The 288,358-nt window shown below is 49.8% G+C and overlaps 1 protein-coding gene across 4 annotated transcripts; it reads left to right on the top strand.

Annotated features, from left to right (window-relative positions):
* The first annotated feature begins 93,632 nt into the window (after positions 1-93,632).
* On the top strand, positions 93,633-260,757 carry LINGO1 (leucine rich repeat and Ig domain containing 1). 4 transcript variants are annotated; one of them, XM_029066537.2, is made up of 3 exons: positions 93,633-93,725; positions 110,304-110,386; positions 258,730-260,756. In XM_029066537.2, exon 3 carries the CDS (start codon positions 258,742-258,744, stop codon positions 260,593-260,595), a length of 1,854 nt encoding a protein of 617 aa, XP_028922370.1. In that variant the 5' UTR covers positions 93,633-93,725; positions 110,304-110,386; positions 258,730-258,741; the 3' UTR covers positions 260,596-260,756. The 4 variants fall into 4 exon arrangements, with proteins under 4 accessions (XP_028922370.1, XP_028922365.1, XP_028922367.1 ...); XM_029066532.2 differs by lacking the exons at positions 93,633-93,725; positions 110,304-110,386 and adding an exon at positions 157,006-157,179 and having other exon boundaries at positions 258,730-260,757; XM_029066534.2 differs by lacking the exons at positions 93,633-93,725; positions 110,304-110,386 and adding an exon at positions 222,776-222,842.
* Positions 260,758-288,358: the final 27,601 nt, after the last annotated feature.

Raw genomic sequence — 288,358 nt, 5'->3', positions numbered from 1 at the left:
TAATAATAATAATTATTATGGTATTTGTTAAGTGCTTACTATGTGCCAGGCACTCTGATAAGATCTGGGGTGGATACAAGCAAATTGAGTTGGACACAGTCTCTGTCCCTTGTGGGGCTCATAGTCTCCATCTCCATTTTTACAGCTGAGGAAACTGAAGCACAGAGAAGTTAAATAACTTGCCCAAGGTCACACAGCAGATGAGTGGTGGAGTTGGGATTAGAACCCATGACCTTCTGCCTTCCAGGCCCATGCTCTAACTACTAGGCCATGCTGCTTATTGTAGGTAGGGCCAGATGGGGTCCCTGGGACCTGTTTTGGCATCTGGGGCCGCTCTCTGAAGAGTTGGTTTTCCATTTCCCCTTCCATCTCAGACACAGCATTGTCCTGGTGATTTTGGGATTGGGTGGTCCATTAAATTGGGATTTTGGAACTCCCACTCTGGAAGCTCCCTCTTGGACCGCCCCAGGGCCAATGGGAGTCTCTGTTGTCTCAGCGGGGTTGCCTGGCAGCTTGGGGGAGCATTCTTTGTGCCCGGGGAGAATCCGTCGTCCTCTGCGGATTCTCTAGTTTGAATGAAATGAGGTCCCAAGTCTAACATGACTCCAAGAGCCCCGGAGCTTCCAGGACAGCATCCAGTGCACATGCTCCCTTCTTGGGTACTGATTGTCAATCACTGGAATTGTTGCCACTGATTTAGGAAGTTTAGGTGGTTGTGCATGGTCCTCCCTGGGGTTTGGCCAAGGCTCCTGAAAAATTCCAAGAACTCAAGGTGGACAGGGATCTCGCAAGTCCTGGTTCCCAGCCAGGGCTAAACTATGAGCTTCTTGTGGGCAGGAATGTTTCTGTTTCTTGTTATAGCGTACTCTCCCAAGCACTTGATACAGTGCTTTACACACAGGAAGCACTCGATAAATACAGTGAAACTGAATGAAAAGGAGAGAAGCCCCCATTCAACTCCTCCCACCTTCAGGCTTCCAGAATCCCTTCCACTGGATGACAGTTCAGGCCTGGCGCTGGAGCTGGAGCTGGAGCACTGATGCCTGAACCCCAAATCCCAGCAGCCCCAACCCTGAGATGTCACCTTGGTGGGTCGGTGGTGACTCCTTCTTGTCAACTTCCTCTGTGGTTCCTGTGAGTCCCCCTGCCAAATCCAGGTATATCTTTAACATTTCCATTGTCACTATTGCTCCCATTGGTTAAGAGCTTATACGGTGCAGAGCACTGTGCTAAATCCTGGGTCAAAAGGGATTCACAATCTAGTGGGGGATGATGGACAAATAGAACTACTGGAGTTGTGCCTCAGTGATGATTATAGTATTGATTAAGCTTTACTATGCATCAGACACTGTTCTAAGTGCTGGGGGAGATACAAGTTAATGAGTCAATTTTAATTCACTGTGCACTTACCGTGTGCAGAGCACTGTACTAAACACTTGGGAGACTACAATATAATAGAGTTGGTAGACATGTTCCCTCCCAGTCAGGCACAATCCCTGCCCAAAATGGGGTTCACAGTCTAAATAGGAGGGAGAACAGGCACTGAATCCCCATTTTGCAAATGAGGAAACTAAGGCACAGAGAAGTTAAGTGACTTGCCCAAGATCACCTAGCAGGACCGAGGGTCTCTGACTCCTAGCCCTGTGCTCTTTCCTCTAGGCAGTACCACTCCACAGCACTTTATGCTTTTATCCCTCTTTAGAGTGGAAGGTCACTGTGGTATTTGTTAAGCACTTATGGTGTGCTAAGCACATGATAATCAGATCCCACAAGGGCTTCACAGGCTAAGTAGGAGGGAGAACAAGTATTGAATCCCCATTTTACAGTTGAGGATATTGAGGCACAGAGAAATGTTGTGATTTGTTCAAGGGTGCACAGCTGGCCAGTGGCAGAGTGGGGCTTAGAACCAGCTCCTCTGACTCCTTGGACTGTGCTCTTTCCACCAAGACACTCCAATTTCATCTCTTTCTCTTTTACTAAGATTGTAAGCTCGTTATGGGCAGGGAAAGTGTCAGCTAATTCTATTTTATTCTATTCTCCCAAGTGCTTATTATAGTGCTCTGCCCGTAGTTAGCTCTCAATAAATCTCACTAATTGATTGATACTACCATAATAATAATAATAACAATAGTGTCGGTATTTGTTAAGCGCGTACTATGTGCCGAGCACTGTTCTAAGCGCTGGGGTAGATACAAGGTAATCGGGTTGTCCCACGTGAGGCGCACAGTCTTAATCCCCATTTTACAGATGAGGTAACGGAGGCACAGAGAAGTTAAGTGACTTGCCCAAAGTCACACAGCTCACAAGCAGCAGAGTCGGCATTGGAACCCAGACCTCTGACTCCCAAGCCCATGGTCTTTCCGCTGAGCCACGCTACTACTCCTGCTACTGCTGCTGTTACTACTACTACTATTATAATCCTCCCCAACCTTTGGCAAATGCCCACAAGTATGGGGAAACATTCCTGCCCCCACCCCTCTGCCTTGCGCCCCTTCCTTGATTCACCCAGAAGCCTCATGCTCAGCCAATGAGCACATTACTGGCTCACGAGCTGAGAGCCTTGTTTCCTTTCAGTTGTTTCTCCCTTGGAGTCTTTTCCCCTTGCCCCTTCTCCGCTCCAAACCCACGGATTATCCCGTTCGAGCAAAACAAGGAGTTGTCAACCCCTTTTACGCATTCATTAAGATGAAAATAACTTCCCTAACCTTTCTGTGCTTTATTTTTTGCCTCCGCTCTTACGTCTCGGTATAATTTGACTGTCTAAAGGTTCTTCCAAAAAAAAAAAAGGAGAGAGAAGGAGAAGAATTGTAATTTATTTTCTGTTTCTCCCTCTCTTTGGTTTGCTCACTGTCAAGAAGATAAGGGTCTTCAGCATGACAGGGTAAATCCCATCTTCAAAGGGAGAAAATGCTGGCTTAGTCTCTCCTTTGGGCGCTTGCTTCTGGGTAATCGCCACGCCCCAGTGAAGGCCTGAGCTGAGGGAAATGCACCTGTCTCTTTAAGAGAGTGTGTCTTTGGGAAATGAGAGTCAGAGTTGCCTGTGATAAATAAAATTAATAAATTGTGGTATTTGTTAAGCACTTACTATGTGCAAAGCACTGTTCTAAGCGCTGGGGGATACAAGGTGATCAGGTTGTCCCACGTGGGGTTCACAATTTTTTAATCCCCATTTGACAGATGAGGTAACTGAGGCCCAGAGAAGTCAAGTGACTTGCCCAAGGTCACACAGCTGACTAGCGGCAGAGCCGGGGTTAGAACCCATGACCTCTGACTCCCAAGCCCATGCTCTTTCCACTGAGCCATGCTGCTTCTCTAATATGTAATCTGTGATATTCAGATGAACCTAGAGGTGACTGGAACACAAGGATTTCCAGTGTTAATGAGGTATAGTAGGTTTTGTTTTGTTCCCCTCTGGCCTTGCCTTATTCTGTTCTTCCCCAACACCTGCTCTTTTCAATTTCTGCCAGCTCCTCCTTCCTCTTGGTTCACTTGCAGGTGGGCTGGGGCTTCGGGGACAGATTCCTATCACCAGTATTGTGTTTCCTTCCAATCTTCGGCCTCCTGTCGGAGCACTACGGTCAAGGAATTGTCGACCCAGTGAGAGTCACCAGCCCATTTTTCAGATGGGGAGACTGAGGCCCACTGAGAAAGGATGGTGCAAGGGCTGTTGGAATGCGGGTGGATCTGGGGGGTGCCCTCTTTCCTCCTGCCTCCTCTGCATTTCTCCAAGCAGGTTCAGAGAAGCGAGATTCAAAGAGAGGGTGAGCTGTTGGGACAGGGTGGAGAGGGAGAGAAGGAGAAGCTGTTTGATTCTCTTCCTCTGAGGATCAACCTCAGACTCAAATGGATTACTAAAATAGTAAGAGGCAGCATGGCCTTTCATCAATCAATCCATACTTCAGTGGTTTTTATAGAATCAGCGTGGCCTAGTGGATAGAGTTTGGGCCTGGGAGACAGAAGGATCTGGGTTCATTTATTCATTCAATCGTATTAATTGAGCACTTACTGTGTGCAGAGCACTGTACTAAGCACTTGGAAAGTACAATTTAGCAGCAAATAGAGACAATCCCTACCCAGCAATGGGCTCATAGTCTAGAAGTGGGGAGATGGACAACAAAACAAAGCAAAACAGGTGTCAATATAAATAATTAGAATTAAATACAAATCATTAATAAAATTAATAGAATAATAAATATGTTCATATATACAAAAAGCCCAGCTGGTTCCAGCCCCAGCTCTGTCCCTTGTTTGCTGTGTGACCTTTAGCAGGTCACTAAACCTCTCTGTGCCTCAGTTACCTTATCGGATGAAATGGACATAACCTGGAGATTAAGACTCTGAAACCTATGTAAGACAGGGACTAGGTCCAACCTGATTAGCTTCTATCTGCCCCAACGCTTAGGACAGCAATTTGCACATAGTAAGTCCATAACAAATACATTTATTTAATATTGAGGGCTAACTGTGAGCAGAGCACTTGTACTAAGCGTTTGGAATAGTACCATACAACAGAGTTGGTAGGCACGTTCTCTGGTAGAAAGAGCATGGGCCTGGGGGTCAGAGGACTTGTGTTCTAAACTCAGCTCTGCCAATAGCTTCCTGTACAGTCTTGGGCAAAACCCTTAACTTCTGTGTGCCTCAATTTCCTCATTTATAAAACAGAAATTAAACCTGTTCTCCTTCCCTCTTAAACTAAGAGCCCTGAATGGGACAGGAACTCCATCCGATCTGTCTGGTATCTATTGCAGTGCTTAGCCTAGTGCTTTGACTCAACCAATCAATTAATCAATCAGTGGTTATTTACTGAGTGCTTACTGTATGCAGAGTACTGTACTAAGCATTTAGGAGAGAACACTATAACAGAGTCGATAGACACTTTCTCTGCTCAAGGTGAGCGTACAGTCCAGAGGGGGAGATAAACATTAATACAAATAAATGAATTACGATTATGTACCTAAGTGCTGTGGAGCTGAAGGAGGGGTGAATAGAGAGTGCAAATCTGAGTGCAGGGGTGGAACAGGGATGGAATGGGAGAAGAGGAAATGAGGGATTAATAGGGGAAGGCCTTTTGGAGAAGATGTGCTTTAAATAAGGCTTTGAAGGTGGGGAAAGTGGTGGTCTGACTCCTGGAGTGTTTAATGAATTCCCTGAAGATGGGGTGCCGGGGAGGGGAGGCAATCCAGGCCAGAATCTCCTGTCCCGAGGATCAGTCTGCCCTGCCTTGCCTCCTCAGGCTCTGGGAACCGGATGAAACAGAGAGTGGATCAGGACTAAGGTGACTGACATGTTGGCATCAGATGACAACAGAGAAGCAGTGTGGTTCAGTGGAAAGAGCACAGGCTTGGGAGTCAGAGGTCATGGTTCGTATCCATGTGCCATGCATTCCTTCTCTGTGCCTCAGTTACCTCATCTGTAAAATGGGCATTAAGATTGGGAGCCTCACGTGGGACAACCTGATGACCCTGTATCTAGCCCAGCGCTTAGAACAGTGCTCTGCACATAGTAAGTGCTTAACAAATACCAACATTACTATTATTATTATTATTGTAAGAGAAGCAGAGTGTAAGGAGCACAGTCCTGGGAATCAGAGGACCTGGATTCTAATCCCGGCTTCTCCCCTTGTCTGCTGTGGGACCTTGGACAAGTCACTTTAACAAATAATAATAAAGATGGTATTTGTTAAGCGTTTACTATGTGCCAAGTAGTGTTCTAAGCGCTGGGGGGGATACAAGGTAATCAGGTTGTCGCACAAGCGGCTCAGTCTTAATCCCCATTTTACAGATGAGGTCACTGAGACACAGAGAAGTTAAGTGACTTGCCCAAATTCACACAGCTGACAAGTGGCGGAGCTGGGATTAGAACCCATGCCCTCTGACTCCCAACCCCATGCTCTTTCCACTGAGCCACACTGCTTCTCATTAACTTCTCTGTGCCTCGCTTTCCTCATCTGTAGAACAGGGATTAAGACTATGAACCCCACCTGGGACAAACTGATTACCATGTATCTACCCCAGTGCTTAGAACAGTGCTTGGCATATAGTGAGCTCCATGTGAGCCATGGACTTTGTCCAACCTAATTAACTTCTCTCTACCCCAGTGCTTAATACAGTGTCTGGCACATAGTAAGCAATTAACAAATACCATTAAAAAATGACTGGCAGATGGCAATCATAGGGGACATGGTTCATTCAACCATGTAATTCAGCCCCTTCTACTAGGGGTTGGTAGATCAAACATCAATCAACACCTCTGATGCAAATTGCACTAGTATTCCTCCTCCTCTTCCTCTTCTTTCCCCTGCTCCTCCCCTTCCCACCCCCCTCCTCCTCCCATCATTAAATGCCACTGAGTCGTTTCTGATCCATAGTGACTCTCTGGACATATTTTCTCAAGAACATCCTATTTTCTGCCATATCTGTATTCATTCTGGTATAAATATCCATAGAGCAACAGAGAGCTAATTTAGACTTTCTCCTTTCCTCTGGCCCCCTCCTCCCCAACAGCCCACTCAGCCAGGCTGAGGCTGGACAGAGCAGACCCTGGGTCTTCCTTTCTCCCTGTTTCAGTTCGAGGTTGGATAGAGTGGACCTTGGACCTTCCTCTCCAAATCCCCCTCCACCTCACCCCCAGCCAGGCTGAAGCTGGATAGAGTGGACCATGGGGATGGGCCTTCCTTCCTCTCCTTCCCTCGCCCCTCACCCCCAGCCCTGCAGAGAGAGAACACTTCTTTCCCTTGGAGGAGAGGAAGAGTGAGGAAATCCTGGCTGGGAGCAGATGGTGAGGGAGTGAAGCCTCCCACTCACACACTGAATTGGCTTTAATGCCTCTGACTGAACATTTCCAACTGTAGCCCCACGCTACCACTCTGGCTTGTGAGGACCTGGGTCCGGATGAGCCCAGCAGTCACACCAGAGGCTGCCGGGCAGACCACATGCCCAGTCGGCCCCGGGCGGAAGGCCTGCTGAGAGAGCCGAACCAGACCCTTCACCTGCTGCTCCTGTACCTACTACACCTGTGCCCACCACCGCTATATCTGCCATGCCTGTAACCATTGCCTGGCACCCAGGACCCCTGCTCCTGCTACCCACGAGCCCATCTTCCCTGAATCTGCTGCACCTGTGTCCATTACCCTCCACTTGCTTCTCCTGTACCTGCCACCCCTATACACGACATTCCTGTACCCACTACTCCTGTATCCGTGGCCCTCGCATCTTCCACCCTTGTGCCCGCTGCCCCTAGCCAGTTAGACTCAGATGGTCAGCTGTGGGGGCTAGAGAAGAAATGCCAAGGGATGGGACCAAGGAAATCTGAGACACAAGGACAGGCCTAGAACCAAGCTTTCCCACTGGGTCCTGCCAAAGCCATAGTCGGAATTAGCCTTGCTGGATTCTGGACACTTTTCTCTTTGTGCATTGGCCAGTCACATGCTCTGAGTCTATGTGTCTGTTGTGGGGCCCTGCAGGTTTGTGGGGGCAGAGATCCCTTAGAACCATGGACGGGCCCTCTGCCTTGACAAGTTGCCTCTAGAGAGTTCCACCCTTGTCACTATTCCCCATCCCCAAACTCCAACCCAGCTCTCTGAAGGCAGCCTTGAAAGCAAGAGGTGCAGGAGATGAAGGAGAAGCAGCATGGCCTAATGGATAGAGCACTTGCCTGGGTGTCAGAGGGCCTGGGCTCTAATCCTGACTCTGCCACTTGTCTGTTATGTGACCTTGGGTAAGTCACTTAACTTCTCTCTGCCTCAGTTATCTCATCTGTAAAATGGGGATTAAGACTGTGAGCACCGTGTGGGACATTGACTGTGTCCGATCGCCTTATCTCATATCTGCTTGCACATAGTAAGCACTTAAAAAAATACCATTAAAATAAGAGGAATGACTAAACACTGAGTGAACCCGTTAGCCAATACAGAAATGCTAATTAACTAAAGGTTTTGGGCTCTTCTTCCCTGGAGATCTTAAGAATCTGTTGGGACCTATTTAACCATGATACATTAGGGGTCTTCCAACTTGTGTATTAGACAACAGCAGTGGTAATATCGAGCACTTCATATGTGCCATGCATGCAAGATAATCAGATCAGACACAGTCCCTCTCCCACCCATCCGAGGCTCACAGTCTAAGTTATCCCCATTTTACAGATGAGGAAATGGAGGCCCAGAGAAGTGAAGTGACTTGGAAGGCCACTCCAGCAGCACATGGCAGAGGCGGTATTAGAATCCATGTTTCCCGACTCCCAGGCCTGCACTCTTTTCACTAGGCAGCACTGCCTCTCAAGTTCCCTTACAACCTCGGGATTTTACTGTTCTCGAAGCAGCAGCGTCATCCCATGGAAGAACCAGTCCGGTGAAGCAGGGCCCAGCTCTGAGTCTTCGGGCTGGTGGAACGGTTAGACAGTTGCTGGTATTTCTCCCCTTGCCCTTATCTCCACCCCATCCACTCGGCAACATTTGGGGTCTGGTTTCTCTTCCTTTGTTCTGTTAGCAAGGTTGCTTTACGCTGTCAGGAGTTGAAATCCGCACTCCCCAGCTGAGGGTCCATAACATCGCTTCTCCGGGTCGCCATTTCCTCGTCTGTAAAATGGGGATAATTAGACTGTGAGTCTCGGGTGGTGGGGAGAGGGACCATGTCTGATCTGATTATCTGCACAGCGAACTGAGAAGGGTTCTGACGATGCAGGTCCCATCCTTTGGCGGAAGGAACAGTGACACTGGAGCCTGTCTGGATGCTCCGTTCCTCGCTTGCAGAATTAGAACCCAGGCCACGCTTCTTTTCACCTCATCAAGGAGGCTTGACCCAAATCGTCCCCTCCTCCCTGGTCAGGTCATCCACTGGCTACCCAGAGCACTTATTCATTTACTTGTGTGCTTACATTTCCTCTCAGTTATGCCTATATTTTCCTTCTTGTTCCACCAAACAGATACAGTCTGTGTCCACCTGTCTTTTCCTGATAGGTTGGAAACACCAAGCAGGCAAGAGTCATGGCTTCCACTTGTATCGTCCCTAGGCCCCTGAGAGTGTCTGCACCCAGCTGGCATGCAACAAATAGCAGCAGCACTGGCACTCCACTGCCCACCCAGTCTGCATTAATGGGGTCGGGAAATGTACTGAGGAAGCTGTCCCCTCAGTGGTCCTGGGGTCTGGAGCAGCTATCCCCCTGGGGGAGCTCCATGTAAACAGTCCCTGAGGAAGGAAGAAGACTTTATAGCCAAGAGTGAGGCCTAGCAGAAAGAACGTGGGCCTGGGCCAAAGGACCTTAGTTCTAATCCCTGCTCTGCTACTTGCCTGCTGTGTGACCTTGGGCAAGTCACTTCGCTTCTCTTTCTCAGGCTCCTCATCTGCAAAATGAGCATTCAATACCTGTTCTCCCTCCTACTTGACTGTGAGCCCCTTGTGGGACTGAGACTGTATCCAGTCTGAATAACTTGTATTTACCCCAGTGCTAATAAAAGTGCTGGACATATAGTAAGCATTCATTCATTCGATTATATTTATTGAGTACTTACTGTGTGCAGAGCACTGTACTAAACGCTTGGGAGAGTACACTATAACAATAAACAAACACGTTCCCTGCCCACAATGAGCTTATAATCTGCAGGGGGACAGGGACATTAATATAAATTAATAAATGACAGATGTGGACATGAGTGCTGTGGGGCTGGGATGGGGACAGTAAAAAGGATGCAAGTTAGGGCGATGCAGAAGAGAGTGGGAGAACAGAAAAGGGGGACTTATGGGGCTCGGACTCTTAAACCCCATTTTCCAGATGAGGCCAGGAGACGTGAAGCGACACACCCAAGGTCCCATAGCAGATATGTGGCAGAGTCAGAATTGGAACCCAGGTCCTTCTGACTCCCAGGCTTGGGCTCTATCCACCAAGCTGCGCCCCTCTCTCCCAGCAGCACAAATACCAAAAAAACGAAAAAGAGCTAAAGATTGCCTACTTAGAGGTCTGGTTGGCCCAGGTTGGACTGTACCCTGCATTGTGGGACTCAGTCCAGGCAGGGTGAGGCTACCTGTGCCCCACGTGGCTGGCCCACCTGTCCAAGCTCCGGCTGAGAGGACGGCTGTGGGGGGCTGATAGGCCGGCCTGAGGGCTGGTCAAGGGTGAGGAACTGGCCGGCCCCTGGGAGGATCACAGCCAGGAGGGGCTGTTCTACTACAGGGTGGCTTCCAAGCAGCCCTGCTTTGGAGAGAAGGAACAAGGTGCCTGTTGAAAGGCTAAAAATGTGAAGCTGTAGGAAGCAGCAGAGGAGCCACAAGGAGCCGCATATGTGGCGAGTCACGAGGCGCCTGAGAACCTCGCTGTCTTCTCACCCACCCACTCGCCAACCCTGCACGGTGCCCAGCCCAAGCCACCCCCGAGACCCAAATCATCTTTGTGAGTCCCACCTTCTTCCTTCTAGCCCTGGGACCCCTCCCAGCCCTCTCCTTGCCAGCTAGGACCTGCCTGCTTTACCTCTGCCAGTCCCTCCCTGCCCTCCTGGGCCTTCCTCCTCTCCCTCGACATGAGCCAGGATGACACTGACATCCTGTTCAAGTGGAGCTGGAGGCGTGTTCTCTGTCCTTCAACAGCACCAGTGTGGCTTTACCTTGCTGCTCTTCTACTACAACCCAGAACACACACTTTGCTCTTCTAAGGTCAACCTACTCACTGTTTCTTGACCTCATCTATCTCGCCACCCACCTCTTGCCCACCGCTTGCCTACCTCTGGCGTGGAACACCCTCCCTTGTCATATTCGGCAGACCACCGCTAACCCCACCTTCAAAGGTTTATTAAAATCCCATTTCCTCCAAGAGGCCTTCCCTGACTAAGCCTCATTTTCCCTACTTCCTCTCCCTTCTGGGTTGCCCTTGTACTTGGATTTGTATCATTTTTTCACTGCCTCCCTCAGCCCCATCAGCATTTATGTAGTTATTCGTAACTGTCCTGCGATGGAAGACTGAATGTGAACTGTTGATCCTTTGCCTCCCGAAGGTAGATCCTGTTAAGAGAGAGGGAGAAGCATGTATTTTTAATTGGAACCTGGAGAGGGAGAACAATACTTTCCATAGATGGTCAGGGAGGCTGTTCTAGACCTGGGTGGGAGGGCCTGAGCTGGGGTTTGCAGGAGAGGATTTGGCAGGTGGAAAGAGTACAGGAAGACTGTCCCAGGCTTGGGCAATGTATGGGAAGGAAAGACAGGGGGTGGTATGAAAAAACCAGATCAAGGTAATAATATTGGTAATAATGAGCAGAAGCAGTGTGTACTAATGGTTAGGGCACAGTCTTGGGAGTCAAAAGGACCTGGGTTCTAATTCTGGCTCTGCCAGTTGTTTGCTGGGTGACCTTGTCAAGATTCTTGACTTCTTGGGCCTCAGTTGCCTCATCGGTAAAATAGGGATTAATACTGTGAGCCCTATGTGGGACATGGACTGTGTCCAATGTGATTAGTTTGTATCTACCCAGCGTTTAGTACAATGCCTGACACATAGGAATTGTAGTATTTGTTAAGCACTTGCTGTGTGCCAAGCACTGCACTAAATGCTGGGGGAGATTCAAGACAATCAGATTGGGCACAGGTCCTAGTCCCAAGTAGAGCTCATAGTAGGAGGCAGAACAAGTATTGAGTCCCCATTTTACAAATGAGAAAACAGCGGCCCAGAGAAGTTAAGTGATCTGTCCAAGGTCACACAGCAGGCAAGAGGTGGATCCAGGATTAGATCCCAGGACCTCTGACTCCTAGGCCCGTGCTCTTTCCACTAGGCTGGGTTGGGACATTAGCTCTTCCAGTGATATCCTGAGAGGGCAGGGCAGTAGGGGTGATGTGAGTTTGGAGTTGGGGTTTTCTGTGTCGCTTCCCCAATCTGGGCCCTGCTGCCTCAAGCTGAGGAGGGAGGAAACTGTCCTAAGTGCCAACGGTAAACACCCAATGATTACCACTGATCGATTGATTGAGGACCCAGGAGCTGGCCTCTTCTCTCCTTTTCTCACAAAAGCCTGCCCCTTCTCCTGCTTGGATCTCATCCTCCCGTGTTACTCTTTCAACCTTTCCCGTGTCCCTTGTCATGCAGATGATACACCTATTTGTCATCCCCCCATCAAACCTGCTCCATGGAGAGCCGCCGCCGTCGATCAGTGACGCCCGATAAACTCCTTGCCGCTTGTTGTGGGTCGGGAGCACTGACCCCGGCTTTCAGCCGCTTTGGCTAAATGGTCTGGGCATCATGGAGTAATGGGATGAAGGGGGCGGGAGAAATTCATTTCCTCCTGTCCTCCCACGGCCTCTGCACCTTCCGACTCTACGGGGTCTTGCCTCTAAGCCTCTCCAACGCATCCTATCTTATCTGGTGCCATTCGTCCCTTCTCCGCTCTCCCCATAGACAAAGCCTGCCTGAAATCATATCTCCTCGAGAAGCCCTTCCCTGACTTATCCTTTCTCTTCCCACCCTATTCCACCTCTAATAATAATAAGAATAATGTTGGTATTTGTTAAGCGCTTACTATGTGCAGAGCACTGTTCTAAGCACTGGGGTAGATGCAGGGTAATCAGGTTGTCCCATGTGAGGCTCACAGTCTTCATCCCCATTTTACAAATGAGGTAACTGAGGCACAGGCAAGTTAAGTGTCTCACCCACAGTCACACAACTGACAAGTGGCAGAGCTGGGATTTGAACCCAAGTCCTCTTACTCCCAAGCCCGGGCTCTTTCCACTGAGCCAACCTGCTCCCAGTGCTACTGTTACTCCAGCACTTCCACTACTCTGCTATGCCTCCAAGTACATATGCACTTATCATATATATTCTATAACTTCCTCTTATAAATCTGGACAGGGACCGTGTCTACCAATTCTGTGGCATTGCACTCTCCCAAACTCAGTTCAGTGTTTGGCACAGACTAGGTGCTGAATAGAATGAAGCAGTGTAGCCTAGTGAAAAGAGCGTGGACCTAAGAGTTAGAGGACTTGGATTCTAATCCTGGCTTTGCCACTAATCTGCTGTGTGACTTTAGGCAAGTCACTTAACTTCTCTGCCTCAATTGCTTCAGCTGCAAACTGGGGATTCAAACTGTATTTTCCCTCCTACTTATACTGTGAGCCCCATGTGGGACCTGATTATCAGGTACCTACCCCAGGGTTTAGTACAGTGCTTGGCATATAGTAAGTGCTTAACAAAGAACACCATTATGTTATTAATTATTAATGAACAATTAATTATTATTATCATGCACTTACCCCAGCATTTAGTACAGTGCTTGGCACAGAGTAAGTGCTTAACAAATAGCACCATTAGATTATTAATATTGATGAGCAATTAATTATTATTTTTGTTAATAATAGCTCCCACTGTTGGATGGATTGATTGTAGGCCACTGGCCATGGTTGTCACTCTCGGAGATGGCCCACGGCTGGAGGGGGAGCCAAGTTGCTGGGGGAAGGGGGTGGGCACTAGGGCCGGAGGCCTGACCGGGAACTCCAAGGAGACCTCAGGCCGGGTGCAGGACAATTGTCCTTCCCCAAGCTCTTCCTGGCCACCCCCGACTCAACGAGGCTCTTTTCTGCTGATTCCCACCTCGTGCTGTGGGGGCTACCCCCATGGGTGGAGAGACTGAGCCCCCCTGGCCTCCTGACCCCCTTTGTCTCCTCTGAGATGGGGGCATAGCCAGAGGAAATGGTGAGGGGGACTCTGAAAATGGCCTCAGTCTCCATGGCCTGGGGAATCTCAGTACTCCGAGTGAGAGGTGTGCCCAGGAAATAGGGGAATGGTTTTCCCACCTAAAGTCTTCTCTTCCCCCAAAGTGCCACCACTACCATCAAGTTAGCCCATGACACTTCCCATGGCCCAGCTAGGAGGGTTGCGAAGAAAGGAAGAGGTGGAGACCTTTTTCCTCAGGAAGCTCTAGGTGTTCTCCTTTTGGCAACCTGCCAAACTCATGCCCCGATGCTTTCTTGCTCTAGAGGAGGGGGCGGGAACCACCAAAATGTATCTGCCTTAGTGATTGGGTGACGTAGGGCTTTTTTGCTGGTTCTGACCTTGGGCAATAATTATAATAATCACTGTAGCATTTCTTAAGCATTATCTGTGTGCCAAACCCCATGCTAAGCATTGGGGTAGATACAATACAATCAGTTCAGATACAGTTCCTGTCCCACCCGGGACTCACGGTCTGCAAGAAAGCAGATCATTCCATCATTCATATTTTACTCTCATCATATGCATCATGAGATTGAGGCCCACAGAAGTTAAGTGACTTGCCCCAGGTCACTAAGCTGGCAAATGGCAGAGCTGGGATCAGAGCCCAATTTCCTGACTCCTCAACCCTTGCTCTTTTCTCCTTGCCTCAGTTTTACTGTCTGCAAAATGGAGAAAATAGCCTTGGCTTTCCTAGCTCTTCTTGAGGGTGGGGGTTGTGAGGGTGGAGGAGGGTTCTGAAGGGCTCTGAGCACTTGGGAAATCAGGCAAGATGTAAATACCAGTGTTATAAAGATGAATTATTATTGGGCCTGAAAGGGAGAGGTGAAGGAAGGCCTGGGAGAGAGAGCAAGATAAGACCACATAATGGAAAGCAAGCCTTGGATTCATAGATAGTATTTTAGAACCCGCCATGGAACCTTTATTCCAACAAGACATCCTAAAAGAGAAAGAGGGAGGAGAGGGGTCAGAGACAGCAGGCGATGACGAGAAGAGGGAGGGAAAAATTTGGGGGAGAGAGAGATGGGGGATCACTTTTGGGGTCCCTAGGCTCTTTGGTGGGGTTCCAGTGGGTGAGAGAAGGGAGGGGGAGAAGGAAGAGAGGGGTCAGGAGAGATTGGAAACGTTTCTCTTCTTTCTCTTAGTTTGTTTAAAAGCTCCTAACAGAGCAGAATGGGAAGTGGAGTTCATTATATCGAGTTTATCTGCTTCGTTTTGGGCTGAGATCAATCTTATGAATCTTAAAGCTCCAGTGTTTGCATGAGAAGGGGATAAGAAAAAAAAAGTCCAACACCCAGACCAATTTCCTTTTGCTAATGTGATTACCCTGCCACCTGGCAGAAAAATTGGCTGCTGGCATGTACTCTCTTCTGCGCACTGTCCCTGGCACCCGCTCGTGTTTCAGAAAGGTCTGGCAGGTTTGCAAGATCCTGGAGATGCAGTGCTGCTGACAATCCCCTTTAGATGCTACTTAATTCACAGCAACATCGGCGGAACACAGGCACTGCTGAGGAGAGTGAGGGGGGGAGAGAGAGAGAGAGAAGGAGGAGGGGAGGGGGAGAGAGAATGGGGAGAAAGGGAGAAGAGGAAGGAAGGGGGAAGAGAGAAAAGGAGGGAGGGAAGGAGGGGGGAAAAGGGAGAGAGAGACATAAGATGAGAGAGAAGGGGTAGGGGAGAAAGGACAACAAGGAGTGAGAGAGGAGAGAGAGAAGGAGTAGGGGAGGAATAGAGAGAGGGAGGGAGGGAGGGAAGGAGGGGGAGAAAGGGAGAGAAGAAGGGAGAGATGGAGTGGAGGAGATTCTCAGTGCCATGGTGGGTGTCAGACCATGGCAGAAGGAGCAGCTCCTTTACCTGGGGCCAGAGTGAGGGTGCATCGATGAAGTCCAGGTTCTGTGCCCTTCTGGCATGAGGAAGCCCCAGAGGGGCTGTCCAGCAGCCTACGGGTGGGCTGTTACGTGTCTGGGAGGTGTGTGACTAGAGAAGGAAGTTCCAAATGCCCCTACAGCTTTGGTTCGGGCACCAGCGATGCATGCATTAATGGATCCATTATTGAATCAATCAATCCATTCATTAGACCCCGCGAAGAATAATGAGCTCTGATTTGTCAAGGGCTTTAAGCGTCTCGGGGAAGTGGCCTTGGCCAGGATGATGGACTGAGGTTTCCAAGAGTGGGGAGTCACAAACACTCTCCCAGAGCGGGGACCTGGGGGTGGGGAGGGAAGTTCTGATGGGGCAAACAGATGTAAAAATATTTACAAATAGGGTAATCAGTCCCTAGTGTCTAGTGCAGTGCTCGACACACTGTACCTGCCCAGTATGTTCCTCCTTGATTATATGGTAGGGGGTATCTTCCTGGGCAGATACCCTCTCTACCTCAGTTCCTGCATCTGTAGAAGCTGGGGAAAGGAAGCCATTTTACTTGCCCCTTAGGGGATTTGCAGAAGAGGTCATGGGATATTTATAAGCCAAGAACAATATCCAGGCCCATTCACTGATGCTGGTTATGGACCCCAAACTATCACAAAGAAGCAATGTAGTCTAGTGGAATGAGCACAGGCCTGGAAGTCAGAGGACCTGGGTTTTAATCCCTGCTCCACCACTTGCCAGTTGTATGACCTTGGGCAAGTCACTTCACTTCTCTTGGTCTCAGTTTCCTCAACTGTGAAATGGGGATTTTCCCTCCTCCTTAGACTGTGAGCTTCATAGGGGTGGGGAATCTGTCTGGCCTGATTTTCCTGTCTCTACCCCAGTGCTTAGTACAGTGCTTTCACTTAAGAGACATCCCAGTGATGGCCTGGTAGAAAGAACATGGACCTGAGAGTCAGAAGATCCGGGTTCTAAACACAGTTCTGTCACTTGCCTGCTGCGTGACCTCGGACAAGCCACTTCACTTCTCTGAGTCTCAGTTTCCTCATCTGTAGAGTGGGGATTCTCTATTGCATTCTCCTATTCTCCTTCCCAACCCCCTTAGACTGTGAGCCCCATGTAGGACAGGGGACAGGGACTTTGGGCATAAACCGTATCTACCCCAGTGCTTAATACAATGCTTGGCACCTAGTAAGCGCTTAACAAATAGCACAGTGATTATGACTGTGACCCCGCGAGTAACTTCACTTTCCTTCTGCCTCCTCCCAGGTCCCTCACTGGCTGGACGGTCCTACTGGTGACTCCTCCCGGTGAGTACCCCCTGTTTTCCTCTATAGGTCTGGCGTGCATCCTGGTGGGTGGGCAATACTGTAGCCCCTCATGGAGAAGAGGGCTGAGCTCTGAGGCTAGCCCTTCGAGGGGAGCCTCCCCACACTGTCGGGGATTGTCTGGCCTCATCCAAGGACTCGGCTCCGAGGGCCAGACTGGCTACCTCGGGTTCTCCTGGTCGTCAGGGCTGGTGGTGGGAATGGTGGCAGTGGAAATGGTGGTGCCCTGCCAACTGTCCCCAGGCAGGGCATTCCTTCCCTCTATGTGGGTGGGGCTGGTGTGACCGAGCTGCAGTACCCCCTTGCTCCAAGAAACAACATTTCCCAACCTGCAGAGATCCATTTCCCTGCCCAATCTGGTTAGTCAAATGGACATTTGAGTGTTGAGCCCTTTGGCCCAATTTCTGCCTCCAAACACCTGAAGGGAACTCTGCTAAGGGTCATTTACCAGGTTTGGTGGCCCCAGGAAGCAGCAGGGAAAGGGTTCCAAAGCCAGAACTCAATGCCAGGTTGCTCAAAGGATGGCATGATGGATTCAAGACTGTGGGCTAGGTACACTTCTGGGGACTCCCCCATCCCCAAGCACGTACCACTCCCCTCAAAGACACAAGCTTGCCAGGAAACAGGTGAGTGAGGGGTCCGAGGTCCAAAGGCAATTCCAGCATGGAGCATAAGCCCCAGAGGCTCGAGGGTGTCCAGGTGCCTCTCCCCACTGTGAGGCAGAGAGATGAGTCCTCCAAGAAGCAGAAGAGAGAGGGGATAAGAATGCATGGGATCCAAAGTCTGGGGGACCTCAGCACGTGGCATGAGACGCAGGGTCTCAGGGGTGTCCAGATGCTCCTCCCCACCGTAGGGCAGAGATGAATCCTCCAGAAAACAGGTGAGCGAGGGGATGGGGCTGCGTGGAGTCGGATGACAAATCAGTCCTCAGCACATGGCATAAGCTGGTGTCAGATCAGGCCCCAGCACATGGCATAAGCCCCGGGGGTGCAGGGTTGTCCTGGTGCTGCTGCCCACCGTGGGCAGAAAGTTCCAACAGGAAGCAGGTGAGCAAGGGAATGGGGCTGCTTGGTGTCCTAGGTCCAGGGAGGGCAGGACCAATATCTGGGTACAGATACCTGAAGGGGAGCAGCTGGACAAAGAGGTATAGCAGAGGATGTGTCGGGAGGTCAGTGTGGCCAAAGAGGGGTCAGACCTTCTATGTTGGGTTCTGTGTCACCCTTCAAATGCTGAGATGATTCTCCCCACAACCTCCTCCGTGTACCTCTGGGTAGGGGGCCTCTGGCAGGGGGAGAAATGGTCGGCCAACTCTGCTAATTCTCCCTGAGCCTTGTCTTCTTCAAGGGGAGCTGCCCCTTTTGCTTTTCCTGGGAGGGCCACTTTCCCAACCCCTTTCCTCCTTCCAGCCCATTTCCCAGGATCTCTGATTTGGGAATTCTGCCAGGCTCTGACTGACAGCCTGCTCTAGCTGCTCAGCTCCTGAAAGCCCGGGTCAGTGTCTCGTTGAATTGCCCATTCAAACCCAAGAGTGTGTCATACTCCTGGGGGAGATGGTGGTGAGGAGGATGGTGAGATGGCAGTGATGGTGATCATAATGGTGATGATGGTGATTAGGGTGGTGATGACAATGATGGTCATTGTAATGGTAATGAGAGTGCAACAGTATCAAAGAGGCCAATGTTGTGAAATATCCTCCTCACAGTCACGTTTGTGCAATTTTTGAGAGATTTTGCAAAGCCGCCTTGGGGAAGCCAAGATCCTCACTGTCTTTTTTTTTTCGGTAATGATATCTGTTAAGCACTTACCACATGCCAAGCACTGTACTAAGCAATGAGCAGATACACGATAATCAGGTTGGACACAGTCCATGTCCCACATGGAGCACTCAGAGTCCTAATCTCCATTTTCAGATGAGGTAAATGAGGCACAGAAAAGTGAAGTGATTTACCCAAGGTGACACAGCAGACAAGTGGCAAAGCTGGGATTGGAACACAGATAAGCTGACTCCCAGGCCTGTGCTTTATCCACTGGGTCATGCCACTTCTGCTTACCTACCTCTTTTACTTCCTACCTCTCCCTGGTAATAATGAGGATGATTGGTATTTATTGAGAGTTTACTGTGTGCAGAACACTGGATTAAACTCTTGGGAGAAAATGATACAACAGAGTTGGTAGACCCATTCCATAATTATGTCCTTCTGTACAAATACTGACCCATAATAAGAATGATCACCGGATTTATTAAGCACCTGTTATGGGTTGGGCCAGATAGGAGATTATCAGATGTGATTCTGGTTGTAGTCTGACTGCCCTTTTATGGGATATTGGGCCCTTTCACTTTTCTGTTTCTAAAAGCCAACTTTTTAGCTTGTTCTTGACTCCCACATCTGACCATTCGCTCACACTGTTCACCTGGTCTGGAACTCTCTTCCTCTCCACATCTGCCAGACTGCAGCTCTCCCCCACTTCAGAACCCTCCTAAAACTCCTCTTCACAAGCCAGTCTTTCCTGATTAACTCCTAACATCCCAAGTCCAACCAACCCAGCAGGCATGCCCAGCAAGTACATGCTCATCATTTATTTATTTAGAGCTTTCTTCAGCACTTATGTATCATCTGTTTATTTATGCTATAAGACTATACTAAACACTTGGGAGAGTATAATATAACAGAAGCCGTGGCCTCATGGAAAAAGCCCAGGCTTGGGAGTCAAAGGATTTAGGTTCTAATTCCATCTCTGCCACTTTCTTGCTGTGTAACCATGAGCAAGTGACTTCATTTTTCTGTGCTTCAGTTCCCTCATCTGTGAAATGGGGATTCAATACCTGTTCTCCCTCCTATTTAGATTGTCGGGCCTGATGATCTTGTATCTACCCTTGTACTTAGAACAGTGCTTGGCACATAGTAAGAGGTTAAAGAATAGAGAAATAGAGAAGCAAATAGAGAATAGAGAACAAATAGAGCAGCAAGGTGGCTCAGTGGAAAGAGCACGGGCTTTGGAGTAAGAGGTCATGGGTTCAAATCCCAGCTCGGCCACTTGTCAGCTGTGTGACTTTGGGCAAGTCACTTAACTTCTCGGTGTCTCAGTTACCTCATCTGTAAAATGGGGATTAAGACTGTGAGCCCCATGTGGGACAACCTGATTCCCCTGTGTCTACCCCAGCACTTAGAATAATGCTCGGCACATAGTAAGTGCTTAACAAATACCAACATTATTATTATTATTAAATACCACTAAAATTATTATGATTGTTATTATTATTATAGTTAGTAGACACATTCCTTGCCCACAACTAGCTTACAGCTGAGAAGGGGAGACAGATGTCAATATAAATAAATCATTTATAATATGTAATTTAAAGATATGTATATACAAGTGCTGTGGGGTTGAGGGTGGGACAAATATCAAATGCCCAAAGGTCGTAAATCCAAGTCCGTAGATGACATAAAAGGGAGAGGGAGCAGGGGAAAAGAGGGCTTAATCTTGAAGGAGATGTGGCCTTACTAAGGCTTTGAAGGTGGGGAGAGTTGTGGCCTGGTGTAGACGGAGGGGGATGGAGATCCAGGATAAAGGGAGAACCTGGAAAAGGGGTCAGTATTGAGGTAGACAAGATCGGGGCACAGTGAATAAGTTGGTGTTAGAGGAGTGGAGTTTGGGGGCAGCGCTGTAGTAGGAGATCACTGAGGTGAGGTAGGAGGGGGCAAGCTGACTGAGTGCTTTAAAGCTGATGCTAAAGAGTTTCTGTTTGATGCGGAGGTAGACGGGCAATCATTTGAGGTTCTTGAGAAGAGAGGAGACATGGACTGAATGTTTTCTTGGAAAAATGATGCATGCAACAGAGTGAAGTATGGACTGGAGTGGGGAGAGAGAGGAGGCAGGGAGGTCAGTGAGAAGGCAGAGACAATAGTCAAGGAAGAATAGGATAAGTGCTTGGATCAGGGAAGACAGACATCATTATAAATAAATAATTTATAATTTATAGATATGTACATAATCGCAGCAGGGTTGAGGGTAGTATTAATATTATTTATTAAGTTGTTGCTTGTGATATTTGTAAAGCGCTTACTATGTGCCACACACTGTTCCAAGTGCTGGGGTAGATACAAGTTAATCAGATGGGACACAGTGCTTAAGGGGTTATCATCTTATGGGTGCTGGGACTCAAGACAACCCTCAAGGATGGATCACCCCTCTGGATGGCATCGACAGCCCTGAAGCACCCACAAGTGTCCCTGCCTGTTACTCATTCTCTCCTGCCACTGGATATCTAAACAACTCCAGATTTCTGAAGGGTGGAGAGGGGGCAGGGTGGATGTTACTCACAGCTTAGATATCTGCAAAGCTGTCCCGATTCCCCAGCTGGGTCAGCCTGCTGGATCCCCAGGGTCCTATCCACAAGGTAGCCCGATCAATCATTGTGTCATATTTACTGAGCACTTATTGTGTGCAGAGCACTGTACCAAGCTCTTGGGAGAGGAGAGTAAAATGGAGTTGGTAGACATATTCCCTGCCCACAAGGAGCTGACATTCTAGGTGCCCCAAATAGAACCAGCATGTGAGCTGGAAAGCAAGAAGGAAAAGTGGTGAGAGCAGTGAGGGAGTATGAGAAGCTTCTGACATCTGCCCGTTCCCAAGCCCTTGCTCAGGATTTGTGGGGTATGGGGTGGAGCAGTGACTTTGTCTGGGATGCGAGGCTGCCAGAGGGTGCTGGGGAGGGGAGCCAGAGCTGGCATCAGGCAGCAGGAGTGGGCAACCCTGGGCCCTAAGTTCTTGTAGGGAGTTTGGCTTAGTGGAAGTGGACAATCTCACACTCTCCTCGGGGCCCTCCTGGGACATGTGTCTGGAGCACAGCCAAAGGGGGAGATTTTTCACTGCTGCTCTCTGGGTGACTCCGGCCATTCTGCCTCTTGAAGTCTGAGCTCCAACCTCCTCTCATTACAACTCCTTTCCAAGGAACCCGAGGGGCTCAGGATCACTCCCCGAGGGCCTGTTGGAGCCTCCCTTGTCCTCATCTCCCTCTCCGAAGGGCCCCCAACCCCGACACCACTCCTCACCCCAGCCCCTGTCAGCTGTACTCTCCCAAAGGCCAAAGCCTTCAGGGGTCAAGGTGTCTTTTGCCACAGCCTGGGGGAGAAAATACCCTGGGGGAAGCTGCGGGGAGGGAAACAGGGACTACCAATTCCCTAGACCCCAACTCCTTGACAGCATCTTCCTTGGGGCCTCCAGTTAGACTGAATCCGGACACATGGTGACCCTGACCAGGAAGGAGAAGCAGGATGGCCTGGGGGATAAGACTATGGAGCTGGGAGTCAAAGGACCTGGGTTCTAATTCCAGTTCTGCCACTTGACTGCTGTGTGACCTTGGGCAAGTCACTTCACTGCTCTGTGCCTCAGTAATCCTGTAAAATGGGGATTAAGACTGTGAGACAGGGACTGTATCCAATCTGATTATTTTATATCTACTCAGCACTTATACGTTGCCTGGCACGCAGTAAGTGCTTAACAGATACCTCGATTATTATTATTAGTATTGTCCTCTAATTGTGGGAGTGCCTCAAGGTTCAGTTCTGGGTCCATTTCTATTCTCTATCTACTCCCACTCCCCTGGAGAACACATTTGCTCCCATGACTTCAACTACCACCTCTATGCAGATGATTTCCAAATCTACACCTCCAGCCCTTATCTCCCTCCCTCTCTGTGGTCTCGCATTTCCTTCTGCCTTCAAGACATCTCTACTTGGATGTCCCGCGGACACCTCAAACTAAACATATCCAAAACAGAAGTCTTTTTCTTCCCACCCAAACTCCTTCCTCACCTGATTTTCCCATCACCGTAGACAGCACCACTATTCTTCCCATCCCGCAAGCCCGTAACCTCAGCGTTAACCTTGACTCCTCTCTCTCATTCAACCCACACATTCAAACTATCACTAAATGCGGTCGGCACAATCTTCACAACATCACTAAAATTCGCCCTTTCCTCTCCATTCAAACTGCTACCATGTTAATCCAAACACTTATCCTAGCCCACCTTAATTACTGTATCAGCATCCTAGCTACCTGCCTGTCTCCTGTGTCTCCCCACTCCAGTCCATACTTCACTCTGTTGCCCAGATCATTTTTCTACAAAAACATTCAGGCCATGTTCCTCTAGAACCTCCAGAGGTTGCCCACCATCTCTGCATGAAACAAACTCCTTACCATCGGCTTTAAAGCACTCAACCACCTTGCCCCCTCCTACCTCACCTCACTACTCTCCTAATACAATCCGGCCCACACACTTCACTCCTCTAATGCCAATCTACTCACTGCACTTCAATCTAATCTGCTGCTGCTCTTACTTCAAGTCACCCCCTGCCTCAATCCAGGCCCTTCTCCAAATTCAGTGCCCAAAGAATATCTGATCTCAATTATCCCTGAGAAAGCAGGAAAAGGAAGCAAAAGGGAACAGAGAAGGGAGGAGGAGTGACGAAAGCAGGAGGGAAAGGGGAGAAAGGGTAGGTGGGAAAAAGAAGAATCTTCCCTCCCTGAGACAAGTAATCAGCTCAGATTCCCTCTTCAAATCCTCTTAACATTCTCATATTTCACACCATTTACCAGGTTCCCACCAAGTGTGTGAGCAGAGATAAATGCTCAGTGTTTGCCCCCTGCTCGCCTTTCCCAGGGTAGGAGGAGACTCCTGGCCCTCCGAGAAGACGGCAGAGAGTCCCGCAGAGAGTGGGTGCTGGCTGGCCACCTCCTCTCCCTATTGCTTTTCTGCAGGCAGGCTGGCCCATCACGTGTCCGTGATAAATGAGCTTAATATGCACTGAAAATTAATCACACTGTCACGCTGGCAGAGGGAGAGGCAGCTGCATGCAATGCCTGGATCTTGGGCTAATTTATCACTGTGGCCCAGTGCTCCACTTCTCTGGAGCTGAGCACTTCTGTCTGTGCTCTGACTGGGCATGCTCTGTCAGTAGGCCCGGGGGCAAGCAAAAGGGGGGAAGGGTTTTCGAAAGGGTGCAGGGTGGAGGGTGCATCTCAGTCAGGCCCACAGTCACAGGAGTGAGGATCTGGGGCAGCAGGACAGGACCCTTCCCCATCCGGTGTGAGCCAAAGAGCTTGAAGCTCACCCCAGAGCTGGGTCTAGGGACTGGTTTTTGATGCTACCCCTGAACCCCCAGGGCCCAAAAGGTGGGCAGGCCCAGGTGGAGACTCCAACTGCAGACAGTCATGGAAGTAGTAGTAATAGTAGATTAGTAGTAATATTAACTAAGCACTTGCCCCCTTCTTCCTCACCTTGCTACTCACTTTCTGCAACCCAGCCCGCACACTTTGCTCCTCTAATGCTAACCTTCTCACTGTGCCTTGATCTCCTCTATCTCGCTGCTGACCTCTAGCCCACATCCTGCCTCTGGTCTGGAATCCCCTCCCTCCTCAAATCCCCGACAATTACTCTCCCAGCCTTCAAAGCCTTATTGAAGGCGCATCTCCTTCAAAAAACCTTCCCAGACTAAGCCCCTCCTTTCTTCTTCTCCCACTCTCTTCTGCATCTCCCTGACTTACTCCCTTGGTTCTTCCCCTCTCCCAGCCCCACAGCAATTTATTTATTTGTAGTGATGTCTGTCTCCTCACTTCTAGCCTGTAAGCTCACTGTGGACAGGGAACGTGTCCGTTTATTGTTGATTTGGACTTTCCCAAGTGCATAATACAGTGGCCTGCACACAGTACGTGCTCAATAAATACGACTGAATGAATTGAATGAATGAGTGAGAGAATGCACAGATGGCAATTTAACATGGACCCTGTCCCTAGTGCTTGGAGGGACGGTGCTGGGGGCAGGAAGGGTAGCAAGGATAGTGAGATGTTCCAATGGGAGAATGAGGGAGGGGACTGATCTATGCTCTCCTCACCTGAAAGTACTCCTCACTCCTCACCTCACAGGCCTCTGGAAGCCTATCCATTCTATGTGCACTAATTTGGACCAGTTTCCCCATTGTTCCTAAAGGGCAGCTCTGAAAACAGGCTCAGGTCTGCCAGATTTGGGGTGGAGGGAGGGGTGGTAATTCTCCTATGGTGAAAATCTCACCCCATCCAATTAATTGATCAATAGAATTTATTAAGCATTTACTCAAGCAGTGTGGCCTTTTGGAAAGAGCACGGGCCTGGGAGTCAGAGGACCTGGCTTCTAATCCCTGCTCCACCTGCTGTGTGACTTCAGGCAAGCCACTTCATTTCTCTGTGTCTCAGTTCCCTAATCTGCAAAATGGGGATTCGATACCTGTCCTCCTTCCTACTTAGACTGTGAGCCCCATATGGAACCTGATTATCTTGAATCTACCCCAGTGCTTAGTACAGTGCTTTGGCATATAGTAAGAACTTAACATATACTGTTATCATTATTACTATTACTCTACACAGAGCACATGCTAAGCACTTGGGTGGGTACAATAGTTCTAATAATAATTGTGGTGTTTGATAAATGCTTACTATGTGCCAAGCACTGTGCTAAGAGCTAGGGGAGATTTAGTACATTCAGATCAGTCCCAGTCCCTGTACCACTTGGGGCTCATGTGTAAGGGGAAGGGAGAATGGGTATTTTTTTCCTATTTTTTCAGAGGAGGAAACTGAGGCACAGAAACATTTCACATTAAATATCACGAAGCATAGAAGTGGTAGAACCAGAACTGACTCACAGTTCTCTCTTTTTCCACTAGTCTATGCTGCCTCTGTTACTACACATGATTCCTGCCCTTGAGAAGCTTACAATCTAGTTGGGGAGACAGTGAAATGGCACGTATAGGGGAAGCAGCAGAGGGTGAAGACAAGTACTTTAAGTGCAAAGGCAGAGAGGAAGGGGTTGGGGGATACTCTTTGGCAGGGAAACCCTCTGGATTGGGGCATGACCAAATTCGTGCCAATGCCTGGTTTCCGATTTCACTCCACTACGGCGCTGAAATCTCTCCACTTTTCCCACGGTTTGGGGAATGGCCCAGGGAAAATTTTTAATATCTGCGAATGCTGAGCATTTCTGTTAGGAAGTTTTCCTATGTTTCTGTTGCCTGTGCTTTATGCTAACTTGAGAATCTGAGTTTCTCCTATCGCCCCCTTTAGATGGTCAACTCTGTGAGGGTGGGGGCCGTGGGACTCAGGGCTTTATGTTTGTCTCCCCACTTCTAGACTGTAAACTCACTGTGGGCAGGGAATGTGTCTGTTGATTGTTAAATCGTACGCCCCCAAGTGCTTAGTAGAGTGCTCTATACACTATAAATGCTCAGTAAATACAATTAAATGAATGATTGAATGCCCAGGGGCTACAGGCAGTATGTTCTTGCTGGCTGGCCGAGAGACAGGTTACAGAGGGTTTCTGGGGCCAGGGCTGTTTCCCCTGTGGGGGCCAGTGGGGTGGGAGGGAGGGAGAGGAGTGGGCTGTTGCCTGCAAGGCACTCAGCTAATCCCTTCAGAGGGTGGCTAGCATGGTGGTGGGGCTTTCCCAGAGTCGAGTGGGGCACACCGCCACAGCTTCAGCCCTGAGCTGTGGGAGAAACCGAGGGTAATTGGGCCCATTTCCAGCCAGTTTGCTCCAATCCCCCCGATAACTGCTCCGGCGTTGGGACCGGTTAGCTTTCAGAATCCAGCTTCCCAGAGGATTTGGTGCTCTTGGACCTCATTTGTTCGGCTGGTCTCCAGGGGGCCATGCACAGAACCCAGTCCCTGTCACAGTGGGGAGAGCTGAAGGATGGAGAATACTAGTAGTTGTGATGATAATCATTGTACTAGCACTAATAATAATATTTATTAAGTGCTAACTCTGAGCCAAGCACTGTACTAAGCACTGGGATAGATACAAGATTATAAGAATAATAATTATGGTATTACAGTGCCAGGCACTGTACTAAGAGCTGGGTAGGGGGGAGGTGGGGCACAAACAAATTGGGTTGGACATGATGCCTGTTCTACATGGGGCCCACAATCTCAATCCCCATTTTACAGGTGAGGGGGAAAAGAGGCCCAGAGAAGTGAAGTGACTCGCCAAGGGTCACACTGCAGACAGGTGGTGGAGTCAGGATTAGAACCCACGACCTTCTGACTCCCAAGACTATGCTCTATCCACTACTCCATCTGCTTCTATAATTGTCAGGTCAAAAACAGTCGCTGTCCCACATGGGGCTCACAGTCTAAGAAGGAGAAGCAAATTGGCCTAGTGGATAGAACATGAGCCTGGGAGTTAGAAAGTCCTGGGTTCTAATTCTGCCTCCACCACTTGTCTCCTCTGTGATCTTGGGCAAGTCACTTCCCTTCTCTCTGCCTCAGTTACCTCATCTGTAAAATTCATTCAATAGTATTTATTGAGCGCTTACTATGTGCAGAGCACTGTACTAAGCACTTGGGATGAACAAGTCGGCAACAGATAGAGACAGTCCCTGCCGTTTGACGGGCTTACAGTCTAATCGGGGGAGACGGACAGACAAGAACAATGGCACTAAACAGCGTCAAGGGGAAGAACATCTCGTAAAAACAATGGCAACTAAATAGAATCAAGGCGATGTACAATTCATTAACAAAATAAATAGGGTAACGAAAATATATACAGTTGAGCGGACGAGTACAGTGCTGTGGGGATGGGAAGGGAGAGGTGGAGGAGCAGAGGGAAAAGGGAAATTGAGGCTTTAGCTGCAGAGAGGTAAAGGGGGGATGGCAGAGGGAGTAGAGGGGGAAGAGGAGCTCAGTCTGGGAACGCCTCTTGGAGGAGGTGATTTTTAAGTAAGGTTTTGAAGAGGGAAAGAGAATCAGTTTGGCGGAGGTGAGGAGGGAGGGCGTTCCAGGACCGCGGGAGGACGTGGCCCCGGGGTTGACGGCGGGATAGGCGAGACCGAGGGACGGTGAGGAGGTGGGCGGCAGAGGAGCGGAGCGTGCGGGGTGGGCGGTAGAAAGAGAGAAGGGAGGAGAGGTAGGAAGGGGCAAGGTGATGGAGAGCCTTGAAGCCTAGAGTGAGAAGTTTTTGTTTGGAGCGGAGGTCGATAGGCAACCACTGGAGTTGTTTAAGAAGGGGAGTGACATGCCCAGATCGTTTCTGCAGGAAGATGAGCCGGGCAGCGGAGTGAAGAATAGACCGGAGCGGGGCGAGAGAGGAGGAAGGGAGGTCAGAGAGAAGGCTGACACAGTAGTCTAGCCGGGATATAACGAGAGCTCGTAATAGTAAGGTAGCCGTCTGGGTGGAGAGGAAAGGGCGGATCTTGGCGATATTGTAGAGGTGAAACCGGCAGGTCTTGGTAACGGATAGGATGTGTGGGGTGAACGAGAGGGACGAGTCAAGGATGACACCGAGATTGCGGGCCTGCGGGACGGGAAGGATGGTCGTGCCATCCACGGTGATAGAGAAGTCTGGGAGCGGACCGGGCTTGGGAGGGAAGATGAGGAGCTCAGTCTTGCTCATGTTGAGTTTTAGGTGGCGGGCCGACATCCAGGTGGAGACGTCCCGGAGGCAGGAGGAGATGCGAGCCTGAAGGGAGGGGGAGAGGACGGAGATTAAGACTACGAACCTGATCAGGGACTGTGTCCAACCTGATTATCTTGTATCTACCCAAGGAAAGTGGAGCCGGGGCCTGGGCCCCAGGTTCGGGGGTGGTACAGGTGGGACTCTTCCTCTTTTCCACTTGCATTTGCCTGGATGGACCGACTCAGGCTGGTCTCAGGGCTTCATCTTATCCCAGGATGGCAGCGGAGAAATGCACATATTTGGTTGCGTTCAATCTGTGAGCATTTGGTTAATTTTCAGGATTAGCCCAGAGAGCAGAACTCACATCTGCTGCTAATGCCTAAGCTTCTTCCCTGGAGCAAAGAGAGCCTCGGCGGGGCCTTCCCTCTGTGGGCCAAGGTAGTGGGGGCCATTCCCAGCTCTCCCACATGCCGGGGAGGGATTATGCATCTTCCCTTACCCCATGGGGATCCCAGTGAAGTGTGAGGGGGTCCCCGTTTGTCCAGGAGATAAGGGGGAGGAGAAAGGAGCTTGGTTTCCCCCCTCCCACATCCCGTTTTCCCTGGACCTGGTATCCTTGGCCTGCGGATAGGGTGTCTGTAATCCGCGCCACACTCCGCGAGCTGTGTGTGGAGCTGCCAGTCACGGCTATTTTTAGCTCAGACACGTGTCTGTTTTGGTGTCCTTCCGCCTACTCGGGAAAGTAGTCCATCTAAAAATAATTGGGAAAAAGGAGAATGAAATGCCAGAGTTGTCTTGCTGCTGCTTCCTCCCGCCCCCTTACTCTCCCCACTCCTGTTTCTCCCCCATTACACACACACACACACTCTCTCTCTCTCTCTCTCTCTCTCTTTCTCTCTTTCTTTCACTTGGGGCTTTGCAGCTCTGCTCAGAATGAGGCCTGACCTTTCTTAGAGGGAGGTGGGCAAGAGAATGGTAGGGTGGTAGTGGAATGGGGCAGGTATGTACGGGGGAAGGAATAAGCAGGAAAGCCTCCCCTCCCACTCCTCCTCTCCTACTCCTCCCCTCAGACCTCACTCCCTTTCTCTCCCCTACCCACCCCAAAGCTAGGGGCAGGGCAGGGGGAGGCCTGGAAAAGGCCTCTGGCTGTTGGGGATTGTCTGGGCGAGGAAAAGGCTGGCAGACATTGGGCTGCCGGGGGACAGGTAACTCGTTGCCACACCTTCCGAAGAGATGTTGCTCAGAGGCATGGCAACCAGTGAAGTGTACCCTAGAATATTTCTCCAGGGGGACCCTGACCCCTGACACCCTCCCCCAACCTGTTAACAGAGGCTCTACTCCCAACCTGGGCGGAGGGATGCAGATGCTTTCTCTTGGCATAGGGCACCGGCCTAGCAGTCAGAAGGTGGTGGGTTCTTAACCCAACTCCACCATTTGTCTGCTGTGAGACCTTGGGCAAGTCACTTCACTTGTCTGTGCCTCAGTTACCTCATCTGTAAAATAGGGATAGAGACTGTGAGCCCATGTGGGACAAAGGACTGTGTCCAGCCCGATTTCCTTGTATCCACACCAGCACATAGTACAATGTCTGGCACAGAGTAAGCACTTAACTAATATCACAGTTATTAATTATTATTATCTCCCCTTCTGGCAGTGCGCCCTGAGGCAGCTGCCTCACTGACTTAATAATAATAATAATTATGTTGGTCTTTGTTAAGTGCTTACTGTGTGCTGAGCACTGTTCTGAGCACTGGGGTAGATACAGGGTAATCAGGTTGTCCCACATGAGGCTCACGGTCTTCATCCCCATTTGACAGATGAGGGAACTGAGGCACAGAGAAGTCAAGTGATGTGCCCAAAGTCACACAGCTGACAAGGGGTGGAGGCAGGATTAGAACCCATGACCTCTGACTCCTAAGCCCGTGCTCTTTCCACTGAGCCACGCTTATCACTTGCATTCGGATCTGAGGACCAGAAGGATTAGCCACAGTCCTAGCCCTTAGTTCCATCTCCATATTTCTCAATCAATCAGTGGTATTTATTGAGTTCTTTCTGGTGAAAAGCAATATACTAAGTGCTTGGAAAAGTACAATATAATGAAGTAAGCAGACACAGTCCCTATCCTCAAGAAGCTTACAATCTAGAGGGGGAGACAAAAATTAAAATTTATTACAGATAGGAAAAGCAGCAATGTATAAGGATATGGATGTAAGTGCTGTGCTGTGAGGCTGAGGTGGGGAGAGTGTCAAAGGACTTAATGGGTACAGACCCAAGGGCATAGGCAATGTCGAAGGGAGAGCGAATTGGGTGGGGAGATGAGACATTAATCAGGGAAGGCTTCTCGGAGATGTGATTCTAGTAGAGCTTTGAAGATGGGGAGAGCAGTGGACTGTCTGATATGAAGGGGGAGGGAGTCCCAGGACAGGAGGATGTGGGCAAGGGGCTGGCAGTAAGACAGATGAGATTAAGGTTGCAAGGAGTCTGACGTGAGCGGAGTGAAGTGTGCAGGCTGGCTTGCAGTGGGAGATGAAGGAGGTGAGGTAGGAGAGTCGGTGATGAGGGAGATCTGACTGAGTCCCTTTCAAAGGTGAGGAGTTTCTGTTTGATGCCAAGGTGGATGGGCAACTATAGGAGGTATTTGAGGAGTGGGAAGATGTGTGCAAAAACTTTTGTAGAAAAATGATCGGTGCAGTGGAATGAGGTATGGACTGGAGTGGGGAGAGACTGGAGGCAGAAAGGCCAGCATGGAGGCTGATGCAGTAGTCGAGGTGGGAGGGGATAAGTGCTCGACTCAGCATGGGAGCAGTTTGGATGGAGATGAAGGGGTGGATTCCAGAGATGCTGTGAAGGAACAACTGACTGGATTTGGTGACTGACTGGATATCCGGGTGGAACTAAAGGTGAATCAAGGATAATACCAAAGTTGTGGGCTTTTGAGACAGGGAAGATGGAAGTGTTGTGTACAGTGATGGGAAAATCAAGGTCAGTCCAAGTCTTCCAGTCGCTCTCCCTCAACCTTCCTTGTCCTTGTCCTCCTGGGGCCTCTCTGGGAGAGGGAGACAGCAGTTGTGGCAAAGGAGTGCGATGGGAATATGCGATGGGAATACATGTCGACATGACATTGCTGCCCTGGGAGGGGTCTCCGTAAACACTTCCCCAGAGCCGGCCCAGCTGGGCTGTGAGGGTATGGCCAGGGAGCCTCTGAGTTTTGGTCAACCTTTCCATGGGTTAGGGGACCGTGCCAACTTCTGGTCTCCTGGGCACCCCGGGCTTATCGTCTCATCTCTGGGTCCTCCACTACTCTGTCTCCCCCTGGATGGGACATCTCCACATCCGGAGGCAGAGCCAGGGAGGCCTTGGGCACAGGTGGAAGTGGTGGGGATCAGACCGTTGGTGTCAGCAGGAGCAGGGCCTCTTGTTCATCTGGACCCACTTTTAAGGGGTGGAAGGAGTGAGCAAGAAAGGCCTGGGCTTGGGGTGGGGGTCTGGACTAGTCCTCACCCTGACCCACTTTGAGGACCTCCCGAGCGCTTTCTAGGGCCTCAGTTCTCCTTCTGGAAAATGGGGAGGTTCTCCCTTTTCATCAAGTCAACTAATCCAACATTGGTATTTAGCACTTGCTGTGTGCAGAGTACTGTACCAAGCGCTTGGGAGAGTACAAAACAACAGAGTTGGTAGACACGATCCCTGCCCACAAGGAGCAAGGGGCAGAATACTCTCCAGGGGCTGAGGATATGAGGATGGTAAACTTGAACGAGGACCTCTCCTTTAGGGCAGGGAGAAGGTGGCAGGGGTAGGGGGTGGGTGGGTGCAGCCATTCTAAAGTACCCACCCCCTTTCCCTCTCCACCCCACTGGCCCCACCCAGCCCAGGGTACATCTGCACCGATGTGTCTTAAAGGGGGAGCAGGGTGCAGATTTCAAAGTTTTCTGCTGACCCAGCCCATGGTACGTCTGCACCGATGTGTCTTAAAGGGGGAGCAGGGTGCAGATTTCAAAGTTTTCTGCCGATCATCTTTCCTCAAAAAGTCTTAAGTGGAGGATTGCCCCCAGTATGCCCAGAAGAGGGAGTTTGTAACTTCTGGATTTCACCAGGGGTACTTGGGAAGGTGGATTCACCCTTATCAATCAATAATCATTGGTATTTATTGAGCACTTACTGTGTGCAAAACACTGCACAAAGCACTTGGGAGAGTCCAGTTTAATAGTGAAGGTAGACACTATCTCTGCCCACAAGGAGCCTACAGTCTACAGAGCGAGACAGACTTTAAAATAAATTACAAAAGCGGGACATAAGCAAATATAAAGATATGGACATAAATGCTGTGGGGCTGGGGTGAGTAGCAAAGTGCTTAAGGAATATACTTAGATTTGTATCATTGGGGCATTTGGTATCCATGTCCATTTAGTATTTATTTGGTGTACATATTCAAAAATTTTATATTTATCTTAATGTCTGCCTTCCCCTCTAGATTGTACACTCGATGTGGGCAGGGAATGTGTCTATCAACTTTGTTGTATTGTACGCTCCCAAGCTTAGTTAAGTGCTCTGCACACAATAAGGCCTGAATAAATATCATAAATATCATTGGTTTATTGATTACAGAGCCAAATGCAAGGTTTCCTCACAACAAAAGCTGGGAGGGACATCAGAGCGTCTCTGGTTCAGAGACGAAAAGCAGCTTCTGAAGCGACAACTGTGTTACTATGTCCGGCTCTTCCTGGTTTATGCTGGGATTTAAAAGGCCATTTAAAGAAGGCTGGCGGAACGCTTTGCTGGGCTCCTATTTAAGACATACTAAAAAATAAGCTACTTTTTCACGGGAAAAACTGCAGCCTGTCAGGGTGAAAAATGTCCCCGCCTCTTCCCAGCTCATATATAGTTCTGGAAATGAAATGCTGAACGGGTGGAAGCTCCTGGCTGATGCTGTTTATCTGGGGGGGGGGGCGGGAGGGTTGGGAAGGGACAGGGGATTTTATTTATGGACTGGATTTGTCATAATTTTCAGGCCGCGGAAACAGCCTAGTTCTCGGATTGATCCCTAGACCTTATTGGGTGACTTATGAACACCACCCGCTCTGGGATGGATTCAACCCCTAGTCCTCCTTCTAATCACCGGGCAGTGGACTGGACAGCACAGTGGGTGGGGATAACACTGGTCCATCTGCCTGGATCTAGAGCTTGGCAGCAAGGGGAGAATCTGGGAGCAAAGGGCAGGGAACCCAACCAAGCTCCCAGAACGGGGAAGGGAAAAACTCCTTTGTGGAAAATGTGACTGATCATTTTCACTGACAACAGTACCCAGGGGTATTTACTGATTGCTTACTGTGTGCAGAGCACTGAACTAAGCACTTCTGCTGATTAAATTCAGAGTACTCTTGCAGGGTGGAGGGAAGGTCATACTTTATTTTTCCCAAACCACCTCAACACTCCACATAGCAGTTTCCTTATTAGTCCCCCATGGACGCATCCACTTGGTTCATTATTCGAATCTCATCTCATACTCTTCACTACTTTTTATTCATCTGCTATGTTGGTTTCCCCGCCCCATTAGACAGTAAGCTCCTAGGAGTCACGGGATCCCTCTTTTGCAGTTTCAGTATGTTCTTCAAGCATGAAGTAATAGGAGGATAAAAGGAAAGAGGAGAAGGGGGAAGACATAGAAAGAAGAGAAGGACACTGGGAGAAGAGGAAAGGGGGATTAGTCAGGGAAGGTCTCTTGGAGGAGATGTGCCTTCAATAAGGCTTTGAAGTGGGGGAGAGTAATTGTCAGATTTGAGGCGGGAGGGTATTCGAGGCCAGAGGCAGGATGTGGGCAAGGGGTTGGCGGTGAATTAGATGAGATTGAGGCACAATGAGGAGGTTAGCGTTAGAGGAGAGAAATGTACAGGCTGGGTTGTAGTAGGAGAGTAACAAGGTGAGGGAGGAGGGGGTAAGGTGATGAAGCGCTTTGAAGCCAATGGCGAGGAGTTTTTGTTTGATGTGGAGGTGGATGGGCAACCACTTGAGTTTTTTTGAGGTCGTTTTTCAATACAGCATTAGTAGATTTCTTTTTCTTTACCTCCTGGGAAACTTGCATTATGTCTGCACCCCAGAAAAGAGCCTGGAGTTTCCTGGGGAATTGGTGTCCATGGTCCATTTTTTCAGGTTTCTTAAGCGAAAGTAGTAGGAAAGGTAGTAGTAATGGTATTTATTGAGCGCCCACTAGTACAATGTACAGCACTAAGCCCTGAAACACGAAGAATCAATCAATCCATCAGTAGTATATTATTGAACTCTTACTGTGTGCAGAGCACAAGACTAAGAAGAAGTGGCCCATGGTCTGTCCCACAGGAGCTTGGTTTCTAATGGAACAGACCAACATAAAACTCCGTCCCGATGCATACTGTCACCATGGTTCTTACTCCCCACTAGAGAACCCCTGCCTCCAAACGAGAGTAGAATACTCCTGCCATATATGGGCCCACACTGCACTGTTAAGGCAACAGTGTTTCATGCTGGGTATCCAAAAGATGACTGAGCTAGGCTGGGCAGCCACTCAGCCATTTGTTTCAGGTGCCAGTGCCAGAAAGATGTTATTGCCGTGCAGATGTTATTGCATGCAAATCTCTAAAATCAGAGCTTAAATAAACAAAATGCTTTTAAACCAATTTTAACCCTAATTAAAAAAAGAAACTAGTGATTAGCCCCCGACTTACATATTGTTATAGCTCACCCACCTCCCCCACTCCCAAATCCCCGCGCCAAATCCATGTTCCCCCATCTGTTTCCTGGATCCTTGCCTATCGGCCAACACAAGCAAGAGCCGAGTGTGGCCAGACCAGCTGTGGTTGAGGACTGAGGAAACATCTGTAGAGCTAATTAGCTTACCAGAAGACACTCCTCCCCAGGTAGGGCCTGGAATCAGTCTGTTAGACTGTAAGCTCCTCCAGGACAGGGATCAGGTTTACTGGCTCTACTATATTGTCCTCTGCCAAATGCTCAGTCTAGTTCAGTCCACATAGGAAGTGCTCAATAAATACTACTAATTGATTGATGGATTGAATTAAGGAGCGGAGAAGGTGAGCAGGTGGTGAGAGTGTTCCTGGGATCGTTGGCTTGATCTCTCTGCCATGTTCTCGCTCCATGTCTTGGTGACCTCCCCCTTCCCTTGCCTTCCCCTCCGCCAAGCCATGTTCGTGCTGGTGCCGTTTCTACTTCTGTCCAACTCCCGGGTTCAAATCAGGGAGCAGGAAAGCATGTGCATGAGAACTGGTGAGCAAGGGAGTTAGTGAGAGAGAGAAAAGGGGAAAAATCGCTCACTTTACTTAATTATGACTGATTGTGACAGCTTGCATCTTTAGTCTGAAAAGTATCTATGGGGTAAGAGCTGCTTTTCTCAATCGGGATAATTATGTTAATTAAAATGCTTTCTTTATAGCAGTTCTGATTAATAAAAACAGTTCCACTGCTCTCTTTAAACACTCTAACCTTCTGTTGCTCGGGAAAACAGGCTTTTCTCAGCAATTTATGACTTTTCTAACAGATTACATCAGATCAACCTGCTGCTTCCACGAAGCCCTGATTTCACACACGTGTGTGAGTGCGCACACACACACACACACGCTGATGCGCTCACAAGCACGTAGACTGCACACACACACGAGATGTCCCAGTGAGAGGGAGGGGGGAAGGAAGGGGGGGTAAGAAGGGGAAAGAGATGGGTGACTCGCAAAATAGGAAAAGATGAAGGGGAAGCAGCCAGCGACCAAGCTGCCGGGAGTGGGAGGGGATGGGGAACCGAGCACCACCCCTCTGCTGTGAGGTTGCCAGGGAATAAAAATACCACTTATTTCTCTAATTGCTGTTTATTTCCTCTGGAAGGTATTGGGATAATTAACAAGATCCCAATTAAGAAAAATTACATGTGGGGAAAAATAGGTGTCAGTGCCAATCGCACTCTTATTTCGGCTGGCGCCAGGGGGTGGGGAGGGGCGGAGTTTGGGGGGGCGGGTCTTCCCTTCCCATCTCAGCCAGAGCCCTGATTGCATGGCTATATAGCTGGAGAGGTAGGAGGGTTTTCAGACCCTCTGTAGACCCAGGGGAAAGACAGGAGGGCACCAAGAAGCCATTCTGACTTGAATGTGGCTTTGAGGGTTGGGGAGGGGTCACCCAGCACCCCAAAGATTACCATTTTGAAGATGACTTTCCCAGGTGACCGTTCCCTTTTGGCTTGGTTTCATCCAACTTCAGGCTCATCGGAGACCCGACTGCAATCCCTCAATGTGGAATCCCTGGACAGAGACTCCTGGGCCAGGGGGACAGGGTGGGAATCTGGGAAACATTGGCTGTGACCTGCTGGGGCCAGGATGTATGAATGGAAACAGTGCAGGGAATGCCATATCTCCAAATTCCCTGGAGGAATTGCATGTGAGTCAAGATGGCAGGGGGCAGGTGGTGAGAGACTGTTTTCTAGCAACCCTCAATAAATGCGATTGAACCCTCTCACTCCTTCCCCCTGGCATCCTAGCATCCCAACCCCTGAAGATGACCATAAGCTCCTTGTGGGCAGGGATCATGCCTACCAGTTCTATTATATTGCATTTTCCCAAGCACTTAGTACAGTGTTCTGTGCCAAGTAAGCGTTCAATAAATACCATTGATTGACTGAGCGGGAAAGGTTCTTGGTAAAATCAAATCAATAGTAACGGCCAGAAGACATCAGGGTCCCGGGGCTCTCCTGCCTCTGACTCACAGCATGTTTTTAAGGGAATCCTTTGCCCTCTCTGGGCCTCATACTATTTATTGTCCACCAGATGAACTGATTCTAGTGGCATATCTGGCCCCGAGAGGCAAGGATGCCCCGAGACTCAAGGCAAGAAGCACAGTATCAGAGAGGCAGGAGCAGCCCGGTGGCAGCCTGGTCCCCAGGAATGCCAAGGGTCAGGTCCAGCTCAGGGTGAATGGGATGGAGACAGACAGGCTTCATAAGCAGCGTGGCCCTGGTGGAAAGAACACGGGCCTGGGAGTAAGAGGACCTGGGTTCTAAACCCGGCTTGCCCACTTGTATGCTGGTTGACTTTGGGCAAGTCACTTAAATTTTCTATGTTTCTGTTTCCTCATCTGTAAAGTGGGGCTTCAATCAAATCCTCTTCAGCATCTCCCTAGGCCCAACATTGCATGACTGGTGTCGGGGAGGGAGCCGGTGGGTGTGGTGGGAGAGGGGAGACTGGCACCGATTAGGGTCCAACTAGGAGGGTCTGCCCTAATCAGTGTGCCCAGTCCTCCCACTTGCCTCGTTGGATGATGACCAAAAGAAAGAGGGCTTCTTAAGGTTGGATGGAGGTACCCATTCTCCTTCCTAATAATAATGATAATAATAATGATAATTACAGTATGGAGTGCTTATTATGTGGGGTAGATACAAGTTAATTAGATCAGACACAGTCCCTGTCACCCACAAGGCTCACAGTCTAAGTATGAGAGAGAACAAGGATTGAATCTCCATTTTACAGATGAAATAATAAATAAATAATGTTGGTATTTGTTAAGCGCTTACTATGTGCCAAGCACTGTTCTAAGCGCTGGGGTAGACATAGGGGAATCAGGTTGTCCCACGTGGGGCTCACAGTCTTAATCCCCATTTTACAGATGAGGGAACTGAGGCACAGAGAAGTGAAGTGACTTGCCCACAGTCACACAGCCAAGTGGCAGAGCTGGGATTTGAACTCATGAGCCCTGACTCCAAAGCCCATGCTCTTTCCACTGAGCCACGAGATGAGGGAGCTGAAGCACAGAGAAGTTAAGAGATTTGCCTAAGGTCACAAAGCAGACAAATGGCAGAACTGGGATTAGAAACCAGGTCCTCTGACTCCCAGGCCTGTGCTCTTTCCCCTAGGCCTCGCCGAGAAGTACCCCCACTTCCACCTCTGCCTTTCTCCTCTGACATCCCCTGGGTTGGACCCAAGGTTCACATGCATTCAGAGGGAGCCAGCTGCTGTCCCCTGGGGGGCTCTGAGGCTCCTCTCGAAGGTCCCTCTTGCAGGGATGGCAAAGAGGGTCTTGTGTCTGTATGGACTCTAGCAACCCAAGGGCTCCCTCTCCCCATCCTCCCATCTGTCCCACCTCTCCTCTTCCCTGCAGTCTCCTCCTGCTCTTGCCCCTGGGTTTGGCAGACACTGGTAACCCGAGGACCCGGAGACACCAGCTGCCCATTTGTCTTTCCTGAGTCAGGGGTGAGTGCCAGTGGCACCCATTCCTCTCATGCCTTGTGGCATGTAGGGTGTGAGTCTGGGGGCTGATCCCCACACGCCCTCCCAGAGCAGCAGTGAGGAAGAGCCCTATGGAATCTCCACTCTCAGTCGCTCTTACACCCTCTGCCCACTATAGTGTTAGCAACTGGGCACCTGGGCGGGAGAAACTTGTCCCCATCCCTCAGTGGGACCTGGAGCTCCCAGCCTGCTCCCATGGTTCCTTCCGGGCTCTCCCCGTAACCCAGTGGGCAGCAGAAGTGGCCTGTGGTGGCCGCAGCTGTAGTGGCTGGTTCTGAGAAAGGCAGTGCTCAGGGCTCCGGGGACGATCCGTCCCCTGAGGTGGACAGCTGACCCCACGGGGCACTCCTCGGGGGAGGAGAGGGTCACCGGGCCAGACAGGCCCCTAGGCTGGGCCTTCTTTTGGGTGGGGTAGGATGACCCTGGGGCCCTTGACAGTGGGCCCCAACTGTCTATTCCAACTGGCTATTACCATCCCATCTCCTGGACGTCTTAACCTCCTGGAGTGCAGAGGCCAAGCCCTACCCTACCCCTGGGAGCCAAGGACAGGCCCCACCTGCTCCCACCTCACAGGACTCCCTCCATCATTTGGACCATGCACAAATGCATGCATCCATTCATGGGCTCACGGGTGTCTCTGAATAAGTATGTGCGTTTATGCTTCTGAGTGTGAGTGGGTATGTGCGTGTGTTTGTGTGCGTGTCTGTGTGTGGGTGTGTGTATGCATGGGTGCACTTTCAAGGGAAATTGCCAAGCTAGAAGTCGGGGTGGCAGGAGAGATGGGGGCACACTCATGTTTCTGTGGTGAATACTGATTTCTGCACAGCTCTTTGCCTCCGGAGAGCAAACTTGCTGCTTGGGTGAGATTCTTATTAAAGGTGTGAGCTCTCGCCACCCTCTCCGGGAGACCCGGCAGACCCGGCAACCACAAGAGCTGCAGAATGCTGGCATCAGCACCCACGGCTTCAACCTACCTCATTGAGGTTCGGTGCCCTGGGGAGCTCCTCTGAACTGGCAGGGTGTGGTGGGGGGCACGGGAGGAGGTGCCATCTATCAGTAAATATGATCAAATATGACTGAATGACCAACTGACTGCTTTCCTCCCTGGGGAGGTGGACCGTGGTTGACCCCCAGAGGGAAGGTGGGCACAGCTTTGCCCTGGGCTCCCAGGAGGAGGCAGGGAGCTCTGCATTTGATGTTCAGCCTGAGTTTCCTCCTGGGGAAGTGGGGGTGCCCAAGGAGGCAGTGCCAGCCACTCCCCCACCACCTACTTTCTTGCCCCCTCTCCAACTTTGGGTCCTGGAATGTGAACCCAGGGCTCCTTGGTCTTCTCCCTGGGTTCTCAGCTTGTCTCTGCCATTTGCCTGCTGCATAACCACTTACCTTCTCTGCACCTCAGTTTCCTCATCTGTAAAGTGGGAATAAAATCCTCTTCTCCCTTCCCCTTAGACTGTGAGTCCTATGCAGGGAGAGGGATTGAATCCAACCAGATCCTCTTGCATCTACACCAATGCTTGGTCTTTTAGACTGTAAGCTCCCTGTGGGCAGGGAAAATGTCTACCAACTCTGTTGTATTTTACTCTCCCAAGCACATAAATATGATTGATTGCTCTACACACAGTAAGTGCCCAGTAAAAGCCACTGATTGTTTGACAGCAGACAATGAACAAATACTACCATGATTATTATTATTATTGTTATTATTATTATTATTTGTTGTTGTTGTTATTATTCTCCCTGGCAAACTCATTCTCCCTTCTTCATCTCCCCTTGGACTCCCTTCGACTTTCCTACGTGAAGCTAGGGAACACCCAGATAGTGTTGCCAATTGTGGGTGCCCATCTCCCCCAGAAGGGCAGACAAATCTCCCCTTCTGTCCTCAGGGTGCCCCCTGGACCCCACCTCCTCCTCCTCCTCCTCTTCAACCTCCTTCTCCGCCCCCCCCCCCCCTTCTTCTTCTTTTCCTCCTCTTCCCCTTCCAGAAGCCAACAATGAGAGAGTGGTAGTCTTCCTGCCCTTGGCCTGCCCAGAGGGGGCAGGGTGCCCTCCTGCCCCTCCCCTCCCACACTCACCTCCACTGTATTTACGTGTCTGCTTTATGATTTCAATTTTTAATGCTGCTGCTCTTTGAAGACGCTTAATGCTTTCGAGTGGAACATTTTCTTCCAAGTCCTGAGCGCAGATTGAGGACAGAGCAATAAATCAACTAATAACTGGAACCTCATTTTCTGCTCTCGTGGCTGGGGTTAACCCTTCCCGGACTGCATTCCCCCTCAACAGGGACCCACCAGCCCCCAGACCCACACCCCATCATCAGGGGATCCCTGGGTGATGTGGACGGAGCAGGTAGGCAGATTCCTGCTCCCTATCATTCATCAACCCTTTGTGGCCAGGATGGGAGCCGGACTCTACCCCCATTCTGGACTGCCACTTAGATGTGGGGAGGGGTTGGGATCAGAGGGCTTGGGTCCCTCAGATCTCCTTCATTGTTTCCTTCTGACATGATGTGGGACCCTGGGAGGGGGGCTGAGCTTCTCTGAGCCTCAGATCAAACTACTGTTGACACGCCCGCATTGAGGGCAGAGTGGAGGAAAGAATATAATGACACCTTGGCTCCTTTGTCTCCGACTCGAAGGGCATCTGGGCATCGAGGAGGGCTAAAGCCTTATCGAGGGTCAGTATAGAATGGACAGTAGGAGGAAGAAATGGTTTATGCCTTGAAGAAGTCACATCCATTCTGCCTCTCTTTGCGGCTGTCTCTCTGTCCCTCTGCCTCGAGTCACTCTCATCATCATCAACATCAATGGTATTTATTGAGTACTTACTGTGTGCAGAGCACCGTACTAAGCGATTAAGAGAGTACAACAGAGTTAGCAGATATGTTCTCTTCCCATCATGAGCTTAGAGTCTGTTGGGGGAGATAGACATTAATAGAAATAAATAATTAGCCTTCTCTCTCTGTCTCTGTGTCACTCAATCTTTTTTCTTATGGTATTTGTTAAATGCTTACTATGTGCGGACCACTGTTCTAAGCACTGGGGTAGATAGGGTAATCAGATTGTTCCACGTGGGGCTCACATTTTTTAATCCCCATTTTACAGATGAGGTAACTGAGGCACAGAGAAGTTAAATGACTTGCCCACAATCACACAGCTGACAAGTGGCAGAGCTGGGATTCGAACCCATGACCTCTGACTGCCAAGCCCGGGCTCTTTCCATTAAGCCACGCTGCTTTTAATTTTCTGTCTTTGCCTCTGTATCTCCCTCTCTGTGCCATTATCTGTCTCCTTTTATCTCTCTCTGAATCACTGTCTCCTATCTCTCTGCCTCTGTGTCATTCTCTGTCTCCTGTCTCTGCCTGTCTCTCTGTGTCACTCTGTCTTCTATATCTGCTCCTGTCTCTGTTTCTCTGGGCTATTCTCTCCCTTCTTCTGTCTCTCTGCCTCTATCATTCTCTTTGATCCCACCCCCCACTCCTATATGGAGTTGGGTTTTCCAGTTTGTTTATCCAAACCTATCATCTGTTTGATTTTTAAAAAACCTGCCAATGTATGGGAGACCTGTCTTGGGGCTCCAGTACCAAGGAGGATTTCTTGGAGGCCTGCCTGGGACCCCAGGGGTGCTGGGAGGGTATGGGGAGAACACGGGGAGGCTGGTAGACCTGGGAAGGAGGTGGAGAGGTGGGAGTGAGTGAAGGGAACACAGGACACCTTGTCACGGATGTTTGATATATGTGTGTGTGTGTGTGTGTGTGTGTGTCTGGGAGGGCCCTCTTGTCTGGTGGGGTTTTGACAGAATAGAAGAGTCTGAGCATGGGGCCTGCTTCTCCCCTGCCAGCCACACTGGATTTAAGTCACGCTCTCTGTCTCGGGCCTTGCTGGGGAGATTCCCTGTCTCTGGCTGAGCCTCAGGTTCCCTCCTTTTGTGAACACAAGGGAGGAGCGGTGGAGTGGGAGGTGTGCGGGAGGACTGGGCTGGCTGGGCCCCCAGTGGGCCAGGGTCTCATGGAGAGCATGAATTCTCTATGGGAACACTGGACCAATTGGGGGGGGCAATGGGACATTCCGGGGGGACCACTGGGGACACGCTGGGACATGATGGGTGGACCCCTTGGGACATACTGCAGGGACCATTGAGGGCATGCTGACAACATGCACGAAGCAGCATGGTGTAGTGGATAGAGCGTGGGCCTGGGAGTCAGAAGGTCATGGGTTCTAATTCCGGCTCGGCCACTTGGCTGCTGCGTGACCTTGGGCCAGTCGCTTCACTTCTCTGGGCCTCAGTTACCTCATCTGTAAAATGGGGATTGAGACTGTGAGCCCATCGTGGGACAAAAGACTGGGTCCAACCTGATTTGTTTGTATCCACCCCAGTGCTTAGTACAGTGCCTGGGACATAGTAAGTGCTTAACAAATACCATAATAATAATAATTAATTATTATTATTATTGTTTATTATTAAGAGCAAAGCTCCTGACATCTGCAATAATGCTTCCCCTGTTCATTGCCTAGCCCTCCATGGCCACACAAACATGCATACACACACACACACACCTGGTGTACTTAGGTAGCCTCATACCTTCTGTGTGCTTTTATATGGGCTTATTAACAGATCTCTATGCTGGTGGGCACATAGCAACCCACCTGAACTGTGTGTTTTTGTGTGTGGGTGTGTGTGTACATAGATAACCATCTACCTAATGTGTATATTGTGTGTCTGAAACAATCCACCTGTAATCGGTGCATTCATTTGTGAGTCCATATCAACCCATCTATATTAATAATAATGATGGCATTTGTTAAGCGCTTACTATGTGCAAAGCACTGTTCTAAGCACTGGGGAGGATACAAGATGATCAGGTTGTCCCACGTGGGGCTCATAGTCTTAATCCCCATTTTACAGATGAGGTAACTGAGGCACAGAGAAGTTAAGTGACTTGCCCAAAGTCACACAGCTTACAAGCGGCAGAGCCAAGATTTGAACCCATGACCTTTCATTCATTCAATAGTATTTATTGAGTGCTTACTATGTGCAGAGCACTGTACTAAGCGCTTGGAATGACCTCTGACTCCCAAGCCCATGCTCTTTCCATTGAGCCTAGCTGCTTCACATAAGTGCTGGGTAATCAAGGCACCCTGATTACAAGGTATTCAGGTTGTCCCACATGGGGCTCACATTTTTTAATCCTCATTTTTACAGATGAGGTAACTGAGGCACAGAGAAGCTAAGTGACTTGCCCAAGGTCACACAGCAAACAAGTGGCCGAGCTGGGATTAGAACCCATAACCTCTGACCCCCAAGCCTGTGCTCTTTCCACTAAGCCATGCTGCTATTTTGTATGTGTTTGTGAGTGAATATAATAATAATAATAATGTTGGTATTTGTTAAGCGCTTACTATGTGCCGAGCACTGTTCTAAGCGCTGGGGTAGACATAGGGGAATCAGGTTGTCCCACGTGGGGCTCACAGTCTTAATCCCCATTTTACAGATGAGGTAACTGAGGCACTGAGAAGTTAAGTGACTTGCCCAAAGTCACACAGCTGATAAGTGGCTGAGCTGGGATTCGAACCCATGACCTCTGACTCCAAAGCCCGTGCTCTTTCCACTGAGCCATGCTGCCATTCTGCATATGCCACCATCAGTTTTATGGTTGTGTGTTGTATGTATTCTCTGAGTGACCTTTCTGTGTCGCGTTTGTGTGTGTCTCCAATGTAGCCTCTCTATGTTCTGTGAAAGTGTGTGTGTCCATTCATCGGCATCTATTTTCTGTGGGAGGGAGTGGCTTGCTCTGATTGGAGGCTCCAATGGCTCGTGCTCTTTCCCAAGGGAAGAAGGGCTGACTGACTGCCATTTATTATAAATGAATGATTAATTATTTATCTGAATGCCCGTCTCCCCCCCAGGCTGTAACCTTATTGTGGGCAGGGAATGTGCCTACCAACTCTGTTGTTTTATACTCTCCTAAGTGCTTAGTACAGTGCTCTGCAATCCCACAACATTCATGTACATCTCTTTAAATTACATATCATAGATTATTTATTCATATTAATGTCTGGCTCTCCCTCTAGACTGTAAGCTTGTCACAGGCGGGGAATGTGTCTGTTAATGCTGTTGTATTGTACTTTCCTAATGGCTTAGTCTAGTGCTCAGCATATAGTAAGCACTCAATAAGTACAATTGATTGTGATTGAATTAATGATTGATTCTGTACACAGTAAGTGCTCAGTAAATAAATGAGATGCAGCGTGGCTCAGTGGAAAGGGCCCGGGCTTGGGAGTCAGAGGACCTGGGTTCGAATTCCGGCTCTGCCACTTGTCATCTGTGTGACTGTGGGCAAGTCACTTAACTTCTCTGTGCCTCAGTTCCCTCATCTGGAAAATGGGGATTAACTGTGAGCCTCAGGTGGGATAACCTGATTACGCTGTATCTACCCCAGCGCTTAGAACAGTGCTCTGCACATAGTAAACGCTTAACAAATGCCAACATTATTATTATTATTAAATACTGTTGATGATGGTAATGATGATGATTTGCCAGACAAGGCTGGTCCTCACTCTCCACAGACCCCGGGGGGCCTGACTGAAGCCCAGTGGAGACTTCAGGTTTCCTCTCCCCACTCAATCCCTACTCTGCCTGGGGCAATGGAAAGGGGTCCAGGTGTCCTTCTGGGGCTGTCTTATCGTGATAATATAGTGATACTCTTTAAGGGCTTACTCTTTGCCAAGCACTGTACTGAGCGCTGAGGTAGATACAAGATCATCAGGTCAGACACGGTTCCAGTCCCATCACAGGATAAACTAGGGAGAATTGGGTGGGAATTCACAGGCAGAGTGGACACCCGGCCCGACCCCATCCCGCTCGCCTTGGCCCCATCCTGCCAGGCCTGCTCAGGCCTTCGCTGGAGCAGGAGCCAGGCCGGGTCCCTTGCCAGCCACAGTGACTCCCGTCAATGGATCATTTGCATGCGGGCCTCGACACTCACATTGCTGCAGATTTGAACTTTCCCTGAGTGCTGGATTCCCGATGCTGGTGTGAATCTTTAATTCAATGCCTGATTTTTTTCCCCCTTGAAACTGGAAAAAAAAGAAAAACTAGCACAGGAGGGGGCAGGTGAGGAAGGAGAAGGTCTTTTGGCAGCTGTTTTCACCTTCGCCCTCCTGTCAGGAGGAAAGGCAGATAGGGTGAGTGCCTGGAACTTGGCAAAGATTTTGGGGGACCTCTGTTGCCGAGCCCAGGGAAGTCTGCCCAGATTAACCCAACCTGACTCCAGTCACTCCCTGGGCCTCATAGCCCTTACTTTGGTTGGTCATTTGGTCTCTGCCTTTGTTTAATAATAATTATGGTATTTGCTAAGCACTCACTATGTGCCAAGCACTGTTCTAAGCATTGGGGTAGATAAAAGGTAATCAGGTTCCCCCTCATGGGGCTCACAGTCTCAAATCCCATTTACAGATGAGGTAACTGAGGCACAGAAAAGTTAAGTGACTTGCCCAAGGTCACACAACAGACAAGTGGTGGAGGCAGGATTAGAACCCATGACCTCGCCTCCCAACTCCGTGCTCCTGCCACTAGGCCATGCTGCTTCTCTTGTTAGGAAACCTTGTTTCCTGAATTTTAATTGCTTGCATGTGTAGACATGTCCAGTGTCCAGCAATCAATCAATCGATGGTACTTATTGAGAACTTATAATACGCTGAGCTTTGGACTAAGTTCTTAGGAGGGGACAATACAACTGAGTAGGTAGATACGTTGCCTGCCCACATTGAATTTAGGTGAGCCTGCAGATTAATAATAATTGTGGTATTTGTTAAATGCTTACTCTGGGCCAAGCACTGTTCTAAGCACTGGGGTAGATTCAAGATCATCAGGACCCACATGGAGCTCACATTGTGAGTAGGAGGGAGAACAGATATTGAATCCCCATTTTATAGATGAGGGAAATGAGGCTCAGAGAAATGAAATGACATGCCCAAGGTCACACAGCAAGCAAGTGGTAGAGCCAGGATTAGAACCTAGGTCCTCTGACTCCCAAGCCCATACTCTTTCCACTGGACCACACTGCTCCTCTGAATCTAGTAAATCCGATATTCATTCTTTTATTCATTCATTCGATTGTATTTACTGAGCACTTACTGTGTGCAAAGCACTGTACTAAGCACTTGGAAAGTACAATTTGGCAACAGATAGAGACAATCCCTAGCCAACAATGGGCTCACAGTCTAGAAGGGGGAGACAGATAACAAAACAAAGCGAGTAGAAAGGCTTCAATAGCATCAAAATAAATAAATAGAATTATAGATATATAATCATTAACAAAATATTAGAATAATAAATGTGTGCATATAAACACAAGTGCTGTGGGGCTTGGAGGGGGGTAGAGCAGAGGGAGGGAATAGGGGCGATGGGGAGGGGAAGAGGAGCAGAGGAAGAGGGGGGCTCAGTCTGCGAAGGCTGCCTGGAGGAGGTGAGCCTTCAGTAGGGCTTTGAAGGGGGACGTGTGCCAGTTTGGCGGATGTGAGGAGGAAGGGCATTCCAGGCCAGAGATAGGACGTGGCCAGGGGTAGGCTCCAAGCTCCTGCAGGGCAGAGACCTTGTCTTTCCCTCCCCTGATCACTTGCCTCAGGTCTCGGAACATCAGGGGGTCTGCAACCAGCGGAAACTCCCTCGATAATGTGGACCTGTTGGTTAGCCCAAGCAACTTGAGGCGTCCCGACTCATGGCAGGTGGTGGTTGGTTCCCAGAGTCCCAAGGGACGGTTGGAAGGGATTCTTCAGCTCCCCGTCTTCTTGCACTGCCGAGCCCCACTCAACTTGTGCAGAGAGAATTGTCAAGCTGGTCTGACCCAGGGCTCAGAGCCCCATCACAGGGTTCGTGATCCATGGCCTTGCCATTAGTGGGAGAAGTGCTGTCAAGTGTTCACCTTCCTCTCTCTGTCCCAGTTCAAAGAACTCCCTGTCCCAAGTCTGAGCTAGGGGCATACTGGGAGTCTGGCCCTCCTGACTCTAACTCCTGCAGTCTGGCTTACCCTTGCCCTGAGCTGTGTGACTTTGGGCACGTCACTTAACTTCTCGGAGCCTCAGTTACCTCATCTGTAAAATGGGGATAAACTGTGAGCCTCATGTGGGACAACCTGATTACCCTGTATCTCCCCCAGCTCTTAGAACAGTGCACAAATACCAACATTATTATTATAATAATTTCGCTGGGCTCAGCTGCCCTTTCTTTCTCTGCCTCTGCCCAACTCCCTGCCTCCACCAGTGGTCTTCCTTCCCAGCCACTGAGAACTGGTTGGCTCCGGGGTAGCTTTCTGGGATGGACTCTCAGTGGGATGAAAAACAATTGGGAATTTTCAGCCAGCAGTAGAGTTCGTAGGGAACCTCATGATCTTCCAGCATATTCCATAGAGGACGGTGGCTTCCTAATCTCTGCTTCCAGAGCAAAGAGACCTAAACTGCAGCAAGGAGGATTTATGTTAGAAATAAAGGATGCCTTCCTAGTGTGCGTTGGTAAATTCTAGGACCAGAGAGCAAAGGAGAGTGCTCCGTCTGTCCGGAAGCAGAGGAATGGATAAAATGACCCCCACTGTCTCTCCAGCAGTGGAAATCTCGTCAGTTACTCCCCTGCAGTGACTCCTCACTGCCATTTTAGAGGGCTGTTTCTTTGGGCATCAAACTACTGCAGTCAAGGGACTGAGTACCCACGAGGGTCTCCAAGAGCCCCCAGCTCTGTGCCCCCTGGGTTAGGGGAGGCAGAAAGGGCAGGGCAAGAGGAGATCATGGTTGGGCGAGGTCATACGAGAAGCAACATAACGTAGCGAATAGAGCACGGGCCTGGGAATGAGAAGGTCATGGGTTCTAATCCCAGCTTCTTGTCTGCTGTATGACCTATGGCAAGTCACTTCACCCCTCTGGGCCTCATTTACCTCATCTGTAAAATGGGGATTGAAACCGTGAGCCCCATATGGGACAGGGACTATGTCAACCGATTTGCTTTTATCCACCTCAGTGCTTAGAACAGTCCCTGGCACATAGTAAGCAATTAACAAATACCATAATTACTGTTATTAATTCTTAGTATTATGCTGTGAGCCAACAGCAGGAGGGAATTCCTCCTCCTCAAAGGCTACGTGCCTGGCCTCCACTGCTGGAGGAGTGGGGAGAGGAGAGTTCCCGACGAGAAAGGCTCTGGGATTCCCAGATGGGTTCCTGGAGCTCCTGACAGTGCTTTCTGGACTGGGAAGTGTGGCCGGCACCCCTGGACCCCTGGGTCGGGGAGGGTATGATCTCCAGGGGCTCCCCCATTTTCTGAGTCCCAGGGAGGTGTGATACCCACACCATATCTGCCCGCCCAGCTGTCCTCTGAGGCCCAGGGCACAGGCCTGGGAGACAAAAAACATGGGTTCTAATCCTGGCTCCACCAATTGCCTTCTAGACAGGGATGAGAACCAGAATGGCCTACAGGAGAGAGCCCAGGCCAGGGTGTCAGAGGACCTGGATTCTAATCCCAACTCTGCCAATGGCCAGTTGTGTGACCTTGGACAAGTCATTGAATCCCCATTTTGCAGATGAAGATAGAGAAGTGACTTGCCCAAGGTCAGTCAGCAGGTAGGTGGCGGAGCTGGGATTAGACCCAAGTCCTCTGATTCCAAGGCTGGTGTCACACTACTTCCCACTACTACAGCTGCTTCTGTTGGCTTCAGTCTCCCAGGGGCAGAAACACAATCCTGGATCTCCAACATCTCTCTCCAGGCTACAAGGCTTTTTGACCCTGGTCCGCTCAGCAGATTGATGGACACATGCCAGTGCCACCAGAGAGAAAGAGAAAACAACTGAAAATATCAAATGCTATTTTCCGGGGTATTTAAACAGATGACTCCACTAGGTTATAATTTTAGCACGTTACGGCTGATGTCTTCTCGGAGCTATAAAACAGCTAACTTTTACTGCCGGAAGCAGCTCGAAGCCAAAATGCTGGAAAATTATAATATAGCGGAGTCATCTGTTTATCAGTTATTGTTTAGGGGAAAATGTGTACTTATTAATAGACACATATATAGCGCACACCCCAACCCGTGGATCCTGGAAGGTTGTCGACGAGTTTGCTTGCGCCGTGGGATTTGGAGCTCTGTCTAGGAGATTATGGGGAGTAGATATTACCAGAATAGTTGTTTTCCATGGGCCTAGAAAAAGACTGGGGTTGAATGACAATCCATCTTATTCTAAAGATGGAGCCCAAGTGACCTGGCCTCCATTATATCGTTAACCTTCCCAGAGATTGGCAGGGTAGCCAACTCAATAACGTGTCTGTGCATCTCTCCTGTTAGCAGATAGGAAAACCGAGGCCCAGGGAGGGTGAGTTGCTTGGCCGAGGTCCCACAGCACTTGGAGAGCAGAGGTGGGAATGGAGACTTCCTGAGACCTCGTCGGCTTGGCTTAGTGGAAAGAGCGTGGGCTTGGGAGTCAGAGGACGTGGGTTCTAATCCTGTATCCACCACTTTTCTGCAGTGTGACCTTGGGCAAGTCACCTAACTTCTCTGTGCCTCAGTTACCTCATCTGTCAAATGGGTATTAAAAGTGTGAGCCCCATGTGGGACAACCTGATCACCCTGTATCTACCCCAGTGCTTAGAACAGTGCTTGACACATAGTAAGGGCTTAACAAATACCAACATTATTATTATTACTCAGGCCAGCGGGAGGCTTGTTTCCAACCACTTCTGCTCATGGGCTAGTAGATAGAGCCTGGGAGTCAGAAGTCCCGACTCTGTTTCTTGTCTGCTGTGTGACCTTGGACAAGCCACTTAACTTATCTGTGCCTCAGTTACCTCATCTGAAAAATGGGGATTAAGACTATTAGCCCTCTGTGGAACATGGAGTGTGACCAACCTGATTACCTCATATCTATCCCAGCACTTAGAACAGTGCCTGGAACATAGTAAGCACTTAACTAATACCATTCAAACATAAAAAGTCCATCCTGCTCAAAGCCACTGGATGGGAAACCTCGGGAAACCTGTCCCAATGGGAGGCCCATCCACAGGCCGTGTTTTCCCCTCAACCCGGCAGCCCCTTTCTGGTCCTGGTGGCCTCCTGGTGCCTGACCAGAAGGCCCAAGAGAATGCCAGCAGGACCCTCTCTCCTCCCACCCTGACCTCAGGTTCACGAGACTATTTGCTGACTCTTCGGTCCAGCGGGCTGCCTTTGATTGGAGAAAGAGGAAAGCAGACAGGACACTTGATCGTTTTACTCAGGACTTGTTTCTTCTTGGGAAAAGGGGGTGTAGATGGCTCCCCCATTGAGGAACAGGTGGGCTAGTGGAAAGGGTATGGGCCTGGGAATCAGAGGAGCTGTGTTCTGGTCCTGGCTTGGCCATCTGCCTACTGAGTGACCTTGGGCAAATCACATCACTTCTCTATGCCTCAGTTTTCTCCTCAGCAAATGGGAACCTATTCTCCATCCTACTTAGACTGTGAGCCTTGTGGGAGACCTGATGATCTTATATCAAAACCAATGCTTAGTACAGTACTTGGCACATAGAAAGCTCTTAACAAAAAAAACCACAATTATTATTATGATTACTATAAGACCTCCTCACAGCTGAGCCTGGGCCATAGCGGGTTTGGAGTTTCTTAGTGATCAATGCAAAGGGCAAATCCAAAGGGTGAATGGCAAAGTCCCCTGGGACCTTGAGAGAACCTGCTTGAACCCAGGGCTTAGATGGGACCATTTTGAACCAGAATGAACAATGCAGTTGAAGAACTCATTATGGTCTCTCCTGAGGGAAAGGGATGGGGAAAGGCAGAGGATCAGGAATGAGCCTCTTGTTGGCTGGCAAGAGGGCATGCTTGGACTGTAGTACTCAGGAGGGTGCCAGCCGTGATAGTGCCGTGTGACTGAGGGAAGTCAGTAAACCTCTCTGAGTCTCAGTTTTCCCATCTACTAAAAAAACAGTGCACTAGGCGATGATGCATATAGTGTAGTCCCATGAAAGGAGCCCAGGATCATGAATCAGGAGACCTGAGTTTGAGTCCCAGTTGCTCCATCTCTGACCTACTTTGTGACTTAGGGCAAGTCAACCTCTCTGGCTCAGTTTTTTCTCATCTGTAAAATGGGGAGAAGGTAGAGACTGAATTCCTTGAAGACAGGGACTGTGTTTAATCTGATAAGTAGAGAAAGCTACCTTTACTTGTTAGAAACAGTGTAGCCTAATTCAATAAATTGCATTTATTAAGCATTTACCATGTGCAGAACATTGTATTAAGTGCTTGGGAGAGTACAATATAACCAAGTTGGTAGACACTTTCCCTGCCCACAAGGAGTTTACAGGCTAGAGGAGGAGCTTCCAGTCTAGAGCCTAATGGAAAGAACTCAAAACTGGGAGTCAAGAGACCTGAATTCTAAACCTGATGCAGGCACTTGGCTTGTCTGCTATTTGTTGCCTTGAGCAAGTCATTTTTCTGTGCCTCAGTCTCCTCATCTGTAAAATGAGGATTAAAACCCCTTCTTCCTAGGTTCTGAGCCCCATGAAGAAAAGGGACTATGTCTGATCTGATTATCTTGTCTCTAACGCAGTGCTTGGCATATAGTAAGCACTAAACAAATAACAGTATTATTATGGCTAGACCTGTATCTATCCTAGTGCTTAGCACATGGTCAGAGCTTATTAAATGCCCTAAGTCTATTCTTACATTTGCCACCAATCTCTGCAAGTGAATGGACACAAATGCATGTGAGCAGAGCCGGCCTCCGTCTCTTTGCCTTCAGCGCAGCACCAGCTTTCTGCCCGGGGAGCAGATGACTGACAGATCTGTCTGTCAGGAGAGGCGGTCAGGGGCTGCCAGGATGAGATTGTAGTACATTGTCAGGAGGAGGGAGAGGGGGGAGGGAAGTGGGGTGGGGAGGTTTCTGATTTATCACAAGTCTGGCACAGGCTTGAGGTGGCGGGTGGACTGCTGCTGCTGCTGTTGCCGCTGCTTCTGCCGCCGACACCGAGCCCGGTTGGAGGCCACCTTTTGGATGGAGAGACCGAAGACTTAGAAAGGAGACCGAAGGAGAAAAGGGCCCTCCATAGACTGGGATGGCCGAGCAAAATACCTGACTCAGTTCTCTGGGGCCGAGAGCTTGCTGTCTGTGAATCAGTGGGTCAATGTGTGAGTGTGTGTGTGTGTGTGTGAGTGTGTGTGGCCATCCACATTTCAGATTCTTCCTTTTTTTCCCTGTCTCTCTCTTCCTCTCTCTCCCTCTCCTGCTCTCCCTCTGTTCTTTCTCTCTCTTTCTATCTCTCTCCCTCCCTACCTCTCTCTCTCCCTCCCTACCCCTCTTTCTCCCTCTCACTCTCTCCCTCTCCCTCCCTCTCTCCTGCCCTTCCTTTCATTCTCCTCCCTCTCCCTCTCTCTTCCTCTCTCTCCCTCCCTCCCTCTCTTCCTCTTTCTCCCTCCCTCTCCCCTCGTCTCTCTCCCTATTCCTCCTTCTCCTTCTCCATCTCCCTATCTTTTTCTCTTCCCTTCTCTCCTTCTCTCCCCCCACAATCTCTTCTCTCACTCTCCCTTTCCCTCCCTTTTTCTCTTTCCTTCTCCTTATTCCTCTCTCTTCCTTTCTCTCATCCTTCTCCTTCTCTTCCAGTCTATTTCCATCAGCAAGACCTCAGTATCCCCTCCCCTGCAGCCAGGAGAGGAGTTGGGTGGGGTGGGCAGCCAAGGTTGTAATCCTTGTCAAAGCATTTATTGAGCATTCATTCCATGTGTGGACTGCACTAGATGCTTAGGAAGCACAGAAAAACAAAGGGACCTGATTCGTGAGCACAAGGAACTTCCACTCCAACAGGGGAGAGGAAGATCAGATCCCACTGATCTGGCGGTAGTGACTTCTGGCCAGGATCTGGCATCTGGAAGTGATTGTAAGTGTAAGGGCCAAACCAGAGTGAATCAATCAGTCAATCAACACAAATGTTATTTACTGAGCACTTACCGTGTACAGAGCACTGTATGAAGTGCTTAGGAGAGTAAAATTCAACAGTTGGTAGACATGTTCCCTGCCAATAACGAGCTTACAGTCTAGAAGGGGAGACAGATTGAGAGTGGGGTGAATATCAAGCACCCAAAGGATAGAGATCCAAGTGTATAGATGATACAGAAGGGAGAGGGAGTGGGGGGAAAGAGGGCTTAATTGGAGAAGACCTCTTGGAGGAAAGATGATCTTAATGGAGTGAAATCAGAACAGCAATCCCAGACCCCCCCAGAGCTCCCCTCCCCAATCAAGACCCCTCCTGGCTGAGAGCTTCTAATGAACAGCTGGGAATGGTGGGAGTCCCCTCCCCTCACCCCTGGCTGTTTTCAAAAAGGTGGGAAGCAGATTATGGGGTCTTCCCTTTCCCTCCACCTCCAGAGGCTGGAAGGAAGGGATGGCCAGAAGGTGGCCACTCATGAAGGTCACCCTCTTGGGCAGAGAGCAGTCTGGGACTGAGCTGACTGGGAGGGTCCTTGGACCTCATCATCGATAGTGCCGCTGGGCTTTATGGGCAGTTTTATGGCCGCTTCTGTCTACTGCAATAAAACCTACAGTGAAGGTAGGGGAGTCAGCCTGACCCATCAGTAAGGGAGTGAGGAGGAGGAGGGTTTACTAAGGGCTGCTTTAACCTAAGTCCAGCAGCCCCCTGTCCAGGGTGTGCTGCCCTCAGTGGCTGGAGAGCTTGTCTGACTGAAACCTTCCGTGTGTATGGATGAACCAGCAGCTTGAGGATGATGGCCCTGGAGTCCTTTCATCACCCCCTAATTGTGGAACGTGTTCAGTGCTCAATATGTGCCAAGTTCTGTGCTAAGCACTGGAGTAGGTACAGGATAATCCAGACATGGTCCCTGTCCCCAAGGGGGCCATAATCTTAGGGGGCAGGAGAGCCCGTATTTAGTCCTCATTTTACAGATGAGGAAGCTGAAGCCCAGAGAGGTTAAGTGACTTACCCAAGGTCACACAGCAGACAAGTGGCAGAGCCAGGATGAGAACCCAAGTCTCCTGGCGCCTAGGCCTGTGCTCTTTTCATTATGCCAAGCTGCTTCATGTAGGAAACCAAGTGCTGAGCCCCCTAATTGTGCTCTCCTTCTTTGCCCACATCAGGTTTCTTGATGCCCATCTGCCCAGACACCTTAGTCCTGGCTGCCCTCTCAGTGTCAGGCTAATAATAATGTTGGTATTTGTTAAGCGCTTACTATGTGCCGAGCACTGTTCTAAACGCTGGGGTAGACATAGGGGAATCAGGTTGTCCCACGTGGGGCTCACAGTCTTAATCCCCATTTTACAGATGAGGGAACTGAGGCACAGAGAAGTGAAGTGACTTGCCCGTGGCCAGGCTGCATGAGGCTAACAGGAGTTTTCCTGTCCTCTGACTGGGCTTCCCATGCCTGGCAGGTATCTCGGGGGAACCCTAGCTCTGCTTCTTTGGAATTAGGGCTGACCCTCCCCCTCCCAGGGCCGATGACTTTTCCCACGTGAGCGACTGTCAGCACTGAGGGGGAGTGGAGAAGGGGTGTCAGAACCATGTTCGAGATGTCAGCGCAGGGCCGGGGACCCTCGCTGTTCTCCGAGCAGTATTTCATTCTTTCTCTGAATATGATGACAGGCGCTGCTCGGGTTAAAAGATTTATGCCCAAGAGAGGGAGTTGGACAGGAATCTTCCTCTCCCCAGCTCCCAGCTCCTTTCACCACTGTCCTTGGATGTGCCTCGGTGCTGGACTCGCAGCTGGAAACTCGCAGCCGGAAACCCGAGGCCCGGGCTCGGTGGAGCAGCCCCATCGGGCCCACTGGAGGATTCATTCATTCAATCATATTTATTGAGAGCTTATTGTGTGTAGAGCACTGTACTAAGTGCTTGGGAGAGTACAATACAACAATAAACAGACACAGACATTAATATAAATATATAAATAAATTACAGTTAGGTACATCAGTCCTGTGGGGCTGGGAGGGGAGAAGAACAAAGGGAACAAATCAGGGCAATGCAGAATGGGTTGAGAGAAGAGGAAAGTGGGGCTTAGTTTGGGAAGGCCGGTTGGAGGAAATGTGCCTTCAGTAAAGGCTTTGAAGGTGGGGAAAGTAATAAGTGGTCTCTGGGTGAGGCCTGTGCATTATCACATGCAGACTTTCATTCATTCAATCATTGAACTGTATTTCTTGAGTGCTTACTGTGTGCAGAGCACTCTATTCAGGGCTTGAGAGAATACAATGTAACAATAAACAGACACATTCCATAATAATTAGTAACTATGGTATTTGTTAAGCACTTACTACATTCCAGGCACACTAAGCACTGGGGTAGATACAAGCAAATCGGATTGGACAGAGGCCCTGTCCCACTTGGGGTATACAGTCGCAATCTCCACTTCCAGTTGAGGTAACTGAGACACATCGAAGTGAAGTGACTTGCCCAAGGTCACACAGCAGAAAAGGGGCAGAGCCAGGATTTTCCTGCCCTCAGTGGGCTTTCTGGTCAGTTTCATGCGGGTTGGTGGGCAGGGCAGCTCTGTCCTGTCGTCAGTGGCCGCTCAGCACTCCCCGGGTCCAGGGAGACTCCTCCCTAGTCCAGGCCGGAGCACATCCGGGATAAAGCCAAACTAGATGGTGAGACTGTAAGCCTACAGTGTCAGCTCCTTGAGAGCAAGGATAGTATCTACTAAGGTTATTGTATTGAACTCTAAGTGCTTAGTAAAATGCTCTGTAGCCAGTAGGTGCTCAGTAAATACCAATGATTGAAGCTTTGGGGTCTCCCAGGAGCAGCGGATCTGTCTGCATCCTCTCCACCATCTGCAGGAGGCAATGTAGTCCCAATAAATGGTCTGTCCACCTCCCTTCACTGAGCTCTGGGCTGGCGTCAGTGGGTGGATGAGGAATCCCCACTCCCTGGCTGCTCAGATCCTTTCCCTCCCTCTACACTCTCCCCTCCATCCTGCTTTCTCATCTCTCCTGACACTGGCCCATCCCTGGCGCTGGGCTGGAGGAAACCCCATGGAATGAGATGGAGGGAGGAAAGAGCTGGAGCTGGGCTCAGTAGGAGACGGGGGGAAGAGGGGCACCTGGAATTTCTAGCTGACAGACTAGCTTGTCTCCCTCTCCTCAAAGAATTTGCCCAGATGGGGAGGGGGAAACGTCAAGTCCCAGAAAATTATCGTGTGCGGGGAAGCCTCCATGGGGGAGAGAGAAGAGATCCCGCATGCTTAGACGAGAAGGCGTAGGCTTCCGGGATGGTCTGGGTGGTGCTCTGGCTCGGGGAGGGGCAAATCCTGGGGGCTTCAGGGATTGGAATCTGTTGGCCACCCGGGCCCTCTGCTGCCCCGACGACAGGGAGGAAAGTGTTCCAGCCTCCACAGTCAGGATGAGGGCAGACCAGGCCAAGCAGGCCAGGAGTAATTGGGATTCATCACTGGGGCTGTCCAGCAACCAGACAGGGAAGGCAGAGATAGACCTGTGGCTGTGGATGGCGGCTGGCCGGCAGCCAAAGAATAATTACTGGTAGTATTATTATGGTACTTATTAAGCGCTGACTATCTTCCAAGGCTCCATATTAAGCACCAGGGCAGATACTGGGTAATCAGATTGGACACAGTCCCTGTTCTTATGAGAGCTCGCTGCCTAGGGTGGAGGGAGGGTAGGTAGCTACTGCCCATTCTATAGATGAGGAACCTGATGCCCGGAGGGGTGAAGTGACTTGCCTGAGGTGCTCCAGCATGCTGGCGACAGGGCTGGGAATAAACCCCAGGTCTCAGATCCAGTCCCAGCCTCTTTTCACTAGGCCAAAGAAGCCGTAACCTGCTGGACTTTGACACCTGCCCAGATCCAGGAAGGAGAGGACATAGGGAAAGGAGCAAATGGGGAGAGGGCGGGAATGGGAAGAAGATCCCAGACTTGTCACTATGGGCAGGGAGCATGTCTGCTAATTCTACTGTATTGTCCTCTCCCAAGTGCTTAGTATAGTGCTTTTCACACAGTAAGCACTCAATAAATACCTTTGGTTGATTGTAACAATAAGCTCTACTCCTCAGCCTTCTCTCACCTCTGACTCTCAGAGACAGTCAGGGCAGGGGGCTTTTTGCTTGCCATCCCTGCTCCCAGCTCACCTGAATCTGTGTGAGACCTGACTCCAGCCTGCCTTCCGCAAAATCTGGGTCTCCTGGGGAGATGTTCCCAGCTGGGGCCCTGATTTCTGCACATTTTTACCCTCAACCAGCAACTCGAAACCCCAGCAACTGGAAACAGCAGGGGCTCCCCATCTCTAAAACAGCCCCACCACTGAAATAAAGTGGTCTCAATTAGGGAGCATCAGTCTCCTCGGGCCTATAAAGAGCATAAGGGATCCTGAGTTGCAATAAAGACAGGTGTTCCCATTTTAGAAACAGGTCAGACAAGGCCAAGAGGAAGAGCCTGGGAGTCAGGAGACCTGAGTTCTACTCCTAGTTTCTCTCCTGGCTTGCTGAGTGCCCTTGGACAAATCACTTAACCTCTCTCAGCCTCAATTTCCTCAGAATATAGCTGTGCTCTATCTCTTAAATTGTGAGGCCTGTATGGGACAGAGACTGTGTCCACTCTTATACTGTATCAACCCCAATACTCAGCACCTTGTCTGACTCATAATAAGGGTTTAATAAATTCCATAATTAGTATTATTATTTACTTTTTAAAAATGGTATTTGTTAAGCACTATGTGCCAGGCACTGTGCTAAGATCTGGGGTAGCTACAAGCTAATCAAGTTGGACACATGGGGCTCACAGGCTTAATCTCCATTATACATATGAGGTAACTGAGGCACAGAGAAGTGAAGTGACTTGCCTAAGGTCACTCAGCAGGCATGTAGTGCAGCTAAGATTAGATCCCAGATCCTCTGATTCTCAAGCCTGTGCACTTTCTTTTAGGCAACGCTGCTCATCCTTTACTAAGACCAAAAAATAAATAGGGGGATTAGATCTCAGTAGAGAAGTTAGCAAAGACTCCATTCCAACAATATCAATGCCAAGACCATTAGAACACAAAGTAAACTCATTTTGTTACCCTGATCTTTGTCTTCCATAACCTGAGCCCCCATCCCAGAATTCCAGCTCAGTTTCTCATTAAGATCCAATTACCTAGCTGTGTCCAAGCCTTATCTCCCTGGGGAAGGAGGAGCCCTACTATCCAACCCTTTCCCCAGTCCCCGTCCCAGACCCAATTCCCAATCCAAGTCTGGCTCCGGTTCTTGGAGTGTCTTCTGGGTGGAGAAATCCCCTCTGACTGTCCATCCCCATTCCTGCTGGCTCTTCCATGTGGAGCCTGAGAAATTAAGAGTCGGCTGCTTGGCTGGACCTGTCATTAGCATAGCTCTAACTTAGGGGAACATGTCTACCAACTCCGTTGAAGTGTACTCCCCCAAGCGTTTAATACAGTGCTCTGCATACAGTAAATGCTCAATAAATACCATGGATTGGTTAGGACAGCTGCAGCAGAGTGGAAACTTTATACGATCCTCTCAGGAAAAAACCAACCCAAATCTTACAATACATCAGCGAACACCCTGACACAAGCCAGAGATTTTAAAGAGAAGTCTTCCCTAGGATGAGGTTCCTGAAGAGCCTCAGCTGAGTTGCCGGAGGCTAAAATGGGGTGGTCGGACTTCTTCCTGCCACAGTTCTGCGTCAGTCCCAAGGAGCCATGGTGAGGTTGAGGGTGATATTAGAGGAGGATTCTGTTGGGAACACTGGATGAGCCTCTGTTCTGAGATTTCATAATAATGATGATAATAATGATGGTATTTTTTAAGTGCTTACTATGTACCAAGCACTGTTCTAAGTGCTGAGATAGATAAAAGGTTATTAGGTCAGACACAGTCTTTGTCCCACATGGGCCTCACAGCCCATTTTACTGATGAGGGAACTGAGACACAGAGAAGTTAAGTGACTTGCCCAAGGTCACACAGCACACTTGTAGCAGAACCTGGATTAGAACACATGTCCTCTGATGTCTAGGCCCGTGCTCTTTCCACTAGGCCATGCTGCTTCTCAAGACTTCAAGATGGAGATCCTGCTCGGGGGAATTGATTTTAGTGCAGTGCGGCCTAATGGAAAAAGCTCTGGCCTGGGAGTCAGGGGACAAGTGTTCTCATCCTGGCTCTGCCACATGCCTGCTGTGTGATGCTGGGTGAGTCACTTCACTTCTCGGTGCCTCAGTTTCCTCTGTTCTTATCCTACGTAGAATGTGAGCCCCACGTGAGACAGGGACTGCGTCCGACCTGATTAACTTGTACCTACCCCAGAGCTTGGCATGGGGTAAGTGCTTCACAAATTCCATATCAGTTATTAGTGTCAGTGACTTGTTCAGCCCACGCACGCTTTCTCGGCCTTGCCATGCGAGTTCCCACTGGAGTAGGAGTGTGATGAACAAGTAGGTGAGGCAGGGGTGCAGCCTGATTTCTGGCCCTTCTATCCTGCAGAACTCTGTCCAACCTAATTAGCTTGCACCTACCCCAGCACTTAGTTCAGTGCCTAGCACCTAGTAAGCGCTTAACTAATACCAAAAAAAAAAATCCCCTGGGCTCGGAGGGCCTCTTGTACCCAAAGGCTCTCCTCAATCAATCAACCAATCAATCGATGAAATTTATCGAGCACTTACTGTGTGCTGAGCACTGTACTAAGTGTGTGGGAGATTTTGATAAATATAGTTGGCAAATGCAACCCTGCCCACAGTAAGCTGATGGTCTAGAGATTAAGCAACGTGGCTTAGTGGAAAGAGCATAGGCTTGGGAATCAGAGGATGTGGGTTCTATTCCTGGCTCCACCACTTGTTTGCTGTGTGGCCTTGGGCAAGCCACTTAACTTCTCTGTGCTTCTACCTCATCTGTAAAATGGGGATTAAGACAGTGAGCCCCAAGTAGGACAAACTGATTACCTTGTATCTACTAGAACAGCGCTTGGCACTTAGTAAGCACTTAACAAATACCCTTATCATTATTATTATTTACACTTTAGAGGGCCCCTCTCTACCCCATCCCAAGGTAGAAACCGGGGAGTAAACAGCAGTGAAGTGCTCTCTGACCCTGAAACAGTTCCACCTCCTCTGTCTGTTGTTCTAATTGCAGACCTTATTCTGAAGGACATAAAGCAAGAAGCTCAGATAGGGCAGTGAAGTCCCCCTCACCCAGAGAAGTGAGGAGGATTTTCCAGCATTCTAGGGAAGGAGTGTCCATCCCACAAGGCACGGGGCGATGAAAAATCCGGGAGCGGGGGGGTGGTAGGGAAGAGGGAAAGGCACCGTCTTCTGACTGGAATCCACACGGGGAGAAGATTCCTGGAGCTAAGTGGGTAGCAGAGCCCATAAGGTGTGGGGAATGAGGACGCCGGGAAGGCGCCTGAGAAGGTCATGTGAACAGATGGAGCCGCCTCCGACCCTCTCTCTCGGTAGAATGTCAACCACCTCCCTCGTCAGGCTGGGACGCTGGGGGAGGGAAACAGGCCGCCAATCCCAACGTGACGACAGACGAGCTGCCGTGGCCTGCTCGGGCCTCAGGCGACTCTGCTCTTCAATAGAGCTTTCCTCTGGCCGAGGGGCAGAGCCGTGACAGGTATCATTTATTCATATTAATGTCGGTCTCCTCTCTAGACTGTAAGTTGTCTGCTAATTCTGTTCTATTGTAGTCAGTTAATCATATTTATTGAGCGTTTACTGTGTGCAGAAGACTGTACTAAGTGCTTAGGGGAGTACAATGTAGCAATTAACAGACACACTCCTTGCTCACAATGAGGTTAGAATCTAGATGGGGAGGTAGACATTAACATAAATAAATAAATTACAGATATGGATACACTACCAGAACGATTGCAGATGGAGGTGGGCTATTCTGGGAGAGATGTGTCCAGGGCATTGCTATAGGTCGGAGACAAACTCTACAGCATAAAGGGAGCAAGTCAGGGCAATGGAGAAGGGAGCAGGAGAAGAGGAAAGGAGCGCTCTCCCAAGTGCTCCTCACATAGTAAGCACTTTATAAACACCATTGATTGATTGATTGATTGGTATCAGCATGACCTAGAGGAAGTGGCATCCAGAGGAGGGTCATCTGGGCTAGAAGACAAAAGACTTGAGTTCTAGCCGTGAGTGCTATGTGGCTTTGGGCTAGTTGTTTGGTGTCTCTGCGCCTCAGTTTCTCTGTATGATGGGAAGAATGAGAAATGTCTGTCCCTCCCTGACCCACAGGGATGGCATGAGGATAAAATAAGAGCATCAGTGTGAAGGTTCCTTGATATGTTCAAAAGAAAAGGGCTGTAGGAATCCAAGAGATTATTAGCCCATGGAGGTGGGACATGATGTTCATTTTCAGAACCAGGTTAGCCGGAAACTATCAACCACATTAAGATGGCAGTGATCCCGATGGGTTGAGGTATGTATGCATATGTTAGAATTAATGTCTATCACCCCGTCTAGATTCTAACGTCATTATGAGCAAGGAGTGTGACAGTTAATTGCTACATTGTACTCCCCTAAGCACTTAGTACAGTGTTCTGCACACAGTAAGTGCTCAATAAACTGCATACATACAGTTAGAGATGTACTTGGGTGGATTCTCTACCACTTCCTTATTCTGACTCTCCCAAGTGCCTAGTTCAGTGCTCTGCACAGAGTAAGTGCTCAGTAAATTCAATGATTGATTGACTGATTCTGAACTTCCTGAGCAACTAGTACAGGACACCACTCCAAATAAATGCTCCAAAAATGTTACTTTTACTAGTATTAAACTCCTTGAGGGAAGGGATCATGTGCACTTACTCTACGGTACTCTTCCCAGCACTAGTCCAGTGCTCTGTATACACTAAGAGCTCATTAAATTCGATTGATTGATTGGTTGAGAACTAGTCTTGTTTCCAAGCCTTCCTGCCTTTTCTCATCCATTTTCCCTTTAATGGACACGTGAGCGCAGGTGATATCCTCTCATAAGGTGCAGCCTTTCAATCTAATAAATAAATACCCAGATCTCCCTTTGTCAGTTTCCAAAAGCAGTTCAGTAAAAACGATTACAGTAAAACCTCATTAAGCAGATATTGGTTTTTTCAAAATAATGCCTAATTAGAAGCAACTGCTACTCCCTACCATCTAGTTGCCCTATTGTTCTTTAATAAAAATATCAGACAATCCAAGCCCACTTAATTCAAAATCTGTTTTTTCTATTCCCTCGTGATTTGAATTAACAAGGTTTTATGGTATAGTGCCGTCCACCCAGATGCTCCAAGTCTTTAGTAATCTAGCTCATTTAGAGAAGAATGCCAAAGTTGAGTTCTGTTCCCCCATCCATCGGACCCAAACTACGGTGAACACAATCTTATGAAATCCAACACTAAAGTGGAAGGGGATTGTATGGAGGGGGGCCACATTCTGGCCTAGTGGAAAAAACAGGAGTCTAGGAGTCAGGAGAACTGGTTTCTAATACCGTCTCCACTCCATGCTTGTTGTGCAAATTTAAGCAAGTCACCTCACTTCTTTGTGCCTCAGTTTCCTCATCTGTAACATGGGGATTCAGTACCTGTCTTCCCTCCTATTTAGACTGGAAGCAGAATGAGGTGGGCTTACGGTGTCTCTCTCAAGTGACTTTGCCCCACTTTAGAGGAAAACGACAAGCTGTTCTGCATTTCCACTGAGGGTGAAATAGGAGGAAGTGGATTTGAAGGGAGCAATATAGGCTAGTGGGAGGAGCATGGGACAGGAGGTGATTATCCCACACGAGCCACTGGCCTACTGGCCGACCACGCACAAGCTATATGACCTCGTCGGAATTTGGCTTCCTCATCCACAAAATGGGGATAAGCTACCTCCTCTTCCAACCTCCTAGATAGCAAATCCCTGGAGGGACAGAGACGCCTTCTGAGCTGACATCTCGTGTCTACCCCAGAGCCTGGAACCTAGCAAGGGTTTAATTTCTGCCATCATTATGGACATGGAGGTGAGACTCAAGGAAGAATCTAGGGTGATGGAAATGTAATCTGTTCCCGATGGGCTGGAGGGAGAAGCAAGTGCTTAGGAAGGGGGGAACCCTTCCTAAGAGTGGTTAAATCTCTCTAGGCAGTGAGCTCGTTGTGGGCAGGGAACACGTCTACCGACCCTGGTGTATTGTGCTCTCCCAAGAGCTTGGTCCAGTTTTCTGCACACAGTAAGCACTCAATAAGTATCATCGATTTATTGGTTGATTGAAATGCGGTTCTGCATGGAGGCTGGGGGTTGGACTACTTGACCTCTCCAAACGACTTCCTATCCAGCAGTTCCCGCCTTTGAACTCCCCCTTCTGGCCGCCTATTGCCACCAGAGCAGCGGCGGCTCCTAACTTAGGGAAAAACTTTCCTTCTCTCCTGTCTTCTGAAGAGGCCAAACAGTTTGGAGGCTGTGCACTCTGCACTTGCCTATTATTCATGAAAACTCCTATCTCCCCGCTCCAGGACGCAGCCCAGATTCGACCAATTACCAGCTCCCTTGATGTATAACACTATAAAACCCTTAACCTCATTATAGAAAATTTCTTTTGAATGGCCTTTAAAAACCATCTCATTACACGGGAAGAACTGTAATTACCTTTAACAAGACAGAGATATTGCGCGAACGGATGCGTTTGGGCTGTCAAAGCAGCGACGGCAGGAGTTCATCTCAAGCTGCTTCTATCACAAGGGCAAATGTTTCTTATCGTTCCCTCGCCCGTCTCTGTCCAGCCCTCTGCCCTCTGGGGCAGCCGCCTGGCTCGGGACGGGTGTGGACCGCAGTCCACACTTTGCTGGGGTCGTGTTCCCCGGGGGTTCTTGTCCGATTTATGAGATGGCCTAACAGAAAAAGCACTGACCCGAGAGTCAGAGGACCTGACCTGTGTTCTGATCCTGTGTGTCTGCTGTATGACCTTGATTTTTCTCTATCTCAATTCCCTCATCTGTTAAATGGGGTTGAAAGACTGTTCTGCCCGCCACCACGCCACCCCCCCCCCCCCCCCCACCCCGACCCGTGCTCTCTGCCTTGTTTCGTCATCTGTAAAATGGGAATTAAATACCTGTTCTCCCTCTCTTTTAGACTGCGAGCAACATGGGGGACAGGGACTGTGTCCAACCTGATTATCGTTTATATATCCAGTGCTCGGTAAATGCTTAATAAATGCCACTGTTATTATTGCCGTCGTCTATGCGCTTGAATAGGTGACTTTTGGGCATTTTTGGACCCTCACCTCCACAGCACTTATGTGCTTATCTATAAGTTTTTATGAATTATTTATTTGTATTTATGTCAGTCTCCCCCTCTAGATCGTAAGCTCATTCCAGGCGGGGAACATATTTACCAACTCTGTGTATTGTACTCTTTCAAGTGTTTTACAGTGTTCTCCACACAGTAAACCCTCAGTAAACGCCATTGATGATAATGCTCTGCACACAGTAGATACTCAATAAATACCATTGATTGGTTGATTATTTGTGATGGAGGCAGGGTGAGGGGAGGGAAGCTTCTGAGTTGCTTATATCTGCTGTCTGGGGATGAAGTCTTCCTCAGAAAAACCCCCTTCTCCTGGACTCTCTCTGGTTTCCTTGCTCCTCCCAGAAATGCAGCTGAGACAACTGCAGTTGTCTCTGAGTTTTCTCTGCCTCTCCAGGAAGCTCAGTCCTCTAGCTACTCTCCCTGAAGCCAGCTCTATCAAGAGGAGCAAAACCAGTAATAACGATCATGGTAGTTGTTAAGCACTTAGGAGGTGCCAAGCACTGTACTAAGCACTGGGGTAGATGCCAATTGCAAGACACGGTCCCTGTCCTATATGGGGCTCTCAGTCTAGAAGGAGTGAGAGCACAGGTATTTAATTCACATTTTGCAGATGAGAAAACTGAGGCACAGAGCCATTAAGTGACTTACCCCAGCTCACACAGTAGGCAAGGAGCCACAAGATGCAGCATGGCCTAGTGGAAAGAGCACGGGCCAGAGTCAGAGGACCTGGGTTTTAATCCCAGCTTCACCACTTGTCTGTTATGAGAACTTGGGCAAGTCATTTCACTTCTCTATGTCTCAGTTACCTCAACTGAAACATGGGGATTAAGAATGTGAGCCCCAAGTGAGACCTGGATTGTGTCCAACCTGATTATCTTGTATCTACCCCAGTGCTTAGAACAGTTCCTGGAACATAGTAAGCACTTAAATACCATTACAAAATACCCTTACAAAGGGACAAAGTCGGAATTAGAACCCAGGCCTCCCAGGTTCCAGGCCCATATTCCTTCCACTAGGCCACATTGCTGCTCGTGGGCTCTGTCCCAGGTATATGAAGAGGATCGATGGTTGCCCATGGAGTGCTGTGTACAGTTGTGACCACCACTTCTTAAAAATTGGCAGGTTCAGGGCTGGGGAAGGCAGAGAGAAGGGCCACTCATGCCAGCAGGGAAGTGGAGAAGCTTCTGTATGAGGAGGGAATGACAGGGTTGGAAGGCCTGTCTTGAAAGGGACAGACTCAGAGTTGTCAGAATTGAAATTTAATGAAGTACAAAGGGCAGGTCAAACATGGAATCATTATTTGGCATTCCTCTAGACTGGAAGCTCCTCCTCTAAATTGTAAGCCTTTGGGGTGGGGAATGCATCTGTCAGCTCTGTTATATTGTAACTTTCCTGAATGCTTAGTACAGTAATCTGCACATAGTAAGTGCTCTATAAATGCCACCGATTGATGACAAATCTCACTGTCCCGGGGCAGAGGGCACCCATTAAAGCTAACGACAGAGCTGACACGTCCTAATAAGCTCTTACTTGATTATGTCCTGAGTTGATACAAGATTGTTGAATCAAATAAAATCCCCATCCATTCTGGGCTAGCAGGAGGGAAGATAGAGAAGATATTTTATCCCCATTTTACACATGAGGAAATTGAGGCCCGGAGAGGTTAAATGAGTTGGCCGAGGTCACACAGCAGATACATAACAGAGCCATATCTAAAGTCCAGGTCTCCTGGCAACCAATCTCGATCCTGGGACTTTTTAGGGGGAAAGCTATGTCTGTGAAGGGGAAAAATTAGGGCTGTAGGATGATCCATCCATAATCAGTAGTAAGGATGACCAGATTAGCAACCATCTCATGGCTCTCCTGGTGGCTGTGGCCACAGCTGGAGGCAGAACACTGCAGTGGGGCCTAGTAGAAAGAGTATGGGACAGGGAGTCAGAGGATCTGGGTTCTAATCCCCTCTCTGCCACCTGTCTGCTGCACGACCCTGAGCAAATCAGTCGACTTCTCTGGGCCTGTTTCCTCATCTGTAAAATGGGAATTCAATTCCTGTTCTCTCTCCTACATAGACTGTGAATGCTGTATGGAGCAGGGACCTTGTCTGACCTGATTAACCTGTATCTACCCAGTGCTTAAAAGAGTGCTTGACACGTAGAAAACATTTAACAAATACCACAATCACAAGCGTTTAGTCCAGTGCTCTGCACACAGTAATCACTCAATAAATACCATGGATTGGTCGATTGCCCTGGTAGTGGTGCTGCAACATTACGTCCCCGTGTTAATAAGAGAGCTTGGATATGAGGGTAAAGCATGGGGAAAGAAGAGGTGGGGGCACCCAGGAAGCTCTGGGGCTACTAAAGAGAGGTCCCCAGGGGCATCTTTGAACCCTCGGGGTTTGGGCTATAGCTTTGCAGCCAGATCTTCTTTCCATTCCTTCTCTGCCTTCTGCAACTCTGTTGTATGGGACTCTCCCAAGCTCTTAATACTGTGCTCTGTTAAAAGCACAGTAAGCATTCAATACATACCATAAATTGACTGATTGATTCCTCGGTCCCCTGCCCTCTACCCCCACATAGTAGTATTCTATTCTTCCCCTGTCTCCTTCTAGTGTGTCAGAAGAGAGGTGATCCCAGTCTGGCTCTCCCTCCGTGATCTACGTCTGACTCGGGACAAACAGCTGCCTCCGCCCGCAGGAGCCAAAGCAGTCCAAACCAGAATCTCCAAAACTTTCCTCCTCCTCTTGTCACCTCTCCCCACATCCAACCCCACCTTCCCCTCCAGGAGGGGGCTGCTCCTTCCAGCCCCTGGATGGTCAGTGAGGGGGCCTTCAGGCATACTTCACTTTCTGGGTAACCTCCTTGACCTCCCTCCCCTGCCCCTCGGCCACAGAGAGGGCAGCGATGCTGATCATGGCCCTCCCTGAGGCCCCTCAGACAATGGGAAAGACTCCGGCCACCTACCCAGTCCAATTGTAGCCAATCTCCTGGGAGACGCTTCAGCGGCCTCCTATGCCTTTGACCTTTTCAGCCTCCTGCCTCTGGATAGGCCGCTAGGCCACCAGCGGCCTGATGGGCCTGAAGGGACAGCTGAGAAATTGGTAGCCAATCAAAATACAAAATAGTGAAAAGGTCAGAGGGGCGCCAAGTGGTGCCATTACTCGAAGACCTTCTCAGACATCTCTGATCACAGTTGTTCTCATATCTCTGGCTGAAATGGGGCAATGGGGGTTGATCATTGGCTAGAGAGGCGGAGATCTCTGGGTCCCTCCGGAGAGTCAATGCTTCAAGAGTGGTGACCAGACCTTCATCATCTTAGGGCTGCAGATAACTGATAAAGCAACTGTTGTTTCTTAATCAATCTATCAACCAGTAGTATCTATTGAGCACTTACTTTGTGTAGAGCACTGTGCTAAATGCTGGGAAGAGTACAGTAGAGTCAGTGGACACAATCCCTCCCATCAAAGAGCTGCCAATTTAATCAGGGAGACAGACACTGAGGGAATATTTACATATCTGTAATTTATTTATTTTTGTTAATTTCTGTCACCCCCTCTAGACTCTAAACTCTTTGAGGGCAGGGAATGTGTCTGTTTATTGTTGTATTGTACTCTGCCCAGTGCTTAGTACAGTTCTCTACACACAATATACACTCAATAAATATGATTGACTGACCGACTGACTTTTCCCGAAGACCTGCCTCCATGGAGAAAACCCAGAAGGGAAATCTTGGGGAGAGGATTTTCACATAGTTCCCAAAATGTGGAGAATAGTAATCCCTCCCACCCCATTGCCTGGAAACAGAGACCACTGGTTTGCTTTCTGTACAACCAATCAATCAGTGGTTATTTATTAAGCGCTTACTGTTGGCACAGCACTGAAATAAGAGTGGACACAAGAGTGGAGAGTACAATATAAGAGTTGATAGACACATTCCCTGCCCACAAGGAGTTTAGGGTCTGGAGGCTGTAATCATCACAGCTCCTATTGGTCATCCTCTTTGGGACCAACCCACCCACCCAGACAGTGTTGTACCTCCCAATACCCTTAGCCTTTCTCTCATTATTACATTGCCTACCATCAGTTCTCCAATCTACTTCAACTCTTCTTAAGCTCTCTTACATCCCCACTGTTTCCCTGTAAAGACCCTAACTTTCTCCCCTAATCGCCCACTACACATCTCTGGTCCATGAACGTATCATCACCCTTCCTGAATCCTATCGACGTTTTCTCCCTGCCCAACTTCCTACAATAATGAATCTGAAGTTTTCTCCCCACTGGGTGAAGAAAAATGTTTCCTTTTGTTTGCCGTGAGCCTATTACCTTCAGGCTTCACTGGGCGTCCCTTTGTTCAGGTTTTGTGGGACTCTCCACACAACAGCTCTTTGCTTGCCTCGTCCATGACCTCTGTGATTTGGAAGCCTTCAGTCATGGCTCCTCCCAGTCTTCAAGTTTTCAAACTGAAAAATCAGTGTATTTTCCATCTCTCCTTGCTCAGAAACCAACTACCTTTTTGCCCTTCTCTTGCCCACTGGAGTCCAGATGCAGGCACTGTGGGTATTTAACAATCATTTCCTGGACTGTGGCAGCAATCCTGTGGCTTGAATGGCCACAGGCAGGATACATGTGAGGAATTAGGACAAATTTCCAGATTGAAGTGCTGCTGGTCCGTGACCCGCTATCCAAGTGACTGTGGAATCACCTCCTTTTAGGAGAATGGGGTAGATGGGTGTCACTGGTGGTTCCCGTGAGTACCGGCCACAAAAGCGCTGGTGACATCACAAGAATCACCCTGGACACATGGTGGAACAAAGTGATGTCATTTAGATCATTTTGCAGGAGTCTGTCCAAAGACCCCTAATAATTAGGGTATTTGGTAAGCTCCTACACTGTGCCAAGCATTGTATTAAGTGCTGGGGTAGATACAAGATCATCAGGTAGGACACAGTCCCTGCCCCACTCTGGGCTCCCAGTCTATGAGGGAGCCCTCTGAACCTAGAGCATTTGTCCACAGCTTTCCTCTCCCAGGTTCTGTGAACACGGGCACCAATTCCGAGTCATGGAGCTCAGCAATGGGAGGAGGCAGAGTGCTTCCAATGAAAACACCAGACAGAAAGGCATCGAGTGTTAAATCTTTGCCAGCCTGGGAACAGGCAGGTCCAAAACAATCCCTATAAGTAAAATGGTCATCCTAGTTCAGAGACAGAGGAATGGACTAGATGATCTCTTGAGATCCCATCCGTCCTAAAGTATTTTTGTTGGTGGCAGGCCCAGGCCTCATCCCAAACCACGGCAGGTTGGGGGTGGGCTGAAGACAGCCTGATGAGATTGTTCCATTGTAAGTGTGAACAGGCTACCTTGTCGTGTCAGTGCCACCATCTAAACGCTTTTTGCTTGGCATCATTCCACCCCAGAGATCATCCAATCCCGGTTTTGACCAGATAGGGATGACCCTGGGGCGGCCCCACAGTTCCAAGACCTGAAACCTGGCCGTCTGAGCGAGGGCAGCTCGTGCTGCCCTCCCCCGTTTCCAAGATGTTTGGGCAAGTCTTCTCCTCCGACCTCTAATCACCAGCTCTCTGTTGTGCAATGAACACGGGGCAGTGATGGAGCAGGGGTGGGCGGGAGCTTGTTCTGACTTTGGTGCAGCCTCTCCTTCCTTCTCAAGCAGCTCTTTGGATGAAGGGGTTCTGGGGGCTGTTGGGAGGTGTGAGCAGAGAGGGAGAGGACAGAGATGGGCTCCAGGGGCTCACTTGCAAAGGGGCCTTCCAGGGGAAGATCCAGGATTGAGGTGGGGCTCGGGTTGGGTCAGCAGGGCCTCCAGAGGCCAGTGGCCCCCTGGCCTCTCTGGCGGCATTTTGATGGCAGCCAGACCAGCCGGTGGGAGGCCCAGGGCTCGAGGCTGAGATGCTGGTTCAATCAATTGTGACTTTTCATAGTATGGATTTCTCCTTCCAAAGTGCAGATAAGAATACAATGATGGATCTGGACCTTAGAAGTAAAATCTGTCTTTTGGAACACCTGCTCCCCGGAGGGGCGGATCCTGCCCCCTTCTGATTCTGGGCAAAACGACCCCCCTCCCATTTTGGAGACGAAGCTGGTGGCCCCCAGTGGCTCTTTCCTCTAAAATGGTGTTCCCGCAGCGACATCAGCAGCCTCCGTGGAGCTCTGGGACTGGTGCAGATTAGTCCAGGTTTGGGCAGAGTCCGAGAATTAAGTTGTTAAATGTTTCCCCTCCACCTCGCCAGCATCCTCCTGGGGTCGGGGGTCGAGAGTCAGGAGAGAGGTTAGGTCAGAGCTCCTTTCAATGGGCTCTACAACCCTCTGGGGTCTGTGGGAGTTGGGGTGATCCTTAGCGAACAGAGCAGGAGGTGTGGGAAGAGGGATACTTGTTTCAAGATGGGGAAGGACTAGATTTCTGGGCTGAACCAACATGGGCAACAAGAGGCACTGTGGCCTAGTGGAAAGAGCATGGGCTTGGGTTCAGAAGGATCTACTTCTAATCCTGGCTCTGCCACTTGTTTGAGGTGTGACTTTGGGCAAGACACTTCACTTCTCTGTGCCTCAGTTCCCTCATCTCTAACATGGGGTTAAATCCTCCTCCCTGTGACAGACTGTGAGTCATATGTGGACAGGGACTGTGTCCAACCTGATTAGCTTGTATTTTCCCAGCACTTAGAACAGCGTTTGACACACTGCATGTGCTTCACAAGTACCGTAAAAAACCGAAACCAAAAAAACCCTGACTATAGCTAGGTGGGTAGAGTAAGCAGGAGCCCAGACAAATGGATCGGGCCTCTCCCTCAGAAGACAAAGTCCCCCTACCCGATAGCTGCCGGACTATCGGGAATGCTGGAGAGAAGTCGGGCTCTGGAAATTCTGGGCAGCTCCCAAGGGAGAAGAATGGGGCCCATCCACAGCCACCCTGAATGGGATTTGACCATCTCCCTCTGTCAACCCCTTCCTTCTCGCTCCGCAGAGCCCCGCCTTCCCAGCAGCCAATGCAGCCTCCCCCGGGGCTGGCTTCCACCCGACTGAGCTGTGCCCCACATCTTGGGAAGCAACATGGTCTAATGGATAGAGCACGGGCTTGGGAGCCAGAGGTTCTGGGTTCTAATCCAGACTCCACCACTTGCCTGCAGTGTAACCTTGAGCAAGTCACTTCACTTCTCTGGGCCTCAGTTTCCTTAACTGCAGAATGGGGATTCAATCGCTGTTCTCCCTCCTACTATGACTGTGAGAGGGATTGTATCCTGCCTGATGAACCTGTATGTACCCCAGCACTTAGAGTAGTGCTTGACATACAGTAAGTGTTTAGTAAATACGATAAAAAAACCAACACAGCCAGAGTCTCAGAGCCAGTAGCTGGAGGAGCTGACCTAGTGGAACTAGGCTCATCAATCTGGCCATCAACCAAAAAGCAGCAAGGCTAGTAGAAAGAGCACGGGCCTGGGAGTCAGAGGACCTGGGTTCTAATTCTTACTCCACCATTCATCTGCTCTGTGACCTTGGGCAAGTAACTTCACTTCTCTGTGCCTCAGTTACCTCCTCTGTAAAATAAGGATTAAGACTGTGTGTCCCCTTTGGGACATGGACTGTGTCCAACCTGGTTATCTTATATCTACCCCAATGCTTAATACAGTGCCTGGCACATAGTAAATGCTTAACAAATGCCATTAAAAAAAAATAGGACTGACTGAGCGTTGACGGTGTGCAGAGCATTTCACTAAACTCTTGGGAGGATTTGAAAGCATTAGGAGACATGAACTGTAACCTTGAGAAGTTGACAGTCTAGGGAGGAGATGTTTGTAGAAGCAATTTTCCCCTGGACTTTCCCAGTACCTCCTTAGTTTTGACACCCAGGGAGAAGAAATCCCTCCTGCTCCCATTGAGAAGAAAACCATTCTAGCCAAGAAACTGGCTAAAGAGAAGCCAGACAAATGGGTGGAGGGTTTTTTAAGGTATTTTTAAAAATGGTATTTATTAAGTGCCTACTATATACTGAGAGCTCACCTCCTCCAAGAGGCCTTCCCAGACTGAGCTTCCCCTTTTCCCTCTGCTGCCTCTCTGACCCTCCTTCACCTCCCCTCAGCTAAGCCCCTTTTTCCCCCGTTTCCCTCTGCTCCTCACCCTTCCCCTCCCCTCAGCACTGTGCTCATCTGCTCATTTGTATATATTTTTATTACCCTATTTATTTTGCTAATGAGATGTACATCCCCTTGATTCTATTTATTGCTATTGTTTTAATGAGATGTACAGCCCCTTGATTCTATTTATTGCTATTGTTTTTGTCTGTCCGTCTCCCCCGATTAGACTGTAAGCCCATCAATGGGCAGGGGCTGTCTCTATCTGTTGCTGATTTGTACATTCCAAGCATTTAGTACAGTGCTCTGCCCATAATAAGCACTCAATAAATACTATTGAATGAATGAATGAATGAATGCAGAACACTGTTCTAAATGCTTGGAAAGTACAAATGGACAACAGATAGAGACAATCCCTACCCAATAATTGAGGTGGACACAGTTCCTGTCCCATGTGGGGCTCATAGTCTTGATCCCCACTTTACATAGAGGGAACTGAGGCACAGAGAAGTGTAGTGACTTGTCCACAGTCTCACAGCAGACAAGCAGCGGAGCCGGGATTAGAATCCACAATCTTCTGACTCCCAGGCCCGGGCTCTAGTCACTACCCCATGCCTCCTTATTTATTTCTCTGTTTATTTATGTTAACATCTGTCTACCCCTCTAGATTGTGAGCTCCTTGTGGACAGGAGTGTGTCTGTCGTTATATTGTACTTTCCCAAGTGTTTAGTACAGTACTTTGCATAAGGTAAGTGCTCAATAAATACCACTGAACAACAGAATCTTTGTACCACATGAGGCTCACAGTCTTAATCTCAATTTAACAGATGAGGTAACTGAGGCATAGAGAAGTTAAGCCACTTAGCCAAGGTCACCCTGACAAGTGGTAGAGTCGGGATTAGAACCCAGCTCCTTTTCATTCCCAGGTCACAGTTGGTACAAATGTACCTTGCCCTCAGTGAGCTTACAGTCTAGGAGACAGTAGTGGGGTGGCCAGCTCCTCCCCACTCCCTCCTGCTCCCAGTAACCCTAAGTCTCCCCCTGGGACTGATCCCATGGGGAATCTTTAAGGGAGGAAAGGTGGAAGCCTGGTGGAAAAAAAACATGAGCCTGGGATTCAAAGGCCCTGGGTTCTAATCACAGCTCTATCTTTTACTTGCTTTGTGACCTTGTGAAAGTCACTTCACTTCTTTGTGCCTCAGATACCTCATCTGCAAAATGGGGATGCAATGCCCATTCTCCCTCCTACTTACTTTGTGAGCCTCATCTTAGACTTGTTTATCCTTTATAATAGTGATGGTATTTGTTAAGTGCTTACTATATGCCAAGCACTGTTTTAAGCGCTGAGCATTGTTCTAAACACTGTCTACCCCAGCGCTTAGAACAGTGCTTGGTTTAAAGGAATCTCTTAATAAATTACATTGTCATTATTATAGTTAGAGAGGAACAGGGGAATGAAGGGTCAGGGGAGGGGTTACTAGCCCAATCAGCACCTCTGAGGACCCCCAGGTGCCAAGTCACCCTCTCTAGAATCCAGACCCTTCCCCAGTCACTCTTCCCTCCTGCTTCTCACTCTCAAAGCTCCCCGGTCATCTCTGTTCATCCTGCTCCGCATGAGAGACCATGTGGTCTAGTAGAAGAAGCATAGGAATAAGAGTCAAAGGATCTGGGTTCTAATTCCAGCTCTACCACTTACCTGCTGTGTGACTTTGCGTCTCTCTTTCCCCCTGTATAATGGGGACTAAATCCCTGCTCTCCCTCCCTTTAGCCTGGGTGTCCCGTGTGGGACAGGGACTTTGTTTGATCTGATTGTTTGTAATTTGCCAATTCTTGGCATATAGTAAGTGCTTAACAAAGACCACAATTGTCGTTATTCCAGAAAAGGGGTAAGGGGTAGTGGCTTGAAGGAGGAAGAGCTGGGTTGAGGCCATTGGGAATGAAGGCAAGTCCAGAGAGGGACCAGTGGAAAGAGAGACTGTGAAATTTCCCTTTTGACACCAGCCCTCATTTCCTCTTCTCCCTCTTCCTTCTGCAACACCCTCACACTTATTAATAACAGTAATAATAATGGCATTTGTTAAGCTCTTACTATGTGCCAAGCACTGTACTGTTGGGGTGGATACAAGCAAATCGAGTTGGACACAGTCCCTGTCCCACATGAGGCTCAGAGTCTCAATCCCCATTTTACAGATTAGGTAACTGAAACCCAGAGAAGTGAAGTGACTTGCCCAAGGTCACACAGCATTTTCACCCTTTATTCACCCCATCCACAGCCCCGTGACACTTATGTACACATACATAGTTTATTTATTTACATTAAAGTCTGTCTCTCCCTGTAGACTGTAAGCTCCTTGTGGGCAGGGAATGTGTCTACCAACCCTCGTATATTGTACTCTCCCACAAGTGCTAGTACAGTGCTCTGCACACAGTAAGTAGTTAATAAATATGGTTGATTGATGGAAATTGGTCTGGCATCAAGAGGGAGCTCCTGTCTTGGCCTTCCCAATGGGGTTTGTCCTGTGGACCACCTGGATGACTGCAGGGGACCTCAGAGACAGCCTCCCAGAAGGGCTGGGAAAGGCAGGAGGAGCCTAGAGCCAGGAAGAGAGTAATCATCCTGCTCGCTCTGAGGTCCTAGAGAAAATCTCTGCTTTGGCTATCCTAGTCTACCCTGACTGGAGGAAGAGGAGTCTTTGCCGGGGGGAAGTAGTGAGGCGGGCCTGCTGGCCCCATTAGTCCAGAGGAGATCTGAAAAATCACCTCAATTATTCAGTGCTGGAAGAGGTCTAATATTAGCCAAGAGAGTAGGGACTTCCTGAGGAAACTCTGAAAGCCTGACCTGGAAGATCGGACAGGGCTAGGCTAGGATGGGCTGGGGGGGAGTGGGTGACTAGTCAGGGCCATGCTGTTTTCCATGATGCCTTGCTCTCTGCTTGGGGGCAAGGTGGGAAAAGAACAGCTGGAGGAATGGGATGAGTGTTCTCTGTGTGAGCAGTCAGGGACCTGAATTCTCTGAAAGAGCCATGGAAATGATCCTTGGATGTCCTGCCTCCAGTCTGAGTAACATCAGGAGAGGGGGCCTGAAGGAACCAAGGCAGTGAGCTTCAAAGGGAAAGCCCTGGAGGGAGAGGTGTAACAAAAACCCCCACAGCTTAAGCTCTGTTGTGTGCGGAAGATAAACCCGGAATCCAGCTTTGATAGGGGCTGGGATTGGGGTGGCAGAGAGACCGTCCTTCTGACCTGGAAGGCCCGGGAAGGTTTTCCCTGGCCTAAACTCCTGAACCTGTCCCCTCTCAGCTTCAGGGTCTAGCCAGCCAGCTGAGCCCATGCCTGTTTGTTGTGTTTGCACTGGGTGCCGGCTCCTTGCCTTTCAGTGGGGTAAGGGTTGGTTGGCTTTGATGTTCTGAACTTTCCCGGCAACCCCGAGGCCTGAATGAGAAGTGCGCCAGGGAATGTGTCTGTTTATTATTATATTGTACTCTTCCAAGTGCTTAGTACAGTGCTATGCACACAGTAAGTGCTCAGTAAATAAGATTAAATGAATGAGTGAATGAATGATTGTATCCAAGTGACCTATGAGGAAGTGGGCGCAGGAGCGGAGAGTGGGGGAAGACAGCTGGCCAGCACCCAAAGCCATAACAGAGACGGAGGGAGAGATCAGTGGGGACCCTGGCAGATTCTCCTGGTCTAGGGGGGAAAGCACACACATGCGCACACGAACATACACAATCCATCTACCGTCTACAGTCTCCACAGGGAACCAACCCTGGAGAGATGAAGAGAGATGGAGGGATGGCTTGTGGAGGGAAGGGGCGGAAGGAGTCTCCCAAAGGGCTTAGAATGTATCAGCTGGACAAAACAATATTGTGAGTAGCCAGGCAGCTTCTCACTCCAGCCCAGTCAGGACTGGGACTCTGTCCCCCACAAGCCACAGGGAAAAGGGGGTGGGAAACTTGCTCCCAAGAGCCATTTCTAGGGGACACTTAGATCCAGATGGCCATGGTGGGGAAGGTGGCCAGCTGGAGGTTGCCTGGCACCTCGGCTTGCTCCCAGTTCGGGTGCAGAGAGAGTATTGCCCCCTCAAGGTACCCCCAACCTCTCTTCTGGCCCGCAGCTCAACCCCTGCGCTGGGATGGAAACATCCAGCTCATTTGTAGCCCACCGTGAGCAAGTGTTTCCTCCAGCTTCCAGGCCCGGCTCTGGCTCTATTCTTTTTCCTCAACTCAAGGGCTCCTGGAATCATGGGGCCACCTGAAACCCAAGGGATAAGAGTTAGAGGAGAGATTGGCTGCCCATGTGGGTTAAACAATTTGCATTCTCTTTCTGGTCTGGGTGCTATATGGATCCTGATCACTGCCAGTTCCCCAAGCACTCAACCCAGTCAGAATAAGAAACTGTCTGTCTGTCTGTTGGCACTCTGCCCTCCTCTTCCAGCCAGGACATGGACCCTGAATCTTTCTCTACTGGATCTCCCAAGCACTTAACAATAGTAACAATAGTAATACTTTCAGTATTTGTTGAATGCTTACTGTGTGCCAAGCACTGGATAGACACAGTATAATGAGATTGGACCAAATCCCTGGCCCACATGAGACTCGTAGTCTAAGCAGGAGGGAGAATAGGCATTTAATCCCCATTTAACAGAGGAGGAAACTAAGGCAAAGTGTGGTTAGTCGATTTGCCCAAGGTTACACAGTAAGCAAGTGGCAGAATTGGGATTACATCCTAAATTTCCTTATCCACAGCCTTGTGCTTGTGCAAGGGTTAGGGTTTTGGGAGGGATCTCAGATCAGAACTCTGTTTAGAGGCAGTTCAGATGAGCAGAAGGAAGAATTTCTCTAGACTGTAAGCTCATTGCGAACAGTGAACATATCTGTTTATTATCTCCCCAGAGCTTAGTACACTGCTCTGCACACAGTAACTATACAAATGACTGGCTGACTGACTCCTGTGAAGCCCATCCCCAGCCATAACAAGAGAAAAAACCAACAAGAGGGATTCTCAGGTGAGGCTTTTGAAGGAACTTCCCAATGGGCCCAATTGTAAGCCTGTGGTTGAATCTTGGAGGGAAGGTGAGGGAGAGATGTCTGTTTCCTGGGATGGTTTCCAGTACAGCCTTGTATGGAGGCAGGGAAATGGGCTCTGGATAAAAGGATTTTGATTCAAGATCTATCTCGTTCTATGTTTTTAGACTGCTGGTTCTCAAAGGGTGATTTATTGGGTCTGTTGGACAGACCATGTAGAATTTCTATTCACTGGGGAAAATCTAGGAGAAACTCAGGAGCTTTCAAAAGCCTTTCAAAATATACTCCCCACCCCCTGTTCCTTTTAGTCTCCGTGTCTCCCTCTGTATCCCTTTTCTGGCCTAGCTGTCTCCATCCAAGTTTCTCATGGGTGGCGGTGGAGAGATGAGGCTCCAGACATTTTCTCAATCCCTGTGGCCCCATAACCTCGCCCAAAGTTATGCCGAAGGTGGCTAGAGAGGAGGTGCTGTCCAGGGCTATGCCTGCCCCTGTGATCCGGGCCTTGTAACTTCCCACGGTGCTGGCTTCCTCTCAGCCAGAGCTGAGGACCGGAGTCTGCCGGGTGAATTGGGTGGGAGGGAGCGTGGTTGGCTAGTGGCTCCCCTGGCTCTGCCACCTTTTTTCCTGCCTTTCTAACTTGCATTTCACAGAGCTGGCACAAGATTCTCAGAATACCCGAGATAGGGAAGGGCTGTAGGGCCTGAAGCCAGCTGCTTTCAGCTTGGAATGACACACAAGCTCTCTCTCTTTTTCTTTCTGAACCTCAGTCAATCAATCAGTGGTGATTATTGAGCACTTTCTGAGTGCAGAGCACTATACTAAACACTTGGGAGAGGACAGTACAGTACAACTCAGAGACATGTTTCCTGCCCACAGGTTTATACCCCCACCCTCCCAGTCACCCCAGCACAGATGATGGAAACCTCGAATCAGGGGTCTTTCCAAGAAACTGACTTCTGAGATTCATCCAAACCGGATTTCATTATTGTCTCTCTTTTAACCACTCTCTCATCATTATTATTATTACAAAATCATGTGTTAATTTGATGTTTTTATAGTCCCCAATACTTTTGCATCATGAATTCCATTTTGCCCACAGAGTGGTCCTAGGGAGGGAAGGAGAGATTGTGATTCCCATTGATAGAAGGAGAAACCAAGGCACAGAGTGGTGGAAAGATCTGTAAAATTCATGCTGCAGGGTCAAGGCAGAACCCAGTTTAGAACTCAGATCTCCTGTCAATCAATAGTATTCATTATTTGTCACTTGGCTCTATTTTCTATCATCAGAGGTTTAATGGATTAAACCATAAAACTTGATAATATGACCTTGTTTCTGAGCATTTTGATCTAATGGAAAGAGCACGGGGGATCAGCAGGCTTGGGTTCTGGTCTCAGACCTGCTATAGTCTGGCTGTGTGATCTTGGCAAGGCAATTAACCTCTCTGAGCCTCAGTTTCCTCATCTGTAAAATAGGGGTAATATCTACTTGCTTATCCATACTGTATTGGATTGTTGTGAACAAAAAAAAAAGGATAATTGATGTGGAGTTTGGAAAGATGAAGGTGAAATACAAGACATTATATTTTAAACCCATAAAAATGATACAAGAGCTGATGTGCTATAGAAATTGTGTACACACTGTGGTTTAGTGGAAAGAGTACAGGCCTAGGAGTCAGAGGATGTGGCCAGTCCCGGCTCCTCCATTTGACTGCTCTGTGATTTAGGGCAAGTCACTTAGCTTCTCTGTGCCTCCGTTCCCTAATCTGTAAAATGGGGATTAAAACTGTGAGCCCCATGTGGGATAACCTGATTACCTTGTATTTACCCCAGTGCTTAGAAAAGTGCTTGGCACATAGTAAGCGCTTAACAAATACCATAATTATTATTATTATTATTCACTCATTCATTCATTCACTCATATTTATTAAGCTATTACTATAGGTAGAGCACTTTACTAGGTGCATGGAAAGTACAATTCTGCAACAAATAGAGAAAATCCCTACCCAACCATGGGCTCACAGTCTAGAAGGGGGGAGACAGTCATCAAAACAAGTAAACAGGTATCAATAACATTAACATAAATAAATATAATTATAGATATATACACCTTTAATAAAATAAATAGAATAAATATGTACATATATACACAAATGCTGTGGGGTGAGGTGGGGGTAGAGCAGAGGGAGGGAGTCAGAGAGTTGGAGAGGAGAGGAGGAGCAGAGGAAAAGGGGAGCTTAGTCTGGTATAATAATTATGATGGTATTTGTTAAGTGCTTACTATGTGCCAAGCACTGTTCTAAACACTGGGGTAGATACAAGGTAATGAGAATGTCCCAAGTGCGGTTCACAGTCAATCTCCATTTTACAGATGAGGTAACTGAGGCACAGAAAAGTTAAGTGACTTGCCCAAAGCCACACTGCTGATAAGTGTCAGAGCTGGGATTAGAACCCACAATCTCTGGCTCTCAAGCTCATGTTCTTTCCGCTAAGCCACATTGCTTCTCACTAAGTATTTATTGAGTACCTACTGAATGCAGAGCACTGTATTAAACACATTGGGAGAGAACAGTAGAATTCGTAGCTGTGGTCCCTGCTCTCAGAGAGATTACAATCTAGTGGTGGGAAGGCGCTGACTAAAAGAAATTACAGATAGGAAGAAGTAATTGGGTATAAGATATAGATATCAGTGAAGCAGGAGTGGTGGGCGGGTGAGTACCCAAGTGCTTGGGTAATGCAGAAGGACTGGAGTGGCTAGCAGGGTGGGGTTCTAGGGTGGGGAGGTGACAGATTAATCAGGGAAGGCCTCCTGGAGGAGATGGGATTTCAGTAGGACTTTGCAGATGGGAAGAACAGTGGGAGGGGGGAGGGAATTCTGGGCGGGAAGTGGGGTGGGAGCCAGACTGACTCCCTGTCCTGGAATACTGGGTTCTTTGTCCAAGAGCTTGCTGATTCCACGAGCCCAGGGGCTCTCCTATCAGCAGTGATAATTATAGAACTTGATAAGTGCTTGCTGTGTGCCAGGTGCCAGGTAGTGTTTTAAGCTCTGGGGTAGATAAAAGTTAATCAGTTTGGACACATAGGGCTCATAGTCTAAATAAGAGGGAGTAGGATTGAATCCCCATTTTACAGATGAAGCCCAGAGGAGTTAAGTGATGTGCCCAAGATCACATAGCAGACACGTAGCAAACCTGGAATTAGAACTCAAGTCCTCTGACACCCAGTCCTGTGCTCTTTCCATTAGACTACCCCAAATTTCTGGGGCCGTGGTGGGACTTGTGGGGGAAGGGGTGCATCCCAAGCAAATATATTGGTGAGTCTGAAGAAAGGGGACTTCCGGCCCATTAGGATTTAGAAGCACTGCAGCTACCCTGAACCCCGGTAGAGCACGTGGGGGACAGAGAGGCTGCTGGGGCCAGCCTGACTCTCCAAAGGCATCTGCCCGCTAGAATGAAGTTAGAGGGTGCTGACCAGCTACCAGCCTGGCACAGAGCCCTTTCCGCCCCCCCCCCCCCCGGCCGAGCGGACCAGGTGCCTTCGGAGAGTGACTGCGGCCTGTATCCGGAAGGGTCTGGGGTAGGGCAAAGGGAGCAGGCTGAGGCTGGCCCCCGTGAAACCAGCCTCCCTTCGGGCAGCTCCCCTAGAAAAGGTCCACACCACCTCCCTGGCCCCCAGCCCACTGTTCCGCCAAGCGCGCACGCCCCGTCCATAGGCACCAGCCGGCGCCACACGGATAATTTCCCTTTTTAAAAGATAATTCCCCATTAAACAGAGATATTTAGCCTAATCTAACCAGACAGATCAGTCAAGGCAGTAATGCACTCCAGCTCCCAAATGTTTAGCTTCCTTCGGCTTAACTTGCAGTAAAAAGATCTTTTCTTTTTGCCTCTTAGCAAGGGAGAATAAGAGCTTTGACCTTGGATGAAGCAATGAGAGTTTTTTTCTCTCCTTTTTTTCCACCATTTTTCTCCCTAAATATTCAAGAGAGAGAAATTTTCACTGAAGTGATTTCTGCCCCACAGAAGGATTTATTCCACTTAGCTGCCAGCGGGACCAAGAAAGGCCTGTCTGTTTTTCTGGACAGCTGTTTTTTCAGGACAGCTGTTTTTTCAGGAGTAAGGAATCCTCTATCTAGAGAGGGACCTAGAAGATGGGAAGAGGGGCTGGCTGCAGCTTGGTGGGGGGAGAAGATGGTAGAAGATGGTAGGAAATACCCACCAATGGCTTCCATCCAGCTCAGCCTGGGCTGACGCTCAACCCGACTCCTCCGAGCCTGTAGATCCCGGGCCCGGTCCCTCCCCACCCTGCTCACCTCAGTCTCACTCTGTCCAGCAGCTCGGTCCAGCTGCTCTGATGGAGGCCAGCATTTTTCCCGGCTATGGTTGGCCTCTCCTGTTGGTTAGCCTCTGCAGCCACCTTCCAGCTAGTCTGGCCTGGGAGCTTGGCCAGGGAGTGTGGCCAGAGAGCGAGTCCAGAGGGTGAAGTTGGGGAGTGTGGTCAGAGAGGGAGGTCGGGGAGCGTGGCCAGGGAGCATGGCCAGAGAACGAGGCCGGGGAGCCTGTCTGGGGAGTGAGGCCAGGGAGCCCGGCTGGTGTGTGTGTGCATTAAGTGAAGTCGAGGAGAGTGGCTGAGGAGCCTGGTCCGAGAATGAGGCTGAAGAGCTTGGCTGAGGAGCCTGGCTGGCGAGCGTGGCCAGGGTACATGGCTGGGGCGAGTGGAGTGGGAGTCTAGACAGGCCCTACCTAGAGATGAAGGGAAGCTCCGGAGCAAATCGTCACATCTCCTCCTGTCCCCGCAACGGCACTCCACATCTGAGGCTCAGCACCTGGCAGCTGCTCAGAAACACCTGTGCAAACTGAGGTGAATACACACACTCAAAAATGTAATAATAATAATTATGGTATTTGTTAAAGTGCTTACTGTGTTCCAAGCACTGTTTTAAGCACTGGGGGAAATACAAGGTAATCAGATTGTCCCATGTGGGGATCACAGTCTCAATCTCCATTTTACAAATGAGGTAGCTGAGGCACAGAGAAGTTAAGTGACTTTCCCAAGGTCACACAGCAGCCAAGAGGCAGAACCGGGATTAGAACCCACAACCTCTGACTCCCAAGCCTGTACTCTTGCCACTAGGCCATGCTGCTCTTCTAGAGAGACACATTCCTCCCAAGGGCTCACACCTAAACACAGAGATACATTTTACAGGTGCACTTCCAGACACACACACACACGTCTAGATACAACCAGATATTGCATAGATACACATGCATTTGCACATTGAGACATAACCAGATACACTCTCAGGGACAAACCTGTACACACACACACACACACACACACACACACACACACACATGTGACGGTCTGGACCCGCACAAAAAGCGGGATCAGGGGAGTCGGGCTGGCCTGCCTTTTGCCTGGCTGCCTTTTCCCGAACGGGTTCTCTCCCCCATTCCGTCTCTCCTGGCCAGAGCAAGGCCTGTAATCACCAGACGTTTCCAACACGCAATCCTGAGGCCTGCGTCTGGTCTGCCTCCAGTTCGTGTGACACCTCCCACCTCTCCCCTTCCCTTCACCACGCCCTCCCCCTGCCCCAAATAGCACAGTGTTCCTTGAAGTTCCAGCCTGCCCAGTTCCCTCTCCCCACCCCCGCCCTTCCTCTGAGCCCCTTGGGTCCCTATATCCCCTCCATTTCACCTCATCCTGCTCAGGGACTCCTGCCTGCCCTCCTAACCCTTGGTCAGAGTTTTTGACCCGCTTCCTTTGCTGACTATCCCTTCAGGCAGGCCAGAGGCTTGGACACAGGAATGGTCCTTTCAGGACTGGTATAATAATGATGGCATATGTTAAGGGCTTACTATGTGCCAAGCACTGTTCTAAGCACTGGGTAGATACAAGGTCATCAGGTTGTCCCACATGGGGCTCAAAGTCTTAATCCCCATTTTACAGATGAGGGAACTGAGGCACAGAGAAATTAAGTGACTAGCCCAAGGTCACACTGGCAGAGGCGGGATCAGAAGCCATGACCTCTGACTCCCAAGCCCGGGATCTTGAAGCAGCGTGGCTCTGTGGCAAGAGCACGGGCTTCAGAGTCAGAGATGGTGGGATCTAATCCCGACTCCACCACTTATCAGCTGCGTGACTTTGGGCAAGTAACTTAACTTCTCTGTGCCTCAGTTACCTCATCTGGAAAATGGGGATTAAAACCGTGAGCCCCACGTGGGACAACCTGATGACCTTGTATCTACCCAGCTCTTAGAACAGTGCTTGGCACAAAGTAAGTACTTAACAAATACCAAGTTATTTTTTATTATTATTTATTTATGGTAATAGTGGCCACTTCCTGATCCGGTCCTGTCACCAACAGCTCAGCTCTGCTGTTTCTGCCACTGACTGAGAGTTTCAGGCCAGAAAGAGAGCCTCCCACTCTCACTCCACAGCCAGATGAGGAGGAAGCCAGGCCAGAAGAGCCACAGAATAAACCCATTCCATAAGGCTCTCTGGAAGCATCTCCCATCTTGGATCTCCACCGGGCTTTAGCACCCAGTAGTCTCCCTCCTAATACTGAGAAGACCCTCCACTCACCAGGTACTGGATATTGGGGAAGCAGCGTGGCTCAGTGGAAACAACCTGGGCTTGGGAGTCTGAGGTCATGGGTTCGAATCCCAGCTTTGCCACTTGTCAGCTGGGTGATTGTGGGCAAGTCACTTCACTTTTCTGTGCCTCATTTCCCTCATCTGTAAAATGGGGATTAAGACTGTGAACCTCACTTGGGACAACCTGATTACCCTGTATCTACCCCAGCACTTAGAACAGTGCTCTGCACATAGTAAGTGCTTAGCAAATACCAACATTATTATTATTATTATATTTCCAGAATGTCCACCTCTTGGTGAGAGTGGTCCCTTAACCACTTCCAGGCTGGCCAGTGGTTGGCTGGTCAGCTCTCAGGGCGCACTTATGGAGATGCCATTGGACACCCCATTTGCCTCCCTCCACCTTGCCCCCTCCACCCGCCCCCACAGACCTGCCCATTGTCCTGCCCATCACCTCCCTTCACTTGCTACTGGGCCATGGATACATCAGGGAGGATCTGGATGATTCTGTGCCCACCTCCACCACTGTGACCCCACAGATAGTGACAACTGGCCAGAGAGGCCACCATCAACTGGCCAGGGAGGCCACTATCAATCAACCAGTCAGTTGTATTTATTGAATGCTTAGCACTGTGCTAAGTGCTCAGGAGAATACAATAGACTTCGTAGGAGCAATTGCTGCCTCAAAGAACTGACAGTTTAGCTGGGGGGATGGACACTAAAATAAATTTAAAGGTCTGAGAAACAATAGTGTGTAAAGATATGGACATAAGTGTTGTGAGGGGTGAGAGGGTCCAGGGATGGGGACAAGTATCCCAAGTGCTTAAATGCCTGCGAACTCCTTAACTGAAGTGCCTATTTGTACATTCCAAGTGCTTAGTACAGTGCTCTGCACATAGTAAGCGTTCATAAATACTATTGAATGAAAAAAGGAAAATAAGAGCAGGAAGGTGAGAGGTTAATCAGGGAAGCCCTCCTGGAGGACATATAAGCACCTTGAGGGCAAGGATCCCATCTACCAATTCCATTGTATTTTCCCAAGTGCTTAGTACACTGCTCTACATTCAGTAGGCAATCAATAAATACCATTGATTGATTAATTGATGTGGCTTCACGAGGGCTTTGCAGAAGGTGAGAGTTGAGAGAGTCGGGGTCTGCCAGATGTGAATGGGGAGGGAGTTCCAGGCAATAAGGAGAGGGAAAACAAGAGGTCAGGAGTGAGAGAGGAGCACAGTGATGAGAAGGTCAACAGTAGTTACTGTCACTGGGGTCTTATAGGGGGAGGTAAGATGCTAAATTATGTCTTTGGATAAAAGACCCTCCCACCTCCTTATTACTCAAAATGAAGTGATAAAGGAACAATGTAAACTCGGTGACTAATTTTACCCAGCCTACCCCTGCCTGCTCAGCTCCTAAGATGCTGTTTCATCTGTGGTGAGGCACAGGCAGCAGGAGGAGGAGTGTGTCCTAGTAGTAAGAGCACGGGCCTAGGAGTTGGTATTTTTTAGTATTTGTTAAGTGCTTACTATGTGCAGAGCACTGTTCTAAGCGCTGGGGTAGATACAGGGTAATCAGGTTGTCCCACATGAGGCTCACAGTCTTAATCCCCATTTTACAGATGAGGTAACTGAGGCACAGAGAAGTTAAGTGACTTGTCCATAGTCACACAGCTGACAAGTGGCAGAGCCAGGGTTCGAACCCATGACCTCTGACTCCCAAGCCCGTGCTCTTTCCACTGAGCCACACTGAGGATTAGAGGACCTGGGTTCTCATCCCAGCTCTACCTCCTGCCTTCTATACTGTGAGCCCATTGTTGGGAAGGGATTGTCTCTATTTGTTGCCAAATTGTACTTTCCAAGTGCTTAATACAATGCTCCGCACACAGTAAGCATGCAAGAAATACGATTGAATGAATTAATCTGCCTGCTGTGTGACTTTCACAGTCTCACAGTGAAGGCAAGTCACTTCACTTCTCGGGCCTCAGCTTTCTCATTTGTAAAATGGGGATTCAACATCTGTTCTCCCTCCCATTTAGAATGTGAACCTCCCGTGGGATAGGGACAGTGTCCAACCCGCTTAACTTGTACATACTCTAGAGCTTGAAACAGTGCTTGCCACCTAATAATGTTGGTATTTGTTAAGCGCTTATTAGGTGCCGAGCACTGTTCTAAGCGCTGGGGGAGATACAGGGTAATCAGGTTGTCCCACGTGGGGCTCACACACTTTTAATCCCCATTTTACAGATGAGGGAACTGAGGCACAGAGAAGTTAAGTGACTTGCCCACAGTCACATAGCTGACAAGTGGCAGAGCCGGGAATCGAACTCATGACCTCTGACTCCGAAGCCCAGACTCTTTCCACTGAGCCACGCTGCTTCCCCATAGTAAGTGCTTAAAAACACAGTGATAATAATATCAATAATAGTAATAATGATTACAATAGAAAATAATGATGGAGGAGGGGTGAGTACTAAGTCTATCCTGAACCCAAGTTGAGTTTAATTTGGTGCCAACTTGAAGCTCTACCCCTAATTTTTTTATATATATATTAGCTCACAGACTAATAAAAAGACTTCCAAAGGCCTTTTAAAGCCACACAGCTGACAAACAAGCAAGCCAATCTGGAAAATGTCAGGGTGGGTGAACTCTTCTACCTGCAATTTAGTTCAGTCTCCCCTCAACCCCTGCAATACCCATTGTAAACTCCCTGAAGGAAGAGATTGTATCTTCTAGCTCTATTGTCCTCTCCCAAGAGCTCAGGACAGTGTTCCACTCACTGTAAATGCTCAATAAATACCATCAATTGATTGACTGATTAACTTTCTTCCCAGTCATGTGAAGGCATGACCTAATGAGAGAGCCAGGAGACCTGATAAAGAGATGCAGGCTTGCAGATGGCCGAGGAGCCCAGCTCATCTAGGGTGTGTGGAAAGCTATGTCACTCTGGGATAAGACTGGCATTCATGGGACCCTGAAGCAGGAGGAAATGCTCTTCTAGAGGGTTGCTCACTCTAGCCCTCGTTGGGGAGCATCCTAGAAGGAGAGGAGAGGCAGAAATTCTTCCTATTCTGGCTCAGGTGCTGCTTTCTCTCTTCCTTCACAGCTGCCCAAGCAGCGTGGCTTAGTGGCAAGAGTACGGGCTTGGGAGTCAGAGGTCATGGGTTCTAATCCCAATTCTGCCACTTATCAGTTGTCTGACTTTGGGCAAGTCACATAACTACTCTATGCCTCAGTTACCTTATCTGTGAGCCCCACGTGACACCTCCTGTTTACCTTGTATCTCCCCGAACTCTTAGAACAGTGTTCATCTGTTGCTGAATTGTACATCCCAAGTGCTTAGTACAGTGCTCTGCACACAGTAAGTGCTCAATAAATATGAGGGAATGAATGAACAGTGCTTGGCACATAGTAAGCACTTGACAAATGCCATCATTATTATTATTTTGGTTCAGTGGCTCAGAATTGGAGGACAGGGAAGTGGATGGGGCATTGAAGGGTAGGTGGGTGCCCTAGTGGAAAGAGCATGGGACAGTGGGTCAAGGGATCTCATTCTAATCCCAGCCCCAATACTCTCCTGTCAGGTGACCTTGTGTAAGTCATTTAACCATTGTGAGCTTCCATTTCCCCATCTATAGAGATAAAATACCCGTTCTACCCTCCCCCTAAGACTAGGAGTCTTATGTAGGAGAGGGACTGTCCAATCTGGTTATCTTCTATCTCCCTAGCACTTGGCATCTACTAAGCGTTTGATAAATGCCCACGGCATTATCATGGTTTATGTTTTATTGAAAAGAATTCTTCCCCAGTCTGGCTTTCCATTCCCAATGCAGGCTTCCCCCTTAAAGGACCCCTCCTGCCTCTCAGCGATGAGAACCGGTTGGCCAAGTGCCTGAGAGGAGGAGAGGGAGAGGCCCCATACAAACTGATTGGATAGGTGGGGTTTGGCTGGGGGCTCAGCGGACCCAGAGTGACCCCGTTCTGGTCCGAAACCAATTGGATGGATGTTGATAAAGGGTCTTCCTGATGGATAGATCGATTCTCTCAACTGAGAGTCTGGTGCCGGTGAATTTCAAACCTGCAGAATTGATCGCACCCACCTGGCCATTCTGTACGGGTGCTCTCAGCTGGGAGAGGATGACCCACCTGGCTCTGCCCACCCTCGTCTCCTCAACCCTGGTCCCAGGCAGAAGGATAGAGGATGAATGGTGAGAAGGCCGCGGGGAGTGGGACTGATGGGGCAGTGAGGTGAGGGCCGACTCGGTCTGTGGGGATCCGACGCCTGCAACCCGCACTGCTGGTCCTGTCTAGCCCTGACCTTTCCTAGACTTTCACTGTCAGAACTAAGCACGCCCAGAATTTGAGTCGGCCTTCTCTCTGGATGCAGCCCCTCTCACCTGTGTCTGAACTTTCATGTTTAGCCGTTCAGCGCTTCAGCGTGCCGGCAGACTGCCCCCGCTGGGAAGACACAAAGCCACCGTGACTCACACCCCTCCTCCACACGCCCCCCTCCCTCTGTGCTCTCTCTAAAACTCACCTCCCTCCCCCCGGAAGCCTTCCCAGACTGAGGGGAAATATGGTCTGGGTTCCCAGCCTCTCCCCCAGTCTTCTCCCAGCCCAAGGAACAAGGGAGGTAGTGATTGAAAAGGAAATGACCCTGGATCTGCCTTCCTGACTGGGTCTGTCTACCCAGTTTGCTGACTCTTGCGTCCACTTGTGTCTTCTGGCGTTGGTCCTGATGGTGAGATCCCATTTGTGAGGGGCTGAAGACAATCCCGTCTGCTAACTGGACCCCTCTATTAGCCACTGGGAAGGTAGGGCAAACAGCTGGTTAGCCTCTTGGGGTTGCACTGACAGGGTTTTTCAGGGCCTGCATGGGCCAATCTTTGCTTTGGGCATTTTTTCTTTTAAATGGTATTTGTTAAGTGCTTACTATTTGCCAAGCACTGCACTAAGCACTGGGATAGATACAAAGTTGGATACAGTCCATGTCCCATGTGGGGCTCCTGTCTAAATCCCCATTTTACAGATGAGGAAACTGAGGTACAGGGAAGTTAAGTGACTTGCCCAAGGTCACACAGCAGACAAGTGGTAAAGCCAGGATTAGAATCCAGTTCCTTTTGACTAGCAGGCCTGTGACCTTTTCAGTAGGCCCACGCTGAGCTTCCATTTAAGGTTGCAGCGAGGCAGGAGCCAGGGGGAGTAGTATCAATTCAACCTTCTTTTCTGGGGCTGGTGACTGGCTGTGCCAGCGTCCCATGCCCTCAGACCCAGGCCCACCTGCAGCAACTGGCAGGAGCAGCAGCTGGGGAGCCCAGGAGGTGGGCATTGGGGTCTTAGGCAGCGAGAAGTTGGGCTGTTCCTCTGCTACTTCCAAAGGCAGAGTGGGCTTGGTTGTTCGTTCTCTTTCTCTCCCCCACTCTCTTTTTCCTCTGAAACTAGAACCGGGAGGAAATGATCTTAAAACGCCACAGGGGCCATTTAGGTTGGTTATTTTAAAAGAGCCCTGTGTCCCGAAAGAGGGCTAAAGCAATTATAGAACCAACCGCTTTTTTCAGAAGTCAGGGAAACACCTTGGAAAATGGTTTAAATGCTATGCCGCATGTGGGCAGAGACATAGAATGAACTTTGACGGCCTCTGGTATCGACATCCCAGGGCCTGCTCCACTTGAGCGGACTTGGCTCCCAGACGCTATCTGTACTGGGAAATGGGAATGCCAGTCATTCATTCATTCATTCAATTGTATTTCTTGAGCTCTTACTGTGTGCTGAACACTAAACTAAGTGCTTGGAAAGAACAATACAGCAATAGAGACAATCCCTGCCCACAGCAGCCCATAGGAGGCAGAGCCCAGACAGGCCAGGTGGAGCGGGACACTTGCAATGTCCCGTATGTTTCCTCTGGAAGGGGAAGTAGTGTGGACATGCCCTGACGGCTTTAGGATACTGGTAGAGCAGCACAGCCATCGTTAGGAGAGAAGCAGATGGTCTAGTGGTTAGAGCTGCGTGACTGTGGGCAAGTCACTTCACTTCTCTGTGCCTCAGTTCCCTCATCTGTAAAATGAGGATTAAGACTGTGAGCCGTATGTGGGACAAGGACTGTGTCCAACCCTATTAGCTTGTATCTAGAACAGTCCTGGCACATAGTAAGCACTTAAATACCACAGTTATTCTTCTTCTTATTTTTATAATTGGGGAGAAGGGGTTTAAGGTGGCATCCCCATAGGGTTCCCTGAACACCTCTAGTGACTCAGTTGTCTGCATTCACACCCCACCAGGAGCGATCTTATAAACTGAGCAGAGAGAACGAGATAGAGACAGAGAGCTAGGTGTTTAATCACAGGATCTTAGCCTTCCCTGTCTCTCTGCCAGCTGCACCCCCTCCCTGCTTTCCTCCAACCTTTCTGGCCACTGCGGGGCGGGTCTTGCACTGCCCAGAGCCATTAGAGAACTCCGAGTGCCCCAACCCAAGCACCAGAGGTCGAGGTGGTTTAAGCTGAAATGCACAGGAGGAGCGATATTTCTCCAGCTCCTCTGGGGAAATGGATTACAAACACATTTAGGTTCACTTCCCCAGCATAATTTGCTCCCATTTGGTAATCAGTGTTTTTGCTAGGTGCCGGAACATATTTAAAATGAGGAGTTTCCTTTGAGACGTTTATTAGAGCTGTTACATTGGCTCTCTGCCTGCACTCGAGGGGCTGATGGATGTTTAGGGGTGGACGGGGGGTGAGTTGGGGGATAGATGGGGGCTCGGAGGAGTGCTGGGGGTGGTGGTTCGGGGCTGGGAGGAGGAATAGAGGATGGCTGGAGGCTGGGAAGATGGGTGGGGGAGTGGATGGGGGCTGGGAGGAAGGGCAGAGGGGGTGAATTGGGGGCTGGAAAGAGGGGCATGATTTAGGGCTGGACCTTTCAAGGCCTGGGAGCCACGGAAAAAGGATGGAAATCCTTCTAGGGATGGTGGATCCTGCCTCCCAGCTCATTATGGACCTTGAGCTCCTTATGGGCAGAGAATGTGTCTGTTGTTATATTGCATTTTTTCAAGCACTTAGTATAGTGGTTTGTACACAGTAAGGAGCATGGGAAGGAGCATGGTTTAGTGGGCACGGGAGTCAGAAGGTCATGGGTTCTAAACCCAGCTCCGGCTCTTGTCTGTGTGACTTTGGGCAAGTCACTTCACTTTTCTGTGCCTCAGTTACTTCATCTATGAAATGGGGATGGAGACTATGAGCCCCACATGGAATAGGGACTGTGTCCAACTCTATTTACTTATATCTATCCCAGCACTTAGTACAGTGCCTGGCACATATTAAGTGCTTTATAAATACCATAATTATTATTATTATAGTAGGTGCTCAATAAACGTCATTGAATGAATGAATGGATTATGGGCAGGGAATATGTCTGCTAATTCTGTTGTATTGTACTCTCCTATGCACTTAGAACAGAACTCTGCACATAAGTAATAAATAAATATCATTGATTGATTGGTATTTATTGAGTGCTTACTATGTGCAGAACACTGGACTGAGTGTTTGGGAGAGAATGATACGATAGAGTTAACAGATGATCCCTGCTGTCAAGGAGTTGACTGTCTAGTTGAGGAGCTCTCTGAGTGAGCAGGAAAGGCTGGAGGTCCAGAGTGCAGAGAGCTTGGCTTCACAAGTTGGACAGCCTATCCTGGCCAGCATGGGGGCCACACACCGGAGTTATAGCTCTGGTCATGAAAGCAGCACCTTTGGTTTTTGATTTTACTCCATCCTCAGCATTTATGAACATTTATTTGGATGGATTCTTCATTTTGATCACTCCATTTGTTAGTATCATGACGCCTGTCTCCCCCATCAGAGTGGAAGCTTCTTATGGTCATGGAAACTGTCATTCTCTGTTTGCATTTCTCAAGCATTTAGTGCAGTGCGTCGCACCAAGTGCTTCTGCTCTATCTTTGCGGAGACATGTTTAGCCTGGTTAGGGTTGTTTGTGGAAAGGATAGGGGATCCCTTCCCCCAGAGATCAGTGGGGTAGGAGGATGTCGCCTCTGCCTTGGACAATTCTCCTTCGGGTTTAACGATTGAATGTCTCATCTAATGTCAAATTCAATTTTCCTTTGCTCCTCCGAGGTCTTTCTGGGGACAGAGGAAAGGTTGGGGACAGCGGTTACCCACACCGTGGGGACTCCAGAATGATTAATCAATCAATCGATGGCATTTACTGAACACTTACTATGTGTAAGACACTGGACTAAGCACTTGGGAGAATACAATATGACAGAGTTAGTAGACACATTCCCTGCCCACGGGAGCTTATAGTCTAGACGGGGAGCAAACATTAAAATAAATTATGGGTATATATGTAAGAGTTGAAGAACTGAAGGCAGGCTGAATATTGAGGGCTTAAAGGATACAAATATAAGTGCAAGAGTGCCCCGGAAGGGAGAGAGAGTAGGGAAAATGAGAGCTTAGTTAGGGATGGCCTCTTGGAGGAGATGAGATTTAATTAAGGCTATGAAGGTAGAGAGAGTTGTGGTCTGTCGTATATGAAGGGGTAAGGAGTTCCAGGTCAGAGGCAGGATGCAGGTGAGGGTTCAGAGGCAAGATCGAGGCCCAGTCAGTAGGTTGGCATTGGAGGAGTGTGCTGGGTTGAAATGGGAAATCAGCAGGGTAAGATAGGAAGGGGTGGGCTGATTGAACGCTTTAAAGTTGATGGTAGGAGTTTCTGTTTGATGTGGAGGTGGAGGGGAAGCCACTGGAGGTTCGTTGGCTTTCAGAAGACAAGAGATTGAGGTAAATTCATTGATAATGGGCTCCAGCGGGCTAGTAGAGGAAAAAGGTGGGTGGTTTGGGTGGTTGCTCCTACTTGGAGGTTGGTAGTAGGAAAGTAATCATTACTGGTTTTCCAGACATCCTTGTCTGACTGGGTTAGGGACAGAATTCTGATTGGAGGACCGTAGATTTGAGCCTGGTCAACATGGCTTAAAGTTGAGCAAGACCCACTGAGGACTCTCCCACCTCCCCACTTCCTATCCTCTCCCCTCACCCTCCCGCCTTCCTGTTTTCCAGGAGCCACCATGCCTCAGCTTGGCTAGGCCATCGTGGACCCATTCACTGTCCCCTGGGAGTCCTACCCGGGACCCCAGCCACCCCCCACCTCCGCAGGGACCCCTCGCTGCAGCCTGACACGATAGCCCACCGGCCGAAGAGTTCTCCCCACCCTCTCTTCACGGAGGCATCCCGGGCTTTGGCCTCGAGCAAGGGCAGATCAGCAGACGCGGTAAGTGGATTTTCCGTCTGGTCTGCCACTGGGGTGCCCGTCGGAGACCCGGTTCTGAGGAACGGGGTTCTTGTTGGCTATTCAGGGACAAAGCTCGGTCTCCTGGAACCCTGCAAAATCCAGCAACATGGACTTGACCTATCTTGGCTTAGTGGAAAGAGCATGGGTTTGGGAGTCAGAGGTTGTGGGTTCTAATCCAGCTCCTCCACTTGTCAGCTGTGTGACTTGGAGCAAGTCACTTCTCTATGTCTCAATTACCTCATCTGTAAAAATGGGGATTAAGACTGTGAGCCCCTCACGGGACAACCTGATTGCCTTGTATCTACCCCAGTGTTTAGAACAGTGCTTGGCACATAGTGAGTACTTGACAAATACCATTATTATTATTATTATTATTATTACACCGGGGTTTCTCTCCAACTGGGGTTTGCAGATATCTTAAGAAGGCCTCAGGAAAGCTATGCTGGGGGAGGCTGGATGTGAGAGCTGCAAGATCTCTGCTGATAGAGATTGTCAGTCTATCTAGCTGGTCTCCCCTCCTAGTCCACATAGAGGGCAGGGACCAGGCCTATTCTGCCACACTGATCCCCAGAGCTCAGTGATGAGGTTGATGGTGGAGCCTCCCCCACCGAAGAAGAAAGGCACTTCTCAGCCCTGAGACATCAGGTCCAAGTCTATGTGGAGGAGTTGATGAGAGTGCCGGTGGTGTGCATGCTGTCAATCAATCCATCAATCAATTAGTGGTTTTTATTGAGCACTTGCTGTGTGCAGAGCACTGTACTAAGCACTTGGCAGAGTCTTGTCTTGTCTTATGCCTTCAAGTCCTTTCCGGTCCATAGCGACACTATGGACACAGAATGACCTACTCTCCAGCCGTAATTGTTCTGGTAGTGTATCCTAAGAGTTTTCTTTTGGTAAAAATATGGAAACGTGTTTAGCATTGCCATCCTTCCACGCAGTAAATCTGAGTCTCTGCCCTCGACTTTCTCCCATGGCACTATTGCCTAAGACAGGTGAGTTTTGACTTTAGCAGATTGCCTTCCACTCTCTAGCCACTGCCCAAGCTAGGAATGGGAATGGCTCTGCTTGACTCTCCCTCCCGTAGCTGAGACTGATAGAGTACTGGAAACTCTCCAGGTGTAACCCTGAGAAGGGCTTGGCAGAGTACAATTCAACAAAGTCCACATATTCCCTGCCCACAAGGAACTCACAGCCCAGAGAGGGAGGCAGGCATTAAAAAAACACTGATAGGGGAATGGGAGACTACAGGGTTCACAAGTGTCTTGGGTCCAGGGATGGGGTGAAAACCAAGTGCTTAAGGAGTCCAGAACCAACTGCATATGCAACCTAGATTGGAGGGTGAATAGGGCAAATGAAGTGACAGTCAGTGAAGGCCACTGGAGGAGATGTGATTTTAATAGTAATAATACAAATAATAATAATGACAATGTTTGCTAAGCACTAACTTTGTGTCAAGCACTAGGATAGATTAGATCACACACAGTCCTTGTCCCACATGGAGCTCATAGTCTAAGGAGGAGGGAGAGTAGTTTACAGATGAGGAAGCAGGCACAGCAAAATGATTTGCCCACCCAGCAGACAAGTGGCAGAGCCAGAATTAGAACCCAGGGTTCCTGACTCCCAGGTCTATGACCTATGTACTAGGCCAAGATGTTTCTCCAAAATCCCCATTTGTCTGGTTGCAAGGAGGTTGACTTTTTACCCTAAAGAAAAGAATAGGAGAAGCCAACACCCTTTATAATTGTTGTTCTTAGAACTTGATAGTTCCCTGTGGGTGGAAAAGTGTCCTGATCCAGGATTTGAGAGGTCACTGAGGGGAGCTTCTAGGACCTGGGGCACCTCAGGAGCTACCTAGGGGAGAGAGACCCACCATACCTAACCTCCATCTATCCATCTTGGAAATGGAAAGATTTCAAACCTCACATCCCACCCAGGACTATGGTGATGAAGCGGTTTTGGGTCCAGGATGGTCTAGCACTGCCTAGGGCTAGGGGAATGGAGTCAGTGACCCACCCCAGGCCTAGGCAACATGGACCTAAAGCAGAGCTTAGGCTTCCTCTGCTCAGTGGTTCACGAGGGGAAAGTTTCAGGACTCATAATAGAAATGGCATTGACTGAATGCCTCCTCAGGTGAAACCCTACACTCATCACATGGGAACGCAACCTGGAAGCCAAGGACACATTCCCTGCCCTCAAGGAGCTTACAGTCAAATGAGGAGCTCACACTCGAGGAGTGAGAGGACCAGTCGTGGGGGAGAAGAAGGGAACAGAGAGCTGGGGGATCATAGGAGGAAGGGTTTCAGTCGACCTGCCCGAGATTGAGGGAGACAGTGGAGCTGAACGAGGGAGTAAGTGTGAGTGTATGCGTGTGGGTAGAGGGCATGATCAAGAGGTCAGAGGCAAGAGAGACGAGAGTGAGACACAACAAGTAGGTTGGCATTAGAGGAGTGATGTGTTGGAGCAGAGCAAGGATAGGTAGTAATAATAATAATTAATATTTGTTAAGTGCTTACTATGTGCCAAGCACTGTGGTAGATCAGGATCTATATGGTACTCACAGTCTAAGTAGGAAGAACAGGTATTAAATCCCCATTTGAAAGATGAGGGAACTGAGGCACCGAGAAATTAGGTGACTTGACCAAAGTAGCCCAGCAGGTAAGTAGTACAGCTGGGATTAGAATCTATTTTCTCTTATTCCAGGCCCATGCTCTTTCCACCAGTGCCCAACACTTAAGAACAGTGTTCCAGCACTTAGAACAGTGCTTGGTACATAGTAAGTGCTTAACAAATACCCTCATCACCATCATTTCCCCCAGGCCATACTATTTCCATGGTAGAGGGGAGAGCTGATTGAAGGTCTTAAAGCCAATGGTGAGGAATTTCTGCTTGCTGTAAGCTCATCATGGGCAACGAATGTGTCTGCTAATACTCTCCTAAGCACTTAGTACAGTGCTCTGCACATAGTAAGCACTCAATAAATACCACTGATTGATTGATTGATGTGGAACCACTAGGGGTTTATGAGGTGTAGGAAATGGTGCTTGGGTTAGGGGAGGTAGGAGTACACCCTAGGCATGCAATGGTTATCACTACTCACTGCTCTGAGTTGCTCTCTCACCCTCAGGGGGTAAGCCTGATGGTGTTTTCCCACCCTAGGGTTTCCCTCTTTCTGTGCCAGGACTGTGGCAGCCACAAGAGAGCAAGGTGGACCCAGGCCCTGGGCAGTCCCACCTATCTCAAGGGCTGGGGAAGGGGTCGCTGGGTAAATTCCATGGGAGAGTCATGAGGGGGTTGGTAGGAAAGTCAAGCCTCCATGATACCAGTGTTCCCATGGTAACGCAGGCAGGAGGCTAAAAAAAGACCCCCAAGAAGCAGAACCAAAATAAGAGACATAAACACAATATGGCTCCAGGGGGCTGGAGGGGGGGCCTTGCTTTCCTAGCCACCTGTTTGGGAGGCTTTGTCTCCCCATCACTGCGGGCCCCCCTGGACTGAGTAATCCCCTCTACTCCCTCTACGTGGCCAGTCCTTGGTTTTCACACACACCCTCCACCTCAACGCATCCCTCCAGGCACGCCTAAAATACCAGGGGTTCAACTGTAGGCTGAGCTCCTTAAACAGTCAGAAGACATGAGGTGCCTTTCTGTCACATGTGTCCATGCCTTCCCACCCCAGTGGCTCCCAGGCCATCCACTAGCCACCCTTAGTGGTCCCACTGGCCCCCAGCCCTGCTCCCTCCTGGATCTACACCCTCCCCATCCTGGGTGCCTGCACCTTTGCATAGAAACAGCATGGTCTAATGGATAGAGCATGGGCCTGGGAGTCAGAAGAATCCTGGTTCTACTACTTGTCTTCTTGTCTGCTGTGTGACCCTGGGCAAATCACTTCACTTCTCTGTACCTCATCTTTACTTCAGATGTTACATCATCTGTAAAATAGGAAATAAGACTGTGAGCCCCTTGTGGGACAGGGACAGTGTCTAACTTGATAGATTTGTATCTACCCCATTGCTTAGTACAATGTCTGATATACAGTAAGAGCTGAACAAATATCTTTAAAGAAAAAGTCATTCTGCTGGTGGATGTTGTGATGAATATCCTGATGGAGGCGTGAGAAGAGCAGAGGGGGCTGTTGGGCAGTTGAGTGTACTGGGCAGCTGAGTACTGAGTGTACTGGGCCACGAGAATATGGTGACAGCCCCTTGCTGGTGCAGTTTAAGGTTGGCCATAGGACGTCAAACAGTAGGATTCTTGCAGGAGTCCACACCAACCCTAGGGAAATCACCTCCTCTCATAATAATAATAATGATAACAATAATAATGTTGTTGATGATGATGATGAAAATAATGGTAATGTTTGATAAGTACATACTATGCGCCAGGCACTGGGATAAATACAATGCGATCTTGCAATCCCTTCCCCTGATGGGACTTGCAGTCTAAGGGGAAGAATGAGCAGGGAATTAATGAATCCCCATTTTTCAGATGAGGAAACTGAGGCCCAGAGAATTTAAGGGACTTGCCCAAGGTCACACAACAGGCAAATTGTAGAGTTGAAATTAGAATCCAAGTCCCTACTTCCTAGGCCCTAGGCCTGTGCTCGCTTCACCGGGTCATGCTGCCTTTTTTTTAATAGTATTTGCTAAGCACTTTCTACGTGTCAGACAATGTACTAAGTTAAGCACTGGGGTAGATAAAAGCTAAGCAAGTTGGACACAGTCCATGTCCCACATGGGGCTCACAGTCTTTTAATCCCTATTTTATAGTAATAATAATTATGGCATTTGTTCAGCGCTTACTATGTGCCAAGCACTGTTCTAAGCACTGGGGTAGATACAAGGTAATCAGGTCGTCCCATGTGGGGGCTCACAGTTTTAATCCCATTTTACAGATGAGCTAACTGAGGCACAGGAAATTCAGTGATTTGCCCAAGATCACCCAGCAGACCAGGGATGGAGCTCAGATTAGAAGCCAGGTCCTCTGACTCCCAGGCCCATGCTCGTTCCATAGATCATACTGCTTCTCTTCCAAGTGACAGCTGATTTCAGTTTCCACTTTTGCCGATTCACCAGGAATGTGGCCCGCCCCCTTCTTCCTTAACCTGGCTTCCCCATCAGTTCTGTAGTACAATTGGCCAAGGAGAGGAGTCTGGATGGGTCAAAGAAGGCCTGGTGCCAACCAACCATGTTGTGGGGAAGAGGTGGGCCAGAGGATCAGGTAAGTGGAGGAAGAGCATATTTGTCTTCTCAGCTGGGCTTAGAACCCAGATCTTCTGACTCCCAAGCTCGTGCCTTTTCTAGTAGTCCACACTACTTTTCAGTCCCGTGCCCTTGTCCTCTCTTGTCTGGATGATTTTTCCACTCCAGAGTATAAACTCCCAGGGGACAGAGAATGTCTTGGCTCCTTCAAACCCAGAGCAACATGGGAGGACAGAGTTCCCTGAGCAGGAGGTTTCCTGTAGGGCCATCCCCCAGCTGTTGGGTCTGAACTCCTCCCTGTCCCCTCCCCAATCCTTTCCCTCTTTCCCTTCCCCACCCCTCTCCCATCTTTAGCAGCCGCTAATGAGAGAGACTGTGAAATCCAGTCCGTGTGGTAATTAAATTTACTTAACGGGTATTCAAGTGGAGTAATGAGAAGTTTAATGCAGTGATTAGATTTTTCTTTAATTAATTAAAATGGGAACCATGTGCCTTTCCGGCAAGCTGCCTTGACCCTTCTCGAAGAAGGAACAGAAGGACTGGGAATGGGTGGGGGGAAGAGGAAAGGGTAGGGAACAATTTGCTTTTGTAAATTCCCGCTGAAGACTGTAAACTCCCTCTGTAGACTACTAGCCCCTCCTGTAGACTATAAATTCCTCCTTTTTACTGTAAGGTCCTGGTGGACAGGATCCATTCTTTGAACTCTATTATCTTGTACTTTCCCAAGTGCTTAGTACAGTGTTTTGCACAGAGTAAGCACTTGATAAATACCATTGATTGATGGATTCTTTTCAATCAGCAGTACTTACTGAGTTTCAGATATGAGCAGGACACTTTACTGAGCATTTGGAAAAGTGCAGTAGAGTTGGTAGATATGATCCTTGTCCTCAAGGAGCTTACAGTTCAGCCAGTAAGACAGACCCTAAAATTAATTATTGGTAGAAGGAAGTCATAGAATTTTTAAGGTATCTACACAAGTGTCGTGAGGTGTTGTGGATACCTAGAAGGCTTGGAAGAACAGAAGTGGCAGTTGGAGGATGAAAGATTGGAAGATCAATCCATCGATAGTATTTATTGAGCACTTACTGTTTGCAGACAACTGTATTAAATGCTTGGGAGAGCTCAACAGAGTTGGTTGACATGTTCCCTGCCTACAATGAGCTTACAGTCCACAGGGGGAGATGAGAGATGAAGGCCTCCTGGAGAAGATATGATTGCTGAAGAATTTTGAAGATGGGGAGAACGTTCATTCAGTAGTATTTATTGAGCGCTTACTATGTGCAGAGCACTGTACTAAGCGCTTGGCAGTAAAGGGGCAGGAAGCTCCAGGCTGGGGGAAAGGGCGGGAGCAAGAGGCTGGAGGCAGGAGAGATGAGCGGAGGCATCATGGCTTGAGAAGAGCAAAGAGGGTGAGCTGGGTTGTAGTGGGAGAAGCAAAGATAAGTAGTGGAGAGAGAGCTGATGGAGTTCCTTTAAGCTGCTGGAGTCTTGCTTGATGTGGAGAGGAATGGGCAACCACTGGAGGCTTTGGAGGAGAGGGGAGATATGCAGAGGTACATTCTAGAAAAATGATCTGGGCAGAGGAGTAAAGAATAAACTGGAGAGGGGAGAGACCGGGGCAGGGGGATCAACAGTGAGGCTGATGCAGTAAGTCAAAGCAGGATATGACAAGATGATTGATTGAGATCATATATTGTGTGTGCAGACCACTTGGAAGAGGACAATAAACTTGGTAGACACAATCTCTGCCCCTAAGGAGCGTACAACAGCTTGCTATGAGCAGGGAATGTGTCTGCTAATTCTGTTGTAGTGTACTCTCCCAAACACTTAAGTACATTGCTCTGCACATAGTAAGAGCTCAGTAAATACCATCGATTGATTGATTGATTGATTGGAGGAGACAGACACTAAAATGAACTGCAGGTTGGAAGAAGCAGCAGAGTGCAAATATATGTGAAGTGCAATAGGAGTTGGTGAACTCTCAAGTGCTTACTAATGAATGAATGAATGAGCAAATGAATGGATGAAACAGAATGAAGGTTGGTTTTCTGCCCAGAACTCTCCCTACTCCTTCCCTTGACTGCTCACACTCTCTGTGTCAATCAATCAATGGTATATATTGAGTGCTTCTTGCGTGCAGAGCACTGTACTAAATGCTTGGGAGAGTACAGTACAACAGAGATGATAGACAAGTTCCCCTCCCACAAGGAGCTGATGGTGTCCCTCTCTAAAATGAGGAGGGCACCAGGGAAAAGCCTTTGAATCCCCAGGACCCTGCACTAACGATCTCTGAGTCTTGGGTGTGGCACCAGTGACCCTGTCCCGCAGGATGTCCAGCCCAAAGCCGCTCCCACACCCGGGACCCATTCAGAACTGCCGGCAGTCCAGAGCTGGCCCTCGGCCCAAGATGAAAGAGTCTCGCGGCAGCCGCTCTGGCTGCCGAGCCCCTAGAGCACAACTCTCCGAATCACAGCCATCTGGTTCGCTGTCTCCCTGGAGACCAGGCGGGCTGCATGTGGTGGAGAAAGGAGTTTGGAATTTGATGCATTTGGGGAATTTGTTCAGTTGGGGGCTCTAAGCCCAAGAGTTGCTCTCTTCCCCAGGCCCAGCCAACCCAGGTGGAGTGTGGGACTCTCTGGGTCCTCCCTGTCCCCCCACTTCCAGCTGGCACTGCCTCAGTCCCGCGCAGTCCAAGATCTCCCCCGGATGTCATGTCAGCTCCAGCCGATGGGCACCGGCTAGATTCCTGGGATAATTGCTCCCACCTCACAGCCAGGAATGGCGATGTGAAATGTGTTAATTCACGCAGCAGCTTTCTTCAGCCTCCTTCCCTTCGTCCTCTCCCATTTCCCTCTTCCGGGGGAAAGCTGAGTGATGTTAAGTAAGGTTTGTTGCGCTAAACTAATTTCTTTAAATACATCCCCACTCCTCCCTCCCCTTCCCCTTTCCTGGCCCAAGGCCTCTGGGTTTCCCTTCCCTCTCCCCTTCTGGCCTTGTGGAGCAGGGAGGTGTGTTTTAAGCAGACTGCAAAGACTTTATTGGAGAGTCGGCTGGGGAAAGTCTGGTTGGGTGGGAATGGGCAGATGTCAGGCTGTTCAGGGTAACTTGTTTGTGGTTTTGTGTGTGTGGTTGGGGCATTGTATTGCCAAAAAGGCCCCGAGCTAGAATAGAATAACTATTCATCTAGGGAAAATCAAAATTTGTTTTTCAATCCAAATTCAAGACAACCAAATTATCAAAACACATCTCCCTCTAAGTGCTGTTTTGTGTTAAATATGTTTTTTTTTAAATTGGAGAGGGAGAGAGGGTACTGGGGACTGGGAAATAAATGGAGGGGGTGAGATGGGAGGGCTGGTGGAGAGAAAAAGGGCGAGGACAGTGGAAGGAAGGGAGGAGAGTGAAAATCAATCAATCAGTGGAATTTATTGAGCATTTACTATGTGCACAGCACTGGACTGAGCACTTGAGAGAGATCAATAGAGTTAGAGGACACGATTCCTGCCCTCAAGTAGCTTACAACCTAGTGGGGGAGTGAGACACTAAAACAAAATAAAATACCAGCAGGAGTAAGCAATAGCGGATAAAAATGTAAAAAAGTCATTTAGCTTCTCTGTGCCTGAATTAACTCATCTCTAAAATGGGGATTAAAACTAAGAGTCCCACATAGAACATGGACTGCATCCAACCTGATTATCTTGTGTTAGTACAGTGTACTAAGTCTACCTAGTAATTGTTTAACAAATACTGTAAAAAAAAAAAAGGGATATAATAATGTTGGTGTTTGTTAAGCACTTACTATGTGCAGAGCACTGTTCTAAGCGCTGGGGTAGATACAGGGTAATCAGGTTGTCCCACATAAGGCTCACAGTCTTAATCCCCATTTTACAGATGAGGGAACTGAGGCACAGAGAAATTAAGTGACTCGCCCACAGTCACACAGAAAAAAATATGTGATGGGGAGGTGAGGCTTGGGTGGCATGAAAGTGCTGAAGTAGCAGTTTGGAAGGAATTAGGGTAGCGAGCTAAGAGATTAATCAGTGAAGGCCTCCAGGAAAAGGTGTGATTTTTGGAAAGTCTAATCAGTCAATCACTCTCTAGCATTTTACTGAGCACCTGCTTGGTGTAGAACACGGTACTAGTTACTTGGGAGAGGACAATATCTTTATGCTTTGCCATTTTTCCTACCTATAATTTATTTATGATGTATGTAAGCTCTTTATGGGCAGGGATCATATCTCCCAGCTGCCTTGTGTTGTACTCTCCTAGCAATCAGTATAGGGCTCTGCACCCAGAAGACACTCAGTAAGTACCACTGATTGGCCACTGATTGATCACAGAAAAATTAATAGAATCCCTGCTTCCCCCTCTCAAGGAGCTTACAACTAGTGGGAGAGCTTAGAAGAAAGAGCAGGAGAGTGGGAAAAAGAGAGAAGTAGGGCAGGGAGGAAGGAGAGATGAGGCAAAGGGGGGGGAGGAGGAGGAGGAGGACATAGAAAGGGATCTGACAGGCAGCTCTCATTCTCCCTCCATTCCCACTGGACTATAAGCTCCTCAAAGGCAGGGATTGGGTCTACTGACTCTGTTGGACTGTGCTCTCCCAAGTACTACTACAGTGCTCTGCATGTAGTAAGCACTCAACACATGCCATTGATTGACTGACTGATAACAGATATCATTCATTGATTGATTCCAGCCCTGCCTACCTGTCTCCAACCAGGCTCCCATTGTGGAATGAACCTTCCTTAATCCACTAGCAGCCCTCCAGCCCAACTCAGAGTAGAAACACATGTTATGGCAAAACTGAGCATTTACCAAGTGCCTAATGTGTGCAGATCACTGTTTTAATTGCTTTGAAGAGTACATTAAAAGTAAAAATGATGGTCCTGGACTTTAAGGATCTTATAATGACCTCGCTGTGGGGTTTTGTTTCTGGCCCAGGGACCTCTGAACCCCATAGAGAGGACCCTCTTTCTGCAGAAGCACCCCTCCCACACAACACTGAGCCCCACCCCCACCTTTGACTAAATGACCCTAAACTCCATCTCACTCCCAGCAGATCCCCCACCCATGACCTTCCCTCGGTGCCACGTGATTTGATATGTAAGCTCTTCAGGGTTGAGGTGCTAATGTTATCACAGGCTACATCAACCCTGCCCTCACCCCCACTCCCACTGCTTGATTTGGCCACCACCCACACAATGCTGCATTCTTGCCTTGTTGTCCCAGCCTCTGACCTCTCCAGAGCCCAGGCCCCAGCAGAGCTGGCCATAAGCAACCAGTACTGGAGATGGACACCAGAGCTTCTTGGGCTCCCGCTGTCCCTGAGTCTGAACAGAAGATCCCAGTGGGACCCCCCCCTTCTCAAAATCCTGGGAAAAACCTCGAGCTCCTCAGGACCAGGCCCCTGTCCCCAGGCAGGACTGCTTCCCAAACCACCAGGACCGATGGGGATTTCCCAAGAGCCAAGGGAAGCGAGGCCTCAGCCTTCTTTTTGAGTGGCTTAGGCCTCAGCTCACCAAACTTCCCAGCCAGATCTTGGGAACCAGCCTGGGGACGCAAGGGGAGAGGTGGCCCTGGGGAAGTGTTTGGGATTCAGGTTCCAGGCTGGAAGGTTTTGGGCTGTGCATGTCAAGGAAATCCCAGTGGTTCCACTAAGTAAATGCATCTTTAGGACAGCGATCCTATTATTGGGCCAACTCCTCCGACAGAGTCTGATAAAATGTCACTGGAATTGTTCACTTGCCATTTACTCCTGATCTATTTTGGATCCTCATCGCCTCTTCAGCTCCATGTGGCAGATTCCAACACTGAGCAAAGAGACGGGGAGGGAGAGAGGTGGAGACCGAGTTGCTGCTGTGGTAGGGCCTGGAATCTTGGAACAAAGTGTATCTGTTCTCTGAGGATGTTGCAAACAATCTCTGAGATGCCCCATCCACCCCCCTCAGCTGTTCTCTCACGACCTGACGGATGAATGATTTGGGTTTTAAGAAGTCCCTGAGATTCAGGTCTGAAAACTTGGTTAAATCCGTATGTGCACACAGAGATTAGCCTCTTTTGAAAGTCATTTGCTATAGGCAAAATAGTCTCCATCCGTCCAAGGAGGAGAGAGCTTCCATCATTTCAGAGCTTGCTTGGGCAGATCTGTGGGGAAACTGGGCCTCTGCAAACCTGGCCTTCTCCAAAGTGTGGAGCCTTAGAGGCACAAATAGAAGGAAGAGGTGGTTCGGACTCACCCAGTGGTCATCTGGTCCATCCCCCTGCCTCCACACGGGAATCTCCTAACATCCAGGTGGATGGGGGTCTACCCTGCCCTGAAAGATTTCTAGAGAAGAAGAATCAACAATCTGCAATGATTCTGGGACCACCCCCTTAAAGGTTGTTTAGACTGTTTCTGGATCTCCTGAACTTGGCTGTACCATTCTTTACCTCTGATGGCTGTCAGCCTTCTTTTCCCCAGGTTATATTTTATTTTAGATTTATGTTGAATTTAAAAAGGGGGGTTATTTTGACAGCACACTAGAGTTTAAGTGTGGTAGTTGTGTCTGTGAGGTATCTAAGAGACTCCTCCCTCCTCCAAACTGCTCTAGAAATGCCCCGCTCCCCTCCTAGGCCCCTGAGAACCTGGGGGCCACTTCCGATCCATGGCACTCAGTAACAGAAGCCGAGGCAGAGGGAGGCTGAAAATAAAAATACCAGATTTAGAAGCGCCTGGTACCATATCATTTCCAGACAGGGAACAGACTAGTTCGTTAGTTAGTTCTGGTATTTATGAAGGATCTGAGCAGAAAGCCGGGCTGTCCAGGATAAAACAAGATGACTGCACACGCTGGGTATGGATTTAATCAACCCTCTCCAGATTTCTAAACACTTCACTTCCTCACCACCTTCCTGAAGATGCCTCGAAAGGCTCAGCAGTGTTTTCCCACTCCTCAAGAAACTCTAGTGGTTGCCCATCCACCTCCGCATCAAGCAAAAATCCCCTCACCGTTGACTTTAAAACAGTCACCTTGCCCACTTCTCTCTCACCTCACTACTCTCCTATTACAACCCAGCCCACACACTTCACTTCTCTAATGCTAATCTCACTGTACCTCAATCTCACCTATCTTGCTGCTGACTCCTCATCTGCATCCTCCCTCTAGCCTGGAATACCCTCCCTCCTCAAATCTGATAGGCAATTAGTCTTCCCCACTTGAAAGCCTTATTGAAGGCACATCTCTTCCGAGAGGCCTTCCCTGACTAAGCCCCCCTTTCCTCTTCTCCCACTTCCTTCTGTGTCATCGTGACTTGCTCCCTTTATTCACCTCCTCCCCAGCCCCATAGCACTAATATACATATCATTTATTTATTTATTTATATTAGTGTCTGTCTCCCCTTCTAGACTGTAGGCTCAGTGTGGACAGGGAATGTACTTCTTTTTATTGTACTCTCCCAAGCGCTTGGTACAGTTCTCTGCACACAGTAAGTGCTCAATAAATTCTACTGAATGAATGAACAACAATCAGCACCAACCTTCTGTGTTCAGTGTGCAGTCAGACATGGACCACATTCCCCTGCCTCCATGCACATCTCACAGCCCACCAGTTCTTGCGGTACCCAACCTCATCCCTTGTTTTTAATGATGAACCCAGACTCCATCATCCAGTCGCTTCACTCCACAAAAACCACCCTCCCAAAGTCACAAATGATTTTCTTCTTGCCAAACCCAACCGCCTCCACTCCATCCTAATCCTCCTGGACCTATCAGGTGCCTTCTTCACTGTCAACCACCCCCTTCTCCTGTAAACATTACCTAACCTCAGCTTCATGGACATTGTCCTCTCCTGGTTCTCCTCCTGTCTCTCTGGCTGCTCATTCTCAGTGTCTTTCATGGACTCCTCCTCTGCCTCCCCCTCTTTTATAATAATAATAAAAATGACATTTGTTAAGCGCTTACTATGTGCAAAGCACTGTTCTAAGCACGGGGGAAATACAAGGTGATCAGGTTGTCCCACGTGGGGCTCACAGTCCTAATCCCCATTTTCCAGATGAGGTAACTGAAGCCCAGAGAAGTGACTTGCCTAAAGTCACACAGCTGACAAGTGGAGGGTGTAGTGGAGTCCATGAAGAGTTTTATATTAGGATAGGAAAGATGTTGGCAAACCTGAAAGCAGAGGGGAAAGAGCCATCAGAGAAAGAGCAGCTGAAAATGGTGTCAGGGTTGGAAGGAGAGTAGAAGCAAGGATTTTTAGGAGGTGAAAGGCATTGGAGTCAGAAGGCATAGATTTTTCAGTGGAGGTGGGAGATCTCTAAAGAGATGGCTGAGAAAGAAGATAGAGTAGGGGTGGGTGAGAGGTAACTGGGGAGAGCTCACACCTGATGTTCTGCTTTGTTATCAAAGCAGTAGGAAAATCCAAACGGCAGGGAGGGAGGAGGGGCACTGGGAGGGACTTCCAGGTCTGGAATAGTTGGTTGGGGCACAGGGCCTGAGAATCCCTGAGAGAGACAAAGTCGTGTTTCTGGGCACAGTTAGAGTAGGTGAGGATGAATCTGAAATGAGCCAAATCTGCCTGACGCCTGGACTTCCACCACTCATGCTCTGTGGCAGTCATACTCCGAGTAAAGGAGTGGAGGAAGCGTCCTCGGAAAGGAACGGAGAGCTCGGCTCAGGGGATGGAAATCAATGGACGAGCAGTGAGTTGAGAAAATTAAATTCAACAGAGCGAGTAGAGATCATTGGTTCTAATCTTTGCTCTTCCACTTTTCCGCTGTGTGACTTTGGGCAAGTCACTTAACTTCTCTGTGCCTCAGAGGAGGGGGATTCAACTTCTCGGTCCCTCAGTTATCTCACCTGTAGAATGGGGATGAAGACTATGAGCCCTAGGTGGGACAAGGACTGTGTTCACCCCAATTATCTCATATTTACTCCAGGGCTTAGTATAGTGCCTGGCACATAGTAAGTGCTTAACAAATGCCATAAAAATAAGAAAAGTGATGGAGGCAGGGTTTGAACCCAGGTCTCCTGATCCCCAATTCTGCACTCTTTCCATTAGGCCTCCCTGCTATATATTGTTAGCTACTCCTCACCTCCATCAACATGGTTTGCCCTACTTCCTTCTCCTGGGCAATCTTTCTCCTTCCTCAGTCTATTTTCCATCCCTGCCTTCCTCGTCCCCTCCTACTGCCACCATGTTTCCATTCTTTCCTCTCATTTCCCTTCCTGGCCTCTTCCCAACTCTTGATAGATCTTCTCTTTCCTTTCAAAAGCTCCAACTTCCCCCTTCCCCCTTTCTCTCTCTCTCCTCATCTGTTTCTTCCCCTTCATTAGGGAGACTGTATGATTTGAAAATCTCCAGCATCTCTTCCATTTTCCCTCCCTCAGTCCTCCTTGGTGGGTGTTTACTGCCATTGTAATGCGTTGTGGAAGCAGAATGCCTTAGTGGAAAGAGCATGGGCCTGGGAGTCAGAGATACTGGGTTCTAATCCTGCTCCACCACTTGTCTACTGTGTGACCTCATATGAGTTTCTGCTTCCTGGTCTGGTCCCTTCTCCTGGTCTGGAACTCTAGTCTGTAAACTCATCCTCTAGGCTGAAAGCCCCTCATCTAGACTGTAAGCTCATCCTCTAGATTTTAAGATGATTCTAGAGACTCTAAACTCATCCTCTAGACTGTAAACTCATCCTCTGGATTGCAATAATAATAATAATTACGATATTAAGCATTTACTATGTGCCAGTCACTGTGCTAAGTGCTAGGGTGGATGCAAGCAAATCATGTTGAACTCAGTCCTGTCCCACGTGGGGCTCACAGTCTCAATCCCCATTTTACAGATGAAGTAAATGAGGCAAAGAGAAGTGAAGTGACTTGTCCAAAGTCACATAGAAGACAAGTGCCAGAGCTGGGATTAGAACCCATGACCTTCTGACTCCCAGGCCCTTGCTCTATCCACTATGCCTCTGGACCATAAGCTTCTCTTCTAGACTATAAGATCCTCCTTTAGACTGTAAGCTCATTGTGAGTAGGAAATGTGTCTACTAACTCAGTTGTAGTGAACTCTCCCAAGTGCGTAATACAGTGTTCTGCACAGAGTAAGTGCTCAGGAAATATCACTGATTGATTGATTGGAACTTGGAAGGGAGGGAGGACTGAAGAGGAAAGCCCTGAAATTGCTGCCAGAGAAAACCCTGCTCCAGCTCTCAGTGGGTCTTGGAGATTGGGCTCCAATCCCCCATCCGCCTGCCTCCTCCTCCTCTTGCTCTCGTTCTCCTTTCCTCCTTTCTCCACTTACATCCCGGGGAAGAGACCAAACGCCATGCCCGCCCCCACTGCTCGATTTAGCCTTGCAGGGGTGGAGAGTTTATCGCCTGTGATTGAAGCTTCCGGGCTCCTGCCTCCACGCACCATCTTTCAGGGATTGGCAACCTGACTCCCTCACGCCCTGGGACGTAGAACTGTTCCCAAGCTGCAGTTCGGTGCTCTCCGAATCTCTCCCTTCTTTTTCCTTCTCTTCTCACTCCCAGACACAGCTTCTTTTGGTAGGGGCCTGAGGGCCGGGCCGGGATGGGGTGGAGGGCCATCTCTCAGCCAGGGCTGGTATTTGACAGGGAGCACCTCGAGGTGGGTGTTGGAGGGGTCTGGGAAAGCAGAAAGCAGAAATGTCCTATTGCCCACAGGTCTGGGAACACAGAGAAATCAGGCTCTGAGGCCAAATGAAAGCAGGCCACGGGCCTGAAAGAAAAATAAAGGGAGCTGGGATAGCAGCCCAAAGGAACAGTGACTCTGTGCCTCAGTTTCTTCTGATGTATAAATAGGGATGAGCTACTTCTCTGTTCTCCCTACCCTGTAGCCTGAGTGCCCCATGAGGGCCAGGGACTGTGTCTGACCTGATTGCCTAACATCTATCCCACTGCTTAGCACAAAGCTTGGTACAGAGTACACACTTAGCGAATACCACAGTTCTTGTAGTGGTAGCTGTCACTGGGCAATCTCAGAGACTCTTCAGAAAATCCTGCTCTTTGGAGAGCCAAGTATGAACACATGTTTGCCTACACATCTTCTCTGTGTGACAGAATTACTTGAGGGTCTTGACTCCCTCAATGCAACTGTACACCCAGGGCCACCAGGCTGAGTTTCTCGTCTCTGAGATTGACTTCACCCCTCCAAGGATGCTTTCCTCAGGCTGAGGTTTGCTCTGCTTGCAAATATAGAGGGAACAAGGAGCTGAGGGACTGGTCTGAGAGGGGTAAGAAGATGACGGTTGCCTCACCTGGGCATAGAGGAGATCCCCTGGGGGCCGACGTGTGAGCCTCCCTCCCCTCCCCGCCCCAACCAGATCTGTCCCTGCCACCGCCCCGCAACCTGACCTCTCTTCTCTCCGCAGTGCATGGTGGGGGCTGGGCGGGGCCGGCCCCAAGCACCCCACCCCAGGGAGCCGCCGGAGTCCTGACGTCCCATCTGAGCCAGGTAGGCCCCAAGATGGTGTGGTCCTGCCACCACCAGGTGGGGAGAAATGGAAGAGGGAGGTGGGATCAGCCCCTGTCCTCCAGTGTCTCCCCACACAAATTGTCACAGTCGTCTAGACCCCGTCGGGGAGCGGGGGCTTAGGGAGGAGAGAGCTGTGTCGGGAAGGAGCTAAACTGGGATGTTGCCAGGTGGGATAATGGTCTGAGGGTGAAAAGATGGTGTCTGGACCATCCAGAAAGGTATTGCAACCTCAAAGATGGCACTGCCTTGGATCCAGCAGGCTGGTAGCCTCTCTGGCAGGACTGGAAGGGCACTTGGGCTAGGAGGCTGGATGCTGCCTCTAAAGTGAAGAATGGCATTCTCTCCCCTAGATACTGTGGAATGGGTGAGTGGAGAGCTCATATAAAGAGCCCCCACTACCACAGAAGAAAATCGGTGTCCTAAAGGAAACCCAGAGGGTTCAGGCTCTAGGGGAGCTTGGAGAAACCCATGCAGTGATGCTCTGGGAGTAAGGAGCTGGCGTGGCTCAGACGGCTGGACTCTGGGCTCTGGGAAACTTGCTGTCCGGCGAGCTGCCAAAGCTGTGTCTGGCTTGTGCCCAACTGAGGATGGGAGCCATGTGTCTTCCATACTGACTTTGGGAGCTTTGGAGCTGGGGAATATAGGTCTGCCATGTTGACTTCCATGTAGTGGGAATCTTGTAGCTGGGGACCATGGGTCATATGTGGTAAATCCTATGTTGAAGCATTCTTGCAGCTGGGGGCCATGGGTCATATGTGGTAAATCCTATGTTGAAGCATCCTTGAGGTTGTGGAGGTCACCGTTCTTCTGTATTACCTTCCATGTCGCATATGGGTCTTCTGTGTTCACTCATTCATTCAATCACGTTTATTGAGCGTTTACGGTGTGCAGAGCAGTTTACTAAGCAGTTGGGAGAGTACAATACGACAATAAGCAAACATATTCCCTGCCCACAGTGAGCTTACAGTTGACTTCCTTGTCATGGGAATCTTGGGGCTGGAAGACCATGAGTCATCTGTGTTGAGCTCTGTGTTCCGGAAGTCCTGGGGCTGGGAAAATGGGTCTTCCATGTTGACTTCATGTTGTGGGAGCTTTGGTGGCTAGGAAACATTGGTCTTCCATGTTGACTTTGTGTTGTGGGAACCTTGGGGCTGGAGAATGAGTCTTCCTTTTAGATTTCCATATTGTGGGAGCAGTGGGACTGGAGAACATGGATCTTCCATGAGGATGTTTATATTGTAGGAGCTTGGGCCTGGGGAATATGGTTTGCCACACGGACCTGCTCCCCACTTTGGCGGGAGCCTCAGCCCTGCCCCTAAATTCAGTCCTAGAGGGTGCTGCTCGACTTGAAGGGTAGGAAGCTGGAATTGACTCCCTACTGCCTGGTAAGGCAGAGGGCTTGGTGCAGAGGGCAGAGATGAGGGAGGGAGAGAGGAGACTGTGTCTTTGCTTGGCTCTGAGGTTTCAACTTCTCCAGACTCTGAGTAAACAGAAGTAAACCAAAGTGTCTCCCTCAGTGAGGGGCCTCAGAGGAAAGAGGGATAGATGGAGGTCAATTTCTGCTTGAGTAAGCAAGAAAGGGAGTGAAAGAAGAGGTGTAAAATCACTGCCAGGACCATGATACTGGGGGGTGTCCAGATGGCAGGTGGACAGCACGTCCCCTAGCACTGGCCCACCAGCCACCGGCTGAAGCGACAGGCAGACGGCATCTATCAGTCCCTGGGCGACGCAGGAAGGGGAACTGTTTGGAGTGGCTGCCATTCTCCCCTCCCCTGAGGGGTTATCCCCAGCAGACTAGCCAGGGATCCGGGGCTAGTGAGAAGGCATGCTCTCCGCCAGCCTGGCTCACTTAAATCACCCAGGTATCAGGCCACGGAGGTGAAGAAAGAACTGGTTATTTCTGTCTCTGCTCTCTAAGTGCAATTACTTAGTAGGGCCAGGGAGTCAAAGGCTGGAGCTGATTTTATTGGTGTGCTACAGGCTGTGTCTTAGGTGGAGTCACTGCAGGGGCTTCCCAACGAAAGCATCTCCCTTAACCTCTCTGCCCCCTACCCCAGCACACACATGCACCCCCCCCCCCAACTCAACACACACAAACACACACACTCAAACCCACACACCACCTCATATCAGATAAAACTGGTCCCCAGCAGGGAACCAGCTGCAGGAATCCTGCTCTCTGGAATGATGCAAAAAAAATAATAAAGTCCCATTGATTTAAACCAGTTCTGGGACCGGGCCCGAAATCTCTGCCTCTTACCTTCTTGTCTGTTCTATTCTGCTGGTAGTCCAACCAGAAGGAGCATATCACAGCCAGCAAGTCAGTTGCGATTATTTTTTAATGGTATTTGTTAAGTGCTTACTACGTGCCAGGCTCTGTACTAAACTCTGGGTAGATACAAGCTAATCAGGTTGTATCATAATCTTAATCCCCATTTTACAGATGTGGTAATTGAAGCACAGAGAGGGTAAGTGACTTGCCTAAGGTCACAGAGCAGAAAAGTGGCAGAGCTGAAATTAGAACCCAGGTCTTCTGACTCCCAGGCCCATGTTCTTTCCACCATGTTTTCATTGCAGTGGGGGGGCTAAGATGAGCTCTCCAGAGTCCTTTCCGGATGCATTCGCTTGGCTCTCAGGGTTCGTTGCTCTAAGGGCAGATGGTTCTAACCTTGATTCGGCTTTGACAGAGTAGAATAAATAATAGATAGTGATCTCTTTGCCAAGTTATAAGGCATTTGTAATGAAATCTGGGTTTCCAAGAGTTTTGGGGGCTTGTACGGCCCTGTAACTCAAGAACAATTTCTAATCAGAAATTAAATTTCATTTTCTCTAATGTGGTGTGCCCTGGAGTTTTGTTCCCTGTTCGGGAGGTGGCCGGAGGAGAAGGAAAGTTTGAAATCGGGTAAGAACCTTCTGTCCTGTCTAATTAAAGCCCAGAGCCCTGGCTCAGATGATGTGGCACTTCAAGCTGAAAGTCTGCTTTACCCCTTCTTCTCCTATGATATCAATCTTCCTGGGGCAAATCCACACCTTGGTGCCCGGCCTTCGTGCCCAGCCTTGGTGTCTAGCTGGCACCATGATGCCGATCTGTTTGGTGCCTGGCCTTGCTGCCCAGTCTTGGTGCCCAGATGGCACCATGACACACTGACACTAAATTTTGGTGCCTGGCCTTGGTGCCTGTCCTTGCTGCCCAGCATTGTTGTCTGGATGGCACCATGTCAGCGACGTTAAACTTTGGAGTCTTCGGGCCCGGCCTTGGTGCCTGACCGTGATGCCTGGTCTTCTGCCCTGTTTAATGTCCAGCCTTGGTGTCTGGCTGGCACTATAATGCTAATTTATCTGGGGCCACACTAAACACTGATGCCCAGCCTTCGTGTCTGGCCAGCACCATGACATTAACATTAAAATCTGGAGTCCAGCCATGATGCCCAGTTTTAGTGCCAGGATTTGGTGCCTGGCCTTGGTGCTCAGTACTGCTGCCTGGCCAGGGTTTGAGGGCAGATGCCCAGGCAGACAGAGATGACCCAGGTTTGGACTACCCTGGGGCACATTTGACCACTTCCCCAACAGCCTAGGGGACAGGTTGACCTTTTTGCCTTTTTTGAAATGCAGCACTTCTGAGCTGCCAGGACTCTGCCTTGAATGAGGCCACCAGTCTGGCAGCTATCATCTAGGTACTTGCAAGTTCTGCTGGGAGGCAGTTGGCCCCTCTGACATCAACTGTTGACATCAACCCCAATTTCTGATTGACAACCAGTTTTGATCAAAAGTATTTATTGAGTGCTTACCCTGTGCAGAGCACTGTACTAAGTGATTGGGAGAGTATAATGGGGTTAGCAGACACAATCTCCACTCTTTAGGAAATTACAGTCTAACTGGGGAGACAGACATTAATATAAATAATAATAATTTGATATTTGTCAAGTACTTACTATGTACCAAGCACTGTTCTAAGCACTGGGTAGATACAAGGTAATTAGGTTGTCCCACATAGGGTTCACAGTCTTAATCCCCATTTTCCAGATGAGGTAACTGAGGCACAGAGGAGTTAAGTGACCTGCCCAAAGTCACACAGCTGATAAGTGGCAGAACCGGGATTAGAACCCACGACCTCTGACTCCTAAGCCCCTGCTTTTTCCACTGAGCCACGCTGCTTCAATAAATAAATGTTATAATAAATAAATGAATGACAAGTAAGAGAAGGAACTGAACATAAGGGCTCAGTTGGGCTTTGCCAATATAGCATCAGCAGCAGAAGCAGCAGCAGGGGGAGATGTGTGGGTTAGGGCTAGGGGCTATGAGTCTCATGGCAGAGACCCCAAGTCCGGGTGCGCTGGGAGCTCTGGGCTGTCCCACTCACACACCATCAGCACTTGGCAGCAGCGGTTGAGAATCAAGCAGACACCGGGGACAATCCAGGGCCAGAAGTGGATCCCCAGGCCAAACCGCCCTTCTGCCCTCCTGCCCAGGTGCGGGAGATTCTTCAGCCAATCAAAAAATAGAGAGATAAAGGAGCTGGGCATGTTTCTGCCATAAAGAAACATGTCAATCAATGGTATTTATTGAGCACTTGTGCAGAGCACTATACTAAGCACTTGGAAGAGGATGATACAAGAGTCGGTAGATATATCCTCTGTACACCAGAAACTTGCAGTCTGGAGAGGGAGACAGACATTAATATAAATAAATTACAGATATGTACATGTGTTGTGGAGCTGAGGGTGGGGTGAATACCTAGAGCCCAGAGGACACAGATCCAAGTGCTTAGATGATGCAGAAAGGAGAAGCAGCCGGGGGAAAGAGGCTTGTACTGGGGAAGGCCTCTTGGAGGAGATGGGTTCTTAATAAGGCTTAACGTTGTCACAGTAGTAGTAGATGGCGTCTTGTCTTATGCCGTCGAGGTGTTTCTGACCCATAGCGATACCACGGTCACATCTCTCCCAGAAAGCCCCGCTCTCCATCTGCAATCGTTCTGGGAGTGTATCCACAGAGTTTTCTTGGTAAAAATAGGGAAGTGGTTTACCACTGCCTCCTTCCTCTCGGTAAACTTGAGTCTACACCCTTGACTCTCTCCCGTGCCGCTGCTGCCCAGCATGGGTGAGTTTTGACTTGGAGCAGATTTGCCTTCCACTTGCTAGCCACAACCCGAGCTAGGAATGGAATGGGTAGGCCTCTGCTTGACTCTCTCTCCTGTAGCCAAGACTGGTAGAGTACTGAAAATCTCTGGTTGCCACCCTGAGAGGGGAGTCGATGAAGTAGTTGGCTTTATTCCTTGACCCTGGGGCCTCTACCAAGTGTTTTAGAGGCCAAGTGGGAGGGTTCTGTCCTGGGCAGACTGGCTCATATAGAGCCCCGCTTCCTGCTGTGTTCCACCCAAGACCCTGCAGCTGGAAACAAGGCCCAAGGCAGTTTATAAAATGTTGGTATTTGTTAAGCACTTACTATGTGCAAAGCACTGTTCTAAGTGCTGGGGGGATACAAGATGATCAGATTGTCCCACGTGGGGGTCAAAGTTTTAATCCCCATTTTACAGATGAGGTAACTGAGGCACAGAGAAGTTAAGTGACTTGCATAAAGTCACACAGCTGGTAAGCGGCGGAGCTGGGATTAGAACCCATGACCTTCTGACTCCCAGGCCTGTGCTCTAAAGCGTCCAGGCCTTACCCCGAAAGGCTGACCGGCTGCAGGACCGGCTTCCTGCTCTCTCTTTGGCTCAGAAGCCCAAGATTTGGGAAAACCCTCTTCTCCTGCTTGACTTCTCTTCAGGAGAGAGAAAGTAGGGAAGAAGCTGGCCAGAGAAGAGGGAGGGCGGGAGGCCTGAGGAGTGGAGAGGAGAGGTAGAAGTATCAGGTATCAGGTAGTAGTACTAATAGCATTTATTAAGTGGTTACTTTAGACAGAGTACTGTAATAAGCATTGGAAAAAAGTACAGAGATGGGAATTAGGCACCGACCTGTTTGTTCCTCAAGGGGCTCAAGATGTCAAGAGAGGAGGGAGCCATGGAGCTAGCAAAAGGGTGAAGAAAGAGAGGAGTAGATGGAGACTTAGAAGAACATATCTTATTGGCTCCCGAGCTGGTTTCTGTTCAGACGGATCCTGAGATCAAGACACCAAGGTGAAGATTTGCCTCTCGCCTCTCCCGATCCCTGCTCTGAGCACACTTTCTCTGTGCCGTCACCTCTCCCGGGAAGAATTCCCCCTCCGAGGGAGGATAACACTTTTCTCTCTCCGGGATCTGGGTCAGGAGCCCGCATGGCTCCTGCCATCCGCCGGCACTTAGTAGGCCACCCTGAGTCATTAATATGATCAGCTTTTTGTCTCCCATTAACAAAAATAAATATTAATGGGGCAAAATGGTAATGGGCAGGCAGCCAGCCAAGGCAGCTGATTGTATGAGAATAAGTGGCTGAGGGCCCTCGCAGCAAGAGGCCGTGGAAGGCGGCGGGGCGAACCGGAGGCGCCACGGAGAGTGGCGGGGAAGAATGGAGGGGCTCTGGAGGGCGGCGAGGCTGGCTGGAGGCACAGTGGAAGGCGGAGGGGTGGCTGGAGGGGCCGTGGAAGGCTATGGGCAGGCCTCAGGGGCTATGTAAGGCGGCGGGGTGAGCCGCAGGGGCCGTGGAAGGCACTGGGGCAGTCCAGATCATGGCAGCAGGAGACATAGAGGAGGGAGAACTGGAACCAGAAAATCATGTTCCATACTAGTACCATATAAAACCAGGGCAGCTGAAAAGCGGACTTTCCAGTATGAAACCAGACAACTGCCCACACTACTCCTCAGCGTCTCCCCACCTTACAGAGGAAATCTGGGCATTTCCCAGGAGCCTTTGGAGAAGCCATTCCAGGGGGTGGGGAAGGGAAGCAGCAGTAGTCCCCAGCTACCCACTCCTCTCCACCCCTCTGGCCCTATGCGCCACATGGCATCATAAAGGGTGGAACCAATCCCTGGAAAGGCACCTCCAGGAAGTCCCACCTCCCCCGCACCTCTGCTCTGGGACCTGTCAACAGGAGCTTTGAACAGAGAGAATCCAAGCCTGAGACCATGCCACAGCTTCATCTTTGGGTGTGTTGGAGAGCCTGGGCCCCGGATTGGTGTCTGAGTTGGAGTCTCCAAGCTGCCACGCCTGGAAGAGACACTTGATTTTCCATGATCTGGACAAAACTTCCTCCTCCTTTGGAGAACAGAGCTAATCTCTGCCGCTCAGAGCGGCACATTCATGTTAAACCACGGGAAGGAAATCGGAAGGGTAGCTGGGGACGGGCGACGTGGGAAAGGGTGTGATGGAGATGCCGTTTATTTTGTTGGGTTTCCGCTCCGCTATGTTATGCTTAATTATACCCTGACATACGCAAAGGGTGGGGAAAAAGGCTTTTAAAAAGCTTTAAAAAATTAGCTTCCATGAAATATTCAGGCTGTGCCTGTGCTCCTTCCTAAAAAAACAGCATAATGACGCCTGCCAGAATTTTTACAGAGCTCGGGATTGGGTTGTGCTGGGAAGGAGTCTTGGGTATGTCCCTCCTTGCTAACGAGGAGAAGTTTTCACTTATGAGAAAGCTGACTTGATTCTGAAATTGTGGTTTGTGGGCATGTATGTGTGTTTGTGTGTGCATGTGTGTGTGTGTGCTCATGTGCATGTAGATTCACCTTCATGTCTGTGCACACATGCACATTCTTATGGCTGTGGGTGTTGGGTTTACAACATTTGTGGTGGGTGAATGAATGAGAAGCTGCCTGGGACTCCAACAAAATCGGTCAGCTGACCTAATGGAAAAGTAATGGAAGCATCTCTTCGCTAGCCCAATTATTCTTATTCTTATTCTTATTATTCAATCATATTTATCGAATGCTTACTGTGTGAGGAACACTGTACTAAGCACTTGGGAGAGTACAATATAACAGATTTGGTAGACACACATTCCCTGCCCACAACAAGCTTAAAGTCTAGAGGGAGAGACAAACATTGATGTTAAATAATTAATAAAATAATAATAATAAAGAAAATAATAATAGTGGTATTTGCTAAGCATTTACTACATGCCAAGCACTGTTCTAAGTCCTGGAGTAGATAGAGATCCCACATGGGGCTCACAGAGTAAGTAGGAAGGAGAACAGGGATTGGGAGAACTGAGGCACTGAGAGGTAAAGTGACTTGGCCACAGTCACACAGTAGACAAATGACAGAGACAGGATTAGAATCCAGGGTCTCCGACTCCCAGGCCTGTGTTCTTTTCACTTGACCACGCTATGGTCGTTCAGAGGGAATCTGGGGAGAGTCTGGGAGGAATGCTGGATGCTTGCTGCAGAAAGTCACATGTCTACCATCTCTGTTGTACCATATACTCCCAAATGCCTAGTATGGCGCTATGCACATAGTAAGAAGTAGCATGGTCTAGTGGCTGAAGTATTGGCCTGGGAGTCAGAGAACTTGGGTTCTAAACCTGGCTCCGCCACGTTTCTACTGCGTGACTTTGGGCAAGTCACTTAGCTTCCCTGTGCCTCAGTGACCTCATCTGTAAAATGGGGATTAAGACTGTGAACCCCATCTTGAACAGAGTCTGTGTCCAATCCTATTTGTCTGTTTCCACCCCGGTACTTAGTACAGTGCCTGACGCATAAGCATTTAGTAAATACCACAATTATTATTATTATTAGCTCAATAAATACTGATGATAATGATGATATTGATTATGATAATGAAGGAATTTTGGGTGTCATGCAGTGAGCCCTGGGGCATATCCATGCCCAGCTTCTCCTGCCTCAGTGGCAGAACTGGGCCAACTAGCGCCGGCATGAGCTCTCCCAGGACACCCAGACCAGGGTGCTGCAGAGGAATGAGGTAGGGGGTTGACAGAAGAGCAGAGCTGCCTCTCCAGCCCCCTACTCCACCCAGTCCCTTTTCTGGCCCCAGGGCTCTCTCTCCAACTCCCTACCAGCTGCTCAGTGGATATCTAGAAGTCTAGGGCCATTCCGATAGGACTCAGAGCCAGTCAGTTCATCAGTTAATGGTATTTATTGAGTGCCTACTCTGGGCAGAACACTGTATGAAGCACTTGGGAGGATACAATACAACAGAGTTGGTAGACACATGCTCTGCCTGCAAGGAGCTGGCGAGAAACCACGTTGCCTAATGGTTAGTGCGCAGGCCTGGGAGTCAGAAGGACTCAAGTTCTAATCCTATATAAGCCACTTGTTTGTTATGTTACTTAACTTCTTAACTTCTCTATGCCTCAGTTACCTCAACTGCAAAATGGGGATAAAGAGTGTGAGTCCCATATGGGTCATGGACTGGGTCCAACTTGATTATCTTGTACCTCTCCCGGTGCTCAGTACAGCGCCTTGCACAAATATCATAAAAAAGGAGCTTACAGTCCTGAGAGGAAGACAGGCCTTTATAATGTATAATTTATAGATATGTACATTAATGCTGCGGGACTGAGGGGGGCCTAGGCCCCGGACACCCCATTCCACTCATCTTACCCCACTTTGCACCTCTGTCAACACACTCTCTTGCCCAGAGGGCAGTATGCTGGGGGCAGCCTACCATTTCATGAGTGAATTGACAGCAAGTGGCCTTGGGTCCTCGATGAAAGTGGGTGATTCAGGGTCTGATGAGAACAGTGCTGAGTGAGGATTGCCAACAGGGCCCAAGGCAGTTTAACGCCACATTCCAGGGAGACTGACTGAGTGTTCTTTTCATCTCCAAATAAAACAAACAGGGACAAAAGAGGCAATAATATTGACTTTCATCATTGATATTTCCATCTATCGCCATAATAATTAGCAATTCTATCGCTGCAGAGGCACAGATCATAATCCTATTGTTTGAATGAGCTTATTAATGTCAGCCCTGACAATGCTGGCATGGTGTGTGTGTGAGGGGAGAGGGGGACATGGAGGGAGGGGCGGAAGAGGGAGAGGAAAACGAAGGGGAGGGAAGAGGGAACCTTGGCAGGGTGGAAGAGAGGCAAGGGAGGAGATGCGAGGGACAAGAGTCTTGCAGAATCTGAGATGAGACCGGGGGGCAGATGGAGATGTCAGGGAGAGGCCAAGAGGCCGCAAATGATGGGGGGCGGTGAGGAGCAAGCTTGTGCTCTGACAGCCAAGGAAGGTGAGGTGGAGGGAATGAAGAGGGGCAGTGGGAAATGGGCGGTGGGAAAGAGCGGCAGGGGAGCAGAGCTGCCAGCAGGCAAAGAGGGGGACACTTGATGCTTTAGAGACTGGCAGCCAGTGAAGTCATTGGGTAGATCGGGGCGGTCTCTGGAAGCCTCTTTTACTTTCCCCTAATGACTAAATCCAAACTGACGGCTGCTTGTTAAGGAGGGCTGGATCAACGAGGGTCACGGGGCTCAGGACTTTGCTTTCTGCCCCCTCCAATATCTTCCCGCCCACGTGATTTTGCTAGGTTCAGAGGTGACGGAGCTACGGGGCTGGTGGCTAAGAGCGGAGGGCGGGCATATCCGCAATCATGGGCATCTCTGAGGGTAGTGGGGCCAGCTTGGAACTAATCCATTAGTGGAGCTGAGGTGCGTCTCCTAGAGTTAGGGTCCGGGTCTTGTCCGGCCCAGCAGGAGAGGATCGGGGGTCTGGGAGTGCCCCAGGAGCTGGGGATAATGACAGCTTCAGGTTACACCGTAGTAGTAATAATAATAATAATGATGGCATTTGATAAGCACGTACTATGTGCAAAACACTGTTCTAAGCGCTGGAGAGGATACAAGGTGATCAGGTTGTCTCACTTAGGGGTCACAGTCTTAATCCCCATTTTGCAGATGAGGTAACTGAGGCACTGAGAAATAAAGTGACTTGCCCAAGGTCACAGAGCAGACAGGTGGCAGAGCAGGGATTAGACCCCAGATTCTTTTGACTCTCCAGCCCATGCTCTATCCACAAGGCCATGCTGTTTCCCTTAGCTGTAGTAGTCATATTAGTCGTAGTAGTAAGACTAGCATTTAAAGCACTCAATCACCTTGCCCCCTCCTATTCATTCATTCATTTGTTCGTTCATTCATTCATTCATATTTATTGAGCTTTTCCTGTGTGCAGAGCACTGTACTAAGCGCTTGGGAGAGTACAATACAACTATAAACAGATACATTCCCTACCCACAACGAGCTAACAGTCTTATTTTACCTAGCTGATTTCCTACTATAAGTCAGCCAGCACACCCCACTCCTCGAATGCCAACCTACTCACATATCTTGACCTTGTCTATCTCTTTGCCAATTCCTCACCCTCCTCCTGCCTCCTGCTTGAAACTCCCTCATTCATTCTTCATATCTGACAGACGATCACTCGCCCCACCTTCAAAGTTTTATTAAAATCACATCTCCTCCAAGAGGCCTTCCCTAAGCTCTCACTTCCCTTACTCCTTCTCCCTTCTGCGTTGCCCTTACTTCTGGATTTGTACCCTTTATTCACCCCATCTCAGCCCCACAGAATTTATGGAACTCATCTATAATTTATTGTAATGTTTGTCTCCCCACTGGGGGACCATGGCATTATCCCCTCCCCATCATGGTTTCTGGGTCTCACAATGCATTAATCTTGATTTTTTTGGTAATGAAATTTATTACATGCTTATTATGTGCCAGGCACTGTTCTAAGCTCCGGGGTAGATACAGCCCAATCAGATAGGACATAGTCCCTGCCCATGTGGGGTTCACAGTCTTAATCCCCATTTTGCAGATGAGGTAACTGAGGCACAGAGAAGTGAAGTGACTTTCCTAACATCACATGGCAGACAAGAGGCAGAGCTGGGATTAGAGCCCAGGACCTGCTGACTCCCAGGCCCATGCTCTATACACTAGACCATGATGCTTCTTGACACTGTCGTTTTCTCTTAATGAAAATTAGCAGTGTCTTCATTTTATTACTACTGTCTCAAATTCGACTTCATCAGAGAGTAGAAAAGTTATAATCACTCCTTCTGTTGAAGTCTACACTCTTCATTGTTTTCATCACATCTGTCTCTGTTCTGCCTCCTCCCATTCTTAGCCATATCAATCAATCAGTGGTATTTATTGAGCGCTTACTTTTTTAAGAGCACTGTACTGAGCTCTTGGGAAAGTACAAGAATTATTTCTCCTTCCCCACACACCTCCACTCTTACACACATGTGACCTGAAACTTACAATTACTTTCACACCCACCCTTCCCCACTATTCTAGTGGTTTCCCCCAAGCAGACATACACCTAGCTGCAAACTCTCATTACTTCCTGTCATGTACTTACCACCTTAAGAGGAAAAGGAAGGTCTAAGGTTCCTGAAGCTGTCCTTCCTGAATTTAGGATCGCTCGGTACTTGTCTAGATATGGACATTTTGCTGCCCTTGAGGCAGAGCTGAAAGACTCACCTCCCATGTTCCACATGTCACCATCTTAGAGGGAAGCTGTGTGATGGCCATCTGTGAAAAGGAAAATGGGCAAGGAAGCAGTCATCTTTGAGAGACCCCACCCAGTGGCCATCTTTGAGGAAGCCATCTTTGCGATGGCCACCACCTTTGAAGAGTCCCAGTGAGACACTCCTAGGCCCTGGCTCCCTGAGTCCACATTTGGCCTCACTTACCTCCTGAACCCAACTCTGAAAACCGGATCCATTATCTCTCAGACTCAGAGAGCAAATAAGGTAGTGGGAGCAGGCTGAATTTGGTGGGTGCCTAAGAGATTGTAAAATCAGCAAAGGGCCTGGGGGCCTATCTACAAGATTTCTCTCTTCTGCAGGGGAGTTCAACAACACTTTTGACAGAAGAGTCAGTCAAAATGAAAACTCAGTCAAAATGAAATCGTAGAGCAGTAGGTGGGCAAAGAATCAATTCTATAATTTATGGCCCACCATCTTGACGTGTGACATCCTACAGAAGAGGGGAGATATGACAGGTGAGAGAAAGAATAAAGGAAAAGGAGGAGAGGAATCGGGCTATCAGTCATTGGTATTCATAGAGCACTTAATGTGGACAGAACACTGTACTAAGCACTTATGAGACTACAACCCAGTTGGTAGGCATCATCCCTGCCCAAAGGAGTTGACAGTCTAGTGGATAGAGGAGATTGCGGGGAAGGGAGTCAGCACCAGAAACTCCAGCTAATGAGGGGGCGTATGGAAAGAGAAGGGGAGACGGGGAAAGGATGGCACTTCCATCTGGTTGTTTTCTAAGTCCCCCTACCCCTCTACCACAGCCATCAGCCCTGTCATTTCCCTTGGCAGGACCCAGTGGGCTTCGTCTTAGGCACAGTGGTTACCCACCCACGAGATGGGCCATCCCCTTCCCAGCCTGGTATGTCCGGGCTGCCTTGACGCTGATGCTGCTTCTTTGGGGAGATGGTTCCGAGGGGAAATGACGGGCAGGCAAACCAGAGCTCTTTCTACTTTCTAATGAGGCCTGGAGCCGCCATCTTTGTTCCCCCTCAGCCATTTTTAGCTCTAAGGGTCTGGATGGTCCAGCTACTTCCCGCCCAGCATCCTGCATAGCTTTTTACTGTGGAGGCTAAGCTAATGGTATCACCCTCGTGATACCGAGCTTCCAGGTGGGTGCCTCTACTCAAGAGACTTCTTCGGTTCCAAGAAGAGCCAGGTGTGGCTACCAGCCGTGGGTTTCCAACCCCTGATCTGAGGTCAAGTGACTGTTAAGAGCTTCAATTACTTGCACGGCGGTCCTCCTGCTTTAACGCCGCTAATTAAAACTAAGCGCTTACACCTTGATGGTAAGGTGATCCTTTGTTTCCTGGAACTAAAAAAAGGAAAAAATCCTCTTCTTGGTATTTTTTTTAAATGGTACTTGCTAAGGGCTTGTAACTACTAAGTCCTGGGGTAGATAAAAGATAATCAGGTAGGGCAGCCCCTTTTGCACCTGGGGCTCAGTCCAGGACGAAGGAGGATTTAATTCCCATTTTACAGATGACGTAGCTGAGGCACAGAGAAGTTAAGAGACTTGTACAAAGTCACACAGCAGACATGTGGCAGAGCCAGACTTAGAACTCAGGTCCCCTGATTCTAATTCTCCTTGTGGGAAGGGATCGCATCTACCAACTCCATTATTTTGTTCTTTCCAAAGCGCTTAGTACAGTTCTCTGCACACAGTAAGCACTCAATAAATACCACTGATTGATTGATTGATTAAGACCTCTCTCAAAACAACTCAATTAACTCTCCTATTTTTAAAGATTTCAAGCTGCCACTTCAGCCCATGGTGGACCAGGAATATATTAGATATGCTAGATTCTAAGGTCCTGACTGCCAGTTCAGTGCTGGACACCACACCACCCATTTTAACACAGTTCATTTGGAATATAAACACTGGCCTTTTTCATTTCCTGGTGTGCCTAATAGGGAGCCCAGCTTCCTGTCAACTTGGGAGCAGGATCAGGACACTCCTTCCCTGCCCACACGGAGCTGACAGTCCACTGGGGAGAGCCCAGGAGCAGAACTCAAACTCGGGGACCCCAGAGTATCATAGACTCAATGTCCTTCTCTGCCCCCGCAGCATCACCCCATCCTCTCAGTAGCAACCCACGGCTTCCTGGATCAGGAGGACTCTCATTTGAAGCCAGCTGAAAATAAAGGTCTAATGGCCTTATTTCAAAAAAAGGAAATCTCCCTAGGCAAGCCATAGAACGCCAGTGGATCCCAACGGCCCATTCCCGCAGAGGGGAGGTTGAAGGAGACCCATTCCTGCTCTGTTTGCTGCAGAGTTGGCTGCCAGATGCCACCAAAGAGAAGCTGAGTGTGATCATCTCTCTCTCTCTCTAACAACGTCAGTGACTCCTTTAAAACCTCTGCCCCACCACCCCATGGAGCAGGGACAGTTGTTGAAGTAAGGAATCTGCCAACGCAATACTGAGATCTTTCCCAAAACAATGGCGGCCCTAGAAACCAACTCAGGAAGCTTTCCTGGCTTCTGCACCTAAGGGCAATCCTCCTAGCCTTCCGGGGTCTCAGGAATGACTTCTACAGGACACCAGCAGGGGAACCCAGCCCGACCCTAGAGGGAGCTGGTGAAAGACTCTCTAGGCAATCAGTCGATCAACCAGTGGTATTTATGGCACCAGTAAAGGGGGCCTCTGTCTTCTGTAGCCTTGGAAGATTCCATTTCTATGAGAGGATTCAGGGCAGGGATGGTCAGACTCCCGCTTCCCTCCCCGCACCTTAGCTTCTGCTCCTCCTTGGCAGTGGGCGGCTCTCCAAGATGACCGAGCCCCACTTGCTTGATGTGGAAGGAAGCTTTGGGTTGGGGCAGTTAACGCTGTTTAGCAGGAGCGGGTTATTTTCCCAACTGTCACGGTATGCAGAAATCGCAGCCGAGAAGACTCCCAAATTGCTAGGTTGGCAGGTTTTCTTTCCCTGCCCTTGGCTTTTCCTGTCCTTGATGAAGAACCTGGGCCGGTGTGGGGTTTGTTACTCTGGCTTCTGGGGAGGGGAAACCAGGCTTGTTAAATTACTTCTGCCCTGTTTGTGTGTGTCCCTACTTAATGACTTTTGATCCCTTGGGCTGATTTCTACCAATTTGGACAGAGAAGCTAGGAGCCCAAGGCCAGGCTGCGCTCTGTGGATTTGGGCTAAAACTGGCATAGAATTATGACCCCTTTGTACTCCATTCATTTTCTTTTTCCTTCTTCCCACCCCACCTCCATTCTCAGTTCTCATTTTGTTTAATAACCTCCGGTGGGAAGATCACCACACCCTTTGGGATTTCATTATTATGACAAGGCAGTCTAGTAATATTAGTAGTAGTAATAGGAAGTAGTAATATTAGTAATAGTATTTATTAAGCACATATGGCACTTGGATACTCACCCCAGCCCCACAATACTTATGGCATAGTGGATAAAGCACAGGCCTGGGAGTCAGAAGGTTGTGGGTTCTAATCTCTGCTCTGCCACTTGTCTGGTGTGTGTGACCTTGGGCAAGTCACTTCACTTCTCTGTGGCTCAGCTACCTTATCTGTAAAATGGAGATTGAAACTGTGAGCCCCATGTGGGACAGGAACTGTGTCCAACCCGATTTGCTTTGTATCCACCCCAGTGCTTAGAACAGTACCTGGCACACAGAAAGTGCTTAACAAAAACCACAATTATGATTATTATTGCTATTTCCCCTATCCCTAGCCTATTTTAATGTCTGTCTCCCCCTGTAGATTGTAAACTTCTTGAGGGCAGGAATTCAGCTTACCAACTCTGTTATACTGTACTTGGCAAATGCTTAGTACAGTGTTCTGCTCACTATAAGTGCTCTATAAAAGCCATTGATTGATTCCCTGCCCAGTAGTGAAACACCAGGTTGGGACCCAGTAGCAGTAGTGGCATTCATTAAGTACCTACTGGGTGCAGTGTACTGTTCTAAGCACTCAAGGAGTACGCCAGAAGCCCAAGAAATGTTCCCTGTCCACAAGGAGATTCCATGAGCAACTTCAACCGTCGATCAGTCGTGCTGTATGATGACTGGCTTAGGGAAAAAGAGATGAGGGCAGAGCCAAGGGAAGGAAGCCTGGAGGGGAGAGAGGAAATCAGTCAATCAATCAATCAATCAATTGTATTTATTCCCATGATAACCAGGAAATGAACTCTTTCTGCCTCCAATATTGGAGTGCATTCCTGAGGAAGAAATAACTGCTTTTTAAGTGCTCAATAAATGCCATTATAATTTCCCCATGGAGCTTAGGCCGAATTAGAAAGTCAGAGAATTTCTCTCCTTGGTATGAAAAAGTTTGGCCTGAAGAAAACCAGTGGGTTGTAATGGTCATTTGAACTCTTATAGAACAGGCTACGTGTGATCTTAAATACAGTGTTTGCCACTAGCAGCCTTCTAAGGGGAATCAGAGGGAAAAACCATTCAATTAGGTTCTTGAGCAAATCGACACCCAACCGTATGAGCTTAATAATAGAAAAATGTTTTAGTCTCCATTCTAACTAACACAGATTAGACCTAATTTTGGCTAGGGGAAAGTGATGAGGGTGACAGCTCTTGGCCCCACAATGGAAGGAAAGGAATCCTGGGTTGGGGAAAACAAAGAAGCAGTGATTAGAGACTGAAACTCAAAGAGAAAAGGCTGAAGCTGCCAAGGGCAAGAATACCCTGGTTATATTTATGCCTCATATGTGGTCATGATAACCAGGGAATGAATTCTTTCTGTCTGCAACATTGGAGTGCATTCCTGACTGAGGAATAGCTGCTTTTTAAGCGCTTGTTGAATACCTCTCTCCCCTCCATACCTCCTTCCCTGTGTTCTGCCCTCATCTCGTTCTCCCTGAGCCAGCCGTCAAACAGAAGTCTGATTGCCCAGTTGAAGATGCTCAGGTGTCCCAGGTGTATCCGCAGCTGGGATGGAGGGAGAGCTGGGGACAGGCCTGACCCTGGCACTAGGGGACAGGGAGGGGAAAGCAAGAAGGGTAGTCTCTGGACCCGGGAGGCCTGAGTTCTAATTTCTCTGTTGCCCCAGATTCAGTCATGTGACCCAGGTCAAGGTAATAAACTGCTCTGAGTCGTCTTTTGAGTGGCCTCATTCTTGGGGCCTTCTGGAGGGAGGATGGGGTCTTAGGAGACTAAAGGAAACTTTGGCATCTGGTTAAAACTCAGTTGTGGGACCATTGGATCCTTGCCCATTGTCATGGACCCTGGGAACATCTGCTCCTCGCAGCAAAATCTCCAAGAAAATCAATCACTCAATCAATTGTATCTACTGAGCACTTACTGTGTGCAGAGCACTGAACTAAGCATTTGGGAAAGTACCACAGAGTTAGTAGACACAATCCCTGCCCACAAGGAGTTTGGGAGAATCCAGCAGTTGCCTTGGTCTCTCCACTGCAGGGATGAGACTGAGGGAAGATTCACTTTCATCTGATGCCTAGTTACCATGATAACTCAGCAGAGGTGGGTGCCGGTGATACAGGCTGGTGGGCAGTGCCCCACTGCCCGGAGAACATTGGAGGTTGAGGAGCCCAGTTGGGGGATCTGGGCACATATGTGCCCAACCTCACGCAGCCAGGGTGAAGGGATCTGATACGATGGTTGAATAGCTGCTATTTATTTCACCTTTCTCATGTCAGAGTGGAATGTGTGTGTGTGTGTGTGTGTTTGCTTTTGTCAGGCAATGACAGCATCCATGACACAACAGTCAGTGATAGAACAATCATGTGCCTGAAAAGTAATTTCCCACATTCTCCCTGTGATGGTGGAGTGGCATCGGGGATGAGTTAGACAATGAATTCACTCAGAGTTCAGATTCCTCAGCCCTTCCCTGATCGGATGCAGGAAGTTGATTAATTTCTCCATGCCTCACTTTCCCCAGTATGGGGGCCAGGGAGGTGTGTATGGGTATGGTTGGGGAGCATCTCTTCCCTCTCCTAATCTCACACTGGGGATACCGTGAATAGGCTTAAACAATTTACCAATGATATTTATTAAGCGCTTTTTGTGTGCAGGGCCCTTAACTGGTCAGAATACTGGTCTGGAGGTCTGAGTACAATGGTAATAGAACAACAGTAGAGGAGCAGTGTGCGTAGTGGGTAGAGACCGTGCCTGGGAGTCAAAAGGTCATGGTTTCTAATCCTGGCTCTGCCACTTGTCTGCTGTGTGGCCTTGATCGAATCACTGCACTTTTCTGGGCCTCAGTTCCCTCATCTGGAAAATGGGGATTGAGACTGTGAGCCCCAAGTGGGACAGGCATTGGGTCCAACTCAAATTGCTTATATTCACCCTAGGGCCTAGTACAGTCCCTGGCACATAGTAAACACTTAACCAATACCATTATTATTATTATCATTATTAATAACAGAGGTGGTAGATACGTTCCCTCTTGAAAGCCTCCACAAATGGAATGTTGGCCACTATTATGGCTTTCTGTCCATGTTGGGCTCAGGTCCTTCCCATGTGGGCTCTCTGCCTCTTGGCTGTTTTCTTCAGCATTCTCCATCAAGGGGTTCTGGGGACTCCAGGCAAATTAAACACTGGCCCAAGGTGTGAGAGAGACCACTAGGTCAGCAATAAAAGAGGTCCCGCTGTGGGTCAGAAGAATTTGGAATTAAATGAAGACATATACAGTGGGAGAGGCAGGATAGCCTATTTGGGTCTGGGGGTTAGGAATGCTTTTAGTGGAATTTGATCTCAGAACGAGGATGTGGACAAAGGCTTTATAACTTGGTGACTGTGACCTCTCAGCCTCAGGGTTAATGGTAATAATAACAATAATAATAATAATTGTTAGGCTGTTATTAAGCACTGCAGTAGATACAAGATAATCAGGCCAGACCCAATCCCTGTGCCAATCAGTCTAAGTAGGAGGGAGAACAGGTATAGAATCCCCATTTTACAGAAGAGGGAACTGAGGCCCAGAGAAGTAAAGTGCCTTATCCAAGGTCACAAAATGGCAGGTCGGGCAGCCGGATTAGAACACAGGCCCTTTGACTCCCAGGTTTGCGAGCTTTAACATGGCCAAGCTGAGGAGCTTCTGGAAATTTTTCTGCCCCTTCCCCTTCCCCCCCTTCCTCGAGGGGCAGGGATGGGGAACTGGAGGCGCTCTGCCCTCCTTCCTGCCCCCCAGTTTATCAGGGGTGACCAGTCATGATGATGCCACCAGACCCAGCCCAAGGAACAGCTCTGCTGGTGCTCTGACACCCCCACTCCCAACCCCACCCCACCCCAGACGCAGAGGGGCTACCTGGGACAGTCACCCAGCTGGGCCTTTGGGGAGGCAGCTCTAGCCCGGCAGGCCCAGCCCCTGGCTTGGCTGCCTCCTTCCAGGCCCAGCGGGGCAGGGTCCAGATGCTAGCCTTCCTGGTCTCATTGCTCCCAGCATATTTTAGCCATGAGACACAGAAGGCGATGTGAGCAAAGGGATTAGAAGTGGATTTTCCTTTCAATTTCCCAGAGATCTCAGTTTACTAGCCTGCTCCTCCCTCCCCTCCTCCTTCTTCAGATAAAACCCTATCGCTTGGTGTAGGACACATCCAAATACAGTGCATCTGTATGCGTGTGTGTGCGTACACGCTCATGTGCGTGCAAACCCAGAGGAAGGTATTGGAGCTCCTCTTCCCTTAGCAAGCAGTGAGGCCTCCTAGAAGCTGATGATTTTTATTTCATTTGGGGACGTTTGAGGGGAGGGAGGGAGGGGTCAGGGGATCATGGCTTGTGAAACCTGGAGAGCTGGCTGGTTGCAGGTCCAAGAGCATCAGGGAGAGTGTACTCCTGATTTCTGATTTTCGTTTTTCTTCTCTGAGCCAAGCAAGAAGACCTGGGGCTTTGGGGTCTCCTCCTTCCATTTTGAGGAAACCAAAACAGCCTTAGGTGGTGATGGGAGAGCCACAGTGGGAAACCAGAATCACTCTGGGGGAGGGACACTTATGAGGGATTAGCAAAATGGTAGGGTGGATCAGCGGAGATCCTGAAAACTTGATTCGGGGCATCAGAGGTCTGCTCAATTGCTCCCAGATGGGGTTGGAGCTTTATGTTTGAGGGGTGGATCTGGCTGGGATTGTCACCATGGGCACCACAGATCTGCACACATTGATGGGACAAGTCAGGCATTATCATCTCACCACTGGATTAATCTCTCTCAAGATTATATAGGGGAAAGGACAGGAGAGGGCCCTAGAGGCAAAGGGGAATCCTGATTGAATGGTAGAATCAGAAAGAAGGAGCAGAATGGGGAGAGAGAGAAAAGATGGAGGAGGGGAGATGGGCCTTTCTTTCCAGGGAGGTAGGAAGTGCCCCACACAGAGCAAGAGAAAAATGAGGAGAGGGCAAAGGCAGGGAAGAGGAGGAGAGAGGACAGTAGAGGAGAGGATCAAAGAATGGAACAGGGATGGGGGAACTGAGTCAGCCCAAGGAGATGGTAAACATTTTTTTAATGGTATTTTGTTAAGTGCTTTCTAGTGTCAGGTGCTATATTAAGCGCTGGGGTAGGAGCAAGATAACCATATTGGACACAGTCCATGTCCCACATAGTGCTCATATTTTTAAGCCCCATTTTACAGATGAGAAAAATGAGGTCCAGGAAAGTTAAGTGAATTGTCCAAGGTCACAGCAGTCAAGTGGCAGAGATGGTATAAGAAGTCAGATCCTCTGAACCCAGTGCTCCTTCCATTAGGCCACCCTGCCTCTCTGAACATAACCCAGAATGAACCTAGTAATAAAGGCATTTATTGAACACTCGATTGGTATAATGAAAGGTGTAATGCCCTTGGAAAAAAAACAACAGAAGCAGAGGACTCTTTCTCTGGCCTCAAGAAGCATCTGCTGTAATGGGTTTGGGGGACGATGTTAATAATAATGTTGGTATTTGTTAAGCGCTTACTATGTGCAGAGCACTGTTCTAAGTGCTGGGGTAGATACAGGGTAATCAGGTTGTCCCACTGAGGCTTACAGTCTTAATCCCCATTTTACAGATGAGGTAACTGAGGCACAGAGAAGTTTAGTGACTTGCCCACAGTCACACAGCTGACAAGTGGCAGAGCCGGGATTCGAATCCATCACGTCTGACTCCCAAACCTGTGCTCTTTCCACTGAGCCAAGCTGATGTTCTTCGTGTCTGCTTCATCTTGTGGGTGCATCCAAGTGTGCTCAGGAGGAAATGGAAATGAAGAATGCTGCTTCCAACTCAGGACTCTAAGGTGGCATCGGGTCCCTGATGCCACTTTTCCACTGGCTCTGAGCTAAAGTGTGACAGTCCGGGCCGCACGTGGATGGACGCTGCTTGGAGAGAAAACTCAGACAACTATCACTGACTGACCTGACCTCTTGGTCTCCATGTTCCCCATGGTCCAGAGCTTGGGAATCAATCAATTTATCGATCGATCAATGGTATTTATTGAGGGCTTATTGTGTGCAGAGCAGTGTACTAAGCCCTTGGGAGAGGACAATACAGCAGAGTTGGTGGACACATTTCCTGCTCACAAGGAGCTTATAGTCTGAAGGGGGAGACTAAACGTTAAAATAAATTATGGATATGGACATAAGTATTTTGGAGCTGAGGGTGGGGTGAATTTGTTGTGGTCGTCTTATGCTGTCGAGTCGTCTCTGACCCAAAGCGATGCCATGGACACATCTCTCCCAGAACATCCCACCTCCACCTGCAATTGTCCTGGTAGTGTATCCATAGGGTTTTCTTGGTACAAATATGAAAGAGGTTTATACCAACTGCTTAAATAGTACAGGTCCAAGGCACCCTGGATGAAGGGTGTGAATGTGAGAGGGAGATGCGGAGTGTCTTGGGAAGCAGCATGACCTAGTGGAAAGAGCACAGGCCAGAGGACCTAGATTCTAATTCCAGCTCCATCTTGTGTCTGCTGTGTGACGTAGGTTAAGTCACTTTACTTCTCTGGGCCTCAGTTATTTCTTCTGTAAAATAGGGATTAAGACCGTGAGCCCCTGTGTCCAACTTGATTATTTTGTATCTACTCCAGCGCTTAGTACAGTGCCTAGAACATAATAAACCCTTAACAAATACTAGTGGAAGAAAAATGATTTGCTCCCAGGTCATGCAGGAAAGGATCCCTCTCTTCGCACTGCCTGTTCAATCCTTCCCCACCAACCCTAGCCGAGACCTTTGGGCATCTCAGCTGGGGATTTAAGCCAGGAGAGCAGCTGTAGTCATGGTGCTTTTTGAATATCCAATGGCCTCTGTTCACCGAAGAGAAGCAAGAGACACCCTCCCTGCCCACAAGGAGCTTCTATTCTAACAAGTGAATGAAGCCTGGCTTGCTTCCAGAACTAAGCTCCATATGGGCAGGGATTGCATCTACCAACTCTATTGTATGCTATTTTTCCAAGAGGTTATTACAGTGCTAAGCATGAAGTACAAACTCAATAAATACCACACTGATTGATGGATTAGTGAGGGCCTGGGAACTGGGGAAACTGAGGCTCCCATTGTTTCATAATTGCTAATACCATGGACTGCCCAGAAAACAAATGGATTTTGGAGCAAATTAAGCCAAAGTGGTCTTTGGAAGGCCAAATGACTCAATTTAGATTAGCATATTTTGGACACCTGATCAGGAGGACTAATTCTCTGGAAAAGACACTAGTGCTTTTCTCTCTTTCTCCCTTCTCTCTTTCTCCCTTCTCTCTTTCTCCCTTCTCTCTTTCTACTGCCCACCCCGCACGCTCCGCTCCTCTGCCACCCACCTCCTCACCGTCCCTCAGTCTCGTCTATCCCGCCGTCGACCCCTGGGCCACGTCCTCCCGCGGTCCTGGAACGTCCTCCCTCCTCACCTCCGCCAAACTAATTCTCTTCCCCTCTTCAAAACCCTACTTAAAACTCACCTCCTCCAAGAGGCCTTCCCAGACTGAGCTCCCCTTCTCCCTCTACTCCCTCTACCACCCCCCCTTCACCTCTCCGCAACTTAACCCTCTTTTCCCCACATTTCCCTCTGCTCCTCCCCCTCTCCCTTCCCATCCCCTCAGCACTGTACTCGTCCGCTCAACTGTATATATTTTCATTACCCTATTTATTTTGTTAATGAAATGTACATCGCCTTGACTCTATTTAGTTGCCATTGTTTTTACGAGATGTTCTTCCCCTCGACTCTATTTATTGCCATCGTTCTTGTCTGTCCGTCTCCCCTGATTAGACTGTAAGCCCATCAAATGGCAGGGACTGTCTCTATCTGTTGCCGACTTGTTCATTCTAAGTGTTTAGTACAGTGCTCTGCACATAGTAAGCGCTCAATAAATACTATTGAATGAATAGTGCTAGGAAAAGTCCAGGAAAAATGTGGAAGAAGCAGACCAGCAGCTAGATGGATAGAGACCATAACAATGATAATAGAAGAACCATTAGAAAGGTTGTGGATTATGGCAGAGGACAGGACGTTCTGGAGAAAGTATACCCATAGATTCTCTATGAATCAAAAATGACTCGACGCACATAATAATAATAATGATAATAATGCATATAACATACGATTCTTGTTCTACAAATGATGTCATAAATTATTTTTATATAATAATATCTGTCTCTCCCCAAACCCCCAGACTGTAAGCTTGTTGTGGGCAGAGAACACATCTACCAACGCTGTGATATTGTCCTCACCCAAGTGCTTAGTACAGTGTTCTGCACACAGTAAGCACTCAATAACTATCATTGATTGATTGTTTAAGGCCTCTGCCCAAGAACTGTATCGACTAGCAAGGCTAAGTCGCTTACAGTTGAGGGTCCATAGCCACCAGCTTTTTTGCCAAATGGCCATAGAGAACTGGTTGAATCTGCTGATCCAGCTCTATTTCCAGCCGTGGTGTTGGATACCTGCCCAACTCCCTTCTCACCCGAGAGCAGTTGTTTCCTCAGTGACACATTTCCTTCTCTCTTCTTTCTTGCAAGCGGGTTTGAGCACAGGCTTGCTGGAGACAGCCTGCTGCTTTCTTCTTGATTCGCCCCCTTGATCAACCCATCATTCCACCAGTAGTATTTGTTGGATGTTTACTGCGTGCAGAGTCCTATATGGAGCATTTAGGAGATGACAGGAGATCCAAAGAATTGGTGGATACAATCCTAATCCAATCACTTATACGATCCCTCCTTGATTACTGCATTAGCCTCCTAGTTGACCTCCCTGCCTCCTGTCTTTCCTCATTCCAGTCCATACTTCACTCTCCTACCTGGATCATTTTTATACAAAGACATTCAGGCCATGTTTCCCCACTCCTTGAGAAACTCCTGTGGTTGCCCATCCACTTCCACGTCAAACAGATACTCCTCACCATTGGCTTTAAAGCTCTCAATCACCTTGCCCCCTCCTACTTCATCTTGATACTTTCCTACTACAACCCAGTCCACACACTTCACTCCTCTAATACAAACCTTCTCACTGTACCTCGATCTCATCTTTCTCACCGCCAACCTCTCGCCCCATCATGCCTCTGGCCTGGAACGCACTCCCTCTTCATATCCAACAAACAATTACTCTCCCCCCGTTCAAAGCAAATCTCCAAGAGGCCTTCCCTGACTAAGCCTTCCTTTCCTCTTCTCCCACTCCCTTCTACATCACCCTGACCTGCTCCCTTTATTCATCCCCCCTCCTAGCTCCACAGCATTTATGTACATATCTGCAAATTTTTTTTTATATTAATGTCTGTCTCCCCCTCTAGACTGTAAGCTCATCGTGGGCAGGGAATGTATTTACTGAGTGCTTACTACATGCACTGTACTAAATGCTTAGGAGAATACAATTTGTCAGTCATTCAATTATATTTATTGAGCACTTTTTTATGGTATCTGTTAAGCGCTATGTGCCAGGCTCATAGAACAGAGCAGTACAGCAGAATTTGTCTGTTGTAATGTTGTAATGTACTCTCCCAAGTGCTTAGTACAGTGCTCTGCACATAGAAAGTGCTCAATAAATCAGCTGACTGACTGACTTCCAGTCATATCTGTTCGGCTTTGCTTCTCCACCGCTGGCTGAAGCAGCTTCCTGGAAGTCTCCCTGGACTTCCTAGAGGGAAAGTGGAGGGCTGATGAGAATGTAGACAGATGGAACCCCAAGAACTTCCCTTAACTGTGATCCCAGCCAGCCCCCGGGGGCTCCCCCTACCCTCAGATGGTGGCCTCTGTTTCCATCTGGCTCCCCACTTCCCTCCCCTAGATTGTCATTTGCTTTCAAATATATGGATTTTTAAAAATAGGAATGACTTGCTTTGGGGCCTCTTAAACCATGGAATTAAATAAGGTTTGGGTCTCTGGGCTGGGACTGGCTTCTCCATTCTGAATCTGCTCTGTCAAGCACAATATTACAGAGGAAAAAGAAATCAATAGTTTTTCAGGCTGAGTTGAAGAAAGGAAACTGTGTGTGTTCATGTACAAGACTGAAAGTGAGTGTGACAGTGGGTGAATTTATAAGGATGATGATGATGATGGCATTTGTTAAGCGCTTCCTGAAAGTGCATATGAAGTGTGTGTCTGTGTGTGTGTGTGTGCATGCATGTGATTAAGTGTACATATAGAGCTGCATGGACATTTAGAAGTATGTGTGTGCATGAGTTCCTATAGAGCTGGAGGTGCATGTAAGAATGTGTGCATATGTGTACATATAGGATGGCAGATCCATGTAATCATATATGTATGCATAAAAGGCTACAGGTGCATGTGAAGGGGTAGGGATGGGCGTGTATATATATATACATGGCACATGGCACATATCGTCCAAGAGGCCTTCCTTACTAACCCCTACTTTTCCTCATCTCCTACTCCCTTCTGCATTCACCCTACTTGCTCCCGTTGTTCTTCCTCCCTCCCAGCCCCAAAGCACTTATGTACATATCTGTCATTTTACTAATTTGTATTGATGTCTGTCTCCCCCACTCTAGACTGTGAGCTCATTGTAGGCAGGGAATGTCACTGTTTATTGTTGCATTACACTTTCCCAAGCATTTAATACAGTGCTCTGCACACAGTAAGCACTCAATAACTATGATCAAATGAATGAATGAATGAATGAATGAATGAACCTAAAGGGTTGCAGGTGCTTGTAAAGGTGTGGTGGTGGGTGTGTGGGTATATATGCACACATATAGGACTGGAGGTACATGTGAAGGTGTGCATATGGATATGTATGTGTCTATGTAGGGCTTCAGTGTATTCGTGTTGCACATAAAGGGCTGAAGGTACATATAAAGTGGGGGGGGGGCGGTGTGGATGTGAATGTCATCCTTACAGGGCTGCAGGTGCATGTAACTGTGTGTGTATGTATGTGTACATAGTGAACTGCATGCACCTGTACAGGTATATGGGTGTATATGGTTCATTCAGGACAGCAGGTGCATGTAAAAATATGTGTTTGTGTACATATAAGTGCATGTAAATGTGTGTGAGGGGATGTCTTTGTACATATAGAGCTGCAGGTGCATATAAAGGTGTGTGTGTTGGTGCGTGCATATACATATAGAGCTGCAGGTGTATGTATATGTATGTGTGGGGGGGGTGTACATGGGTATTAGACTGGAGGTGTATGTAAAGATGTATTTGAGTTTTACTCCTCTCAAGCCACTGTGCCTCACTGTCATCTTTCTTGCCACTGACCTCTTGCTCACACCCTATTTTATGGTATTTTTTAAGCACTTATTATGGGTCAAGCACTGTACTATGCACTGGGGTAGATACAAGATAATAAGGTTGGACATAGTCCATGTCCTAGGAAGAATTTGCAGTGCTAATCCCCAGTTTACCGGTAAGTTAACTAAGGACAAGAGAAGTAAAACAACTTGTCCAAGAGCTCACAGCAGACATGTGGCAGAGCTGGGATAAGAGCCAAAGTCTTCTGATTCCCAGGCCTGTGCTCTTTCCACTAGGCCACGCTCCTTCTCTCCTGCCTAGAAATCCCTTCCCCTTCACATCCAACAGATCAGTCAGTGGTATTTATTGAGATCTTACGGTGTGCAGAGCACTGTACTAAATACTCGGAAGAGCACAATGCAACTTAGTTGAATTTATTGAGCACTTTTGGTGGTACTTGTTAAGCGCTTACTATGTCCCAGGCACAGAGAAGTGCCTGGAACATGTGCCATAGAAGTGAAGTGATTTGCCCGAGGTCACACAGCAGACGAACATCAGAGCTGGGATTAGAACCCAAGTCCTCCTGACTCCCAGGCCCATGTTCTATCTAGTACAGGGCTCTGCACTGTACTAAGTGCTTGAAAGAGTACACTGTAACAATACAGTAGACATATTCCCTGCCTGGAGGACCTTACAGTCTAGTGGGAGAGAAAAATATTAATATAAAATAGTAAATCACTTGTGAGGGCAGATGGCAAGGATGGGTGGATCCGATCATGAGCTGGACTTGGAACAAGGCAGAATTACCAATAAGAGGGGAGCTGTGATCTTTTCACGGGAAGAGGAGAAGGCTGAGAGGCTAAGGTATCTCCTGGCCCAGGAGGCATTTGCAGGTCTGCGATTTTATAAAATAATAATAATAATGTTGGTATTTGTTAAGCTCTTCCTATGTGCAGAACACTGTTCTAAGTGCTGGGGTAGATACAGGGTAATCAGGTTGTCCCATATTCCCACGAGAAGCAGCGTGGCTCAGTGAGAAGCAGCGTGGCTCAGTGGAAAGAGCACGGGCTTTGGAGTCAGGGCTCATGAGTTCGAATCCCAACTCTGCCACTTGTCGGCTGTGTGACTGTGGGCAAGTCACTTCACTTCTCTGCGCCTCAGTTCCCTTATCTGTAAAATGGGGATTAAGACTGTGAGCCCCATGTGGGACAACCTGATTCCCCTATGTCTACCCCAGCGCTTAGAACAGTGCTCGGCACATAGTAAGCGCTTAACAAATACCAACATTATTATTATTATTATTATTATATGAGGCTCACAGTCTTAATCCCAATTTTACAGATGAGGTAACTGAGGCACAGAGAAGTTAAGTGACTTGCCCACAGTCACACAGCTGACAGGTGGCAGAGCTGGAATTCAAACCCATGACCTTTGACTCCCAGGCCTGTGCTCTATAGAAGGTAGGGTGTGTACAGTGTCAATCTGTACATGGCCCAGTGGATAGACTGTGGGCCCGGGTGTCAGAAGGACCTGGGTTCTAATTCCGATTCCCCGTTTTGTCTGCTGTGTAATCTTGTACAGGCCACTTAAATTCTCTGTACCTCAGTTACCTCATCGGTAAAAAATGGGTATTTAGATTGTGAGTCCCACTTGGGACAGGGACTATGTCTAACCTGATTAGCTTGTAATTAACTCAGGGCTTAGAACCCAGTGCTTGGCACATAGTAAGCATTTAAATACCATCAGAAATGACAGGGTTGAAAACTTTCTGAATATAGGAATAGTCAGACAGTGGGCTGGTGACTCAGGAATGTTGAACACCTAGTTTCCTAATGATTTTTCAGAGCAGGAGAGTGTAGCACCATCCTACTTGTTGATGGTAGGAAAGACAATTTAATTATAATTGTAATAATAGTAACAACCATAGGTATTAGGTGCATACCTTAATAGTCACTGGAATAAATACAAGGTAATCAGATAATTGAGAAGCCATGTGGCCTGGTGGATAGAACAGTGGTCTCGGAGCCCTGAGTTCTAATTCTGCTCTGCTGTGTGATTTTGAGCAAGTCACTTCACTGTTATGTGCCTCAGTTTCCCCATCTGCAACATGAGGATTGAATCACTTCACTTCTCTGTGCTGAGGCACTTCTCTGTTACCTCATCTGTAAAATGGGGATTAACTGTGAGCCTCACGTGGGACAACCTGATTACCCTGTATCTACCCCAGCGCTTAGAACAGTGCTCGGCACGTAGTAAGCGCTTAACAAATACCAACATTATTATTGATATCTGTTCTACCTCTCCCTTAAACTGAGAGCCCTGTGTGGGACAGGGAGTGTGTCTGATCTGTTCTAGTCCATCTAGCACAGTGCTTGGAACACAGCAATGCTTAATGAATACCACAGTCATTACAATTATCATTATTACCATTGACCCAGTTCCTGCCCCACAAGGGACTCCCAGTTTGAGTACCTGCGACTGAGAAGATGGGCTGAATTCGAGCCCAGCTGCTGACCTCTGCATGCAGATATGTCTCCTGGAAACTGTCCGGTGGAAGCCGGAACGAACCTTTCGTCCACTGGCCCAGACCTCCTCAACTGGATATTTTTGCCTTGAGGGTCGCCCTCCTTTTGGCTAGTTTTTCTTCCTGGGTGCAGGAGGGTGGGGTGGTGAAGGGAGTTGGATGATCCCTGATGTACCAAGCTCTCAGCAGGTTCAGGATGCAGGATGCAGGGTGTCACCTGAGCTCTGCTAACTAGTCTCTGGCCCACTGCCCCACTGTACGGCTCCCCCAAGACCCCCAAGAAACTGAGCATGTCTGACCCAGTTCACCCCTGCACTTCCTGTAGTTCCACATGGTTGCTGTTAGAAGCACTCTTCTGGGGGCTGCCCGGCTACAGCTGGGGTTGTGGAGGAGGGAGTCACAGTGCTTTGTTGGGTGGGGGGCAACCTCCTCCCTTCTCTGTCCTCCTCACGGCACCGCCCGGGAGTGGGATTGGAGCTTGGGTTTTGGGGGGTGGTGTGTGTGTACGCTGCAGGGGTCCTGGTGGCTCTGTCATCTGCCCAGCACTGTTCCCTCCCCTCACTCTCAGGCCTGCCCCTGTCTTTCCCCCAAGAAGCCAAGGGTGAGCTCAGCCCCATGAGGGCCAGAGTGGGAGCAGCCCGGCCCTGGCCCCGGGGACCTCAGCCCAAATGGCTCCCAGTCTGTGGTCGGTTTGTCCCATGTGGTTTGGCCTGGACCCAGGAGTCTCAGCAGCTCAGAGGGGTCCCACCAACTGCGAGAGAGCCACCCTTCTTAGGGAGTCTGGGGGGCTGAAAGGAGGAGGATCCATTAATCATTCGGTCGATCAGTCAGTGCTATTTGTTGAGCACTTAAGTGTGCGCAAAACATAATGCCAAGCTCTTGGGAGAGGACAGTAGAGTTTGTGAACACAGTCCCCACCCTCAGGGACTTTACCACCTAGACCTGAAAGAAACTCAATGCCAGCCTGCTCTCCTCCCTCCGCCTCAAGTCCCACCCCCTAGGCCCAGCCCTTCCTCCAAAGGGCAGAGCCCCCACCCTCATAAATCAAGACCTCCAGACCTCTCCAAAGTCGAGGTCCCCCAGTGCCTGGCCCCAGACCCTCATCCCCCAGGCCCTGACCCCTTAAGAGTGGACTCCCCAAGGCTGCTTGGTGGTCCCAGGCAGGGCATCGCTGCAGCCCAGGCCCCCAGAAGAGTGAGGGGAGGAGGCGGCTTGGACTGTGGCTGTGGTGTGGGGCATCTGGGCTGCCAGAGACTGCGCTGCATCTCAATAAACCCCCCTATGAGTTGGACCTGGAAATCAATACTGGAAAGTAAACATCTGTCAGTTTTCTATTGTGTGTGTGTGTGTGCGTGTGTGTTTGTGCACACACATTCACGTGTCCATTTCCCCTTTCACGTCTTACTGCGCCGGAATTCTTTGTGTCCGGTAAGCTGCAAGCGCCTCCCTCCTTGGTGGATAGTGGAGGGATCTGATGATTCTGGGGACTCTGTGCCCTCCCAGTGTTTTCTGAGAAGAGATTGAGAGGGGACCCCCAGGAGAGCACCGTGGGGCTGAATCGAGGGGGCAGGGCCTGGCATCCCACATGGGCGAGCCAGAGAGTCACTGTTACCTAAACACCTAGGAAGAGAAGTGCTCCTTGGTGTTTGTCCCTCAGACCAGGTGTGAAGACTTCCTCTGGAAATTGGTGCAGGGAAGAGGAAAGGCAGGGAAGGAGGGAAAGAGACGAAGAGGGAGGCATGATCAAGCATCTTGCCCGGGAGGGGACCACGGCCTCAAGCAGGGCTTCGGGGGTCAGGGCAGGATGGCATCACAGGGAAAATGCGGATGGGAAATGAAATGAGCTTTGACCCGTCTCGTTACTCCACCCTCCAACCCCATCTCGCCAAGGGCAACATTTCCTCTTGTGAGGGCCAAGGCACGGAGCCAATGATAGCACTACTTGTGGTATTTACTAAGGTCTTACACTTACCATGATCTGGTCCCTGCACTAAACACTGGTGTAGATACAAGATAGTCAGGTTGGAAGCAGTCCTCGTCCCCCATGGCACTCCCAGTCTAAATAGGAGAAAAAACAGATATTAATTCCCATATTACAGATGAGGAAACTGAGTCCCAGAGAAATGAAGTGACTTGCCCAAAGGCACACAGCAGAACAGGTGTCACAGCCGGGATTAGAACCCAGGTCCTCTGGCTCCCAGGCCCGTGCTCCTTCCATTAGGCTACGCTGTTTCTCTAGGAGTAGGTTTACCCAATTTGGTCTAGTTCCAGCAGAGCAGTGTTCTGGGTCTGAGGTAGGTAAGGGCTTCTTAAATATGATTGTTCGATCAACCGATTGATTGATGAGGAGAGGGCACAAGCCTGCATTTATTATGAGGTGAGTTGTGAGGAGCAGAGCCACCCAAGACACACAGTGCCTGGCACACGATAAGCACTTAACAAATACCGTAATTATTACATAAGTATCAGTGAGTGGTCTTCCCCGGGATGAATCTTGGAACCTTGACTGTCGAGGACCTCAGGAGGGGCATGCACCCCCTTTTTCTGTGGTATTTGTTAAGCACTTGCTGTGTGCCAGAAACTGTACTAAGAGAAACAGCATGGCCTTGGGGAAAGAGAACAGGCCTGGAGTCAAAAAACCTGGGTTCTAATTCCGACTCTTCCATATTTCATTCATTCAATAGTATTTATTGAGTGCTTACTATGTGCAGAGCACTGTACTAAGCACTTGGAATGTACAATTTGGTAACAGAGAGAGACATCCCTGCCCAATAACGGGCTGTCTGCCGTATGACCTTGGGAAAGTCATTTCACTTTTCTGGGCTTCAGATACCTCATCTGTAAAATGAGGATTAAGAATGTGAGCCCCATGGGGGACAGGGACTGTGTCCAACCTGATTAACTTGTATCAACCCCAGCGCTTAGTACAGTTCCTGCACATAATAAGCACTTAACAAATACCATAAAAAATAGCACTGGGGTAGAAACAAGCTAATATTCATGAGTCCCCTGAGATCACAAGACCCTCTCATAGAGACCCCCCCCCCCCCCCCGCTGGGGGGAGGAGGGGTATCCAGGCCCCTCCCCCGGCCCTGGAGAAGCTTTAAGGCCTTTCCCTGCCCGGTCCCAACCTGTTTCCATGGAAACCAATGATCCTGGTATTCAGAGAGGAGTGAGCAGTCAGTCTGGAGACCCCTGCTCAGTTCAAAGGCACAGGTGCCGGCCTGAGAGGGGTGTGGGGGGAGGTCGCCCCGCAGCTCGACGCCCCCTGGGTGTCCGGCCATCCCCTCCATCTGCCGGACAGCGGGCGGGCGGATCACAAGGGGCTCCTCGCCCTTCCGTGCCTGAGGTGGCACGGATGTGTGCCTCCTTTCCTATAAATACTGGGGATTCAGCAATTATCATTAGAGGTATTTGTTCCGATGCAAAGGTAGATTAAATAATGAATACGTGTTTGATTTGGGCATTAACATTCTCCAAGCGAGGACTCTCGTCTCCGGCGTCAGATGCCTTTGAAGCCAACGCACATTAAAGACATGAGGTGGGGGATGGAGAAAGCAGCAGGGAGGGATGTGGTTGGGGGGTGCACTGGAATTTCGGGGTGGGAATCTTTGACCTCTCAGGTCAAAGGGACCGAGGTAAATCAGGACCTAGGGTGCTCTCCCCCACCTCCTCAGGCCCACCTCTCTGACTGTGCATTTATTTCTAAAAACCTCCATACCTACAGCAGAATCAACCAATCGGTGGTATTTCCTGAGCACCTCTGGGCACCGAGAACTATCCCAACCACTTGGGAAAGGACAGTAGAGGTAGTCGACCCCAATCCCTGCCTTCGGGGAGTTTACGCTCTAGAAGACACAATGGGCATGCAGTCTGTGGCCAACTCTTTGACCCAATCACGGTCTAAGATTTCCAGGCGGACAAGCCCCCCGGCTGGTGGATGACAGCAGCCCCCCTTTCTGGATCCATCTCCCTCTCTTCCCAATTCCCTTGGTTCCTCTGGAGCAGCAGGCAGGCAATTTCAGGCTAGGCTGTGCGTCCGGAGTGGAATCGAAGGCGTAGGATAAAGCTCCCCAAAGCCTCTTAGACACTCATTGGCTATGGAAATTGATTTTCCCAGCGGCTGGTGCGTGCCCTGGGCGCCCTGCTGCCCCCCGGGCCGGGAACTCACTCTCTAGCGAGAGTTCCTAAAATGATCGGTGCTTCAAGAACAGCCCAGTGGTGGCTGAGAGTGGAGGGCGGGGGCCTCAGGGCTCCCCCTTCTGATCCCATCTTCTCCTCTGGCAGAGGGAGAAAGAGGGAAACGTGGGTTCCCACATCTGCTTTTTTGCTCCCCTTCTGAGTGCATTGCACAGGACTCATTTTCAGACAGAGCTCACCAGGGCCAAATTCTTTAGAGGTTCTTGGGTCTGGGCCTATCATAGGGGTGTTGTACACCTGGAGAGGAGGGGGCCTTGCTGGTCATCCCAAAGATGTGGCAGCAGCATGGAGGGGAATGTGGGGGAACTCTGGACCAAGACCTGACCAGGGCAGCAAAAGCTGGAGAGAGAAGGCTGGTTTTTGTGTTCTTGTAAATAAGTGGCAGCAGCTGGCTTCGGCCTTCTGAAACAGAGGTGGAGGGGACTATGGGCAGGGAGTTGAGCTCCTGCTGGCAGGGTCCAACTTTGCCCCCTATCAGCCCACCTTCCCCCGTGAGCCCTGGCCCCTCCCCTTGGCAGGGCTGTGGGGCAACAAGGGGGAAGGGCCTGGTGGTAAACTCAGAGAGCAGTGCTTCTTCATCGCAGTAAATAATAACTGTGCCCTGACAAATTGAATTATACCTTTTCCACTTCTCTGCCCTATTGATCAGGAGAAAGGAGGAGGTGAATGTTCACGTGTGTGTATATGAAGTTATCCTTGCGATGTCCTGGGGCCTTATCATGGACTGAATAAGGTCAGGTTAACAAAAGAATAAAATGCATTTTGGCAGCAGAAAATCTGTTTCTTCTTGGTTGTCAGGCAAGTTGAGGGTGGGGGAAGGTAAGGAAATTCCATCAATCAGTCTATCGGTGGTATTTATTGAGCACCTTCTGTGGACAGGGCACTGTACTAAGCACTTGGGAGAGAACAATAGAACTAGTAGACCCAATCTCTACCTCTGAGGAACTGGGAGAGATAGATCCTAAGAAAAATCACTGATTAGAGAAAGAAGGAAAGGGGATTATGTAAATTGGGGATTAATAGGGTAGGTAAAACTTGCATGAAATTCCTCCTGGAGGTTGATAGTGAAGGTCTGAAGTAGCAGTTGAAGGGTAAAAGGTGAGGAGATGAGAGATTAATCGGGGAAGGCCTCTTAAAGGAGATTTGATTTCAGAAGGGCTTTGAAGACAGGGAGAATTGCGCATTGGTGTCTATAAAGAAGAAGGGAATTTCAGGCAGAAGGAGGAAATGAACAAGAGGTAAATCATCCATTCAATCAGTGGTATTTATTGAGCACGTACTGTGTGCAGAGCACTGTACTAAGTGCTGGGGAAAATACATTGTAATAGAGTGGTAGAGTGACAGCGAATTTGAGAAAAACAGAGTGTGAGAGTGTGAGCTGGAATGTAGTGGGAGATGATTGAGGGCCTTAAAGTCAATGGTCAAGGAGCTTTTTCTTGATGTGGAGAGGAGTGAGCACCCACTGGAGGTTTATGAGGACCGGGGTGATGAGCACAAAAGGGCGCTTTAGGAAAGTGATCTGGGCAGCAGAATGAAATATGGACTGGAGAGGGGAGAGGCTGGTAGCAGAGAGGTCTGTGAGGAGGCTGATGCAGTAGTCAAGATGGGATAGGACAAGGTTCTGGGCCAGGGTAGGAGACATTTGGATGGAGTTGAGGGTGTAACCTTGGAAATATCGTAGAGGAAAAACCAACAGGATTTGATGACAGACTTGAATCTGGAGGTTGAAAAGGGAGGGAAGAGTCAAGGATAATACCGAGGAGCACTTTGCAGTTTCTGCAGAAAGCTTGAGTTTAGTCTGATCTCACATCTCCTGTCAGAAGTTTAATGATCATCATCATAATAATAATAATGTTGGTATTTGTTAAGCACTTAATGTGTGCAAAGCAGTGTTCTAAGCACTGAGGTAGATACAGCTCTGCCACTTGTCAGCTGTGTGACTGTGGGCAAGTCACTTCACTTCTCTGGGCCTCAGTTACCTCATCTGTAAAATGGGGATTAAGCCTGTGAGCCCCACGTGGGACAACTTGATTCCCCTGTGTCTACCCCAGTGCTTAGAACAGTGCTCTGCACATAGTAAGCACTTAACAAATACCAACATTATTATTATTATACAGGGTAATCAGGTTGTCCCACATGAGGCTCACAGATTTAATCCCCATTTTACAGATGAGGTAACTGAGGCACAGAGAAGTTTAGTGACTTGCTCACAGTCACACAGCTGCCAAGTGGCAGAGCCGGGATTCGAACCCATGACCTCTGACTCCCAAGCCCATGCTCTATTCACTGAGCTACACTGCTTCTCTAATAATAATAATAATTATAATTGTAGTTCTTGTTAAGCATTTGCTATTTGATCAGCACTGTACTAGAGTCAAGATCATTAGGTCGAACACAGTTCCTATCCCATAAGGGGCTCAGTCTAAGTAGAAGGAAGAACAGGTATTGAATCCCAGTTTTACAGATGAGGAAATTGAGACACAGAGAAGTGAAGTGACTAACTCAAGTCGTCGCAGCAAACGAGTGGTCAAATCAGGATTAGAACCCAGGTCCTCTGATTTTCTAGCCCATGTTCTTTCCACTAGGCCACACTGCTTACAGCATTTGGAACAGGAGGCAGAGCTGGAGACAGAGAGAGGATGCGAGGGCCTAGATATTTCTGAAAGCTTAAAAGAAGAGACACAACACTGTATTAGAGAGAACTGATCCTTTCAAGTTCTAATCCAAAATATGCAGTCAAAACACCACCTCTACCAATCACGTCCATCTAATTATTTATCATCATCATCATCATCAATGGTATTTATTGAGTGCTTACTATGTGCAGAACACTCTACTAAGTGCTTGGGAGAGACACATTCCCTGCCCATAGTGAGCTTTCAGTCTAGACAAGGAGACAGACATTGAAATAGATAATTTATAAAATATAATTTAAATATTGGCACATAAATGTTGTGGGGTTGAGGGTGGGGCAAATATCAAATGCCCAGGGGACACAGATGCAAGATGATGCAGAAGGGAGAAGTAACTGGGGAAAAGAGGACTTAATCGGGAATGGAAAGAAGCTTAATAAGGCTTTGAAGGTGAGGAGAGTGGTGTACTGGCATATATGGAAGGGGAGGGAATTCCAGACTAGGGGGAGGATGTGGGAAAGGGGTCGGAGGTCAGACACACAAGATCAGGGCACAGTGAGTAAGCTGGCACTAGAAGAGTAAAGTGTGCGGCCTGGGCAGCAATAGGAGATCAGTGAGGTGAGGCACAAAGTGGTAAACTGATTGAGTGTTTTAAAGCCTGGTTCTCCTCTTATCTCTCTGGCCGGTCATTCTCCGTCTCCTTTGCAGGCTTCTCCTCCCCCTCCCATCCTCTAACTGTTGAGGTTCCTCAAGGGTCAGTTCTTGGCCCTCTTCTGTTCTCCATATACACTCACTCCCTTGGCAAACTCATCCACTCTCATGGCTTCAACTATCATCTCTATGCAGATGACACACAGATCTACATCTCTGCCCCTGTCCTCTCCCCTTCCCTTCAGGCTCGTATCTCCTCCTTCCTCCAGGACGTCTCTACCTGGATGTCTGCCTGCCACCTAAAACTCAACATGACCAAAACTGAGCTCCTCATCTTCCCTCCCAAACCCTTTCCTCTCCCTGACTTCCCTATCACCGTGGATGGTACTACCATCCTTCCCGTCTCTCAGGCCCACAACCTCGGTGTCATCTTTGACTCGGCTCTCTCGTTCACCCCACACATCCAATCCGTTACCAATTCCTGCCGGTCTCACCTTTATAATATCGCCAAGATCCACCCTTTCCTCTCCACCCAAATGGCTACCTTACTGCTACGGGCTCTCGTTATATCTCGGCTAGACTACTGTGTCAGCCTTCTCTCTGATCTCCCTTCCTCCTCTCTCTCCCCGCTCCAGTCTGTTCTTCACTCCGCTGCCCGGGGGTTCATCTTCCTGCAGAAATGCTCTGGGCATGTCACTCCCCTTCTTAAAAACCTCCAGTGGTTGTCTATCAACCTCCGCACAAAACAAAAACTTCTCACTCTAGGCTTCGAGGCTCTCCATCACCTTGCCCCTTCCTACCTCTCCTCCCTTCTCTCTTTCTACTGCCCACCCCGCACGCTTCGCTTCTCTGCCGCCCTCCTCCTCACCGTCCCTCAGTCTCGCCTATCCCGCCGTCGACCCCTGGGCCACGTCCTCCCGCGGTCCTGGAATGCCCTCCATCCTCATCTTCGCCAAACTAATTCTCTTCCCCTCTTCAAAACCCTACTTATAGCTCACCTCCTCCAAGAGGCTTTCCCAGATTGAGCTCCCCTTTTCCCTCTGCTCCCTCTACCCCCCCTTTCACCTCTCCACAGCTAAACCCTCTTCTCCCCCCTTTTCCTCTGCTCCTCTCCCTCTCCCGGCCCATCCCCTCAGCACTGTACTGGTCCGCTCAACTGTGTATATCTTCATCACCCTATTTATTTTGTTAATGAGATGTACATCACGCTGATTCTATTTATTTACTATTGCTTTAATGAGATGTTCTTCCCCTTGATTCTATTTATTGCCATTGTTCTTGTCTGTCTGCCTCCCCCGATTAAACTGTAAGCCCATCAAAGGGTAGGGACTGTCTCTATCTGTTACTGATTTGTACATCCCAAGCACTTAGTATAGTACTCTGCACATAGTAAGCGCTCAATAAATACTAATGAATGAATGAATGAATGAAAGCCAATTGTTAGGAGAAGGAGCAGAAGAAGGAGCAGAAGGAGAAGGAGCAAACCCTGAATGATCAGAAGAAAAGCAGTACATATATACATACACACACACCACATTCATGTTATTGTAAGTTAGAATAGCGTGGAGTTCCAAATGCTTTCCCCATTTTTGCCTTGTTTCCACTTTATAATGGTTATAGAGAGGGACAGGTTTTCATGTCCTAATTTTACATATGGGGAAAATGAGTCACAGAGAGGTAAAGTGACAGCTAGTGAATTAGAGGTGGTGTGAAGTTGGAGTCCCTGGATGGGAATTGAAAATATCCAAGTCCAAGCTCCGGTGCCTCTCTGGGTCCAGGCTGGTTGGGGAATGGATGATGAAGGGTAGATGAAGGTGAGGTTGGTAGGGGGGAAGGTCTTCTCGAGAGCTGAATGTCCATCAGGATTAAAGTTAGAATCCTCTGGATCAGTTAATTAAGCAATAAATCAGTGGTACTGATCTAGCACTTAACATGTGCAGAACACTGTACTAAGCACTTGGCGAGGGCAAAAGAGATCAGTCAATCAATCAATGGTATTTATTGGGCACTTACTATGTGCAGAGCACTGTACTAACCACTTTGGAGAGTATAATGCAACAAAATTAGCAGAAATGTTCCCTGTCCTTAATGAACTCTCAATCTAGAGTGGGAGCCAGACATGAATACAAAGAAATAATGTATAATTTAAAGATATGTCCTAAGTGCTGTAGGGTTGGGGGTGGAGGGAATATCAAATATCCATAGCTCAGAGATCCAAGTGCGGAGACAATGCAGAAGGGAGAATGACCTGGGGACAAAGAGGACTTAATCAGGGAAGGTTTTGAAGGTGTTGAGAGTGGTGGTCTGGCGTATATGGAGGGGGAGGGAGTTCTAGGCCAGGGGAAGGATGTGGGCAAGGGGTCGGCAGCAAGACAGACGAGATCAGGGGACAGTGAATAAGCTGGTGCTAGAGGAGCGGAGTGTGCGGGCTGGGCTATAGAAGGAGACTTAGTAAGGTGAGGTAGGATAGATCGAGCTGATTGAGTGCTTTAAAATCGATGATAAGGAGTAGAGGTAGTAGACATGATCCCAGACCTTGAGAAGTTTCCAGTCTAGAGGAGGAGAAAGACATTAAAATAAGTTACAGGTAGGGGCAAGCAATGGAGTATAAAGGAAAGGACATAAATGCTACTGGGGTAGGGAGGCTGGGTACCCAAGTCCTTAGAGGGTGAGTAGGCTAGTGTGTGTATGACGCCCAAGTGTTAGAGTAGCAGAAGTGGGTGGGACAATGAGAGTTAATCGGGGAAGGACTCTTGGAGGAGATGGCATTTTCGAAGGGTTTTGAAGGTGGGGAGAGTGGTGGTCTCCCAGCTTTAAAGGGCAAGGGAGCTCCAGATGGGAGGTCTGGTGTGAGCAAGGTGTCGAAGGCCAGAGAGATGGCACCGAGGCCCAGTGAGCCGGCTCGTTTGAGAGGAGTGAGGCGCCCGACCTGGGGTAATGTGGGACAGGAGGGAGGACAAGGGAAGGTGAGAGACGAGGCAGACGGAATCACCTCAGAAGGAATAGCTGGTGTGAGGCCTGCTGGTTGGATAGCATTCCCTGGGGACTGACCGACAGTCCAGGCAAAGGGGGTGGGTGGGGCTGAAGGAACAGGAATAAGGATGTGGAGGGAGGTGGCCTAGAATCAATAAATCAGTCAGTGATATTGAGAGCTTACTATCTGCAGAACATTGTTCTAAGCACTTGGGAGAGTTCAGTACAAAAAATCAAATATTATAATTCTTTGTGCATTTGTTACGGGCTTTAAAAATTCTATTTATTCAGTGTTTACTATAGGCCAGTCTCTGTACAAAGTGCTAGGGGTAGATACAAGCTAATCAGGTTGGACACAGTCCCTGTCCCACATGGGGGTCACAGTCTTAACCTCATTTCACAGATGAGATAAGTGAAGCACAGAGAAGTAAGTGACTGGCCCAAGGTCATGCAGCAGACAAAGAGTGGAGTCAGGATTAGTCCTTCTGACTCTTAGGCCTGAGCTCTATCCACTACGCCGCATTGCTTCTCCAAGCGCTTACTATGTTTCGAGCACCGTTGTAAGCACTTGGGGTAGATACTATTAATCAGGTTGGAAAAACAGTCTCTGGTATACATGGGCCTCACAATATAAGTAGGGGGGAGGAGGTAACAGATATTTACAGATGAGGAAGCTGAAATAAAGTCAAATGATTTGTCCAAAGGCAAGGCAAGTGTCGGAGCTGAGATTAGAACCAGGTCCTCTGAATTTTAGGCCCAGGCTCTTTCCACTAGACCACACTGTTCCTCAGGCAAAGACAATCCCTGCCCCAGGAAGCTCACAGACTAGAGGACGAGTTTGTCCTAAAAATAGACAAATGTCAGACACCTCCCCATCATCAGATCTCCGAGCCCTTCCTTCCATCTCACACACTGCCTGTTGTCCCATCTCCTTCCCTCAGCTTCTCAAGCCCTTTTTCCTTTCCTTCATCCTGGGCTTGACCCACCCCCAACATCACAAGTGGTATTTACTGAGCTCTTATGGTGTGCAGGACACTGGTTCTGAGTGCTTAGTGGAGTTCAGCAGGAGGTCACACCACTCCAGGGGCTAACCCTTTAAAGCTCCTTCCACCAAACAGGGGATACTTGAGAGAGTTCATTCATTCACTCATTCAATAATATTTATTGAGCGCTTACTATATGCAGAGCACTGTACTAAGCCCTGGCTAGTGGAAAGAGCATGGGCCTGCAAGTCAGAGGACCCTGGTCCTAGTCCTGGCTCTGCCACTTGCCTGCTCAGTGATCTTGGACAAGTCAGTTCACTTCTCTGATCCTCAGTTTCCTCATGTGTACAATGGGGATTCCAATCTCTCTGACTTCTGTGGTGAACCCAACGTGGACAGGGACCGGGTGCGACCGAACGATCTTGTAATGGCCCCAGAACTTAGCACAGTGCTTGGCACATAGTATGTGCTTAACATTTGCCACAGCTATTATTAAGGAAGGAGAATGAGAATGGATAACAATTTGTCTTCTAAATTCCTCACTTTTCCTCCTAACAAGCCCCTGTGGCCCTCTCATCCATGAATTTATCTCTGAACCGATTGATATTTCGGCTCTGCACAACTTCAAGTGAGAGCAAATTCCAAATACTGACTCCCCGCTGCGTAGAGAAATGCTTCTTTTTGTTTGCTTCTCACCCTCTCACCTTCAAACCTTGACGGGTGTCCTTTATCCCGTTGTGGAGTTTGGTGAAAAATAATTTCTTGTTCACCAGCCCCATAGGCTTCAGGCTTTTGTAGGCGTCTCTCAGCTTCCTGTCTCCAGGCTGAGGAACCTTAATCTTTTCAGACATTTTCTGATTCATTCAGCCTCCTGTCCCTCTCCTCATTCCACCCCATCGTGCTTTTCAGTAGCCAGTCAGTCGATAGTATTTATTGAGCACTTACTGGGTGCAGAGCATTGTATTAAGTGCTAGGAGAGTACGATATAACAATGGAGACCCTACTGACTTGCGTTCAAAGACTCCTCTCCCTCCATTACTGGGGCTTTGCTCCTTGAAGGCCTATGAGCCTTTGTCTTGTCCTCCCACTTTCTTTCAGTAGGATTCTGAATTGAGTGCAGAGCCCTGTGCTAAGCACTTAGGAGTAGTGTGGACAAAGAAGGCACGATCCCGGCCCACGAAGAGCCTCTAGACTGTAAACCCCTACTTCTAGACTTTAAGCTCCTTGTGGGCAGGGATTGTGTCAACCAACTGAATTGTACTGTACTCTCCCAAGTGCTTTGTACAGTGCCCACAAACCATGCCCAGGGCCCTTTAGACTGGTAAACTCCTCCCTCCAGGCTGTAAGTTCCTTGTGGGCAGGGATTTTGTCTGCCAACCCTATTGTATTGTACTCTCCATGCTCTTAGTACAAGCACTCTACACCCAGTAACTGGGGAAACCAAAAGAAAATGACTTACGAAGAGAAAGAAGGGCTCAAGTAGTCTGTAAACTGATAGGTACAAAAGTGTAATGGCAGATAGTGAATAAAAAAGTGCAGCAGGAGATAGTGATCAATCATTCAATCAATCAATCATATTTATTGAATGCTTACTGTGTGCAGAGTGCCGAACTAAGAGATTGGGAGAGTAAGTCTGTAGGACCCTCTAGACTGTAAGCTCATTTTGGGCAGGGAACATGTTTCTTATATTGTTATTTTGCACTCTGCTCACAGTAAGTGCTCAATAAATACGACTGACTGACTGAATGACTGACTGACTACAGTATAACAGAATAGGTAGACACATTCTCTGCCCACCACGAAATTACAGTCTAGAAAGGGAGACAGACATTAACATAAATAAATAGACTACGGATATGAATATAAGTAGCTGGGGCTAAGGGGGTAACAGGAATAAAGGGAGCAAGTCAAGGTGATGCAGTAGGGAGTCGGAGAAAATGAAATGAGGGCTTAGTCAGGGAAGACCTCTTGGAGGAGATGTGCCTTCATTAAGGCTTGGAAGTTGGGAGAGAGTGATTGTCTGTTGGATATAAAGAAGGAGGATGTTCCAGACCAGCGGCAGGAGGTGGATGAGAGGTCAGTAGTGAGATAGCTGAAAATAAGATACAGTGAACAGGTTGGTATTAGAAGAGTGAAGTGTGCGGGCTGAGTTGTAGTAGGAGAGCAGGGAGGTGAGGTAGGAGGGGGCAAGGCGACTGAGTGTTTTAAAGCAGATGGCCAGGAGTTTCTGTTTCATGTGAGGTGGATGGGCAACCACTAGGGCTTCTCGAGGAGTGGGGAAACATGGAAATTTGTAGAAAAATGATCCAGGCAGCATAGTGAAGTATGGAATGCAGTGGGGAGAGTCAGGAGGCAGGAAGGTCAGCAAGGAGGTTGTTACAGTAATCAAGGTAGGATTGGATAAGTGCTTGGATTACTATGATAGCAATGTTGTTTTAGCAATGTTGTGAAGTCTGAACCAACAGGATTTAGTGATAGATTGAATATGTGTGTTGAATGAGAGAGTGGAGTCAAGGATAACACCAGGTTATGGGGTTGTGAGACAGGAAGGATGGTGGTGCTGTCTACAGTGATGGGAAAGTGAAGGAGAGGACAAGGTTTGGATTGAAGATAAGGAGTTCTATTTTGGACATGTTATGTTTGAGGTGATGGCAGGACATCCAATTCGAGATGTCTTGAAGGCAGGAGGAAATGTGAGACTGCAGAGAGGAAGAGAGATCGAGGCTGGGGCTGTAACTTTGGGAATCATCCACATTGAGGTGGTAGTTGAAGCCATGGGAGCAAAGGAATTCTTCAGGAGAGTGGGTGTAGATGGAGAATAGAAAGAGACCCATAAATGAACCTTGAGGAACTCCCACAGTTAGGGAGAGAGAGACAGAGGAGGAGCCTGTGAAAGAGACTGAGAATGAGAGTTCAGACAGAGAAAAGGAGATACAGGAGAAGACAATGTCAGTGAACCCAAAGTTGGATTATATTTCCAGAAGAAGGGGGTGGTTAAAAGTGAGTGCAAAAGTGCTAAGTTGAGAGCTGAGGTGGAGAAGAATTAATCGGGAAAAGCTTCTTAGAGTGGGATTTCAGCAGGGTTTTTAAGGTGGGGATCACTGCACTCTGGTGGACTTGAAGGGGGCAGGAATTCCAGGGGGAATGAAGTGTGGGAGAAATGGATCAGAGGTTAGAAATAAAGGTGGCAGTTATTAAGCGGTTGATATATGCTGGGACTGATACAATATAATCATTACGGACACAGTCCCTGTCCCACATGGAGTTCATAATTCACAGTCTATTCGAAGAGATATTGAATCTCTATTTCACAGATAGGGAAAGTGTGGCCCAGAGAAGTGAAGTGACTTGCCCAAGGTCACCCAGCAGGCAAATGGCAAAGCCAAGATTAGAACCGGGTTCTCTGACTCCCAGGCCTATGGGATTTCTACTGGACCACATGGCTTCGCTAATGACAGTTGGGGCATTTGTTAGGTGTTTACTATGTGCCAAACACTGTACTGTGCACTGGAGTAGATACAAGTTCAAACACAGTTCTGGTCTTACATGGATCTCACACTCTAAAAGGGAGGAAGAGCATTTATTGATCCTCCATTTTCCAAATGAAGAAACTGAGACCCAGAGAAGTTAAGTGACTTGTCCAAGGTCACACAGCAGGCAAATGGCAGAGCTGGGATGAGAACAGAGGGCCTCTATCTCCCTGGCCTGTGTGCTATCTACTAGGCCCCATAGCTTCTCAAATAACAACTGGGACATTTGTTAAGTGCTATGTACCAAGTACTGTACCGTACTAAGCGCTGGGGTAGATACAAGATCATTTTCCCTTTTCCTGTTCCTCGTCCTCACTTCTAGGCTCCTCAGCTTCCATTTTCAACTCTCCTTATGCCTTACCACTCTCCCTTCTCACCTTTCTCCCTCATTTTTTAATGTATTTGTTAATCACTTATAATGTACTTACTTAATGTAAAGTGTTAATCACTTTACTAAGCACTGGGGTAGATATAAGCTAAACGGGATGAACATAGTCCATGCTCTACCTGGAGCTCTAGGTCTTAATCCCCATTTTACAGATGAGGTAACGGAGGTACAGAGAAGTTGTAACTTGCTCAAGGTCACACAGCGGACAAGGGGCAGAACTGGGATTAGAACGCAGGTCCTTCTGACTCCCCAGCCCATGCTTTATCCTCTAAGCTATGCCGGTTCTCTCCCTCTCTCCTTCATTCCCTTTCTCCCTCTGTTACTCATTTTCTTTTTCCCCTCTTTCGGGATTCTCTCCAATTTCTTATCCTGTGGCTGCCTCCCAGCCATCGCTAATTATGTCTGGAAAGAGATGGGGAACTGAAGAGAAAACAGCAGATTGTTTTAAAAAATCCCAACGACCCCAGCTAAAAGCGCGTGGTATTTCTAGAACATCTTTCTCCATTTGTGCTGGAAGCCCCTGAAAGACACCACCCCGGTGAACTCACCTTCTGAAAAAGAAGCAGTAATGATCCTTGGAGTGTTGACCGAAAATTTGATTCTGCCCTAGGCAAGATAATAACTGTGGTATTTGTTAAGTGCTCTAATGTGTCAATGCTGTGGTACATATAAAATAATCAATCAGGCACAGCCCCTGTCCCCCACCGGGGTTCACCATCTAAGTAGGAGGGAGAACAGGTATTCAATCCTCATTTTAGAGATGAGGAAACTGAGGTCCAAAGAAGTTGTGTCTTTCCCAAGATCACACAGCAAGCATGAGCCCATTTGGTAGACTAGTGAGCCCATTGTTGGGTAGGGATTGTCTCTTATCTGTTGCTGAATTGTACTTTTGAAGCGCTTAGTACAGTGCTCTGCACGCAGTAAGGGCTCAATAAATACAACTGAATGAATGAATGAAAGTAGCGGAGCTGGGATTAGAACTGCCAGGCCTGTGCTCTTTCCACTAGGCCACACTGCTTCTCGAGATAACCGAACGGATAATAAGTGAGAAATTTTTTATTAATGGTATTTGTTAAGCACTTACTGTGTGTCCACGCTGTTCTAAAGTGCTGGGGTAGATGCAAGTCAATCAAGTGGGGCCCAGTCCCTGTCCCACATGGGGCTACAGTTTAAGTAGGAGGGAGCAAATGTATTCAATTCCCATTTTACAGATAAGGCAACTGAGGCATTGAGAAATTAAGGGAACTGCCCATGGTCACACAACGGGCAATCTGCAGAGCTAGGATTAGAACCCAGATCCTCTGACCTCCAGGCCCGGTGGCCTTTCCACTAGGCCATGCTGCTTCTCAATATCAAGTTGTTTAACATTTAGAAGGGAGTAAAGTCATTAGCAAGAAGCAGCTTTTGGAATCTGCTGAGAGAGCCGCTGTGAGTACACGAGCGCTTTTCTTGGTCGGAGTGCCGCCTGCAAGAAGAGCAGATGACGGGGAGGCAGGAAATGGGAAATGTGGGGCTTTGGGCACGATGTTGGCGGCAGCCTCATGGCCAGTGTTTCCTCATAAGGTAAGTGGCGCTGCTTCGAGTTAAGACGTAGCTAAGCGGGTAGGAAGCCGGCAGGGAGACGTTAAAGAAGGGTGAGAATGAGTGAGTGTCCAAGAATGGCAGGCAGTGGGTGGTGTGCGATGGGGCTTTATTAATGATCTTGAAGAGAGGGTAACGAGCAAGCTAATTCCAGGCTCTGTAGTTTGTGATCAGGCTAATTTGGGAGGCGCTGCTTACACCAGCGAGGACGGAGAAATCACCGGAATGGACCACAGAGAGCAGGGAGACCTGAGTCCGGGTCCGAACAAGAGAACACCTGCTCGGAGGAGACACGGGAGGAAGCGTCTTGGGGGGAGACTTAATCCGAACCCGGTGAGCAGGGGTCGGGAGGTGATGGGGGAGGGAGGCGGAGAAGGAGTCAAGCAGCAGCGTGGGCGGGGTTGGCAGATGAAAGACCAATTACATGGCAGAGAGGAATGCAGAATGGGAAAGGCCGAGGAGATTAATACTCAACCAGTACTATTTATTGAGCGCTTACTGTTTGCTGACCACTTTACGAAATGCTTGAGAGAGGACAACAGAGTAGAGAGACGTGATTCCCGCCCTTGAGGAGCTTACAGTCTAGGAGAATGGAAGCCAAAGAGCATAGACCCCGCCGCCAAAACCTCTCTGCACTTGGATCTGTACTCTTTGCGTACTTGATATTCGCCCCACCTTCAGCTCAAAACACTTACTCGGGGCTGAGAAGCAGCATTCTCTAGTAGAAAGAGCATGGGCTTGAGAGTCTCAGAGGACCTGGGTTCTAATTCCCTACTCTGCCATGTACCTGCTGTGTGATCTTGGGCAAGTCACTTAACTTCTCTGGGCCTTGATTTCCTCACCCGCAAAATAGATTTCCGCTTAAACTGTGAGCTCCAAGTGTGACCTGATTATACTGTATCTACCCCGGCGCTTAGTACAGTGCTTGACGCATAGTAAGTGCTTAACAGATACTTATGTACATAACTGTAAATTATTTATCTCTATTAGTGTCTGTCTCCCCCTCTAGACTGTAAGCTCCTTGTGGGAAGGGAACGTGTCTACCAACTCTCTTGTATTGTCCTCTCCCAAGCTCTTAGTACAGTGCTCTGCACACTGTAAGTGCTCAATAAATATGATTGAATGAATGAATGAATTAGTATCACGCTCTGCATGCAATCAGGGTTCAGTAACTACAGTTGATTTATGGATTGATTGATTAGTACAGCGCAAAGTCAGCACTCAATAAATACCATTGATCGATTGATCCAAGTGGCCTAGCGGGACTGGTTTCTCCCTTGGAGGGCTGGCTTAGGTTACTGTCAGCTAATTGGGATTTCTCAGTATCCACAATTCAGGTAACCCACTGTTGGGAGGTCAGGACCCAGGCTTCCCAGACCCAGAAGTATTTCTGGAAACAGGACACCCGAGGAGATTACCTAGCCCAACTTTAATCGATCAGTCAATATCATTGATTAAGTACCTACGGTGTGCAGGGTACCAAGAACTTGGCAGAGCACAGTAGAATTGGCAGATGCCGGCCTCCGTTAGGGCTGATGAAGACTACCCTGTGGCCAAACCTTCCCCTCCTTCATAACCTGAGACTTACAGAGGTCTAACCTCCATTCTTCTTGCTGCACTGTGAACCTGGGAACTCGGGTCCTGGGCTCTCTGCTCAGAAGGGGTGCCCAGCAGTCACCTTGCTTACACTAGACCTTCAGAGATGTCAGTCATCTTATGGTCTTGTAGTCCTCAAGCTAAATCAGTCTCATTCCTCTGATCTTCCCTCTGATGCTCCAGGCGTCGGCGTGCTCATCACCAACAAGTTTCCTGCCCCTCTGGCTCCGCCTTGCCTCTGTTGCCACCATCTCGGGGGTGGGAGGCAGCTGGCACAGAGAAAGCAAGCCTCTGTCTTCCACCTCGGCTGAGCCAGAGTTGGTGATGCCCTAGTAACATTTAGCTCTGGCTATGGCTTCCCTCCAGGTGGGTGAAAAGGGTCTACCCATCCCAACCTGGGCCCAGCCCCCACCCCGATGCAGGGACTGCTCACTGCTCCAGCCCTACTAGGTCTCTGCCGGACCAGGGTTTCTCCCAGACTTGAGCCCCTCCCTTCTCTTCTCCTCCTCTTCTCTTCTCCTCCTTCTCTTCTCTTATCCTCCTTCTCCCACTGCCCCCGCCAAGCCTTCTCTGCTCCATTCACCCTTCTCCTCTCCCCTACTCTTTCTCTTTCTCCTCTCCTCCTGCTGCTGGGGGTTCCTGGGCAAAAGGGGCCTAGGGCTGCAAGATGGTCAGTTGCCTGGATCTAACAGCAACAGCAAGTGGCCCCCTGACAGCTGTCTGGGGGAGTTCCCAAGGTGTTGAAAGGAGGCGGGTCCCTTCTCTGGTTAACTGCTCTCTCTGGAGCCTCATTTCCAAGTTATTGAGCAGGGACCGGCTGCTTGTTGGGGTCCAGGACAGACCTACCCTGTGGCTGAGCAGACTCTGACCCCTTGCTGGCCAGCTACAGTCCGCGACTTGGGCAGGGGCAAGGGTGAGCTGGGGCAGGGTGGGGGACTCTGTCGACCCTCCCTTGGTCACGCCTCATCCTGCCACAACTATCAGACCCTGGACTAAGGCCCACCACTCACAGAAGCCAGCCACCGCTCAACGAGAGCCAGCCACCACGACCTTTCCTCCTGCCAGGCCTATTTAGGAATCGATCCACATCCGGACAAGGGATTGGCATTCCCGTCACAGCATCACTCCATCACCGCTTCTATTAAACTCATTTGCTATCTAAAGGAATTCATTTTCCACTTTGTTTGCCCACAATAGAAGAAAAAACAAAAAACAGGAACGAGGGACCGGGTAGGAGCAGATGGGCAGAAGAAGGAGAAGGAGCTTGAGGGTCCACGGCTGCCCAGGCGGGGGCAGGGCTGGTAGGCAGGGGTCACTCTCCTCCATATGCACTCAACTGCCAAGATGGATCCTGGCTAGGTTAACTGTACTTTTTCATGGATTGAGAGCCTGACAGCTCCCTCGTTTCCCATTCTCCAGTGAATGCTCATGACCAATAAGATGGCAGCGTTAGAGGGGAATTTTTTTTTACCTTGTTGCCCCCCACCGAGAGACCACACTACCCACTCTGCAAAGGCAGAATCTATTTCTTGCAACAAATTCTCACTCTCCCCATTCCAATGCCCCCATCCTTCTTCCACCTCCCAGAGTAGAAGCAGCGTGGCCTAGTGGAAAGAGCACAGGGTTGGGCGTCAGAGGACCTGGGTTCTAATCTCAGCTCCTCCGCTTGTCTGCTCTGCAACCTGGGGCAAGTCCCTTCACTTCTCTGGGCTTCAGTTTCCTCATCTGCCAAATGGGAATTTGATACCTGTTCTCACATCCCCTTAGACCACGAGCCCCATATGGGACAGGGATCGTGTCTGACCCGGTAATCGGACTTCTACTACAGTGCTTGGCACGTAGTAAGTGTTAATAAATTGCCCCAGTTTTGGGCTATTATTGAGCAGGCTGGTGGACCCTGTTCTGTTTGCCAAAGCTAAGATCACTAGTTTGACCCTTCCCAGGAAGCCTGCCACCAGCCTCACTTATCTGATGCTCTCCCAGACCCTGAGATCATTCATCCAGCAGCCATATGTATTCCGCTCATCTCCCCATCATCCTTCAACCTAGAAACCCCCGAGGAGCAGTGACCTAGATCATTTCAGGAGGGACACTCCGGTTCCCGAGAGTCAGCCCTGTCCCTCAGTGCCTCCTCTCACCCACGAGGAGTCGATTGTATTTATAGGCCGTGGGCACGTGTGTACCTTCCTAAAACCTCTTCCTCTTTACCTCCCCAAGCATCCTGCCCCTGTCCCTCCCTGGGGCATGTTGTGAACGGAGTCATAAAGCCTCCACTCCCACACCCCACCAGCCCTGTCCTCCATCCCACCCTCCTCCTTTGTACATTGTGTGTTTGCTCCTGCTTCCTGGGGTCAACCAGCCACGCTGTGCACACTCCTGCCCAGTGGCTTCATCAAGTCATCTCTGGAGGAGAGCCCCCTATACTGGAGAAATCCTCTGCCCCCTTGGCTTCCCCGTTGTCCCCAAGCTTCCAGGGTCAGCGGCTGCTGGTGATTGGTCTGCCACTTCCATTCTCCATCTCCCAGCTTGGGCACACACCTCCTGCCGGCTGCCAACAGAAATATCCATCCAAGTCGCTCTCTGTAACAGGCCCGAAGGAGGGAGGAGTGGGAGGACCAGGAGGGCAGGCATGGGGGGGCAAAAGCTTTAATTACTAGCCTGGCCTTGTGGAAAGAGCTCAGACCTGGGAGTCAGAGGACCTGGGTTTTAATCTCCGCTTTGCCACTGATCTGCTGTGTTACTTTGGGCAAATCACTCAACTTCTCTGTGCTTTTGTTTTCTTATCTGTAAAATGGGGTTACGGTACCTGTTCTTCCTTGTACTTAGATTGCGAACCGCACGTGGAGCAGGGATTGTGTCCAATTTGATTATCTTGGTACATATTAAATGCTTAACTGTTATTATTATTATTATTATGGAATTTCAGGTCTCCAGAAGTCCTGGTCCCAGCTCCAGGCAATCAATCAGTAGTATTTATTGAGAATTTACTGTGTGCAGAGTGCTGTATTAATTAGTTGGGAGAGTGTAGTTCACAAAGTTACCAGACATACTCCCTGCCCACAGGAAGCTTACAGTGTAGAGGGGGAGGCATTTATTAAAATGAATTATGACTATGTACGTTAAGTTTTATAGGGCTGAGGGCGGGGTGAATATCAAGTGCCCAAAGGGTACAGATCTGAGTTCATAGACAATGCAGAAGGGAGAGAGAATAGGAGAAAATAGGGCTTAATCAGGGAAGGCCTCTTGGAGGAGGTATGATTTTAATAAGACTTTGAAAATGGGGAGAGGGGTTGTCTGGGAGATATGGAGGGGGAGACAGGTACCCAGAGACCCAGGGAGCCTGTGCTGCCTAGTCGAGGGTTTCTGAAGCAAACGCCAGTGATGCAGTTTGCCTCGTCCCAGCTCCTTCCCCCACATCCAGGGAACAGATGGTTTCATCTTGGCATCGGGAGAAGCTGGATCCGCATTTGTGTTGTGGTGTGTGGTTTTTTTTTTTAATTTGACACATTTTGTCACGTCCTGGTGCATCAGAACATTAAAGGGGGTGGGAAGTGTTAAGAATGTTTTAACTTGCAAGTTTGTAAGAATTCCATGGTCCCCTCACCGCCTCCCCCTCCCCCTCACACTGGCACTCACCACTCTCCCCTCCTGCCTCCCATCTGTCACCCTGTCCCCATTTGGGGAGGACCTGCCATTTATAACTCCCTGGGAGCGGGGAGAGCTGGGCTGTGCCAGAAAGGCTGGAGAGAAAGCCGAAGAAGGAACAGAGGGGGTGTGAGTGGGGATGGGCTGGAGGGAGACCAGCAGGAGAAAGAGCATAAAGAGGGAAGTGGCCTATGGGAGGTGGGAGTGGAGGAAAGGGCAGGGGCTCAAATGAGGAGGGAAAGGAGGAGGAGGTGAAGTGCTCAGAGGACAAGGAAAGGGAGGATGGGGGTAGAGGCCCAGGGGAGATGGGAAAGGAGGAGAAAGTGAGGTGCTCAGGGGAGAAGAGAAGAAGTAAGTAAGGGGGAGCTTGGAAGAGGAGGGAGGGTATGAGGAAAGGGAGGGGTGTGGAAGGGAGGAGGGTGGGAAGGAGAAAAGACCCAGTAAGGGGTGGGTGACAGAGTCCTGAGGCGGGCACGGTTCTGTGCACGGAGGATCAGAGGATGGGGTGGGAGCAAGAAACAGTGTCAGGAGAGAGAGGGTAAAGCTGAGGGCAGGAGCGACAACGAGGGGCTGCTCAGCTGAAGGAGGCAACTTGGAGTCTGATGATGGGGGGCAAGGGAGGGAGCAGGGAGGCAGGGATGGAGAGGGCAGTGTATTCATTGGCTTTCCCAGCCTACTGGGGCCAGTGATTAAAAAATAGAGAACTGTTGGACCTCTTGGGGGGCGGGGAGGGGAGGTCATGTGCGTGCATATATTTAGGTGCGTTTTGGCCATGCATGCATATGTGTGTCCCCATGTATATGTATGTGTACGTGTGTGTGCCTGTAGCAGCAGCATAATAGTTATAGCATGAGCCTGGGAGTCAGAAGGACCTGGATTCTAATCCCGGCTCCACCTCTTGATTGCTGCGTTACCTTGGCCAGGTCACTTAACTGCTTTGTGCCTCAGTTACATCATCTGTGAAATGGAGATGAAGACTGTGAGCCCCATGTGGGTCATCGACAGTGTCCAACCCAATTATCTTGCATCTCCCCAGTGCTTAGTACAGTGCTTGGCACATAGTGACTGCTTAATAAATCCTTTGTAAAAAAGTGTGTGTGTGTGTCTGTGTGTGCACATAGGTGTATGTGTGTGTGTGTGTGTGTATGTTTGTGTATGATTTTTGCTCCTTTTCTTTCAGTACGTTATTTTCCTGGCTGGGGGTCAACTTGTGGGCAGAGTCTGTGTAAAAGACAATCGAGCCACCGCGGAGAGTGGCAGCTTTGTGGGGGGCAGGGCTAAGCAGGGGGGGAGAGGGGAATGGGCCGGCTGGGGGAGGGGGGACAGGCTGGCTGGAAGCAGTGTGCATGGTGGGCCGGTGGGTGGGAAAGTGTGTGGCACCTCTTAGAAAGCACAGTCCTGCCCAGTGAGCCAGAGCTGCCCAGACCTTCCCAGCATTGCCCTGCACCGACCACTCCCACCCACCACTGACCACTGCCATCCAGCACTGAGCCCAGAGAAGAAGGGGACAGCAGTAATCAGGCAGACAGAGATCCCCATTCATCCCTTTCTATCTGGGTTGGTGTCTATCTCTGCCCGTTCCTTCTCTCTTCCCACACTCCCGCACAGCAGACAGCATGGGTCTTTCTGGAGTAAATAGTTGGAGCCCAGCGATCGTGGAAATGGGCCGAGGGGGAGGACAGGGATCGTGACGATGAATTGAAGAAAGAGTGGGTGGAGGTGATTGGTGAAAACTTCCTGGAGGAGGTGGAGTGTGAGTTGGGATGGAAAGATGGGAAAAAGGTGAGAAAGGAGGCAGCACTGCCCAGGGCTGGGTTTGTCCTGAAGTGTGTCAGAATTGTCCCTTCATTTTGTTTCCCCTTATGGTATTTGTTAAGCTCTTACCGTGAGCCAGGCACTATACTAAACACTGGGGTAGAAACGAGATAATCAGGTCGGACATAGTCCACATCCCATATGGAGAACATAGTCTTAATCCCTATTTTACAGATGAGGTAACTGAGACCCAGAGAAATGAAATGATTTGCCCAAGGTAAATAAGTACTAGATCCGGGATTAGAACCCAGGACCTCTGACTCCCAGTCCTCCGTTCTATCCACTGATCAACACTGCTTCCACCAGGCCATGCTCCTGGGGCCAGCTGGGGGAGATGACCAGTAATCCCTGGCTCTGCAACTGCTGGGGTGGGGTTGGGGGGCGGGATGGGACCTCCAGTTCACCCCTGCTGTAGCCTTGAGGAGCTATTAAATGGCTCAAGCCCACAGGCCTCAAACTGATGCCAGCTTCTCATCCAAATCATGTTGTTGAATCAGGGCGTGCACTCTCTCCCATCACTCACCTCTCTCTCTCTCTTTTAAATGTTATTTGTTAAGTACTTACTCTTTGCCAGGAACTGTATTAAGTCCTGAGGTAGATACAAGAGAATCTGATTGGACACAGTCTCTGTCCCACATGGGGCACCCAGTTTAAGTAGAAGGGAGAACAGGTATTGAATCCCCATTTTACAGATGAGGAAACTGAGGCACAAAGAAGTTCGGTCTCTGTCTCTGTCTCTCTCGGAATCAGGAGCTTTGATACAGTTCAGCAGATCTGGAATTGCTAACTAGTACGAAAAATAAACAATTTACACTGGCTGAGCTGGGAATGGATGAGGCTCAGAGAGGAGGAGGTGGGGGAGGCAAAGGAGAAGAGGTGAAGTAAAAGGAGGAGGAGGAGGAGGAAGAGAAGGAGGAAGAGGAGCTGGTCCCCTAACAGGCATTCCTGTTGCCTAGAGTCTGGCTCTTTCCTCTCCTGGGGAGTGGGTGCTCTTATTTTCCAATTGATGGGCACAATGCAGCCAGAACGTGGGGAAAGGGAATGATTGGACCCTCTGGTTTCATTACTAGCCATCGGGTAGCCCAAGACTTCTTCCCTTCTGTTTTTAGTGAAGCAGTGAGGTCTAGTGTACATAGCCATCTGTAATTTATTTTAAGGTCTGTCTTCTAAATTTACAGATAGCGAGGGCTGTGGTGGACAGAAATCTCTGTTCTGTATAGGCAAGGATTATGGTTATGTGCTCTATCGTACTGTCGTCTCCCAAACGCTTCGTCCAATGTTCTACACACAGCAAACATTCAATAAATACCATTGATTGACTGACTGATTGCTTGATAGTGGAAAGAGCACAGGAATGGGAGTCTGGTGACCCAGGTTCTAATCCCAACTCTGCCATTGGCCTGCTGCATGACCATGGGAAAGTCGCTTATCCAAGCCCCTGTTCCTGCCCCCACTCCATCCCTCACCTCAATCATCTGGCCACCTACTTCATTAGGAAAATTAACATCATCAGGTCTCAGCTCCCCAAAGTCACTCCTCCCCCTTCTCTATCCCCCTCCGCTCTCAACCCCCTCCTCTACTTTCCCATCCCTCCCAGCAGTATCTTCAGAGGAGATCTCCTCCCTCAAGTGCCACCCCCTCCAGCTGTGCTTCGGACCCCGTCCCAACTCATCTTATAAAAACTCTTACCCCTTCCCTCCTCTCCTCCTTAACTTCCGTCTTCAACCGCTCATTCTCCAGTGCCTTTTTCCCCTCTGCCTTCAAACATGCCCATGTCTCCTTTGTCCTAAAAAAACCCCACTGCCCCTTCCAGTTATCACCCTATCCCCCTCCTACCCTTCTTTTCCAAACTCCTAGAGCAAGTCGTCTACACTCACTGACTCGAATTCCTCAACTCCAGCTCTCTCCTGGACTCCTTCCAATCTGTCTTACATCCCCTCTGGTCCACCGAAACTGCCTTCTCAAAGGTCACCAATGACCTCCTTCTTGCCAAATCCAATGGCTCCTATTCTATCCTAATCCCCCTCAACCTCTCAGCTGCCTTTGACACTGTCGACCATCCCTTTCTCCTCAACACGTTATACAACCTTGGCTTCATGGACTCCATCTTCTCCTGATTCTCCTCATCTCTCTGGCCCTTCATTCTCGATCTCCTTTCCGGGCTCCTCCTTCCCCTCCCATCCCCTAACTGTAGGGGTTCCTCAAGGGTCAGTTCTTGGTCCCCTTCTGTTCTCCATCTATACTCACTCCCTTGGTGAACTCATTTGCTCCCCCTGCTTCAACTATCATCTCTAAGCAGATGACCCCCAAATCTACATCTCCTCCTCTGTTCTCCCTCCTTCCCTCCAGGTTCGTATCTCCTTCTGCCTTTAGGACATCTCCACCTGGATGTCTGCCCACCAATTGAAACTCAACATGTCCAAGACTGAGCTCTTCATCTTCCCTCCCAAACCCTGTCCTCTCCCTGACTTTCCCTTCACTGTGGATGGCACTACCATCCTTCCCGTCTCATAAGCCCACAACCTTGGTGTCATCCTTGACTCAGGTGTCTCATTCACCCCACACATCCAATCTGTCACCAAAACCTGCCAGTCTCACCTTCACAACATCACCAAGATCTGCCCCTTCCTCCCATCCAAGGTACAATCTCTCGTCATAGTCCTCCTGCATTACTGCATCAGCTTCCTTTCTGATCTCCCATCTTCCTGTCTCTCCCCGCTTCAGTCTATACTTCACTTTGCTGCCTGAATGATCTTTCTACAGAAACACTCTGGGCATGACACTCCCCTCCTCAAAAATCTCCAGTGGTTGCTTATCAACCTTCGTATGAAGCAAAAACTCCTCACTATTGGCTTCAAAGTTCTCCATCACCTTGCCCCCTCCTACCTCACCTCCCTTCTCTCCTTCTACAGCCCACCATACACACTCCGCTCCTCTGCCACTAACCTCCTCACTGGGCCTCGTTCTCACCTGTCCCGCCGTTGACCCCTGGCCCATGTCCTACCTCTAGCCTGGAATGCCCTCCCTCCTCACATCTGCCAAACTAGCTCTCTTCCCCTCTTCAAATCCCTACAGAGAGCTCACCTCCTCCAAGAGGCCTTCCCAGACTGAGCCCCCTTTTTCCTCTGCTCCTCCTCCCCACCCCATCACCCCTTCTCCCTCCCTCTGCTCAACCACCTTCCCTGCCCCACAGCACTTGTGTATATTTGTACATATTTATTACTCTATTTTACTAATGATATGTGTACATCTATAATTCTATTTATCTATTTTGATGTTATTGATGCCTGTCTACTCTTTTTGTTTTGTTGTGTGTCTCCCCCTTCTAGACTGTGAGCTCATTGTTGGGTAGGGATTGTCTCTATCTGTTGCCGAATTGTACTTTCCAAGCGCTTAATACAGTACTCTGCACACAGTAAGCGCTCAATAAACACAATTCAATGACTGGATGAATGAATGAATGAATGAACTTAAACTCTTTGAGCCTCAGTTTCCACATCTGTAAAATGGAAAAAAGTACCCATTAGATTGTGAGCCCTATGTGGGGCAAATTCTGTGTCTGATCTGATTGTCTGGAACCTGGCCCAGTATTTAGCACAGTGCTTGGCACTTCTCTATATTGTACTTTCCAAATGCTCAATAAACTGCTCTGCACACAGTAAGCACTCAATAAATACAACTGAATGAAAGAATGAATGAATTCTCAGGTACTTAATGAATTCCATCACCAAGTTGTAGTCAGCCCCCTAGGGGCATGGCAAGATGGCAGGCATCTCTGGAGCCCTGTATTTGTTAAGCGCTTACTATATGCCAACCACTGTTTTAAGCACTGGGGTAGATACAAGGTAATCAGCTTGGGCACAGTCCCTGTACCTCATGGGGCTCACAGTCTCAATCCTCATTTTACAGCTGAGGTTACTGAGGCCCAGAGAAGAGAAGTGACTTGCCCAAGGTCACACAGCAGACAAGTGGCAAAGCTGGGATTAGAACTCACAATCTCTGACTCCAAAGCCTGTGTCTTTGCCACTAGGCTATACTGCTTCTCAATAAATACCACTGATGGTGGCGGGCCCGAGGAGGGGCTCAGGGTAACCATGGGAACCATCACTTGGCACTTCCTGAAGGGGGAGATTTCAATATTGCATTAAACATAAGTTTCTGAATTTCATTTCCCTAGTGTTTTAAGAAGGAAAAAAAAAGGTGGGAGGAAAAAAGGCCAGAAAGCAATAAGCTGAGGCTGTCCACGGGCCCAGCGCCACCGGCGCCCCCACCGCTGGGGGTGGGGGCCCTGGGGATCCAGAGCCCAGCACCCTGCTTTGGGGGCCCTAGTGATCAGCGAACCACATGACAGGGACTTGGGTGTGTCCCATGGGGTTGTACTAGCTCTTAGTGACTTGGCAAATGCTGGAATGCACGGCTTCAAGAGCGGCCCATGGGCCGGGGTTGAGGCCGGGCCCAGACTTTGGGGCCTTTGGGTTGGTGAGATTTCAGTTCTTGGCCCCTGTGGGGACGGATCCAAGGAAACCTAATTTGTTTAGCTGGAACCCATCCTGCCACACTGTGGGGCCGGGGGAGAGAGAGAGAGAGAAGGAAAAGGGAGGGGAGAGAGAAAGCTGATGGTGGTGGTGATGAGAAAAGGGGAGAAGGTGGTGGTAGATTCACTAACTATGATATTTGTCAAGCACTTTTGATATGCTTAGCTGTGTGCTAAGTACTGGAATGAAATAATCCTAACAGATACACTTGGGGCCCACAGCCTAAGGGCACAAAGGAACAGGTATTTTGTCCCCATTTTGTAGATGAGAAAAATGAGGACCAGAGAGGCTAATAGAGGTGCCCAAAGTCACATAGCAGGCCATTAGCAGAGCTGAGACTAGCACCCAGCCTCTTTCTGAGGTCTAATGTGCCTAGGGTTATGCCTGTGACATCCATGTAGTTCCTTGTCTCTTAATCACAAGGGCTGTCTACGGCCACCCTCCCCTCCCCCAGGGCACTGATTGCACAGCCACTGCCAGCCTCTAAGTTCTCACGTAATATCACGTGTCGTATCGGGCTCAGAGTATGACAAAGAATTATGGAGTTTGGCCAACCATTTCTGGGGAAACCCTGTTTATCTCCCTTACTGCAAGTTCAATTCAATTCAATCATATTCATCGAGCCCTTGTTTATTTATTTATTGGTCCATGTCCCACACGAGCCTCCCAGTTGTTGGGAGGAAGAACAGATACATTTTACAACCCCATTTTACAGATGAGGAAACTACAGCATAGAAAAGTTAAGCTACCTGTCCAAGGTCACAGAGCAGGCAAGTGTTGGAGCCGGTAATAGAACCCAGGTCTACTGACTTCCAGGTTTGTGCTCCATCCACTAGGCACACTGCTCCCCTCTCCAGGGGCTGGTTGTGTGCTGCCACTTGACTGCCAATCACCAACAATCCTGCCTTCACCCGGTTGAATCGTGGTTTCCCAGGGCCCAGCTAACCTCACATGTGCCCCCTCACACCCCCACCCTGCAGCTGAAGCCTCCCCTGGCTACACTGGTGGTCCCACTTTGGGCTTGGCCCCTCTGGCCTTCTGGTAGCTTTCCAGGCCCCCAACTAAGTGTGGGGTAGCATTCACGTGCCCCTTGGAGCCAGAGCCAGAGGGGTGGGGCTGGGCTCAGGTTCACTCTTCTCTGAGGTTTCCCCTCCCGGGCCAGATAACTGGGGTCTCCCCTTCTCCCCCATCTCCCCCACCGTACCAGCACAGTCTGACCAAGCTTCCTGCTGTAGGGACCTCAGGAAGACCATCTAAGCAGTAAGACATGGAAAAAGTTAATTCCACCAGAAAATGTTGATGATTAATGACAATAATAATAATAATGGTACTTCTTAAGCACTTACCATGCATCAAGCACTGTACTAAGCACTGGAATAGATATAGGATATGAAGGGTCAGACACAGTCTCTGTGCTAAGTAGTGTTCACAGTGTAAGTGGGGCGGAGAACAGCTAATTGATCATATTTAAATCCATGATGACACAGACTGAATTTTGCTAGGGAACCTCCTTGGAGTCTTTCTGGCCATCACAGCCCTTTCCTGTGCTCCAACCCTTCTATCCACTCCTTTACTCTATTGTCCTCTCCCAAGTGCTCAGTACAGTGCTCTGCACCGGGTGAGTGCTCAATAAATACCTTTGATTGATTAATATCCTCCTTCCTCTTCTGTTTGCTCCCCTTCCACTTCTTTCTGGTAATAATTGTTAAATGGTTACTATTATATAAACACTATCCTAAGCCCTAGGGGAGATATAGATCGATTGGGCAAAGTCCCTGTCCCATATAGATCCACTGCCTAAGGAGGAGAGAGAAAAGGGATTGAACCCCCATTTTTCAGGTGAGGAAACTGAGGCACAAAGTAAAGGGACTTGCTCAAATTGACATAGCATTTCTGCATTGCCATTCCTGTCTTTTCTGCCCCAGTTCTCCCTGTCTCACCCTCATCTGGTCTATTTCTATTATCCAAAAGACAGGTAAGACTATTATTATTCTTATTGTATTAATATTTGTTAAGCACTCACTATGTGCCAAGCAATGATCTAAATGCTGAGGTAGATACAAGATAATTAAATCAAACATAACCCCTGAACCACATGGGGCTCACAGTGCAAGTAGGGGGAAGAGAAATAATTGATCAAAATTTGCAGCTCTAATTTTATTGTTAAAACAACACACTCACACATTTTTCCCCAGGTCCCTTTCCCACATCACTGGACCATTTATCCGGCATTGGCTTGACCAGCACAACTCTAGTGAGTTAACCTACTCACTCCTGTAGACTCTGTGTCAAGAATCTGCTGTCTTAGTGAATGATTTGTAGTTGAGTTTAACTTTCTACAGTCAGAGTTTCAAGGAAATCCATCAGAGACTTGGCTACCAGATTTACTCTGTTGAAATATTTGCATTTTATACTAAGCGTGTCTGTAATGTTACACATTTCACACCTCTACATTTTCCGCGGTTGCACTATCTTAGTCATAATGAACGCCATTTCTGTTCATGTCTTCGGAAAGTGAAATCCATATTCCTACATGAACTGGAAATGCTAACTTGTTAACAGCCTCCCCAGGGCTCTGCTTCTTGCTATGATGCCTTCAATGATTTTGTCATGGTTTAGGTAGATTAAAATACAGTATCGCTATTTATGTTCTTAGACCTGACAGTTTTAAAGTATTCATCAATGAATCTCCTCCTGAGCTTGGTTCTCGTTGATTCTTGAACGCAACCAGAAGTCAGGTTAAAAAAGATTTGTCAGGTAAATATTGTCATAAGCGCTTCCCTAAAGGTTGTAAGTTTTGAAATGTTCTAGCAGCCCACAAAGCGATCCAAATATTGCCCATTTTGTTTTGGATTTCTGGCTCTTTGGTTGACACTGGCCATCTTCCTATCCTGACTCAAACTCTCTTTCTCTCTCCTATTCCTTTGGAAGAGATTGCTGCAGTTGGCCCCATTTGAGAGCAAAAAATATCTCCCACCTCATCCCTGAGAGCCACCCCCTCATCCAGGCATAAATTCGACATGTCCATTTGCGTCCTCACACCCTCACTCTTCCGGAGCTTCTCCCAGTCACAATCAATCAATCAGTGATACTTACTGAGCACTTAATCACGTGCAAGGCACTGGATGAAGTGCTTCAGGAAGCTCCTGGTGCTCCAGGAGCCAGACCCAACCCGATCTGGTCTCCTGGGCAGCAGAGACATCCTGCGCCCACTTTCAAGTCTTCTTCCCCTTGTCTGTCGGCAGCTGGCGCCCAAAATCCAGGCCTGGTTGTCTAGATTGTTGGAGCGTTTCTAGATTTCCTGTCCCTCCCATGCTAGAGGCTGGTAAAATGCCATGTTGCAGTGGGTTTGAGGGGGTCCAGGAAGGGCCTGGCTTTACTCCCTGTCTCCTCACTCACTTCCAACCACTTAAACATTTCTACCCATACTCAGCCTTTAGTTAGGCTTGCATATTTAAGCTGATCCGTGCTCTTCCTCCCTCTCCTCTTTTTCGTCAATGAGTATTTATGTCCGTGCCCCAACTAAAGTAGAAGCCAGCTCTGGGCAGGAAGTATGTCTTGGGCTCATGCAGGTCTTGACCAAATGCATAGTACATTAATTCATTCATGCAACTGCATTTATTGAGCGCATACTGTGTGCAGGGCTTGGAAGGTACAATTTGGCAACCAGTAGAGACAATCCCTGCCTACAATGGGCTCACAGTCTAGAAGGGGAGAGACAGACATCAAAACAAGTAAATAGGCATCTATAGTATCAATATAAATAAATAGAATTATAGATATATGCACATCATTAATAAAATAAATAGAATTATAAATATGTACATATATACACACAGGTGCTGTGGGACGGGGAGGAGGGTGAAGCAGAGGGAGCAAGTGGGGTGCGAATGGGAGGGGAGGTGAAGCAGAGGAAAAGGGGAGCTTAGTCCAGGAAAGCCTTGGAGGAGTTGAGCTTTCAGTAGGACTTTGAAGGGGGGAAGTGTGCTAGTTTGGCGGATTTGAGGAGGGAGGGCATTCCTGGCCAGAGGTGGGCTGGGGTGGACGGTGGGACAGGAGAGAATGAGGCCAGTGAGAAGGTTAGCACCAGAGGAGTGGAGTGTGCAGACTGGGCTGTAGAAGGCGAGAAGGGAGAGGAGGTAGGAGAGGGCAAAGTGATGGAGAGTTTTGAAGCCAATAGTGAGTTTTTGCTTGATAAAACATGATATGATTTTCGTTGGTAGTACAGTGTGTTGCAGTCACAAGGCACTTAATAAATACCGTTAGTATTACTGCTAATATTTCTAATGGTAATAGCAATTTTTTATGGTATTTGTTAAATACTTACTGTGTGCCAGAAACTGTATTAAGAACTGGGATAGATTCAAGCTAATCAGGTTGGATTTAGTCCATATCACACATGGGGCTCACAGTCTTAATCCCCATTTTATAGGTGAGGTAACTGAGGCACGGAGAAGTTAAGTGATTTAACCAAGGTCACACAGCAGACAGGTGGCAGGCAGGATTAGAACCCAGGTCCTCCGACTCCCAGGCCTGGGCTCTTTCCGCTAGATCAAGCTGCTTCTCATATGGTATGAGAAATGTGGTATTTTTAAGCGCTTACTTAACAGTGCTTGGCACATAGTAAGCGCTTAACAAATACCATCATCATCATCATCATCATTACTAAGTGCTGGAGTAGATACGAATTAATCAGGTTGGACAGTCTCTATCCTACATGAGACTCACAATGTCGAGGGGAGGAAGAATGGGTATTGAATCCCTATTTTAAGGATGAGGAAACGGGCACAGAGTTGTTAAGTGACTTGCCTAAGGCCATACAGCAGGCAAACGGCAGAGCCGGGATTAGAACCCAGGTCCTGTGATTCCCAAGCCCGTGCTTTTTCCACTGGGCCACACTGCTCCTTCTATTAACCAGTAGACTGTGAACTGTAAGGTCCTCTCTCTAGACTGTAAGCTCCTTGTGATCAGGGGCTGTGACTATCAACTCTTACATTTTACTCCACTCAGAAGTCCTAAGGAGCTAGCTGAAGTGGAGCTAAAAAGCTTCACTGAAGCATCTTGGGATCGCAGTGGCTTTTGGCTGCTTACTAACCCCCGGGAGCATGGAGAGCTGTCTCAGTGATGTTCAGTGTCAGAAAGCCCAACCTTCATTCAGGCTGCTTTTACCCCATGGACCTCCCCCCCCCTCCTGGAAACACTATCGGAGCCGAGTTTCTCCGATACTGTCCTCTTCTGGTTCTCCTCCTACCTCTCTGGCCGCTTCTTCTTGGTCTGTCGCCGGCTTTTCCTCTGCCGCCCACTCCCTCACGATGGGGGTCCCTCAAGGCTCAGTTCTGGATCCTGTTCTATTCTCCATCTACGCCCACTCCCTTGAGAAACTTATCTGCTCTCTTGGCTTCAACAACCATCCCCACGCAGATGATTCAAATCAACCCGGCTAGCCCCAACTTCTCTCCATCTCTGCAATCTTGCCTGTCCTCCTGCCTCCGGGGCATCTCTCCATGGATATCCCACCGGCACCGCAAACGTATTCATTCATTAAGTTGTATTTATCGAGCGCTTACTGTGTGCAAAGCACTGTACTAAGCGCTTGGGAGAGTACAATACAACAATGAAAAGACACATCCTCGATATGGCCAAAACTGAACTCATCTTCTCTCCCAAATCCTCGCCTCCTCTTAACTTCCCCAACCCAGCTGACTCCCTCCCCAACTCTGAAGCCCACAACCTTGGTGTTAACCTAACTCCTTCCTCTCTTTCAACCGCCCCCCATATTCAGTTAGTCACCAAATCCCGTGGGTTCTTCCTTCACACCATTCCCGGAATCCACCTCTTCCTCCCCATCCAAATGGCCACCCCACTGGTCCAAGCACGTAGCATATCCCACGTGGACTACTTCATCAGCCTCCTCACTGACCTCCCTGCCTGCAGCCTCTCCCCGCTTCAGTCCATACTTTACTCGGTTGCCTAGATAAGTTTTCTAAAACATCGCTCGCTTTGTCTCCCCGCTCCTCAAAAATGGCCAGTAGTTGCCCATCCCTCTCTGCATCAGACTGAATTCCCTGACTCTCCCTCAGCTCTCCTCTGTGGAACTTGTTCAGGGGCAACTTTGGGTCAACCTGCTGAGAGCTGTAACTCACTGCACTGGGTCCAGCCTGATGATCTGGTCTTCCTCTCAGCATTTAGCACCATGCTTAGCACCTGTAACCACTTCACAAATATTATAGTAAAATAATTATTATAATTATACCATTATAATAGTAATTAATAATAACAATAACCCCAAGACTCTCACATTTACAGTCTCCCCTTCTCATTTCTAGGCATTTTCTTATATATCCTCTCTCTATCTCTCATTCCCACATACACGCACAGATACACACATTCACACAGGTTCACATAAACACCCAAATACACGTATTCACACATGCTCACATACCCACACAAATTCACACGTTCACTCATGCTCACATACCAGCGTGGCTCAGTGGAAAGAGCATGGGCTTTGGAGTCAGAGGTCATGGGTTCGAATCCCGGCTCGGCCACTTGTCAGCTGTGTGATTTTGGGCAAGTCACTTAACTTCTCCGTGCCTCAGTCACCTCATCTGTAAAATGGGGATTAAGACTGTGAGCCCCACGTGGGACAACCCAATTCCCCTGTGTCTACCCCAGTGCTTAGAACAGTGCTCGGCAGATAGTAAGCGCTTAACAAATGCCAACATTATTATTACATACCACAGATAAACACTTTTTATGGTATTTATAAAGTACTTACCATGTGTCAAGCACTGTTCTAAATGCTGGGGTAGATACAAGTTTGATCAGATCGGATCCAGTCCCTGTCTCACAAGGGCTCACAGTCTAAGTAGGAAGGTGTAGGATTTAATCCCCATTTTAGAGTTGAGGAAACTGAGGCACAGAGAAATTAAGTGTCTTGCCCCAAGTCACACAGTGAGCAATTGGCAGAGCCAGGATTAGAACTCAAGCTCGTGCTCTTTTCCCTAGGCCATGCTGCTGGCACACATTCACACTGACACAAATCCACACATTCACTCAGGCTCACATACACACAGATAAATACACAAATCCACACACACTCACACCCAGACTCACTGCCAGAAGTCCTATCTCCTGGATCCTGGATGTCTGGCCCAGTATGTCCTCCCCCTAGGGCTGAGGCTTCCTGTGCCCTTTAGTCCCACCCACAACCCCCTCAGCGGTGGGAGGTAAGAGGAGCCTGCCCCGTCCCCTACCCAGCAGGATCGTGCCCTAGGAGTATTAGCCAAGAACATGCTACCCTCCCTCATAGCAGCCTCACCCTCTGAGCGCCTCCTGGGTGGTGGTGGGTTGGAGTGGCGGGTGGGTCAGGGACCATCCCACCTGACATCTCTGCTCCCGTTTATGGAGATGCCCTTCAGTTGCCATGGCAATGCACGGCCTGTCTTCCCTTCACCGAAACAAACGAGAAGCATTTTATTCTGTGTCCCACCTGGGAGCCTTTTAAACTCCCCACTCTTTTTGACATGTAATAATTTTTTTTGCTTTTAAGATTATCCTAAAATGTGCTTTCTCTCTTCCTCTTGCCTTAAATCTCAGTGGTGGTGCCTCTGAGCAGGAAGGGTTTTTATACACACACACATCCACATCCACAACACACACACATGCACACACATGCCACCAGCTTCAAATACAGAAACTGCCTCATGCCCGCCTGTCAGCAAACAGTGCAGTGTGATGTCTTCCCCTCCCGTGTCCTGAGCCCGGCTCCTGCCTTCAGGAGGTAGACCCCGGAGTGGGGAGGGGGCCAATGGGGAATGGGGATTGAAGGACTGAAGACACAAGAAGGCCAGGCAGCAACTGTGAAATGGTCCAGTGGACACCCAGAACCCTCAGCCTGGAACAGCCCTCCAGAGGTCATCTGGTCCATCTGCCTCCCAGCAGAGTAATCGATCCAAAAAAGTTAAATCAATTCATCAACCAGTGGTATTTCTTGAGTGTCTAATGAATCAATCAATCATGGCATTTAGTAAGCGCTACTGTGTGTAGAGCACTGAATTAAGAACTTGGGAGAATAACAGAGATGGTTGACCTGTTTCCTGCCCACATGGAGCTTATAGTCTAGAAGGGGAGACAGACATTAAAATAAATTATGGCTATGTACAGAAGTTCCGTTGTCCTGAGGATGGAGTGAATAAGATGTACAAAGCCAAGTGTATGAATGAATATAGGGAGTAAGTCAGGGAGACATAGAAGGGAAAGGAAGAAAAGAAAAAGAGGGCTTGGTCAGGGAAGGCCTTTAAGAGGAGTTGTCTTTGAAGGGGCAGAGAGTAATTGTCTGTCAGATATGAAGAGGAAGGACATTCCAAGACAGAGACAGGACGTGGGCGAGGGGTCGACAGTGAGCTAGACGAGATTGAGGTATAATGAGTAGGTTGGTATTAGGGGAGCAAAGTGTGCTGGCTGCATTGTAGTGGGAGAGCATTGAGGTGAGGTAGGAGGGGGCAAGGTGATTGAGTGCTTTAAAGCCAATGGTGAGGTGTTTCTGTTCTATATGGAGATGGATGGGCAACCACTGGAGGCTCTTGAGGAGAGGGGAAACATGACTTGAACATTTTTGTAGAAAAATGAGCCAGGCAGCAGAGTGAAGTTTGGATTGGAGAGGAGAGAGATAAGAGGCAGGGAGGTCCCCAAGGAGACCAATACAGTAATCAAGGCAACCCGAAAGCTTGGGCAGCCACATTCTCTGTGACCACCCTTTCAGCCACCCTCCCTCTCTCCCACCTTCCCAGGATGGCACTTTGGCACTCCTGGAGGGGAGAGGACTGACAGTGGCAATATTATGAACACCAGGATTGCTGCCAGAGGGACGGACTATCCAGGCCTTGCTCTTGCCCCCAAATGGTGCTGGGCACCCTTCAGGGTGTTCCCATCCCCACCATCATCCCAATTATTTGTTAAAGATGCCATGATGAGAAAAGTACTGAGCTCCAGGAAAGATATAATCAATTAGTCAGTCAATGGATTGATCAATCAGTGGATTTTATTGAACACTTATTGTTGCTCAATAATTCCGGGAATGAGGCTTGGCCCCAAGGTCCCAGCACCATTGATGTTGGGAAACCCCTGGGGCTGCTGGCCATAGTTTCCCCTTACACTGCCTTGCTCACACATCAACTTAAGTTCCACAGACATTAGACAGCCCTTTCTCCCAGCAGGGAGAGAATCAGATCTCTGCATTAGCAAGGACAGTGGAGAGGAGGCATAAAGGGGGCATCCCATGGAAGATCGATGGTGGAACCCCACGCAGAACCCCTAGACCAGCACTCTTCTCACTCGACACTGCAGCTGCACCCTGATGTGACAACACCCACTCCCACGCCTCACCCCCTGGTCGACTTCAGCTAGCTCACCTTCGTGAAAACACACCCACACAGAGCTCCCTGTCCCCACACCCTGCCACAGTTCCCCTTCCCCCCAGTTTGGCCAGCAGAACTGCCAAGTAGTGCCACCGGTGGGGGATGAGACTCCCAGAGAAGGGGGCTGGCTGCTGACCAGAGCTGTGTCTCTGGGGGACAGGGGGAGGGGGGCATAGTCTTGGGCTGCTCTGAGCCACCCAGTGAGGTGTCCAAGGACAGAGACAGCTCAATAGCTGCCATGCCTTATTGACTGCCTCCGGAGTGCCTGGGACTTCTCAAAATGCAGATGTGCCATCTTCTTCCCATTTAATAGATGAGGAAACTGAGGCCTAGAGAGATTCAGTGACTTGCCCAAAGACACCCAGTGGATAAGTGACAGAACTGTATTAGGTGTTGAGGAAGATACAACAGAAACAGATCAGACCCAATCCCTGTCCAATATAGGGCTCATAGTCCAAGTAGGAGGGAGAGCAGATATGGAATTCCCATTTTGCCAATGAAGGAACTGAGGCACAGAGAAGTGACGTAACTTGCCCAAGGTCACACAGCAGGCAAATGGCAGAGCCAGGATTAGATCCCAGGTCCTCTGATTCCCAGGCCTGTGCTCTTTCGAGTGAGCCATGCTGCTTCTATTATAGAGTTTGTTAAATGCTTACTATGTGCCAAGCACTGTTTAAACACTAGGGTAGATACAATTAATTTGGTCGGACCAATCCCTCTCCCATATAAGGCTCCCAGTCTAAGGCGCATACAAGTGAAGTGACTTGTCCAAGATAACCCAGCTGGTGGAGCAGGGATTAGAACACAGGCCCATGGGCTCCCAGGCCCAGGCCTCCACTAGACCTCGCTGCTTCCATAAGACCTTCCCGTTGAGGCCTGAAGGACTCAGATGCGATGGTTTGGCGGTAAAGGGAAGTGTTAATCAGGCTGGGCAAAAAGAGAAGCAGAGACCCAAAGATGTCTCCCTGGTGCCATCCGGGAACACTGGCTGGAAAATAAATCAGCCTGGTAAAAAAGCCCAGGCCTCTCAGGCCAGCCTGCCTCCGGGAACTGCTTCCTTCCCCCTGGAATTTTCCTGGAGACAGAGCCAGCGACTCCCAGTTCCTGGGGGTCTGAAAGGAGTCGAGAGGGAAAAAAAAATAATAATTATAGTGTCAGTTTTCATAGAGAGGGGAATCTGCAAAGTAGTCAAAAAATATATTTCCTCTGTGATTTTAAACATCACAGCTGTTCTCTTTTAAGAAAACTGCTGAAGAGCTGAAAATGAAATCAAAATCTTAACAAACGGTATAAAAAAAGAGGAAAGAGGCAGGAGGAAGCAGAGGTGTGGAGCGTGGGAGAGGGAAGGGAGGAGAGAGCGGGACAGGGGAGGGGAGGAGGTGGGAGAGGGGAGGTGGGGAAAAGGAGAGGGAGAGAGGCAGGAAGGACCGGTGGTTTTGACAAGGTTTATTGGGCTCACTTGAAGAACCGTTAACAAGAAAGCAAGAGTAACATTTAAAAATAAAATCATAATAGCGATAATGTAGAGCTGTCAGCCTCTTACTTGTATGACTGTTTATGGCGGCTTTAAGCTGTGTTCCTACCCAGCTTTAATGAAAGAAGACTCTGTTGATAATCATCATCATAATTTTATTTATAAGACTTCCTGCGCTGCCTGTCTAGGCCCCGGGGCTTCCACACAACTCGGGCCACCCGTCATTATTGCTGCCGACAGTCAAAGACAGGAGTTGAGCACGCCTCCCTATGGATGCCTGACACCCGGACCCCCGTGGCCTCTCTTCAGGGTCAGGGCAGGGGGCCACATGACCAACCAAAATCCTGAAGAGGAAAAAAATGTCTGAGGAGGAGGAGGAAAGGGGGATACTGAGAGGCCTGCTTGGAGGGAAGGCTTTGAGCCCGATGGGATTATCTGGGACCCAGACAGGCTGTGACACCTTCTTGAGTGTCTCACACCCACTTGTCGGGCTACAGCACCCCGGCCATACCCCTCCCCACTTCTGGGTGGTATTTGTTAAGCACTTACTATGGGTCAAGCATTCTTCTAAGTATGAGGTAGATATAAGTTAATCAGGAGGGACATAGTCTCTTTCCCACATAGGAGTCACAATCAAAGAGGGAGAACAGGTATTGAATCCCCATTTTATAGCTGAGGAAACTATGTCCCAGAAAAGTGAAGTGAATTGCTCAAGGTCAAACAACTGGCAAGTGGTGGAGCTGGGATTAGAACCCAAGTCCTCTGGCTCCCAGGCATGTGTTCTATCCATCGCCTCATCACTGTCTTATCCTAGCTTCCAGGAAGGCTGCTTCCCTATCACTTCTGGATGAGGGAAAATTCAGAAGGGCTGAGGAGGGTCTCTTTAATTATAAGCAAGGTGCTATTGGTTAAGTGCCAAGCCATGGGGTAAATACAGGATAATAAGAGTGGACACAGTCTCCGTCCCTCATACGGCTCAGAGTCTAAGGGGGAGGGAAGCAGCTCGGCCTAGATGATATAGCCCTGGTCTGGGTGTCAGAGAACCTGGCTTCTTATTGCAGCTCCTCCACTTACCCGCTGTGTCACTAAAGACAAGTCACTTCACTTCTGCCACATATCTGCTCTATGTGAGCTTCTCTATTGCCTCAATTTACTCATTTGAAAAATGGGGATTCAGTATCTGTTCTCCCTCCTTCTTAGACTGTGAGCTTCATGTGGTACCTGATGATCTTGTATCTACCCCAGTGCTTGGAACAGTGCTTGGCACATAGTAAGCGCTTGATGAATATCACGGTTCCTATTATTATTATCTCTATTTTTACAGATGAGGAGACTGAGGCATCAAAAAGATTGAATGACTTGCACAGGGTCATAGCGCAGGCAAATGATGAAGGCACCCGCACCATGCTTCCTTCTGGGAGGAGTGAAGGTGAAGCACCAATTGTGAGATTGTGAGGTTATGTGCCCCTCTCCTTCCTTGTTCGGAGAGAGCAAGGGCGGAGAGGATAGACCATGGGCTCAGAAGTCAGAAGGTCATAGGTTCTAATTTCAGCTCTGCCACATGTCTGCTGTGTGACCTTAGGCAAATCACTTCACTTTTCTGAGCCTCAGTTACCTCATTTGTAAAAAAAATGGGGACCAAGAGTGAGAGCCCAGTGTGGGACAGGGACTGTATCCAACCTGATTAACTTGTACTACCCCAGTGCTTAGAACAGTGCTTGGCACATAGTAAGCGCTTAACAAGTAGCATAATTATTATTATTATTATTGATGAAGCATAGACCCCTCTGCCTCCTCTCCTGTGAACCCCCCGTGCCTGCTGCTTTATGCTCCTGTCAAGCAAGCCTGATTTCCAAAGCAGCCGGGGGATGTTTTGACGGATCGGAGATGGAGCCGGTCTCCCAGGCGCTCTGGGTGCTCCCGGGATGGATGGGAATAAGTACCGTCACACATCTTGTTTTCAGAAATTTCAATTTTCGGGTTCACAAATCTCACATCATCCAAATGACAGGATCTGCTTGGCACTGACAGCCCCGCTCCACCCCCGTCAAAGCCGTTTAACCCGGGCCCTATTTTGGTGCCTCCTGCTGGCTCTGGAGAACACAGGCCACCCGCCTCCTTGCCTCCTGCCCTGCTGGCCGGCCTTTCCCCGGGGCCCGGCTCCGCTTGGACCACGATGGCCTGGCCCAGCTTTGGACACTGGCAATGTGGGAAGGGGATGCTGAGGGGGGTCTCCCGGGGCTCTCTCCTTGACCTCCCATCACTGGTTAGGGATGGACCATTTTCCCTACCCCACTGTCCCCTCTAAAGGGGCTCTCCCGGAAATCTTACCCATACAATAATAATCACCATCATCATCATATGTTTAAGCACTTACTGTGGGTCAGACAGTGTTGATACATGATAATCAGGTCAGACAAAGTACCTTCCCCACACGGGGCTCACAGTATAAGTAGGAGGGAGAATGGAGTTTTAATCCCCATTTTACAGATGAGGAAACTGAGGCCCTGAAAAGTTAAGTGGCCTGCCCAAGATCACACAGCAGGCCAGTGGCAGAACCAAGATTAGCACCTAGGACCTCTATATTGTATTCTCCCAAGTGCTTAGTACAATGCTCTGCACATAGTAAGTGCTCAATAAATACCACTGGTAATGATAATGATGCTACTAAGTCCTTCAGTATGTAGTAATTACTGTAAACAGACACCAGATAATCAGACCCAGACCCACTCCTGGTCCCACCCAGGGCTCACAAATCGAACCTTGCTTTGTGGATGAGGTAACTGAGGCACAGAGAGGTTGGTGACTTGCTCGAAGTCTCTCCCAGAGCAGGCTAGTGGCAGAACTGGGATTCAAACCCAGGCCTCCTGAATCCCAGTCCGTTGCTCTTTCCAGGCCGAGGTCCAGGCCCAATAGTCGTGCCCGCTTCCCCCAGGAGAATCTGGAAAGGTGGGGGATTTTGTGCCTGTCATTCAAGCAACAGTATTTATTGAGGGTTTACTGTGGGTAGAGTACTGTACTAAGCGCTTGGGAGAGTACAACACAAGAGTTGGTAGGCATATTTCCCTGCCCACAAGGAGCTTACAGTGTAGAGTGGGAGAGAGGTATTACTACAAATAAATAAATTATGGATGTGTATATAAGGGATATAAATGCCGTGGGCTGAGGGTGGGATGAGTAACGAGTGCCCAAAATGGGCAGAGATCCAAGTGCTTGGGAGTCAGAGGTTGTGAGTGTGATTGTGGTTGTGGGTTCTAATCCCGGCTCCGTCACTTATCAGCTGTGCGACTTTAGGAAGTCACTTACTTTCTCTGTGCCTCAGTGAGCTCATCTGTAAAATGAGGATTAAGACTGTGAGCCCCACGTGGGACAACCTAATTACCTTGTATCTCCCCCAGTGCTTTAGAACAGTGCTTGGCACATAGGAAGCACTTAACAAATGCCATCATCATCATCATCATCATCATCATCATCATAAATGACCTGACCCTAGGCCCCCGCCCACCCATCCACCTGCTCCAGAGCCTCGAGCCCCAGGTGTGTATGTGTGCATGTGTGTGTTTGTGTGTGGACAGACCCTCTTACCCCCACCCTTCTACCCCTGAGCCCGAGCCCAAGGTTTGTGCGTGTGTGGGGGGGTGTGAGGCCATCTACAGAGAAGCCACTTGGTCCTCGGCCCCTTGGGCTGTGGCCCGGCCAGCCGACGGCACTGGCTCCGCAATGCTTTTTTCCTCTTTTCGTAGTCTTTCTAGGATATGCCCCCTTTTCCCATACATTAGTTACTATGGAAACACCTTGTCTTGGTGGCAGTGCTGCACTGTGATGTGTGGTGTGTGTTCGATGTGTGTGTGTTCGATGTGTGTGTGCACGTGCTTGCACACTGGTAGACATCAACATGGATCCACCCACCCAAACACTACTGTACGGTTTGTGCGTGCGAATACCCAAGTGAGCAAATGCGTTTGTTTCGATTTTCAGGGGGAGGCAGTGTGGTCTCACTGGGGTTCAGAAGACCTGTGTTTGAGTCTCTGGTCTACCACTTGCCTGCTCTATGGCCTTGGGCAAGTCTCTCAACATCCCTGGGCCTCAGTTTCCTCATCTGTAAAATGAAGATTGAATATCAGTTGTCTGTCCCTGTCAGAGTGTGAGCCCCTGGTGAGACAGGAACCGGGCCTCTTCCGGTTGCGTTATATCTTCCCCAGCATGAGAAGCACTGTGCCCTAGTGGATAGGGCCCAGGCCTGAGAGTCCGGAGGACTTGGATTCGAATCCCAGATCTGCCACTCGTCTGCTGTGTGACCTCGGGCAAGTCATTTCACTTTTCTGCGGCCCAGTTACCTCATCTGTCAAATGGGGATTAAGACCGTGAGTGCCCTGTGGGCAGGGACTGTGTCCAACCTGACAAACTTCTTTCTACCTCAGCGCTTATTACAGTTCCTAACACATAATAAGCACTTAAAAAATACCATTAAAGAAAAGAAGTGGTCGGCATCTACTAAGTGTTTAATAAAGCCATAATTGTTATTTTTGCTATTCACACACACATACATGTGTTGGACCACGTGTGATTGTTACCCACGCCTGTTTGTGTGGGTGTTAAGAAAGCTAATCAACCAAATGACTAGAAGCCCACTTGAGACTGGCTGCCTCAGTCAGGCATGTCCAATTTGTTTGATTATCAGAGCTTTTTCTGTAGTTATCCGAACCAGCCTCACTTCTGTTGATAGTAACTTTTCCAAACCTTCTTCTTGTGCCGGTGAAAAGGATGTACTACAAATCCACGCCTTGCTAAAGTGCAACCATCCACAGGACCACAGGAAATGATAACTTCCAGGAGCCTTCTTTGATCATTATTCCACCAGTTAAAAGCAGTGCTTTACTGGGTGTTCACGGGTTGCTTCCTCTGATCGGTTCCTCTAGGCAGGATCTTCCTGGACACATCTGCCACTGAGACAGATGTGAGGGGGTGAGGGGGAAAGAAAATGAGGGGTCGGGGAGAGCCAGCTGTGATGGTACCTCCAGTTCTTCAGGGAATTTGCTGGGAGATTTACATTTATTGTATTTTACGTTTCTTTGGTCTTGTCCTATATGGTGCTGACATTTTGCTTTGTATTTAATGGCATTTGTTAAGGGCTCTGTGCCGGGCCCTGCACTAAATAGTGGGGTAGATACAAGCTTGATCAGGTTGGACACAGTCCATGTCCTACATGGGGCTCACAACTTTAATTCCCATTCTATAGATGATGTAACTGAGGCACAGGGAATACTAGCAATAATAATTATAGCATTTATTAAGCGTTTACCATATGTTAAGCACTGTTCTAAGCCCTGGGGTAGATACAAAGCAGTCAGGATGGACTCAATCCCTGTTCCACATGCGCCCCATGGTCTAAGTCATAGAGGTCTGTAAAATCTCCATTTTACTGATGAGGTAACTGAGTCACAGAAAAGTAAAGTGGTTTGCTCGAGGTCATACAGCAGATAGGTGGCAGAGCCTCTGACCCCCAGGCCCATGCTCTTTCCACTAGGCCCCAATGTTTCTTGACAATGAAAGCCTTGTTTTTAAATTTCCAGGTAAGAGTTCAAATTTGTTTTTAGATTTACAGGTAATAGTTGATCATAGTGGGGCACACAGAGACCAAGACAAAGTCAGAGAGAATGTTTTTGTCAGTCGATAGCCAAAACACATTTCTGGGCATTGTATCTGCCTGTTCTTGAATGACCTGGAAGACAAAAAGCATGGAACTGTTTATTAGTTAGAAGCCAGAGGTGATATTATCCTCTCTTTATCGTGTTAGGCCTGGACCTATAAATTTCGGTGTCTTTTCACCATCATTAGACAATTGTGGCAAAATGAAGAGAGGAGGGTTAAAAGGAAAATTTCCACCTGCCTGATCGTGCTGTGAATACAGAAACAGTCTCCTGTTGTCCCATCACGTCTGTCTCCTCCTGCAGACTATAAACTCCCTGTGGGCAGGATTGCATCTACCAACCTTACACAGTGCACTTCCTCAAGAGCAGAGTACAGTGCTCTGCACACAGTATGGGCTCAGTAAATGCCACTGATCGATTCCTGAAGAATCAAAATCAGGGCTCATCCCATTCCCTGTCCCCTGACCTGTCGATGCCCCATACTTATCTCCAACCAGTAGGGACTCCCAGCTCGGTGCCTCCATCACATCACACCCAGGTTACTGGCCAGGTGCCATTGGCTAGTGGGAAGCAGCTCACCCTCCTCTCTAGCATCTGTCAGAAGTGGGGAATGAGGGTGGTTTTGGCAGAGGGGAGGGATGGGGGGGGGAAGAAGGTCAGGTGAGGAATGCAGGAGAGTTCTTATCGCCCAAAGTTGAGGCCCACTGTCTTCGCTCCAAGGGATGCGGATGGCATATGCCCATGGATATTTATGGCATAGTTTTCCCAACCAGAGAGAAGGTGTGAATATACCATCCACATGTAGACATCTCTCTCTATGTATATATCTAGACCTATATTTGGGATTAATTATTAATGGTAAACCTTGAATGTGGCCGCTGCTGCCCCCACTGTGCGATGGATCGTACGAGGGGGTGGGGGTGTACTCTGGACAGCCCTCTCTTTGCTTCCCCAATAGAGTCCTTAAATCATATTTATTGAGTGCTTTCTGTGTGCAGAGCTTTGTACTAAACACGATGCAACAATGGACAGATACATTCCCTGCTACAAGGAACTTACAGTCTCGAGGATTATAAACTCCTTGAGGATAGGGATCCTAGCTGACTCCTCTTTTTTACTCTCACTGTGGTAGATACAAGATAAGCAGATTGGATTCAATCCCTGTCCCACATGGAGCTCACGGCCCAGGTAGGAGGAGAACAGGTATTGAATCCCCATTTGACAGCTAAGGAACATGAGGCACAGAGAGTTAAAGGACTTCTCCACGGTCACACAGCAGGCAAGTGGATTAGAACCCATGTGCCCCGGCACTTCTGCAGATGCTTTTTCGAATTTGCAATTCAACGTGATTACACTTCGGGGCCTGGGCCCTGACTCCCAAGCTTGTGCTCTTTCCGCTAGACCACTTTGCTTAAGAGCCTTTCTGTGTCCCTAAGACGGGAGCCTCTGTCCTGCCTCTCCTCAGTGAATCTCCGGGCAGGGGCCCTGGGACCACTGGGAGATCTGCAACAGGGGCAGAGCAGAGAACAACTTGATGGGCCACAAGGAAAGAGGGAGGAGGCTGCAGGGGGCAGGACCAGTGTAGGTGAACGGGACAGGGGAGCTGAGGCCACCCCACCTCCCACTCCTGGGGCTACCCCCAATCCTTGCCAATGCTGTAGGGGCCAGCCTTTTGTATCCATTTCTTGAGGACCACTGGGGAATGGAGGAGATGGGCTAGGCAGGGCTATGCCTTCTGGCCACCACAGCCAGTGAAAACTTGGTTGCCAATTCCTAACTGCCCATCCACTGGGAAGGGGTGTGGAGGCTCAGGGTGCAGTGGGGGGGGTCCTACCTCTGTCCCCCGACTCCCTCTCCCTCCATGACCCACTTCCTCCTGTCCCAGGGGGCAACTTGAAGGCTCCAGGCCCAAGGCGCTCCATCCCCAGGGCTTACACACAGAAGTCATAATGTCCATAACACCCCCATTAATAATAATTCATTAATTCAATCATATTTATTGTGTTTACTGTGTGCAGAGCACTGTACTAAGCACTTGGGACAATATAGTAAAACAATAATGATAGTGTCTATTAAGCATTCAATGGGAACCCAAGCTCTGTGCTACATGTTAATTAGATCAGAGAGGACTCACATTCGAAGAGGCAGAGAAAAAAGGTATTGTCTCCCATTTCGTCTTGTCTTATGCCGTCGAGTCGTTTCCGACCCATAGCAACATCACGGACACATCTCTCCCGCTCTCCATCTGCAATCGTTATGGTAGTGTGTCCACAGAGTTTTCTTGGTAAAAATATGGAAGTTGGTTTACCTTTGCTGCCTTCCATGCAGTAAACTCAAGTCTCTGCACTCGACTCTCTCTCATGCTGCTGCTGCCCAGCATGGGTGAAGTTTTGACTTGCAGCAGGTGGCTTTCCACTCGCTAGCCACTGACCAAGCTAGGAATGGAATGGGTAGGCCTCTGCTTGACTCTTCCTCCTGTAGCCGAGACTGGTAGAGGACTGGAAACTCTGAGGTGCGACCATGAGAGGGGTGTTCCCATTTTACAGATGAGGAAATGGAGGCTTAAAGAGATTAAGGGAGAAATCAGGGTCACAGGGCTGTATTGAGCACAACCCAGGAAAGCAGGGAAGAGGTTGGTGTAGAAGTGGCGTCAGAGGGGATGGAGGACAGGAAACCCCAGTGAAGAGAGTCCCCCTGCCCCAACACACACCAGAACCCTGTCTGCCCTGGGCAGAGGTTGGGAGGCTGGTCTGTGTTTCCTCGAAATCACCCAAGCTCTTTAGCTCAAGTGGGGAAGGGAACAGAAAAAAAAGCCAGGCTTTGAATCCATAGAGGGACTCCCCCTGACTCAAAGGGGATTAGCAGTGGGGTGGGGTACACCTCCCACCATCCCGAGCCCAATAATATCCTTCCACAACTCTCCTCGGCAGAAATGGCACGAGTTGAGGAGGCAGCTCCCTTCCCTGGCAATTGGAGGTGCTTGTGTACACGTGTGTGTGAGTGTGTTGGGTTATGCATGTGTGGGTGCACTGTGAGTGTGCAATTTTGTGTGTAGGGGAGAGTCTGTGTTTGTGGTAGGGGTGGGAAGGCAGGATGATGGGGACAAGGGGCCGGTGACAGGGATCAGAATCAAGAGAAACGTGGAAATTGGCCTTATTGCAGAGTTTACCCCTCACAGAGAGGCCAGCCCCCCCGTCCCACCTCCCAGGCACACACACACTGACACCCCCCACCCCTTTTTCCCCACCAGCTCCTCTCAAATCTTCCGGCTCCACCGAGGTAAGAAAAATCAATCAGAAAGTGGGAGGAGGGGGCGGGCCCGGGCTGCCTCCACCCGACAAAGCAGCAGGTGATTACGGATGTATCCCAGCATCTCTGACTCGGGCCCTTTCTTATCGGGAATTTAAAGAGGAAATTTTGAGGGGGGGAGAGAAAAAAAAGCAAAGAAAAAGCCTCTTTAACCGGAAAGGTGATCATGTGCTCTTCGGCAGCGATGATGCTATCTCGCCCCCAGCCCACGCTGCTTAATTATATCGCTAGCGTGTACGGTAGGAATTATTTTGGATGAGTGTCTGGTGGTTGGCCGGGCTGCGGCTCCCTCCCCCGGACACCCCACCCCCTCGACACTGATTCCAGGGTGGCCGTTGGGCTGGGCTTTATTGGGTTCTATTCTCCTCTTCCTCCTCCACTTGTCTCACCTCCCTGGAGGCACCACAGCCTGACACCCACTGACTCTGGGAGGTGGGGGGAGAGGAGGGGCAGGCGTGCTGCCTTTTGAGGGTGGGCTTAATCCTCGAGGAGGGCCAGCGATGGTGTGTGCAGAGAGGAAGTTTACAGGGACTCGGTCAGAGGGATGGCTGCCTTTGGAGGAACCAGTTTAAGGGAGTCAGGAGGGGAGGGTCAGGCCCATGCCCCACTCCCATCCCTGGCCAAGCCCCTTCCCCTCCTGAGCCTTGGGCCCTGGGTTTTGCCGTGAGATGCTCCAGTAGTCCCTCCTGGTTCATCGGTCATGCATCTGTCCGGCATTGGCCCTGCTGTGTGTGGTAGCCCGTGTGGGCAGAATTGCCCTTATAAACCCATGGGTGGTGGGGGAGGAGGAGAGATGTCTCCTCCAGCTCTCCCCTCTTTTTCCTCCATCCCTCAGCTCACTCCAAGGGCTCCTCGGCACACAGGCTTCTCCCTTCATCTCCCTTCATCTCCCTTCTCAGAGGCCTGGACAGCTAGTGATGACATATTATATGCTAAGTGCTGGGGTAGGTTCGGGTTGACCAGATCGGGCATAGTCAGGACCCTCATTGGGTTTGCAGTCTAAGGGGGAGGGAAAACCGATATGGAATTCCCATTTTGCAGATGAGGAAACAGACTCAGAGAAGTTAAGCGACTGGCCCCATATCACCCAGCAGGCAACTCGCGGAGCTGGGATGAGAACCCAGGTCCCCCGACTGCCAAACTCGTGCTCTTTCCACCAGGCCATGTGGCTGCTTCTCTGTCGAGTCCCTCGCTTCCTGGACCCATCTGAGCAGCAGTAGGATCAACTCCAGGGAAGGGCTGCTGCTAGCTCAGGTGGCCCGGGATTCCCCTCCTCAGCCTCGTTGGGGCAGGCCTCTCTGGGGTACTGTCTTGCTCTCTGACTGTCCTAGGAACAAAATGCCTGTTGAAAAACTTTGCTTGGCTCATGGAATTTGCCCAGATCATCCCCCCACCATTTCTTGACCCCTTCTCAGCCTTGAAAGGATCTCCTTCACCCTGCTCCCTGCCACAAATTCTGACTGTTTTTCACCACACACACCAAGTCCCTCGCTGGTCTCTCCCAGCCCCTGTCACTCCCTGCTCTCTCTGCAGCCCCAGCTCCAAATCCTTCAGTCTCAAGCCACTGTGGGTGGGTTGAAAGAACACAGCTGGCATTTTCCTCCTGTCCACACCAAGAGAAAGAGGAGGGGATAAAGTGGAGGAAAGAAGAAAGGGGGCCTGGGGAGAGAAGCAAAGAAGGGATTGGGGCAGGAAGAGAGGACAAAATCAATCAGTCATTGAAACAAGTATGATACAAAGAGAAGCAGCGTGGCTTAGTGGCAAGAGCACAGGATTGGGAGTCAGAGGTTGTGGGTTCTTATCCCTGCTCCACCACTTATCAGCTGTGACTTTGTGCAAGTCACTTAACTTCTCTGTGCCTCTGTTACCTCATCTGTAAAGTGGGGATTATGACTGTGAGCTCAAATACCATCATTATTATTATTATATGCATTGAGTGTTTACTGTGTACTGAGTATTAGTAGTATTTATGAAGTGCTTACTGTGTGAAGAGCACTGTACTAAACACTGGGAGAAAAAACACAGGTAGGAATTAAACAGGGTCTCTGTCCTTCATGAGGTTTACAGTCTGCCAGACCAATGTACTAAGCACATGGGAGAGTAGAATAGAGTTGGTAGACACAATCTCTGTTCTCAAAGATCTTATAATCTAGCAGGGGAGAAAGATATTAAATTAAATGTCTTTAATAAGCAACTCAAAGTGTTTGTGAGTGCAATGAGGCGGAGGAAGGGATAGTATCAAGGTATTTAGGGAGTTAGGACTCAAGCACATAGGTGATGCAGTAGGGAAGGATAATAGCAGGGGAGAAGATGAGAGACTAGAGGAGGTCCTGGAGCCATCCAGGTTGAGACAGACTCTTCTGTGCTCTGGGTGATACTGAGGCAGCGGCAGGGGCAGCGGGATGGGGAATTTAAGGCAGTAGTTATGACTCTCACCCCAAAGTTAGGACTTTGGGGGCTCGCTCAGTCCTGGTGAAGAATTTCCCAGCTCCACCCCCTCTCCCCACCTCATTCCAGGAAGCTTTTCTTTGGGCCTTTTACCCTCAAACTCTCTCCTCACCCCAGGATCCCAAGCCACCTCCCTGCTGCCTGGATGACCCCAGTTCAGACATTCCTTGCCAGACCCTGTGAATGGAGAGTAAACCCACACGTACCTTGCTCCTGTCTCCTGTGCCCCCAGTTCAGTGCTGAGCACTCCTTAGGTGCCGAATATTTACCACAATTGGAGTGACTGATCAATTTCTGTGGGAGGACCTTGCTATCCTGACCTGCCCCTTGCCAGTCCCTGAACTCCAACACAACCCCTCCTCTCTCTCCTGGGCCTTGGGGTCTTGGTTTGCTACCTGTGGGCCGCCCCCACCCTCCTGACCCAACCCCAGTTCATCCTGACAAATCAGGCACTTGGCGGGGAGGTTTCTCTGTACCTCAGGGGCTTGCCAAGAGGAGATGTCGTTTTATAAGAATGAATAGATGATGCAGCGTCTGTCATATTTTTTCATTTTAATAGTCATAACAAGGTGTGTGTCTGCGTGTGTGTGTTTTCCCAGCCTCCCTCCTCTGCTTCCAGAAAGTCAGCTCTCCTCCCCTCAGCAGCCACCAGAGCAGCCCCCGGGCTGGGGTCTGGGACCCCGATGCAGCCTGGGACTTCTGAGAAGGCCTCGGAGACAACTGAGTCACCAAAATGTAAAAAGGTCCTGATGATAGGTCATGTGGAAAAGGGGAAAGGCATGAGTTGTTTTTTTTTGTTTGTTTCTTTATGATATTTGTTAAGCATTCACTAGTGGATGCTTAACAAATATCATAAAGAAAAAAAAAAAAAAAACAACTCATGCCTTTCCCCTGCCCCTGCCGCTGCCTCAGTATCACCCAGAGCACAGAAGAGTCTGTCTCAACCTGGATGGCTCCAGGATCTCCTCTAGTCTCTCACTAGTGGAAAGAGCATGGGCTTTGGAGCTCATGAGTTCGAATCCCAGCTCTGCCACTTGTCGGCTGTGTGACTGTGGGCAAGTCACTTAACTTCTCTGTGCCTCAGTTCCCTCATCTGTAAAATGGGGATTAAGACTGTGAGCCCCAGGTGGGACAACCTGATTCCCCTATGTCTACCCCAGTGCTTAGAACGGTGCTCGGCACATAGTAAGCGCTTAACAAATACCAACATTATTTATGGGCCAGGAACTCTTTTAAGCACTGGGGTAGATACAAGCTAATCAGGTTGGACACAGTTCATGTCCCACATGGGGCTAATAGTCTTAATCCCCATTTTAAAGATGAGGTAACTTAGGCCCAGTGAAGTGAAGTGACTTGCTCAAGGTCACCCAGTAGACAAGTGGTGGAGCCAGGACTAGAACCCAGGTCCTTCTGACTCCCAGACCCATGCTCTTTCCACTACAGCACAGACGAGAAGGCTTGGTTACCCTGGATTATGAAGAGCTTTTAGCCAGAGTCTGCGGGCAGCTGTAGGACACCTCCACAGAAGATCACCCAGGAAAGGGTGTGCTCCTTGGAGGGATAGGTTTTTTGTTTTTTGTTTTGTTTTGTTTTGCATGTGAGTGTGTGTGGGTGTGTGCGGGTTTTTTACTGGTATATGTTAAGCACTTACTATGTAACAAGCACTGTTCTAAGCTCTGGGGTAGAAAGAAGTTCAACAGGTTGAACAGTCCCTTTCCCATTTGGCTCTCACAATCTAAATGGGAAGGAGGAGGATTTAATCCCCATTTTAAAGATGAGGAAACTGAGGCACAGAGAAGTCAAGTGACTTGCTCAGGCTCACTCAGCAGGTACGTGGAAGAGCCAGGATTAGAACCCAGGCCCTTGATTCCCAGGCCTGTGCTCTTTCTACTAGGCTACTGCTTCTCAACCGGCTTCACACTGGGGTTAGGGGTTCACAAGGAAGAACTTTCTGTCTGTCAGGGCAGCAGACAGAATGCCCACCATTGGAAGGGAAGCAGTGTGGAGCCTGAGCTAGACCTGAGAGGGGACAGACCAGCTGACAGAGTAAAACCAGGCATCTGACCCCCCTCTGCCTCTCCCCAGCTCTGCCCTCCTGAGAAATGGGGAGAGTTTTCTCCACCTATCTGACCCTGCCCAGGGGACTTGAGAACATTTATGTGGAGGACCTGGTGATACTTTGAGTTCCTGGAAGAGCACGGTGTAAATTGATGAAGTTATGATTTTGATCGTCATTGTCGTCATCATGATGTGTGTAAAGGATTAGGCATGGAGGTGGGGAGGTGTGCTGGCTACTCAGCCCTGAGGACTTCTTCAGAATTACCTTCTGGGAAAGCAGGAGGCCAGGGCCCCAGTGCCCAGGCAGAGATTCTGCTGGATGACCTGCGCCACCCCCAGGCCCCACCACCTGGCTCTGTCTCTCCCTGGGCTGCCTGTGCCGTCTTACTTTTTGGGCTAATATTCTTGAGTAATTCAGTAATGGGGTGGAAAATCTGAGCTCAGCTAGGAGATGCTTCGTTAGACCCAATTGAATTTAGGATCATTCCATTTTCCTGGCTGTGTGCATCCAGGCCCAAGTGTGTGACCGGGGATCAGAGGTACAAAGTGGGCCCAGGGTGGACGGGGACTGCTGGTAAGTGGCATTTCCAGCCACGACATTGTTTGAGAGAGAAGACCTGTGGGTTGGAGTAGGGGAACTGAGCCTGGGGAGCTGGCTTAGATCTGTGGCTTCCAGCCCTCAAATTGAGTCAGAGTAGGGGTCAGAGGTCACAGAGGGCTGCCCACTTCCCCTCGCCTGGTCAGCCTGGATGGTCCATGAAGGAGATAGCTCACCAGATTCCTGGACAGGGGATGGAGGTAAGGGAGAGACCTTGGTCTCCTGATGTCCTCACCAAGCACCTGGCCCTGCGGACCATCGGATCCTCTGACGTCCCTCAGAGCTCCCTGCCCAAGGACCTGAGAGCCATGGAGGCAGAAGGGGCAGCGAGGAGGAGGAGGGAGCTATGCGCCGACACAGTGAGTCAGAGCTCCTCCTGAGCTCGGCCTCCCCCGGGGCAGATGGGAGCTACTGCGCTGAGCCCACGGCTCCCACCGTCAGGGCTGCAGTGGCTATGGGCCAGGCCAGGCCCACCCCCTGCACCCAGGTTGGCAGGAGCTGAGCAAACCTGTGGGCCCAACGCCCCCACAGCCTCCGCCCCAACCCCTCCAGAGGCAGCCCAGCCCGTGCCACTCCTGGAAGAAGCCTTAATTCCTTTCCTGAAGCTCTGTGGGCTCACTGGCTTCCACACCAGAGGGGCTGTGCTTGAGTCAGGCTGGGCTTGAGAGAGATAGCGGGGAGAACAGGGTCCCATCCCATTGGATGATGGGAAAACTGAGGAGTTGATTTGCCCCAGGTCACCACATAGTAAGTCATGAGCAGGACCTGGGGAAAAGCTGGGGGTCCTAGACCGGGGGCTGGGTATAGTAGTAGTAGAGTGCTTGGCACATAGTAAGTGCATAACAAATACCACTATCATCATTACTATTATTATTAATCTTGGGAAAGCTGTGGTTACAGGTGTGATAGTTGCGCTCTTTTCCTCTAGCCACTATTACCTACCTTCCTTATTGTGCTTATCATTTGTTTTGCCTTTTACACTGTCCTGGGGTTTTCATAATTTCACCGCTCTTAATGGTCTGTCACCTGCCCCCATCTCCTCCCCTAGTCTTTGACTGTGAGCCCCGTGGGAAGTCGGGGACTTGTCTATTTTTTCCCCCTTTTTTCCCAGCACTCAGAACAGTGTGCTCTACACAGTAGGGTGCTTAGTAAATTCCATTAGTATGCCTACAAGGCACATGCTTGAGAGACAGGATACCCCTTCCCTAAGCCCATCCACAGGCCCCCACCCCAGAGAGCTGGCCAGGTACAGCAGGGATCACAGCAGCAGATCGAAGTGACCAGTTTGAGCATCTATCGGGGCCGCCCATCCATCCTGACTGGAAATTATCCAGAGAAAGGGACAGCGGCAACGGCGAGTGGGGTGGGGCGAGGGAGCTGGAAATGAGGGCAGAAAGCCCTCCGTCTGTACCTTCGTTAGTTTTAGCTAACGAGCTGTTTATAGGAGCAACATGACACCTGCTTTCCTCTTTATAAATTCAATAATTTATGAAAGGTATTAAAGGCAAAACAGCCGCCTGGATAAAGCCTGTGATGCATGCACTCTGGGTATTAGCCAAACGGGACAATGAGTTACACTTGGATAACACGCAAAGATATTTACTCTCTCCCACTATAAATTATTAAGGAGCTTTTTTGCACATAATTACACGAGCTTTTATGTCTCTCACTCCCCTGCTTTTAATCCCCTTTGGAAAGGTGCCAATCACTTATGACAGGGGCTGAGCAAATAGGCAGGGTCACAGCTGGCTCCAGGGTCTTTAAAGGCTGCTTGGTGGCTGGGGAGGGAGGCGGGGAAAGGGATCTTAAACTCAACAACTTGTGGCCAGCAGATAGCAAGGTGGGGATAGGCTCTGGCTGAAGGGAGCCTGTTGCTAACCCCTGGCGGGACCCCATCGGCCTTGGGTGAAGGGCACATTCCCCACCCTGCAGCTGGCAGCACAAACGAGCCTGGATCAGTCTGCCTCGGAGCTTTGGGGCTGCATCTGTTTTCCCTCTTAGGGGAGAGGGGCAAGTGGCAAAGGGGTGGGGGGACAAGACAGAGGGAACTGAGCACCTATTTCCAGAGAAAAAGGAAGTCTTCCTAAAGAGAGGACGAGGAAGGGAAGAAGGGCAGTGAGAGGGAGGAGAAAACAAGAAGGGAAGAGGAAGAAAAGAGGGAAGAGGGACCAGTCCATCAATCAATTGTATTTATTGAGTGCTTATTGTGTGCAGTGCACTGTACTATGCACTTGTGACAGTACTATATGCAAGTTGGTAGACTTGCCCACATTGAGCTTGGCAGCGTGGAAGCACCATGGCGTAGTGGATAGAGCATGGGCCTGGGAGTCAGAAGGTCATGGGTTCTAATCTTGGCTCCACAACTTGTCTGCTGTGTAATCTTGGGTAAATCACTTCACTTCTTTGTGCCTCAGTTACCTCATCTGCAAAATGGGAATCAAGACTGTGAGCCCCATGTGAGACAGGGACTGCATCCAAGCCAATTTGCTTGTATCTGCCCCAGCATTTAGTAAAGTGCCTGGCACATGGTAAGTGCTTAACAAATGCCATTATTATTATTATTATTATTATCATTATCATTACATTAATGACAAGGTTATGGTCTTGTGAGACAGGAAGGATGGTGGTGCTGTCTACAGTAATGAGAAAATCAGGGACCAGGGGACAGAGTTTGGGTGGGAAGCTAAGGAGTTCAGTTTGGGACATGTTAAGTTTGAAGTGTCGGTGAGACATCCAAATAGAGATGTCTTGAAAGCAGGAGGAAATGTGAGACTACAGAGAAGAAGAGAGATCAAGGATGGAGATGTAGACTTGGGAATCTTCTGCATAGAGGTGACAGTTGAAGCCATGGGAGTGAATGAGTTCTCCAAGGGAGTGAGTGAGTAAAGAAGGAAGGGAGAAGGAAAGAAGAGGAGGGAAGAAAGGGGCAGGAAGGAAGGAGGAAAATGAGAAGAAAAAGATGAAGGAGGGAAGAAGGACAAAGAGGAGGGAAGGAAGTATGAAGAAGGAAGGAGGAGAAAAAGAGGAAGGGAAATAAGGAGGAAGGATACAGAAGAAAGGAAGCAGAGGAAGAAGGAAGGAAGAAGAAGGAAGGAAGAGGGAGGAAAAGGAAGGAGGAGGGAAGGAAGAGGAAGAAAAGAGAAATCGATCAATAAAACAGTGTTATTTATTAAGTACTTACTGTGTGCAGAGCACTGTACTAAGCACTTGGGAGAGTATGATATAATAGAATTGGTAGATGCGTTCCTTGCACATAAGGAACTTATAGTCTAGAGGTGGAAACAGACATTAAAATAAATTACAGTTATGGACATAAGTGCTGTGGAACTGAGGATGGGGTGACTCAAGGGTACCAAGAAGTGCATAGGTGACCCAGAAGGGAGAAGGAATAGGGGAAATGAGGGCTTAGTAGGGAAAAGCTTTCTGGAGAAGTTGTGATTTGAAGGTGGGGAGAGTGGTGGTCAGTCAGATGTGAAGGGAAAGGAAATCCAGGCCAGTGGAAGACTGTGGGCATGGGTTTGGCAGAGAAAGATGAGATCAAGATACAAGACGAATTAGAGGAGCGAAGTGTGTGGGTTGGTTTGTAGTAGGAAATCAGTAAGGTAAGATAGGAGGGGGCAAGGCGACTGAGGTAGAAGGGAAGAAGAAGGAAAAGGTAGGCAGGAAGGAATAGGAAGAAAGGAAAAAAGAAGAAGAGAGGAGGAAGGAGGAGGGAGGGGAAAGGAAAGGGGAAGGAAGAGGAAGACAGGTTTCCTGGAGGAGGTGGGGAGGAAGAGGAAACTTGGTTGGTCAGGCTGTGGGAGGGTGACTGCTTTAGGGCAAGGAGCACCAGGCAGGAGAAGAAGTAGAGAGGTAGGAAAGCAACTTGTTCTGGAAGAAATCAGCTGGACTGGCATGAAGAGGCAGCGGATGCAGTCATAGGACACGAGAGGTGAGTAGGTAGGGCCTGGCTGAGAGCTTGGAGCCCTAGGGAGAAGGGAAAGGTTAGTTCCATTCCTACTGGAATGTTAGGATAAAGTGGGAAAACTGAAGCAGCAGAAGAGGGAAAGCAGAGAGGGAAGAAGAAGACTGGTAAGGTGTCAGGGCGGGGCCTGAGGTCTGATGAACAAAGTGCCCACAGATGAGAAGTAGTGTGGCCTAGCAGAAGAATCACGGGTCTGGGAGTCAGAGGATCTGGATTCTAATGCCACCGCCACCACTTGTCTGTTGTGTGACCTTGGGCAAGTCACTTCCCTTCTCTGTGCCTCAGTTTCCTCATCTATAGGAAGGGGATTTAGGCTGTGAGCCCCATGTAGGAAATGGAATGGGTCCAACCTTCTTATCTTGTATATAACCCTTTGCTTAGTAGAGTGTCTGACACATAGTAAACACTAAACAAAAACCATCAGAAAAAAGTATGGTCAGTGGCCCTACCGACTGAACTCTCCAACCCTAGGGAAGGACAAGTGGCCAGGAGCAGGAGCGGCCCAGGGCTCTGCCTCCTTGTAGTCCCAGACACTTCAGGCTGAGTCCAGGGTTCACCTTCGAACGTATGCTGACCATATTATTTTTGTGGGAAACTGGGTCTATGGGATGCTATCCAACCAATAAATCAATCAGTATTTATTGAGTGCCACTGTGTGCAGAGCACTGTACTGAACACCTGGAGAGGACAACAGTGGATTAGGTAGAATCGATCCCTGACCTCGAGGAGTTTACTATCTGGCTGAGGAGAGAGATGCTAAAGTAAATTACAGAAAGGTGGAATTAATGAAGCCTATAAGAGCTTAACATGAGCAACACCTTCCCCTTTGCTTTCAGTAACTGTGAGAGTGGAGTGTGGGAGAAAAGTGTGGGGTTAATAGTTGGATATAGTGTTTCCAAACTATAAATCCCAGAATGTTGGGGGAATTAACTGTTCAGTACTGAGCATACTCCAGCCGGGCTGTTAAAGGCCGAGGATTTAACAGGGCAGCTGGAAGTAAGTGAGAGATAGGTTACCCAATGCCAACCAAGAAATTTGCCTTGGTTTCTAAAATTGCCCAGGACAACCTATCAAAATTGTCACCATTTCCATCATTGATGTCATTATCATCATCAACGACACCAAACCGAGGAACATTCAATAGCAATCTCTGCCTTTAAGCAACTGGCATAATCCAAAAATGGTTGGTGAAACTAGAACATGGGGTTCTCCTGTGTATAGAAGGTGTATATTGATGGGGGTTGGTTTGGTGGATGCCTATGAACCGGCAAGGGAGTATATGTGAATTTCTAGGCTGTAAATTTCTTGTGGGAGGTAATGTGTCTACGGTCTCTCTTATATTGTACTGTCCCAAGTGCTTAGTTTAGTGGGTACCTGCTTGCATGGCTTAGTGTATAGAGTCTGGGCCTGGGAATCAGAAGGAGCTGGAATCTAATCCCAGCTCCACCATTTGTCTGCTGTGTGACCTTGGGGAAGCCACTTAACTTCTCTGTGCCTCAGCTAACTCAACTGTAAAATGGAGATGAAGACCGTGAACCCCATGTGGGACAGATTATGTGTCCAACCTGATTAACTTGTATTTACCCCAGCAATTACAACTGTGCTTGGCATATAGTAAGTGCTTAACAAGTACCGTAATTATTATTATTATGAGTGCATATATCTATGCAGAGGGGTGCATGTGTGTGAGTGTGTACACACGCACACAGACATGTGTGTGTGCATGAGTGCTTGTGCATACAGTGCTCTCTAATCCTCAGTGTGGGAAGGATGGAATTCCTCAGGGATTCAAGAAATACTTCCACAACTGCCTGTCAGGGTCAGAACCAAATGCCACACAGGCCAAGGAATTTCTGGAGGCAATGTCTCTAAGATTCCCGACTCTGCCACTTGTCAGCTGTGTGACTGTGGACAAGTCACTTAACTTCTCTGTGCCTCAGTTACCTCATCTGTAAAATGGGGATTAACTGTGAGCCTCACGTGGGACAACCTGATTACCCTGTATCTACCCCAGCGCTTAGAACAGTGCTCTGCACATAGTAAGCGCTTAACAAATACCAACATTATTATTATTACCCCAATTGAGCAGGCATTGGCAGAGACCCCTGAACTCCACCCCCTGCCCCTCCCGGAGCTCTGGCCCCATGCCCTGGTTCCACCCTTTCCAAAGTTGCTTCCCTGCAGCATCTAGAGCAGAGAACTTTCAAACACAGTCCTGAGAAGACTTCCTTGCATCCAGAGATACTCAGATGTGCAGGCTTCAGAGATGGAGAGACAGAGTCCTGGAGACTGTGAGAAACTGAAAGGCAGAGTGACCGGACATCCAGAGACAGAGTATGGTTTAAAACATCATAAATGTTTTACGGGCTCTGCTGGTCTTTCATTATTAGTCTAGTTTTTAAAGATCCCAGGCCCTCAGAGGTTCAAGCGACCAGGCCTGCTGCCCCCACAGAGCTGCTGGGGAGGGCCAGAGGGACTCCCAGGGACCCTATGGCTTAGGGGAGTGTAGTGCCCGGGGACCCTGGGTGGCTGTATGCTCAGCATTCTGGGACAGTTGCCCTTCTTCCAGGGCAGCAGCTGGCCTAGTGCCAGGGCAAAGCAGGCAGGAGGGTAGAAGAGAGGGAGCAGGGAACTGGGGTGAAGGGTAGGCTGTTCTTTGTCAATCATGATGGGTAGGGGTCAGGGCCCCCTGGGTGGGGGCAGCCCTCCAGGATCTTGAGGTGGGGGAGGCCCCGATCGCTTCATTTCCCTTGTGCTGAGGGCCATACGGGGCATTCGGCCGCACTTTTCCTGGCAGTTTCGGCCCAGGCCCCTTCTGCCTTCCTCTGCATCCCCCCGCCGCCTGGCAGCAGCCCTCCAATGACCCGCCCCCTTCTTCCCAGCAGCGGCCTGGTGATGGGTGCTTTTCTCCTTCTTATTCGTGTTTGACATGATTTTGATTTCCTCAACACATTCACTCAATTCCTTGTCCCTTCTCTTTGAGCTCCGATCTCCAATCACCGATCCGTTACCTGCCCTCCCCGCCCCCCCGACACCATCCCCGTTCTTGCAATGTGAGGTTCAACACTGTCACTCACAACTTCTTTGCACCAAAAATCATCTTTGATCTCCTGTGGGTGACAGTAGGTACCGAGATCCTGGCTGTTAGGAACGTGTCTAGTTAGTGTAGCGAGAGACTCTGGACTCTAATTGAGCAAGCTCTTTCTCCCCCTCGCCAGCCTTCGAGGGACAAATCTCTGCTTGACCCAGGATGAGGAGAGTGTTGAGGCCAGTTGATTTATCAGTGGAATTTTTTGAGCACCCACAGCGTGCTGTTCTCGGTAGAAGACAATATATTAGAGTTAGTCAATGCTATCCATCTCATGATGGAGCTTACAGTCTAACGGGGCGCTTTCCACTGGTCAGTGGGATGGATTTGTTCATGGGAAGGGTTTTTTCAGATTCCCACCTCTCTTCTGTGGGGTCCACCCCCACCAAACATCCTGGTGTCAGGTCTCTAGATTGTTCTTCCCCTTGCCTAGGGCACCAGAGAGCACCAGAATAAGAAACTAGCATAGGCCACTGAGAAACTAGGCTGTGGGCCTGCCTTCTTTAATTCATCAATCAATGAACGGCATTTTCTGAGCGCTTACTGTTTGCAGAGCACCATACTAAGCACTTTTTAATGATAATCGTTAAGCGCTTACTATGTGCCATGCACCATACTAAGCACCGGGGTAGATACAAACTAATCACGTTGGACACAGTCCCTGTCCCTCATGGGGCTCACAGTCTTAATCTCCATTTTACAAATGAAGGAACTGAGGCACAGAGAAGCTTGTAGACAAGTGATAGAGCCTGGATTAGAAACCAGGTTCTTCTGACTCTGACGTCCGTGCTCTATATGCTAGGTCATGCTGTTTCAAGTACTTGGGAGAGTACAATACAACAGAATTGATAGACATGTTCCCTATCCACAAGAAGCCCTAAAGTTCACCTTGGGGAATTCCTGTTTCCTGTTTTCTGTTTCCGCTCATCCCACCTTGAAGCCCCTGGAGTCTATTTTCAAAGGAACTCCCCTCTGGGGTTAGCTCTCCACACCCAGCCAGGCTTGGAATGCCCAAAATGTCCCTGATCCACAGGTGGGGAACCTGAGGAGCCAGGGGAGGACCACTGATGCTCTGGATGGGATGCTGTGAGCCAGGCCTGGAACCCAGACATTCCCGACCCCCCCTTTTTTTTTTAGTGATACTTGTTCAGCATTTACAATGTGCCAGCATGATACTAAGTGCTGGGGTAGATACAAGTTAATCAGGTTGGACACAGTCCCTGTCTCACATGGGGTTCACAGTCTAAGTAGGAGGGAGGATTTAATCCCCATTTTACAGGTGAGAAAACTGAGGCCCAGGGAAATTAAGTGCCTGGCCCTAGGACACACATCAGACTAGTGGCAGATCTGGGATTAAAACCTAGGTCCTCTGACTCCCAACTCAATCTCCCCTGAGGAGATTCTCTGGGATTGGTAATGTCTTGCATTAGGGCCAGGATTTGGGGAGGGGCAGAGACAGGCAGACAGGCAATCAACAGCATTTCCTGAATCCCTACTTTGTACCAAGCACTGTGCTAGGCATTAGAATATTAGAATTAGTAGATGTGACCCCTTCTCTCAGAGAGCCCACAACCTAGTGGGGGAGACATCCACTAAAGTAAATTTCATATAGGGAGAAATAATAAAGGTAGAAGGCATGATCCCAGTTCATAAGGAACTTAGAGTCTAATGGAGGTGACAAACAAAAAATAATTTAAAAATTGGAAGCAACATTTGGGAGTTGAGTATGTAAATTGGTATTAAATAAAAGTGCCATGGGAGGTCATGAGTGCAAACGTTCTGAGATGATGGTAGGCAGGATGTGACTGGAGAAGAAGAAACATTAATCCCTTTCCATAATTTATTTTAACTTCCATCTCCCTTGTAGACTGTCGGCTCCTGGTGGGCAAGGATCGCGCCTACTAGCTCTGTTGTACTGTAATTTTCCAAGCGCTTAGTTCAGTGCTCTGCACCCACTCAGCGTTTAGTGTATGCCACTGATTGATCGATTGACTGCACTCTCTGCACCTGGTCCCCATGCTGGTTTCCATGGCTACCGCATCTTCCATCCTAGCAGGTGCCAATCCCCCTTCACAGTTGGAACCTTGGTTCTTACCCTTCCGCGGCAGGCCAGAACAGCCACACTTCAGACCGGCCCCGGTTTCATGCTCTGTCTTAGTCGGCGGCCACCCCGCTGTTGAGAGGACACGTGGCTGCCCACTGCAACCTTCAGCTCCAGGCTGCCCCTCTCTCCCTCTACCGAGGGGCCTTCCGATCTATGAGCAGCAGTGGTGTCAGGCCTCCCGACCCCTGCCACCCCTAATTCCTCTGCCTCCATCCCGGCCTTGTTCCCAGAGCTGCTGTCTTGATCCCGCTGGCCTCCAGGCCCAGCTGCTGCAGCCACTCCAGAGGAGCAAAGGGACGATAATGAGGTGCAAATTGGTCTCTGCCTTTTTTTAAAAAACCATCACTGAAACAGAGAGAAACAACAGAGCCCAGGAAGGGGGTGATAGCTCGATACACCGAAGACACAGTATGGCTTTTCTCAGGCGTTTCAATAGTCCCTGCCAAACGTGAAGTGTGGGTCTCCGGCGGGAGGGGCCGGGCAGTAACGGGAATGCTGTAACAAGTTGGGGGATCCTCAGCTTTGGGGAGGAGAACTTTCAGAATGGGTTGACTGGGACCCTTCTGGATGCTGAAGAATGGGTGAGAAGCAGCTGGACCTAGGGGAGAGACCCTGGGCCTGGAAGTAAGAGGAACTGGCTTCTAATCCTGGCCCTGCCACTTGTCAACTGTGTGCCTCAGTTTCCTTATCTTTAAAATGGGAGTTCAATACCTGTTCTCCCTCCTGCTTTAGAGTGTAAGCCCCATCTGGGCCTTCAATATGATCACTTTGCCCAGTGCTTGGCACATAGTAAGCACTTAACCAATGTCATGTTATAATAATAATTAATATAATGTAACTGTGGTATAGTACTCATATATTATGGTAATAATTATTACTGCAAACAAGGCAAAAATAGACTTAGCATCACCTGTAGCCACCTCTCTCTCTCTTTCTCTCAGGTTGAGGTGGACATTGTTGACCTTCACAGATACCAGCCACAATTGACATCATGTGAGGCATCAGGCACATGTATGATATAATGACATTCTGTATACCGTCCGGGGGAAGTCCGCCCAAACACAGACCATTTCTTCAGGGGGACCCCATCACTTGCTCTATTATTGTTACTATTATTATCATTATCTTTGTTAAGCACTTAATATGTGTCAAGCAGTGCTCCAGTAAAAATAATGATATTGATTAAGCACTCTGCTAGATAATCAAATTAGACCCAGTGCCTTTCCCATGCAGAATTCACAGTCTAAGAGAGAGGGAAAACAGTGTGACCTAAAGGGAAAGAACATGGGTCATGGTATCAAAGGACCCGGGTTCCAATCTCGGCTGTGCCACTTGTCTGCTGTGTGACCTTGGGTAAATTACATAACTTCTCTGGATCTCAGTCCATTGGTAAAATGGGGATTAAAGCTATGAGCTCCATGTGAGACATGAACAGTGTCCAGCATGAGTATCTTGAATAATAATAATAATGTAATAAAAATGATAAAATTATTTGTTAAGCCCTTACTATATGTTAAGTATTTCTCTAAACACTGAGGTAGATATAAAATAATCAGGTTGGACACAGTCCCTATGCCACCGTAAGACTCACAGTTTTAATCCCAATTTCAAGATGAGGGAACTGAGGCACAGAGAAATGAAGCGACTTGCCCAAGGTCACGCAGTAGACAAGTGGCAGAGCCAGGATTAAAACCCAGGTCCTTCTGAATCCCAGGCCCGAGCTCTCTCCACTAGACCAGTATCTACCCCGATGCCTGGTATAGTGCCTGGCACATAATAAGTAATTAAGAAATACCATTAAAAATAGTGTTTATTCTACAGAGGAGGGAGCTGAGGCAATGGGAGGTTAAGTGAATTGCCCAAGGTTATATAGCAGACAACCGTCAGGACCGGGATTGGAAACTGCATGTCCTGAGTGCCCTTTGCTCTTTCCTCTAGGCTACCACTGCCTCCCACTACTTGTTAAGCACTTACTATATGGCAAGTGCTGTGTTAAACACTGGGATAGATACAAGACAATCAGATCATACACAGTAACTGTCTCTGACAGTGCTCTTAGTCTAAGGGCCAAAGTCACTGCTTTCCACCCCCCAGGTCCCCATGGACACGGGTGCCTCTTCCGAGCCGCAGTACTCAATGTCAAATTTGAGGCTGAGGGAGGCTGGAGCCAGAAAAGAAAAATTCTAGGCAGTCCAGAGATGACTGAAGGAAGATACCTCAATCCAAAGAGTGGTAGGATAGCTCTTCAGCTGTAGGTCCCATGTCTTCTTTTCCATTGGGTGCTCCTGAACGTGTAGTGCAGTGCTCAACCCACAGCAGGTGCTCAATAAATGCTATAAATGAGGAGGGAGGGCACAGCTGGTGCTTCCAAGAGCTACTCTCCCCGTGTTTGCCCCAGGCCTGGATGAAGTGGGGCGGGCTTCCTCTGGCCTCGGGTCCAGTCAGGGATAATAATAATTATGGTATTTTTTAAGCACTTACTATGTGCCGAGCACTGTTCTAAGCCCTGGGGTAGATACAAGGTAATCAGGTTGTCTCACCTAAGGCTCACAGTCTTAACCCCCACTTTACAGATGAGGTAACTGAGGCTCAGAGAAGGTAAGTGGCTTTCCCAAGGTCACACAGCAGACAAGTGGCAGAGCCAGGATTAAAACCCATGTCCTTTGATTCCTATGCCCGTGATCTTTCCACTGGGCCACGCTGCTTCTCTTCAGGGATGGCTCTGTCCCTCTCCCAGCAGAGCAGGTGGGCTTCGATTCTGTTCATCTCAGTCTCCGCTAATGTCCATGGGGACCATCAAAACTTACTACAGCCTAATTAATGATAGCATTTGTTAAGTGCTTACTATGTGCCAAGCACTGTTCTAAGTGCTGGGGGGATACAAGTTAATCAGGTTGTTCCACTTGGGGTTCACAGTCTTAATCCCCATTTTACATATGAGGTAACTGAGGCACAGAAAAGTTAAGTGACTTGCTCAAAATCACACAGCTGACAAGTGGCAGAGTCGGGATTCGGACCCATGACCTCTGACTCCCAAGCCCAGGCTCTTTCCATTGAGCCACGCTGCTTCTGTAGTGTTCTGTTTACCCTCATTTCCCCAAGACAGAGAGACAGGGCCTGCTGACCCTCCCTAGGAAGATGCTCCTGCCTTGGAAGCTTCCCTGACAGCTCCTTTGGCCCGACACCCACCCCAATCATCCTTGCTCTAAACTTCCTCCTGTTGATCTTCCTCCCGCTGCTCTTCCAATGTGGGTCCCAATGTGGGGGAGAGGTCGTCGTCTCAGCGGAGCGAGGACTCCAGGGAGGACCCCCAGTCCCTTTTGGCTGGTTGAAGTTTCCAGCTTGAGGTCCTTTAATCTTCCCTGGGAAGTCAATCTCTCTGCTCCTCAGAGCAGTGGAGCAACACTCCACGGAAATCCCTTCCATTTGCCTCCATCTTTTCCGCCGATATCTACCACTCACGGCCCTCTCTGGATGTTAGGGACCTAGGCCGGGCATTCCCATTCTGAACCCCATCTCCCTGCATCCTGGAGGGAAGGGCCGGGTCCCAGGCGGCTCCAGAATTGGTGCTTCCTCCCAGGCAACCTGGAATTACCATTGGCTTGTGCACTTTCGGTGGGTTCTTTTTTGTTAATGGTATTTCACATCACGGTTACTATATGCCAGATACTCTACTAAGTGCTGGGGTAGATACAAGTTGATCAGGGTCCATGTCCCTGATGGGGGTCACTGTCTTAATCCCCATTTTGTAGTTGAGCTGAGGCATAGAGAAGCTAAGTGTCTTGCTCAGGGTCACACAGCAGACAAGTGGAGGGGAGCTGGGGTTAGAACCCAGGTCCTCTTACTCCTAGGCCCCTGCTTCTTTCCACTAGTCCACATTGCTTCATGCACCCTCCACCCAAACGGTTACCTTACTGCTACGGGCTCTCGTTATATCCCGGCTAGACTACTGTGTCGGCCTTCTCTCTGATCTCCCTTCCGCCTCTCTCGCCCCGCTCCAGTCTATTCTTCACTCTGCTGCCCGGCTCATCTTCCTGCAGAGATGATCTGGGCATGTCACTCCCCTTCTTAAACACCTCCAGTGGTTGCCTATCAACCTCAGCTCCAAACAAAAACTCCTCACTCTAGGCTTCAAGGCTCTACGTCACCTTGCCCCTTCCTATCTCTCCTCCCTTCTCTTTCTACTGCCCACCCCGCACGCTCCGCTCCTCCGCCGCCCACCTCCTCACCGTCCCTCGGTCTCGCCTATCCCGCCGTCGACCCCCGGGCCACGTCCTCCCGTGGTCCCGGAACGCCCTCCCTCCTCACCTCCGCCAAACTGATTCTCTTCCCCTCTTCAAAACCCTACTTAAAACTCACCTCCTCCAAGAGGCCTTCCCAGACTGAGCTCCCCTTCTCCCTCTACTCCCTCTACCACCCCCCCTTCACCTCTCCGCAGCTTAACCCTCTTTTCCCCCCATTTCCCTCTGCTCCTCCCCCTCTCCCTTCCCATCCCCTCAGCACTGTACTCATCCATTCAACTGTATATATCTTCATCACCCTATTTATTTTGTTAATGAAATGTACATCGCCTCGATTCTATTTAGTTGCCATTGTTTTTAGGAGATGTTCTTCCCCTTGACTCTATTTATTGCCATTGTTCTTGTCTGTCCGTCTCCCCCATTAGATCGTAAGCCCGTCACATGGCAGGGACTGTCTCTAACTGTTGCCGACTTGTTCATTCCAAGCGCTTAGTACAGTGCTCTGCACATAGTAAGCGCTCAATAAATACTATTGAATGAATGAAGGAATGAACATGTCTCCCAATTTGCCCAGGTATCTGCTTGACCGACAGCTGTTACCTGGAGCCTACCTGGTCTTTGAGTCTCTCCAGCAGGGCAGGAAGGGTGGGGCTAGAAAGGCCTGGCAGCCTAGCATTGAAGGCAACTCAGATTTACTCTGCAGCATCTGTGGTGGTCTCTCGAGTTGAGCTTTCGTTAGTCATTGGGGTGTAGGCGTCTCCTGAGCAAAGAATGTATCTTGCACTTCTCCAAAGCGTTTAATACAACACATTGCGCTGCGCCTCACTAAAATCTACCCTAGCTTCTTCATCCAAACTACTGCCACATTAATACAATCACCTTATCCTGACTTAACTACTCTATCAGCCTCCTTGCTGACCTTCCTGCCTCCTGTCTCTTCCCACTCCAGTCCACACTTCATTCTGCTGCCCAGATCATTTTTCTACAGAAATGTTCAGAACATGTTTCCCGCTCCTCAAGAACCTCCAAGTGGTTGTCCATCCTCTTCTGCATCAAACAGAAATTCCTCACCACTGGATTCAAAGCACTCAATCGCCTTGCCCCCTCTTACCTCATCTCTCTACTCTCCTACTACAACCCAACCTGCACACTTCTCTCCTCTGATGCTAACCTTCTCTCTGTGCCTCGATCTCGTCTATCTTGCCACTGACCCCTTGCCCACGTCCTGCCTCTGGCCAGGAACTCCCTCCTGACAATTACTCTCCCTCCCTTCAAAGCCTTATTGAAGGCACATCTCCTTCAAGAGGTCTTCCCTGACTGAGCCCTCCTTTCGACTTCTCCCACCCCTTCTGTGTCACCCTGACTTGCTCCTTTTATTCCCAGTCCCGCAGCACTTATGTACATATCTGCAATTTATTTATTTATATTAATGTCTGTCTCCCCCTCTAGGCTGTGACCTCATTGTGGACAGGGAATTTGTCCGTTTATTATGTCATACTCTCCCTAGTGCTCGGTACAGTCCTCTGCACACAGTAAGTGCTCAATAAATGCGATTTATTTGGATTGAATTGAATTGCACTCCGTAAGCACTCTGTATATGCCCTTAGTTTTAACCCTGAAGACCAGAGCTGTAATTCATCACTGTCCTTTAGCTTTTCTGATTTTAATCCCTTTCTGCTTAATTACTGGTGTAGCTAAATGCGGTCATCATCCAAGTTGTGAAGTGGGAGAAGGAAAGAGAGGGAAACCAGTAACAAGCTCAGTCTTCCTTTGTGTAATTAAATCCATCAGTGGGTCGTCAGTCGTCCATTCCAGTTGGGCACCCAGAGAGTTTCTCCCTGCCTTGGAGGACCTTAAAATCTTACAGCAAGTAGGGCAAAAACACGAAATTAGACATGCAACACAAGGATTAGAGAACTGCGGGCTAAAATAAATCTGAATGTATGGAAAACCAATAAGTGACTGACAACAGCTCCATATAGAGTTCATTCATTTATTTATTCAATCACATTGATGATAATAATAATGAGGGTATTTGTTAAGTGCTTACTATGTGCCAAGCACTGTTCTGAGGGCCTATTGTGTGCAAAGCACTGTACTAACCACATGGGAGAGTACACTCTAACAATAGAAGACACATTCCCTGCCCACAACAAGAGAAGCAGCATGGTTCAGTGGAAAGAGCACGGGTTTGGGAGTCAGAGGTCATGGGTTCAAATCCCAGCTCTGCCGCTTGTCAGCTGTGTGCCTTTGGGCAAGTCACTTAACTTCTCTGTGCCTCAGTTACCCCATCTGTTAAATGGGGATTAAGACTGTGAACCCCATGTGGGACAACCTACTCACCTTGAATCCTCTCCAGTGCTTTGCACATAGTAAGAGCTAAACAAATGCCATCATTATTATCATTATTATTACAGTCTAGAGAGTGATCTTCAACCGGGCTGCTGATTTTGCTTCATGCCTTGTCTGTTTGACCTCCACACATACACTCCGGTAGTTTACTGAGCCAAGCAGCAGGGCAGAGGTTTCCCCTGTGATGTAATCAGTCAGTGGTATTTATTGAACACTTACCGTGCATAGACCACCGTCCTAAGCACCTGGGAGACTACAGTGTAATTACTGTTGAAAAGCAGCTTGGTCTAGTGGAAAGAGCCCAGGCCTGAGAGTCAGAGGACCTGAGTTCTAATCAGAGCTCTGCCACTTGCCTTCTATGTGACTTTGGGCAGGGAGGACAGGTCGGCGGGAAGGGGCCGGTAGGGAAGGAGGTGACAATGGGGTCGGAAGGAAGCCGTAAGAGGAGGGCAGACAGAGGAAGGTGCTCAGTATTAGACTGTAAGCTTCTCGAGAGCAGGGATTGTGGTTTCCATCTGTTGACCCCAGCATTGCCCTCTGCACAGAGTAAGTGCTTGATAAATACCACTGATTGATGGATTAAAGAGAGAATAGGGAAAATCTATGTGAAGGACTTGGGTTCTAATCCTGGCTCTATCATTTGCCTGCTGTGCGACTTTGAGCAGGTCACTTCACTTCTCTGTGTCTCAGTTACCTCATCTGTAAAAGGGAGATTCGGGCTCACAGTGGGACATGAACTGTGTCTAACCTGATTACCTTGTATCTACCCCAGCACTTAGAACAGTACTTGGCACGTAGTAAGCACTGAGCAGTACCTAATTTAGAAGCAGCAAGGCTTAGTGGGAAGAACCTGGTCTTGGGAGTCAGAGGATGTGGGTTCTAATCCCTGCTCTGCCACTTGTCTGCTGTGTGACCATGGGGAAGTCATTTAACTTCTCTGTGCCTCAGTTACCTCATTTGCAAAATGAGGATTAAAAGTGTGAGCCCCATGTGAGACAACCTGATTATCTTGTATCTACCCCAGGGCTTAGAATAGTGCTTGCCACATAGTGTGCACTTAACAAATACCATCATTATTATTAGAGAAGCAGCATGGTTTAGTGGAAAGAGCTTGGGCTTGGGAATCAAGGTTGTGGGCTTTAATCCGGGCTCCGCCACTTTTCAGCTGTGTGATTTACGGCAAGTCACTTAACTTCTCTGGGCCTCAGTTACCTCATCTGTAAAATGGGGATTGAGACTATGAGCCCCACATGGGACAACCTGATTACCTTGATTCTACCCCACCACTTAGAACAGTGCTTGGCACATAGTAAGCGCTTAACAAATACCATTGTTATTATTATTAATAAGAAAAACCATTTTTAAAAAAGCTTATATGATAAAGAGGATGAGATAACAAACCCCTGGGATCACCCCAACAAGCTATGCGTTTTGGGAGGGAAGGGATCATGTCCACTATTTCTCTTGAACTCTTTCAAGTGCTTAGTACAGTGCTCTGCGCAGAGTGGGAGTTCAATAAATACTGTTGATTATGTGGCTTCTGTCTCCCTATTCTCCCTCACCCCCAACCAATCCTCTCCCAAATTACTCCCATGATCTTCTGGAAGTAGTAGTTCCCAACCCTCTGCTTGGAAAATCCCTGACTTCTTGGAGATCAGGATGCTCCTTGAGGGCAGGGATCGTATCTACCAACTCTAGTGCCCTCTTCCAGGTGCTTAATACAGTGTGCTGCACAGAGTGTGCGCTCAATAAAAATCATCTCTTCATAGATGGGAATGGGTTTCATTAGACCTGCTCCTTTTGGGAGGGGAATGTTACTACCAACTCTATTATATTGTACTCTCCCAAGGCATCAGCGAAGTGGTCTGCACACAGTTAAGTACACAATAAATACAATTGATTGATTAACCTCAGATCTGGGGTTTTTCTTTTCTGTTAATTTGGGCCTTTTTAGTAGTGAGGAGCTGAACCTGTGAAATAAGCCCTCTGAGGGAATGGTGATGGGGAGATGGGGCTCCAAAACCCTTGTTCCCCCCCTCCATTCAACTGCCACGAGCTCCCCAGCAGGAGTTGGTGAATCCTGATTGAGCGAGGCCGTCTGATGTGCTCACACAGGAAGCTGGGCGGAAGAAAGCGGCAGGAATGAGGCGGCTTCACAGGGCTGGGCGCTCGGGTCTATGGGAGGATTTTCTGAAGCTCAGCCAAGCAGCCTCCGCTTAACGAGGTCAGCCTTTCCCATCGCCTCCGGGGGCGAGGCCTCCTCGGGACCGGGCCTGGCCTTAGCCCTCAGCCTCAACCCCGCAGCTGGCCCCGGAAGACCCCGGAAATAGCATGGTCCAGTGGAAAGAGCACGGGCCTGGGATCAGAAGATCTGGGTTCTAATCCTGGCTCTGCCAATTGCTTACTTTGTAACCTCGGGCAAGTCACTTCACTGCTAGTTGCCTCAGTGACCTCATCTGTAAAATGGGTCAGGACAGGATCGAACCTGATTAGTTTGCATCTACCTCAGTGTTTAGAACAGCGCCTGATACTAAGTAAGTGCTTAACAAATACCATTGTTATTAGTATTATTACCCTGGGCAAGTCACTTTGCTTCTCAGTGCCTCAGTTTCCTTAACTGTAAAATGAGGATTACCTGTCCTCCCTTCTACTTAGACTGTGAACCCCATGCGGGGCATGAATTGTGCCTGACCTAATTTACCTGCATCTACCCCAGAGCTTAGAAAGAACAGTGTTTGACATGTAGTAAATGCTTAACAAATACCATAATACAAACAAACACATTACCACAGGTGCAGCTTCTTTCTCAAAACTCGCTGGGTGTTTCCCACCTCTCCCCCCGCCAAAGAGTCCTGCCAAGGGCATGGATGGCTCAGCCATCGCCATAGGAGGGGAGACGGTGTAGGGCCCAAGGGAGTGGGTGCTGAGGGAAGAAAGAGGGCCTGGTGTCCAGAATATGTTACGCACCACAGGCTGGAGGTGGTGTTGAGAATGGAGGCTCAGTATAGGCCTGGAGCAAGCCTCGTGTGGGGTTGGCGATTCCTTGAAGCAGCCTTATTGTGAGGTGGGTGGAGGGAATGGGTTGCCCTCACCCATTTCACAGGTAGAGAAACTGAGGCTCCAAGAGGGAAATGGCTGGCCAGTCCTCTCCCAGTGGGACCCAAGGGATTGTGGGACTGGATAACAGTAGTCCTCACACCCCTGCCAGCCCAGTGTGCCACCTATTGGGCCACCATGCTGCTCTGCATCTAGTCCTACAGGAGGTCTGGTGCCATCCTGGTGGGGATGAGACCCTGGGGCAGGATCCCCCTCCCCCAACCCAGGCACAGCAGCCCTAATTGGCTTCCCAGACAGGCTGAGCCAATTCCCCTCCCCCTCCCCCTCCCCCTTCCGGGTCAGCCCTGCTGATGTCCACGGAGGGAGCAACCTTCCCAGCCGGCCCTGCAGGTGACAGGTTGGCCAGCCACAGGGGGGCAAGAAGGGCCGCAGAAAAGACGGTGCGGCTAAGCTCACTGGATTCACCATTTCTGTCAGCTTTTGGAGTTTATACTTAAGGATCTGGTGAGCGCTTACTATGTCCCAAACACTATATTAAGCTGCTGGGGTAAAGATAATCAGACCCTTTATGGGGCTCACAGTCCAAGTAGGACGGAGACCAGGTATTGAAATCCCATTTTGTGGATGAGGGAACTGAGCATAGAGAAGTTAAGTGATTTGCCCAAGATCATACAGCAGCCAAGTGGCAGAGCTGGGGTTAGAACCCAGATCCTCGGACTCCCAGACCCAGGGTCTTTCCACTAGGCCACGCTGCATTTGTTTGAAGCATGGGCTTCTGTTTGTCATGGGCTTCTGTTTGTTTTTCAACTGATCGGACAGGGAAATTTTTGTTCAAACAGGGAGAAAAGACCCTTAATCAATCAATCGTATTCACTGAGCACTTCCTGACTACAGTGTACTTTGCTAAGTGCTTGGGAAAGTACAGTATAACAGAATTGGTAGATACATTCCCTGCTCCCAGTGAGCTTGCAGTCTGGGGGGATACATACAGTAATAAAGATAAATAAATTACAGATATGTACATAAGGGCCGTGGGACTGTGGGAGGAGTCAATTAAAGGGTGCAGATCCTAGTGTAAAGGCAACACAGAAGGGAGTGGGAGACGAAGAAATGAGGGCTTAGTCAGGGAAGGTCTCATGGAGGAGATGTGCTTTTAATAAGACTTTGAAGGTGGGGAGAATGATCATCTGTCGGATATGAAGAGGGAGGATGTTCCAGGCCAGACGCAGGAAGTGGGCAAGAGGTTGGTGGCGAGATAGAGGAGAGTGAGGTACAGTGAGTAGCTTGTCATTAGAGGAGTGAAGTCTGTGGGCTGGGTTGTAGTAGGAAATAAGGGAGATGAAGTAGAAGGGGGCAAGGTGATGGAGTACTTTAAAGGTGATGGTGAGGAATTTTTAATTGATGTGGTGTTGAATGGGCAACCAGTGAAGGTTCTTGAGGAGTGGGGAAACATGGACTGAACCTTTTTGTAGAAAAATGATCCGGGTAGCACAGTCAAGTGTGAACTAGAATGGGGAGAGACAGGAGGCAAGGGAGTCAGTAAGGAGGCTGATGCCTCCTTAAACACTAACCTCAAAGCACTAACCCTCAGCACTAAGTATGACCAAATGGGGTGTTATATTGATTGCAGTATTTAGGAAACATTTTGTATGTAACAAAGTTCTGTGCTAAACACTGGGAGAGATACAGATAACACAGTCCCTGTCCCATATGGGGCTCACAGTCTAAGAGGTGGGGAAGATAAGGATCTTATCTCCATTTTATGGATGAGGAAACTGAGTTTCAGAGGGGTAACCTCACTTGCCAAGGTCCCACAGCAAGTCAGTGGCAGAGGTAGGATTAGGATCCAGGTAATAATAATAATAACAATAAAAATAAAAATAGCAACCATATATATTAGCACTTACTCTATGCCTCGCACTGGGATAAAGACAAAATAATCTCTTTGAATACAGTAAACACATAGTTTGGCACATAGTAAACACTTAACAAATACCATCATTATTATATAGTAAGCATTTAACAAATACCACAATTACTATTACACTCCCTGTTTTGACTGTAAGCTCATTTTGGGCAGAGAACGTGTCTGCCAACTCTGTTGTACTCTCCCAGGTGCTTAGTACAGTGCTCTTTTATCTAGTAAGTTCTCAATAGGTACCATTGATGATGATGATGATGATTGTCCAAGGACACACAGCAGACATGTGGCAGAGCCTGGATTAGAATAATAATAATGATAACTGAGGAACCCAGGTCCTCTGACTTGCAAGCCCCTGCTCTTTTCACTAGGCCACACTGTTTCCTGAGCTTCCTCAGGCAGAGCTCAACTGATTCTGAGGGTTTGGAGTGGGCAACTGGGGGCTCCCTCTCTCTGTAGCAGGGGTCTCTGTATTGCCCAGACTCCCCACTGGGCCACCTGTAGAGCAGGGACCCCCAGAAAGCTGTCCTCCTAAGGCTTCTGCCCAGGGGCAGAAGCGAGGAAGATTCCGAGGAGAATTCCCACCCAGGGGGAATGTGGGGTTCAGTGCCAAGGACTTCCAGGATATCCTAGCTGGGCTTCCCAGCCTGAGGTGGGAACTGCAGGGACAAGGAGAGAGTGACTCAGAAAGTCCTCTCAGCAGCCTGGGGTAAGGGACAGTGAATGAGGGTTGGGGGGACGGAATCCCGGAGACTCTCCCCAAGACTTAACTCATCTTCACCAGTTCCCAGAATGCCTGAGCCACCCCCAATTCTCAGGCAGGGAAACCGAGGCCCGGTGCGGGGGTTGGAGAAGCTCAGGCCACCCTGTACGTCAGGCGGGGAGCTGGAAATAGCAGCCGTTTTGCCTCCCTTCCTCCAGCCCTCTCCTGGATCCAAGGCTGGGAGTCCCGGGCTTCTGGCTGCGCACATTTCCACAGACGCGCGTCTATTCCTGTCTCGAGGGCGGGAGGGGGAGATGTGGGACTTGTTAACAAACTCACCGACGGCCCTTTGGGGGCTCCCCTCCCCGGAAGCTAGGTTGCACAGAAGTAGCCGTGGCCTAGCGGAAAGAGTGTGGGCCTGGGAGTCACCGCTTGTCTGCCCTGGGCAAGTCACTCCCCCTCTCTGGACTCAGTTTCCTCATTGATAAAATGGGGATTTGATCCCTGGTCTCCGTCCACCTTAGACTGCCCTATGGGGGACAAGGACTGTATCTGATCTGATTATCTCGTTTCTGGCCCAGCCATCAATACAGTGCTTGGCACACAGAAAGAGGCTTAACAAATGCCAGTTACAGGCCTAGTCAAGGGGGACGATTTGGGGGCCAACTCCCTGAAACTTATCATAGAGGTCAGAGAGGTTGCGGCCAGAGGCTGGGCCGGGGGAATAGGCTGGGGGGTGGGCCAAGAAGTGGGGCAAGGGTCAGCCAGGAGCTGGTGGCCCGCTCTCCCCGGTGAACTCTCCCCAACAAGCTCAGGACATCTTGCCTCCGGAAAACCTCCCTACTGAGGATGGTTGGAGTTGGCTGGGGAAAAGGAACTGGTCCTTCGGCTTGGGGTGGTGGGCACCCTAAGCCCTTCCCCTCCCTTTCCCCCTCCTTCGGGAAAGAGCCCGGGCTTGGGAGTCAGAGGTCATGGGTTCGAATCCCGGCTCGGCCACTTGTCAGCTGTCTGACTTTGGGCAAGTCACTTAACTTGTCGGTGCCTCAGTGACCTCATCTGTAAAATGGGGATGAAGACTGTGAGCCCCACGTGGGACAACCTGATTCCCCTGTGTCTACCCCAGCGCTTGGAACAGTGCTCGGCACATAGTAAGCGCTTAACAAATACCACCATTATTATTATTCCTCTTCCTCCCTCCCCTTCGTCTCCCACCGCCGCCTCCCCCCGGACCCGACTCATCGTCCAGCCCTGCTTCCACTCTGCTCTGCTGCCACCTAGTGGCCGTCTCTGGGATTGGCACTTTGGTCCTCGGCCGGGAAGAACCTCATTGCGAGAAGCGCTGGGACCTCCTTTTCCCAGTCAGAGAGTATTTAATAATAATAATAATAATAATAATGTTGGTATTTGTTAAGCGCTTACTATGTGCAGAGCACTGTTCTAAGCGCTGGGGGAGACACAGGGGAATCAGGTTGTCCCACGTGGGGCTCACAGTCTTAATCCCCATTTTACAGATGAGGGAACTGAGGCACAGAGAAGTTAAGTGACTTGCCCACAGTCACATAAGGCGCTTACGATGTGGCCAGCCACTGTACTACAGTCGGGTCGGACACCGTCCCTGTCCCACGTGAGGCTCACAATCTCCATTTTGCGGATGAGGGAACTGAGGCCCGGAGAAGTGAAGTGATTTGCCCAAGGCCAGGCAGCAGACAAGTGGCAGAGGCAGGATTCGAACCCATGACCTTCTGCCTTCCAAGCTCGTGCTCTACCCACTACGCCATGCTGCTTCTCCACTCAGTTGCTGCCTCGGCGGCTTCTTACTGGCTCCAGAGGATGAAGGATGGTTTCGGGGTAATAATAAATACTAATGTCGGTATTTGTTAAGCGCTTACTATGTGCAGAGCACTGTTCTAAACGCTGGGGTAGACACAGGGTAATCAGGTTGTCCCACATGAGGCTCACAGTCTTCATCCCCATTTTACAGATGAGGTCACTGAGGCACAAAGAAGTTACATGACTTGCCCACAGTCACACAGCTGACAAGTGGCAGAGCCGGGATTCGAACCCTTGACCTTTGATTCCCAAGCCCGGGCTCTTTCCACTGAGCCATGCATTGGCTTATCTTCCTCCTCGGTCCCTCCCCAACTTCCAGCTAACTCTCCTTCCCTTTTTGTATTTTCTAGTGGTATTCGTTAAGCGCTAACTACATTCCTGGCACTGTACTAAGTGCTGGGGTGGATACAAGGTAATCTGGCTGGGGACAGTCCATATCCCACGTGGGGTTCACAGTCTTAATCCCTACTTTACAAATGAAGTAGTTGAGCCACAGAGAAGCTAAGTGTCTTGCTCAAGGTCACAGAGCAGAAAATGGCAGAGCCGGGATTAGAACTCAGGCCCTTCTGAACCCCAGGCCTGTGCTTGTTCCTCTAACCTACGCTGGTTCTTTGGACTCCCTCCCTGTACACCGGGCTCTATTCTTTCGGAATTTTCCAACCAGCTCCCTACCCTCCAGTGTGCCCACTCCCCGACTCAATAGACGGGTTTCTAAGCTTCTAAACTGCCGTTGCACCTCCCTTCCCCGCCGCCCCCCCAGCTAGAGCAGCTACTGCTGTTCTGTTCAGTGTGACCTTTCCCGGGATAAAAGAGTTCTCCTCCAGCCGGAGAAGTTTGTATGGGTTGTATGGACTCCAGGGGTCTGGACTAGCCCTCCTGCCCCTTCTGGGCTCTCACAGCAGCTCTGTGGATTCGGTGTGGACTCGAGAGGGGTCAGAGCTCATACTTGACAGGAGAGGATGCGGGGGAGTGACTGTATCTTTTTGTGAGCCGGAACCACCGTACAGCTGAGTGTTAAGTGTACTTGACATGTACATGGCTGAGGATAACCCAGCTTTGTAAATAAATCCAAAACATTGACCAGCCCATCAAAAAATGCTTATTGCCAGGAGGCCCCGTGATGCTGCGCTGAGTTAAATTGGCATTCTTCGCTCCTCACCTGGCGTACGTGTTTGAGAGTCCCTCCCTGAGTGTGTGTTCAGGAGGAGTCTGTGGATTTGTGGGTGAGAGCACGGGCCTTTGAGGGTTGCCCTTGGTCAGTGTAGAGGCTTCAGAGGTTTCAGGGAAACCAGTCTCAGATCCTGGGATGAGAGAGTGTATCTCCTCTCGTGCCTGGGTGGCCATTCCAGGCAGCAAGCCCAGAGGTTTGCTAATGGATTCCAGATGCCTCATTAGTCCAGTTGCTGCTAGGTCATCTGGATTTGAGAAGATAAGGGTACGTGGTCAGCGCAAGCTACCTGGGAAGCCAAATGGAATCTGGTGGGTCTTAGATAGGGGCTAGAGGAAGGCTGGGAGATGGGAGGGTGGAAATAGAGGGCCATTGGCTACCTCAGTCAAGCAGCGTGGCCTAGTGGAAAGAGCACAGGCCCGGGAGTCAGTGGACCTGAGTTCTAATTCTGGCTCCGCCAGGTACTTGTTGGGTGGCCTCGAGTAAGTCATCTATCCTCTCTGTGCCTCGGTTTCCTTATCTACAAAATGGGGATTCAATACCGGTTCTCCCGCCTGCTTAGACTTTGAGCCCCATGTGGGGCCTGATTATCTTATATCTATCCTACATTCAGTACAGTGCTTGGCACATAAGTAAGAACTTAACAAATACCACCCACCATCACCACCATCTCAGGATCCGGTTAATAGTCTGCCATCAAGAAAGCTGGACCCATACTCACTAGACTATAAGCTCCTTAAGGGCAGGAATCAACTCTACCTGCTCTCTTGTCCTCTCCCAGTCACTTAGTTCGGTGCTCTGCACTTTCTAAGCGCCCAATAGGTAGCTTCCATTGAGCTGATATTGGTGCCAGTGTTTAATGCGATGGTGTTCACATGCTCTCATCCCCACCAATGGTGTTCTTGCTGGGGCACAGAGTGAAACAAGCACGTTGTCAGGAAGGGGTGCAGCATATCGCAAAGTGAACGCAAAGGGTTTTTGCGTGCGGGACCCATGTACAACCCAGGGGTCCACGGCATAGCGTGCCGGAGCTCCGTGGTCCAGTAGGCAGCCAGACGCCTTGGGAGCCGCTTTGATCTGAACCGCCCACATTAAGCCAGTTATTTTTCAGGATCCCTACTGGGCCTGTCCATCTAACAGAACACCCCAAACGGTTCTTCAGTCAGAACCCTGCACCACCTCTGGTAAAGCTCCATTAGGCGTTTGGCTACTCTGATTCCCAAACTCTTCCCACTCATCTCCCAGGCCTCTGTTGACTTCCTAGATTTGCTAAAATCATCACTTTCCTTTCCTATGGTTCACGGGGTGGTTCAGCCTTCCCTAACCCAGGTGAGACCTAGTTTGTGGACTAAGGAGTTAGCCAGTGATTACTGGGAGCCAAAAATGTTGTCCTGACTGCAAGAGAGCACCTTCTGCTGCCACCTCCGCCCCGGGACCGGAGAAGGCCGAGCCCCAGGGGTCGGCTCCCAGCCCGGTAAACGGCAAGGATTTTACCTAGCCTACTTAGCCTGAAAGCCTCATTTGGGACAGGTACCGTGTCCAACCTGATTAACTTGTATCTGTCCCAGTGCTTAGAACAGTGATTGACAATCAATTAATCAATCATATCGAGTGCTTACTATGTGCAGGACACTGTACTAAGCGCTTGTGAGAGTACAGCACAACAACATAACAGACCCATTCCCAGTCCATAATGAGCTTAGCACTCAACAATCAGTCATATTTATTGAGCGCTTACCTTGTGCAGAGCACCATACTAAACACTTAGAGGAGTCCACAGAGTTGGTGGATACGTTCCCTGTCCACAAGGAGTTTAACAAACACCAGGATTATTATTATTATCAAGTGCTGTCGAGTCGTGTCCGATTCACAGCGACTCCATGGATACACTTTCTCCAGGACGTCCTGTCTTCTGCCAAAGTACCAGAGTAATAATCTGGGTTGGGGATAACATCAAATGAATCATATTGCCCTTTGGGTGATCTTACTGTCCAGAGTCTGGATACTGTGGTGCAATGGGAACTCCCTCAATTGGACAAGGGTCTCAAGACCAGACTTTTGGTCTCTTCCTGGGTCGCAGTCCGGCCTGGCTATTTTGGACGCTGAGTTTTCTCTCTCTCTCTCCCACACGGGCATCTCTTGCGCTTCACTCCACCCTCTGCTTGATATAGGTGGGCAGTTCTGCCCACTGGAGTAGCCAGACTGGACGGAGAAGAGGAGGTCCTACCCTCCTCAGAACAGAGGCCTCCCCTCAACCTCGGTTGCCCAGGTCTGGAATGTCTGTGCCGCTTCCCGCTTCTCTCTGCAGGCTTGGCTCTCTGGTCACTATCCAGAACAGAGCAGGGGAGGGCCCCAAAGCCACAGAGGGGTGGAGTCTTACAGTAACTAATAATGATAATAATTTTGGTATTTGTAAAGCGCTCACTGTGTGCCGAGCACTGTTCTAAGCACTGGGGTAGATACACAGTAATCGGGTTGTCCCATGTGGGGCTCACAGTCTCAATCCCCATGTTATAGATGAGGTAACTGAGGCCCAGGAAAGTAAAATGACTTGCCCAAGGTCACACAGCAGACACGTGGCACAGCTGGAATTAGAACCCATGACCTCTGACCCCCAGGCCTGTGCTCTTTCTACTAGACCATGCTGCTTGTCCCAGGGTTTTTCTCTCTAACCTTTAACCTTCACATCAGTGGTACTAATTGAGCACTTACTATGTGCAGAGCACTCTAAGTGCTTGGAAGAGTACAATGCAACAGAATTAGCAGCCATGTTACCTGCCCATAATGAGTTTACAGTCTTAACCTTCTTGCCTGGGCATAGGCTAGCCAGGCCGGGCCGGGGTGGGGGGCCCGGAAAGCAACATGGCCTAGTGAGAAGCTGTGTGGCCAGAAAGAAGAGGGGCCTGGGAGTCAGAGGTCCCGGGTTCTAATCCCTGCTCTGCCACTTGTCTGCTGTGTGATCTCTGGCAGCTCTGCCACTTGTCAGCTGTGTGACCTCTAGCAAGTCACTTCATTTCTCTGGGCCTCAGTTACCTCAGCGGTAAAATGGGGATTAAATCCTCCTCCCTCTGATATTGACAGTGAGCCCCATGTGGGACAGGGAATGTTTCCGTTCTGATTATCTCGTATCTACCCCAACGTTTCAATACAGTGTCTGTCTCGTAATAAGCATTTAGTAAGTACCATTTAATTTTTTTTTTTTAAGAAGAAGCAAGCTGCCTGCTTCTGCGGCCTTGGTAGATGTCCTGTGAACTGGGGACCAGGGAAACCCGGAACAGAGGGCAGACAAAGCCCTGAGTAAGATGGGTTTCTCAATGGGGCAGTCCTCTCTAGTGACTATGTATGTGATGGAGGCAGGAGAGCTGATGCGGGGAGGCTGAAGGCTTGAGGCGCATAAGAACTGAGAAAAGTCTGGCCTTTCCCTCATATCCTGGGGCACAGGTAGGAGATCCAAGATTCAGGATCACCCTCCCCATTGGGAGTTAGGAATAAGATGGTGCCCTGCCCTTAGGCCCTCTGCCTCTCTCGGGGCTTGGTTTAGAGTGGGGGGGGTCCCATTTGCCAAGAGAGCAAGAGATGGCATCTGAGGTTGGCCCCGGCCCAGGCGGGTAGGACCCCTCCCCCCCGGACCACCACCACCATCCACAGTTCCAGGCAGGCAGGGAAGCAGGTAGGGAGTTACGGCGCAGAGGATAGAGCGCGGGTCTGGGAGTCAGAAGGTCATGAGTTCTAATCCCATCTCCGCCACTTGTCGGCTGTGTGACATGGGGCAAATCACTTCACTTCTCTGGGTTCCCTCACCTGCAAAATGGGGATTGAGACCGTGAGCCCCACGTGGGACAAGGGACTGTGTCCGACCTGATTTGCCGTTACCCACCCCGGGGCTCAGTACAGTGCCCGGCACAGAGTAAGAGCCTACGAGGTGCCACAATCATTATTTATCATTAGAGAGGCAGGAAGGGAGGCAGGAGAGAGGCAGGCAGGGAAGCAAGGAGACAAAGGCGGGCAGATAGGCAGGGAGCCGGGTAGAAAGGCAGAGAGGCAGGTGAAAAGAGAGAGGGAGGGAAAGAGGGTGCCGAGGCCTCTAAGCCCAGAGGGAGGGAAAGAGTTTGGGGGTGACCCCTGGCTGAAGCGCCCCCCTCCACCACCCCTTTTCGTCTTGGTGACAGAAGAGCAGGAGGAGGGGAGAGGAGACGAGGCAGCCCCCAATCGCTCGATGGGACACTGGGGGTGACGTCGTGCCCAAGCCGGGCTCCCCACCCGTCCCGAGGGAGAGAGCGCAGGGCCCGGGAAAGCTCCCCGACTTGCTGCCCCTCGCCAGCCCCTCTTGGACGTTTTGGGTCGGATCTGGGGGGGCTCGGGTTGCGGGGGGGGGGGGGTGTTCTCTCCATCTCCATCTCCATCCCCGCCCTCCCCGGGCGTTCATCTCCTTGACAACGGGCCCCCCTCCAGCAAACCCATCCCTGTGTCTGGGAGGAGACGGCGAGGGCCCCTGGGGGAGGGGGGGTGGAGGGGCGGCCCCTCCCCGCGGCCCGCCCCCCGCCCCCCGCCCCCTTTCCCCGGCAGAGCTCCCGCCGGCCTCCCGCAGCCCCGGCAGAGCGCGCTGCCGCTCCCGGAGCCGGACCGGGGGTCGGTGCGGGGCGGGGGTCGGGGTCGGGGGGGAGGGGGGTCCGGAGCGACGGTGGAGGCGGCGTCCGCAGCCCCGGGCCCCGGCGGGGTGGCCGTCGGCGCCCTCCCCGGCCGTGTCGGGGCTCCGGGCTCGGGGCGCGGGACGGGATGCCTTCCCGCCGGCCGCCGGCCCGCACCGCCCGGCTGCGGCTCCCCGGCTGCGGGCCCCCGGGCCGGGCCCCGGGGGGCCGTCCGGGGGGCCGTCCGGGGGGTCGTCCGGGGGGCTCCGGTCCCGCCGGGCGCTGAGCGAGCGGGGCCGCGGGGCTCGGCCGGCGGGGCGGCGGCGGGGCCCGGGCTCGGACATGCCGTCGGAGGCCCCGGCGGCCGGCGGACGGCCGCAGGACCGGCACAGGTGAGCGCGGCCGCCGGCCGGGGGACCCCCAGTCCGCCCACGGGGGTCCCGGGCGCCCCCACCTCCCCCCATCCCCTCCCCACACGCCTGGCCGGCTCCGACCGCGGGGATGCCCGGCGGGGCGACCCCCGGGCTCCGTCCTCCTCCCCAGTCCAGCTCAGTCCGCAGGGATGCCCGGCGGGGCGACCCCCGGGTCCGTCCCCCTCCCCGGTCCAGCTCCATCCGCAAGGATGCTGGGGCCGGGCGGGGCGACCCCCGGGGTCCGTCCCCCACCCCAGCCGTCTTCCCCCTCCCCAGTGGGCGACCCCCGGGGCCCGTCCCCCTCCCCAGGCCGGCTCCGACCACGGGGATGCCCGGCGGGGCGACCCCCGGGGTCCCTCCCCCTCCCCAGTCCGGTTCCGGCCGCAGGGATGCCCGGCGGGGCGGGGCGACCCCCGGGGGTCTTCCCGACAGGAGGGCCGAAGGCTCGCCTCTGCCCCTTCCCCCTCCCCCCCGGACAGCTCCGGGCTCGGGAGGCGGGGGGAGGGAGGGACCCCCCCCCAGGAGAAGAGAGGCGACAGTCGACCAACTCCCCTCTTCTGCAGCGCTTCGATTCTCTGCTTTCCTGCCCCCATCCCTCTCCTCCACCTGCCCTCAGCCCCCTGCCCCGCTGCGATGCCCCCTCCATCCCCTCCCCCAAAGCCCACCCCCCTTTTCTGGCAGCCCAGCCCCCCTCCCCGGGCCCATCTTGTCCCCCTCCCCGCTGGGTGTCATCGAGGACCGGCCACGTGCGGGGCGTTGTACCGAGGTAGCGGCGCCGGTCCCTTCCTCCCTCCGCCCTTGGCTTTCGGGGTCGTCGTCCGTCCGTTCCCCCGCCGGGTCCAGCGCGCTCGGCCCCCACCTGCCGCCTCTTCCGGACCTCGGTGACCCCTCCCCACCCGCCCCCGCCCTTCAGCCCCTTATCTTTGCAGAGCGCCAGCTTTGACTCTTAGTACGCGGGGGAAAGCCAGGGCGAGGCGAAGACCCTCCCCGGGGGCTCTGCCCTCCAAACCACCACCTTGGCCGCCTCCCTGGCCGCTCTCGGGGAGAAATCGTGTACACACACACACGCACACACACACACACACACACACACACACACACTCGTCCCCACCCCCCCACCCTAGGCCGGGAGGGGAGGACCAGGACGCCCGGCTCCCGTGCCCTGGGGGAGGGGGGCGCGAAGGAGAGGAGGAGGTCAGTGAGGCTGGAGGTGAGGGAGGGGGTCGGGGGCGTCATGGGGGGCCCGGGGTGGACGTCCGGCCGGACACCGGCTCCCTTCCCTGCTTGGGGCTGATGCTGAGAGGCTTTTGTCCGGGGCGGAGCGCTCCCGCTCCCGCCTGACCCGGCCTCCGGCCTCCGGCCTCCAGCCTCCAACGTCCAGCGGAGAGCGGCGTGTGTGAGTGTCTGTGTGTGTCTCTGTGTGTGTGGCGTGTGCGCGCTTGTGTGTGTGTGTGTGTGTGTGTGTGTGCAGGAGGGGCGCTGTCCGGCCCCTGTCTGTCCACCCCTCCCCGCCCCCGGCCCCTGTCCCGCTTCCTTTGCGGGCTCCGTGACCCCCCCCCCGCCCATCCCGCACCGCAGCCCCCAGGACCCCGGGGCTTTCGGTCCCCCCAGCTGGGGGTCGGCTTGGCCCCCGCGGATGGCGCCAGCCTGGGGGGGGGGGGGGGGGGGCTGGAGGGGTTTCGGGTGGGGGTCCGGAGGTCCGGGGGTCCGGGGTCCGCTGGGCGGAGACCCGGCTTCTGCGCTCGGACACTGGCGCGGGGCGCGGGAATAGGGGGAGGGGGCGCCGCCGTCGAGGGGGGCCAGGGGAGGTGGGCGGCTGGAGACCCGGACAGGGGACCCGGGAGAGCTGGAGATCCGGACCCGTCGAGGGGCTTGTGGTTGGGTGAGGGGGGGCGGGGGAGGGCGGGGGTCTGGGGGCGCTGCCGCTTTCCATTGTTTTCCCGGTGGCTGAGCGGGGGCGAGGGGCTCCCGCAGGGGGAAGGGGCTCAGAGGAGGAGGCGGCCGAGCCACCGGGCCAGGACCAGGACCAGAGCCAGGACCAGGGACAGGGACGGGGACGGGGACAGGGGGGTCTCTCGTAGCCCCCCGATCCTCCTCCTTCGCCAAACCCCCTCCCCCAGCAGCCGCCCCAGGCGGAGGGTCAGGATCTCGCTGGGTCGGGGGAGCCGAGGGTGGGAGGGAAGGATGGATGGAAAGAAAGAAGGGAAAGGAGAAGGGAGGGATGGAGGGATGGAAGGACGGAGGGAGAGAAGAATGGACGGGACGGGGGGGGGGGGGAAGGAAGGGGAGGGAGAAGGGAGGAATGGAGGGTGGGAAAGAAGAATGGGGAGAAAGGAGGGAGGGATAGGGGAAGGATGGAAGGAAGGAAGGGAGAGATGGGGAGGATGGAGAGAAGGGAGGGAAGGATGGGGAAGGGATGAGAGAAGGGAGGGAGAGATGGGGGAAGGATGGAGAGAGGGAAGGGAGGGTTGGGGGAAGGATGGAGAGAAGAAAGGTAGAGATAATAATGATGGCATTTGTTAAGCGCTTACTAGGTGCCAAGCACTGTTCTGAGCACTGGATCCGGGCAGGATGGAGAGAAGGAAGGTGGGATGGGGGAAGGATAGAGAGAAGGAAGGAAAGGGTGGAGAGAGAGAGAGAGAGAGAGAGAGAGAGAGAGAGAGAGAGAGAGAGAAGACTAGGGGAGGTAGGGGTGGAAGGAGGGAGGGAGGCAAGGATGCAGGTAGAGGGACAGAGACCCACCCAGCGTCCATCGACCCGTGTCCCACCTACTCCCACAGGCTCCTTCCTGCCTGGAGGAGGATTTTATGGCCGGAGCTCGGACACCGGCCTTTCCCCGGGGCAGCGAGGGGCAGTGAAGGGCAGGGAGAGGCGAGGTGGGGATCCGAGCGGGGCTGGGGTTAAGAGAGCCAGGGGAGGGAAGAGTAGGGGGGTCAAAGGCTCCCGGGAGTCTTGCGGAAAACTTCCAAAAGGAACGCCCCGATCACGACCTCGGAGGGTCCGGCTGTCACCTGCCCGGAGACAAAGGGAATGGACCAAATAATAATAATAATGATGATGATGATGGTATTTATTAAGCGCTTACTATATGCCAAGCACTGTTCTAAGCTCTGGGGCAGATGCAAGGTAACCAGGTTGTCCCACGTGGGGCTCACAGTCTCAATCCCCATTTCACAGATGGGATAACTGAGGCACAGAGAATAATAATAATCGTATTTGTTAGAGCTTACTATGTGCCGAGCCCTGTTCTAAGCGCCGGGGTAGATACAAGGTAATCGGGTTGTCCCTCATGGGGCTCACAGTTTTCATCCCCATCTTACAGCTGAGCTAATTGAGGCACAGAGACGTTAGGCGGCTTGTCCCAGGTCACACAGCTGACAAGTGGCAGAGCCGGGATTAGAACCCACGACCTCTGACTCCCGAACCCGTGCTGTTGCCACTAAACCACGCTGCCTCTGGAGACTAATTACCTTGCCTCCCCCGCCCCACCAGCGAGTCCCAGCAAGGCAGGACGGGAACAGCAACGGCTTAAAGAGAAGCAGAATTTTCACCTAGGAGTAATAAGCGGGACAGAACGCAGGACTGAATGTATCACCCCGGGGATGACCAAGGAGCCGCTACTGCCCCATGCTGGCGGCGGGGGGCTCAGAAGGTCATCTGGTTCAGCCTCTGCCTGATGGAGGGGGTGATACTTAAGCTGGCCAGGCTGCCAAGATGGTACGGAGAACTCTATCCCCTCCCCAGCCCAGTCGGGTTAGGCGAGACAAGACTGTGCCCTGGTCCCCCATCAGAGGTGGTCTGACTGCTGCTTTCAATTTGCTGAGGCGGTTTGGTGTTTTCTCTGGTCTAAGGTCCTGTGTTCTGATCTCAGTGGATGTCCTCACCTATTTTTATCTGCAGGCCACATCACCCAGCACCCTTCCATCTTCCTCTCTGCCCCTCCATCCCCGTTCCCCTTCTACATCCCAGGCCATAATAATAATAATCATCATCTTGGTATTCGTTAAGCGCTTACTATGTGCAGAGCACTGTTCTAAGCGCTGGGGTAGATACAGGGTAATCAGGTTGTCCCACGTGAGGCTCACGGTCTTAATCCCCATTTTGCAGATGAGGTAACTGAGGCACAGAGAAGTTAAGTGACTTGCCCACAGTCACACAGCTGACAAGTGGCAGAGGCGGGATGGAAGTGCCACTTCTTATACAGTGCTCAACAAACTTTTTTCATTGACCTGATCATCCTTAATCAATGAACCATGGTACTTGTTAAACACATGCTCTTTGTCAAGCATCACGCAAAGCACTGGGGTGGATACAAGGAAATCGAGTCAGACGTAGTCCCTGCTCCCTGTGGGGCTCTCAGTCTAAGAGGGAGGTAAGGAAGGTATGAAATCCCTATTTTACAGATGAGGAAACTGAGGCCCAGAGAGTTTAAGTGATTTGCCCAAAGTCACACCGTGGGCAGTGATGGAGCTGGGGTGAGAACTTGGGGCTTCTGAGGCCCAGTCCCATGCTTTTCCCATTAGGTCACACTTCCCTCTCTGAATCATTAGCTAAGGGCTTGGAGCATTTGGGCAGGAAGAAACTTGATCACGAAGGAGAAGCACCATAGTCCTTATGAGAGCTTTCCCCTGTCATGGTGACAGGATGGACTGATGAGACGTTGGACTGATAGCACCCAGTGGAATGTGGGAGGGGGCAGGTGGGACTGAGCCCATTAGAGGAGGGACGTTGGGAACGAGCATGCCCAGCACAGTGGACAGGAAGATGGGACTGAGCAGAGTGGGCAGGGAGATGGGATTGAGAATGTCCAGTAGAGTGGGTGGGAAGGGGGACTGAGCCCCCCCGAGTATATTATAAAATATTCATTTATGTTAATGTCTGCCTCCCATCTAGGGTGTAAGCTCACTGTGGGTAGGGAATGTTGTCTACCAGCTCTGTTGCATCATTCTCTCACAAGTGCTTAATACAGTACTCTGCACACAGTAAGCACTCAGTAAAATACTATTGATGATATTGTGGTATTTAAGTGCTTACTATGTGTAAAGCACTGTACCAGGCACTGGGGTAGATGCAAGCAAAGAGGATTGGACACAGTCCCTGTCCCATGACAGAATGGGTAGGGATATGGGATTGAGCAAACCCAGCAGAATGGGTGAGAAGGTGGGACTGAGCAAGCTCAGCAGGGTGAGTGGAGGAGGGGGGACTGAGCCCCCACAGCAGAATGGGCGGGGAGGTAGGATTGAGCATGCTCATTAGAGTGGCCGGGAAGGTAAGATTTAGCAGGCTTGGCAGAATGGGTGGGATGGTGGGAAGGAGCATGCCCAGTAAAATGGGTAGGGAGACGGGACTGAGCGCACTCAATAGGGTGAGCCGAGAGGGAAGGGGTCCGAGGATGGTTGGCCTGGACCCCGCCATTTTGGGACTTCCTCCAGCCCCTTGAGGAGGGCTGCGGCCCACGGCAGTATGGCAGCTGGAGATCAGTAACATGCCATCTGCCTCTGTCCTCTGTGTATCCTCCGCTCCTAACATCCCAAGAGTGAGGTTGGACCCAGCTGGACCCCACAGCCCTGGAGCTGGGCTCAGATGGGACTCACCTGACTGCCCATGGAGGCGCTCAAGAAATCCAGTGGTTCCATAGATTGATTACTATTGGCCTCGTGGGAGTGATAATCAGGGTAACTTCTGCCTTGGCTGGGCCTGGCATAGCGAGGAAAGGTCCCAGTTCATGCCCCAGGTCCTTTACTCCAACCTAGCCCCTCTGCTCTTCATCCCACGGGGTCACTGGGGAACAGCATCCACAATAATACTGAGGCTGGTCCCCTCTGTAGCCTGGTGGTCCTCCAGGCCAACTGGCAGGACCCACAGGGCCTGGGAGCTCAGTAGCACCTGAAAAATCACTCTTCCCTCGGGGAACAAAATGGAGCTTGGGAGAGAGATCCCCAAAATGCCGAGCAAGGAAAGGGACTTGGAGTGGGAGGATGGAAAAGAGAAAGAAGAAAAAAATTAAGAAATGACAGCTCTAAAGAGAACAGAAATGTTTATGAAGCTGCAACACACAAAAGAGGGTTTAGACTGACTCATAGCTGCCCCAAACCCAGAGCAGTATCTTGAGATTAAGATATAAAGGGTGGGGCAGGGGGTGCGAACCAATCAGTCAATCATCAATCAGTCGAGTATTCATTGAGATATTACAAAGTGCTTGGGAGAGTACGATGTACAGAGTTGGTAGACCCAGTGGGTGTAACCCCCAACCAACCCAGGGGAGGCTGGTCTTCCTTTCTTGAGAAAAACAGCCAATTCGGGTGAAAGGAAGCAGTCGAATAGCCACGTCCAGCCCCCTCTTGGAAGTGGCGTAGCCTAGTGGAAATCACACAGCCCAGAGAGTCAGAGGACCTGAGTTCTAATTCCGGTTCTGCCACAAGTCACCAAATTTCTCTGGAGCTCAGTTTCCTCATCCGTAAAATAGGGATTCGATATCTGTTCTTCCTCCCTCTTAAACTGTGAATTTCACATGAGATGGGGACTGTGTCCAATCTGATTTTCATATATCTACCCGCTGCATGATACAGCGCTTTGTACAATAGTTAGTGACTAACAAATACTACTTTTCTTAATGATGTGTGTGAAATGCTTATTCTGTGTCAAGCACTGTACTAGGCTTGGGTGGCTACAAGATAATCAGCTTGTACACAGTCCCTGCCCCACATGAGGCTCACACCCTTAATCCCCATTTTATAGATGAGGTAACTGAGGCACAGAGAAGTTAAGTGACTTGTCCAAAGTCACACAGCAAGCAACTGGCAGAGTTGGGATTAGAACCCAGGTCCTCTGATTTCCAGGCCCATGCTCTTTCCCCTAGGCTATGCTGCTTCTCATTACTATTATTATTATTATTAACAGTAATAATAATAATAATCTGTGGCCATCCTGCCTGGGGCTTTCAGGTCACTGGGAGGGCTACATGCAAAGAGCGTGCAATTATCCAAAGAGCTCCTTTGGATTATTGGATCCCTCCTTAACCTCCAGGCCTCCAACCCAGGACCAGATGTGGGTAGCCCAGCACGGTAATTTCTAGGGGCATTGAGGTGGGAGGGTTGAGAAGCAGAAATTCCTCTTCTCTTTCTAGTCTGGGCAACTGGGTCCTCAGCAGGCAGCCTTGCGCCCAGGGGCGGGGTGTTGGAGGAGGGATTCTTAGAGCAGTTACTCCGTGAAGCTGAGGTTGATTGGGCCCTACACCAGCCTGGGAGCAGGGAGAGCGGGGGTGGGAGGGAGGGGAGTGGGGAAGACATTTCCACAATGGTCGAGCCCCATCTTCTGCCCTGCAGGAAATCTCCACAAGGCCAGTAAGCTTGACCACTGTCAACATCCTGTCGGTCTCCAATTGTCTGAGGACACGGAAGGGAGGAAGCGGCATGAGGGGCTGTGAGGAAGGCAGCGGAGGCTCTGCGCCTGGCCCCTGGGGGTTTCAGGTTGTTGAGTTTTGGAAAGGGTTGGAGGGAAACCGAGCTCTCAGTTGGTAAAAGAGTGAAATCCACCAAATGAACAAATGACTCACAGATAAAATAACAGCGAAAACTGAGGCTCGCGATTCTAAAATTCAGATGTGGGCAAAAGAATGGGACAAAACTAACATCTTTCCAAACTTCAGAGTGCCACATTCCCTCCCACCCCTCTCAATTCCACTGAAACATCCAGGGAAGGGGAAAGCTGGGAAAATGGGAGTTCATTCTCATTACCTCGTGGTCTCCACGTTACTCATCCGTCCAAGTTCCGGGCCTTCGATCCAGGTTGGGAGTACAAATTTTAGATTTGGACGTGGGACACCCCCTCCCTTCCTAAAAAAAAAAAAGAAAAAGATAATGTCATTTGGCATGAACTCCTTCAAGCAGGTTTGATGCAGATGGAGTGAGCTCCAGGATGCGAGGTATTAAAAGCCCCGTGTTTGCCAGAATTTTCATACAGCGATGTATATCTCCTCTGTCCTTGCATGTAACGTAATTGATTCTGCTGCTTTCCTAGTTTGGATATAACAGATCCCGTAGCTGGTTATCAATGAGATCCCTTCTCTAGGATAGTAATTATGTCTATTCTGTAGGACAGTCAAATCGATTGCCGGCAGGGTCACGTTACTGAGGTGTGGTTTGTTTCAGCCACCTTCTTATAGGTGTTTGGATTTTTTCCTATTTTTCCGAGTTTGGGGAATTCATGCTCCTTCTTTATGATCCGTGTTTCCTTCCTCTGACGACCTCTCAGGGCTGATTGCATCAGGGTAGGGAGTCACGGGAGCCGCGCTGGATTCGGCTGGTGGGCAGGGCATTCTGGAGGGCAGGGACTCCTGAGTTTCTATCCACAGGCTCCCTGGCAAGGGACAGGGACAATCCTGCTTTGGGGCCTGGAGTCTTACCTGCCGGCTGAGTGGGGGATGGGAGAGGTGTTGCCCGGATGAATTATTCAGCGTTAGTAAAGTGGTGGGAATGGACAGTCTTATGGAAGTGCAAAGTGTTTTTATTTATAGTACTCCCTGTACCGGGATATAAATAAAACACTGTTAAAAAAAAACAAACCAGAAGGAACCGAAGCCACACCCTCTTCTGTCCCGGAAATCCCCCAGGGAGTCCAGAGTCCAGATGAAGTTGGGTTCAATCTTCTCCTGGCCCCGGCTCTATTGGCTCAAGTCTAGCAATCCCCAGGGGCCGGGAGGGTCCCAACTGGATCTGGGCTCCGGGCTGGAAGACAGGCTTCTTCTGGGTCTGATCGGAGGGGCTGGGAGCTTACTCGGGAGCTGTCTCACCAGCCTGAGCTGTCTCACTGGCCCCTTACTGCGGGTCCTCCTGGCTTCTCCCCCTCAGCCTGGCAGCACCTCCACCCCCACACCCCTGCCCCAAGGACAACACCCACTCCAGGTTAGCCCACCAGTGATCCCGAAAAGAGATCCAAAGAAGAGGGATTCAGACAAGAGAAATCCAGAGAAGAAAAATCCAGATGAGAGAGACCCAGAAAAAGAGAGGTCCAGTTGACTGTAAGATCACTGTGGCCAGAGAACATATCTACTAACTCTCTTGTAGTGTGCTCTCCCAAACGCTTAGTACAGTGCTCTGAACACGATAAGTGTTTAATAAATACCAGTGATGATGATGATGATGGCAATCCAGAGAAGAAAAATCCAGAAAACAAAGATCCAGGGGAGAGAGACCCAGATGAGAGCAAGCCAGAGAAAAGAGCTTCAAAATAGAAAAAAAAAATGCGAGAAAAGAGAGCCAGGAAAGGTAGATCTGAAGAAGAGGGATTCAGGCAAGGAAGAGCCAGGAAAGAAAAATTCAGATGAGAGAGACTCTGGTGAGGGAGACTCAGAAAAGAGAGATCGAGCTGAGGGAGACCCAGAAAAGAGAGACCCAAATGGGAGAGATTCAGAAAAGATAGATTTGAAGAACGATCCAGAGAGGCGAGATCCAGAGGAGAGAGACCCAGAGACAATAGAGCCTCCCTCCATGGCGGGGAGCCTGGGGCTGGGGGGTTGTGGGAGGAAGGAAGGGGGCTGGTATCCAACTCTCCGAGACAGCTCTTGGCTGCCCATATTCCCACTGCCTGGGTCGGCCTATATTTAGAATGGTTTAAACACTAAAATGTTTAGACAATTAAAATTCATAATTTATTCTTCCAATGGCATCAGGAATATGGTAGAACTGGGCTGGGCTGCCAGAGCCTAATGAATAAAACACAGCTTCAGGATGGAGTAGGGTGGAGTGGGTGAGGGAGGGAGAGAAGGAAGGGAACCAGGACAACGCTGCTTGTATGCATCGTCCCAGCTCCCCAGCCCCTGAGCCCCCACCCAGCCGAGATCCAGCCACCAGCCAGGTTGGTGAGGGGATCTGATCCCGGATCTGGGCAGACTGAACGGCCTAAAGCAGCAGAGCAGGAAGGCAACTGGGAGATGGACAGAGAAGACCAGGCTCACCTGCAGCCTGAGAGCTCCAAAAGGGCCGAGTCAGCTCCCCGGCCCGTCCCCCTGCCCTCCCCGGTTGAGCCCAGGGTCCCAGGCGGTCAGGGATTGAGTTTCTAAGTGCAGCAAAGCGGCGGCAAGAGATGGTTCTGGTGGAAAGATGCCAATAAAGCTGGCGAGGGAAACCGCCGGGCGGAGAGACCGGAGGGGCCGGGAACTCTTAACTCAAAGCAAACAACAGAGAGAAATAAAGAAATAAATACACAGAGGGCACGGCCTCAATTTTCTTTCAGGTGGATTTTTTTCCCCTCCTTCCTGGGGAGGGCAGGGAGGCCCAGGCAGTGGAGAGGAGGTGCAGGGGAAAAGCAGAGGGGAGATGGGGAGGAGATGGGCGAGGCAGGGCATGAGGTAAAGGAGGGCCGCCCCAGGAAGGGACCCGGGTCGGCCTGGGGTCGAGGGTCCTGGGAGCGTTCAGCTAAGAACTTTGCAGCAGAGCTGGGTGAGGTCAGCTGGAGTGGAGCAGGATGCTGGGTAAGACCCTAAGAGAGGGTCCAGGGCAGCCCAGGCAGACTGGAGGGGCCAAGGGGTTCCACTCTTTGTCCACTCCCATTCCCACTCCCCTCCCACTCCCCTTCCACTAAAGCAAGGAAAGGGCTGGGGGAGTCAGGCAGGGACTCTCCTCTACCTCCCCTGCCCCAGAAGCAACGTCACCTAATGGATGGAACAGGGACCAGGGAGTCAGATGACCTGGGTTCTAATGCAGACTCCATCACTTCAGTCAATCAGTGGTATCTATTGAACATTTCCTATGGACAGAGTGCATAACAGAGTGGGTAGACGTGATCCCTGCCAAGAAAGAGCTCACAGTCCCCAGGGAAAGGACTTGAGCTCTAATCCCGACTCTGCTGTGTGACCTTGGGCAAATCACTTAACTTCTCTGTGCCTCAGTTACCTCCTTTGTAAAATGGGGATTAAAACTGGGCCCTATTTGGGACAGGGAGGGGCTGTATCCAACCTGATTATCTTCTATCTACTCCAGTGATTAGTACAGTGCCTGGTACATAGCAAGCACTTAACAAATACCACAGTTAAATTCCGGATAGGGGAAATAGTAGAGAAAAGCAATATTTTCATGGCGTTGGGATGGGTTTAAGGAATACACAAGCCAACTGCTGTGTGACCTTAGGTAAATTTCTTCACTTCTCTGAGCCTTAGTTTCCTCATCTGTAAAACTGGGATGAAATGGAAAGCTCATGTGGGACAGCGATTGGGTCTGACCTGACTGTCATGTATCTACCAAGTGTTTGGCACATGGTAAGTGTCTAACAGGCATTATTATTATTGTTATTATTTCGCCTTACCCCTCTGCCTGGGAAATCTTTAAGAATCTGAGGTCCTCGACTCAATGTGAAGTCAATGCAGGGCTCTCCCTGCTCCATGCCTTTGTTTCCCCTCGGAAAGAAATCGATGTATTTCTCAGTCCACCCTTCATGGCCGCTAGCTGTGAGACTGGGTAGAGATCTTTTCCATCAAGGAGTCAGGGGACCTGGGTTCTGATCTCAGCTCTGCCATTTACCTGATGTGTGATTTTGGGCAAATCATCATACTACTCTGTGCCTCAGTTACCTCATCTGCAAAATGGGGATTAAATACCTATTCTTCCTCCTACTTGACTGTGAGCCCCATGTGGGAGTCACATGACCTGGGTTCTAATGCAGACCCCATCACTTCAGTCAATCAGTGGTATCTACTGAACATTTCCTATGGACAGAGCACATAACAGAGTGGGTAGACGTGATCCCTGCCGAGAAAGAGCTCACGGTCCTCAGGGAAAGGACTTGAGCTCTAATCCCGACTCTGCTGTGTGACCTTGGGCAAATCACTTAACTAATCCTGCCTGATTAATCTGTATTTTAGAGCAATGCTGGACACCTAGTAAGCACTCAGCAAATACCATAAAAAACAAGGGCTAGAATGGAAAGTAGTGGGTCCACCCCCTCTCTCGCCCCACAGGCTGGCCCTGGGGAACTCAAGGAGCCAAAATGGCTCCCAGGGAGTGTTGTGATTTAATCGGTCTGGAGGAAATCAGTCTATCAATCAGTAGTATTCACTGAGCAGTTCCTGAGTGCAGAGCACTGTACTAAGTGCTTGGGAAATACAACAGAGTTAGTAGACAGAATCCCTGCCTACAAGGAGTTTACAGTCTAGAAGGGAAGGCAGACAAAGTAGATTAAAGACAGGAAAAATAGTAGGATATAAGAATATATAACACCAATTAAATCTCTGAGAGTTGGTGTGCAAAGAGCAATCCAATTTATGCCCCTCACCCGACATCATTATCTTATTCTGTGCGTACTATAATGCGATGATGCCTTTTGCTCTGTAGCTGCTTCATAACTAAGGCCGTTGCTGACAGTGGGGAAGGGAAAGAGGAGAACAAATGAAGTTAAAGAAATGGGTATTTTTTATGGTATTTGTTAAGTGCTTTCTAGGTGTCAAGCACTGTTCTAAATACTGGGGTAGATACGAGTTAATCGGTCTCTGACCTATCTGGAGCTCAGAGTATAAGAAGGAGGAAGAACAAGTATTGAATCCCCATTTTACAGTTGAAGAAACTGAGGCCCAGAGAAATTAACTGACTTGCCCATAGTGACCAAGCAGTTAAATGGCAGAGCTGGGATTAGAATACAGGTCCTCTGGCTCTCAGGCCCACGCTTTACCCACTAGGTCATGCTGCTTCCCTAATTTTCTCTATTTTCTGCAGAAAATGCAAGCCCACTTTCTTCACTTCTTCTCCACCAACTCTCTTGACCTGCACTAATATCAAATTTTCATTCCCTTTATTACACCAAGACCTCATCTTCAGAAGTCACCAATAACCTCGCGAGGGTAAACTGCTCGTGGGCAGGGATCCTATCCACCAGCTCTACTGCACTGCACTCTCCCAAGTGTCCAGCAGAGGGCTCTATAATCAATCAATCAATCAATTGTATTTACTGAGCGCTTACTATGTGCGGAACGTTGTACTAAGTGCTTGGGAGAGTACGTACCCTTAATTCAGCAAGCGGTCAGGCTGAGGGGCAGCTGAGTAAGAGTCAAGAGGCCAGATAGGTGTCATTCTGCCAAAGATGTTGGCCACCTTCTTTCCAACCTCCTGAGAACAGAACAAGAAGAAATGAGCTCAGAATCTGGCCTCGAACACCCTCCCCATTTGTATCTGACAGATGATCACTATCCCCCATCTTTAAAGCCTTTTTAAAATGACATCTCCTCCAAGAGGCCTTCCCTAAGACCTCTTTTCCACTACTCCCTCTCCCTTCTGTGTAGCCTTTGCATTTAGATCTGTACCCTTTAAGCACTTTGATATTCATCCCACTCTCATCCCCACAGCACTTATGTACATATCGGTAATTCAGCACTGAATGATTGAGCAGACATAATCCCTGTCCCATGTGAGGCTTGCTGTCTAACTAGGAAGGAGAAGAGGTATTTCATCCCTGTTTTACAGATGAGGAAACTGAGACATAGTGAAAATAAATGACTTTCCCAAGGTCACACGGCAGACAAGTGGCAGAAACCTTATTATAGCATCACACATAGTCTGGTGTCAGGAAACTACCCATTGAACAGAAGCCGAGAGCATCATCCCCTTTGTCCAACAAGCATTCAGCCTTAAAGAACCTCAGAGTCTTAAAGTCTTGAGCACAAGGTCCCAACTTCAGGTGATTAGGGAGTGAAGAGGAGTTTAGGGCTGAAGACAGGGGGCTGCTGGAAGCAAAGTCCCAGTGTGTGTGTGCGTGTGTATTTGTGTGTGGCAGGATGGGACGGGATCGGGGGAATGAGTTCATCCTGTGTATGCTTGGGGATCCATCCTGCACCTGTTCAGCATTCATTCAATCACATTTATGGAGGACTTATTGTGTGCAGAGCACTTGAGAAAGTACAATACAATAATAGACATATTCCCTGCCACAGCGGGCTTACAGTATAGTTGGGGGAGACAGACATCAATACAAATAAATAAATTACAGATAGATATATCCTGTGCATGCTGGGAGTCCATCCTATGCATGCTGTGGGTCCCTCTGGCACATGCTCGGCCACAGGGGCAGAGGTTGGGGCAGCCACAACCTCTCCCATCCCCAGCTCTGGAGCCAGGAGTTTCCCAAGCCTGGCAGAGCCTTTTCTTGGGGGCCAAAGAGCTTTTAAGATCGCTCCACCCCTTGTTACATCATCCTTTCCCACTCCTTGGCCCTTTCTGCTTCTCCTCACTCTCTTTGCCTGTTTCTGTTTCTCTTTTTATTTCCTCTCCTTCCTTGCTGCCCCTGGCCTTTGTCTGCTCACTGTCCCTGGGTGCCCCTTTCTCTAGCACCCTCTTCTGTGCCTCTCTTTCCTTCTCTTTCTTTCTCTGCCTCCTTTTCTCTGCCCTCCCACCCTCCTCAAAATTAGATTTCTCCTTTCCCCCACTCTCCTAAGAAGTGTGGCCTGGTGGAAAGAGCATGGTCTTGAGAGACAAAGGGTCTGGGTTCTAATTCTGGCTCTTCCATTGTCCTAGTGTATGACTTTGGAAGGTTTCTGTATTTCAGTTTCCTCATCTGTAAAATAGGGATTCAAAACTTGTTCTTCCTCCTACTTAGGCTGTGAGCCCCATGGCTGATCTGACTATCTTGTATCTACCCCAGTGCTTGGCACATGTCAGTCAGTCAATCATATTTATTGAGTGCTTACAGTGCAGAGCACTGTAGTAAGCACTTGGGAGAGTACAATATACCCAGACACATTTCCTGTCCACAACAAGCTTACAGTGTAGGGGGGAGAAAGGCGTTAATATTAATAAATACATTCAGATGTGTACCTAAGTGCTGTGGGGTTGGGTGAGGGGAAGAAAGGAGTCATGGTGACGCAGAAAAGAGTGGAAGAGGAAAGGGGGACTTAGTCAGGGAAGGCCTCTTGGAGGAGATGTACTTTCACTAAGGCTTTGAAGAGGGGGAGAGTAATTGTTGGATATGAAGAAGGAGGGCATTCCAGGCCAGGGGCAGGACGTGGGAGAGAGGTTGGTGGTGAGATAGACAAGATTGAGGTACAGTGAGAAGGTTAGCATTAGAGGAACAAAGTACTCAGTAAGCACTTATCATTATCTCCATTTATGTCCTTGTGTCCCGCCTGCCACGGTGACTGTGAGCACTGTGCCTTGACTGGTTCTCCTGTCAAGCTGTCGGATTCTGGCTGGAAGCTTTTACAGCTCTCAAACTGTGTTCTTGGGTCCCAAGCTGAGATTTCTGGTATCACAGTCCTCTCCTTCCAGGGAATGGGAGGAGGAGGGGAGCATAGTATGTGGGCAGGGTGGGAATGGGATGAAGAGGCAAGAAGCTTAATGGGTTGAATGGGCTCTCACTAAATATTCTGTTGCTTCCCCCTACTTGTAGTTTATTTTAGTGTGTGTCTTCCCTGGTGGATTGTCAGCTCCTTGAGGCTAGGGATAGGGTCTATCAACACTATTGTCCTCTAGACTGTAAGCTCCTTCAGGGCAGGACGCACCTTTCAAATCTATTATATTCTCCCCAGTGCCTAGTATACTGCTCAGCACACAGTAAACAATCAATATCATGGATTTTGACTGATGATTCGGATTGGTAGTGTTTGGGGAAGTGGGAACAGGGGATTCTCCTTGGGAGCAAATAATAATGTTAATAATAATGTTGGTATTTGTTAAGCGCTTACTATGTGCCGAGCACTGTTCTAAGCGCTGGGGTAGACACAGGGGAATCAGGTTGTCCCACTTGGGGCTCACAATCTTAATCCCCATTTTAGACACAGGGGAATCAGGTTGTCCCACTTGGGGCTCACAATCTTAATCCCCATTTTACAGATGAGGTAACTGAGGCACCGAGAAGTTAAGTGACTTGCCCAAAGTCACACAGCTGACAAGTGGCCGAACAGGGATTCGAACCCATGACCTCTGACTCCAAAGCCCATGCTCTTTCCACTGAGCCACGCTGCTTCTCAAAGCGAAAGGTGTGTGCCCTATTGCCCCACACTGCTGTCCCACTTAGCCTCTTCTGGAGTTTGGAATTGCTGCCAATGGGGTGGAAGGGGGCAATCTCTGCTACGGTTCGTGTCTCCTCTTCCTGGGTCTGAGGATGGTACAGTCTGGGTGGTGATGGTGGTGGTGGAAAGGTAGCCCTGGAGGGAAGTAAGGCCAGCCAGTCTCCAGGACCCGCCTCCATCTCCCTCCAACTCCAACCCCTCTCCCCATCCTTCATCTCTTCAGCTCATTCATTCATTCAATTGTATTTATTGAGCTCTTACAGTGCATAAAACATTATACTAAGTACTTGGGAGAGTACAATACAACAATACACAGACACATTCCTTGCCCACAAAGACTCACTGGAGGCAGGTGGGGATGGGGGGCTGCTAGGCCTGAGTGTGGAACACCGAACTGCCCACTTGATCCCAATGGCAGGGCAAAGGTTAATCAGTGTCAAGCCCAGGCTGGCACTTGATAATCCAGAGGCTGACATCAAGTCCCATCTATCACCCAGAATGGCAGCAGGCCACTGGGGCTCAGCTTTCCAGGCCTGAGTAGGGCATGGGGTTAGCGGGGATAGTGCAACTCTAAAAGCAGAAAGAGGACCATTCTCGGAGAGGGAAATGGAAAGGCACAAATCGCTGGAGAGAGGTTGTGTCTTAGAAACTAAAATCTCCTGATTCCCCTGACTTTTTCACTCTCCAGTCACCAGAGCCAAAAACCATTTCTCACGGTCTTGGATTGGAGGCTGTTTCCTTAGGGAAACAAAATGGTTGCCTTATCAGGAGACCCAAGTCTTTCCTTCAGGGCGCTGGCAGAGAGGACCTTCCTGTCCAGAGATGAGACAGTGATCCTGTCCCTTCCTCGTGCCACCCTTCTTCAGGGAGGCAGCAGTCAGACATATTGCCTGCTTGGCTCTCCTGCTCCCCCCTCTACCCCTGTTCCTGGGATTGGCCTACTCTCACCTGAGAGAAAGAAAAAGAAGCAGTGGGATTTGATAAGTGCTTACTATGTGCCAAGCACTGTACTAAAGGCTGGGGTAGACACAAGATCATCAGGTCACATATTCAGGAGTGTCCAAGCGGCCATCCTGGACCCAAGACTCACTGCAGAAAGCTCAGTCAGGAACTGTGGAGAGTTAGACATCCGAGTCCCGCCCAGCCCTGGGAACACTCAGGAGAGAGGATTTGGGGGTCAGGTGCAGATATGTGGCCATATGTCTACTTTTATCCCACACAATCTGGTTTTCAGAGAAGTGGCTTGAACTAGTGGAAAGAGCCTGGGCCTGAGAATCCGAAAATCCGAGTTCTAGTCCTGGCTCTGCTTTTTACCTGCTGTGTGACCATGGACAAGTCATTTCACTTCTCTAGGCCTCGGTTTCCTCAACTTTAAATGGGGATAAAATACCTATTCTCCCTTCCTGTTAGACTGCAAGCCCCATGTGGGACAGGGACTTTGTCGGATCTGCTTCTTCTGTATTTACCCCAGTGCTTAGGGAAGCACTTGTTGCAGAGTAAGCACTTAGCAAATATCATTACTCTTATTTTTTGGTCTGGGCCTTATGTGGAGTAGATGAAGCTCTGGATGCCTTTATGTCTGGTGTGTATTTTCAGCACCCAGACTCCCTCCACCTCAGCCCTCACAGCCAAGTTCCCTGGCTCAGATTCGGTGTCCATGTTCACCCAGACCCGGGAGGAGAAGACCAGTGGCTCTGGAGTGAGAAGAGAGAGAGCCTGTGGTTATCCTGGAGAGATGTTCTAGATTAGAATGAAATGAGGCAGACTTTTGAAAATATTCCCTTTGGCGTCATTCCCTTCCACTGCCTGCCGTAATGCACTTTTTTTGTTCGTTTTTTAATGCATTTGTTAATTGCTTGCTCTGTGCCAGGCATTGTACTAAGCGCTGGGGTAGATACAAGTTAACGTTGGACACGTTCCCTGTCCCAGATGGGGCTCACAGTCAACCCCCATTTTACAGATGGGATAACTGAGGCCCAGAGAATTTAAGTGATTTGCCCAAGGTCACCCACAGTGGACAAGTGGCAGAGCCGGGATTAGAACCCAGGTCCTTCTGACTCCCAGGCCCGTGCTCTATCCACTAGACCATGCTGCTTCTCTGGTTGTCTGGGCATCCTGTGTCCCTCTACCAGTGGCCACCCAAGGCTCAGGAAGAGTTGTATGGGCTAGGGCAGGGTGTCTCCAGGCTGTAGGGGCACGGTGGGAGCCTCAGATAGAGGCCACGGGGCAGTGAGGGGCTCCCACTCATCTTTCACTGCTCCCCGCTTTTCTCAAGTCCCAAAGAAGGGGTCGGGTCTTGTCTCGTCTCCTGCCTCCAGACCCAGTGCTTGGTCTGTCAAGCAGCCACTCTCTCTGCTTTCCTCTGAGCCTCCCAGCTAATGATTTCCTTCTGACGTGAGCTCCCCCTGCCCGGAGGGGTCTAAACAAGCCTCGGTAATTATAAAGAACCTCTGGAAATCCCTGCTTAATCTTCCTCTTAAATGAACAAGCGGGTTGGTTGGCACATTTATACAAGAGAGGCTTTTACATCAGACTCGCCTTGCTCCCCTCTCTCCAGGGTGTTCAAGTCTCTCTATCTCCCTTCTCCCTCCCCCTTGCTCTCTAGTTTTTTATTTCTGATTCCTCTCCTCCCCATCACTTCCCTGTCTTTCTCCATCTCTTTCCTTGCTCTTTCTCTCTCCCTCCTCCCTTCTTCCTCTCTCTTTCACCCCCTCCCTTTCTCCCCGCTCTCTCTCCCACTCCCTCTCTCTCCCCTCATACACTCACCCCTCCTCCCCACTCCCCATTCTTCCTCTTTTGCAGTAGAACCCATTCATATCCTTTCTAGCCCCCGGCTTTCAAAATTCTTTCCCTCCCTCTTTCTGCTCTGCCCGCCCACCCCCTCATCCATCTCTGCTTCACTTAGTTTCGGAAAAGAATCCTATCTGGCTCGTTAATGACAACTCACTTTTTGTTTCTTCATGAATATGCAAACTATTAAATATCTTTTTAAAAAATTATGGTTGCTCTCATAACCTGAACCTTAATTGGATGGGGGGCGGGGGGGAATCTTTGCGTGGAAGGCAGAGCAGAAATATTTGGACACAATCTTTGCTAGCATAGTGCGTTGGTTTAAGACTCTGGGTATGACATCAATCAATTAATTGTATTTACTGAGCTCTTACCGTGCGCAGAGCCCTGTACTAAGTACTTGGGAAAGTATAAGAGAGTCAGTAGACATGCTCCCTGCCTACAAGGAGCTTACGTGGTAGAATCTGAATTCCTCCCTGAGTGGGAAAGGGTCAGAAGCTATCTAAAGTTGAGGACCACCCCTCAAGCCCCTCTTTTCCTACCCTCACCACCACCAGCAGCCATGACACCTGCTACAGTATCTCCCCAGATTACTGAGCTGTCTCACCAGCTCCTGCCCTGTCCAGTCCCACCTCACTGAACTACTTCAATGAGACTGCCTCCCTCTGATTCTACCACACTTCAGTGGGTCCCTGTGACTCTACTGCTTCTTCCCTCTGCACCACCTCTCTGGCGGTGTGTGGCTTCCTGACACTGCACTGCTGCCGTCCAGTACACTATCTCCCTGCCATTGCACTGCTTCTTCCCACTGCACCACCTCCCAGTTCCCGCACTGCTTCCTCCCACTATGATGCTTCCTTCCAGGGTACCACCTCCCTGTCACTATAGAGCTTCCTCCCTCTGCACCACCTCTCTGGCATGATATGGCTTCCTGACACTGCACTGCTTCCATCCAAAGTGCCACCTTCCTCTCCCTGCACTACTTCCTCCCACTGCACCACCTCCCAGTCACGGCTGCACTACCTTTCTGAGACACGGCTTCCCAGTGATTTTTCTCATCATGACACTGCTATCCAGTTTCACTACTTCACCACCACACCCTTTCAAAACTAACCTGCCCTTCCCCCTCCCGCCCCCGCACTGGAACCCTGACCCCTGGGGTCTCCCTCTCTCCTCCATGGCTTAGGGAGCAAGGCAGTTTCTTGCCCTCACATTGGGCCACCCCCAAATGGGGCAGGCTGGGCCTTGCACGACACCCAAGACGGTGCTCAGGTGGGATAAGGTTGGCAGGTAAGTGTCTCACCGGTATTCCTCCTGCTGTATTTTTTAGCCTGGGTCTTTTTTTAGTTCTTGGTCCAGAGCCAAGGAAAGACAGCGTGTTTGTGAGTGAAAAGGCTGAGTTTTCCAACGCCTTCCTTGGATTACCCAGAAAGCCAGAGCTGCCTTATTTTCCCTTGTCAGTCAAGTCTGGGGCTTGACTCCTTCCTCTTCCCCTGCAGCTTTTGCTGCCCTTCCCACCCACCCAAAATTATTCTAGTGTCCATCTCCCCTGCTAGATTATAAACTACTCAAGGGTAGTAATTGTGACTATTTACTCTCTGATACTCTTCTGAGTGCTTACTAGAGTGCTCTGCACAGAATAAGTGCTAGATAAGAGGCTGGATTTACTGACTGATTAGGAATCTTGGTGAGGATTTGAAGTTGCACAAGCAGCACTGTCTAGTGGATACAGCCCGGGCCTGGGAGTCAAAAGGACCTGGGTTGTAACCCTGGATTTTCCACTCCTTTTCTGTGTGACCTCAGGCAAGTCACTTAACTGCTCAGTGCCTCAATAACCTCATCTGTAAAATGGGGATTAAGACTCTGAGCCCCATGTGGGATATGGACAGTGTCCAACCGTATTGTATCTACCCCAGTGCTTAGTAAAGTGCTTGGCACATAGTAAGCATTTAACAAATGCTATTAAAAAAAAGTTGACAAAGGAGGCACAGTTTCTGGGCCAGAGACATCCGCCCAGTCTGGACTGAGGAAGGGATTTTAGTCTCCTGGGGGAGGAGCAATGGGGGCCAACTGGTGGGAACTCTGGGTGTCCGGACACCCTCCCAGCAGGGTCTTCTCTGAGGGTGCTGTTCAAGCCTGCCAACGAATGTCCCATTGCCCATTGAGAGCAGGCAAGACCTGGGCAGCAGCTGGAGCCCGACATATCGGGGCTACTTCTTCTCAGCATGGGTCTGGAGGAGAGCCTGGGGTGGACACCAGGACATTCTCCTTCAGTCTGGGCTGGCCTGGTCCACCTTGGACCAGAAAAGTTCACAGGGCGTTGCTGTGATGGGATGGGGAGATGGGGGGCATGAGGGATCGGGGATGGACTGGATGGGGAAGACTGTGGTCCTGGGCTTCTTTTCTGGCATCCTTGCCCCCACCCCTAGTTCTCTGGGTCCCCGCCCTGGCTGTGGATGCCCTCCTGGGGCTTTTCTGGGCCGTGTCTCTCCATTCAAGTCAGTTTCCCTGCCAGAACCATCCTCCTCCCCTTGGCCCCAAATCCTCCCCCATTCCCGGGCCCCTTTGTTCTCACAATCTGGAGGTGGCAGGCAGCAGTGGCGGCTGCCACAGCAACCAGCAGGAACCAGCAATGTAGGGCGCTCAGGGACCCTCCACCTCCGCTGTACTAATGCTCTTCCTCCGCTCGGGGCCCAGCATGGAGGTGATGAAGGGCAACTGAGGGGTTTCATAGCCAGCAGAGACAGGTGAGAAACCACTCAAGGCCTGCTGGTAGCAGCCACAAGCTGGGGAGGCTTTAGCTGCTGCAGTGGCCAATGGCATCCCTCGTGGCTGCTGGACCAGGATGATGTTCCATACGTAGCTGGGCATCATTTGTGGCACTATCGGGAGAGATCTATGGAAGTCCTTCCTGATTCAGAGCAGAATCTCTTGCAGGACTCTTACCTCCTGACCTGCTCCAGAGCCTTTACGTATCATTCCCCGGCCCCAGGAGGAAGGGCACCACTTCCAAGCCATGGCACTAGTCGGCAGAGGGAGTGAGGTGGAGGGAGGCTGAGTTTTGAAAACAAAAACAGTAGACATAAAGGACATAAACTGCGCAGCTGAAAACCGGACTGTCCAGTCTATGTCCGGACAAGGGGGACTCTATGGCCCACTTGTCCACCCGCCAGAGCCTTGCTTAGGACAGCTCTCCCTGGATGCAGCCTGGCAGCCTCTGCTGCTGGAGTCATATATTTTTAAATGGTATTGGTTAAGTGTCTACTATGTGCCAGATACTGTGCTGATTGGTGGACTGAATATTAGATAATCAGGTTGGACATAGTCCATGTCCCCTATTAGGTTCACAGCCTTAATTCCCATTTTACAGATGAGGTAAATGAGGCACAGAGAGATGAAGTGATTTGACCAAGGTCATACAGCAGGCATATGGTGGAGCTAGGATTAGAGCCCAGGTCCTCTGACTCCCAGGCCTGTGCTCTTTCCACTAGGCCATGCTGCTTCTCTTGTCCTCAATCCCAAAAGATCTGGGCTTGGGGAACATAATAGAGTGGGGGGGAGGAGGGTCCCAGAGTCAGAAGCCCCTACAGGGCTGAGGCCCAGCCTGTGCACTCTGCCTCTCTTTGGGCCACCAAAGTGGCAGGCAGGAGCTGGCCACCCGCGCTCAGCCCCTGGCTCATATTTCTCCTAGACAAACTGGCTTTATTATTTCCCGAAACAATAATGGAAAATATGTGCCCTAAAGCCAAGGTACAAATAATGCAAAATCGGACAAGCAGGAGAATAAGGACAGGAAGAATAATTAGACATAAACAAGCAGCACTAATACAGCAAGACAAGAAGTTCCCCTTTTCCCTGCCTTCTCCCTCTCTCCCCCAGCTCATCCCTTTTTTTTCAGCTTTAGGCCAAAACTTAGGGTTTGTTTCCCTTTGGGATCTTGGAGTGTTGTCTCTCCGGGAGCTGTTTCCGGCTGGAAGGGGAGGATTCTGAGTTCTGATAGGGCTGTAATAGCTGTATCTGTTGCATTTTCTCCTGTTCCGCTTACTAGTTATTATTATGGCATTTGTTAAGCACTTACTATGTGTCAAACAGTTTCTAAGCCCTGGAGTAGATACAAATTAATCAGATCAGACACAGTCCCTTCCCCTCATGAGGTTCACCGTCTGGGAGGGAAAACAGATATGGAATCCAAATTTTTTTTACAGTGGGAGAAAGCTAAGGCACAGAGAAGTGAAGTGACTTGCCCAAGGTCATGCAGCAAGCAATTAACAGATCCCAGATGAGAACTCAGATCCTCTGACTCCCAGGCCCATGCTCTAGTAGAGCCCATGCACTAGGCTATACTGCTTCCCCTTTCTCCTTCTTCATCTCCCCACCCTTCCTCCCCGCATCCCCTAACTCCTGTTCCCTCTCCATCCTTTCCTCATTCCCTCCATCTTTCCCTCTGCACCGCCTGTCATTTCTCTGGCAGCATATTTTATTAAGTCAGGCTAACTTCCTAACACCCTGCAGCGAGATGAGTATCTGCCTTGGAAAAGACACGTTTTGAAATGGGAGAGAGATACTGCAGAGGTAGATTTTCTCTCGGTTTCTTGAAAACTGATTGCATCACCTTTGAGACCCCAATTCAAAATCACTGCCTTCCACCTAAGGGGGCTTGTGAGGATGGGGGCCTGGGGGGGTTGGGGGCTCTGTGGTCACACACCTAGGGTGAACTGCTGACCCGGGTTCACTTCTAGGGTCTCGCAGAAGTCACTGAGACATTCAAGACCCAAAACAGCTCTCCAGGCTTCCAGCTTTAATCTATTCATGATCCAAGAAGGGAATTTGAAGGGTCAGTTAGTTCTTTCCCCTTCCTTTAAACTGGTCTACACATATCCCCTATCTCCTGCAGGAGAAGGTCCAGTGCCCTCTGACCCTCACAGAGTGTCTGACTGCCCAGTTTTCAGCTGGTTCTGTCTCTGTCCAGTATGGACATGGCACTGAAAGCCATTTTGTCTGGTATTTGATTCTTTGCATCCAGTCTCCTGCCACCACATTCCATGACTCAGATGTGGTACCTGTGTCCAAAGGGGCCTGGATTGGGGACATGATGGTTCTGGAGTCGGGGCAGTGTGCTTGGTCCCCACAGAAGAATCCTATGCAAAATGGCATGTGTGATGACATCACATTACACCATGTTACATGTGTCTCTGTGTCCAGGGCTCAGCAGATCCTCCGGCCATCTCCCGGTATGAGGAAACCTGCTCTATGACACCACAGTCTACCAGCCATCCCTGGGGACTAGAAGACCTATCCTATGGCATCACAGTCCTCGAGTCATCCTTGGAATTGAGCAAACCTACTCTATGACATCGCAGTCACCCCCAGCCATCCTCAGTCCATCCTCAATTCATCACAGTCCTTCCAGCCAGTCCCGGGGTCTAGCTCTCTCCTTCTTAGGTCCTCCCAGAGAACCCAAACTACCCTACCCAATCCCTTGGAGATGGTGGAGGTCAGTGCCCCCCACCCCACTCCCAACCCGCAACTCGCAACCCTGCAGTTATGTGATTTGGAGAGGGGCTGTGTCACAACCTGGACCTCTCCTTCTGGCCAAGCCTGTGGCCACTGGTCCCATTTCTGATGTGACAGGCAGAGGCTTGCTTCTCCTGACTCCATCCCTTGTTATTCTGGCATCCGGAAGGTCATCCCACCCTCATCTAATGCAACAGGACACCAGGCCTGTGTCTAGTAACCTTGGTGGGGAGAGAGCTGCAGGGCTGGGATAAATGCACAGGTGAGGATGGCATGTCATAGTGCAGATCTGCCACCTATAAGGAACTGGGGCTGCCTGGGAGACTATGACATCATAGAACAGGTCTGTTAGCCTCTGGGGCTGGTTGCATGGGGCGGGTGCTGAGATGTCATGGAATAGGTCTGCTAGTCCCTGAGGATGACTGTGGGATGTGATATCATAGAACTGGCCTGCCAGTCCTCAGGGCTGGCTGAGATATGGTGATGTTATAGATCAGGTTTGCTAGTCGCTGGAACTTGCTGGAAAGACTATGATGTCATGGAGCTGGTCTGCTAGTCCCTGAGGATGACTGGGGGGGACTGTGATGTCACAAAGCAGGTCAGCTCATTCCCGTGGATAACTGGAGGACTGATGTCAAAGAATAGGTCTGCTAGTCCCTGGGGAGGGCGGGAGAATTGTGATGTCATAGATCAGGTCTGGTAGTCCCTGAGGATGACTGGGGGGACGGTGATGTCATAGAACAGGTCTGCTAGTCCTCAGGGATGGTTGGTAGACTCATGTCATAGAGCAGATCTGCTAGGCCCTGTGGCTGGCTGGGAGGACTGTGATGTCATAGACCAGGTCTGCAAGGCCCTGGGCTTGCTGGGGGACTGTAATATCATAGAACAGTCAGCCAGTCCTTGAGACTGGCTCAGGGACTGTAATGCCATAGAGCAGGTCTGCTAGTCTATGATGCTGTCTGGGGGGGACACTGTGATGTCCTAGACCAGATCTGCTAGTCCCCAGGCTAGCTGGGGGACTGTGATATCATAGAGTAGGTCTTCTTGCCCCTGTGGGTGGCTGGGGTTGGAGGGGAATGTGATGTCACAGAGAAAGTCTGCTATTTCCTGAGGATGGCTGAGTGTGGGCAGTGATGTCATAGACCAAGTTTGCTAGCTGCTGAGAGTGGCCAGGGTTGGGGGGAAATGCAGTGTCATAAAGCAAGTCTGCTAGTCCCTGAGGATGGCTGGGGGGACTGTAGTGTCATAGAGCAGGTCTTCTTGTCCCCGAGGATGGCTGGGATTATTGTGATGTCATGGAGCAGGTCTGCTAATCCCTGAGCATGACTAGGGGGACTGTGATAGAACAGGTCTGCTAATCCCTGAGGATGGCTGGGGGCACTGTGATGTCATAGAACAGATTTTATTGTCCCTGAGGCTGGCTGAGGGGCCTGTGATATCGTAGTACAGGTCTTCTTGTCTCTGAAGCTGGCTGAGGAGACTGTGATGTTTTAGAACAGGTCTTGCTGAACCCTAGAATGGCTGGTGGGACTGTGAAGTCTTTGAGCAGGTCTGCTTGTCTCCAAGAATGGCTGGGCAGGGAGGGGTTTGTGTGGATTTGATGTCATAGAAAGGTCTGATAGTCCCAAAGGATGGCTGAGGGCAATGTGAAGTCATATAACATGTCTTCCCATCCCCGAGGGGAGTTGGGGGGGAACTGTGATGTCACGGAGCAGGTCTGCTAGTCCCTGACTATTGCTGGGAAGACTGTGGTGTCATAGAACAGGTCTGCTTGTGTCCAGGGATGGCTGGGGGAATTGTCAAGCTGGCAGATGTCAAACCCAGCTTAGCACCCCTACTCCCTCCCTCTGCTCTATCCCCTTCCCCTCCCCACAACACTTGTATAAATTTGTACATATTTATTGCTCTACTTATTTTATTAATGATGTGCATTTATCTATGGTTCTATTTATCTATTTTGATGGTACTGATGCCTGTCTACTTGTTTTGTTTTGCTGTCTGTCTCCCCTTTCTAGTCTGTGAGCCCGTTGTTAGGAAGGGATTGTCTCTGTTGCCGAATTGTACTTACCAAGAGCTAAGTACAGTGCTCTGCACACAGTAAGCACTCAATAAATATGAATGGTTGAATGAATGCTGTGAAAGTCTTGTTCTCCGAGGCTTTCCTTCGTGATTTGGGCTTTAAAACCTGACCTTCCCATGGGACACCCAGAATGCATGGTCCCCAAATAAGCTTCTTTATTAAAACACATGAAGCCATATCTCAGGCATCAGCGGCAGCAGCAGCAAGGACATTTCAAAGAGCCAAAGGCAGGTAATGGGACCACCTCAGGAGGTAGCTGGTGGCCATTTCAAAGATAGAGACCCCTATTAAGGATGCTAGAAAACAGGTCAGAAAATCTGTCCATCACCACCTCCTCCTAGGAGAACTTCCACTTAGCCGCCACTTTTGCACTGAAGGCCTCATAAGACAGGGCTTGCAACACACCTTGCCATTCATTTATTCATTCATTCATTCATTCATTCATTCAATAGTATTTATTAAGGGCTTACTATGTGCAGAGCACTGTACTAAACAATTGAAATGTACAATTCGGCAACAGATAGAGACAATCCCTGCCCAGTGACGGGCTCACAGTCTAATCGGGGGAGACAGATGGCAGAGCAAAACAGAACAAAACAAAAGCAAGACAACATTATCAGGATAAATAGAATCAAGGGGATGTACTCCTCATTAACAAAATAAATAGGGTAATAAATAATATATACAAATGAGCACAGTGTTGAGGGGAGGGGAAGGACGGAGGGGGAGGAGCAGAGGGTGGGGTGGAGAGGGGAGGGGGAGCAGAGGGAAAGGGGGCTCAGCTGAGGGGAGGTGAAGGGGGAAGGGGGAGGAGCAGAGGGTTGAAGGGAGCAGAGGGAAAAGGGGGGAGCTCAGTCTGAGAAGGCCTCTTGGAGGAGGTGAGCTCTTAGTAGGACTTGAAGAGGGGAAGAGAGTTAGTTTGGCGGACGTCTGAGAGCTGGCATGTGGTTATCCCACCAATGCCTCCAGCCGTTCCCCATTCTGAAGGCTAGCAGAAGAGTTGGAAGAGATTTTCTCATCATTAAAAAGCAATTGGCTTCCATCCTCCCTGGCACCTCCAGCAGGAGAGCCGAGTTCTGAGTGCGACCCTCTCCTTATGTGCTGTGTGACCGTCAGCAAGTCACTTAACATTTCTAGATCTCTGTATCTTCAGCAGAAAAGTGGGGAGAGTAATACCTGCCCCTCTCCATCTCCCCCGATTAGCGCAAAGAGAAAATGAGAGGGTTGTTGGACAGTTCAATGCTGGGGGTCTCTGAGGATATTAGTCTTCTCTCTCTCTCATGGGGTTCATGGAGGGGCTCTGCGTCATGGGTCTAAGTGGTGCCTCAGTGGTCTGAGAGCATAAATACCCCACTCACTCCTAGCATGGGGACAGGGAGGCCCCCAGGAAATTTGGGCTCAGCATTCCTTTCCAACCACCAATGCACAGAAGCTGTCTTTGTGACGGTGAGGGGAAACAAATTAGGATCATTTTTATGGTGGGGAAACTGAGGCACATGCTCATAGGTAGATGCAGGGCAGAGCCAGCCTGGGGTGTGGATGAGGCCCGTGGACTGCCAGCTTTAGGATCAATCAAACTCTCAATCGATCTATTTATTGAGCACTTACCGTCTTGAAAGCACTGGACTGACTACTTGGGAGAGTACAATAGAGTTGATAGACATGATTCCTAACCTCAAGGAGCTGACAATCCAGTGAGATTGTCAGCGGTCTTCTCAGCTGGCCCCCTCAACCAGTCTCCTCAACTGATTATCTCAGCTTCTCCTCAGCTGTCACTCTAAGCTGATTCCCCCTGACTGATCCCTTCAGCTGTCCCCTTCAGCTGGCCATCTCAGCTTCACCTCAGCTGGCCCCCTCAGCTGGTCTCCTTAGCTGGTCATCTTACCTGGCTTCCTCAACTGGTCTGGAGAGTTGACCTTATATTTCCTCCCTATGTAGCCCTTCAACAGACCCATGAGGCCTGAAGCCCCCCTGAGCTTTGAGGGTGGCTGTAAGGGGCTCAGACTAATCCCACGCAAGGGGATTGCTCCAGAGGTACTCAGCAGACTAGCATCAATGAGGTTGCGCCAGGAGAGAGAGCAGGGTACTGAGCAGAGCAAGAATTTCCTCTCCTCTCTTTTCTCTGCCAGTTAGACAAGTCTTTCCTGAGTGGCCTCCAAGCACATTGCCCTGCCTTAGAGGCCTGAGGAGGCTGGAGGGAATGTGAAGGACCCCCTCCTTCAAGGTCCTTGCAGACAGTGCAGATCTCGGATATTTGAAAATGGGAATTTTAACCATGAGTTGTGAGGCTGGAGAATCAGAGAGGGCAATCAAGGAAAGTTTCCTGGAGGAGGAGGCCTTGGGTAGAGATTGACAGTGGGGGAAGAGGTCACAAGGTGGGGGCGGTCATTCCGTGCATGAGATGGTTTGACTGCAGTCTTGCAGCATGTCTTAGGGGAAAGAGCACCGCACTGAGAGTCAGATCTGGGTTCTAATTCCAGTTCTGTCACTCAAAGGCATTGTGACCTTGGGCAAATCACATGACCTCTCTGTGCTTCGATTTCCTCATATGTGAAATGGGGGTGAAATTCTTGTTCGCCCTTCCCTTTTGACTGTGAGCCTCATGTGAGAAAGAGATTTGGTTGAACTGATTATATGGTATCTCCCCCAGCATTTAACATACTACTATTATTTGGAGAGGACGGGAACATTTCCCCTCTCCTGAGGAGGACTTCCAGATGGGTTCCTACATTCTCTCTTCCTGCCCCCAGCCCCTGCCCTGAATCACTCGCCCTCCCAGTTTTGGGGTTTTTTTATGATATTTGTTAAGCACTGACTATGTGCCAGACATTGTACTAAGTGGTGGGCTAAATACAACTAATTAGATTGGACACAGTCCATGGCCCACCTGGGGCTCACGGTCTTCATCTCCATTTTACAGATGAGGTAACTGAGGCACAGAGAAATGAAGTGATTTGCTTAAGGTCACAGCAGACAAGTTACAGAGCTGGGCTTAGAATGCAGGTCCTCTGACTCCCAGGCCCGTGCCCTTTCTACTAGGCCATGGGTCTCATGGGATGCAGGGGGTGGGGTGTCCTTGAGCTTAAGGGGGGCAACCCAGAGGTCAGGCAGGGGCTGGCAGGCAGCAGGCCCGTCCCCTGCCTCCCTCATCCCCTGTCTGCCCCCTGTTCCCTGGTGCTAAAAGCCCCATTTATCTCTCACCCTCTCAAGGTTTCACACCCAAGAAGGCCACAGCTGCTTTCCAATTACTTATCGATCGGAGCATCAGTATGTTTGTGTTGCTGGAGGGTCACTGAAGCGTGCCCGCTGATTCGGAGGAAGGGGCAGGGAGGAGGAGGGGGAGAAGGAGCGGGAGAAAAGAAGAGGGAGGAAGGATGAGGAGGAGGGATGAGGAAGGGGAGGAAGGATGGAGGAGAAAGAACATTTCTGCCTGAAGCCCTGTCAACTCTGTCCCAGGCCCCGCTCTGAGCCGGACACCAGCCGATCCGGTCTGGCGGCTCCGGTCCGGCCAATGACCTGGGAGCCACCCAGGTGGGAGTTGCAGCCACAAGCAGTTCTTTACCACCCAGCCGAGCCCCCGGACTCTGCCCCACGACCTAGGATTGCTTGCCCTGGGAGTGTGGCCAGGCCCAGTTTCAGCCACTAGGCCCCCTTAGGGAGAAAGTTTCATCAACCCCTCCTGCCCTATGTGAGGCCATGATGTAGCCCTGTAGGCATTGCTCTGGGCATGCTGGGTGATGTGATGAGATTATAATGAGAGTGGTATTTGTCAAGTGCCTACTTTGAGCCCTCCACTGGGTTAAGCCCTGGGCTAGATACAGGATAATCAGATCAGACACAGTTCCTGTCCCTCACAGGGCTCACAGTATAAGCGGGAGGGAGAACGGATATTCAAATGCCATTTTACATAGGAGGAAACTGAGTCACAGAGGGGTGAAATGGCTTATATCCAAGGTCACACCACTGACAAGTGTCCCACAGAGTTCTCCTGGACTTCTGGCCCCACAACTTGCCCATATGCCATTGCTTGCCTTCCCCAACTCCACCAGGCCTCTGGGAAGAATATGGGCACCGCTTCTGGCTCGATCAGAGGAAGATTGGGTGCTGCTACCCTATTTCCCAGGGCCCTTGTAGTGGCTGCCTTACTCACTTCTGAGTGGCCTGAATTTTGCTTGAAAAGGGAGCCCGCCCTCCTCCCCTCCACCGCCGCAACAAACTCCACTGCCTGCTGCCTCCTACCTCTCCCGGTTTCTCCAGGGGCTTCCCTCTTCCTCTGACAGACCTTGGGTTTGTGTTCCTGTACCCAGAACCTAACCCCTGTGTGAAGAGGAGCTCCTTCTCAATCGATCAATCGATCAATTAATCAGTCAATGGTATTTATTCATTCATTCATTCAGTAGTATTTATTGACTGCTTACTGCGTGCAGAGCGCTGTACTAAGTGCTTATAACAGAGTTAGTGGACATGTTCATAGTCATTGATGGATTGGTAGGAGGAGAGCAGAGAGTGGAGGAGAAAGGGAAGCTGGGGACCAGGGGAAGGGGATGGCAGGAGGAGGCGGGGAGAAAAGGACGAGGCCAGCAAGGAGAGGGCAAAGAGGAGATGTCCAGGGAGAGATAAGGGCTGACAGAGAGGTGGTTTGTTGAGATGGGCAGTGGAAGACAGGCCAAATGGATGGATGTGGGTCCTGCCAGGCTGCTTTTCAGAGAAGAACCAGAACACTTAGTTCAGAATCAGACTTAGTGTCAGCCACTCACGGCCCAGCAGGAAGCGTGGTTAAATATTTATCTGTAAACAGCGAGGCTTCATCTCAGAAAGTGGAGTAGGGCAGGATTCAGTGTGATCCAATGGGGAGGGGACTTGGAGGGGGCACGTCTGGTCTGAGTGGCGAGTTTCTGGTTCTATAGTGGCAGTGGTTTGGGCGTAGGAGCAGAGGCTCCGTGCCTGTACTGAGTGGCAAGACTGAGGGGTTGGACTGAGGGGCCAGGTTTAGGGGGTGGGCTGAGGGGTTGGGTTGAGTATGAGGGACCGGGCTGAGAGGTGAGAGGAAACTGAAGGCCTGGGGAGAGGCCTGGGGACTCAGGATCCTGAAGGTGGCCACACACCCACTTGGGGGGAAGGTGGGACCAGTGCAGAGAGCAAGGCCAGGGAGGGGCACAGCCCACACTCCTGGACTTAACGTAAGGATAAAAGGGCGAGGAAAGTCGGGGGAAACTGAGGCCTCTGGGTGATGTCTCCCAGTTGTCCCCTGCAGGGACACTGACCTTTCTGCCCCAGGCCCAGGATTTTCTGCTTGACCTGTAGCTACCTCTAGCCCTGAGGAGAAGGCTGGCTTTCTAGGGGGAAAGAGACTTTCTCCCATGTCTCCTGAAGTTGTCTCTCTTAGGGTGCAGTGCTGGTGATGCTATCATGGGCTGTCCTGGAGAAAAACAGTGTGGTCTAGTGAGAAGAGCACAGGCTTGGGAGTCAGAGGCCTTGATGATAATGATTGGGCTCTTTGTTAAGCACTTACTATGTGCCAAGCACTGTACTAAACGCAGGGGTCGATACCAGATTTCGAGTCCCACATGAGACTCACCATCTTAAGGGGAGGAAGAGCTAGTATCTTATCCCCTTGTTTCAGCTGAGGAAACTGAAGCTGAGAGAGTTTAAGTGACTTGCCCAAGGTTATGCAGTAGGTGAGCGGCAGAGGCAAGATTGGAACTCAGGTCCTCTGACTCCCAGGCCTGTGCTCTTTCCACCAGGCCACGCTGCTGCTTCTTTTGTACTTTTCCAAACATTTAGTGCACTGCATTGCGCTCAGTAGGTGCTCAATAAACATCTTCACTGCTGCTGCTGCTGCTGCTGCTCCTACCACCACCACCATTACCACTGTTATCACAGCGTGGCTCAGCGGAACGAGCCCGGGCTTGGGAGTCAGAGGTCACGGGTTCGAATCCCGCTCTGCCACTTGTCAGCTGTGTGACTGTGGGCAAGTCACTTAACTTCTCTGTGCCTCAGTTCCCTCATCTGTAAAATGGAGATTAAGACTGTGAGCCTCACATGGGACAACCTAATTACTCTATATCTACCAGGGCTTAGAACAGTGCTCTGCACATAGTAAGCACTTAATACCAACATTATTATTACTACCACTCCCACAAAGGGAGCTGAGTGAGTCCAGGTAAGGAAAGGGAGGTGCTGGAGGGAAGGGAACAGGGGCTGGAATAGGAGAATGAGAGACGTGGGAGAGAGAGAAACTGAGGCTGGAGGAAGGCCCTTGGGGTGCCCCACTGCCCTTCCAGGCACCCCAGACAGTGACACAAGAGCCGCTCCACTTCCCAGAGATGAGGTGGGGCAGAATCTGCAGGCCCCACTCTCGGGCCCAGTGAGGCTGGGCAGCAACTTGGGGAGAGGTCCTGCCTGGGGAAGGTGGCATCAGTGGTGGTCTGGGGTCAGGAGAGGAGTCCCCTCTGCACTCCTCACTCCTCTACCCTTACTGCAGAGGAACATCCTATCCCTCTACCCCGCCTCCCGCACCTCCAGACTGGTCCTTGCCGAGCCCAGGGGGAGGGAAGTGGGGGCTGCCAGACCAGTTCTTGCTGAGCGAGTGGGAGGAAGGGGGCTACCAGGCTAGCCCTCCCTGAGCCAGGGGGACAGCGTAGTGGGCGGAGGGGGAGGAATGTGTCCCTGACCTTCACTAGCAGGGATAGATTGGGGGTGGGCCAGGACGTGGGGATGGGAGGGCAGGGCACTGCCACACTCATTGACATGGCAGTGAATGTCACTCCCTGATCCAGGCAGGGAGAGTAGTGCCGGGGGAGCCCCACTCTGCAGGAATCATGCTTTCCCCAGAGAGGAAAGGGAGGGCCTTATCTCAGTTGGAGAAGGCTATCGCTCCATTGTCAGCTCCTTAAGGGCAGGGACCTGTCTTCCACCCTAGACTATTAGTTACTTGTGGGCAGGGATCACATTTACCGACTCTGTTAGATTGTTCTCTCCCAACCACCTAGTACAGTGCTCTGCTCACAGTCAGAAATCAATAAATACCATTAGTTGTTTGATTGGCCGATTGAATGATCGCAGCAGGTTTTACCTCCCTGATGTAGGCTAAAAATGTACTGGAGTTGTGGGAGAGGGAGAGGGGTAGATGGGGTGAATCTCAGTCCCTCCTGCCCCCTTCAGGCACAAAGCCGAGCCTTTCAAAGACCCCTTCTTCTCTAGAGCATTGGGTCAGAGAATCAGTCCTGCTGGTTTTCACAGATAATTTGGCTTTATTGCTGGAGGAGGACCTGGCTTACTGAGCCAGCTAATCAACAGACCCGATTGAAAGCCTTCTGGGGGCAGAGCGCTGTCCTCAGGGCTGAGGTCAAAGCCAGGATCCCCGCCTTAAGGGAGCTCTGCTCTTCTCCCCCGGACACTGATGAGGGGCCACCTGTCCACTGAACCTAGGGGAGAAAAGGAGCAGCTGGGCGGTGGAAGTCCTGGGTTCTAATTCCAGAATGCCAGGGATATCACCCCCCACCGTCTCTGAGCCCAAATATTCCCCTGTGTAAGAGTGAGAATCCCACCGTGACAACAGGGAGGCAGTGAGGATCTCCATCACACCCTCCTCCAAAGGATCCAAAGTACTTTTCCGATCCCTGCTTCACGCCTCATCCCAACTTCTCAGGCACTGAGCGGACGTCAACCAACAGGCTGGGGGCAGACAAGAGGCTTCCGGCATCCTGATTTCCCAATCAGTTAATAAATCAATCAATTGCATTCATTTCTAAGGAACAGCATAACCTAATAGAAAGAACTCTGGCCTGGGAGACAGAGGACCCGATTTTAATTCTGGCTCTGCCACTGTGACCCTGGTGTGACCCTGGGCAAGTCACTTTACTTCTCTATGCCTTAGTTTCCTCATCTGTAAAATGGGTATGCAGTACCTGTTCCCTCTCCTACTTGGACTGTGTCTTAACTACCCACTGCTTAGAATGGTGCTTGATACATAGTAAGCACTTAACAAATACCCCAATTATTATTATTACTGAACGCTCACTGTGGGCAGAGTACTGTACAGTACAACAGAGTTGGTAGACATGTTCCATGCCCACACAGAGTTTTCCTTTGGAAGAGAAGTCAGACATTAAAATAAATTAGGGATATGTACATAAGTCCTGTGTATCACATGCTTGAGGGGTGGAGTGCTGTCAAAGGTACCGCCTCTTCTCTGGGACCCATACGACACTGCGAAATCTATGTCCAGGATTTTGGATTTTAGCAACCCGCCTCCTATTACCGAGTGCCATGACTCAGAAGCGGTGTTTGTGTTCAGGGGTACCTGGGAGGGGGACATCAATAGCTTTGGAGAGAGTGGGGTGTCTGGAGGCTGTGGTGATGTTGGTAGGATGGAGGGAGAGGTGGGGGTGGGAGGTAGAGGCAGAGGCAGGAGGAAGAAGTAGGGATGGGAAAGAGGGACAGAGGTAGGGAGGGTGGGAGGGAGGTCTCCTCATCACCACAGGCTGCTTGTTCTCCCATGCCAACCGCTTTGGGCTGTGGTGTGCTTCAGCCAAGATATGACATTCCAGCCAGCAGCAGGGGAGGCCCATAGAGGCCATACATGAGCAGAGCCACCCCTATCCCCGATGACCCCCAATATTGTCCCGCCGATGACAAGAAGCCGTGGGGCCTAGTGGAAAGAACAGAGACCAGGGAAGGAGGAGATCCAGGTTCTGATCCTGGCTCTGCCACTTGGCTTCTGGGTGACCTTGGACAAGTCACTTTGCTTCCCTGGGCCTCACTTTGCTTACCTCTGCCAACTGGAGACTGACTACTTGTGGTCTCTCCCCCTTAGACTATGAGCCTTCCCATGGAATGGGATCTATGTCTGACTTTTTTTTAAGATATTTGTTAAGCACTTACTATGTTCCAGGCATTGTACTGAGCGCTGGGGTAGATACAAGCTAATCGAGTTGGACACAGTCCAAGCCCCACATGGGGGTCAACAGTCTTAAGCCTCATTTTATAGATGAGGTAACTGAGGCACAGAGAAGTGAAGTGGCTTGCCAAAGGTCGCACAGCAGACATATAGTGGAGTTGAGATTAGAATGCCGGTCTTCTGACTCCCAAACCCATGCTCTATCCATTAGGCCACACTGCTTCCCAACTGATTGTACTGCATCTTCCTGGGCATCCGGTGTCTAATAAGAGCTCAGCCATTATTATTATCTGGTGGACCAAGTCAATGACTTGGGAGCAGCCGTTTGGGTCGGTTTATAGATCCCTGAAAGCCAGAGAGCAGGATGCCTATCCCTCAGCTGTGGTCATCCCTGGAGTTGGGAGGGAGAGAGGGCAAATCGGTACCCGTGACGCCAACCCGGGGAGGGTTGGATTCCAGTGGGGCAGGATGGGGTGGGGATGCTCAGCTGGTTCTGTGCCCACTAACGTTCCACCGTCTCTCTCTCTCTCTCTCCCTCTCTCTCTGTCTCTATGTCCTTCGCTTTTGGCATGGGTGCACGCGCCTGGGGCAGGTGAGAGAGAGGATGGTCAGCGTGGAGGCGAGCATGCAGACCTCCGTCCTGGCCTGCTGGCAGCCGGTCCTCCTCCTGGTGCTGGCTTCGGTCCTGTCGGGCTCCGCCACGGGCTGCCCGCCCCGCTGCGAGTGCGCCCCCCAGGAGCGGGCCGTGCTGTGCCACCGGAAGCGGTTCGTGGCCGTGCCCGAGGGCATCCCGACGGAGACCCGGCACCTGGACCTGGGCAAGAACCGCATCAAGACGCTCAACCAGGACGAGTTCGCCCACTTCCCTCACCTGGAGGAGCTGGAGCTGAACGAGAACGTGGTGAGCACCATCGAGCCGGGGGCCTTCAACAACCTGTTCGGCCTGCGCAGCCTGGGCCTCCGGAGCAACCGGCTGAAGCTCATCCCCCTGGGGGTCTTCACGGGGCTGAGCAACCTGACCCGGCTGGACATCAGCGAGAACAAGATCGTCATCCTGCTGGACTACATGTTCCAGGACCTGACCAGCCTGCGGTCGCTGGAGGTGGGGGACAACGACCTGGTGTACATCTCCCACCGGGCCTTCAGTGGGCTGGGCGGGCTGGAGCGGCTGACGCTGGAGAAGTGCAACCTGACCTCGGTCCCCACGGAGGCGCTGTCGCACCTGCACGGCCTGGTGGAGCTGCGCCTCCGCCACCTGAACATCCAGGCGGTCCGGGACTATTCCTTCAAGCGCCTGTACCGACTCAAGGTCCTGGAGATCTCCCACTGGCCCTTCCTGGACACCATGACGCCCAACTCCCTGTACGGCCTCAACCTGACCTCGCTGTCCGTCACCCACTGCAACCTGACAGCCGTGCCCTACGTGGCCGTGCGCCACCTGGTCTACCTGCGCCTGCTGAACCTGTCCTACAACCCCATCCGGGCCGTGGAGGGCTCCATGCTCCCCGACCTGCTGCGTCTCCAGGAGGTACACCTGGCGGGCGGCGGGCGGCTGGCCGCCGTGGAGCCCCATGCCTTCCGCGGCCTCAACCACCTGCGCGTTCTCAACGTGTCGGGCAACCAGCTGACCACGCTGGAGGAGTCGGCCTTCCACTCGGTCGGCAACCTGGAGACACTGATCCTGGACGGCAACCCGCTGGCCTGCGACTGCCGCCTGCTCTGGATCTTCCGCCGCCGTTGGCGCCTCAACTTCCACCGGCGCCAGCCCGCCTGTGCTGCCCCGGAGGCGGTCCAGGGCCGCGAGTTCAAGGACTTCCCCGACGTGCTGCCGCCCGCCTACTTCACCTGTCGTCGGGCCCGGATCCGCGACCGCCGGCCGCAGCGGGTGCAGGTGGACGAGGGCCACACCGTGCAGTTCGTCTGCCGGGCCGACGGCGACCCGCCCCCCGCCATCCTCTGGCTCTCCCCGCGCAAGCACCTGGTCTCCCCAAAGACCACCGGCCGGCTGACCGTCTTCCCCGACGGGACCCTGGAGGTGCGTTACGCCCAGCTCCGTGACAACGGCACCTACCTGTGCGTGGCCAGCAACGCCGGTGGCAACGACACCCTGGCCGCCCACCTGCACGTGCGCGGCTACTCCCCGGACTGGCCGGCCCGGACCAACAAGACCTTCGCCTTCATCGCCAACCAGCCCGACGAGAGCGACGCCAACAGCACGCGCGCCACCGTGCCTTTCCCCTTCGACATCAAGACGCTCATCATCGCCACCACCATGGGCTTCATCTCCTTCCTGGGCGTGGTGCTCTTCTGCCTGGTGCTCCTCTTCCTCTGGAGCCGCGGCAAGGGCAACACCAAGCACAACATCGAGATTGAGTACGTGCCGCGTAAGGCGGACGCCGGCGCCGGGGGCTCGGCCAATGCCGACGCACCCCGCAAGTTCAACATGAAGATGATCTGAAGGGGGGCAGTGGCGGCGGGTGGGGCGCGGTCGCGAGGGCGGCGGGGAGCGCTAGGCCCATGCCGCTCCTCCTTCCAACCCCTTCCTTTCTACAGCTTCCCTCCCTGTTTCCTCCCTGCACCCCTCTCCCTCCATTTCCCGCCTTCCTCTTTCCCTCCCTTCCGCCCTCCTCTCCCTCTATCCCCCATCCTCCTCTCTCCCACCCTTATTTCCTCCTCTCCCTCCATCTCCCACATTCCTCTCTCTCTCCCCCTTTCTGCCTTCTTTCCCTCCATCCCCCGCTTCCTCTCTCCCTCCCTTCCTCCTTCCTCTCATTCCATCCCTCTCCATCTACCCCCTACCTTCCTCATTCCCCTCTTCCTCCCCCTTCCTCCCCATTTTCCCCCTTCATTCTCTTTTTCTCTCCCTCCCTCCCTTCCTTTATTCCCTTCCTTTCCATATCTCTCCTCTCTGCCACCTCCTGACCCTTCTCCCTCCACCCCCACCTTCTTCTCTCCCTCCAGATCTCTCCCTCATCCCCCCCCTCCACAGTTTCCCTCCACTCTTTCTCCCTGCTTTTCCCAAACCCACCTCTCTCCCTCCGTTCGTTCCTTCCTTCTTCTCTTGTTCCTCCCTCCCCCCACAGGCTCCCTGGGGTGCTCTCTCTGTCTCTCTCTCTCTGTCTCTCTCTCTCTCTGTCTCTCTCTGTCTCTCTCTCTCTCTCTCTGTCTGTCTTTCTCTTTCTCTCTCTCTCTCTTTGTACCAGGACAACATTCTGACCAGGTCTTCAGGACTCTGTGTTTGTAAGGACTCATTCTGACGGACTGGAGGTCAGATGGCGTTGCAAAAGGAAAACAAAACAAAACAAAACAAAATTCAATAAATCAATAAAAAGTTACGAACTTCCTCTGTAACTTTGGTTTCAATAATTATGGATTTTTATGAAAACTTGAAATAATAAAAAACTATTTCCTATAGATAGTTGGAATGCAACATTTTGACTTCCTGATCTGTCCAGCAACCCTTGCCACCCGCTGCCTCCACCTCCTCCTCTTCCTGCCACTCTTTCCTCTTCTCTTCCCCACTGGGCAGGGGAGTAGAGAAAGAGGCTCAGTGAAGGGCCAGGCCTTCTTTTCTTCCACACTCAGGCCTGCTCAGAGTCAGAGTTTCAGGCCGGGCAATTCCTTGTGGTCCCTGCAGAAAGACCAGTCCTTGGGGATCAGGAAAGAGCAGCAGCCACCCCTGGTCCAAGGCATCTGATCATTCTTGGGGGAATGCTGCTCCCGAGAGGGATCCCATCAATCGGAAGGGTACGGCCTCTCTGTCCCTGGGGCGGGGGAGTCTGTGGAGGCTGGGTCTTCAGGTCAGCCTGGGTGCGAAATCCACGTCTCCAGAAATTGCCTGGTGATTGTGCCCACAGGAGTGGGTGCGAAGAGAAAGTGCCAGGGGCCACCCAGCAGAATGCCGCCTCCCCCTCCTCACCCCCTTCATCAAGGCGGCAGCCCCCACCTCAGCAAGGAGATACTCACAACCTCCCACCCCCAGCACTTTTATGCATGTGGATTTACATGTTACATGTGCTCCTCCTCTGTCCAGAACATTGTGTCTGTCTCCCCACAAAGACTGTGAGCACCCTGAGGGCAGGAATTGTGTCTACTAGCTCTACTGTACTCTCCCAAGTGTTCTGCACACAGGAAGCACTCAATAAATTCCTTTGATTGATTGATTGAGGCAAACCCTAGAGGCCTGAGGTGAGGAGCAGATCTACCAATGAGGTTGGAGGGTAGAACTCCCTCCTTTTCTTTCCCCTTCCTCTCCCACACCCCCAGAACCTCCAGCAGAGAGAAACAAAAAAGGAGAGGTGGCAGGGCAGGGGGCACCACGGCCCCTTTCACTTGCTGCTTTTTTTTTTTACCAGAGAGAGAATCTGGACTAATCTTCTTAGATTAAAGGTATTATTTAAGTGGATCGATTAATCCATATTTCTTGAGTGTCAATTCTATGCAGCAGCACTTTTCTAAGAGTCGGATAAATAGAATCGGATTAGTGACTCAGTTTCTGCCTTCAAGAAGCTTACAGTGCTTATCAGGTAGACTGACACAGATTTTTTATGGGAGAAAGAAACAAGGCTACAATTGCAGATAGCCAGAATACAGAAAGCTAAATAATGAGTGTTAGATTAAGTAAATAGAGGAAAAAGTGTATAAATGCTAAAGGTAAGTTCATAATTATAAATGATAAAGGCAGCTGTTGGAAGGATGTGACCTAAAGGATGGAGCTTTATCAAGGAAGGATTCCTGAAAAAGGTGGGATTCAATTCTTTGAAGAAGGGAGAGCTGTGGTCTGGAGAATTTAAAGGAGGAAGGATTTCTAGGTCATGGAAATGGCAGGAGCAAGTGGTTGGAGGTTGGAGAGTCAAGAATGAGATGCTAAGATTAGGTGAGCTTGGGAGGAATGAAGAGTGTGAGCTAGGTGGAGGTAGGATGGCTATTTATCTGATTATATTCTAGGTGGTCCTCATCATCATAATAATAATAATTATGGTATTTGCTAGGCACTTGCTATGTGTCAAGCACTGTTTGAAGCGCTGGGATAGATACAAAATAATTGGGTTGGACATAGTTACTGGCCCACATGGGGCTCACACTCTTACTCCCCATTTTACAGATTAGGCCCAGAAAAGTGAAATCACTTGCCCAAGGTCACACAGCAGACAAGTGGTGGAGCCGGGATTTGAACCCAGGTCCTTCTGATTCCCAGGCCTGGGCTCTAGCCATTAGTGGGCTGCCCCCTGCTCAGGATAGAGAGAACATTGGATGTCTTAGCTGTCTGGTGTTTAGCATCCAGCTTCCCTCCTTCTTGGCTCCTGTCACCAAGTTTCATGGCTTCGATGTGGCACCTACATTCGCAGGGGGCCGGGAAGGGATTTCGGCAGCTCTGGAATGAGGGAAGGGGGAGCAGGCTGGAGTGGGAAGTAACTGTGCCTTCTGTGGATTTTTGAAAAATGAATGGAATGTCATGATAATATTATATTGTGTGATCTGTGTGACCCCAAAACAGGGTCAGTTACTTCTGGGTCGGTAAATAATGTCCGGTCTACTTTGCTGTCAATGGACACTGTGGGAAATGGGTGAAGAGTGAAGTTACAGAAGATGGAGAGAGCTGATCGAGTGTCTTGAAGCCAGTGGTGAAGAGTTTCTGCTTGACGTGGAGATGGATGAACAGCCATTGGAGGTTTTTGAGGAGTGTTGATATGTATACAGAACGATGTTTTAGAAAAATGATTCGGGGAGTATGGATTTTCCCAGTTTCTGTTTTTGACTCGAGTCCTCGTGTAGAAAAGCCAAGCTCGATTCCAAGTCTCTGAGGGGTTTGCCCCATGGCGCAGGCAAGATTGGTGCCCTTGAGGTCACATGCCCACAGCTCCCCTGGGCAACACCTGCTCCACTGATCCTGGAGCCAATACATTTGCCTGAAGAGTGTCCAGGTCCTGCCCCTTCCCTCGCCACTCAGACTGGACTCAGCCAGACAGCCTTGCCTTGGTGGTGTTCAGGTTGGTGGAAAGAGGCTTTGTTCTTAATAACTGCAGTATTTGTTAAGCGCTTATCAAGTGCCAAGCACTGTCTTAAGTGCTGGAGTAGATACAAGATAATTATGTTGGGAAACAGTCCCTGTCTCAAACAGGGCTCCCAGTTTATGTAGGAGGGAGAACAGGTATTGAATCCCCATTTTACAGGTGAAACTGAAGCCCAGAGAAGGTAAGTGACTTGCCCGAGATCACACAGCAGGCAAGTAGTGAAGCCAGGATTAGAATCCGGGTTTCCTTATTCCCAGTTCTGTGATCTTTTTATTGGATCTTATGTTTTTCCAATCTTTTTCTTCCTTCTCTCCCACTTTTCAGGTTCCTATCCCCGCCCTTGGTAGCTTGGAAGGTGGATAAAAGAGAGAGGAGTTGGAGCAGTGTAGGGAGGGCGGAAGGATAAAATGATGGAGAGAGGAGGGAAAGACAATAGGCAAAGAGTGAAATATTGAGCATATAGTATTGACAGCTGAAACATTTAATTCAGCATTTAGCATTGGAGTAGGACATATTTAGCTTTCCTCATAGTACAAGTTTTGGAGCATTTAGACTTTAGCATGCAAATAAAACAGCTCAAGAAAGAGAAGTGATTTAAAGTACAAATCAGAGACTGGTACACTTTAAAAATTCAGAAGGGGTCCACCACTGGCCTTGTGGAACGGTGGGCCTGACAGTGGGTAACCCTAACTCATCACTCCCAGCAGAGAGTGGCACCTTCCTCCTCCTCCTCTTCTTCCTCCTCTCCCCTCTTCAAGTGTCAGGACTCAAATTTAGGATTTCTCTGGGCCTGGACCTTCCAGGAGGGCCTAAGATGGAGAGAGATAGAGAGAGAGAGGAAAAGAGTATGATACGATGGAAGTGCAACGCCCACCTGCCCCCAACCCACATCTCCCCTTCCTCTCCTTCCCCAGTCCCGGCCCCCAAAGCAACACAGTTGCCCTGATGTGACCCTCTTTTGGAGCTGGGAGGTTGCAGCTGGGCGGATAGAAGCAGTACAGTTGATTGCTCACTGCTGTGCTCTGAATGCCAGGCTGCTCCAGCATTTGAGGAGATGAATAATGGAAATCACAGTGTCTCCAGAGGTCAAAACAGATCTGGTCGTTGGGATCTCCAGGGCACTAAGCCAGGATTCCTCAAGTTCTGCAACCAGCAGCCAAGCTGAGGGGTCACAAGGCAGACCAGTGGTGGGACTCCTATAGGAGGCTCCCAGGAAGAAGTGAGGCCTAGTGAAAAGAGCACGGGCCTGGGAGTCAGAAAACCTGAGTTCTAATTCCATTTCTGCCCCTTTTCTATGGTATTTGTTAGGCACTTACTATGTGCCAGGCACTGTAATAACAATGATAATTATGTTTTTTGTTAAGCACTTACTATGTGCCAGGCACTGTACTAAGTGCTGGGCTAGTTACAAGCTAATTAGATTGGATGCAGTCCATGGCCCACACGGGGTTTAGAGTCTTAATCCCCATTTTACAGATGAGGAAACTGAAGCACGGAAAAGTGTAGTGACTTGCCCAAGGCCACACAGCGGACAAGTGGCAGAGTTGGGATTAGAACGCATAAACTTCTGACTCCCAGGCCTGTGATTTATCCATTATGCCATGCTGTTTCAGTGCTGGGGTAGATACAAGTTACTCAGGTTGGAAACAGTCCCTGTCCCACATAGGGCTCACAGTCTTAAATCCCCAGTCTGCTATTTGACCGTGGGCAAGTCACTTAACTTCTCTGTGCCTCAGTTCCCTCACCTGCAAAATGGGGATTTATTACCTGTTTTTCCATGTGGTTTTTATGGTATTTGTTGAGTGCTTATCATGTGTCGAGGACTAGGTTATATACAAGATAATCAGGATTGATGCAACCCATATCCCTCATGGGGTTCACAGATTTAATCCCCATTTTACAGATGAGGTAAATGAGGCTCAGTGAAGTTAAGTAACTTGCCCAAGGACATGCAGCAGACAAATGGCAGAGTGAGAATTAGAACCTAGGGTCTCTGACTCCCAGGTCCATGCACTTTCCGCTAGGCCAGGCTGCTTCCCCATTTTCTCCTCCCTCTTTAGAATGTGAGCCCCATGTGGGACCTGATTATTTTATATCTACCTCAGCACTTGGTACAGTGTTTGACACATAATAAATACTTAACAAATATTATTATTACTACTACTCTAATAATGTACTCTTGTTGTGCTCTTTCCAGGTGCTCCTGCTGGGTGCTCCTGCCAGGTACTCAATCAGTCAATAGTATTTTTTGTGTACTTACTGTGTGCAGAGCATTACACTAAGCTTGGAGAAGTACAGTACAGTTGATTGTGTAGACACAATCCCTGTCCACAAGGAGCTTACAGTTTAGAGGGGAAACAGGTATTAAAATAAATTACAGATAGAAACTGAAGAGCATAGCAATAATTACACAAGTCTGTGGGAGTAAGGTGAGTATCAAAGTGCTTAAAGGGGTCACAGCCAAGGGTGTAGACAACACATAAAAGAGGGCGGGTAGGGGAAATATGGGCTTAGTCAGAGAAGGCCTGTTGGAGATGTGATTTTAGCAGGAGTTTTGAAGGTGGGCAGTGTTGGGACTGTTGGATATAAATGGGGAGGAAGATCCAGGCCAGATGGAGATTGTGGGAAAGAGGTTGGCGTCGAGATAAGGTCAAAGTAAAGACAGTTGTTTGGTTCTAGAGGAGCCGAGTGTGTGAAGTAGGAGATCAGCAAGGTAGACTCGGAAAGAGAGAGGAGATAGAGTGCTTTAAAGCCCATGGTAAAGTATTTCTATTTCACATGGAGGTGGATGGGCAACCACTGGATATTTTTAAGGAGTGGGGGATATGGACCAAATGTTTTTTCAGAAAATGATTCAGGCAGCAGAATGAAGTATGGATTGGAGTGGAGAGAGAGACAGAGACAAGAGACAGGGTCAGTGAGGAAGCAGATGCCATAGTCGATGGAAAATGGTAAGTGCTTGGATCCGTGTGTTTGGATGGAGAGGAAAGGGAGGATTCTAGAGATATTGTGAGGGTTGAACCAACAGGATTTCATAACAGTTTTAATGCAGGTGGAAAGAGAGACAAGAGTCAAGGATAATGCAAGGTTACGGCCTTATAAAACAGGGAGTCTGGTGGTATTGTCTACAGTGATAGGAAAGTTGAGGAGAGGACAAAGTTTGGGTGGGAAGATGAGAAGTGCTCCTCCTGGAAGCTCCTTCTCTCATCAGGCAGCCTGTTCTCTCAGCCTGTCTCCACTCCTCCTTTTCCTGGACCCCAGGCCCTGACACTCACTGTTCGGAATAGCAGAAGTTGGAGGATTTTTCTAGAGACTTGAATCGTTAACCCCAGAAGCCAGGATTTGGGCCTCACTTCCTGAGAGCAGCGCTGGGGCAGGGCACCCCAAAAGATTGTTTCCTGCCCAATGCTGGAAGAGGGAGAAGGTAAGTAAGACATGTCAGGGGTTGGGGGAGCTCACAGTCTCCAAACCAGAGCCCACAGCACCAAGGCTGGGGAACCATGAGTGAAGGGAAACCAGCATTACCTAGTGGAAAGAGCCTAGGGTGGGAACCCTCGTTTCCTTTTCTCTCACTCCTTTCTGCATCACTCTTCCACTTGGATTTGTACTCTTTATTCAGCCCTCACTCTTCCCCACAGCACTTATGTACATATCTATAATTTATTTATTTATATTAATATCTGTCTCCCACTCTAGACTGTAAGTCAATTGTAGGCAGGGAATGTGTCTATCAATTCTGTTATATTATACTCTCTCATGCACTTAGTACAGTGCTCTGCACACGGTAGGTGCTCAATAAATGCGATTACAATGTGATTACCTGGGTTCTAATACCAGCTCTGCCACTTGCCTGGTGGGTGACTTTGGGCAAGTTTTGTTCTTTTTGGCTTTTTTATGATGTCTGTTAAGCACTTCTGTGGCAAGCACTTTACTGAACTCTGTGGTAGATACACGATAATCAGATTGGACACAGCCCATGTTCCACATGGGGTTCATAGTCTTAATCCCTATTTTATAGGTAAGGTAACTGAGTCACAGAGAAGTGAAATATCTTGCCCAAGGTCGTATATCAGACAAGCGGTGGAGTCAGGATTAGGACCTTGGCCCATGCTCCTACCACTCTGCCATGCTGTTTCTCAAGTCACTTAGCTTCTCCATGTCTTAGGTTCCTCAACAATTAAATGGGGATTAAGTAACTGTTTTCCCTTCCCCTTAGGTTGCAAGCCCGTATATGGGTTAGGGACTGAATCTGATTCTTGTTTTGGGTACCCCGGCTCAATTTTTTTTATGGTTAAAGCACTTACTGTGTGTCTGGAACTGTACTAAATGCTGGAGTAGATACAAGATAATCAGGTTGGACACAGTCCATGTCCCACATGGGGCTTACAGTTACAGTACTAATCCCCATTTTCCAGATATGGTAACTAAGGCACAGAAAAGTGAAGTGACTTGCCTAAGGTGACACAGCAGACATGTGGCAGAGCCGAAATTAGAACTCAGGTCCTCTAACTCCCAGGCCCGCACTCTATCACCTAGACCATGCTGCTGCTCAGTTTGGCACATAATAATGTTGGTATTTGTTAAGCGCTTACTATGTGCCGAGCACTGTTCTAAGCGCTGGGGTAGACATAGGGGAATCAGGTTGTCCCACGTGGGGCTCACAGTCTTCATCCCCATTTTACAGATGAGGGAACTGAGGCACAGAGAAGTTAAGTGACTTGCCCACAGTCACACAACTGACAAGTGGCAGAGCTGGGATTCGAACTCATGAGCCCTGACTCCAAAGCCCATGCTCTTTCCACTGAGCCACGCTGCTTCCCCATGATGAGCACAGAGCAAATCCACTCTTATTGTGTCGGAGGCCAGTGTGTCTGTTGGTGACCTGGACTTCTGGCTCTTTGCAGAGGACATTTCTGTAGGAAGTGGATTCCCTTACAGAGCCCCTGTGGCGGAGGGGGCCGGAAGCCGTACCTTTCGATGGCCCGTGATGGCGCGGATCACACCCTAAGATCCCCAGACACGTTACTACTGAAATCACAGAAGACATCCTCTGTGCTGAATTAGCAAGAAGCAGCAGAGGGAAGAGAGCAGGAGGGGAATGACTGAGAGTCTCCAGACATATGGGCTCTCACAGGGGGCCCGGAAAATTCAGGGGCGGAAACAAGGGAGAAAGAATATGTTTGGAGAGAAGATCTGAAAACCAGCAGGGTGGTTTGCAGATTTGTCTTCCTGGTTCCGGGCTCTGGTCCTGGGCTCCCGAGGCATTTTGGTTCAGGGTCATTTGGGGTGGTTTTAGGTTCTGCATTATTTCAGAGGCTTCGGCAATTATATGGAAAAACCACAGAGGCCTCTGTCCTCATCCCCTCTTAGGGGGCGGTGGGAAGACCTCATGCCCAGTTTCCAGGGTTCGTTCTTTCCCAGGATTTTGGCACCTCTCTACGGGCTTTCGGCCTCTGGCAGTCAGAGGCAGGGACAAGAGGGTCCTGGGCCAAGGGAAAACATCCTTAAGCCCCATGTCCATTGGGTCCTCAAGAGGTCAGGCTAGTTCCCAGCCTGGCAGAACCAGAGTCCAGTAGGCTTGGGGAAGCCCTTCTGGGCAATTTCTCAGAGGCTGGAGAAGTAGTGTGGTCCAGCGGAAAGAACATGGGTCTGGGAGTCAGACAACCTGAGTTCTAATGCCAGTTATGCTGCTTGCCTGCTGGATGGACCATGGGCAAGTCACTTCACTTCTCTGGGACTCAGTTTCATCATCTGCTCTCCCTCCCACTTAGACTGCAAGCCCCATGTTGGGCAGGGGCTGTGTCCAACCAGATTTTCTCATATTTACCACAGCGCCTAGTAAGGGACTTGGCACATAGTCAGTGCTAACAAATATCATTACTATTATCACTTTAATTACTATTACTTCTTCTTTATTATCATTATTATTACTACCACTTATCAGTGTGACTTTGGAAGGGTCATTTAACTCCTCTGTGTCTCAGATTCCTCATCTATAAAATGGGGATGAAATATTCATTCTCCCACCCCTCATGTTGGCCAGGTGCTTGACTTCAATTATATTGTATCTGCCCTAGAGTTTAGCACAGTGGTTAGCACATAATAGGCTTAACAAATATCATGACTATTACTATCATTATTACTATTAACAGGCCTTCAGGCTTGGGCAAGCCCTATCCTAGTTCCTGTTGCCCAATCATTCATTCAATCACATTTATTAAGTGCTTACTGTGTGCAGAGCACTGTACTAAGCGTTTGGGAAAGTCCATTACAACAATAAACAATGAAAATCCCTGCCTACAACAAGATCACAGTCTAGAGAGGGGGAGACAGGCATCAGTACAAATAAATAAAATTACAGGTATATACATAAGTGCTGTAGGGCTGGGAAGCCAGGGGAAGAGCAAAGGGAGCAAGTCAGAGTGACACAGAAGGGAGTGAGAGATGAGGAAAAGGGGGGTTCTTGGAGGAGATGTGCCTTCAATAAGGCTTTGACGGGGGAGTGGATAACTGTCTGTCGGAATTGAGGAGGGAGGGCATTCCAGGCCAGAGGCAGGTTGTGGGTGAGGGATCGCCAGCGAGACAGACGAGATTGAGGCACAGTGAGAAGGTTAGCACTAGAGGAGTGAAGTATGTGGCCTGGGTTGTAGAAGGAGAGAAGCGAGGTGAGGTAGGAGGGAACAAGGTGATGGAGTGCTTTAAAGCCAATGGTGAGGAGATTTTGTTTATTACGGAGGTGGGTAGACAACCACTGGAGATTTTTGAGGAGAGGGGTGACATGTCCTGAACACTTTTGTAGAAAGATGATCTTTGCAGCAGAGTGAAGTATGGACTGAAGCAGGGAGAGACAGGAGGTTGGGAGATCAGTAAGGATGCTGATGCAGTAATCCAGTCGGGATATGATGAAAGTTTGTACCAGCAAGGTAGCGGTTTGGATGGATAGGAAAGGGCGGATCTTGGCGATGTTGTGAAGGAGAGAGAGGCAGGTTTTGGTGACAGACTGGATGTGTGGGGTGAATGAGAGAGCAGAGTCAAAGATGTCACCAAGGTTGTGGGCTCGTGAGACGGGAAGGATGGAGATTTTTGAGGGGGGGGGGGGGTGATATGTCCTGATCGTTTATGTAGAAAGATGATCCGGCAGTAGAGTGAAGTATGGATTCGAGTGGGGAGAGACAGGAGGTTGAGAGGTCAGCAAGGAGGCTGATGCAGTAATCTAGGCGGGATAGGATGAGTGATTGTATTAGTGTTGGTAAGCTTCCTGCCTGGTGTTTTAGGGTTGGTCCATCAAGATCACATTTTTCTTCCTCTCCTCAACAGCTACAGACTGCTCTTATTTCATTGCTCCCCTCCAGAGGTGCCTGCAAGGCAGTTGCCATTGGACTTGGAATGACCTGGGCCTTGGTTGTGATACCCGATGGGGGATCTTAATGTTGCCTGGGCCTGGAAATACCCTTTTCCCAACCTCGAGAGCTCAGCCATTTAGGGTAAGGATTCATTTTGATTCCCCACCTCCCAACCCCATCTCTCCATCCCCAAACCAAGAGGGGTTGTGGGGGTCATTCCCTGGCACAGGCCCGAGTTGGGTGGGACAGGGTGGGTGGGGAGTAGAGTCCCAGAGAAGCTCTTGAGAGGAGCAGGGCAGCACCTTCAGCAGCTTTCAGAGCTCCAGGAGCCAACCACTGGAAGACGAGCCTCTGGCCGAGCTCCTGGGTGGTTGATAACTTCTGTCAATTTGAAAAGGCTTTATAATCGACTTTCAATGATCCTCCTTAATACACTAATTAAAAGGCTCTATTCAGGCCCTGAACAAGAGGGTGAGAAATAATGAAGTCAGCCTAGCTTTCACTATGAGGGGTAGGAGACTGGCAGTGGCCTGTGTCCATGGGGCAGGGACAAGAGGAGGCGGCTTGGTTCAGATGGGGGCTCCGGGGCCCTCCCAGAACAGTGCCCAGAGAGCTGCGAGGCTCCCACTGCAGCATCCAACCCAGGTTGCAAATTGGGTGCTGGGGCACAATGGGTTATTTCTACTTTTAAACTCCAGCCTCAGGGTGCCCCCCAGCTGCCCCACACGTTCTACTGAGGAAGTGTCAAAGTTTGGCCATAGAGGTTATCTGTTTCCCACATGTCCAGTTGTAGGAGGCAAGAGTCCAGGGGGGACTCCCAGACTGGACCCGCCCAATGGGCAGAGCAGGGGCCTGTCCAGCCCATGTCCCGGGGCTGGTTGGATCCCTACTGGCCTGGCTTGGGCCTAGTGGGTGGGCACATCTTTGCCTCCTGTTGTCAGAGGCCCAGACCCAATGTAGCTGGGCTCCAGCAGGCAGAACCATGCTGGAGAGATGGTTCCAGCAGCCAGGGCCCAGCCGGAGGACAAGGAACCAGGGGCAGAGGGGATGGGCCGGCCCCCAAGCAGCACAGTCAGTTCTCATAGTGCCAGGTGTCGGGGGTTCTCAGGGTGGGGCTCTGGAGGGACCTTATAGGATTGGATCAGATTCGCAGGGCCGGGCCTCCCCCTGCTCCCCTAGAGAAGCCCCAGCTTTACACCTCAGGCCCCAGACCACTGTCCACCTGTTCCCTAAAATGTCCTATCTGAGACCAGCCACAGGACCTTCCCCAGGCAGGATGGCTGTCTGTCTGTCTGTTCTATGTTCTTTTCAGCTGGCCTGACAATCTCCCATCCCCCCTTAGTCCCCTGCCTTCCTCCCTCTCTCCATCCTCCCCCAAGTTCCAGCTTAAATGCGACAGCTGATTCACAGAGGCCTGGGATGGGACACAACCAACCCCTTTGAGGTGATTGAAGGGGAGAGGGAGAGTAGAGTATCCCAGAGAAATGCTCTTGGCTCAGGCTGATTTCATACACTTTGGACAGACTTTGCCATATGGGGCAGCCGAATGACATCATCACATTACACAGGCCTCTAGTGGAACGTGGGTGTCTTCATGTGCTTCTCAGAGTCTGTCCACCCTGGCCTCGGCTCCAAGAATAATAATAATCACAACTGTGGTATTTGTTAAGCCCTTACGATCTGGCAAGGACTGGGCTAAGTGCTGGAGTGAATAGAAACCAGGAATAGTCGCTGCTCACATGGGGTTCATGTCTAATGGGGAAAGAAGATTGGTGTGTAATCCCCATTTTACAGATGAGAGAACTGAGGCCCGAAAAGTAAAGTGACTTGCAGAAGGTCACACAGCAGGTAAGTAGGAAGCTGGGATTAGAACCCAAGTCTCCTGATTTTCAGTCCCGTACTCCTTCCACTAAGCCATGATGCTTCTCTGTTGTGGGTCTGACTGACTGATCCGGAAAGAGGCCCAGGGGAGTTCAAATGGGACATTTCTGGTGGCCCTGGCCTGGGTTCTGATACTGAAGCATCATTTGGTGGCATCGGGAGACTGGATGTGGAAACCTGGAATGCCAGCTCAAGGCACTGTTATATTGTGCTCTCCCAAGCTCTTAGTACCGTGCTCTGCACACAGTAAGCATTCACTGAATATGACTGACTGACTCAGAGGGAGCAACCAGGTCCTGGGGAGAAGAGGTGCTGGTGGGTCTTCTATGTTCCATGGTCAGGGCTGGGGCCACAGAGGAGAGAGGGCCTCCACCACCAGCAGGTGTGGATTCTACTGGGAGCTAGGGACCATCTGAGGCTTGCTGAACCCAGGCCTCTAGGGTTGGGCTCAGCAATCCCACCGGTCCAGATCATGGAATCACGAGGTAGAAGGGATATTCCAGATGAAACCCATCAAAATCAATCAGTGATATTCATTGAGCACTTACTGTGTGCGGAGCACTGTACTAAGCAATTGGGAGAGTACAGTGCAACAGAGTTGGCAGACATATTCCCTGCCCCCAAGGAGTTACAACCTCTCAAACCAGCCCCTGCGTGTTTTAGATTACCAAGTTTGTATTTCCAGCCCCCACCCATTTTCCCTTCTTCTCTTCTGCCATCACTGGTCTGGGCAACCCTGTCTTACCCAGCCCTCCCTGAACCCCGCTGCTGGGATATGGAGCCAAGCAGCCTCTAGGTCTCTCCCCAGTTCTCTGTTCATTCCAATCAACCCACTGCATCATCCCCTCTGAGACTGAGGGTAGTCAACCCTCCCCGCTGCCTGGGCAGACCCTGAAGAATCTTTCTGATTCTGCTCTGGCTCTGAATTCCCAGTGGGAGAACCAGACATCTGAATTTCAGCCCAGATCAGCCTGCTCTTCCACTTGTATTTGATAACAGGTTAATAATAATGATAATAATAATATTTGTTAAGTGCTTACTTGTGCCAAGCCCTGTGGGTTGGGCAGAGTCCCTTTCTTACCTGGGGTTCACAGTCTAAGAGGGAGGGAGAACTGGTGTTGAATATCCATTTTATAGAGGAGGGCACTGAGGCCCAGAGAAGTTAATGGACTTGCCCAAGTTCACTCAAGTGGGGGAGGCAGGACTAAAACCCAGGCCACAGTGCTTCTCAATCAATCGCTGACATTTACTGAGCACCTTCTGAGTACGATAGAATAAATGGACATAATCTCTTTCTTCAAGCAGTTTACATGCTACAACTCTATGATCTACAAATTCTTCCTGGTATATTTTTCCCAGTACTTAGTGCTGTCCTCTACATACCATAGATGCTTAAATTTAAAAAAACTATTATTATCTCTGAGTAGATTATAAGCTCTTAAAGGGCAAGGGGTATGTATCTTGATAATGTTGTGATTTCCCAAGTGCTTAGTTCAGTGCTCTGCACACAGTAGCACTTAATAAATAACATTGATTGATTGATTGACTGAAGTAGACATTGTCCCTGACCCTCAAGGGGCTTATAATCATAGAAGAGAGGCAGCTGGCTACAGACATTTAGGAAGGTTAAAACAATAACAACACAAACACCTAGGCAAGGACAACAATAAATACAACAGGAGCAGTAGGGCATCATTTTTTATGATATTTGTTAAGCACTTACTATGTACCAGACACTATACTAAGCACTGGGGTAGATATTAGGTAATCAAGTTGGACAAACGTCCTGATCCAGGGCGGACAGTCTTAATCCCCACTTTACAAGTGATAAAACCGGAGCACAGAGAAGTTACGTGACTTGCCCAAGATCACCCAGCAGACAAAAGACAGAGCCTGAATTGGAACCCAGATCATTTTGACTCCCGGGCCCTGTGCTCTATCCACTTGGCAATACTGTTTCTCTGCTGTGTCTCTGCATGGTGGCTAGAGGAGGGAAATTCAGGCTAGTCACTGGTCAGTCCAATGACCACAGGCACATTCACAGTCATAGTTTTCCCAGTGTCCTTTGAGTTGAGGAGGCTTCCCACTGCTGCTGCTGATTTCCCACCTATCCCAGGCAGGATAAGGGGCTGATGGGAGTCTGATGGTGCTGGGGTGGGCTGCCTTTCTCCCAGACAGCAGGCATCGCCTGCCTGTTTACCCTGCTGTTGTTTCTCCCCCTACTAGTTGGAGCAGACAGGGCCAACTGGAAGCGGACAAAACATTATTTCAAGATGCTGAAACAAGGACAAAGATAAAGCAGAAAGTCCCATAAACACATCAGAATGAAGCAGCTGAACAAGTAATTGACTGTCTCGACATGCAAACAAATGAGATAAATGAGTAAATAAATAGAAATATACATCTGTACACAACTGCTGAGGAAAGGAAGAAAGCACAAAAATGATAAGGGGGCTTGTTGGGTTGAAGCAGGGTGGAGGCATTGGGAATGCTTCAGGAAGGAGGTGGGGATTTTAGGAGAGGAGAGCTGAGGTCTTGTGGATTTGATGAGAGGGTCCCAGGCTGGGGGTACAGTTTAAGGGCTGGATCTGAGGTGGGAGAATCAGGAGCGGGGTGCAGTTAGGTGGGGACAAAGTACAGTTAAGCAGGAAGGTGAAGAGGGCTGATTTGTGCTTTGGGTTCAAATCCTGTCCCTTCAAGGATGAACAGAGGGAAGCCTGGGCAGCCAGCAGGGTTGAGCAGAGGTGAATATCAAGCACTTAAGGGGTACAGATCCCAGTGCACAGGTGACACAGAAGGTGAGAGGGAGTTGGGAAAATGAGGCCTTAGCCAGGGAAGGCCTCCAGGAGGTGATATGATTTTAATAAGGCTTTGAAGATGGGGAGATTACTAGTTTGTCAGACTATGTGGGACCTGGTTATCTTGTATCTACCTCAGCAACTAGTTCAGTGTTAGTATATAGTAAGCACTTAACAAATGCTACAATTATTATTATTATTATTTGGATGCTCCACCAAAATCTCAAACTAAACATGTCCATCTCCCCACCCAAACCTTGACCTCCCCCATCGCGTTCCCATATCACTTTAAACAACACTACTATCCTCCCAGTCTCAGAAACCTATAATAATCAATTGATCGATCCTCCCACATGGAGCTATTAGTCTAAGTAGGAGGGAGAACAGGGATCGAATCCCTACTTTGCAGAAGTGGGACCCGAGGTACAGAGAGGTTAAGTGATTTTTCCAAGGTCTCACAGCAGGTAAGTGGCAGAGCTGGGATTTGAACCCAGGTCCTCTGACTTCCAGACCTGTGCTCTTACCACTAGGTCATACTCTTCTCATAGAGATGTCCTGGATGCAGAAGAAAATGTGAGACTGCAGAGAAGGAGGACGATCCAGGCTGGAGAGAGAGATTTGGGAATTATCCATGTAGAGATGGTAGTTGAAGCCGTGGGAGAGAATCAAGGAGTGGGGGTAGGTGGAGAATAGAGAATGGGTCCTGAGGGTCCCGGAGAGTGGCTTGTTTCATAATAGGGGTGGGGAGTGGGCTGCAATGTCCCCACCCCATTAGCAGGTTCTGCAGCAAGTGGGCAGGGGAACCTTGTGCCCCGGAGCAAGCAGCTGAATAAGTTTACTCTCGGCCCATAAAAGGTTTAACGAGGAGCAGTAAACCAATTACACACACATCCCCCTCCTGACTCCATCGAGGCGGATGCCTCTCACTGAGCTGGAGGATGATGTGCCTGGCTGTCGCAATATGAGGGCTGGGGGTGGGGGCTGAGAGGAGGGTGCAGGGCCAGAGACCCTCCAGCCTTTCTCCCCAAACCCCAAGACAGCTGGGGGACATAGACCCATGGAAAGACAAAGAGGTGTCCTGGATTCCTCTTGGATTTTTTTTATTTTAATTGGTATTTGTTAAGCACTTACTAAGCACTGGGGTAGATACAAGATAATCATCCTCCCTCCCAGGCCCAAAGCACTTATGTACATATCTCTAATTTTACTGATTTAACTCCATGTCTGTCTCTCCCTCTAGACTGTAGGCTCATTGTTGGCAGGGAATATGTCTGTTATATTGTTATATTGTACTCTCCCAAGCACTTAGTAGAGTGACCTGCACACAGTAAGCACTCGATAAATACAATTGACTGACTGAATCAGCAAGCAACTAGCAGAACCACCATTAGAACCTAGGTCCTTTGACTCTCAGGCCTGTACTCTATCCACTAGACCATGTTGCTTCTCAATAATAATGAATAATTATGGTATTTTTTAAGCACTTACTATGTGCCAAGTACAGTTCTAAGTTCTGAGATAGATACAAGGTAATCAGGTTGTCCCAAGTGAGGCTCACAGTCTTAATCTCCATTTTACAAATGAGGTGACTGAGGTATAGAGAAGTTAAGTGGCTTGCCCAAGGTCACACAGCAGACAAGTGGCAGAGATGGGATTAGAACCTATGTCCTCTGACTCCCAAGCCCATGTTCCTTCCATTAAGCCACGCTGCTTCTCAGCTTGACTGAAGTCATCCAGGCCCAGAGTTCAGAAGAGACTGTTCTCGGAGCACCCAGTCACTGCAGAGATTCTCAGCCCCTGTCCTGGGAAGGGGAAACTGAGGCTGGGGGAACATAAGGAGGTAGGACCAAACCCAGGGATCTCTGGACATGGTTGCTTCACCTACTCCCTGGCCAGGTTCCAGGCCCTGCTGTGGTGGCTGGGTTTGGGCAGCTGCCAAAGCAAGTCTCCAGGGCAAAGAGATTAAAAATCAGAGCTGAGCTCAACTCCCTCCCTGGCTCACGGGACAGGGATGAAGGCGGGCAGCCCTGGCACGCTGAAAATCCATGTGACAACACATGTGACCTCGGCGCCTAGCATATGTGGCTGCCATTTTGCAGAAGCCCACCTATTTCAGCCCGAGGCAGGGGTGTTCCTCTGTAGTACCCCTACCGTCTCAGTCACTCCAAAGGACAGCCAGTCACGTCCATGTGACAGGCCAGCAGAAAGCCAGATTGTCCGCCGTGAAACTGGACACCTGTGTACTCCCTAGGGGACTCAGCCCCCAAGAGACAGAAGCAGCAACTCGGGTCCCCTGGCCTGACCCATCCCCTCCAAAAGGCACCCCCACGAAATCCCAAATTTCATCTCCCAGGGCTGGCTGGTTCCTTCCCCGCCTCCGCCTCCCGCCCGCAGCGAGCGGTTGATTTTCCATGCTGACTTTTTAATCTTCGATGCTTTGTGAATGGGATCGCTGGAGCCGCCGCTGTGTGATTAAACCAGGCGGAGGGCGCTCAGGCAGCCTGGCGAACCCAAGTCAGCACCTTCATCTGGGCAATTTTCTTTTCTTTCTTTCATTTTCTCTTCCTTCCTCCCTCCCTCCCTCTCCCACAAGAGCAGAATAAAAGCCCCCTTCCCTCTCTTGCTCAAATCGATAATTTATCTTTATTGCTATTTTGCAGTCCTCGGTAGGAACCTGGGCCCCCGCGCCCCGGCGTTTCTCCTCAATTTCCCATCTCTCCCCCTTTCACAGACAGACACGGTGCTGACTGTTTTATTTGAAGCTTTAAAAAAAGATGCAATTATGGAAACTACAAACTGAGAGGTTTAAGGGAACAATAAACTTCAGAAAGGAGAGAGGGAGGGAGAGGAGCCAGAGGCAGAAGAAAAGAATGATGAAAGAAAGAACGGGTGGAGGAAGAATCTAGGGTGTCAAGGTGTTGGCCTGCCTCTCACCTCAACCTCACCCCATTTACCCCCAGGGCTGCAATGCATCTGCCAGTGCCCCCGTCCTATGCACCCTGGCATCCAGTTGTGTAGAATAGACCACACTCACCGTTGCTGCTCTCCTCTCTCCCCGCAATGTTGGCTCCCCAATTCGGACCTGCACTCTAGCCCTGATGGGCTCCTAGGCCTCATTCCAACCACTCTGGATGCTGCCCCTCAATGCTAATGCCTTCACCTTGGAAACGGGGGGGAAATAGTGTAGGGCAGATGGAAGGGGCAGAGACCCTTCCTGCCTCCCCTTCCTGCTTCCTCTTCCTGGTGGGAATCAGCCTCTCTCTCCTGGTTTCCCTGGAAATCACAATTCTAGGGCAGTCTTCCCAGGCCACTCGCCCAATTCCGGAATCCACAGGCCGGAGCCTTTCCTAGCCCGAGCCGGATAGGAGACATGGCTGGGAGCATCTTCTGCCATCCCAGGCCTGAGTGGTCCATGCCTTAAGGGGGAATCACTTGCTATAGGGGCAGCCATTCCTTCCCGAAGGTGAGGTTCTGTGGGAGTGAAGGATGGTCTCTAATAATAATAATAATGTTGGTATTTGTTAAGCACTTACTATGTGCCAAGCACTGTTCTAAGCGCTGGGGTAGACATAGGGGAATCAGGTTGTCCCACGTGGGGCTCACAGTCTTAATCCCCATTTTACAGATGAGGGAACTGAGGCACAGAGAAGTTAAGTGACTTGCCCACAGTCACACAGCCGACAAGTGGCAGAGCTGGGATTCGAACTCATGAGCCCTGACTCCAAAGCCCATGCTCTTTCCACTGAGCCATGCTGCTTCTCATGCTGCTCTATCCTGTGGGCCTGGGCTGTAGTGGATACAGCGCATGCCTGGGAGTCAGAAGGTAATGGGTTTTAATCCTGGCTCCACCACCTGTCTGCTGTGTGACCTTGGGCAACTCATCTCAGTCTCTGTGCCTCAGTTACCTCATCTTGAGTTGAGACTGTGAGTCCCACCGTGTGGGACAGGGAGTGTGTCCAACCCAATTTGCTTGTATCCACCCCAGCGCTTAGTCCAATGCCTGGCACATAGTAAAAGCTTAATAAATATCACAATTATTATCAGTATTATTATTATTATTATCATGGAGACACCCTAGGGTAGAACTTCTGGTGTCAGGGGAGTGTTGACTCTTTGTCTTGGGGGGCTCTACCTATATCTGTAGAGCCATCCCAAGCCCCAGTTGTCCCCAGATACCCCAGAACCCCCCGTCCCTGCCTCAGCAGTCTGGATCCGGCCCAGGATCTGGAGAACTGAAGGCCCAGCCCAGACCGCAGAGCTTGGCTCCTTAGCCCAGCCTGCCTGGGAAGGGAGGTGGGGGAAGAGAGAACAGACCCCGGCTCCCTGGTTAGCCCTGTCCTAGCCCTAGCCCTGGCAGGCAAATAGCCAAGCTGATCTATCTTTGAGCTGAGCTGAGACCCAGCCTCATATCCAGCTGAGCTGGGATGTCAGCCTCATATGGAGCAGAGACCCCAGCAACTCTCAGATAGAGCCATGTTCAGTCCCAAGTCCCCTCTCCCCATCGACTGATTAAGTGATGGGCTGGCTTGGCTCTCTGACATGCAGACATTTACATACCTTGTTAAAATGGGGAAAAAAGGACCATAAATTCAAAAGCCACTCTAATAAAGTTCTGTCACCACCAGCAGCATTGTTCCTGGGGCTCTGGGGAGGCAGAGCCGCCCCAGGGTTGGTATTTGGGGGGTGGGGGAAGCTGGTCTTCCCCGTAACCCCCACTTAAGGCTGGGGCTCAGCTTCCGGTATCACTGGGGCCCTCGCCAGGGGTGACCACCGACCCCCAGAACCAGGACCAGACCTTTTCCTCCTCTGACCCCCTTCCCTACCCTATCAGGATGCCACTGGGCACAGACATTATGGCCTTGGAAAATGTGAGGCTGGGGGCTGGGATGGGGCAGGGTCCTGGGTTCATCTTAGGGTCATTCTGTCATTCTGTCCCCTTTCCCTCCAGCTGTTCCTTTTTCCCTTTCCCGGTCGGGTCCTGGTCTCCTTTCATCTCTGACAATCTCGGACTGATCCGCCGACCTTCTGCTGGCCAAGCAGAGCTCACAGCCTAGCTGGGCTCCCCACTCCTGCAGGCTGGGGAAGAAGAGTTACAGCTGGAGAGATGGCGTTTATGGCCCCCTGCTCCCCAGTCCATCTCATAAATCCCCTCTGCAGCAGCACTGCTCAACACCCTTTATTGTAGCTGCAGAAAAAGCCCTGGGAGTTCCCACCTCTGGCAACAGCCCAAGAACCAGCCTGTCCTATCTGCCCCAGGCACGAGGAGCTGCATTGCTTCCACCCAGCCTCTGCCAGCCTCTGCCTACTTCCACTCTGCTCCCGTCCCCCCACCCCACTCCTCTACGTCCACCTCTATTAGCCCTCCTCCTGCCTCCACCTGGCTCCCATCCACCTCTGCCTTCCTTGCTCCACCCCCGACTCCACCCACCTCCCCTGCTATTCAACCACATCCATCTAACCTCTGCCTGCCTTCCCCTGATCTCCATCCAGTTCATCCAGCTTCCTCCTGCCTCTATCCACCTTCCCTCCTGGGCTCCCACCCCAGCCTCTAAGCAAGGATCAGACAGGTAGGAGAGTGACTACAACAGACTGAAATATCAGAATAGACAAGTGAATGAAGAAATGAATTGACTTAAATGGTCTAAATTCTTAAATCCTAGGGGTGTGGCTCTCTGAGTTTCACTCTTCACCTTCCCACACCTTCTTGCTCCAACTTCATCCTGGATCCTTCTCTTCTTCCTCCTCTTCCTGGTCTTCCTCTCCTCCTCTTTCTCTTTCTCCTCCTTGTCTACATGCCAACTCCTACTTCCCATAAGTAAGACACCCAGGTAACATTTGGCCTGTGACTGTTCCAGATTCCAAAGCAACCATCAGCCTGGCTAGACCAGGAAGCAGCATGGCATAATGGCTAGAGCACGGTTCTGGGAGTCAGTAGGTCATGTGTTCTAATTTTGGCTCTGCCACTTGTCTGCTACGTGACCTTAGCCAAGTCACTTCACTTTCCTGGGCCTTAGTACCTCATCTGTAAAATAGGGATTGAGACTGTGAGCCCTATGTAGGACAGGGACTGGCGCCCAACCAGATTTCCTTGTAACAATCCGAGCACTTAGTACAGTGCCTGGCACATAGTAAGTGCTTAACAAATACCATAATAATAATAATTATTATTATTATTATTACTAAGACCCCTCCCACTGAAATCCCTAACCATGAGAAGGCATCATTGCCTTGGCCAGTTCCAGTCACATGATACCGGATAAAATGAGTGCCATCTTACCCAGGCTGGGGTCTTAGCCTGAGAGCCCCAAGAGGGACAGGGATAGTGTTAAACCTGCTTAATTTATATCTTCCCCAGTGTTTAGCACGGTACTTGGCACATGGTAGTTGCTTAACAAATACCATAATTATCGATTAGATGCAGCTAGCCTAGCATCCACCTACAGCAATGGGACTTTCTGTGGGATGAGCCTATCTCTCTGCCTTCTACCCTCTTAATCTCACCACCCACACTTGTCACAGTCTACCAGCCTTGTGGCAAGAACTTCTCCAGAGCCCTCTGGGTTGAGAGAGGTCATTAGGGTGATCAAAGGAGATCAATCAACCAATCAAACCATTTTTATTAGTATTTGATAAGAGCTTACTATGTGCCAGGCACTACACTAAACACTGGGGTAGATACAAGGTAATCAGACTGGACACAGTCTATGTCATTCATTCATTCAATCATATTTACTGAGTGCTTACCCCGTGCAGAGCACTGTATTACTAATTGCTTGGAAAGTATAATTTGGCAACATATGTCCTATGTGGAGCTTGCAGTCTTATTCCCTATTATACAGATGAGGTAACAGAGCACAGAGAAGTTAAGTGAGTTGCCCAAGGTCACAGAGAAAGACATGTGGAGGAGCCAGGCCAATGTTCGTTCCACAAGACCCTTCTGTATCTTTATTTATTGAGTGCTTACTGCGTGTGAAAGATTTTACTAAGTGCTTTGAAGAGGACAACAAACAGAGTTAGAAGATTCATTCCTTGCCTGATGAATAGGGCCCTACCTGGCTGCCTCTTCCAGGGAACAACTAGAACCAGGTGGTAGAGAATCCAGACAGCACTAAACAGTGGCTCCAGGGACAGGGAGGAGAAAAACTTGTAGCCAAGGACCCCACTCCACTCCTTCTCCTGATCCCCAATAGAAACTGTCCCCTTGAAGATCTGGGTACGGAACCCTGCCTAGACTGGGAACAGGTGGGGGATTGGGGCTGACCCAGAATAGATCCCATTTGGAGTTTGGTCCCTTTCCAGCTTTGAGCTCACCTCATCCTCACATCTCTCCGGGAAGTAATGAGGGGGAGGAGTTGGGTCCACAGTTCTCAGTTAGTGACTGGGTACTTACCTTAGATTTACTGTAATTCCAGAGTTTCATGATTAAAACCCATAAATTTTACTAGGACATTTTCTTATTTTCCATAGCCCTCCAAAACTGCGACAGTCAAATTCCTCGCTGAAGGTGCTAGATATGTATTTAGTGTCTAAGGTAATAGGGTTGGAGCGATTAGCAATCCATCATCATTACCAGAACTACTAAAGAAATATTGTGTCACGAAAGATATTTTTCTTCTAAATTCCCTTGAAAATGTGTGTGAGAAAGAGAGTCAGAGAGATTAGTAATAATAAGTGCAATGCCCTGTAATAAGCACTTGGGAAGTGGCAACAGAAGCCACAGAAGTAGTATGGCCTCGTAGAAAGAGCTCAGAACTGAGATTCAGAGGACCTGGGTTCTAATCCCGGATCTGCCACTTGACTGCTGTGACCTTGGGCAAGTCACTTCACTTTTCTATGTCTCAGTTGCCTCATCTGTAAAACAGGTATTAATACGATGAGCTCTCACCTGGGACATGTACTGTGTCCAGTCTGTAGCTTGTAACTACAGCCCTCCAACCTCTTCCCTCTCCTTTCCCTCCCCCTCTTCCGCCCCACCCTCTGCTCTTCTTCCTTTCCCCCTCCTCACCACTGTGCTCATTTTTATATATTATTTGTATGTATTATTTTTACCCTATTTATTTTGTTAATGAGGTGTACATCCTCTTGATTCTATTTATCTTGATGATGTCTTGTTTTTGTTTTGTTCTGTTTTGCTTTGCTGTCTGTCTCCCCTGTTTAGACTGTGAGCCCGTCACTGGGCAGGGATTGTCTCTAACTGTTGCCAAATTGTACATTCCAAGCACTTAGTACAGTGCTCTGCACATAGTAAGCGCTCAATAAATACTATTGAATGAATGAATGAATGAATGAATGACTACCCCAGAGCTTAGTATAGTTCCTGGCACATAGTAAGTGCTTAACAAGTACCATTTTTAAAAAAAAGATGCAAGAAACATTCTCTACCCATAAAGAACATTTACTCTAATGATGGAGACAGACATAGGACTATTCCTAAGCAGAGGAATCAGAATCAGAATAAAGGAATGTTCTGGTGATTATGTATATAAAGCACTGCTAAATTCCTAAGAGCAAGAAGCAGCTTGATAGGCTAATAATCAATCTCTCAGTCAGTTAATAGCATTTTGCACTTTTTCAGTGCAGGGCACTGTCGTTAACGCTTGAGAGAGCACAACAGAGTTAGTACACATGACCCCTGCCCTCACAGAGCTTTCGTCTGATAAAATTCAGAGCAAATGGCATCAGTTTGATAAAATTGGGTGAGTGGCTTCATTCATTCATTCAGTCATATTTATTGAGCGCTTACTGTGTGCAGAGCACTGTACTAAACTCTTGGGAAAGTACAATGCAACAATAAACAGTGACATTTCCGGCCCACAGTGAGTTTACAGTCTAGTGAAATGTTTAGTGAACTGGACTTGAAGGGAAGATTTGGGTGCTGACAGATTGGGAAGCAGCGTGGCATAATGAAAAGAGCACAGGCCTGGGAGTGAGAAGACCTGGGTTTTAATACCAATTCCACCATCTATCTGCTGTGTGACTTTGGGCAAGTCACTTCACATCTCTCTGCCTCAGTTTCCTCAACAGTGAAATGGGTGTTCAATACCTCTTCTTCCACCTACTTAAATTGTGAGCACCAAGTGGGTCAGGGACTGTGTCCAACCTGATTAAATTGTATCTCTCCCAGCCCTTGGAACAGTGTTTGACATACAGTGAGAGCTTAACAAATACAGTTAAAAAAACCAAACAGGCTAAGGTCCCACTGAGGTTACTGTTTGTACCCCCTCAGTGATCTCCACTCCATTTGGAAAGCAGCATGGCCTAGTGGAGAAGGCACAGGCCTGGGAGTCAGATGGACATGAGTTCTAACCCCATCTCTGCTAGTAGGCTGCTGAGTGACCTTGGGTGAGTCACTTCACTTCTCTGTGCCTCAGTTACCTCATCTGTAAAATAAGGAAAGAGACTGTGTCCAACCCAATTGGCCTTTATCTACCCCAGTGCTTAGTACAGTGCCTGACACATAGTAAGTGCTTAACAAATACCACAGTTGTTATTATTGTTATTATCATCTGGTCAATCTCAGAGCCCCCAGGGAAGACTCCCCCAATGGAAAGCCGGGAGTCCCTCTCCTTTTTCATGTAATGGAAAGAAAAACAGAGTTTGGTCCACATTCAATACTCATCAATCATCCTGACTGTGTCCCGCCACTCAAATCCTCTTTCTTCTTCCCACCAGTCTTCCCAGTTTCACTCTGCCTTCCAAGATGGCACCCTTCCCACCCCGCCCTGCTCCTTTGACAACTACGAAGCCAATTAGCTGGATACAAAACCCACCAAGTGAAGGTGATTAGGGAGTTCATAGAAATCAAGAAACTAGGCCACCTCCTTTTAAATAAAGGCCGGCGGCCCGCCCGCTGGCCGGCTGTCGATTACAGACATGCTAGCCACTTTTTATCCTCCTCCCCCTCCCACGCCATGGAGGCCTGGAGCGGCAATGGCAACGACAAGTACTGTGTGTCCCCATCCCTGCTGGGCCTCAGGAGCTGTGCAGATGGAACTGGAGGAGGGGAAGTCAGGCCAGCCGCCGATGGGACAGGACATCCCTGGGCTTTCTTGGTCCAGGAGAGTTCATTGCTTGGGACTTGGAGCACGTTTCCTGAATCCGGAGGTGGGTTATGCTCATTCTCCTTGTCAAGGAGCAAATCTGAGAAGATTCTGGAAAAGGGAAAGGCAGCAGAGGCTAAGGATTCCTCAAAGCAGCAGGGCTTTTGTGGATCAGATATCAAGTACCAAGAAAAGCAGCGTGACCTAGTGGATAGAACAAGGACCTGGGAGTCAGGAAGACCTGGGTTCTAATCCCCACTCCGTCGCTTGTCTGCTGTGTGACCTTGGGTAAATCACTTCACTTCTCTCTGTCTCGGTTACCTCATCTGTAAAATTAGGATTCAGACTGTGAGTGAGTCTCATGTGGGACATGAAATGTGCCCAATTTGATTGTCCTGTATCTATGCCAGCAGCACTTAATACAGTCCCTGGTACATACTAAGCACTTAACAAATGCCATAAAAAACGTATGAGGCCTTTCTGGGCTGGCCACTGAGGAGCCAGTCTGTAAGGGTAGGGACCTGAAATAACTCACTTTCCCTCATGATGCAGTAGAGAAGCAACATGTCTGGATGGAAAGAACTCAGGGCTTAGAGGCTCGATACCTGGGTTCTAATCCTGACTTTGTCACCGCCTAGTTGCTATGTGACCTTGGGCAAGCCAATTAATTTTTCTGTTCCTTGGTTTCCTTAACTCTAAATGGACATGAAATACCTGTTCTCCCTCCCCCTTAGACTGTGAGGGCACCATGTGGGGAAGGGAGTGTGTCCAATAGCTTGTTTTTATCCCAGTAGTTGGCACAGAATAAGAGCTTAACAAACACCGCTATTATTATTAATACTACTAAGACCTCACACGCAGGCAATGATCAGGTCGGCTGGCAGCATCTGGGTCATTCTCTCATTGATCCATTCAGGAAGCCTCAGAGAGTCAGGAGCAGGGATGGTCCAAGTTCATAGATGGAAGCACAAAGAGGTTAAGTGGTTTGCTCAAGTCACGCAGCATGTCTGAGGAAAAGCCAGGTCTAGAATTCAGGCTCCCTCTGCTCTGCTATTTTCAGAATGAGGGTACAATTCCACCCAAATGGCACCTACAGTGTGAGGAACTTGCAGAAATAGAAAGAGCACAACATTTACACCCGTCCCTTCCCTGTTCCCACAGTAATGTCAGACAGTAATGTTACTCCCTCATACATTCAGAACTGAGAGTGGGGGTGAGAGTGGAGGGGGATTCCTAAGTGCAGGGTCAGCTGGTACACTGCTCCCCTTCTCCGCCTTAATCCCCCTGATCCCCAGTCGCGATGTACCCTCTTCTGCTTTGAGACTTCCATTTTAACCTTACATCATCCTCACACAGGAAACCCTCCCACCTACCACACAACTCCGTGTCTAGGATATTTTGGCCATTCTCCTGCCTAGAGGCAGAAGGCTGGCCCGTTAACCATTCTAGGCCTCTTCTGGTTTCCAGTAACCACCTGTACGTCTCCCTGCTGCCTCCTCTCCTCCTGGGTTTGGGTTCAGATTAGTTCTCATGTAGCAACATGGCCTGGCAGACAGAGGATGAGCTTAGTAGTCAGAGGACCTGGGTCCTAATCCCAGCTGCACCACTTGTCTGCTGGGTGACCTAAGCAAAACTTAACTTCTCTGTGCCTCAGTTCCCTAATCTGCAAAATGGGGATCCAATATTTGTTCTCCCTCCTACTCAGACTGTGAGCCCCATGTGAAACCTGATTATCTCATTTCTACTCCAGCAGTTAGTACAGTGCTTGACAAATAGTGACCACTTAACCAGTATCACAATTAATACTATTATTAGCCTCTTTTCCTACCAGCAGACTCTTGGGTAAGGCCTTCCTCCCCACCCCTCCAAAATAGGACCCAAGGGAGATACTCTAGAGGTCCTGGATTGACTCCCATCCCCAGTGCCCAAGAGTTCTCCAAGCCATCAGAGTTCAAATGAGGGAGAAATCTGATCCCCTCTCACTCCTACTATTCCCTTAAAATTTAAGTGCTTTCTGCTCTCTGTGACGAAAAAAAAAAAGGAAATGTACCAATTTAACCAATCTCATCTGTAAAGGGCTTGGGGTGTGCCAGCTTGTAAGAGGAGGCTTGTCTGATCTTTCCAGAGAAGCAGCCCTGGGCTGGG

This window comes from Ornithorhynchus anatinus, chromosome 5, assembly GCF_004115215.2.
Source record: "Ornithorhynchus anatinus isolate Pmale09 chromosome 5, mOrnAna1.pri.v4, whole genome shotgun sequence".
Taxonomy (NCBI): Eukaryota; Metazoa; Chordata; class Mammalia; order Monotremata; family Ornithorhynchidae; genus Ornithorhynchus; species Ornithorhynchus anatinus.
This window is presented reverse-complemented; position numbering and strand designations above follow the sequence as displayed.

What these genes read in the sequence shown, in the direction of transcription:
- LINGO1 (XM_029066532.2), top strand. Translation starts at nt 157,072, where the DNA reads ATGGACCACAGAGAGCAGGGAGACCTGAGTCCGGGTCCGAACAAGAGA. An exon ending in GGAGACTTAATCCGAACCCG is followed by an intron (nt 157,180 to 258,729) that starts GTGAGCAGGGGT and finishes CGCCTGGGGCAG; the next exon opens with GTGAGAGAGAGGATGGTCAG.